Genomic DNA, 257,780 nt, shown 5'->3' with positions numbered 1-257,780 from the left:
CCACTCTCGTGTATAGTCAGTCAACAGACATTTCTTGACCACAGGCTGTGCGCTGGGTGGGCCTCAGGGATACTGCAGGAAGCAAGTGGGTAAAAAAAGAACACACGGAACTCCTAAGTAAGCAGAAGATTTTCTTTTTTAACGAGCGAGGAGGGTGGGACCTGGTCTGGCCTTCCTGGTTGTGTGAGCTGCGAGCTCAAGCCATAGGAACTCCTTTTGCAAAAGGGTGGGAAGGGCTTTCCGGGCAGGTGAACAACCTGTGCAAAGGCCCTGAGGTAGCAAAGGTACGGAGGGATGCGGGAATTCAGTGGGACTGGGCCTTCCTGAGCTGGAGCTGAGGTCACAGCTGGAGCAGAGGCCAGGCCACAAGGAGGGGGGCCTGACTATGGTCTGTGCTGGGGCGGGCAGACCAATAAAAAACTTTATTAAAAAATGAACATCTGTCTGTCTGAAGCCCACTCAAAAAAAAAAAAAAGAGTGAAGAACTTGAATATACATTTTTCCAAAGAAGATATACAGATATGGAAATAACCACAAAAAAGATGTTCAACAGCACTAATAATTAGGGAGTCGGTGGCCGGATAGGGAGCCACATGTGGCTTCCCACAGAGCTCACGGCATCCACTCCTGCTTTGAGACTCTCTCAGGCCACCATGTAGGGGACAGGCCCCTAGGGACAGAGCAGAGGCAGGGAGACCACGAAGGAGGAGGCTGGTACAGGCTGCTGAGAGTCTGAAGTCCAGTTCCTGGGAGTCACCCTTCCCCGTCCCCAGATGGGAAGGACATCACTTCCGGGAGGCTGCTTCACGCTGCCCAGAGCTGCAGCATCTGAGCGTGTAGCCAGTCCCGGCCACTGGAGGTTCTGGGAGGTTCTGGGAGGCTGACGGTCTCCTAGGGCAGGGCACCTCCGGGCATGGGAGGCTGCCCCAGATCTGCTCCTGGCTCGCGGCTCGCTCTCTGCTGTGTGTGGGGGGGATTATCTGGTGACTTATTAAATTATAACTCATGAGCTGTCCATCTTAGTGTCACCGGGCCCATGGCCAGGGCGACACTGGAGCCTTCCCACAGCCACCCTGCTGATAATGGAGACCAGGCCAAAGGGGATTCCCTCCGGCAGGTCACCTGGACTCCCAAGCACACTAAGGAGCCTCTGGTGATGCGCCTGCTCTGCCGGAGACACTGTTTGCCCCTTGCCCCTTTTGTCCACCTGGTTCAGTGCAGAGAAGTGTCCCCACCCCACCTCCCGGGGAGCTTGGACCACACTCACTTTTTCTGCTGCACTCACAGCCCTGCGAGGACACAGGACACGAAAGCGAAAGCGGAAGAGCAAGAGGGAATAAGAGATCAGGTCGCGGGTCAAGGATTTTGACCCATGGGGAGGACCTGGCTGGCTCCGTCGGTGATCTCGGGGTTGTGAGTTCGAGCCCCACACTGGGGGCAGAGAGGACTTAGAAATAAAATCTTAAAAAAAAAAAAAAAAAGAAATAAAATCTTAACAAACAAAAAAATGCCGAACAAACAAATCGACAAACCCCAAAGCAGGCATTTAGTGGGGGGGCCAGAAGTTTCTACCTATTCCACACGGGTGATCAAAGTTTGGCTGGCTGCGTCTTCAGGTGTGTTGGGTCGGAGCCCCGTCCTGCCTTCCACTCCCTGAGGGACCTGGGACTCTCAATGCCCAGCGCCTGGGCATGACAGGGTCACCCTAACGTCCCCTGATGTTGGCCCAGGCGGCTGGCGTCCACAGAAGGTTCCCTGCTGAGCCTCGGACAAGGCCAGAGCAGGTCCCTTCTCTCCCGCAGTGGATGCATGGGCAGGTACGGGCGCCGCTGGCCGTGCTTGCTGCTGCTGTCTCCAGAGGGAGCGAGCGGCCCATCTAGGGGAGCATCCAAGCAGGATGGCTCTGCTGCAGAAGTCACCACTTTGAGATGCCTTGGAGGAGCCCAGAAGGACCCTCGGGCCGGGCCGGGAAGGTTCCAAGAGGCTTCATCCTGAAGCTCCGGGTGGGCTGGGACGGCAGCCAGATGGGGGGGCCCCCAGGGTTGCTCCTCTCCAACCTGCTTCTGGGCCCCCTGGTTCGGATCCACTTGTCACAGTGGCCAGACAGGTGATAGAGGGTGCCGTCCACAGAGCCCCACCCCCCACCCCACGACAGTACCTCAGTACCCCAACCCCCTGAGTCACGACTGGGGCAGGGACTCAAGCAGGAGCAGCTAGGCTGGGGGGGCACCGATGCAGATTTCCCTTGCACCAGTACCCCCAAAGCTGTCTGTCCGAGGGCTGCAGGCTGGAGGTGCTCCTGGGGTCACTGACCGAAGCCAGGCTGAGCCCCTGACGTCAGGCTGCCCCAACCACAGGGAAGGGGAAGCTGGTGATTGGGGTTCATGGGTTCAGTAGGGCTCCTGGTCACTCTGCTTCTGCTCGCTCCCTCCCCACCCCGATCCGCCACTTGAAGGGACTGAGAACAAGGACCCCTGTCATTGAGTGATTGGCACAGTGCTCAACACCCCCACCCCCAGCCAGCTTGCACATCCGGCCCAGGGCCCACCTTGGCTCCTCCCTCCTGCCCTCCGTGCTGCTTCCCTCCACCTGGAACCTTCCACTCCCCTCCCTTTCTCTCTTCCTTCTCAACATGCCACCTGCCCCGGGGAGCCTTCACCCATTGGGCCTCCCCTCCCTTCGTTTAGTGTTATGGCCTCATACTACTAAAATTTTATTTCAGGCTCTATTGCTATTTTTATTGTTTGCTTCAAACACCTGGCAAGTGGGATGGGGGGTTGGGATTGGAACCTACTGGCCTTAGGATGTGCAAGTGGACCTGCAGTCAAGCTCTAGGGTCCGGGCTTTGGGGGTCCGAGGACCTCTCCTGCCTAAAGCCAGAGGGACCCGGTGCTTATCCTGAATTTGCTGTGTGACCTGAGAGATTTCCTGACCCTCTCTGGGCAAGGCTTGCCCAGCCAGTGCCAGGCAGGCCTCCCTGGAAGGAAGCTGGTCCCAGAGCCCAGATTGGGGGCACCCCCTCCCCTGGGTTCAGGATGAGGCAGGGCCTCATTGCCCTACCTGGGGTCTCTGCCTGCATCGGACCCCCAGTGCCTTGCTCCCTGGGCTGGGTGGGTGATGGAGATGCCAGCCTCCCGGAAATTTCTTTCCCCCTGGGGCCTCAGGGCTGTGAGCCAAGGGTGGCTGGCAGCTCAGGAGGCAGGCAGGGGGCCCCTTGGCCTGCGAGGGGTAAGAAATGAACCACATTGGTGATCTGAGGCACGTGAAAAGGTGATGGGGGTGCAGGCATGATGAGGTCACCCTAGCATCCCCCGATGTTGGCCCAGGTGGCTGGGGGTCCAAGGAAGGTTCCCCTCTGAGCCTCAGAGAAACTTCCGGGAAGAGGGAAATGTTCAGCTCTCAGACATCAGTTCAATGGGAGGCAGTGGCCCTAGGGACCAAGGGTCCCTAAGCTCCACCCTTACCTTCCCCCCCACCCCGGGACTGGCCCTGCCCCAGCCTGCAAGGCCGCCCCGGCCTGGGCTCCCAGGACCCCTGGCTTGCAGCCAGCCAGGGGGAGAGCGGCCCCAGGTGTGTAATGTGGGTGGCAGGTGAGCGATGGGCCCAGTGCGGCTGGCTCAGCCCCGGGGTTACTGGCGGGCTTGGCAGGGGTCCCCCAGGCCTCCCACACCCTCACCCACTGGTGGGCCTCCGTCCTCCCCTTGGCCCCCAGTTGAAGGCATAGCAGGGATTACCGAGTGTCCACAGTGCAGACAGGGAAACTGAGGCTCACTGAGTGTCTGCAATTCACCTTCCTCCATCTCCTCCCCCCACCAAGAAGACCCTTCAGTCTCCCTGGGCTCTTGCTCTCTGCAGAGAACAGCAATTTCCCCTGACCCCAGAATGTTCTGGAAGGCCTCATTTAAAGTCAGAATCCAGGATGCCTGGATGGCTCAGTGGTTGAGCGTCTGCCTTTGGCCCAGGTGTGACCCCGGGGTCCTGGGATCGAATCCCGCATCGGGCTTCCCGCAGGGAGCTTGCTTCTCCCTCTGCCTGTGTCTCTGTGTCTCTCATGAATAAATACATAAAATAAAAATTATTTTTTTGAAGATTTTATTGATTTATTCATGAGAGACACAGAGAGAGAGGCAGAGGGAGAAGAGGCAGGCGGCCCTAAAATAAAAATTCTTTTTTTTTTTAATTTTTTTATTTATTTATGATAGTCACACAGAGAGAGAGAGAGACAGGCAGAGACACAGGCAGAGGGAGAAGCAGGCTCCATGCACCGGGAGCCCGACGTGGGATTCGATCCCGGGCCTCCAGGATCGCGCCCTGGGCCAAAGGCAGGCGCCAAACCGCTGCGCCACCCAGGGATCCCTTTTTTTTTTTTTTTTAATTTTTTTATTTATAAAATAAAAATTCTTAAAGTCAGAATCCACCTGCAGCCCCTGATGGTAGGCTGGGCTGGAACCTGACCGAAAGGCCTTCGGAGAACGGACTTTGAGCTCTGACAGCTGTGTGACATCCGTCAGGTGAGTTCCCTATGTACCTGTCACGCACAGTCCTGGTCACCTCCTCTGCAGAAGGAAGCCAGGGCTGGCGCCCTCTTCAGGTGACCCGGCGCCTCACCATCATCCTCCCAGCAACGCTGGAGGGTCCCTGCGAGGCAGGACTGTGAGCAGGGGCTGGACACCCTCAGGCCTGGGCCACCCCCCCTTGCTGGGCCTCAGTTTCCCCTGCCAGGTCATCTTTAAGAGCCTCTTCGTGCCCATCATCAGGGTGCCGGGGGCTGCTGCGTGGAGGGAGGGGCAGGCGCCAGGTGATGGGAACCTGGCAGCCCTGGCCCCGGGCATGTTGGGGTCTGCCCCCCTGGCACCCCAGCCCGGCCGTTTCACGTGGCTGAAATTTCAGCCCAAGGTGGGTGAGCCGGCGGGGGCCGGACACGCTTCATTTTCCAATTTCTGGAAATAAAAGCTGTGGGGCCCTCTATTGTCGAGTGGAAAAAAGCTGTTGCAAAACTCTGCGTGAAGAAACCACAGTGCCGAGGTGCGCCGCTGCCGCTGCCTGGCGCGGGGAGCCAGAAGGTTCCAGGGGGGACGAGGGGCCGGGGAACAAAGGGCCCTTTCTCCTCTCACCCGGGACAGGTTTTGGTGGAGCGCGCGTGTGGCGCTTTTGGGATCAGGAAAGCCAATGGGGGTGTTTTGCAAGACAGAGAGCGGTTCCGAGATCTGTTGGGACAAGGAAACAGAAAAGCAGAGAATTCATTGGTTTGTTTTTGGAGGACGTTTTCCAGAGTTCTGACACCTGTCCCTCCGCTGGCAAAAGTCTGGGCCAGGAATGCCAGCGACCTGGGCACCGGGCCTGGGCCTGCAGGGAGCAGATGGAGAGGCCACGTGCAGATGTGCCCAGGATTGCCCCCCCCGCCCCCGCACGCCCCGGCAAGCAGCGATCTCCCCTACCCAGGAAGTCCTCCTTCACGGTCGGAATCCACCTGCAGCCACTCGGTTCCCGGCCCAGCTGCCGCCCCTTGCCCGGCCCTCAACCCCGAGGGCACTGGGGGTTGGCCTGGGAACAAGGGTTGAGCCAGATGGTGGAATTTGGGGGCCCATCTCATGTGCCCTCTGCTCAAGACCTTCCCGTGGCTGTCATCAGTCTCAGGGGCAAAGCCCCCCAGGTCCGGCCCCGTCTCCCCGCGTGCCTCTACTATTCACACCCCAGGACCTTTGCACATGTACTGTTCCCTTGGCGTGGCACCCTCTCCCTGATACCCACATGGCTGCCTCAGGTATCGCTCTCTTGACTCGTTGTCTACCTGCGCCCCCCTCGCCCCCCCACCCCCCTGCTTTATTTCTGCCCACAGCACTACTACCATTCATCGAGACCGCGTGTTCGACTTATTGGCCTCATCTGCTCTTGCCTCTCTCCCACCGGAAAGTCAGCCCCATGAGGGATCCCGGGCCCCTTTGTTTCCTGCTGAGCCCCAGCACCTTGAACCCTGCCGGACACACAAGAGGGCCTGAATAAACATGCCCTGAATGAATGAATGAATGAATGAGTGAAAGTACTAAGCACAGCTGGAAAATTCTGTCTCCTGGCTTGTCATTGCCTTCCCCCAAGGCTGGGTGCCCCGTGGGACGGTGCCTGGGTCCCAGTAGGACCTGGCACCCTGTCGCTGCTCGGTGAGCAGGTGCTGCATGATTTACAGCATCTGTGATTCAACACAGACAGAAGCTTGGGATCCGACTTGGGAAATGATTAATGAAGACTTCGGGGGGACTCCGGGCTCTGGGGCAGAAGGGACGCTCGCCCACCCTCTTCCTTGCCCCCACCCTGACCGCCCTGCCCGTGGCTGTCTCTGAGTGGCCTACAGGTGAGACGTGGCTGCCCTGGATGACACAGGGCAGGCGACAGGGGGCCCCGGGCGGCAGGCGCGGGCAGGCAAGGAATGCCTCGCCAACAGGAATGAATAAACAGGCTCCTTGGATGTCGGAGGTTGGGGGGGGGGGGTGCTTTGAACCTCACGCTTGGCTGAGGATGTTTGGACAAGGCAGGCGGCCAGGGGTGTCATCAGGGCTAAAATTAGCCTCTGATTCCCGCTCAGTCCCTCCCTCCAGGGCCGGGAGAGAGGCCAGGATAGGCCATCGCTTAAGTGAGGGCTAACTTTGTGCCAGGCCGAGCTCCTTGAATATATGAATGCACCTAAGCCTCCCGACGGCCTCGAGACTTGGGTACTGTTCTCAGTAGTAGTGTTAGCCCCATATCACAGACGAGGAGACTGAGGCCGAGCAAGAACACTTGGTTCTAGGTTGTACAACTCGCAAGGGGCAGAGCGGAGATTCAAACGTGGCATTTGGGGACTGTGCCCTCGCCATCGGGGCTGTGCAGAGGGTCAGGGAGCTAACAGACCTCACGCAGGGGATACTTGGGGGAGGCGGCGCGGGGCCCCTGCTTTCTTCTCCCGAGTCACAATTTCAGCACGACCGTTGCGGTTGGCAGACAGCTGTGGCCTCAGCCTCTCCCATCCTACCTGGGCCCCTAGTCTGGTCCACCCCGGAGCTCCAAGTTGGGGGGGGGATACACCTGATGGGAGCCCCCCAGCATTTTCTGAGGGGCAGGGTCCCTCTGACCGGTCAGTGTTGATCACCACCTGGGTACTCACCCGTAACACAGAAAGGACAACTGAGGCCCACGATCCATCCAGGTGAGATTAGGAACAGCCGCCAGACAGCATCCAGCCGAATCTGAACTTCGGATAAACAATAGATCGTGTTTTCGGAGAAGTGTGTCCCCCACACTGGATGGGACACGTGCTAACAAACACTGAATTGTGCTTCATGGTTTACCCAAGGTTCGAACTCAACTGGCCATCTGCATTTTTGTTTGCTGAACCTGACAACTTTCCCTGGCAAGGAAGGGGGACTTCCTTGGGGAGGGCGGGCGGGTGACTAAGCCACAGAAGGTGCTCAGAGGGCCTTTCAGCAAGGTGACTCCTGATGAGTTTCCCAGGGGCTGGAGTGGAGGGCGGGAGGGAGCCAGATGGGCGGGGGGGGGCCCCGGGGACCTCTCAGCCCCCAGTCCAGGCCCTCTGGCTCATTATTCATTTTTAATGGTGGTCACTGGGGTGGCATGTGGGCAGGGAACACCTGGGACTGAGGCCCCGCGGCAGGTGGCCTCGCTAAAGGGGGGCTAGAGAGTGAGTGGGGGCAAGGTGGGGGTCCTGGCCCACCAGGGGCCAGCCTGGGGCAGGAAGCAGACCCTCACCCACACTCTGCCATTTCCTTTCATCTCTGGATGCCTTTACCTGTTGCCCCCCCCCATCCCCTGGTAGCGACTCCCCTTCCCAGGCAGGGTCCTCCCAGGCCAGGGGTGCAGGGCCACCCGGCTCTCCTGGCGCCCTCCCACCCTCTGGCTCCCCACATGCCAGCCTCAGCTAAGCGTGTCACTGTGGGACTTTCCTGAATCCGCACAGCCACCCTGAGGAGTGGAACCCGAGGCCCAGGGAAGGGGCTGACAGCTGGGATCGGACACCAGGACTCCCACGCCGGAGCCTGGGCTCTTGGCTACAGCCTATTCTTTCTTCTGAGCCATCCTCCATGCTGTTCCTCCGCCTGGCTCACTCTTTTCCTCCTGCTCCTGGGAAGCCCCTCCACATGCTTCAGCACCCCCTCCTCCAGGAAGCCTCCTTCAACGCCCGGGCCTGGTGAGTCCTCTGGGACCTTCTCTGCCCGTTCAACCCCATTACGGTTCTAGTTGGCATCAGTCCTACGCAGGCTGAGTTCTAATGCCTGGTCACGTGTCTGTCTCCCCCACTGGACTGGGAGCCTCAGGAGGGTCCAGATCCCCCGGACTGGATCTACCTTGCTCACCACTGTGTCCCCAGTGCCCTGGACCCGGGACACTGCAGGTGGAAGTGCTCTGGAGTCAGTCACAGGCCCTGGCTCTACCGTCATTGGCTGTATGACCCTGGGCAAGAAGCTGCCCCCTCTGAGCCTTGGTTTCTCCATCTGTAAAATGGGGTACTATTTCTTCTTTTTTTTTTTTTAACATTTATTTATTTATTTATTTATTTATTTATTTATTTATTTATGATAGACAGAGAGAGAGAGAGGTGGGGAGCAGAGACACAGGAGGAGGGAGAAGCAGGCTCCATGCCGGGAGCCTGACGTGGGACTCGATCCTGGGACTCCAGGGTCGTGCCCTGGGCCAAAGGCAGGTGCTAAATTGCTGAGCCACCCAGGGATCCCCTTTTTAAGATTTTTAAAATTTATTTATGACAGACAAACAGAGAGAGGCAGAGATACAGGCAGAGGGAGAAGCAGGCTCCCCGCAGGGAGTCCGATGTGGGACTCGATCCCAGATCCTAGGATTACACCCCTGAGCTGAAGGCAGACGCCCAACCGCTGAGCCACCCAGGCATCCCTCTTTCTTTCTTTCTTTCTTTCTCTCTTTCTTTCTTTCTTTCTTTCTTTCTTTCTTTCTTTCTTTTCTTTCTTTCTTCTTTCTCTCTTTCTTTCTTTCTTTCTTTCTTTCTTTCTTTCTTTCTTTTCTCTTTCTTTCTTTTTTAAAGATTTTATTTATTTATTTATTCATAAGAGACACACAGAGAGAGGCAGAGACACAGGCAGAGGGAGAAGCAGCCTCCCTGCAGGGAGCCCTTTGCAGGACTCGATCCCTGGATCCTGGGATCACACCTTGAGCCAAAGGCATATGCTTAATCACTGAGCCCCCCAGGTGTCCCAAAATGGGGTACTATGTCACCTCTTTCCTAGCCTGAATTGCAAAGAAATCATGTCGTATTAAAGATATGGGGGTGGTGGTGGTGTGGGGCGCCTGCATGGCTCAGTCAGTTAAGCGTCTGCCCTCAGCTCAGTTGGTCTTAGGGATTGAGCCCCGTAACAGGCTCCCTGGTCAGTGGGCCGTCTGCTTCTCCCTCTCCCCCTGCAACACCCCTTGCCCCGCAACACTGGTTCTCTCTTTCTCTCTCTCTCAAATAAATAAAATCTAAAAAAAAAAAAAAAAAAAAAAAAAAAGATATTGGAACCATGCTTGTATCCCAGGTGGGGGCTCAACAGATGGTTATTTAAACATTTAGACAAATTAAAGCCACCGCGAGATAGATACCACTATGCACCTACTGGAACGGCTGTAATCTGGAGCTCTGACAGCACCAGATGCTGGGGACCATGTAGAGCAATGGGGCCCTCAGTCCCTGCTTGTGGGGATGCGAAATGGTCCCGCCACCCTGGAAGGCACTTCTGGAGGCTTCTTGCAAAACTAAACATACTCTTCCCGTATGATCCAGCAATCGCACCCCCTTGGTATTTACCCAAACGAGTTGAAAGCTTATGTCCGCACAAAAACCTGCCCACGGATGTTTATGGCAGCTTTTTTTCCTAATTGTCAAAACTTGGAAGCAATCCAGACACCCTTCAGTGGGTGATGGATAAACTGTGAGACATCCAGACAATGGAATGTTATTCGGCGCTAAAAAGAAATGAGCCATCAAGCCACAAAAAGACACGGAGGATCCTTACACGCACATGACCGAGTGAAAGAAGCCAACCTGAAGAGGCCACGCACGCCATGGGATTCCAACTCCGTGACATTCTGGAAAAGCAAAACTGGAGACGGTAAAAGGATCAGAGGCTCCCCAGGGTGGTTGGGGTGGGTGGGGAGGGATGGACGGCCAGAGCCCAGGGGAGATGTAGGGCCGCGAGGCTACTCCGATCCTCTGGAGGTGGGTACCCGGCATGCCACATCTGTCCAAACCCACCGAATGGGCGCCACTGGCAGGGGTGAACCCTACTGTCAACGATGAACTTTATAGTGTCGGATCGATGGGGGTTCACCAGTTGGAACAAATGCAGCGCAGCGATGCAAGCTAAGCTGCTAAGGAATGAGGGTGCTGTGTGCGGGGCTAAGTTGGTACAGAGGAACTCTGGACTCTTCTCAGTTCTTCTGTATACCCAGAGCCGCTCTAAAAAAAAAAAAAAAAACCCACAAGTTGTTAATTGTTAATTAGGAAAAAGTTCAGGGAGCGCGTGGGCGTTACTCACCCACACGCGAAATGGCATTTACAACAGGCTCTTCCTCATCGCTTCGTCATCGCTTCGCCTTCGCGAGTAGCCAAGCACGGGGGACAAAGAGGGGTGCTTTCACGGGGACAGGGGCGCAGCAGCCACGGGCTGGAATATTATGCGGCCGTTAAAAGCAAGGGACGGGGCTTCGCTTGCGCAGGAAGGGGCCCCAGATGTGGTGTCAGGCAAGTGGACTCAGGCCTATGGAAACAGCAGGGACAGCGCCGCAGATTTTCTGTAGGAGGAAAAGAAAACATACAGATGTGTTTGCTTCGGCGTGGAACATTGCTGGAAGGAGAAACAAGACACCGGGCTGGCGGCCTCTGGGGAGGCGGCCGGGGTGGGGGGCGGCTGCGGAGGGAGGGATTTTTTCGGAACACCCTTTGGCATATTGTAAATTCCGTGGTCTGAGCCGGTTTTACCTATTGAAAGAAAGAAAACTGTAAAATAGATTTTAAGCAAGGCTGCTGGGGGGTGGGGGGGGGTGGGGGAGGCAAAGCAAAAGCATTTAGATGGGTTTTTCAGAAATGAGAGAGAATTTCCAGCCAGGCCGGGGTCTGCCTGCAGCCCCTCCAGGGGGCTCAGAGTCCCCCCCCCCCGACCGCCCCCGGCCTGTCCGGTCCCCAGGGCGCTGCCCTGGCCCTGGCTCAGCCTTCCCTGCTCTGGTTCAGGGACTGCTCAGAGCCCAGCGGGGCTCCTGGAGGCGAGCCGGGGCTGGGCTGGGGCCGACCACCCAGCCTTCCCTGAAGCCCCCCGGAGGCTTGGCTGGCTCGGAGGAGGGACCTGTGAGCGCCGGCGTGGGGCTGGGGGCCAATCCAGGCCTCTCTCCGCGCTCAGACCAGAGTCAAGGGTAGGGGTACCTGCAGGGAAGCTAGCGGAGGTCCTGGGGGGTGGTGGTGGCTGTTCCATGCCTCAGTTTCCCCACCGGCAAAGTCACTCTGGGGCTGCGGGTGCCTGGGATGACTTGTATCTCCAGAACTGGGGCCTCTGCTGGGTTCTGAGGCCTGGATGTCAAGCCAGACCGGGGCTTGGGGGGCAAAGCTCTGCCCCTCACTTCCAGGCCCCCGAAGTGAGGGCTACGCTGGCTTCAGGCTTTGAGGTGGTGACGCTGGGCTGAGGCTCCCCACCAGCACTGAGTCGGAAGACCCCCGCCTGCCCCTCTGTGATAAGGACCCCGTGGACAGCGTGCAGGGCCTGCCCGGAGCCCAGCGGGGCTCCTGGGTGCTCTATGCTGTATGGTGCCCCAAGGCATTCAGGGCTCAGGCCCTCTCCCAGAGCAGCCCCTTTGGGGGCGTTCAGGTCGGCCGCTGCTGCTCTGGGGGGCCTCTCTGCCAGGACAAGGGAAGTGTTTTCACTCCCAAGTGAAAACTGGAAGCATCAGAGTGGAAGCGGGACAGATTTCATGGTATCCCAGCAGTCAGCACCCCGACAGCAGCCCCTGCCCTGACTTGTGTGTCCACCTGGGAACACATGCCCTGACTTTGGTCCCTCCTCTCACTTCACAGGGACCCCATGGTGCACCCCACCCTGCCGCACGGCCTCCTACCTGGGCGGGGGTGCCCCAGGCTCCATCCAGCCTCAGGGCCTTCACCCTTTGTTCCCTCCGCCTGGAACACCCTTCCTCCAAGCACCCTGAGGCTGCTTTCTCCTGGGCCTTCCCTGACCGGCCCCAGCTAGAGAACCCCACTGCTCCAGCACCCTGTCTTTTGTGTCAGTTTGGTTTTTCTCTCGAGCACAGTTCTGTGTGAAACATTCTCGTCTGTGTACGTTTGCTCATTTTTAAAAAAGATTTTGAGAGAGAGAGAGAGAGAGAGAGAGAGAGCGCGAGTGCACGAGCAGAGGGGAGGGGCAGAGGCAGAGGGGGAAGCAGACCCCCCCCCCCCGCTGAGCAGGGGGCCCGATGCAGGGCTCGATCACAGGACCCCGGGATGACGATCTGAGCCGAAGGCAGATGCTTCACCGACTCAGCCCATGTTTGCTCATTTTTTAAAACTGCTGTTTTACTACTTTTCCCTTCAGACCAGACACTGGGCTCCGGCAAAGAGGGATGTCATTGGTCGTGTTGGCCGATGTGACCCCAGGCCCCAGGCAGTGCGTGGCACACAGAGGTTCTCAGGAGATCCTTGTAAGTGGATTCTAAGTCTTGACTTGAGATTTGGGTGATGGACGGTTTCTCTCCCCTTGACCCCCCCCACAGCCATCATCTAATGGGGGTGTCGTGAATGGCGCCGCACCCAGGGTTGGCACCCAGGAGGCAGGGCTGGGCCACATATTTATGGAGCCCTGCTGTGTTCCTAGGCTGGCTGTTGACCCAGCCAGGGTACGTCCCAGCCCTCAAGGAGACACACGGTCCATGAGACCACGTGTGTGACGATGACGTGGGATCTAGAAGCTGGTAAGCGCTATGGGCAAAACTAGAAGTGGGTAAAGGGTGTGTGGGGAGCTGCTGGCTGGGTGGGGTGTCAGTTCTGTGAGGTGTCAGAGAGACCTCAATGGGGAGGTAACATTTGAGCTCAGAACTGAAGGAGGTGAGGGGGTAGCTGTGGGGACGTCTGGGGAAGGTGTTCCAGGCAGAGAACACAGGCAGTACAAAGGTCCTGGGGCAGCACTGGGTGGGTGTGTCGAAGGAACAGCAAGCAGAATGAGCGAGGGGTAGAGAGGAAGGAGGGGAAGGCAGGGAGGAGACAGGCGGGTTGTGCAGGGCCTAGGGGGCCTCGGGGAGGACTTAGACTTGTACTCCGAGGGTGGTGGGAGCCCCGGATGCTCACGGGCGCCCTCTGGTGGCTGCTTGCAGGATGTCTGGGTGGCTCTGGTCGGGATCCGGGATCCTGGGATGGAGTCCCGCATGGTCCCACCGAGGAGCCTGCTTCCCCCTTGGCTTGTGTCTCTGCCTCTCTCTGTGTGTCCCTCATGAATAAATAGATAAAATTATTTTTTTTAAAAAAAGGAAGACAGATTGCAGGGTGGGAGTGTGGGTTCGCGGGAGGAGACTGCTGTGGCCCCGGGGTGATGAGGGCTGGGCCCTGCTTGGGGCCACGGAGTGAGGAGTGGGCAGATCTGGGACAGGTTCTAAAGTCAGGCGGACTCACAAGGGGTTAGAGGGCGAAAGGACGCGCCCCTCTCCGCAGACCGGTGTGTCTCACCGCGGCCCACGGGCAACGGAACTTGTCATTATTTTCTTAAGCCGCCGCGTGCCCAGCGTGGAGCCCGATGCGAGCACGCAGCGAGCTGAGATCCCACAAGACCTGAGCGGGACACCTGGGCGACTCAGCCAGCCAGGCGCCCCTCCGATGTAAGAGGACTCTGGGCGGGGGTGGGGGTGGTTTTGAGACCACCTGGCCTTGTCCCAGGGGATTATATTCCAATCGCAACCTCCTGGGGAGTCTTTCAGAGACAGGTCGGTGCCCCACGAGAGCTGGTAATAACCACAGAACCGACGCCCCGTGCCTGCTGCGAGCCAGGCCCCACGGAGTCTCCTGGCCGGGCCTCAGTTTCCTCATCTGTAAACCACCACCAGCCAGAGCAGCGCCCTCCTAGGGCCGTTGCAAGGATGAGAGGAGCCAACGGTGCCACCCGAGCCCTCCTGGCGGCGGGGCGAGGCTGCCCCGGCTCTTCCTCTGCCGCCTTTAGCTCACTCACATTTCCTGGACTCATGGAGCCCGGGACCCCTGGCGGAGCCTGCAGGGCCATCAGCCCCTGCCGACGTGTCACCTGGCCAGGCAGTGTCCAGGGATGGGGTCCTTGGGGAGTGTGTGCCCCGCGAGGCACAGCAGGCCCGTTCTCACTCGCTGGCCCTGCCCCGTCCCCCAGGTCAGCCCTTTGATCAGATCCATCTTCTTCCCCCTCCAGCACATGTAGCAAGACCTCACCCTGGGATGTTCAGACTCTCCCTCGCCCCCCTCACTTCTCCTCCTCCAGGAAGCCCTCCTGCTCTCCCCAGCCCCCCTACCTTGGTGGGGGGGCTGAGTTCCTCCCTTTGTTCCAGACCAGACCGCTTGGGGCTGGAAATGGCTTCATCAAGCTAGGGTGGGGTGGGGGAACTCCAAGCAGGGGCTGCTGGGGCAGGACGTGGGTCCCAGGCAAAGTTGGGGGGGATACTGGATGCTATAAACAGGGGCCGGCCCCCTGGGGTCTGCGTGTGGGGCAGGATGATGTCAGTCCCTTACAGCCTCATAAATGTTTACAGGCAAGGGGGGGCTGGGTTTGGGGGCTCCCTGGAGCCCAGTAGGCAGCCACTCCTTCCTGCCCCATTCTGGGGGGCCCTGGCACGCTTGCTCCAACACTGGCACCTGGCCCAGAGAGGGCTGAGGTGTAGAGCACAGCCCTGGTCAGAGACGGCTGAAGGGGAAACTGAGGCTGGGGGTAGGAAGGGACTGGGTATGAATTTTTGCTTTTCCTCTGGGGCTTGGCTTTCACATAAAGGCGGCAGGGGGTGTGTGGGGGGTGTGTTGGTGGCAGCAGCGCAGTCAGTTAAGCACCTGACTCTTGGTTTTGGTGGTCTCAGGGTCCTGAGATCGAGCCCGGAGTCAGGATCCAAGGTCAGCTGGAGTCTGCTTGAGATTTTCTCCCTCCCTCTGTCTCTCCCACTCATGCTCTTTCTAAAATAACATTAAAAAAAAAAAAAAAGAGAGCCAGGGGGCAGAGGCAGGGTGGATCTGGCTGAGAAGTGACCAACTGCTAGGCCTTGACCAGGTCGCCCTCTCAGCCCTCGGTGACCTACCTGAAGCAGCAGGTCCGTGGAAATTACTCTGACTGCTGCCCCAGGTCTGCCGGCTGTGGCGGGCAGGATGACTGAGTGGGAAGAGGGAGTGGACAGTGGCCTGGAGGGGCAGGGGACCTGGGGACCTGCGGGTCAAGCATGGGTGGGCTCTGCCCCCTGCCGGCGGCAGCAGGGACGCACCAGCCTGGTGCAGGAGCCTAAGGACCCGTTCCCCGCAGAAAGCATGGAAGGGGTGCTTCCCTCTTCCCAGCACATTGCTGAGGGAGGGACCCTGTTGTCCCCACTTGCCACTGAGGATAGTCAGTAGAGAACTAAGGGCTGGAACTGTCGCAGGTCTGGGACACCAGAGCGCTCTCAGGGCTCGGCAGGTCCACTTCCCCTCCCGGCCCACGGGGCCTCCAGCCTTCCTCAGGTCTGGACGTGACCCTGAGCTGGTGCCAGGGCCCACGCTGGCGGGACACTGAGTGGCTATGGGGTAGTGAGGTGGTGAGGCCAGCCTGCTGAAGCCAGCAGGGCCCAGGCTCACACACGCTGCCTGACACGCAGCTGAGCAAAGACCTAGGGTGGATGGAGTTGAAAGCAAGGCTCCAAGTCTGGCGTCCAACCACGCCAGCACCAGGGTGGGCTGCCGAGGAGAAAGGGGCAGGGAGGGGGCCAGACATGGGTGAGAAGGGGGCATCAGGGGGCGGCTCCTGCTGCCTTCCGGCCATCTCAAGTGCCCAGACCCTGCCAGGACCCGATCCCTGCCTGTGCACGACCCCGCTCCCCAGGGTAAAGCCGCAAGAGCCCTAATTTATGGCCCACCTCGACATGCTGGAGCAAGCCTTCCTTTCCAGCTGCCAGGAAGCACTGAGCCAGAGCCAGTTCTGCGGAAAAGCCGGGGGCCAGGGCTGCGCCAGCATTCCGAGGCTCCCTAAATCACTGGCCCTGACAGGTGGCGGCCGGTGAGGATCAGGATTCTTCTCTCGTCCCCACCACAGGCCCCTGCTTCGCAGGCTCCTGGTGGCCTGTCAGCCACCTGTCGCACGGGGACAAGGTTCCTGGGCCAGCCCGTCTGGAGTGCTCTGCTTCAATGCCTAGGAATTTGGAGCCGACCGTGCGTGGGCCCTGGGTGTTTTCTGCGTGCTGTTGGCTTTGGGGTGGCGCCCAGAGAGGGGATGGCTTGTGACCTGTGGGAAGGGCTGTGGGTGGCGGTGGCCAACTCCCCCCCAAGATGCCCCAGTTGGGGCCGCTGGCCCTGCCAGAAAAAACCCAGATGCCCTCTCTCCCGTTCCCTTGCTGGGCTGTTGCTGGTGTGTCCCTGTCACAGCCCTCCTGGGATGGGGCTTCATCCCAGAGAACAGGGGAGGAGGGGGAGACTCACACAAACAAGTATCCACATAATTTATTTTTAGTCACACGTGAGCCTTCCCGAGGAGCCGGGAGGCGGCGGGACTCACACCTTGGGCGGTGCAAACACCTTCCAGCCCTCCAGCTGGCCCATCTTGAGCAGCGCGGCCATCATGCCCATGTACGCGCAGGCGGCGGCTCCGATCCCGTAGCTGTGAGCTGCCAGAGTGGGGAGGGAGGTGTCAGGCATATGTGGGGGGCCCCCCCACAGCCGCCCCAGGAGCCCAGGAGCATGTCCTTCCCTCCAGGGTTAGGGGGACGCGGCCGCGGGCTCCACGAGGATGGAGTCAGGTGACCCTCTGGCTGAAGATGTGTGCCGAAACCCGGGAGCCGAGGCAAGAGGGACGTGGGAACCTGCACTGTCAGTCTGGGTGAGGGTGGGGGGCAGCCGCGCTGCTGAGGGGCTGGCGCTTTGCTGAGTTCCTGCCTATATCTGCTCTGGGGACCCTGAATGCAAGAGCACAGAGCTCCCCTGTGTGGCCAAGAGCTGTCGTTGGGCAGGGGGGTCGGCTTGCCATGTGCAAGGCTCACGCCCTCGGCAGGCTGCGGGGTGAGTCCAACCCCAGGATGCGCGGGCCTCCCTCCACGGTGCCCTCCCTCTGCCTGACTGGAACCTTCCACTAAGTGCTGGCAGGCTGGTGGGCCGGAGCAGCTGCCAGCCCTGAGGCTGTGGGAGGTGGAAAGAGCGGCGTCTACTCCCTGTTCCAGGCGGCTCCACTGTGCTGGGCTGGCGTGGGGCCCCCACCCGGCCTCCCACTAGGGAGGCATCCTCTGCTGGTTCCCAGGTGACCTCGGACCACCTAAGCCCCCTCTCTGAGCCAGTGTCCTGTAACTCTAGGTGGGGATGGTGAGGGCAGCTCCCCTGCAGGGCTGTGGGTTCAGACAATTAGGGCTCTGGGTGCTCAGAGAGGGATGGCTGTGCAAGGACCGTGCACCTTCTCCATTCACAGTTAGTGGCTGAGATAGACAGTGACCTTGGGTTCTCTGACAAAGTGCAGTAGAGGAGGGTGGTTTGGAATGAGGGCAGGGGGGGGTCTCAGATCATACACAGGGGGGTTTGGACAGTGAGAGAGGGAGCTGTGCTGACATCTGAGTAAACACTCCAAGAAGAAGACACAGCACATGCAAAGGCACTGGGGCAGGACTGGGCCTGGCTTGGAGGACTAGCAAGGCAGTTTGTGTGGCTCATACACAGTGAGCAAGGGTGAGAGAGGGAGGAGGCGGGGTGGGTTGTGCAGGGCCTTGGGGGCCATGCTGAATGCCGTAGGGAGCCTCAGGAGGGTTTATGGGCTTGGTGAGGTAGACGTGCAGTAGGTGCTTAAGCAAAGCAGCTCTTATTATTACTGAACTGGGTGGTGGCAGAGGTTGAAAAGCACTGGAAGGTTTCACAGGGGCTGCCCTCTCCTTTGCTGCGGTGAGCATGCCACACACCTGGCCCCTGCCTAGTCCCCGGTCCGGGACAGAACAGGGGGGTCGTGGCTGGTGGAGGTCAGGGGTGGGGGGCTCACTCACTGCGTGCTCCCAGGGTCAGGCCTCCGGCGCAGCCTCCGATGAAGTAGTTCAGAGGGTCATCGGGCTTCTCTCGGACCTGGGCGCTGATGCAGGAGGTGAGGCCAAATATAGCACCGATGGCGGCTGTTGGGGTGCGGATGGGGGGTGAGTGCTGATCAGGGCCCAGGGGCCAGTGCCAGGAGGGCCCCTAAGGAGAAACCAAGGCAAGCTCACCTGCAGTGAAGGTGTATCGCCCTGTCCTCGCCACTCCCTCCAGGAAAGAGTCTGGGGGCTGGAGCGTGACACTGTAGGCAGAGAAGACCAGGCCTGCGGGACGAGAGCGGGTGGGGTGTGTTGGACTAGAGCCTGGGCGCTGAGACCAGGAGCGGCCCTGGCTGGGGGCAGCCCCCTCCACTATGAGGGAAATCCTCTCTCCGTCCGTCCCCACAGCACCTACCAGGAAGCTCCTAGCACCACCCCTGCACCCAGGAAGGGACTATTCTGGGGTTCACGCAGGGCCTCACAGCTGCTGAGCAGCCAGGGTGGGATTCCAGCTCCGCCTACTGCTCTAACACCTGGGCTCTCACACCACCTCTGGGCCCAGGCCTCCCACCCCCCTCCACAGGGCACAGGGCCAGCAGGCAGTGGACACGAGAGTGGGCCTGGGGCCTAAGAGGCTGGGCTGCTCCCTGGCCTCGAGTGCCAGCAGAGACAGCACAGCTGCGCCCCACGGAGCTTGGCACCCAGGCCCCACTCCCCGCTCCCATCCAAAGCTGCATTCTCCCATGGGGCCCAGGGCTCCTTGGCCTAATCCTCCTTGGTGGAGACCTGGCTCCCAGGGCTGCCAAGGCCTGCTGCTCATCACCCTTGGGCCCAGGCCCCTCCCTCACACCTGGCTGCGTCGGCAGCCGCTCCCGCCCACCTGGCCTCACCACTCCGGTCAGCTTTTCCATCTCCGCTGCTGCCCTGGCCGCCCTGCCCGATACTGGCTTTTACGCACGAGGGGCCTGGGAGGGGCCGGACCTGGAGCTGAGCGCCAGGTGGGTGGTGAGGCCCGAGGCTCTATCGTGGGGCATCCTGAGCAAACACTGCTCCGGGCTGGCATGTGGGTCTGGGGGGAGGCCAATGCGAGGCCCTGGGCAGCTGCCCCCACCAGACCCTCCTCAGTGTGGGGGCAAGACCAGGGCCCACCTGGCTGGCGCCGAGTCACCAGAGACAGCCCAACACGGAGCTCCCCATCCTCCAGCTGACCCTGCTCAGGGCAGGCGCCACACCCCTCCTCCTGCTGAGACGTCCAGCACGGCCCAGGCGCCACAGGGACCTCCCAGGGCCAGCCCATCCCAATCAGACTGCCAGTTCACTTTTCACGCTGCGCACAGAGGGTGCCCCCGCCACCCCAAACCCCGCAGAAGTCCCAGAACTGGAGTGGATGACCTAGGAGTCCACCATTATCCCCGGGGCAAAGCCTGCCCCACCTCACTGTCTCCTAGCCATCATCCGATATGGTGACCTGCCGCGGCCCACCCTCCCCTGATCCCATCCGCAGGGACTCCCCATCCACCCTGTCCCCTGAGTCCCCTCCACACACAGTCCTTGCCCCAGCCACCCTCATGAGTAGATCAGCAGGCCTGGATTTGCACACCAGCACAGGAGAAGCCCTACCAACTCCGGCCTTTCCACGGCCCCCATCACCCCACAAAAGGCCGCCTTCCCAACCTCCTCCTGCTCCTGGCTCTCTCTCGGCCTCCAGCAGTCACCTCCAGGACCTCCAGGCACGGTGCACTCCACCCTCTCTTCCCACCACCACAGCGACTGCGTGCTGTCACTCATTCTCACAGTCACTGTGTGCCCCCATTCATTCATTCATTCATTCATTCATTCATTCATTCAGCTGCTGCGTACATCATTCACTGACAGTCATTCATGAACTGTGTCCTAATTCACTCACTCACTCATCCATCCATCTATCAAGAGTTACTGGGTGCCTGCATTCATTCATCCATCCATTCCCTCGACCCATTCAGGGTTACTGTGCCCACAGGGTGCCGCGCTCTGCTAGAGGTGGTACAGGCCCCCTGTACTCCGGGGGCTCACCATCTCAGGAGAGCCAGCCCGGACACCAGAGGGTTCTCTCTGTGAGGCTGCGGAGACATGGGGAATGAGGGAGGGGAAGGTGAGGGAGGATCCAGGAGCCAGGTCCTGCAGGCTGAGTGGAGCTGGCCAGCTGGAGAACGCGGGCGGACGAAGTGAGCAACACTCATGCAGAGGGACGCCTCGAAGGCTCACGGGAGCTGGTGGCCACCCCAAGTCCGAGGCTCTCAGCGACGGCCTGATGTGGCACCTGTCACAGGTTCCCACCCACACTCCCCGGGCTCCTCACCCACTCAGTGGCACCCTGCTCCTGGAACGTGCCCAGCCTCCCCTAAGAGCCTCCTGAGACTTCAGTGCCCCATGGCCTGTGCCTTTGTGGTCACACATGGGCACCCCCCACTCACAGACACCAGCATTAATGTCTTTCTCAGACTCAAAATCCCCTACACCGGGGATCCCTGGGTGGCTCAGCGGTTTGGCGCCTGCCTTTGGCCCAGGGCGCGATCCTGGAGTCCCGGGATCGAGTCCCGCATCGGGCTCCCGGCATGGAGCCTGCTTCTCCCTCCTCCTGTGTCTCTGCCTCTCTCCCAATCTCTGTGTCTATCATGAATAAGTAAATAAATCTTAAAAAAAAAAAAAATCCCCTACACCCTCCGCTTCTCCAAGTCGGCCTGAAGGCCCATATGCCCCTCGGGCGACCCCCTCCCACTTTAATTTCCCTTCAGACACAACCATGACCAACCTCCCCAAAGTCCTGCCAGGCATCCCCCAATGCCAGCATCTCCCTGGAAGAATGTGCCGGAGTAACATCCCCCTACAGCCCCACCCCCACGGAAACCCTGCTTTGCGCCTCTACTGTCCCAACCACTTGCCACTCGAGCAGACTCCACATGACCCATCCGCAGGGACTTCCCATCCACCCTGTCCCCTGAGTCCCCTCCACGTGGACGCTGCACGCACAGTCCTCGCCCCGGCCACCCTCATGAGTAGATCCGCAGGCCTGGATTTGCACGCCGGCTCCTAAAGATCCTGGGGTACTTAACACACTTCTCTGACCTTCAGCCTCCACCTCTGAGAAATGGGCACAATAATCGTTGCTCTCACTACACACGCAGAAAACGGTAGGGATTGATTAGGTTAGGTCCCCCCTTAACCCAAATGCCCCCCCGGGGGGGGGGAGACTCAATTTCTGCCAGGCCCCGTTTCAGGAGCTGGAGAGATGAGATGGAGGTGGCCAAAACCATCCTTCCTACTCCTCAGAGACAGGAAGGGGCGGGAGCTCCGTGTCCCCTGCAGGAGGGTGCTAGGGCTGTGAGCCCCCTTATGCCCTCCCAAGGCTACCCTTGCAGTAGCTCCCGACGCGCCTCACCCGTGACCCCCTCAGCACCCCTACAACCCCTTCGGTGGTCCCAATAAAAGCTCCAGGTATCCCTAACCATCCCGCTCTCCCGGACCCTAAAAAGATCCCGTCTCACTCTAGAACGTTCTCAAACTTCTCTACCCACCGAGACTTGCCAATAATTACCCGTAATCCCCCCAAATGGCCTCAACTCCCCCTGTTAGGTCTCAAGAAACCCCAGCTCCTCTGACCCCGCTGGTGACCCTCCCCCACTCGACGACTTCCGCGGAGCCCGGTGATAGCTCCGACAAGGACTGCTGATGACCCCGGTGGCCTCGCTGCGCTCCAGCTCTGCCGGGCCCCTTCACGCACCAGCTGCTCGGGGACGCCCCGGCACCCCCCGACGACCACGTGTCGCCCCGTGGGCCCCCAGCGCCCGCGCGGCCCCGTCGGACGGCTCCCAGTGACCCTGTCGCCTTCCCGCGCCCTCCGGATTAGTCCAACAGTCCCCGGACGGCCCGGCGCCCGCCTCAGGCCACCTCCCCGCACCCTGTGCCCTCGGGGCGCGGCCGGCGCTCACCAGCGGCGCCGCTGATGGCGGTGCTGGCGTAGGTCTTGCGGTGGCAGTCGGTGCCATCGGGGATGTCCAGGTACTGCTGAAGGAGCGTGCGCGCCATGGCCGAGCACCCCCCGCCCCGCAGCGCACCGCCCGCCGGCCCCCAGCGCCCAAGGGCAGCCGCCGCTCGTTCTCGCGAGACTTCCTGGGCGGCGCGCGCAGCCTCGCGCGCGGAGGGGCCGACAACAAGCGTGCAACTTTATTGAGCGCCGCGGACACAGACACGGTACTGGCGTAAAGGAAGCGCGCGTGCACCCGCCAAGCCGATTTCAGGAGGGAGAAACTGAGGTCAGCCAGCTCCAGTGAAGGCAGACAGGTCTCGCTAGGTCTCGCTCGGAAGGTTCTAGGTTAGGGAAGGTTTGACTCCCGGAGCGGGCGGAGGGGGCGGTCCTAGCCCAGGGGCGGGACTATCTCCAAGCGCAGTTTGGGGCGCGGGGCGGGGCTCCCGTTGTAGGAGGCGGGGCACAGCGGCAACGTGACCACGCCCAGCGCCGGACTCTGCGTGGGGGCGTGGCTACGCCCTGCCAGTCCCGCGGGGTGGGAACCGCGTGCGACTGTTTGGGGGCGTGGCCAGGCCCGGGCCGGGAGGGTGCGGGTCCCAGGGCTAGTACTTAAGCCCGGCGTCGCCGAGCCCTGGGCTGGAGGAGGTACGCGCTGGGTCTGGGGGCGTGGCCAGGGCCGGAGACACGCCCCGAAGGGGACTTGGCCAATCCGGGGCCGCCGTTCGGGTGGACCGGAGAGAGGCACGGCCTGGGGCGTGGCCAGGCCGCCGGGCCCGCAGGACGCCGACCAATCCTGGTGTCGGCTTCCTGGTGGGGCGGGGCCTGTCTCGAGGGAGCGACCAGTCCCCGTGCGGGAGCCTGACCTGGGCGCCCCGCCGCAGACCCCGGGCCGCCTGGGGGCGTGGCTCGCCAGGACGGTGGCCAATCTCAGAGTTAGGCCGGGCTCGGGGGCGGGGTTTCCAGGTGCCGGAACCAGCGAGGGTGCTTGGGTTTGAGGAGGGCGCGGCCCATCGGGCTGCGGCCAATCGCGCCGGGTCCTGAGCGGGCCTCCGGGGGCGGGGCCCCCACGGAGGCGCGGCCTCGGGGCGGGGCCGGGGCCGGTTCCGGGCCGCCCGGGACAGCGCCGGGGCCATGTCGGCGCCGCAGCCGCTGCAGATCCGCGAGGCGAACGCGCACCTGGCGGCTGTGCACCGGCGCGCCGCGGAGCTGGAGGCGCGGCTGGACGCGGCGGAGCGCACAGTGCGCGCCCAGGCCGAGCGCCTGGCCCGCCACGACCAACAGCTGCGCGCTGCCCTGGACGAGCTGGGCCGCGCCAAGGACTGGTGAGGTCCGGGGCGGCCCGGTGGACTTCTCGGAGGTGGGCGGAGGCGGAGCCCGGACTGGAAGGGGAGGAAAGGCGCGGGAACCGCGTGCGTTCACGTGTGGGCTGAGCTACTGGTGGTGTTGGATTCAAAAACAAACACCAGAAACCTCGGATGAGTCACCGGCATGCAAAGTTAAGAGGTGCCATACAAGTGTGGATTTCTGACTTAAAACTGCCCGTTTTTCCATAAGGCAAAATCGGCTCTTTCCGAGTGGTGCAGGGGTCACTGACCTCCTAGGTGTTGGGAGCCATGGCAGATTCTGGGGCAGAGGAGGAGATCACACCGGCAGTTTTGAAGAGCCTCTCTAGTTTTGAGGAGGCGCTGAGGATGGAAAGGGATGAGGCACACGCCCAGGGTGGAAGGAGGTCTGGCCCCCGGGTGGGAAAGGAGCTGGTTGGGCCCATTCATTCTTCTTCACCGAGTCCCTAGGTGTCAGGTACTGTGCTGTGCGCTGGAGCACAGCCCTTTGGCAAATACATCACTAGGCAGTTACAACATGGGGCGCTTGGGGTTGTGATGGAAGGGCACATAGGGCTCTCAGGGGGCCTACATGAAGGCTTCCTGGAGGAGGAGCCATCTAACGTGAGCAACAGTCAGGAAAAGATGTAGCGGCAAAAGGAATTGCAGGGAGGCGATTAGGGAGTTTTAGTCTGCTCTGGCTGCCCTTACACAATACCACAGGCTAGGGGGCTTAAACAAGTGAAATTTTCTCACAGTTCTGGAGGCTGGACAGTCCAACCGACAGATTCAGTTCCTGGTGACAGATTCTCTTCCTGGTTTGCAGATTGTCATCTTGCTGTGTGCTCACATGGCCAGAGAGCAAGCTCCCTGGTGTCTCTTCTTAGAAGGGCACTACTTCTCTGAGGGCCCCACCCTCATGAGCTCCTCCCAAAGGCTCCATCTCCAAATAGATCCCACTGGGGGGTAGGGATTCAGCATAAGAATTTTGAGGAGACACATTCAGTCTTTAACAAGGGGGACTTGAAGCAGAGGTGAGGAGCATGGTCTTTATCCCGATGGTGATGGGGAGCCCCGGGAGGTCCTGGGGCAGGGAGGAGGATTGTCTGTAACTGCCCTGTCTTGCCTTCTGCCAGTGAGATTGCCGCTCTCCAGGAGCAGCTGCTGACCTCCGAGGCCACTGTCCACAGCCTGCAGGCTGCTGTGCGCCAGAGGGATGACCTCATTGGGCAGTTGCAGCCCCGGGCGGAGCTGCTGCAGGACATCTGCCGTCGCCGGCCGCCCCTGGCTGGGCTGCTGGCTGCCCTGGCGGAGGCTGAACGCCTGGGGCCCCTGCCGACCAGAGACCCCGGCCACCCCCTCCCTGGTGGGCCCAGTCCTCGCCTTGCCAACAGTACTGGGGAAGAGCAAGACAGGGACCACCTCCAGCCAGCAGTGTTTGGGACCACTGTGTAAGCCCTGGAGCAGATCACAGAATGGAGACAGAGTTCCACTGCTGTGGGTCCACTGGGTCCTCGGGGGTCACCAGTGTCCCTGAGGGGACCCCGTGGCAGAGCCATAATCCTTTCCAAGCATCAAAACCTGCTAAAAAGTCATGGGTTTCAAACAGGCAGCGCAAGGGCCAAAAGCAGATGTTTAGCCCAGACAGTTTTTTTTTTTTAATATTTTATTTTTAAGTAATCTCTACACCCAATGTAGGGCTTGAACTTACAACCCTGAGATCAAGAGTCGTATGTTCTACCAACTGAGCTGGCCAGGCACCCTTGTTTTTCTTTTTTTTAAACAAAACTTTAAATCAATCAACTTGTTGAAAAATTGGCGACGTTTCGCAAAAATCTGGATTTCCAGCTTCAGTCTTGGCCACGCCTGCTTGGGTCTGAGCTCAGGATACCCTCTTTAGCCAAAGTGTGAGGTCCAGTTGGCTTCCTCCAACCTCTTAGGGCTGGACGTCTGGCCCCCGAAGCATCTGAGACCTCTGTCACTTGTGGAGGCAGACGGCATCAAGTTCTTTGTCCCCTTTCCCGTCCGCCCTGATTTTCGTTCCTTTGGAAGCGTCCCTCATCCCAGGCTAAAGCTTTTTCTTATTCTTCATCCCAGACCGGAATCGGGAACCTCAAGCCTTGTGTCGTTTTGCCTTGGTTATATGAAGACAATTTTTAAATGCTAGGATCTTTCCCGCCTGTCCTTCCCTCAACTTTCAAAGCGGGAGGAAGGGCGTGTGTCTGTGTGAGCCACGCGGACGTGCTGGCGTCCCTCGGCCTCGTACCTTTGCATGGGTCGTTCCCCCCCCCCCCCATGCTCTTCCCCCAGGTGCCACGTGATCTCTGCTCAGCCGTCACCTCCCAGGGGCCTTCCCGGCCTACCTTCGGTGAACTCATCCCCTCCCATTCTGTTTTCTTCAAGGAATGTCCTGTCATCAGAATGTAAGCTCCTTGAGGGCAGGGCTTTTGTTCTTTCTCACCAGCGCCAGGTGCGCCCTGGGGCCTCCGAAGGAACAGGATGGGTTTGTAGGCCCTGGAGGGAGCCAGGGGCCCCCAGCACATCCGATGAAGCTCCAGCCAGTTCAGCTTTTGTAGCAAGCAGCTCGCTCCTTTTTTATATTCTCCAGAGAATCTATTTTTAAACTTTTTTTTTTTTTTCTGCCATTCTTGGCCAGAGACATTCAGGGTGCTGTGTTTTTATTTTTGTTTAGTTTTTTTTTTTTTTTTTTAAATCAAACCAGGGAACCCTGTGCCTTTCTCTGGCCAGCGGAAGTGCCCAGCCTGGTACCATGCTAGCCGTTTTCTCGCCTTACTCAGGGAGCTGTCACACCAGGAACCGCCAAGGGGCAGGGCCTATTTTGGCCTGGAAAGTTCGGCGTCCGTCCCCAGCCCTTCGGATGGTGCTGCCTGCTTGCCTGGCATCTAACAGTGGCCCCTCAGTGCAGTCACAATGGCCCCATTTTCTCTGGATGAGTAAGGGGGGCTGCTTGTCTGAGGGGAAGGCAGGCTGAGGCCTGTCCGAGCTTAAGAATAAATTGAATGGTTTCTTGGCCTTGGTCCTTCCTCCTTTCTTCCTGTGTGGGGGGTGGAGAGGTGGCCTGGTGGGGTCCTGCTGGGCAGGGAGAAACAAGTTGCAGTCACTGGAGCGTGTGTCTAATCTTTGCAGCCCCGGCTTGGCCCACTTTACAGCTATGGAAAGTGAGGTTCAGTGTAAAGTCAACTGGCCTCCAGGCTGCGAGGCCCTGGGCCACTTCCAATTTCTGGAGGGGTCACTGTTGACATTCTGATTCTCTGCAAGATGAGGAGATGCCAAAACAAGAGTTACAATAACTGTGGTTATATTTTACATTTTTCTATGGGGAAAAAAAAATGTGATTTTTGTAACCCTCGTGAAAAACACAATGGGGTGTTTTCTCTGCCCACTTGAAGAAGTTATGGACTGCGGCGAGCCACCAGAATGTCACCGCAGTTTCTCATAAAGCCGACAGTGTTGCATCAGCTGTGGCCTGAACCTGGGCCTGCGTGCAATCCGTGGGTTGGTTTCTGACAGCAACAGCACTTCCAACACTACCATTGTGCTGTGTCTAAGTCCAGGCTTTGAAAAACCTCTGATGACCTCTGGGTCCCCGCAGCAGATGGGTCCCCCAATGGGGGCCACATTTTATGTCCTGGGAAAACCAACATCATTTTCAGTCCTGTCAGTGTAACGCTCTCAGGTGGCAGAGGTGTCCAAAGCGTAGATCGGAGGGAGGCCTTCTGTGATGGTGGCCTCGGTTCTTGGTTTACATTGGGGGGTCAGGGCCAATTCTTTGTTTAGAATTGCAGTCCCCTGGCTCTCTCAGCTTGTTATGAGCAAGACCAAGTGATGTTTGAAAACTGAAAAAACCACTGAAAGCCCCACATCGGTCCCTGAATAACTTCCAAGGACTGCTTTGTCTGACTTCATGTTGAAACAATCTGTAAGACTGCTGTGTCCTGGCTCAGCCACACTGGTCTGCAATCCAGGACCCAGGCCCTTGTGAACTTGGATCCCTAAGCAGCTCTGGCTGTTGCCCTGTGAAAAGGGGCAGGGGACCTGCTCCAGGTCACACAGGAATTGGGTCTGGAACCTTCTCAGCCACGGCCCACCTCTCCTGCTTGTGGCCAGGCAGGGGGACCCCCCCCTGCTCCCCCATCTAGGTCTGGCTCTATCCCAGACCTGGGTACTGGCAAGGCTGGGAGCAGGACAGAGGGTGGGCAGTGGTGCCAGCAAGACCACCTTGTCCCTCTCGGCCCTGCCCCACCCCACAAGGGCTAGGAGGCACTGGCACGGTGAGGGTTACAGCCGGGGCCCCTCCCAGTCTCCTGAGCTACTGTCCCTTAGCAACCGCCCTGCCGCGCTGCCAACACTGGGCAAAGCGGGCGGGAGCCAGAGGAGTGGCTGCCTGGACTCCAGGGTAGTCGAAAGCCAGGTGAACAGGTAGTTGGCCAGGGCAGGCTTGTGGCACCGGACCACAGCCTGGTCAGTCGAGTGGGAATCCTTCCTCAAACTCTCCCCCTGCCAGCCTGACCCAGCATGGATGCCGCGGACGCCACTGTGGAGAAGCTCCGGGCACAGTGCCTGTCCCGAGGGGCCTTGGGCATCCAGGGCCTGGCCAGGTGAGCCATCCCCTTGAACATTCCCGATCCCCAGCCCCAGGGACCACCTTCTCACTGTACCCCATGCCTCTCAAGGTTTTTCCGCCGCCTGGACCGGGACAGGAGCCGATCCCTGGACTCCAGGGAACTCCAGCGGGGCCTGGCTGAGCTGGGACTGGTGCTGGACACGGCCGAAGCGGAGGGCGTGTGCAGGCGCTGGGACCGTGATGGCAGCGGGACGCTGGACCTGGAGGAGTTCCTGAGGGCACTGCGGGTGAGACCCTTCGCCCTGCTGTCTGGTGTGCCGAGCTCTCGGTGGCCTTGTCTGTGTTGGTGCTGACGCTTGAGGCCTGGGAGCCCTAGTGCTCTGGACTAGACCCCCCACCCCCCTGCCAAGTCACTAAGTCACTACCTGCTTCCTTTCCAGCCCCCCATGTCCCAGGCCCGGGAGGCGGTCATAGCAGCTGCATTTGCCAAGCTGGACCGCAGCGGGGATGGTGTGGTGACCGTGGATGACCTCCGGGGGGTGTACAGTGGCCGCGCCCACCCCAAGGTACAAAGTGGGGAGTGGACCGAGGAGGAGGTGCTCCGCCGCTTCCTGGACAACTTCGACTCCTCCGAGAAGGACGGGCAGGTGGGTGCCCACAGACACCCCTACCCACTCCGCCCAGGTCTCTGGCCCCTACTTAGAGCCTGTCTGCCCCCCAGGTCACACTGGCTGAATTCCAGGACTACTACAGCGGTGTGAGCGCCTCCATGGACACAGATGAGGAGTTTGTGGCCATGATGACCAGCGCCTGGCAGCTGTGAGCCATCATGCACGTTTGGTCAGCCAGCCCCACTGTAGCGTAGGACCCCCACCCTGGCCCTCTCTCACCTAGGCAGCCCCCAAGGCGGAGGCCACAGGACCAGCTGGGCCAGGTCTCAGAGGACCTGGCTTGGCCACTAGATGCAAGTAGGACAAAGGTTCCGAGAATGGGTCACTGGCTCAGGACCCCAGGGAGCAAGGCCCTCCCAGTCCATGCTGTGCAGACCTCAGGCCTCACAAAGCTCTGCAGTTGCCCCTCCTCACTAGGCTTCCTCTTGGTTCTGCTCAGTGAATCCTTGGCCCTGCTAGCACCCCCACCTACCCCTCCCACCACTTGAGATTGCACCCCCACCCTAAAGCCAGGGGCCGGGAAGCAAACAGCTCTTCTGTGAAGCAAAGCTCAGCATGGAGGCGGCTAGTCTTGGAAGGCAGCCAAGCTCGGTCACCTGCTTGGTGGACGTGGAGTGTGGGGCAGGGGCCAGGGGCCCGCAGACAGGCCAGGCTGCTCTGGGAGGTGGAGGCTGTTCCTGGCCAGGCTGTCCAGCTTCCTGAGGCCCCTGGGGCATGCAGGAGGCCAGGGTTTTAGTTAAAAGTTTTAATGTAGTTCCCAAATACATTTCATATGACAATCTTACATAAATGTTCCAAAACACATGGGCATTATCTGGTTTTACTTGTCACTAGGTGGCTAAGGCTTAAAGCAGAGAAGTGTGACCGGATCTGCTGGGAGGGCCTTTGGTGTCTTCCCATGGCTCAGGCTCGGGGTGCACACAACCGACCCAAGGTGTGGGTGACACAGCTGTGGAGTCGAAGCCTTCCCCTCACCCCCTGAGGGCGGTGCTGGGCACTTTCCTTGGAAATCCCTCAGAGCCCTGTGCACAGGGCCCTTCTTCGAAGGCCGTCCCAGGTGGCTCTAGACCATGTTCCAAGGTAGGGGTGGGCATGGCACCCGCTCCTGTGTGTGCTGCGAGTGTGGGAGACGGTTGGTTGCCTGGAACCAGTCCCCCTGCCCCCTCCTCAGAAGGCCCTGGTAAGGTCCCCCTCTGCCTACCACAGAGGCCCCTGGTCCTGGATGGTCTGGGAGGCAGTGACGTCCAGGGCTGGGCAAGGAATGGCCAGCAGCAGGAAGGTGTACGCTTGGGTACCAGATGACGGGTGACCGACGTGACGGGGAAAGGCAGGAGGGTGGCTGGGGACCCTCCCAGGCCCGGTGACCCTTTTTTAGATAACCTCTCTTCAATACCCCATGACTGGGCCTGGAGCAACCTTGGGTGGGGGGAACAAGTACAGGCCTGACACTCTCCTCCACACAGAGCCCAGGAGCCCAAGGAGGAGGGGGCATGTGGCTCAATGCACAGGAGAGTCTTAACCTAAGAACCCAAACACAAAGCCTTGGGGGAAAAAAGATCTAAAAATATAAGCCCCAAATCAGAGTGTGGGAACCTGGAGTAGTTAAGAGAGCGTCCAGCAGGCCCAGTGTTTATACTTGTGTGGACAGAGCCGGTGGCCTGGGCGGCGGCAGAGAGGCCAGAGACATGAGGAGGGAGGGGTGAAGAAACAAGGTGTCCCAGTCCCAGTGAGAAGCCGTGACAAGTCTTAATGTGCCATTTCAATTCAAAGGAGGGGAGGGAAGAAATGTTCTTTTTCGTTTTGCTCATCAATATGATGAGGTCTCGTGTCCCAAACCACATTCAGGCAGTTCCCGAGTCTGCTTCTGAACGGGACATGCGGATCCGAACTGTGGCCAACCCAGCGGGGAGTGTGGTTCCCGAGCCCTGCGCCTCCACACTGCCGGTGGGGCGGGGCGGGCGGGCAGGCAGACAGACGGACAAAGCAGCAGGCTCGCGGGCAGCCGGCTCCCGGCGCTATGTGCTTCCGGCCGTCTGCCCATCCCCTTCCTCGCTGGCACCTGTTGGGAAGCAGTGGCCTCACCGTCAGGTCTCCACCCTGGATGGAGCCCCATCCGCCTGGGTCAGGCTCCCCGTACCCTCCAGGGCTGGGACCATTGGCTCACCACCTCCGGTGGCCCCCGACGGAGCCAGGACATCCTCGTCACTGTCGTCCTCATTGGACGGGGCTGCCCCAGGTTCAGGGGCAGGCATCTTGGCTTCCTGCTCCTGCTCCACGCGGCTGCGCAGGGCCAGGATGCGATGGTGCAGAGCTGCATACAGCTGGCCCGTGTCCTTGGAACTTGCCTGGGAGAGGCAGAGGGAAGCAGTGGGTTATAAGATCTCTTGTTGGGGTGTGTGCTGCCCCCCTGTGATGGCATGCCACAATCCCTAGGCTGTGTCTGGGGAGGAGCCTATCCCTCTCTCCTCAGAAAACTCAGGGACAGCAGACAGAAGCTTCTGATGCCCCAGGGCCCGTCCTTCCCGGGGCTCAGCTGGGATGACAGCAGTGATGCAGGGCCACTCCTGTCTCCCCTCCACCGATCCGTTCTGACTTGCTTCTTTTGGAAACTGGCTGGCCTAGAGGCCTCCCTGTTCGCTCCCCAGCCCATACCCCCAGTGTAGAGCGCTGACTGCTGTACCACAGAGCACCCTCTTAGGGGGCCAGTAGTTCGTGTAGCTCCATGTGGCCCAATTGGTATACCCAGGAACCTGCCTTCTGTGGGAGCTCAGGAGGGCACCACCCTTGTCCAGGGGTCTGTTTGGGCATCTCCTTAGTAGTAGCCTGTCCCATCCCCAGGGCTACTCACTGAGATCAAGAAAACCTTCACGCCCTGGTCCTCAGTGTCCATGGCTGTGATGCGTATGCTCTTCTCACTGGCCTTGTCGATTTGCATCTGTGCCCAGAGCTTGGTGTTGAGGATCAGTCGCAAGCTGCCCTGGGTCCGCATCACTGCAACCAATAAGGCCACTCAGCCCTGGCCCGTGACACCCACCCAACAGCCAGCTATGAGAACAGACACATTCCAGAATGAAAACACCCCAGGGTAAAATCCCACAATTCTCTCAAGGTCTGCAGAAGCTGCCCACCAGTCTGCTGAGCACGGCCCCCCACACACTGAAGGCCAGCACTGTAACAGCCAGCTCCCCCTGCCCTGCCCCCACCCCACCCCACCCATCACAGGGAGGGTTCTGCTGGTCCACCCAGCAGTGCAATGCGGGCAGCTCCCTTGGGGGATGATTAGGTGGGAGGCAGGGCCAGAGAGGGACATTTGGGAGCTGCACACATGCATATTCTTTATGTGACAAACTGCAAAGAAGCTGATGCCCCGTGACGGGCCCCACTCACAGGCCAAGCCCCAGCCCTATTCTGCAGTTTTCTTAGGAAAAAGGTTGAGGCCAATGGCTGCTTAGAGCTTCCACCAGGAAGGAGACAAAGACAGATCGAGAGCAACATACAGTGGAGACAAAGAGGGTACAGACCTTTCTTCCTTTTCCGGAAGTGTACATCACATCTACCCGTAGCAGGCCTGAGGCCACCATCAGCCTTCCTGTTTTATCAGAACCCATCCTCCTTGGATGTGCCCTGACCCTGGGACATGGGGACACCTTGTCTACCCACCAGCCCACTTCTCCCCACCCCAACCCGGTGCCCCATATGGCCTCAGACAGAGCAGCTCAGGCCAGCTCTGGAAGGCTATGGGGTAGGGTCCTGGGCTCCAACCGACCAGATCTCCCTGTGTCCACTCCCTAAGCCCTCTGTGCCTGATGGGCCCACCTCCGAGGCACGTGGAGCAGTTGGGATGGGCTGGAGGAAGGTCTTTGACAGGGATCACAGGCTGGATGGGACTGTTTGAATTCTTATTTTCCCATTGCCATCATAAAACCACCAGCACTTTCATTATTAGAAAACAAGTTCAGGAGTTGCTAAGTAGTTTCATCTACTTTCATCACACTCACAAAGAGGAGAGTCATGGACAAGCTGGCAGCAAAAGCCTTGGGATGGGGCCTGGCCCTGCAAACTGTGGGTGCCGGGACTCTCCAAGTGGGGACCTGTGTGGGGATCCTGCCCTCCTGGGCCTTGGGAGCTCTGTGCCATCCTGGAACCCTCCACAGAGACCACACTGCAGCTCACCTAGTCGGGACTGGAGCGTCCCATCATCAGTCGATGCCATGTCGTTGAGCCTGAGCAGCCCCCGGCCTCTCTCCACCCATGACTGCGAGGCCTTGTCAAAGACAAACAGCTTACACTGGATCTGGAACACAAGGCATCCCTCTGGGTGAGCTGGGGCCCTGGCTGGGTGGATGCTGGTGTGGACAAACTCCTGGGACCCTCCCCCCTCTACCCTGAGTGAACTACAAGGTAGGGGGTAGCCAACTATGGCCTGGGAGGGTACATTTGGCCCTTGGCCAGTTTTGTGTCCTGCTCTCCGGCTAAGATGAATTTTACACTGTCAGAGGGGCAGAAAGAATCAGCAAGGAAATGAAGATAAAAGCCATAAGGAGATACCACGCTGCACTTGCTAGAAGGCATCAAAAAGCCAGGTAATAGCAGTCACCGGGTAGGTGGTAGAGCAATCAGAAGCTCACACATGGCTGGCAGGAATGAAACACTGCACAGCTGCTACAGAAATGTGCTCCCCACATTACACGTGGAGTTACCAATGGGCCAGACACTCTGCTCCTAGAGATCTACTCAAGAGAAATGACAGGTATCTGCATACCAGAGCCCGCACATGTTCACCGTACCAAGATTCATAATAGCTAACAGGTGGAAACCTAAAAGTCTCTCTACACACGTCACTTGGCATGCCCCGGGGACAGACCCTGAGCCCACGACACTCAGGGAGGGAACCAGACACAGAGGGCCACACGGTGTGTGAGTCCACGTGTGTGACACGTCCAGGACAGGCTCATCCATGGACGGGAAGGGGGCTCGTGGGGGCCACTGGGGAGGGCATGAGGGATGACTGCTGACGGGCAAAGTTTCTGTTTTGTGGACAAAACTGTTCTATTTTGACAGTGGTGGCAGTTGCATAAATCCGTGAATACGCTAAAAACCACTGACTTGTACACTTTAAAGGCGCATGCGCACAACAATGAAAAGCAGCAACAATGAACATCTTAGCTTTTCATTTCAGTGCCCTGAAAGTGTTCATGTTGCCCTGGGATGCAGAGGAAAGGCGGGACAAGTTTGAGCTGCATCTGTGATCCTGGTTCCCTAATAAAACAACTCGGGGTGAGAGTGTGCCAAAACAATCACAGCCATTCATCCTGGGTCTTTGTTACGACAGTCTCTGTAATGCCCCGAACTATCGAGAATGCCTCAAAACAGATCCCTCTGCTCAAAAACAAAGCAGGACCAGAAGTTCCTTAGAAGTGCTCACACTAAGCTCTCAGAAGCTCTGCCAATGAGGTCCCAGGGAGTGGGGCACTGCCCAGGGAGGTCCACTGTGTGGGGCCGACAGGGGGGTCCAACCCCTCAGATGCATGGAGAAGCCGGGGGCTATGGAGGATGGCCTCTCATACCACCACCTAAGGGCCAGATGCCCTCCCTCCAGGCCTGTCTCACCTGTAACACGTTGCTCTCTGCCTCCTCCCCGGTGATGACTTCCACTTTTTCCAACAAACACTTCCGTGCTGTTGCCTTGGTGTAGGCAGCTGCCGACTCGGCCAGGGACTCTGAAATGTTATTAGCTAAACGACATTGACTATTTATTTGTTGGGGTGTGCGTGTGTGTGTACCTCACGGGAGACAGAAAAGGGCTGGCTCTGCCTCAAGGGTGCCGGCTCCTGGGACCTGGAGCGGACCCCAGAAATACAGCAATCTGGCCCTGGATCTGTGGGGAGACCATCTGGGAGCTAGATGCCAGCATGGCTCCAGATTTCCCACTGCCATTCATTTAGTAGAGGACAGGGGAACAGTGAGATTCTTCACACAGAACACTGAAGAGAAACTCCCCTTCCCAACCTCAGGGCAAGAGGGGGAAACCCTCCTCAATAATCCTATCCCCAGAGTCATCCTGAAACACCAAGGCCTTGCTCCTTTAGGATGAACACGTCCCCTCTCTGCTTGCTGAAAACCAGCACCCATGGCTTTTCAACAATGCCCCAGTGTCTGGTTCATGCGTGGCTACTAATGCTGCAGAGAGCTGGGGCCCTCCTGGGCAGGGGTGTGGATGGATAATGACCCTGTCGCTTGGTACCCTTCCCACAAGTCAGTGGGACTGCAGCATACCTTTCTCAGGGGTGGCCTCCTGGGACGAGGACTCAGACCCGGACTCAGCAGCTGCATTTTCCCTGGTGGCATCTGAACTGACTTCATTTAATTTGGGCGGGCTCTGCAGGGAGATGGAAGCACATGGGGAGGAGAGCATGCTTGGGTGCTCGTGGGCCAGCCGCTGTGGAACAGGAAGCCCCTCTGCTGGGATGGCAGCTCTCAGCAAGGACTCCCAGAGGGCTTTTTCTTCACAGCTTTGGGGACCCACCCAGACTGGGCAGAGGAGCCTAGACAACCCCTCCCCAGGGGGTGGGTTCTAGCCTGCAGCCTTGTTTCCACACAACGTTCCTGAGCATCATTTGGTGGTAAAACCAGAAAAGTACCCTTCTGATACAGGCAGCTCGGCCCTCCCAGATCCACCCTTCTACCCTCTAGGTGAACTGCCCTCCAAGTCCCTAAGTAGGGACTCCCCTGACATCTCAGGGAGGTGTATGCCACCAGCTGTTTATCTCTGTGTGAGGCAGCTCTTGGACCATTTTGTTGTAAAAGGAAAATAATAGTATTGATGCTTAAGGAAAGCAGCAGGAGGCTCCTTAGTGTAACACAAAGATGGAAATGTTAAGTGGGAGAAAACAGCTCCTTAGCCACACTCACAATGGACACAGTGGCCTCACATGCATTGGATAAGGAAAGAAAAGGAACAAAAATAAGGAAGCAGGTAAATAATTTTAGAACCCCATCCCAGGCTGGCCAGGCTTTCTTGGATGGGGAGACAGCATAAGGGTACCCAAGTGCCCTGGCCATGGTGTGTCCAGCAGACACCTGGGACACTGCAGGGGCCCCTCCAAGGCCCCTTCCCCAAAGCCCCCTCCATGCTGCAGCCTCACAGTCAGGGATAGGGGTGGGGTGGGGGGTGTGAAGCTGAACTCCCTCGGCTCAGAGGTGGCTCAGAAGCACATGGCTAAGGACTCTGGTCTGATGACTGTCATTGCAGCTGGCCTCAGCCAGGAGGGAGCATGGCCCCAGACTTAAGGGGAAGCCTATTCCAGGATGAAGCTAAGCTAGCTGGCAGAGAAGAAAGGCAGGAAGCCCGAACACCAGCTCCTGGAGAGCTTCCTGATGCAACGACCCCGCCCCCAAGTCTGAGTTGGGTCTTCTTTCTCTTGTAACTAGAAGCATCTTCACTTTATAGGAGACAAGGTGGCAGCCATATTCACATGTCCCTCGCCCTGGGGCCCCAGGACAAACAGTCCCCACAGGGGCCACTCACCAGCACGCGCTCGCTCATGTTCTGGCCAAACACGAATTTGTTGCTGGCAGTGTCGGCACTATTGGTCGAGTTGTCTAAACTGAAGAGAAGGCATGCTGTGGGTGTGGGCACCCAATGGAGGGGGGCAGACAGGTGTACACACTTGCATGTGTTGCACATGCATGTGCACGGCCAGAGTGGGTTAAGGGCCAAACCCTTGGTGCAGAAAGCACAGTGTTGGCGCCCCTCAGCCTCCCCTCCAGGGGATGGGCCAGCACACTGGGGTTAGGTGCTCACAAGCCTCTGAGTCACGCTGTGCTGACCAGGGAACACAGACCCTCAGCTCCCACTTCCAAGGGTCCACTGCATGTGGACACGCCTGACAGTCACCTCATCATCCCCAACCTCCTTGAGGCGGGTGTCCCCTTCGGGGTGCATGAAGATACCACTTCAGAGAGGCTGATCGCAGAGGTCAGACCAGGCGCCACCTACTTCCCTGAAGGAACCCACTAGTCCCCCTGGGCTGCACAAAGGAAAGGACACCTCCTGCCCCTGGGCTGCTGGCAGAGGACACTGGATGACCTCGGAGCTGCTGTCACCATCACATTTCATCTAGTTTAAGATGTCACGGGTGTAAGCACATCCCAATCTGGGAAATGCTGCAGTACAAAAAATGTCTTTAAAGCAATATCCAATGCACTTTGCTAATCAGGGTCTAGGAAGCCAAGTGTGAGGTCACCACCATTCATGCCAGGTCTCTCTGAAGTCCACGCCCATGTTCTCTATCTACTCTGCTGGCTTGTCTCCTTTTTATCTGAAATATCCATGGGGCACCCAGGCCACTAGTGAGCACCACCACCAGCAGTGTTAACCACCAGCGAACCCAAATCCAGGGTAAGGGGTCCCCATAGGCCGGAACCTGGCAGGTAACAGGAGGCAGCCAAGCAGCCACTGGTCCACTGGGTTCTGCTCTGAGCATGAAATCCAGGTGACAGAGGTCACTCCAAGGGCCAAGGAGAACTTGGGTCCTGCCTTGTCTGTTGAAACACACCATCCTGGCCCCTTCACAGATGTGCCCAGAATGGGAATAAGGGAGGGAGCCAGGGGATTGGGCGGGGGAGGAGATCCAGGATTCTGGTGAAATCTGCTTCCCCCACCCCCACCTCCATCCTGCCCTCCAGAAGGACCAGGTTCCTGGTCCAGGTGCTGCCTCCTCACCCTGGGCCCCAGGCTAGGGGATGACCTGGGCCACTCTGAGGCTGGCCACCCGGCCCAAGACACACACCTGGAGCTGATATACTGAAGGAAATAGTTGGTCGCAGTTGGCGTTTCTGAACTGGGGTGTCCGGCATTCTCCATGTCAGCTACTTCGGTGTTCTCATTTGTTAACTGGGAAACAGAGAGGCGACACTTACTGCCCAGACAACGCCTGTTCGGGACCTCTACAGCTCAGCCTGTCTGCATACCCCAGGGCGTATGGCACAGCTCGTGTGTGTGTGTGTGTGTGTGTGTGTGTGTGTATGTGCACGCGCGTACACGGCGGGGGGGGGGGGCATGCGCTGTAATCAACTTCGCCATTTCTGCTTTTAATGGTTAAGATAGAAAAAGAGTTTGTAAGGCATCAGGGAACTTTTTCTACTTTGTTTAAAAAAAGAAATCCTTCAATTGACATCTTGTTCCCCTTTTCACCAATGCTTGTAATGAGAGGTCACAGCTTCTAAATCTGGCATTTTAAGGGGTTTATTATAAATATAATAAAAACATCATTTCTTGAGGGCTTTTATTTTTTTATGCTTGCTAACTGCTGTGCCAGCTCTGTTGAATCTATCATGGAATGTGATACTCCCAGGAACCCTGAGAGGTATTATCAACCTCGACCTACTGAGTGAGAAAGCAGGGGATCAGGGTGCCAAGAAATCACCCCCATTGAGAAGCTGGCATGTAACTGTGATACTACAGATCACGTGAGCCCTGGGCCTCCGTAAGACAGGGCCTCGGCCCCAATTTCAAGGCAGCCATTCCCCTGGACTCTAGGAACAGACTTGACCTGGCGGTTTAGGCCAGGCCCCTGCCCCCCAGCACAGGTGGATCTCAAGGCCCTTCCTTCTCCGGCTTCCTCCTCCCTGGAGCAAGCAGCCTCCAAGGGACTCATTACTTTGGCTAAAGTCATGCAACAGCAATGCCTACTTTTCATCCCTAGGGATTTGTGTTTCTGTTGGACAGCGAACACCAAAGGAGAAGGCAGATGGCACAACCTGATGTTTTCTACGTGCTGGAGAGACTTTTATTCCTTTATTTCAGGATTTCTCCTTCTCAGCATCACTGACATTGGGGCTGGATCTTTCTCTGTGGGGAAGCCGCCCTGGACACTGTGGGGTATTGGGCAGCATCCCCTGCTCCCACCCACTGGATGGCAGTGGTACCTACATCATAGCCGTGACAACCACAAATGTCCCCAGACACAGCCACTTATGTTGTGTCTCAGGCTTCTAAAGGAACTCCTGCCAGATGAGCTGCTGGAAACGGCACAGAGGGACACTCTATCCTGGTGGCTGGAAAGGTAGTGTTGCTTAATTCTGGCCTCTCAGAGCGAAAGCACACAGGGTCCCGAGCCCAGAGCCCCTGCCAGATGCTCTCTACCCCTGACTCAAAGTCCCCAGACTAGACCAATAGGCCTTGGGGTCAGCCAGGAGGGGACAGATGCTATTGCCTAGTATGGGACAGAATAGTTATTTTTCTATCTGCCCTACCTTAAAAAAAATAAAGTAATGATTCTCAATTAGGGGTGACTTGGTCCCAAAGGGAATGCTCAGCCTCATGAGGGGACACTTTGGGTTGCCATATCAGGGGGTGGGGGCATACTCCTGGCACCCAGAGGGGGAGGGCCAGGGATGCCACCTGGTACCCTAGGACACCCAGCCCTCCAACAACTGACAATGAACCTGTCTAAACGTTGCTTTGTGCCAAGACAGAGCAGCTCCCAAGTTAGGCAATGACAAGCTCTCCAGTGATGTTGAAAGCATCGGATGGTGCTGTCCCCTTTGCTACGAAAATGTTGGTTTCCAAGGAGAGGCACGCTCGGTTTCATCCCGTCCCCGGTGACTGGGAGAACAAGGGAGGCCGCCAGGGAGCACGCCGGGAGCTGAGCAGTGCAGCAGGGAGGCCATGTCAGCAGTCAGGGACGAGCCCGCGGCTGCGCCACCTCCACCTCCCGCCCCCTGAAGGGAGAAGCGGAGGTCCTATGGTTGAACTGGAGGAGGCAGAAGAGACCGACCCCAGAGTGCGAGCACCCATTCAGGCCTCTGATCCACACACCTTGACTCGGTCCCTCAGGTTCTGCCCGAACACAAACGCCTGCTGTGCAACTTGCTCTCTTTTCTCACAGTTCTCCTCCTCACAAGTATCGCTAGACTCATTTTTCTGGGGCTCTTTCTCCTAGTTTGAAACAAAAACAAGACAACAACTGAAAAGAAGTGACAGGTTAGCCCCAAGAAGCAAGGCGGGCCATCTCTCGCAGTTCCGTCTGCTCAAGGGGTCTCCTCTGGCTCAGGTCCCCAGGGGGCTGCTGCCGCCCGGGTGTGACCTGTCCTTGACTCCCCGGGGTCGCCGGAGGCGGGCGGGCCAGGCAGCTTCCCAGACTCCCTCCAGCTCACAGCCCTGCTGCACTAGCCGCCCTAGCTATCCAAGTCTCCAAGCAGCAGCAGGTTGCAAAGATGGCTCCTAATTTTAATTCTGCTAATTGTGGTCTGAAGGAGCGGGGGTTGCTCAGGGATGTTTTAAAAATGAATTGTAGATGATCGCTTTCACCATTTGCGCTCCAGCAACTATGGGGGGTGTGGGGGAGGTGGAGGGGCCAGAACTCAGGCAGCAGCTCAGCTGCCAAAACAGCCCAGTCGAAAGAAACACACACATGCAATCTGGCTTTGTGAATGGAAGCCTTGGTGCGGTGCTGCAACTTGCATTTCAGATTCACCTCTGCCACCCGCAAATGCAGGCTCTTTGGTACATGCTCCTCATTTTTCAGTTGCTGGGCAATACCACTAGAAAACACATGCTCTTGGCCTATAGAAACCCAGAACCCCAGACTTTGCTGTGTCTGCCTATCAATCAATCAATCAATCAATCAATCAATCAATCAATGTCTGAGCTGATTTCTTCAGCTAGAATGGGCCTACCTATGCGAACCCCCGTGTTGTTCAGGTGTGGAAACAGGGAGGGGAGAGAGCTTTCCATGTAAAAGGGCACACTATCTCATCAATGAAAGCCATTCCTGTGGCTCCAGGGACCCCCGCCCCCCCAGAGGCCAGATGGCCACTTGTACGGGGAGGTGCTGGGTCTGGCCTCTGGAACCCAGACAGAACTCTGGAACCGCGGACAGACCATCCTTGGCATTCTAGCAATTATGGACATCAGCTGCAGTTGCACACGCACACCACTGAGCAAATACAGAAAGCCTTAACACGGGCCCACCCAGGCACTGCTCTGAGCAGGTAACTTGTCTACACACTCAGTAAAGCTCCGAGAAGTTTCAGGTGCTCCCTGCCCAGCACAGACACACCTCAAGTGCTCGCACCTCGTCAGAGGGACTTCTCCGTGCAGGGTTGTCAGGTGATGTTGCTGTCACGGCCCCCGTGCAGTCTGCTTGGATACTGACTCCGTTGGTCCCGCTGCTTGGGACTGCAGGGACAAGAAGATGGGGTGTGTGTGTGAAACCTCGAGCGCTCCCTTCCACCATTTAGACCAACAGTGTAATTTCTCCTCTTTAAAGAAAAGGATCTAGTGTCCCTACTGAAAATCACATTCTTACATTGAAAAACCCAACCTCAGAACTAAAACCTCACAGAGGTGAGAATATCTTATTGCTTACTCCACAAAGAACCGTATGAATTTTAGTGTACTCAGAAACGATACTGTGAAGATAAAAGAGAAAAGTAATATATATTGAAGGAACGATTATGAGTTTTATAAAACGTTTTACTCATAACATCTTTATTCTATGCACTTTTCCCTATAAATAGCTGAGATCACATGATGTGCGCAGCTTTAAATTTGGCTGATTGGTTAGCCTCGCTTATAAAAAGCTTTCCTGTTGAAACTCTTCAGAAATATTAACTATTTCCCCCATGTGGGATGTTGGATTGCTTCTGATGAATTTTTGAATTACAGGGAGAGGCCAAGAGAAAGACAAGAAAAGCTCATTAAGAAACTAAAAGGTCAACTGAACACCATGACCTGCGTGGAGATCATGGAAATATGGCTTAAGATTTAGGTCTTATGGTGGAAAATCAGATGAATTTGTGCACATAACCAAAATGACCCTTCAAATCTCTCAGACACACAGTGCCAAGTTTTGCCTGCAAATATGCTGGGCTGAACCGGAGACACTCGAGAGGAGCCAGCTTTTGTGAAGCCAGTGTGCGCAGAAAGCAGGTCTTACCTAGTGGTCACCTTGGCCTGGTGCCACAGGGAGACGGTGGGACCGTCTTCTCTGGGCTCACCAGAGATTTATTTATTTATTTTACCTTTTTTTTAAAAAAAGATTTTATTTATTTATTCATAGAGAGATACAGAGAGAGGGGCAGAGACACAGGTAGAGGGAAGAGCAGGCTCCTCGCAGGGAGCCTGATGTGGGTGGGACTCGATCCCAGGACCAGGATCACGCTCTGAGCCAAAGGCAGACGATTAACCGCTGAGCCACCCAGGCGTCCCTCACCACGAATTTACAGGATTGTTCCCACAGCTATTTCTGAGTGCATTCAGCAGATAGGGCCAAAGTCACCTGTGTCGAGAAACAGCTGTCCCAGGCCAACTTCAGGATCACTCTACACCCTGCTGAGTGAGCCTGGATGCCAGGGCAGATTCTTACCGGTCTGTGAGAGTGCCTTTGGCTGTGGGGCTTGTAACACTGCCGGGCGAAGCACACTCCGCTGTTGTTCCTTGGGCTTCTGGCTTGGCAGACCTGAGAAGAGAGATCTGCTTGCCTGGGCCTTCAGACTTCATGGGTAGAAACACACAGCCCTGTACTGGCTCTCAGGGGCTTTACAGAAATTGAGTGAGTACAGTAATGCCATGGGGGGAGGCGGGGAACCAAGGGACAGCTATCCTCAAGTGCTGGGCTCAAGGATCAAGCACAGATGGTGAAGGGAGAGGCATAGGCAGCCCCCCAGAATTTAAGACTCTGCTCGGGCTCAAATAAAAATACCCTTTGCACCTGCTTTTCAAAGTGCCATGCTGAGAAAATCTGTCTGCCAAACACATATTGGGCAAGAAGCATGAGAGAATGCTTCCAACTCTGCACCACTGCCAGGCTCTGCTCCCCAGCGGCATGCCACTGGATCGTGGCCACTCTGCTAATCAGGCTTACTCTGTGGCTTCCTGGGGCTGGGATACTCTGGAGACACAGCCTGGATCAACTGAGCCTGTGCTGGGCATAGAGCCCCACACTGAGCCGAGTCTGCTCCCTCACCATCCCCACCCCCCTCAGGGTGGTGGAGGGCTTACAGGTAGGACAATCTTCTTGGTCTGATGGGCTCCTTAAAGTGACTTTTTAGTGCTCATATGCCAGGTAACTGCAATGACCTAGATAGCAGGCTGAGCCTGGAGCATGCAGGCTGGGTTGCCTTAGGCTGCTGTGCAAACAGATGCTACACAGAGAGGAAGGGTGTGAGAAAGCCCTTCCACTTTCCTTCTTATAGGTGGGCACCTACCTGCACTAGGTGCCTGGCCGTGGATCAATGTTGGTGGCTTCAACCGGAATCCACTGCTCTTTTCCTCTACAAGCAGAAGACAAAAGATAAAAAGCAGGCCTGCCTAGGGGGTGTAGAGATGGGGCCAACAGCAAAGCTGAGAGGGTCAAGGGATGGGGAAGACTGTGGTCTGGACCTCAGTGGCCACAAGCCTGGAGAACCAGGGACATGTTTCCAAGTTAAAACACAAATGCAGAAGCCTGGTTCAACCACCAAGGTCATAAGGCAGCTTGGACGAGGAAGAAGCAGGGGGTTGTGGGAAGTGCTGGCTTCAGGCCAGGTGCTGACAATTAAAGACCAGGTGGTGTCGAAGGTGTGAGACAAAAGTGACAGTGAGTATAAAGCTGGTCCATCCCTGGGCTACCTCACCCAGTAACTTGCCAAGAGCTGTGACGGCCTCAAAGGCCCTGCAGAATGTCAGGGAGCCACCTAATAAAGGTCCCCAGGACCCGTCTCCCTTTCTTAGAGGACTTGTCAGAGGATGTATCTGTAGTTAGGAGAAGCCTCTCTGTACTACAAGCAGATGTCTGGGAAATGAGACACGTTTTCTGTGGTGAAAGATCAAAGGTGGCAGACAGCAGCAGGCTTGCTCTCTTTCCAGATGTGCCTGGAGAGATTCACTTCATTCCTTCCCGAGAGCACTGGAAGGCCCAGGACAAGGAAGGGGAAGGAAGCAGGGTGATGGGTCAAAACCTGCTTTTTGCTGGGCCACTGGTCCACACAAATCCCTTCATCTGTGTGTGCTGGTGACTTGGTCTATCTCATAAGGGGTGGGGAGTGGGGACTGTCTAATCTGCCTTGACAGGAAGGATCAGCATAATAAGCCCTGTGATTCCAACATGTCAGGTCTGTTCCTGGGGCAGCACAAGGACCGCAGCATTCTGGGCCACCAGAGGCAACCTCGTTTTTGTGCGAAGGTCCAACTCATTTGAAAAAACCTTTGTCAGGGTGCAGGGAACAAGATCAATACACAAAAATCAATTGTGTGTATCTATACGCTGGCAATGAATAATCCAAAAATGAAGGAAACAGTTCCATTTATAATAGCACCAAAGAGAATAAAACTTGGAAATAAATTTAACAGACAAAAACTACAAAACATCGTTGGAGGAAAAACAAATGGGAAGAGATCTTAGAAAATCACTTAATATGGGATTCTATTTATATGAAACATTCACAACAGGTGAATCCATGGAGACAGAAAGTAGATTCTTGGTTGCCAGGGTCTGGGGAGGGGGTGGAAGGTGACTGCTCATGGGGACGGGGCTTCTCTTTGGGGTGATGGAATGATCTAAAATTAATTATGGTGACGGCTGCACAATTCTGTGGATACCTAAAAACCAACCAATGGTACACTGCAACAACACAAATGCCTTCAGGCCAAACTCTGAGGCATAAAACAAAGTCAATGCAGAGTTCTCAACAAAGCAGGAAAGCCTTCTTCCTGTTGTCTGCATGCTGGTGAGCCAAACTGCTCTCCTTGGGCAAAAATGGGATTACAAAAACTCTCGCTGCTAGTTAGTATGAAGGAATTGAGTCCACTAGGCTCCCAAGAGCCTGTGTTAGTGAGCTGGGGTCTCTCCCGTAAGAGAGAGGTCATAAAAACCACACTCAGGAGAATCAGACACCACAGATGCAGGGGAAGACATGCTGCCAGATGTTCCTCTTTAGGAGAGAAATACTGAATCACATTTCCAAAGCTCAGGACTATTCAGAAGATGAGTGGCAATTTACAAACATTAAAAAAAAATTGAGATGAAACTCACAATTGAACTAATTTTTAAAAAGCTTTACAGCTGGCTTTATAATGCTTACATTGTGGCTACTGATCACTTTCCACCTCTCTGCTCTGTGCAGAGCAATGCTAGCAGCAGTGCTTGACCCTTGTAGCCAGCTTCGGCTGACCAGTGGGGGCGGAGGCCTGGACATCACTGTCACTGAGCATCTGCTGGAATTGGGCCTGGCACCTGGTCCACCCCACAGATGCACAAGAAGTCACACTGAATGCTGCAGTGAATGGACGACAGACAAGACAGATAGGGCATGCCACATCTGTCACAGCAACTAGGGACGAAGGAGCCAAGGCAGCAGGGTGGTATGCTCACAGGACAGCCAAGCCAAGGCCTGCCCGCAGGCCCCATCTTCACCAAAATAGACATGCTCTCTTTTCATGGCCTCAAAAAACTCACTTTTCCTGCAACATGGTCAGCGTACAATGAAAGGGTGTCGCTGAAGGCCAGAGCCCTAGCACACATGACAGGATCACCGGGGTGCATGAGTGACTATACCAGTGTCTTCTTGAGGGCGTATGTGTGCCCTGTTGCGAGCTCACTGAGGTTAAGAGGTTGCTCCCTCTGAAGCAAATCTCTCTCTTCTCCTAATCCTGTCTAGAGGAAGCAGGCTCCTTTGATGGTACTTTCTGCCTTGCCCTTCCTCTGCGGGAAGCAATGCTCAACTTCAACTTGGTGTATGCCGGAAGACGAAAAGACTCTAAGAGGAGACAGCTTGGCAGGGGCTGGGCAGGGGCAAAGGTTGTGTTGGGGACATGCACCGTGGACAAAGAGAGCCAGGTTTCTGTCAAAAAGAAAGTTAGAAATATGAAGCAGGGAAGCTCAGATGAACCCGGTTGGTGCTGGATATGAAGTATACGTGTGAACCCAGGGTCACCTGCACATGCAGATAGATATGGACAAAGAAGTATGTGTACACATGTGTATGCACATGGGTTTGAGTGTGTGTGTCCCCATTTCTGGGCATCGAGGGGGCCCAAGTGCAGGGATAGTCCAATGGCGGTGAGCCTGCTGAGCACACAGATCTTGTTTCTAGAGACTGGTCTCCACTAAGGACCCTTGTGAGAGACGATGATTAGCCTGGAGCCTCTTGTTAGGACAAAACAAAGTGCTTAAAAGAATAATGCGTCATAGCAAAAAGATGCAGGAACCCGCTTGATGGGACTCCTGCCAGCCAAATCTGGGATGATTAAAAGAAATTCTGTACTAATAAAGAAATTCTATACTAATAATGACAGAATGTATCCTGTTGACTACAACAGGAATCCACGCATCCATCTTGCTGTACAATATAACAAAGGACTAAGTGGGGAGAAAGGAAAGCTCCCTTACAGAACACCGATGAAGCATACTATTAACGATGAACGCAGAAAACCCCCCCACTTGGGCGATCCATCTGGGCGATTGATCGCCAGTGATGACTAATCCAAGCAAGAGAACATCGGTGGAGGTGGACACTGGAGGGCAACAGTGACAGGAGAGGGCTTTTGTAGTGTCTCAGAGTATCTCCTCAGAAAAAAAGGGGATGATCTCACAGTGGACAAACTGATACAGCCCACACTAACCTAGTGGGCAAATCAGCCCCACGGGTACCAGGACAGGTAAGCACCATGTGCCACCTGGGACAGTGTGTTGTGTGAAGAACACAGCTTCGCTTCTGTGGTATTCTAGCCCCAAGGGCACTACCTGGGTGGAACTACCAGGAATCATTGGATAAACACAGACAGAAAAACTTCTCCAAAATAACTGGCCTGTAATCTTCAAAGCCATAAATGTCAAGGAAAGAATGAAGAAGTATTACAGATAGAGAGATATGTGGTATATGGTCGGGGATCTGATCCCTCTGCTGTGAAGGACATCACTGGGACGACTGGGGAAAATTGAATGGGCAAAGGGATATGGAAGTGCTTTATAAAATTCTTCCATAAATTAACCAGGGGAGCCCCCTGCCAAATTAAAGCTAAAAAATAAAAGGCAGGCAAGGACAGAAGAGGATAGACTCCACTCTGACTCAGGGACCAGGATGTGAGGCTGCATCTGTATCCCTCAGCCTGGCCTGGGAACCCCCTTTCCTCAGGGCACCCCTGTTCTCAATGCTGCAGGACAAAGGTTCTGTGGGGAGATAGAGGGGAGCCGTCACTCACACATCTTAGAGGTGATGGTGAGATCTGTAATGGAAATTGACAGCCTGAGGTGATCTAGACATAGGAAGCTGACTGATCCCCTGGGCTAACAGGGCTCTACCTTTCACAATGCTACTTGCTAAGCGAGCACTCCGAGCACTCTGGGGGTTCCCAAGGCTGCTTCCAAACCAAACTCCTCCTCAGAACCTGGTGAAGGGATCAGCTCAAAACAGCTTGCTTTCAGAGTCAAAATGAATTCTATTGTTTGAAATGGTGCTATTGAATCAACCCCCTAAGTTATAAAAACATCGCCCTCTTGCCAGAGTATGACTTATCTTGCAATGCTTTTGAAGTAGGCAATGAATTTATATAAGGCAGGTTGGGTTACAGAATTCGGGTAGTTGAACTTGCTCATTAAATCTTTTATGAGGAATTTCAGCCACGTGGGAGAAACTTTCAGGAAATCTTGGAGTTGGATCTCTAGTGAAAGACCAAAAAAGGAAGGCTCCATAGTCTTCAGAGGGGTGAGAGCTACTTTCCTTCAAGGTTTAAAGCTGTGATTAAATATGCTTACATATTTATCTGAACAGGTCTAAGTAACATTGATTAATGTGAGAGTCTAATGCACAGAAATGGGGTCTGGGAAATTCCATCAACCTCATAGCAGTTACCTCTGGGTGGGAGAGGGGGAAGTGGATTCTTTTACTCTATGTATTTCCCATTTGCTTTTAAAAAAAAATGATATGAATGTATTGCTTGTGTACAATTTTGAAAAACGAGTAATATACCTCTTTATAACTGCTTTTTGTTTTTGGGGAAAACAAAACAAAACAAAACCAACACCTTAAAGACTTGTGACCAGGCCCTTCTTGCAGAAACAATAAATTAAGGGCTTATGAAGCCTGCCTCACACTGGATTCCAAATCTATGAGCTGTAGATTTGGGAAAACATTTAGGAACTGAAAAAGAATCCGGCTTTCAAATTGCCCATTCCTGTTCAAGATCTTATTTTACAAGAGCAACTGCTTTTCATCCCAGGAAAACCCCCAGTGACTGGCAGTAAAAGGCAGAGGGACACAAGGGCTCACCTGGTTCTGAGTCAGAATTGCCTGCAGATGGCTCGCAGAAGGTTGATGGCATAAAAACATTGTTTTTTGATACTGTCGACAGGGAGGTGCGGGCAGGGAAGGGAACAAGAGGAAAAACAGCGTGAGTAGGCGGGGCACACATGTACTGGAGCACCTCTCCCACCTGAAGGCTCCATCTCCAAGCCCCACTGTAGGAGGCTCAGCATTATGAACCAGGCCTTTAGATGCTGTGGTCGCCTGTCTTATCCTCAAGCCCCTGGCTTTTCCTTGGCCCCCTAGGCCACAACAGAAATCACCTCTCCTCTTCTCTGTTGCACCTCCTGCCACAGACTGTGGCTCCGCAGTACACAGTGAATGGGAAGGAATACAATCCATCACAGGAAGCAGAAGCTCCCTTGTTTCATAGGAATGTCCATGCAACAAGTGAGAGGAGATCTCCTGAAGCCTAACTGCTAACTATCCAGATGGTTCCTCAAGGCCTGCTTGGCGAAGGACATCCCTTCAGGGGGGCCTCGAGCAGTCATGAGCAAGGATGTGGCAAAGTCCACAGTGAGTGTTAAGGGAAACAGGAGTGAAATCCAGTGTGTTGCAGGGAGGATCTAGAAAGGACACTAACTTTCTACCTCGTGCCCTCCCATCACATTTGCATTACTTTTATAAGCAGAAACAACCTTCCCGGGTGTCTTTTCCCCGTAAAGTGCTATCCTTAAGGTTTGCAGGTATAAAATGCTTTACATGAACCCACCAATAAGGAACTAGAGATCGTCTTTGAATATACGTGCATCTCTAAGTCTGCACTAGAGAGCCAAGACTGAGAAGATGGACGATGCTGGGGGGCGGGGGTAAGTCAAGATGGGGACGAGAAGGGGCACACAAGTCGATCTGCAGAGCTGTCCCCAGGCTCACAGAACCTCCCACCAAATAGCCCCAGCATCTCTCTTGACCCTGGGAAACTGCATCTTTGCTGCATCAGCCTTTGTAACAAGTCCCCAGGTTGGTCTGCCAGTCCCCACCTAGAGCTCCACAGCCTTGGGCCCAGCCTTCTGTACAGGGTCCCAGCCTGGCCCACCCTTCAATGTTCCACCAAGGCCTCCTCTGGGAGCTCACGGCATTCCATCACCAAAGTGTGTTCCAGGGCCACTTGGTTTGTTATGTGTGTCTGTGCTTCTCAACCAGACTGCCAAGCTCTTGGCACATGGCTGAAGGGTCAGGAGGACACTGTAATTCCCACTTCTACACCCTCAGGCTAGAGACACAGCCACAAATCTGGGAGGAGGACATGTAATTAATGGCCAGAGCCCCCAACAGGACCGACAGTCCTCTATTTCAGGGGGACCATTTCTTGGTGCGTCATCTTTGAGTCCACTAGGTGGCGACCCTCTGTTAAGTGTCACTGGTTCCAGAAGGGAGCATCTCCAGCTTTACTCCTGACAGAGAAGGTGTCTCAGGTGGGTGCTAACTGGGTGTGGACAGGAGACAGACACCAAGGGGGAGGCGGGCTCATCAGCACAGATGCTCTCACTGACCGGCAACGGTGTGCAACGGTTACCTGACTGTGAAGGTGGGAACTGGGTTAAAGAGGATGTTCTTTCTCGCTTGACAGGAGGGCAGTAATTTCCATCTTCTCGGTCGGAATCTACAGAAAATGAGGAGGAGGAGGAGAGAATCAGGCTGCTTCTACTTTTACTACCAAGGAAGACGAAACGTTTTAGAGATTTCCTCACCTTCTCCGCCTTCAGGGCTGGAGCCTCCAGTTGGCCTCTGAAATGAGAGCACATGGCAGGGCGGTAAGCAAGGGCCAGGCTGCCCAGCACCCAGCAGCTTGAGCTCCGTCATGAAGGGATCCTGAAACGCCATGCTGAGGGCCAACTCCCTGAGCTCAGGCACCCAAGTTGTGGACAGACTTTTAACCTAATGCTCAAAAATCCCCCCAGGAACCTTCTGAGCCTGCTTTATGAGGCCACAGGCTGAGGAGTCCTCCTAAGGGCTGAGAATGCATTTACCGCAAAGATCGGTTTCTCTGTCTCTCCACCGGTCACAGCTAACGGCGTGCTACCCCCCAACTCAAGCACCATAAAATGTTATCTGGCTGAAATTCATTCTGCCAAGAGCCAGCAAGCAACCTATTCCATGCTGGAGGGCAGCAGGGCTGCTTAAAATGGTTGCCTAACAGCGGATCGTAGCAATTTCTGTTCCTTGCCCCGGCATGTTCCATGGCACGGAACGCTGTTTCAAGGTGGACCAGGATTTCCAGAGCAACATAGAATTTCAATGCCTTGGACCTAAGTCTGCTGCGAAGGTTCAGAACACAATCGTCAAACATAACTCAGCAGACAACACAACCTACTGAAAAGCACAAGCGAAGACAGAAGGTGGCTGAAGAATTTCCACAACTTTTAGTTTTAGAATGTGAACTAGCCATCAAGAAGCCTTAAAACGAGCCCCGCTCCCATCCCCAGATAATATCCAATCCCTCACAGACCTACAACTCTTCAGAACTAAGCAGCCAGAAGCACACGTCCAGGGGTGAACATCACTCCTCCCGGGGCACTCTTGTGAGAGCAAGCGGAGGAGCCAATTTTCTTATTTTCAGAAAAGTCCCTAAAGTCCAAGTTTAGCCAAATGAGGACCACCTGCATTGAGGAGCTGTTAGGAATTAGATGAGGCATGCCTGGGAAAGTGCTCTACTAGCTGCAGGGTGGAGTGGAACCACAGCAACTGCCCTAAATAACACAGATAATGAGCTGTGAGCCCCGGGCAGCACTTTCTCCATAAAGGGCCACAGAGGGACCTTCAGCTTCTTGGGCCATATGCATACTCCACTATCTGAGCTTGCAGATAGAGGCCTGGAGTTTGCGGACCTCATCCTAAGAGACTGGGAGAGAAAAGGATCCCAACCTGGACTCTCTCCTGTGTGGATCAACAACTTGGGTTTGGGTCAGAAATGCAAGCCTGGGCTGCTTGCTCGTGTCTGTTCTAAGCGCTCGCTGCAAGCCTCTGTGAAAGGGCGAAGACTGCTGTCCTCATGTCTGCACCAGGTGATCCAAGGAGGCCATCCATCAAAGTGCTTGGGAAACAAACCCCTCATAACACACCAGGGATTCAACAGTCCTTGGGGCAACTGTGAACATACCACTGGGCCCCAGATGAAATGGAGGAGTCAAGGGGGGATTCCAATGGGCACAATCCAGTGGCCAGACCATGAGGGCAGAGTGTGAAGGTGCTCAACCCCTCTGGAAGGCCTACAGAGCTTCCTCTCTCCCAGTTCTGACATCTCCTGAAGGCACATCTTGGGCAAATCATTTCACTCGCTCAGGCTTCTGTCTCCTCGCTTGGGAAATGGGGGTGCCAACATCCCCCCCGCAGGGAGATGGAAGGCATCAGTGGGATAAGCAGGGAGGCAGCATTCCCTGTGACTGGACACCTGGCCATGGCTGACACCCGGGGTGCTCTCAGCAAGCTTGTTTCTGCTGGATGTTATGCCTCTGGGAAGGGCATGACAAGAGTCGGGATGTGGAGTCATGTCCTAGGGCAGCCAGATGTGGAAGGCACGGTGGTGGACCTGGATGCATTAGGCGGTTCCCCAGCCCAGGACTAAGTGTTGGGGGGTTGCTGAGACACATACTCTGGCAGGGCTTTCCTCTTACTGGGTCCAGGTCTGCAGGGGCATCTGATGACACAGAGCCATGACACTGGCACAGCAGGTATTTTCTCTGGGACTATCCCCTTCCTTGGGTAACATCACTAAGGTGCGAACTTCAGGTACCTCCTTCCTATTCCTTCACAGTGGCAGGGCCCACTCCGAGCTCTGGTTCCATGGCTCTTGGCTTCTCTCCTGTCAATCAATAAACATCCCAGCTGTACCAACTCCACATGTGGCAGCCTCTTGGATCCTGGGGGACCTGCTGCTTTGAGAGCAACTTCTGGGATCTGGAAATGGCCTTGCAGACACTCATCAGCTGACTTTTCACTCTGCTCGCTCTTCCCTGGCTTCTCACATGAGAACCCCTGTGCCCCTGCCCTGGTCCTGTGGCCTCACTGGCCCCTGCACTCCTCTGTACCTCACTGATTGTGTGATCTGTGTCAGGGTCTTCACTACCTCAAGTCCCAGGAGGGCAATGGCCCTCAGCACACAGTGGGAGCTCACCTGGCATTTGTCCAGTGAAGGGACACAAATCACAGGCGCTCTGTGGGCCTCAGGGACGCCCTAAGGCAGGTGTCCCTGTGTTATAGATAGAACAGTGGCACCCCCTGCCCTGTCAATGGCCCCAAAAGCTTGTCAGACCCCAGCTTCCTGTTTCCTCAGCTGCTGAAAAGGGTATTCCTCCACCGTCCCCATCCTAAGAGGCCTCCGCACCCAGCTTTCCTTTGCCCCACTGGCTAGCTGGGCTCACCTCCACGAGTGTGGATTTCCAGAAATGTACAGATTTCTAATTTCATTCCACTAAGGTTGGAAAAGACCCGGCATGATTTCAGTCATTTGAAATTTATCAAAATTTGTTTTGTGGCCTAGCACACAGTCTGTCTGCCCTGGAGGAGGTCCTGGGCACTCTGTAGCTCAGTGCTGCTAGGCCAGCGGGGTTTAGAGCACTATCCAGGCCCTCTCTGTTCTCTTCCCAACGCTCTGGTGATGACTGGAGTGGGGTGCTGGGCTCGCCAAGACCGTGAACAGTCTATTCTCCCTTCAGTTCTGTTTTTGCTTTGTGTATTTTGGGGCTCTTAATGACATGTAACTTTCTTAATTAACTATGCCAACACCACCCCAAACCTCTCAGGAATCAGTCTCCTTTAGAATTTGATGAGTGCGCCAGGGACCGCTCCACAGAAGTGTGTCCAGACCAGGAGCTGAGGTCTTTGGGTACCCCTGCCCCGTCCACCCTGAACCCCCTCTCCTTGCTGTCGTGCTGCAGCTTTGCTGTCTCCCTCCCGTTTTTTGAACATGCCAACACAATCCCTGCCCCAACGTTCCTTCCGTGTGTGCTATCTCCAAGATAAGATCTGGGATGCGCTTCCTACAGGTCCACTCAGTGTGGCCTTGCCAAGGCCTTTCCCAGCCTCCTCCAAGGGTGGAACCGAGCTCACTCACTGCCCTACCAACCAGCAAGCGGAAGCTGCTCCTTTCCACCCCAGTGCCCAGTCTCCCTTGGGCCTCTACCAGCTGGAAATGATCTAATGTGTCTGTCTGGCTGTTCTGCTCACAGCTCAGACATACAACCCCCACAATGCTGTGCACAAAAGTCGATCAGCATGTATTCACTGCACAAATGGAGCGTGAGTTAGTCACAGCCCCTTTGGTGACCCAGAGAAGAAAAGTACCTGGCCAGACAAGATTCAGAGGCAGGAGACCCTCAAACTCATACCCCAAATCTCTTCTAAGAGGCATGTGGCTGGCCTTTTGGTCCTGGAAAGGCTGAGAGGACAAGGCCAGGGAAGGACCTTCCAGAAGCTGCTGGAACCTCCTGTAGGGTCTGAGCTAGCCAACACAAAAGCTAAGCTGATGCCAGCAGCATTCCTCGACAGGAGCCAGCATAAGGAAGCAAGGAGACAGAATGTATGAGAAGTCACTTCTGCTTGCTTTGGATATGCCAACTCTTCCAGAAATCCTCAATAGTTCCCTGTGTGAGAAGCCTGATGTCTGCATCCCCAGCCCGCCAACTGTGCTGGAGGTCTGAGCTTGCTGTCTGGCTGTCTCATGCTGTCTTCTCACAAAACAGGGGTGAAGCAACTCCCCTTTAAGCCACCCCCGGTCCAAAACAAGGCCAACGCCGGCTCCACACACTTTGCACAAATGCAGCAGCCTGGCAGTCAGGGGCCACCCGTCACCCCAACTGAGGGAGACACTACACAGGGGCCAGCTGAGAACAATGCCTGGGACATACACAATGCCTGCGGGGCTGTGCCCCGCAGCTACAACTCCTTGGACCCAGAAGCCTGCATCCAAAACCACTGCCATGGGGACTCATGTGAGGAGGACTCTCAGAACAGGCTTCCAGGGTTCATCTTTGTGGGGGAGCTAGGGCAGAAGCGCAGATGTTAAAGTCCCATTTCCTCCTTTGTCTCTTCCCACACTGGAATCTACTTCTGTGAGGCTGAGGGCTTCAGGATGATACCTAGGGGAAGCTGGAGTCAGTGCCCATTTGAGACACCATGATGAACCTATCTCAAATCAACATTTACATAAGGGAGGCAAAAAGAAAGAAGCCCAAAGAGAATCCTTCATTTCATTTCCCTGGTGTCAGAAAGCATGAATGGGGGAAATGGCTTTATAGAAGATGCAAAGCCCCCACAATGGTGGCTGCTGTGGACAGATGGGAAGAACTGCAGGAGTGGCAGCGCTCTCTTCTCAGAGCCACAGAAACATCGGGGGCACCTGCTCATTCTATGAGGTGTGCATGTCCCTGCTCCCAAGTACAAAATAGGTAGTAATGTCTAATAGTAGTAACAGGACCCTGGAACTGTAGATGTGGGAAAGTTCAGTTCTTTGTAAAGGATGAAACAGTGAAAATTTACCATCATTACATTTATGAAGGAGTTCCTCGCCCGCCCCCCCCCCCCCCCAGTCCCCCACAGCCAGCCCTGAAAAAACATGGCTGTCATGAGGCTGCCTGGTGTGGCCTCAAGGAGGACAAAGGTGCTGGGGCAGTCCAAGGGGAAGGAATGGAGCTGACCCACAGACCCACAAGGAGAGTAAGCAGGAATTAACAGCACTCACAGCCTTCCTGACTTCCCAGAAAACAAGACCAAGCCAGACACCGTTTGGCCCACTTGGGCCTCAGTAATTCTGATATGGACTGACCAGTTGGAAAGCCCGGCTGCCCAAAGCTGTAGGAAAATGGATTGCAGGGATGAAAAAAATCAATCAAAGGAGGGGCCCGCTAATACATCCTTGTCTTCAAATGGACTACTGGCCAATTCTATGCTGTTTACATTGCTCCTAAGGGGACCAGTTCAGAAGGTCTTACCAAACAGGCAGACACTGAAGAAAGACCAAGAGCTGTGGTCTCCAAAGGTCTGAATGTTGGGTGGGAGCAGAATGAGGGTCAAATCCCGTGCAGAAGCCGGAAGATGAGGGAAGCTGTCCAGCTATGGGTCTGGTTCCAGAACCTGTCTAAGCTTCCTGGTGGGACTAATAAACACATTTCAGGCTCCACAGGGCCTTGGCTCCAAGCTTCAGTCCGGGGGACTTAAGCCAGGCTCAGAGTAAGCACTAAGAGCTGCCTGCTTTCTCCGGGTCAGAGAACTTCATCTGGATGTGGTTTGGTCTTCTCCAAGCTGTCTTCTGAAAGCCAGTAAGTCTGATATATAGAGGCTTGTTCCCGGTACTGAGTCTTTGATGGCCAGAGTTGGGGAGACTGAAAGACGAGCAAGCCCTTTGTAAGCAATAATTTAGCAAGCCACTATTTATCATAAAGAACTTGCAGCTTTACATTCCCTCGAGGGATCATGCAATAAAGAACAGACTAAATGTGATGGGCGAGACTGGCTGGGTAAGGGTGGGTGGTTTCCTGAACTCCAGTGTGGTACCGGGCAAGATCTAAATCTGTTTGGATGCAAAAGCAACTAGTCTTAGCTAACCAAAGAATCACCTCACTCCAAGAGGATGCTGGGATCAGGCCCATCTGCCTTGATTTATGCCCTAATTGACCTAAAAAATGTTTACTTTGCCTTGAACACACCCAATTACTCAAAGAAAGCCAGCTAATGGGAGCCAGTGGCAATAAGCTAGAGTCTTCTGTGCTGAGGGCCCAATGGGGTGAGCCCCCGTTGGTTCAGAGCTGTCACCAAATGTTGCGACACTGGCACTGCCGAGATTCTGATGGTACTGGGGATTCCTACAGTTACGAACGCTAAAACCAAATAGCACATGTGCGTGTCACGTGCATGGCCTTCACCTCTATGCTGGGACATTCATCAACTGCTCCCCCCATTCCTAACGTCCTCCCACAGTGACCTACAACCCATCTTAAGGTTCTCTACCATTAACACCTGACCTTGCAGGGCTGGGCTGGGGATGGTTTGAATTTGTTGGGATTAGAGCCTTTGACTCAAAGTTCACAAGAATTGAGAAGTCGAGTCCCATTGGCCAGGACTCAGAAATCCACATCTGGCCCGGCCATAGGCAGAAGGTGAGACCCCCTTAGGTGCCTCTGGAGGAGCAGCTGCTGTGCCTCAACCTCTGTGACCTACCCATTTGCTGCTCTCAATCGAAAACCCTTAGCCCCTTCAGTTAGAGGTGCTCTATGAGCTTGCTGTTCAAACCAGGCAGCAGCAAAAGGTCCTGGAGCCTCTTGGGCAGATCCACATGAAGGTCATCTGTTCTTGGAACTGAGGACATGATTTCCTGTGTTTCCAAAGGCCGAAGGCACAATAACTCAGAATGCTCAACTCAGGAGAAGGTTCCAGGAGCTGTTTGGCCCTGAACCGAAAAAGTGATCACCTCCTCATTCTTGCTCTGTCAGTTCTAGTACTCTCACAAGAGTTGTACCCCTAGAACACTGTGGTGGAGTGCCTCCTGGCTGGAATCTTTACTGGGCCCAAACCCATTTGTATGCCATGAGGGACTGCACCGTTACTCCCACCTGGCACACTGTAAAGACTGTTCCTTCTTTTCCCACCACATAAACTCTTCCAAAATGTCAAAACTGGCCTCCAACCTCACCTTTGCTGGACTTTACTTCTTCCTGTGTGCCCCAGGGTTTGGTGGCTGTAACTGAATTTTAATGATTTGCTTAAAACACAGGGGACTAGTGATGTGACAGAGGGATAGCTAAAGGTCTGGGAGTGTGATGCCCTGGATGGCTGCCCAGTGCTTGGTGTGTAGAGCAGTGTGCCTTGTTTCCTGCCACGAGAATGGGAGGGGGGCTTAGGTACCCACATGAAGTTTTCAATCCTGAATGTAGGATGATGTTTACCTTTCCCATTTTATCAACCTCCAAACACTCAAGACATTTCTTGTTCTCGAGAGTTCACAATCTTCTCCACCTATAATCTTCAAAAGCCTTCTCAATACAAAGATAAAGGGCTCAAGGGGTTCCCTCTGGATTCAAAGGAAGAGTCTTTTCTTCTTCCTGCTTTGATTGAAGACAAGCAGTTCACAGCCTAACCACAGTCCAAATACAATTGGTCTTGCAAAGCAGTCTGCCTTAGACACCTCTTCTTCCTCTAGATCAAGGAAGTCGGGGCTTCTGTTGTTTCTAAGACCCTGAACCTGAATGCCCAAATTCATGGAGAGGAGAAAGAAAAATGGAAGGACGGAAGGGGAGGGTCTACCCCATTACTCAATCCCTCTTTTGACCCCTCATGACTCTTTCAGGAAACAGGATTAGCTTCTTGCTACGGGCGCATATACATTCCCCCATTCAGAAAGTCAATGTAAAAGGGGACTCTTTTTCCTGACTTTTTGGCAGCAAGAATTAAAGGGAGCTGCAGAGATCGTGACCACCTTTTTCAGTTATCATCAGCTGCTTGTGATTAAGGGTCTGGATCTGAGTAACCCAAAGGGAAAGGGGCTGGTCTGGGTTGGGACCCCCAGGCTGTGGAGTGCTGGGTGGAGGTGGACTTACCCCTGCCAGTTCTCGCGGGAAAGGAAGAAGCTGGGCTTCAGGAGTGCTGGCTGAAGCGCTAGCAGGGGCAGGAGGCTCTAGGGCATGCTCACCAGCTGACTCGGGGTGACCCGTGCCATGGTGGGGGGCCTCAGCCTCCCCCCGAGGCTCCTCTCCCGAATCCGACAAGTCTTTTTGCTCTGCAGAGGACTGGGAGCAAAAAAGACAATTTTCCTTCAATGTAAATAAAGGCTGTAACATGGGGCAGGGGGTGGGCAGGGATCGAAGGGCTGGAGACGTTCAGACTTCGGCAGCTCCTGCCTGGGAGGATGAGCCAAGAAAGCCGGCATACACTGTCGTGTTTTGCTCAACAAAACTGGCCCTCCATAATGAGAGAATGGAAAATGAATGTGGAATCGGCTACAGTTTAACTTTGTAGGAGGCCTGGACCCCCATTTTCAAAACAGGAAGCATGGAGTTACCATGCTTATGGGCTGTAACACTCTTGGTGACCAAAATGGGGACGGTGGCTCAATCAGAGGGAAACGAGGGTGGGGGGGTTATGTCTAACTGTCCCTAAGGGTTAATGACCCATCTCTGCAAGGATACTGATGAAGGAGTTGGCCTTCAGCACCATTTCTGTCCACTAAGGTGGGGAAGGCAAGCCTGGAATAGCACACAGCTACAAAACGGGGTATATGGGGTTCACAGGCTTGTGCGTTCTGCTCTAGAGCTTCTAGCACCTTTTAATTCATTCCGCTTAAACCTGAGATCAAGGGGTGCCTGGGTGGCTCAGTCGGTTATGAGTCTGCCTTCGGCTCAGGTCATGGTCTTAGGGTCCTGGGATCGAGACCCATGTCTGGCTCCCTGCTCAGCAGCAGTCTGCTTCTCCCTCTGTTTCTGCCCCCACTCATGCATGTGCTCTCTTTCTATCAAACAAATACAATCTAAAAACAAAACAAAACAAAACAAAAAACAGAAAAAACAAACAAACCCCAAAACCTGAGATCAAGGCAATGCTTTTTTGCCTCAATGAGTACAGATGTGTGGTGACCAAACCAGCTGACTGAGACATGGAGAGCTGGTTTCATATCAGATGGGTGGGAGTTCTGCTGGAGGAGGGAGCTCCTTGGCCTAGGATTCTCCCACGTTCATTCACCCCAAGCACTGTGGCAAGGGTGTATTTAGAAAATATCCAGCCCAAGAGAAAGCTGGTTCTGGAAGTCTCTGTCCTGGAAAGTATAACATCCCTGGCATCCTTCGAGGTGGTTCCTGGGACTCTGGAGGGGCTCCCACGGACCCAGAGCTCTGTGGCCAAGACTCTTTCCTTGAGGAATGGGGTTATAAAACCGGTATCCTGGAAGAGATGGGCTCTGGTCCCCAAATCTCCCACTTGGCATCATCCACAACGTGGAGTTGTTTCTCTCACTTTGTGAACTAAGTGGCTGCCCTGTGTCTTTCCACAGACCTGGCTACATTTCTTCTGAGTGTGAAGTGACTAAAACCTCTTTATTTATTCATGAGAGACACACAGAGAGAGTCAGAGACAAAGGCAGAGGGAGAAACAGGCTCTGTGCAAGGAGCCTGATGTGGTACTCGATCCCAGATCCCAGGGATCATGCCCTGAGCTGAAGGCAGATGCTCAATCGCTGAGGCACCCAGGCTGCCCAAAAATGTCTTTAAATAGGGCCTGGGAGCTAGTTCTTAAAGGTGAACCTGATAGATGAAAGGGACTCTATAAAGAGGATTCAAGAGAACTTTCAAACATTCTGAGGAAGGCAAATGCAACAAAATGTTAACTCATCCATATATCTAAAAAGCCACCAAAATCGATTCTTCCTATCCAGGGGAGATACACATACACAAAGGCCTTCCTTCTCATGCTGTTCCTCAAACCTGCTCAGGATATGAAAGATGGTCCACGTGCCAACACCCTATAAGAGAAAATTAAACCCAGACCTTTGTGGAAAACAGCCTATCTCTAACTGGAACCACTTGGGATTTTGTTTTTCAACGCCTGCTTTTAGGGCACAAGTGTTCAAATGCCCTGGAGGTACTGAACTTGAAATGAAGCCTAAATTGGTGGACCAAAAAGAAACATGTATGCCATCCCAGCATTTTCTACTTGGGGCCGGAGTGTTTTTGCTGGACAAGAAAAGTGAGCTCTAGAGAACCAAGATAAGAGCTGTAGTTCTTCAACATGTTTGTTAAAATCAGACATCAAGATTTTGATAGCTTTTGACACATCATCCTAAAATACACATGGCTGACAAAAGCCAAAAACACACTCATACACACAGGGTAGGCTTGTTACATCAACAGTAGGTCTAAACATACTGTGACAGTGCTTTCAGGGACACCTTACTTCCTGCTTAGCACGTCTGCAACTGCTTTCTTTCTTCTAAACGGATGCCACCCTGCAAGTACAACCTCAAAGGCTCACCTGTTCAGATGAACTTTTGGAAGATAAAGTATCTGAAACAAATAGTCGTCACAGTCAATGAAACAACCTCTTTCTAAGAAGATTCAAAATTATTCACATCAAAAAGAAAAAAACTTTCCATGTAAGGCAGTTAAGAAAAAAAGTTTCATTTTTGCCATTAAAACCAGAAATGCATAAATGTAAGCAGTTCATGAAGAGCGCCCTCTTGAGGAAGCATGAAAACACGGAAGGAAGGACAGACAATTCCATGCCATTAGCGGGGCTCTGGGTCTGGATTTTAGGCCTTAGGACTGGAGTTAAAACTGTCAATTGCTTTCTCAAGCTGGGAACAATAGGGACATCTGACAATCTGTCCTAAGACCAAGCGACTGGCCACTGCCACCAATCTGTAGTCTGCTGTAAATACAACTTGGGCCTTCGATAGGACAGAAAGCACCATGTGGCTTTGCTATTGACAAAAACAAAAAAATGCCTGGCCTAACAGCTTCATTTTTTTCTTTTGGTTTCAAATATTTTCCCTCAATCATGATTCCATAATAACAGCTGGGCCTGTGGAGAGCTCTCCTTGGAGGGGGTGGGGAACACGAGCTCTTTGAAGCACAGCCCACTGGGTGGTTCAGAGATTGTTCACTGAAAGGCAAGCCAGTGGTGCCAACGGCTGACGATGGGACTTCTTGATCTTTGTGGATCAGGAAATGTCTCAAAAAATAGCTATAAGGGACATCTGGGTGACAATTTGGTTAACATAATTACAGACAATATATACTGACGGCTTGAATTTCTGAATTAACAATCATTCTCTTAGGACTGACAGTAGCAGTGGGGCCACAGAAGAATGTCTCTTATTCCCAGGAGCTGCCTGCAGAAGGATTTAGGGGAGAGCATCAGATGAACTTGACTTATAGATAGATGCTTCTGGCATTTACGACCAAGATGTTGCTGATGAAGCCAGGTGAGTGACGGACACCCAAGTGTCATGGCACCATTCTTTCGACTTTTCTGAGGACCTGAATATTTTTGAAATACAAATTTGAAGAGAAAAGGAGAAAACACCTACAGCAGCCCATATAGCCTGTTCCCTACTCTGCTTTAGCAGCGTGAAGGGCAGATGGGCTGGAATGTCGGCAAGACAGGAACTGAAAGAGGCTCAAACTCTCATTTCTGTCTGAGGCACCAGGGCTGCTCCCTGCAGCTCTGCGTGCCCATCTCCCTTGAAATGGGAAGCTGAGGAGAAACAAAGCTGGCTGTCTCAGCTATGCTGCTGGCTCTCTGCCTTACTTCCGAGCTGTCCTAAGCAGCAGAGAAAGAAGGAAGATTCCACTCTCCACCTGATAGCTCAGAAAGCTGCTCTCCCGGACAGTTACAGAGGCTCTTCCTTTGTAAACATGCAGCAGTTTCACGCATCTTGCCGGTGATGCTGTCCCAGAGGCACGACAGGAGCGGAGAGCTGAACTCTGAAGAGCTGGGGATCAGTTATTTTTAGAAGCCCATTTAGAGTTGGCTCTGAGTCAATATTTTGATAAGAACTACATTTGCACATTTTAAGATGATGATGAGCAGTTTCCTAGCTACTCTTCTGATTCAGCTTCACCCCAACCTTCCGGAGGGCATACATGTAAGTTAGCCTTTGAATGACAAGGCAATAGACAAGAACCACCTCAATTGTGAAAACAGTACTGAAGTGGAAATTAGGACTTCAAATACTACATTTTAGTGTTTCCTTCTGCTGGTTGTCCGAAAGTCTTAGATTTAAATAATTATTAATTCCTATTACTTGTTTTAAGTCTGGGGTTGGCAAACTTTTTCTGTAAAGGGTCAGCCACTAAATATTTTTGACTTTGTGGGCCATATGTCTTCATCCAAATTACTTCACTCCACTGTCACAGTGGGAAAGCAGCCTTGGCTACTGGGAACAGGGTGGGCATGACTGTGTGCCAATAAAACTCTACTTATAAAAACAGGTGTTGGTGGCAGGCCTTAGTTTTGCAGACCTATTTAAAAGTAGTTTGAACGATTATGGTAAAATTCAAAATTCTAGAAAATCCTGATTTTACAGAAAACCGGAAAGAAGCAACTTTCACAAATTAAAACAGAAATTGAACACAAGCGTTTCTAAAAGCTAGCAGAAAAGCATCAGCCCTTCCACAGTGAGTGAAGCTCCAAAAGACAAATGATAAAAATACATGTAATTAAGTTATATGTATTGGTCAGGGCCCAAGGCAGAGGAGATCACAGAGGGTGATGTGTCTTGAAAATACCACCTAGAAAGCTGAAACAAAACAGGAAGAATGTTTCCTCAGGTGTTGTGATTCTTTATCTTTAGCAAAAGAATAAAAGAATAACAATGGGAGTTTAATATGAGAGCAAGCCTAGCCGATCAGCCCCAGCTCACAAAGAAGGTACCCTGCAAGGGGGTACATGTGTGTGGGGGTGGATAGGGCAGCTATTTATCCCTCCTGCCCCCTGTACACACATGCTCTCTTCTTGGCCCTTGAACACAGTCCAGGACAACCTGGGCCACACAGAAGTCTGGCCTCTCTTCTCAGACTGAGAGGTGGGGTCTAGGAGCAGTAGCTGGGCTGCCAGGAATCCCAAATCTCTAGACCAGTAGCCCCCAACATCAGAGCTGGCCACCGAGTGGGGGATTGGGGATCCACCAGAGCACCTCACCTGTGGATCACAAGTCTCCAGAGAGAGAGAGAGAGAGAGATTCTCTCAAATCAATAAGATGCAAACGGATTTCAAAACACATGAGAGTACAGCGCGGCACTTCGGTCACTCACTCCAAAATCTCAGAGTCCTTGTAAAAGCTTGGGAAGCATCAACTGCAGAATATCAACTAACTTTGGACACAACCCTGACCTTCCACACTGATTTGTCAGGGCAGACGTAAAATCAATGACTTCTGGGTAAACAGGAGCATGTGACATTGGAATGCTACTGCTACACCAATCAGGACTTTAACAAGCTGCTGGCTCACTGCTACAAATTAGGCAAGGTATTTCCAACATTAGGGCAACCAAGACATTTAAGATTCAAGATGAGGAAGCAACGAATAACAAAGATGCATGGTAAATACGTAATGCAAGCCAACTAATCATTAATTACTCTAAATGCATTTATGCCAAGTTGGTTGGGGCCCAAAATAGCTCCCTAAAATCTTTAAAGGTCGTCTTCCCCCTTAAGCACCATTACTCTCCTTCCTTCCCTCCCCTGCTCCTTCTACTTTTTCTCTCTCCTACTCTTCCTAATGTACAGTAGTATTTCTAAAACAAAGCATTAGGAATTAGAAAACAGCTTTCTACCACTGTTAAAAGCACAATTTCTGAGCCCTTTCCACATACGCCCGTCTTAGCCTCTCACCATGGTAACTTCAAGCCACAGGACCTTTTCCCTTCAAGCTCCCATGTGGAGGCTTAAAAGATAGAAGCACCCTTGGCCATGTGACCTGGGAGAGCCCTCTGGGAGAAAACAAATCAGAGTAATCATGTGAAGAGAACATACCGGCCCCTTACCTTTTGTCCTTTATCCTTCTGAAACACAAAGACGGGCGGAGCAATGGCAGGTTTTTCTGCAAAAAGAAAAATTGGTTTTTTTCCCCCCAACACTATAGTCATACAGTAAACAAAGCTACATATGTTAGTAATAAGTTAAAAACAAAAAACAAATATAAAACTAGTAACTCCAAAGAACATCAAATCACTCAGAAACAGTTTTTTGAAGTGGCTGCGTGGGCATGTTGTTTGTGAAAACCTGACACTTAATGTTAGGGTATGTGCACTTTTCTGTGTGCATGTTATATACCAAGAAAAAGGTTTCAGGACTCACTGAGAACAGCCATGGCAGTGACGGAGGGAGAGTGGTGGGGGTGCAGCAAGCTGTGCAAGGCGCTGCCACCGTTCCCTGTCGGAACGAGGCAGAGATGTTGGATCTTTATGTGGCACCTTCCCAATTTCAAATACTAAAGACTAGTTTAGGTTTTTTTTTTTTAATCTCTCTCTCTCTTTTTATATATTTATAGGCCAGCGAGGGCCCAGTGATAACCAGACTGCAACCTCTGCCCACACAGCTCCTGCTCTTTGGAGAGCTTGCTCTGGTTGAGTCACATGACATTCCACCTGGATCTCTAAGCGACTACCCATTTAAAAAGAGGAGTTGAAGAAAAAAAAAAAAAAAAAAAAAGAGGAGTTGAGGGAACTCTGAGTCCACCTTGCACAGTTGCTATCGAAGGAAGAAATCCTCTGAAATGTTCTGTCATGATGAGACAAGGGTGGTGCCACCCTCTATTCTCAGGCAGCACCATTTGTCTCCTCTGCAGGGAAAGCGAAATCTACAGCCCTCTGCCACTTGCCCCTGCATGGATGGCAGCTCAGAAAGTCCCTGCTGCCAGCTGGGGAATTTTGAATGAGGACTATCTCCACCCATGGGGAAGGCCCAGATGCTGCCTGCCTCGAGGTTGGGTGTGGTGGCTCTGGGTACACGCATGGATCCTATGGGGTGCGCCCAGGGGCCCTGTCAGCATTCAAAGCCCTGAGAGCAGGCAGTGGATGGGAAGTAAGGAGGATCATGAATGAGTTTGGGGAGCTCTATAGTGGGGAGCACTATACCACTCTGCTGTCATTGAGCCCTCAGTCCTGGGGAGCCAAGATAACCAGGAATCTGTACTTACATACAGCTTTACCCAGCAGGACTGCTATGTGGGAAGGGACAGGATCTTTGGTTCATGAGCGCACTCGTGTGGAGAGCTGGTCAGAGCGGCTAGTCTAGAGTCAGGGAAATGTCCCTGAGAAGAGGTGGCTCCTGAAGTCCAAAAAGAAGAGCCCGGAAGGAGTGGCAGGTGTGAAAACACATCTTACAAAAGTGACAGGGAGCCTAGGGGCAGATGATCACCATGCTAAGGACTCGGGGAAGTGCTGTAAAAGGAGTTGGGTTCAGGTTCAAAGAGTGAACAGTCTGAGGAGGGGGGTGATATGGACAGACCAGTTAGGAGGGAGGAGAGGTCTGGGGAGGAAGAGAGACAAGACTTGAGAGATGATCAAAAGGACACAGTTCCACTTGCATCTACCAGATTCTCACTCCTTGGAGAAGCAGAACAGACACTGGTCTTGACTTTGGGGCAGCAGCCTAGTCATGGTGGCCCTTCCCTCTGCCATGCACACTGAAGCCACGCAGTACCTGAGTCCCTGAGTCTAATTCACTGACAGTCTTTACCTTGCACAACCCATGGCAAACACTGGGGTGAACAAATGTATGAGGCCAAAATCTACAAGGCAGGAGGGTGGGAGGCAGAAGAGTCACAGACGAGGCCTCCACGATTCCCTAAGCAGCCCCCTCCCTGTACAGGGGCTGGTGCTGCTGGACAAAATCAGATGAAGGAGTGAATGAAAGTGCCTGTGCCAGGAAATAAATGACAGCAAAGGAATGGAGGAGGGACTCTGTGGACAGCAGCAGCTAATTCACACCACTTCTGTGGAGAACCCCAGACAGCTTCTGGTACTGACTGCCCTTTACCCCACAAGCCCAGCATCCAGAGTTGCAGATCCATGTCTGAACCTCTCTTCTGCATTTGATTCCTAGCCAGCTGCAAGGAGTGAAGGCACACACGAAGGAGCTGGGAGTTTGGGCCAGCTCAGCATCCCTCCAGCCCCCATTTCTTTAGGGAACCACACCCCTCCCTTGCCTCTGGCTCTAGGTCTGAGGAGGAGAGTACTTCATATCCCTGCCCCAAGGGACACCATGGCATGTGAACAAGGCCAGGTCACTGACAGTGAATGAGACTTGGGTTTAAGACTTTTGTTGGAGCTACTGGGGAAAGGGATGCTCTGTCTCTGCTGGGGCTGCAGAGCTGGTGGGAGGTAATCCTGGGGTTGTGAGAGGTCTCACATCACCAAAAGGGACCTTGGACCAGAGTCAATCCAATGGGAAGCAGAGCTGGAGATGAAGGAGGAAACTGAATCCTGGAGACACTGCTGGAAGCTCTGGGTTCAGTCCAGCTCAAAGCTAACCCCACCCCCAATGACTTTTCGGTTAAACCAACAAATGCTGACTTTTGTTCAAGCCTGTCTTAGCTGTTTCTGTCCTTTCTCTAACAACCTCCAGCATGAGAGGCGAGGCCTAGCCACCTCTGACTTAATTAAACATACACTATACTCTGTAGAAGAAACTTTGCCTGGCCTTACGGTGAAGCAAAGACACTTTCTCACAGGAGGGAACACAACGAGATATACTAGGTATTTATGAGTTTATGCTCTGTCTCCTCTACTAAGTGATCAACGAGATCGGAGAGCACCTTGTTCCCCTGGCTTTCCCCAGGGTCTGTTCCCCAAGTACAGTACTTGGCATGAGGGAGGAGTAAGGGCAAGGGGGTATTGGAGAAATGGATGGAAGGCCACTGAGGAAGGACCAGAACAGAGGGAGGACTGTTTGGATGATAACGGAGGAGCTTTCTAGTGTCGGCTGATCTGTAGGCACACAGGAGGGGCTGCAGCGATTCGGGCAATCATGGGTCACCCAGGCTGCCTCTGGGTCCCTGGGACAGGACCCGACAAAGCCACAGGGCAGGGTTAAGGCATGAGCTAGGAGAGGTCTCGTCTAATGGAAAAACTACTTACTGCACTGCAACTGGGCACGGTGCTCAGCTGGGGGGGGGGGGGACGCAATGGAAGCGACATGGGGTCCAGCTCTGTGGTCAGCTTCCTGAAGAACTGGAACCCTGGATGAGACCCAAGCAGATACTCCCTCACTAACTCCTGGCTCCAGTCCCTGGACCCCTGCTACCGGCCACCTCCTTTCTCCATCTCTACTCTCCTTTCCTTCAGTCCAGCCTCTGCAGAACAGCCAGAACCACAGGTGTGAGACGCACACTTAAAGCTCAGCTTTGCCCTCCCAGACTAGGGTCAGAGCTCCTTCTCTCAGGTCACTGCCACCTTACCACTACAGTGGCACTGAAGGGCCTGCTACCCCCTGCACACCACTGTGCTTCTGTCATTACTTCTGGCCTTCTGCCCAGGACACATCCTCACCTCCTATTCCACGGCCAACACTCATTGAGGTACAGGCACTGTGTCCTTCAGGAAGCTGCCAGGTTGAACTACATGCATGCTCTTGGCTCTTACCCCATCTCTTGGTCACACCAAGGCTACCTACCGGTCAAGGAGGCCGAGAGACCATGGAGACAGCATCCAAAACAGCTCTGCGCCTCAGCCCGGCAGCCAGTGTGCACCAGGGAGAACCATCCAATAAGCATTTGAACTATAAACCCCTTCTGCAGGTCTTCACATGTGTAACACTAGCTCCTGTGTTGAATATTTACTCACATAAATATTCATTAAGCCCTTATTCTGTGCAAGGCTCTACAGGAAAAATGGGGACCAGGAAACCGGGGGCAGAAAACCTCATGGTCAAACATGTGATAAAAGTGACGGGTGTGTCTGTGAATCTGGCCTGGAGTTTGTGGGGGGTTATTTGTTCAGCTCCTCGCTGACAGCATCTACCCTTGGATCGTGAGCCCCAGCACAGCAGGGCCTCTGTAGTGTTGACCATGGTACCTTCCGAGCTGCACACGTAATAGACGCTCAACAGGTGAGGTCAGGGTCCACCGGGACCCTCATGACTGACAGTTTGGGGGTCATGAACCCAGCCACCACACTAACTGAAACGTAGCAACGAGCATCAGTCAGCTCTCCACCAAAGGCACAAAGCATCAGAGTCACACAGATTTAATTTCCGCTTGGCTCCAGGACGGCTGAAGCCCGTAAGCTGTGAATTAGTACTGATATTTCAAAAGGACAACTCGAGTGCACCCGTTCCGAGGAGGAGTGCCCCACACTCATTACAGCAGCCTCAGCCTGTGTTCTTAGCTGGCTCCCATCAAACTGCTCCTGGTTATGTCACTGGACAAGCAGCCTTTGCTCAGCCAGCTGAAACCCAAGTGTGGGGAATGAACAGGGCTCAGAGCAATAAAGCTTCTGTGATTTGCCTCAATTCCCATCCCAGCCTGTCTGTCACAAGCGAAGAGAAAACTGCCACCAGAGATTTCTAGAGAGGCCCAGGCTCCTGTGAAGACCAAAAATATTAAAATGTTAATCGAATGCCAACTCCTTGATCCAAAATCTATCCACCAGGTATTTTGTTTTGTTCCTGTAAAATGCTCTCTGAGTGAAAGAGTCTGTGAAAAAGCAGCCCTCCTGGGGCACTGGCTCAAGACATCAGTAGAGTAAGGGTTAAGAAAATCCACAATAAAAAACCCTGTTTAACCAAATGTTCCCCAAAGTAATTTGACTAGGAAACCCCTCCTTCCTTATCCCTTCCCTAACATGAGGCCCAAGAACTGTATCCTGTGGATGACTATGGCCAACACTGGTATGTGAGGTGGGGTGTGATTCAGAGCCTCCAAGTGACCTCAAACTACAACCCTGCCGCTGGGAGGCATGTGGGAGGTGGTTCAGCCTCTTCCCAGCTCTCCAAGGCACTACATGCCAAGTCCAAGGTAGTTGCTGCTATAAACCCTTCCTTAACCTCTACTACACGCCCCTGCTCAGCTCACGCACTCCAGATGACACCCAGCCCGAGCCCACATGAGATTCCAGATGCTGATCGGGTCCGAGGTGGGGAAACGTACCCCAACTTCCAACCCCTAGGCAAAAAGCAAAAGTGGGGAACACTGGCCAGAAGCTGAAAAGTGAGCCTCCATGACATCTGGCTCACAGAGGGCCTGCTCTCCCTCCTGTCCTCTGCCACCTTCTACCCATGGCTGTCCTGGATGGTCTTTGCAGTCCTGGTGTTAACACGGATAGGCGAGCCCAGCCACAGAAAGGCTGCAGATTTCTACTCTTATTTCCAACCTCTGCCAGGTATCTGGGATTTCTCTACACACACAACCTGATCCATCCTCATGCAGACCCTGCTCCTGGAGGCATTGCTGACACAGCCCTGACTGAGGGCACTCTATTCCACCCTGCGGAGCCTGGGAACCACTCCCCCAACTGCGTATCTTGCTATGTTTATAGATTCAATCATGATATTCATTCAGCAACTGTAACTTTCAGAAACTCCACACTCCCCAGGGCCCACTGCATGCCAGGCCTCATATGGGCCTCTCGGGTGTGGTGGTGATATGGAGAGACATGTTCCCTGCTTGCCAAGAGCAGACATTAGACTTTAATTGAATGCTGCAACACGGGAGAGGCACAAAAGGGACTCAGAGTGCAGAATAGGGGCATCCAACTTGGTGAGGCTGTGGAAAAGGAGTAGATCCAGGAAGGCTTCTTGAAGGAAGTACCATCTAAGCAGGAGGACAGCAGCACTTAGCTAGGTGACCAGGAATGAGGAAGAATAAGGCAGCAGAAATGGGATGCACTGGAAGAACTAAAGGTCAAGAGGGTACCTGCTGTGTGCTTGCTACTTCACTAATGTCTGAACGTACCAGCTGACTCCAGATCCTCAGGACTGACAGAAAACAGACTACCCCAGCCCAGGGCCATAGGAGCAGAGTGCACTCCCTCCCTTTGCTGGATCTGAGGTTTGCACATTTACACCTGCAAGGTCTAGTGTAGAAGCTCCTGGAAGGTACGCATCAATCACTCAGGTAGTTTCTTTCTTGAGGAAATGAGTTAAAGATGGCTCCAAAGAAGGCAGAGGTTCCTGATATGTAGGTTCCTTCCTAACCCAAGGGACCACAGACCATTCTCCCTACAGAGAATAGAAGTCTCTGGGCAGAAGCTGGGGGCTCCAAAGAGGCGGGCCCTTCTCCTAAAGCAGAACTGAGCTGGGGCCCCAGGACACAGAGAAAGGCCTTTGATGCCTTGTGTACAGCTGTGGGAAGTCCTGAAAAGGCCTCACCCGAAAGTAACGCCCATAATTTGGTGTATGATATGTGTTAGGGAGAGGGCCCATAAAATACCTTCTCATATAGTGGTAAAGAGGCTCAAAAGGAGGAGAGTTTTTAAACAGTCCCATACTTGAGAGGATTAAAACACTAGGCTTCCCAGACCACCCCGGTAAGTAGGCCAGGAACCAGGACTCGCGGTTTTACTTTGTGTCTTTTCTGCCCAGAGACTGCTGGCAAAACCCTAAAGAGAAAAGGACATATGTGTCTATCTCCAAGACAGCGAGAAAGGAGGAAGGAGCACCACAAGAATCCTTTAAATGGAAGCCGGCAAAGGAAAGAAGAACCTTTGGGAGCAGGATGGGTGATGGCAGCTGCCCAGATGTGAGGACAAGAGGTCAAGTCCCTGCTACTTGCTATAAGCAAGGGAAGGAGAGCCAGCAGCTGGCCTAGACCCCAGAGGTGGCCCCAGGATAGAAGAGAATGCTTCTCAGCCTCCAGGATAAGAGGTCTTGGGATCCTGGTTTTAGAGCTCTCCTAGCTTGTGCTGTGTGATTGACAGAAATCCCAAATGGGGTTTCCCAAAACCGCAGGATGGTTTCATACATGAGCTAGCAGTCGACAAGTGCATATTAATGGGCTGGGCAGGCACTCTGTGCATTACACATCTCATCTCTCTGACTCTTAGCAACCACTTTTGGAGAGAGGTCATAGCAACATCCTTATTTTACAGGAAACTCAGAGGGTGAGTGACTTGTCCAAGGTAAAGCTGGGTCTCCAACTGCATCTGAGCTATGCTGTCGTCCACATACAGGCCAGAGGGAGAACTTATGACTTCAGTTTGCTTCCTCCCCTATTTTCTACCCGGGTGGGCCTTGGAGCTAAGATATAGACACTTTTTTCTTCTGAGAAGTAGCATCAGGAAGAAAGCAGCCGCCAGTCATCATTCCAGAAAAAGCACAAAGGAAACTAGAGGGTGACCTATGAGTTTGGGGTGCGGGGTGGGGGAGGAGGCTGAGGCTTTCAAGTCAAGTGACAAGGGTGTAATGAGGCCAACAGCAGATCCTTAGGATCATCAAGGACAGAATGAAGACACATTCCAAGATGTGGATGCTCTATGGTGAAACAAGATGTGCTGTCTTCATCTTTCAAAGGTTTAACCACACAATGCACTGCAGAACATATTCAGAATTTAGGTTGAACACACACACATTCTCTTCATGCTGTGGAAGGAGTAAAGTACACAAATACTATGGGCAGGCCTGCTGTGCAACAAGCTGACACCCCCAGGGGCTGCCTCCAACCTTTGTCTCTGAGGACTGTCCATTAAACTAAACAGAATAAGTAGGCCCAGGAAAACACACAGAGAAGTGAATCTGGAATATCTTGACCCATTCTGTTTATTCCCCTCCTAAATGATGACTCAAACACCTGCCAGGAAACAGCCCCCATGTGGAAAGCCACTTGGAATTCCTGACCAAAATGTCAGCAAGGTACTTGTGTAAAATGAGCTTTAATCCTGGGCTGATGTGTCTTAATCTTCTTATCTGTGCAAAAAATATGGAAAGGATCTTGGCAACAAAAATAACAGTCTGTTAAGACGTGACAACTGCTTTAATCCTACAACACTTACTATCTCAACCCTTCAAGTCATTTCTTTTCTCAAGAATTATTATAAACAGTTCTGAGCAGCAACATAAAGGTGAATTTGTCATTGACGTGTCAACTGTATTCTCAAACTAATTCTCTGGTAAAGAATGGAAGTGATCTCAAACATGCTGTTGCTAGGTGATGTCTCTCTTGATCTCAGTGTCCCGAATACTCAGTGGCCACCCAGCCCAGCTAGTAGAGGGTGATGGGCCCCTTAATTCCTTTTTCCCCAGGCAACTCTCAATTGGCCTCAGGGAGATTATAGGGGGCACAGTTTTGGAGATGACGGTATCTTTTATTTTATGCACTTCTTTCTGGAATGCTCTTCATCCTGTCATTACCTTCACCTACTAAAATCCAAGCCACTTTTCAATGCTCTAATCTAACTGCTGTGTCCCTATACCTCAAACAACAGGAGCAACAAGCAACTCATATTTGCGCAACAGTCTTTACTAGACCCAGCAGTAGGTGCTTTACATACCCAGTCTCCTCTGATGTCTTCACAACCCTGTGATGTGCACATTATTTATCATCTCTGATCTACGAACTTGAAATGTTCACATGAAATAAGATAGATAATGCTTTGCTTAAAGTCACAAAGCTAGTAAGTGGCAGAGCTGGGACCAGGACCCTAAGTCTGACTTCCAAGCTGGATGCCTCAGGTCCCCTGAGGTCCCACCAAAGGCCAAGTCCCATTCTGCCTTCTTCACTTCTACACAAACTGGCCCTGTGGTCAAACCTTCCTATTCCTTCCCCCACCCCACTCATCGACATAAGTGGCTGTGACAGAACCTGTGCTTTTGTGCCTTGAATCCAAGAGAAACCCCACAAACTTATTAAATAAATCCTAAAAGTCAGCAACTTCACCAGAAAGTAAGAAATTCAGGGTGACAGCTTTGCAGCACTTTTCTGTTCACCCACGAGGTGATGTGACACGACAGAGCCGAGGTGAACTCAAAGGGGCTGAAAACCGGGGGAAAGTTCCAGGAAAGACAACGGAAATCCGCCCCCAGGAAGGAAATCCAAGGACCACAGAACTTCCGCTGAGGCAGCAGACCAAAACTGATGAAACGCAGGCTCTGGTTTTTGTGGGCATTCAAATTGGTCTCAAGCACTTGTGGCTGGGCTCCTGGGAAACTCAGTGGACCTTCCCCATTCCCCCAAAGTCCAACAGGGATGGTGATACACCCCGGCAGTTCCAAGGAGGATTAATGAAATGATGCAAAGTGTTTGGGAAGTGGCTAGCACACAACAGGAATTCCACCTTGGCATTATTTTCATTATTATAATTATACCTCGAAGACTGCAAAGAACACCAATGCCACCTTAAAGCATCAGTCTTGGATTCAAGGACTATCTCCAATCCCTAGGTCCCCAATAATGATAAAGGCCTTAAAATCTGGCCTTGTCTAAAGCTGCCCAGATGCCGGGACAACTTACATGCTCAGCTGCTCACAATCCCTCAAGTCATGACCTGATGGAAGGCCAATGAGTTAAGCCTTGCTCCTATGATTTACTAAGCACCTACCTACCATGTGCTAGGCACAAGCAGGGTGGTGGGAAAGAGTACAAGGAGGGAGCTGTAGGGTGAGTGGTTGGGTATGGCCACCCTAAGGAGTCATTTGAACCTCAAACATAAAGGAGTGAGGCAGGTGAAGGCAGAGTATACTGTGCAGGGTATGAAAGAAACCTAGAGGCTAACATGGGGGAAAGGGCCGTGGTGAGGAGTCTGGATTTATCCTGTTTAAAGGGAGGTCAGAGGAGGAGTCCAAGCAGAGGAGTGATATGACCTGGTTTATATTTTTAAAGGGTCGCGCTGGCAGTGGTCCTTATGCAATTCTTCCCGTTTTTGTGTGTGAGGCAAGTTTGTAATAGAATGCTAGGGAAGCCTTCCTGGGGGTGGGGGCTGGGGAGGTCTGGTCTCATGGAGGCAGCACACACGGGGGGGGGGGGGGGGGGGAACCAGTAAGAGCCTTTAGGAGCCATCCAGGTGACAAGTGGCAGTGATGACGGTAACCTGGGCCGGTCCCATTGCCTTGGAGCCAGGGCAAAGTGGGTATTCTGGAAGATTCTGGGGACTGAGCTGCTGGAGCTCAGCTGCGCACAGACTGAGAGGATCTTAATGGACTGTGAAAGACGGTCGTGCTCTCTCAGAGGCAGGTGTGGTCAGCTACAAGTCCTGCTCCTCTGGCAATAAAAGCTCCCGACAAGGGGTCCTCCATTGGTGCTGATAATGACGGATCCAGGCCCTGGGCTCTCAGGACCCCAGAGGCCCATCAGTATGACAAGACATCCTTTCCCTTCGGAGTGCAGGGTAGCTGGTTTCCTCACTCCCATGACCTGAGAAAGGCAAACTCTCAAGAACCAGGTGCCCCACTCCCACTGCTATTACAAATGTGACACAGGCATTCATTCTGGGTCAAGAAATCCCCAAGATTCCATGTGGCAAACCTGGAGGAGTTTAACTCAAGCAAAAGCATTTTAAACTTATTGCATAAAGCAAGGCCTGCCTTCTAAACATGTGCTCGGGCAACTACTATCATCTCTGCAAACACCTATTTCTTTAGTAGGAGAGTGAAAGCCAAGCATAGTACCCTATGGTTTTGCAGAGGAGAACAGGTGCCTGTGAAGTCAATGAAATTGATCCACCACAAAGGATGAGCATTGGCTCCCAGACTCTATGGCTGGAAGCAGGCACACTGTACCAGTTGACCCTCCCTGCTTATGTGGCCTTTGGCTTCAGCCCTGCGACACGGAATGGCCTGGACCCAGAGCTTCTCTGAAGGTCCTTACATTGAACCCGAGATAGTGTTGAAGGTCATGGAAAACACCGTTCCATCTTCACAGGGATATGAAGTCCACAATGCCTCATCTGCCAAAAGGTCACAATGGACATAGGAGGCTGGGAGGGTAGGCCCTAAATTCCATTTGGCAAATAATCTATTCCTGGATAGTTTTACTTAATCTCATAACCCAGTGCTTCTCACCCAGGGGTGATTTTGGCCCTTGGGGACATTAGGCAAAGTCTGGAGATAGTTTTGGTTATCACAATGTGGCGAACTGCTAATGGCACCTCATGGATGGAGACCAGGGATGCTGATCAACATCCTAGAGTGCACAGGAGGGTCCCCAAACCAATCTCAAAGTTAACTATGCTGCAATTGAGAAATTGTGCTTTATTTGGAAAAAGACTGAGTTAGATCCCTAACTCCCATTATACATCAAAATAAGTTCCCAGTGGGTCAGACAGTACAAACTGGGGTGATCCCCTACCTTCTGTGAGTCACTTCTCTCCCTCCCCACACTTTGTATATTTAAATGTGTGCAGCATCCTAGGTTCACAGTGGTCAGACGACTAGGGAATGTAGTCTCTTGGGGGTCAATGGACTCCCCTAACCCAGGGGTTCTTAAATTCAGGCAATTCTGCCTGAGGGGACATCTGACAATGTCTGTAGACATTTTTCCTTGTCATGACTAGGGGTAGAGGGTTCCACTGGCATCATGTGGGTAGAAGCCATGTCTTAACATGTGAGAAATTAAAACCAAGAAAATAACCAAAACGTTACCTTATTTAGGATAAAAAGAGTAAAGGCTTAATTAAACAATATACTTTTATGAAAAGTAACTTTTTAAAACCAAAAAAAAAATCAGTGAGAAAAATGGCATTATTTCATATTTTGACAAATCTGTTTAATATCTGGCTTAAGAAAAGACAGCTAAAGTCACTTATCTGCTTCTGCAGTCCATCTGTTGCTGTATCACACTATTATAACCTTTGGATAAAACTCCACTGTCCATTCACAAGAGAATGAGAGTGAAAAGGGCAAACAATGTCTTTGTATTATTATGAAAATAGTTTGGAATTTGCAGTCCCCTTGAAAAGGTCTTAGGGACTCCCCGGGGCCCTGGACCATCTTGGAGAATTGCTACCATATGCTCCTCTCTGAGTACTAGCATTCTGAGGATAGTGAATCCTGAATTCATTACAGACCGTCAAAAGCTTTATGCTGAGTTTCTATGCTAACAAGCAGAGACAGCTGCATATAAGAAGTGGTACCACAGGGCTGAAACCCAAATGCCAACCAAGGTCAGGCAGGCACTGGAAAAGAAGGAAGCAGGCCAGGTCCCAAACTACTTGGTACAGACTGTGGTGTCCCAGAGGGCGCACAGTCTATCTTTTTATTTTATTTTGAGCACCCCAAGTTTTTTTATTTGCAGACACATCTTACATATTTGTGATCACTGTATCTACAATTTTCATTTGATGTTCTCTCCTGTGAGTTTCATATGTTTGCTATGCCTTCAACATTTTAACTGTGGCCACAGTCTATCTTTTTTTTTTTTTTTCTTTTTTAAGATTTGTTTATTCATTCAGAGAGAGAGAGAGAGACAGAGAGACAGGCAGAGACACAGGCAGAGGGAAGAGCAGGCTCCGTGCAGGGAGCCCGACTCGGGACTCAATCCCGGGTCTCCAGGATCATGCCCTGGGCTGCAGGCAGCACTAAACCGCTACGCCACCGGGGCTGCCCCACACAGTCTATCTTAAGAGTGGCAGCTGCTCCTCAGTCCTGGCAACTCATTCCTGCACAAGATCACTGGGAAGGCTGGTCCTGATTTTCAAGAAAAATCAGAGACCGGGATTACTTTTTCCCTGAAATCTCAGAATTCTTAAGTGTTGGTTCCTAATTAAAAACAGACAAAAGGGATGCTTGGGTGACTTAGTGGCTGAGCATCTGCCTGCGATCAGGTCATGATCCCGGGGTCCTGGGATCGAGTTCCACATTGGGCTTTCTGTGCAGAGCCTGCTTCTCCCTCTGCCTGTGTCTCTCATGAATAAATAAAATCTTAAGCAAACAAACAGAAATCCCTAAACGGGCCAAATTAAACACGTCCGCTTGCCCCTGAAGAAAGTTTACCACTTCTACCTGTGGCTTTTGACTCTGGCTTCATGTTTAAAACATCTGTAGAGCTTTGGCCTAGACATCAGTTTTTATTTTCCTCAACCGGCTCCTTAAACAAGTGAGGGCTAAGACTCACGGTAAGTACTAGGTAGGCAACAGCACCGAGTGCCCAGCTTGCCAAGGAAGAAGCAAACTGTGGACAGGCAGGGGTTTTTTCTCGGAGCCCTATGCTATACGGTTTTCTACCAAGTAGAGCAAAGTCACACCGACTACAAACAAGACTCCATAGGACCCAGGAAGGGTAGTGTGGGTAGGTGGCAAAAACAAATCCCTTTTAAACAAAACAAAGAACTCCTGCTGCTTGCTGCCACCTTTATCAGCACCACTAGATCCTGAATAGATAATGCTGCAAACCCACCTGCCTCAGGATTGCTTCACAGTACCATGGAGAGCTACCAAGGCTGGGCCAAGTTAACACCAGCCATCTCTGTGGCCTGACTTTCTCCAGGTTTTCATAACAGGAGAAAGGCCCTTCTCAGATTCCCCAAATGGTCCTCATCTCCCACTCTGCCTTGACCTACTCTCTGGCTCAAATTCACTAACTAGGTCAGAATTGAACTGGTACCTAAAACGCCCCCTTTGCCACTCTCACACACTGTCACTCTTCCAAATGCCATGTGAGCTTGTCTGCTCTAACCTCACCTAGTTGCTGCTGCCTCCACTTAACTCTAACTCCCCCACAGTATAAACACACCAGATCCTCACTAGCCCTGACACCCAATGAATGTGCGACGCTTACAGGACTGCTGGGGTAATCCCGTTTTCCAGTTAACTGAGAGGCAGGCTGAAGACTTGGTTCAAAAGTTTTGCAGAACTACAACCTTTTCGATCTATGCAGTGGAACCAAAACTTATTTTCTTCAAAACGTATAAAAATGTAGCCTTGGAGGTAGCATGACACCACTCAGCTACCACCAGGCCCATCTGCTACAAATATAAGAGGCACTAGAGTCACACATACACATTCTGATCTCAGAACAAATTCCAGAGTTAATGTTTATCATAACTTCATGAAAAATTTTAAAACAGTTGTCTCTCACTTATCCTAAAAATAAGTTTAGGGTAGGGGAAGGGATGGTGAGAATTTAGTGAATTGAAGATTTCAACTGTTTTAGTTTCTAGATCAAAATAAAAATTCACTTGTATCTCATTCTCTCAGGTGTTAAGTAAGGAGAAAAGTGAGGTGAAAAGCCAAACCATCCTTCAAAATGTCTAGAGTAGCATTTGGTTAGGCTAAACCAGAGGCTTTCAAATGTGGGCAACTTTGTACCCCTCTACCCCAGGACACTGGGCAATGTCTGCAGACGTTCTTGGTCGTCACATCTGTGGGAGGGAGGAGGGTGCTATTGGCATCTAGTGGGAAGAGATCAGAGAAACTGACCAACATCCTACAAGGCCTGGGGCGGCACACATGCCAAAGAATTACCTGGCCACAAATGTCTATAGTGTCAAGGCTGAGAAGCCTGGGCTAGGTGATCATGTGGAAGGCAAGAGAGAACCCAGGAGGGCTGACAGCCCAGCTCTGGCTGGCCTCCCACCATGGCTCATCCCAGGGCCATCTCAACAGTGGGCCGGCTTCACCCATACTATTCACACTCATTTCTTGCTCTCTCTCTGCTGAGCACTTATGCAAAACCAGTCCACCTTATGAGTCCACTATAGTAAAAAACAGCTACTCTATACTGGCTGTTTATTACTATGTGTGCAGATGAGTATTAAATAATCCAGATGCATTAATTCATCCAATGCTCACAGCAGCCATGAAATACACATGATTTTCATTTTACTGGTGAGGAAACTGAGGCTCAAAGGAGTTAAGTCACTCAGAGTATGTGGAAGAGTCAAAACACAAACCCAGTTCTCTGTAAGGCAAAGCCTGTGCCCTGCCATTACTTTACACCAGTCGGTCTTACCCTGGGGCGTGGTTCTCCACTCCCTGCCCTGGGACATACTGCAATGTCTGAGGACATTTTTGGTTGTCATGACCCCTGGGGTAGGGGTGCAGGGGAGAGTGTGTGCTATTAGCATACAGTGGTAGAGTTAGGGACAGCGCTACGCCACTAAACATCCTACAATGTATAGGACAGCCCTCACTCATACAGAATCATCTGGCTCAAAAATGTAGGTAGGGCCAAAGTCGAGAATGCTGATTTATACCATGTCCACAGGCCAGAAAGGATTCATATGCATATGGCATCTTTAAACACTGGGATCTGGAATCCAAGATATCTTACAGCTCAAACAGACTTTACTCACCCCCTACCCATTCTTTATTTTTACCGGACACAAAACTACAAAACTCTGCATTCAAATCCTGACATCCATCTACAATGCAGAGTAACTTCAGGGATAGGATGATTAATGAGTTTGAGATATATGAATAGCAAAATGCCAAGGAGAAGAAGAGAATATCCCTGGACACAAGTGTGAAACACACACACACACACACACACACACACACACAGTCTCTTTCCTAGGAGAGAAGCATTCCAACTGGACTTTGAAAGTCACAGACTATAGAAGTACCAAGAAAGGGCTGTGGGAGTTGCTGTCACCATCCCTGAAGAGATCACCATGGCAACGAAGGCCAACAAGATGCTGTATTAGATACACAATTGGAAACGTTTATTTGTGTACAAGCACAGCACACCTAACCTGCACTACTCAAGCCAATGGTTCTCAACCCTGGCTGCACATCTGAATCACCCATGCTGCTTTCTTACCATACAAATGCCCAGGGCCCACCTGACATCTTACAGAATTGGAAGATGGGGATTGAGTCTTTGTGGTTTTAAGAAAGCTGTCCCAGTGATTCTGATGCTCAGCTCAGGTGTATAGTCATTGCCTCAGACACAGAGAGAGGTGGCAATGGTCCAGAGAAGAGAGACAGAAGGGTTGAGTATGAAGATGGACCAGCTTGGAATACCACTGTGGAAAAACAGAAGCTAAGAGGGCATTTGACTGGAGCTTAAACAGCAAGAGGAAAAGCACACATATGGGGCAGTCCCTAAAGTTTCAAAATGCATAAGCAAGAAAGCCCTAGTTTACATAGTGAATAATAAATTAAACATCCCAGCAGGCTGTACAAGCCAAAAGCCATTAAGAGTTATGTCCTGAGGACAACTGAGCCAGAACTAGTGTCAGAGGCAAAGTATTGAGTGTGGCATTTACTAGGAAAAAACTTTAAGTACAAAGCATTCCATTCTTCTATTTTATACTAACCATTCAATTATGCAATCTATAGCTCATGTGTAGTCCATTTGCTAGAAATGTTATCCCTGGAAAACAGGAATCCATAATTTTCCCGTTGTGTTCAAAAGTATGCCTCACAATCAGGGTCCTCACTGATGAATTCAGTCATTCATTCAACAGACATTTCTTGGATACCTACTGTGCCAGGCACTGTTCTAGATGTAGGGAATTCACCAGTGATCATGACAGAAAGAAATCCTTGCCCTCGTGGAGCTTATATTCTAAAGAGGTAGTCAAATAAACTTCACGTGTCAGATGATGATATGTGCTTAGTAAAATAAAGTGGGATAAAGGGGACAGGGGATTAGGGAATGTGGATCCAATTTAAAATAGGTGGGCAGGGATCCCTGGGTGGCGCAGCGGTTTGGCGCCTGCCTTTGGCCCAGGGCGCGATCTGGAGACCCGGGATCGAATCCCACATCGGGCTCCCGGTGCATGGAGCCTGCTTCTCCCTCTGCCTATGTCTCTGCCTCTCTCTCTCTCTGTGACTATCATAAATAAATAAAGATTAAAAAAAAATGTTAAAAAAAAAAATAAAATAGGTGGGCAGAGAGGTTCTCCATAATAAAGTAAAATATTTGAGTAAAAACTTGAAGGAGGTACAGGAGTGAACCATGGGGATATCTGGGAGGAAGACTGTTTCAGGAGCAGGGGAACCTGCAGGTCCAAAGGCATAAAAGAGGGAGTATATAGTCCATTCAAGGGACACTGAGGAAACCAGAGTGACCCAAGCAGAGCAAGTGAGGGAGAGAGTGGTGGAATGGGAGAAAAGGGAGGTATAAGGGGGCCAACTCTAGCTTCTGGGCTGAGTTGTTAGATGGGTACAAATGGAAGGGAGGCCCAAGAGGGGGAAACCGACACTGGTAGTGAGAAGTGGTCACTTTCTGGAAATATTTTACGATAAAACTGACAGGATTTGCTGGGGCATGAGAGAAAGAGAAAGAAAGAGTGAGTCAAGCAGGACTTCAAGGTTTTTGGCCTGGGCAATTCAAAGAATGGACTTGCCACTACTACAAATGGGAGGAGGATTGTGGAGTGGACAGGTGTTGGGGACAAAGACAGGGATTTTGTTTGATGTGCCCATGAGACATTTAAATGTAGATGACCATGATGTTGGATATGTTGAGTCTTCAGTCTGTGAAAATTAATAATGGGAAAAACCTCACTAAAGCAGGCTCGGGGGGCTAGAAATGGAGGTCAGAAGGCGCTGCCTTACTATGGAATAGAAATTCAGGGGAGAACTGTCAGCTACAGCCCCCACAGAAGAAATATCAACAGTACAAAAATATCAATTACCGGCCCTGACAAAAGAGGTATATTCTGTAAGAATCTTCTGTAAGAAATCGACTACCTCTGCATTAGCCAATGAGAAACTGTCATCACCCTGAAATGTTGCTTTTCTCCAACAGACTGCCAATTCAAAACGAGTTCTCACAATTTCCCCCATCTCCCTGTGATAATGTTCCTCTCCTCTGCCGTGAGACTTGCCTACGGTTTTTGCGGTACCTGCTTGTCTGAAATTGTGATTGTTACTCCTGAATAAGCCCATCTGACCGTTATTATTTTAAAGATTAACAAGCTCAAGAAACCGAACGCGCCAAATGGGTAAAGACATAAAGTATGTCCTACTGATTCCCATTTACCCACTCCCTCTCCTGCCTTTTAACTGGTTCTTACAAACTGGAATGCCTCAACCCTCAGCTGGAGGAGGGCTGGCTCCTCCGTCTTGTAAAAGAGATACAGGACGAAATGGCAGGGGGTGGGGGGGGTGGGGGGCGTGTGTATGGGAGGAGGCGTGTGTATGGGGGGGCTGGGCTCGGAAGCCAGACCACCTGCTTCACATCTCTGCTGCTTACCAGCTGCGTCACTCACCTGCCTCGGACAAGTAACTCAACTGCTCTAACTCGGTTCCCTCACCGAGAGAACACCCTAAGAGTACCTACTTCATGGATCTTTTGTGAGGAGTATTACAAGACCACAGAATTCAAGGCTTTGAATGGTACATGGTACTACCCCTCCCCCCACCCCCCGCGCCCCGCAACGCTCGGCCAGGTGGGCAGTTACTATTTCATTCATGCATTCTTACAGCTCAGTATGCAAACCTTAGGACACCCTCCCGGCAGCAGGGCGCGTGGGATGGGGGAAGAGGGCCAGGCAGGTGGACAGCTTGCTAGAACTACAGAGGTGCACCTAGAAACGGAGGGAGCTAAAAATAGGCCTCGGAAGTCCTGAGGCTACCGCGATATCAACACCACCATCGATGTAAGCAGACAGCAGCTTGGGGAGTGCTTTCTCAAGAGGATGTGGAACTGTAACCTTGTCGAAAACGCTCGGGTGGGACGTCAGGAGGGAATTCACACACAGTCTCTGTCTTTCTCCTCCTCTGGAAGTGCAGCGATAAAGGGCCAAAAAAAGCAGCCGGGGCTTTCAGCGGTCCACACCCCGCGGCCGGGCCGAAATGCGGGGGGACAAGGAAAAGGCGCGACTCTCAGGTCGCCACTGAGGATCCGGGGGGAACTGGCGGGAGCTGGGGGGCCGAGTTCGGGGAGGGTGGGGAACAGACCAGGTGTCCTCCACCCTCGACGTGGAGCATGCCCGCGTAGGATGAGAACCCCACAGGGTTCGGGGGTGGGCTTGCTCGGCGCCAGGCCGGAGAAGGGGGCGAGCCGGGCCCCCGGGAACGAGGCGGCGAGGGAGGGAGCGTGGCGCGGTGGGCGACGACCAGGCCCGGAGGTCTATTTACATCCGAGGCCAAGGCGCCGAGGCCGCGCCTCCCGCCCCCTTCAGGCTCGGACCCGGCCTGGGGAGCAGGAGCGGCCTCCCAGGCCCCCTGGCCGGACGGTGGCAGGGCCGAGGCGGCCGGGAGAGGTGGGCCGGGCCGGGGAGCCCGGCCTGAGGGGACGCAATGGGGGGCGGCCGCGGGGCCCGCTGGGCCGCTATCTGGGAGCACACGGTCCCCGCCACTCCGCGGTGCTCACCCCTCGGGCTTGTGGCCCCCGGGCCTCCCACCGCCCGTCCCCTGGCCGCCAGCTGGCCCCCGACGGCGCCTCCCCTACCTTCGTTCGCCAGGTCCGCCATTTTACTTCCTTAAGCCCTCCCACAAGGCCCCGCGCCGGCCCGGGCTCGCCTGCTTTCTGCCAGAAACTCCCGCGCGTGCGCACTTCGCAAGCTGACTCCGAGCGAGGCCGGCAGCTCGCGCCTGCGCGCTGAGACCCGCGCGGAGTCGCGCTCCGGCAGGCGGTCCCGGCCCGGCCGCGCTCCGAGCACGCGCCTGCGCACTAACTGCCCCCCGCCTCCTTTTCCCGCCGACCAAGGGGGCGTGGGCAGGGCAGGGCGCATGCGTAGTGAGCCTCGCGCGCGTCGCCGGCGACGCGGGAACGAACGTTCGGTGAGGCGGCGCGGAGAGGGCTGAGTTTCGACGCCTCGGCTTTCTGCTCGTTTTCCCGGAGTTCCCTGCGGTGGGAGCGTGAGCCGCCCAGGGAGCCGCGACCGAGGCCTTCCCCGAGGTGAACCTCTGGATCTGTGGGGGGCGGGAGGAGGTGCTGACACGTGCTCAGGCCTGACGGGAGGCCGGCGGGGCGCCCGGTCGGCTGAGGCCTCAGTTTCCCCTTCTGAGGGCCCAGTACTTCGGGCCAGCGCTTTCCTTGGGACACGTGGGGCCGTGGGGGAGGTGGGGGTCGGAGGTCAGAGATCGGGCAGGAAGGGCCGGTGGGGGAGGGGCCGCTGTGGCCTGGGGGCGCCTGGCGCGGGGCGGGGCGTCGAGCGTCCGCGCGTGAGGGGCGGGCGGGGCCGGCGGGAGGGTGTCGGGCCGCCCGCGCCTCCCCGGCTCACCTGCCCGGAGTCTGGCCGAGCGCATTCCTGGCTCTGCTCTGTGGCCCGGACGCAGGCCGCGCGGGGCCGGGCCGGGCCGGGCTCGCCTCTCTCCCCGGGGCGCCGCGCCGCCGCCGCCGCCGCCGCCGCCGCCGCCGCCGCCGCCGCCGCCGCCGCCGCCTGTGGGGCTCCGCGCCCCGGGTCGCGCAGCGCGCCCGGCAGGGGAGTCTTTACACGGTGTGAAGTAGATCAGGGGCTCATCTTTCCTCCGCGCGTCCAGAGGGCCTTCTCGTGACTTTGGAGTAAATTCTAAACCTCTCGTGAAGGCTCACGGAGCTCCCGTGGCTTTGCTCTCATGCTCCCCGCCTGCCCGGTGCCGTTGAGCCTCAGGGGTCTCTCGGGCCTCGGAGCGTGCCCAACTCCTTCGGGCCCTCGGGTCTGTGCACCTGCTGGGCCCTGTGCCGGGGCCTTGGGTCCCGCGTCTACACCCCGTGACTCCCGGCTCCACTCCTCTTCCATTGTGATCTAGACGAGCAGGCCCTACGGCCTGGCCTGTTGGCCGCATCTGGCTTGTGAGCTAAGAATGGTTTACACCTTCAGTTGGGAGGGGGGGGGGGGAGAAAGATCAAAAGAAGAAGATCTCACGACATGTGAAAATTGTAGGAAACCTCAATGTCAGTGTCCGCAATGTAATGGAAAACAGTCGCACTTACTAATGTACATATTGTCTGTGGCTGCTTTCAAGCTGCAGCAGCAGTGCCCACTCCTTTTTAACAGAGACTGGCCGGCAAAACGTAAGATATTCGCCATTTGGGTCTTTACAGAAAAAGCTTGCCAACCCCTCATCTACATGGTTGTCCTGTACACATCTGTGCGACCTCTGGGGAGTGGCAGATGTTTAACAACTGCTTCTCTGGGGGAGAGAGAGAGAGTGTGTGTGTGTGTGTGTGTGTGTGTGTATGTATTTATATGTGTGTGGTGTAGTTCATTGTAAATTTTATTTATGTTTTCCTACCACTTTCATAAGACTAGAGCACAACTAATAAAACAATGAAACGAACCCTGGTTTGTAGTGGTGATTTGCTTGGTGTGACTACTTTAACCATGGCTGATTTCGGGCTACTAATGTGAACATCACTAATTGCAGAGCTAGAAGAGATGTTCAGAACACACTATATTTGTTTCTAGAGCTTGCTATTTTTTTTTCACTGTGGTCCCCAAATCACCAACATCAACATCACCTGGAAGCTTTTAGAAATACAGAATCCCAGGTCCTAAACCAGACCTTCACCAGAATCCACATTTTAACAAGATTCCCAAGGGCTTCCTATGCATGACAGACCTTCAGAAGCACTGTTCAGAAACTTTCATTTATTTTAGGGGGTGAGAGGTGGTTAATACTATTAAGAATTACACTAACTTTGTTTAACAGACACCTTGATTCTCCTACGCTGGATTTTGCCACCAAAATATAAGCACAGGCCACAGATCTTGAGTTAGAAATTCTTTAGAAATAGCTAAAATGTCACTGCTGGAAAGGATTGACAGCATTGAGTTCATCTGGTCACCAGCAGTGTGTAGGCTTCGTTTTTCTTATTTTTAGTTTGTTGCATTATATTCATTGATTTTATATATGTTTTCTCTTGTCATTTTATATATCTTTTCTCTTGTATAGATAGATCTTCTTGCCCTTTACCATATGTCTAAACTCTATGACTTTTTTTTAAGATTTTATTTATTTATTCATAGAGATGCAGAGAGAGAGAAGCAGAGACACAGGCAGAGGGAGAAGCAGGCTCCACGCAGAGAGCCCAACGTGGGACTCATGGGACTCAATCCAGGGTCTCCAGATCACGCCCAGGGCTGCAGGCGTTGCTAAACCGCTGCGCCCCGGGGGCTGCCCTAAACTCTATGACTCTTAATGAACTTAATACTTTTCTTTACATGCCTTTTTATTGGTTTATATTTACATTGAATAGAGTATATCACCATCCAAATAGAAAAACACTAAGCCATGAATAGGAGATAATTGTAAAAATAAACATGAAAACAAAACAAGGGTTTTAAATTCTGGGTAGATAGTGTTGTTAGTCAAGCTACCGAGCCCCAAGCCTGCCTCTTTGATGTTAAAGAGAGATTAGCAGAGTATTAGAGGGTTACTAAAGGCATATTATCACTCAGCATAAACTCTTCTTGACATGATAAGTACTGAAAGAGAACTGAAAACGGAGAACTGTAAATCATGTGATTTGGTGTCATCTAATGCTATGTCTGCATGTCTCCTAAAGTAATTTCATACACCACATTCATCCCACACTTTGGGCAACTCCCAGAAACACGTCATCACTTGCTAAATATAATCCAGTTGTGGTTTTTCAAGGGACATAGATGCTAAACCTGTCAGCCTGATGAGCTAACTAAATTTCCACCGGTTTCACAGTTGTCTCCAAAGTGCCAATGGCTGCCAACATTTGCACCTTAGGCCTGTTTTTGCTTTATCTGGTCTCCTCTAACTAACTTCATCAATATTTACTTATTTATTAAATAACTATTTATCACTTACTGGTGGTAGTTGGAAAATATGGTCCCAAATTCTTTGACCCTCTTTCCATCAAAAAAGGTGATCCCTGTTCCTTTCCCTTTATTGGGGGTGGACTCATTAGTGGTGGGTAAATACAGTACAGTGAAAATGACACTATGTGGTCTAGGTCATAACAGGCACGAAGGATGCAACTTTCATCTGCTTTGCTGGAACAGCAAACCTGAAAACCTTCAGTCTTCATGCAAACAATCCCATCTGTCTTGGCGCCATGCTGTAAGGAAGCCAAGACACAAACCACATTGTGGCAAAACCCTGAGAGAACTGCCCAGCTAGCCCTTCCTGTTCCTCAACACACAAACTATGAAAGATAAATGATGGTTGCTATTACAAGCCCTTGAGTCTAGGAGAAAAGTGTTACACAGCAATATATATTCATAGTTCTGTGCATCAGGCACCATTCTGCATGTTGGGATGAACAAGACAGACCCTGGCTTCATGGAACTTTGCATTCTTTTGTAAGGAGATTTACAATAGACAGGTAAACAAAGTAATATGAAATAGTGACTAGTGCTACAAAGAAAAGAAAACAGCATATTGTCACAGAGGAAAAGGGGATATTGGGGGTGCCTGAGTGGCTCAGTCAGTTAAGCATCTGACTCTAGATCTCAGCTCAGGTCTTGATCTCAGGGTCATGAGCTCAAACCCCAGCATGGAGCCTACTTAGAAAAAGGGAAGGAAGGAGGGAAGGAAAGAGAAAAAGAAAATAAAGAAGAAAGAAAGAAAGAAAGAAGAAAGAAAAAAGAGAAAGAAGAAAGAAAAGAAAGAAAAGCAAGAAAGAAGGAAGAAAGAAAGAAAGACACAGATTGGTCAGGGAAGCTCCCTCTGAGGAGGTGACATTTAGTAGAAGATCTGCGAGTATAAAAGTCCTGAGGCAGGAACCAGTTTGGTGAGCTGGAGGAGCAGTGAGTTTAATGTGGCTAGGGCAGAGTGAGGAAATGAGGTCAGGGAGGGGACAGTAAGGCCCTCATAAGCCACAGCAAAGAGTTTGGAGTTTTTCCTAATACAAAGGTTGGGAGTGGGAAATGGAGGGATCCAAGTGATTTACCCTAAACTGCTGATTGGCTGGCTTCTCCACTGCCTGCCTCCTCCTCGGCCCACCAGGAGACAAGTCTGAGGATCCCCTTGAGCCCTGGCTGTGCTCTGAGAACTGTGAACTTCCCTTCACAGTCAAGTTATAAATGGCTACATTTCTGGCGGTGGCATGTGCCCAGCCCCATGCTGAGATTGAAGACCCAGAGATTAATCAACTACACAGTTCCCCACCCTCAGTGAGCTCAGAGTCAGGTGAGGGCAAGGGAACTCATCCTGGGTTGCCTCCTCCACTCAGAACCCTTCCTGTCCTTCCTCAGTCCACGGGTGGACTTCCTGACAGCAGGATGTCCTGTGTGGTCGATGCTGATGCTGATGGGGGGCTCCGGACCCAAGCTGGGTGCATCAGCTTCCCTCATTCCTCATGACTCCAGTGCAGCTCTTCCTGTCCACGGATCCTGTCCCTGTGCTTTAAATAAAACCACCTTTTTGCACCAGAGATGTCTCAAGAATTCTTCCTTGGCCATCAGCTTTGAACCCTAACATCTTTCCTATACCTTCTTCATTAGGCTTCCTCAGGTATTAACATTTTGCATAACCACAGTACAATGATCAAAACTAAGAAATTCACATTGATTCACAATACTATTCATTAATACACCAATCTTACCTAAAGTTCAACTGTTGATCACAAACGATTTCTTCCCTTGTCCCAGGATCCAGTGCAGGATCCCACGTTGCACTTAGATGTCATTTCTCCTTAGTCTCCTCAGTCTGGATCATTTCCTCAGTCTTATTTTTTCTTGACCATGACACTGGTAATGAGTACTCCCAGTTATTTGGAAGAATGCCAAATTAATTAATTTTGGCTTTGATTCATGTTTCCTCATGATTAAACTTAGGTTACCAGTTTTTGGCAGGAATAACATAGGAATGATGTGCCCATCTCAGTGCACCGTATCAGGAAGCACAAGATGTCACTTGGTACCACTCGTGATGATAATTTAGATCACTTGGTTTTAAATAGCGTCTGCCAGATTACTACTTTTCCCATTGTGATTACTGAATGTCTCTGAATCTATGTAAATAGAGAATATTTGAGGAAGAGAAGGATAAGCAGAAAAGGGAAAGAAGGTAGTAGCTCCTTCAGTCTGTTGCCTGTGGTCTTTCCTATCTTGCATTGTTGCAATTTAGTAAACAAAACTGCCTCTAGTCTCAGCCAAAATCCCAGTTCCTTGTGTCCTGAGGGGAAAAGGATGTCGTTGTGTCACAGTGACCGCTGGGGGGAAGCAGAGGATTGGGAAGTGATCAGTTCTTTCCTAAGTCCCTGAACCTGACGGGGACTCAAAGGCTCTGTCAGTTGAGGGTTTCAGCTGGGGGTCTGGCATCTTCTGGGAACCAGGTCAGGTAGGCAGAGACAGAGCATGTCTTGGTTGCACCATCCTGGCTGCTCTGTGGATGATGCTCCTAGTCCGCCTCTGAAACAGTGCCTCTCCATCCTGGGAGACCTGGTGCTCCTGAGATTAAGGGAAAAAGGAGAAACTGCATAGGCTCCTGTGGGTCTTGGCAGCCAGGAGAGTTTAGCAGAATGGGTGGGGCAACTCTAGAAGAATCCTCACATTTCTGTTGCTTTCAGGATTAAATCAGCTCACAACTCAGACTTCCAGGTAAAAGTGTCAGATGGGTCCAGCACAGTGGGGTACTTACTACCTCGCGCCCTCTCCTGCTTTCCCTGACTATCCAGTTTATGACTCTATCCAGTTCATGCCTCTGTCAACCATTTATTATCAACTATTGAGTGAATGCCTCTAGGTGCCCAGCGGTTGCTGGTCTGAGATAACCATTTGCCATTTTGAGATATCCAAGTAGAGGTGTCGGGTGAGCAGTCATATATCTGGAGCTGATGGAGGGGAGCTGTCAATCTATTTGAGGTCGTGGGCCTCTAATTCCTGGAATGAAACCCTGGCTCCTGGCTAGGATCTAGGAAGCCTTCCATGTTACCTTCCCACTCTCCCACCCCCACCCCCGCACTCACTTTGCAGCCAGCCATACCGGCCTCCTCACTGCTACCCATATATGCCAAGCCCATTCCCTTCAGTGCCCACATAGAGGTGGTATTTAAATCCATGGGAGAGGGGATCCCTGGGTGGTGCAGCGGTTTAGCGCCTGCCTTTGGCCCAGGGTGCGATCCTGGAGTCCTGGGATCGAGTCCCACGTTGGGCTCCCGGTGCGTGGAGCCTGCTTCTCCCTCTGCCTATGTCTCTGCCCCTCTCTCTCTCTCTGTGTGACTATCATAAATAAATAAAAATTTAAAAATAAATAAATAAATAAATAAATCCATGGGAGAAAGGTTGTTCCTCAAAAGAATCAGGGTGTTACTCCAAAAGAAGTGGAATGGACACTTGATGGCAAAACCCCACAAATGTCTGGCACAGAGGATTCTAGAAGAGACCCAACACCTCAAAATAGGTTGAGAATTACTGGTTAGTACTTGTATCTTTTGATACATATGTATATTCAATACATTTCATACATCCAATATATTGTACATTTTACACTGTATTATATGGCAGTCTAATACCATCTGGGTATGTATGCACACATATTAAACTGAAATAAAAACTTTACAAAGTTAAGTTTATATTTATCCTGTCAACACTTCTCATGTTTTCTACTTCTGTCTTGGTCCATTAAAAACAACTAAACTGATTGTAACCCACCAACTTGATTTCGTAACCCACTCAATCTGCTGTTAGGCATGGGGCTCTAGTGAACCTCTTCTACCTTGCTCCCCTTTCGCTCCATCCCTACTACCCCACTGCAGTTGTACCCCCACCTCTCACTTGAACCATCTTATCAAGTACCTAATTGGCCTCCTTGCTTCTAGTTTATGTATAACCCACTGTACCAGAATAAATCTTCCTAAAGCCCAGCTCTGATCATTTAAATAAATAAATAAATAAGTAAATATATAAATAAATTCTGGTGGTGGCCCTCCTGAGTGGATTTCTTTTTAAAAATATTTTTTATTTTGTAATTTTATTTTTTAAAGAACCCCACTGAGCAGGGAGCCTGATGTGGGGTTCAATCCCAGGACTCTGAGATCATAACACCAGCTGAAGGCAGATGATTAATTGACTGAGCCACCTGGCACTCCCCGAGTGGATTTCTTTCCTTTCCTTTGGCCATTCCTCAATATTCCTCCATGTGTTTTCTCTCCTCCTTTCCCCTACCTTCCCGTGATTACTATGAACAGTACCTTCTCCCAGAAACCTTTGCTCACTCACTAAATGTTTGCTGAACCTACATATGCACTGTTAGAGTTGGGGAATTATGGTATTGAGCAAGGCAGACAAGAGCTACTCGCCCACAGTGCTTTTGGGAAATGTGGAGTATAAAGGATCTTAATTTAGTGGGAGAGCTTCCAGGAAAGCTTCCTGGAGGAGGTGTCAATTAAGATAAGCACTAAAGAGGCAGGTGTGTGTGTGTGTGTATGTGAAAGCATAGAGGTTAGGTGAGAAGTGCAGTGAAGGTGAAAGCCCCAAATGAGACCATGGATTGAGTTCCAGGAGCAAGAAATAAGAGCATTGAGTGGGTAAGGGTTTGTTTGAGGGGTTGGGAAAGATTAGTGATAAATGATGTGGTTCCAAGATTCAAAAGATGGAGGGAACCAGTCATCATGATAGTGCTCTCAACCGGTAGTTCTCACCATTCTGCCCCAGGAGGGCCACTGAGCCATATCTGGAGACATCTGTAGTTGTCACGACTTGGGGAGGAAAGGTACACTTGGTAGGGTGGGTGAGGCCAGGGATGCTGCTCCACATTCCACAGTGCCCAGGATGCCCCACCAGTGAGATTGATCTGGTCCCAAGTGTGCACACTGAGACACAATTGTTGAATGCTTACTCCAGTATTTTGTAAGTATTAACTTATTTAAAGCTCACAATGCTGTGAGGTAGGTATTTTTATTACCTTTTTTTTGCAGATGGAGAAACTGATCTAAGTACAGTTGATCCTTGAACACCATAGCTTTGAACTGTGTGGGTCCACTTATATGCAGATTTATATCAGTGAATACAGGACGGTGCTGTATATGTATTTTCTCTTCCTTATGATTTCCCTAGTAACATTTTCTTTCCTCTGGCTTGCTTTGAGAATGCAGCATATAACATACAAAATGTGTCAGTTGACTGTTTATTGGTCAACAGTAGGCTATTAAATTCTTTGGAGGTCAAAAGTTATGGGTGCGTTTTTGACTGCAAGGAGGGTTGGCGCCTTTAACCTTATGTTTTTCAAGGGTCAGTTGTAATTTACCCGAGGGCATAACCAGGGACCGTGGAGTTCACTCAAATTTGCATTAGCCTGGACCTATTTCCCCCACCATGCTGCCTTTCCTGGCCAGGAGGAGTTGGGCAGCGGCAAGGAGGAAAGAGAGTGACCATGTTATGGCATTTTGGGGAGATGGGAGAGGTGGGGGCCATGCAGGTGGTCCTGGGTTTCTGGTCTGAACAGTTGGATAGATGGTGGGCAAGGCCATAATGGAAACATGAGGAAGAGGCCTGAAAGGTCAGATGCTGAGCTCCTGTTTTGTTGTGGGGAGGGCAAGGCACCCACACCCCTCTGAGCAGTGGTGGGAGGGGCCGCTGTGGAGCAAGTCACATGTGGAGGGGCATTTCCATTTAGGGATGGACAAGGTCACAGAAGGTGTGGAAGGATGAAGTTCTGGAGCAGGACCCAGGAGCAGCTGGGCAGCTGCCAGAACCGTGGAAGGAAAAGAGTGGAGCAGGTGACACCCTCACTGGGGAGAATTTCTCCCCTAGCACACTCATAGCCGGAGTGTGTGTGTGTATTTTTTGCGGGGATGTACCTCACAACTTGCTTCAGAGTTCTTGCTACCAGAAAGTTCCCAGAGGCAGGAACATCATGGGTTCCCCTGCACCGTCCCACCCCTCCCCAGTGCAGCTTATCAAACTCTGACTATGGGTCATCAAGATTGTAATACAGCTCCATGATCACCAGGGATCCAGGTTCCTTCTGTCTTATTGCTTTGCCATCCTATGTGATGCCCACATCGGGGTCTAAAATGGCTGTTGATGCTCCAGCCATCATATCTACATTCCATCCAGCAGCTTTAGTTTTACCATGTGTACAATGTGGGTAACACTGTCAAAAAGAAGAGATTGGACAGAAGCCTCTAGCATGAAGCTGTTGTGACTAGTTAAAACCTCCCAGAGGCTCTTGGTAGGACTAGGCTCCCCTTATTGTTTGGCCCTTGTGCCCTGGGTCTCTACCCAGTGGGCCTTCTGAGGGACTTGATAGACTGTGGGCCTTCAGCAGTCACCCCTGCTCATCTCCTGTTAGGCTCCTGGGGCATTGATCATGGAGTCCTCACCTGTTCTCCTTCGGTCACCAGCCACTGAGGCCCAGAAGCAGGGCCTGGCTCTCCTCTTCCAGGGGCCCTGCCACCCCAGCACTGGGCCTGGCTCTCAGACAGGGAGGGCTGGGGGGTGGCTGCTGCTTGGTGCAAGGGCTGGCACTGCTTCAAGGGTCCTAGGCTAGATAGGGCCCATAATCATGAACCATGAGAGGGTGGGGCGAGTCAGGGTTCCACGCGGTTCTCAGAGCCTGGCAGGGAGTCGCTACAGAGACAGGGCCCAGCTGATGGGGAGTCTGCGTGGTTGTGTCCTGGGAGTTTCCCAAGACTGGCCACAAAATTTGCACTGGGGCCCAGTGCAAAATCAAAGTGTGGGCCCTTTGTTCAAGAATTACTAAGAATTTCAAGATGGTGATGGTAGAGCCTTAAGCCATGTGCACAGGCCCTGGAGGTCCCAGCCCAGGGAAGTAGTAGATGATTGTAGTAATACCTGGGGGCCTCAGGACATCTACCTGGGACAGATGGGCCTGGGCTCGGGCCCAGGCTGAGCATCCCTGGGGCACCTGGGGCACTGGCCTGGCCCGGGGAAGCAACTTTTAGGAGCAGCTGACCAGGAACTGTGTCCACGTTTCTGGAACATCTTCCCATCCGTGGGCCCTTCCTGGTGCCTGAGCCCATTGGTCTTCTCTGCAGGAATTCTTCAAAGTCCTATTATCCCTGCAAGAGGAGTGGTCCAAACAATGTGGATTTCCAGCCCCCATTGTAATCCCGCCATGCAGCCTCTCTGTGGATGGGGCCCAGGAATTGGCCATTTTAGAACAAGCTCGTGCAGTGATTCTTAGGGGAGTCCCAAGTTTGGCCCCCACCACTCTACCATATAAGACCTGGGAACAACCAGAGGGTTTCATCAGTGGCTGGAGCATATCTGAATAAGTCTAATCTGCCAACAAATAGTCTTGATTATCTAGGGTGGAGAACTATTTTCTTGCTACCTCTGGCCCAGAGCTGGCCTTGCTAAATGAAGCACAGGGAATCTGCTCCTTCTGGAACACTCCCCAGAGAGCCAAGAAGAAAATGCTAGAGGCCACTGCTGCTCCTCTGAGCCTCACATGGCATGAACCTGGCCAGGCTGGCAGTCCAGGGCAGGGAACCAGCCTGCAGGGAGGCCTGCATCCTCCAGGGCCACTGTGTGTGTGGCGAGGAGGAGCTGAAGTGTGGTTGCAGGCGCCAGAGTGGGTATGCTCAGTGTGTTCGCAGCAGTGAAAAACAAGAACGGGCTTGGAAGGTGCACGTCTTTACCGTCATTTGTATTGTTCCTTGTGGAATCCTGCAAAGGCAGGAGCATAAGGCGGAAACCCAGTTTGTACTGCTTACCACACATGGAAGAAAAGGCAGGCCATTACACTCCGTGAACCGTGAGCTTAAATGTCTCCCAGGAGAGGAGATATATATTTTAAAGACATTCTTTGTGTCTGATTTCATCTGAGTCTTGAACTGTAAAACCAGACAAACATTGTGATTATTATACAGACTTTTGGTTTCTAAAATAAGCGCCTATCTTTCTTGTGTCTCCCCTCCACACCTCCCCGCACACCTGGCGTGGCCTAGGAGTGCACGGCGCTCCCGCTTGTCGGGAAGTAAGGTTTTTAAAGGCCACGTGAGTTTACATTAGTACCTTCTGCGTGAATGAGAAAAAAAATATTGGGGGCCGAATATACTGCAATATACATGTTCATAAGAAACGTTCTAATAACAATTAGAGCACAAAACTATTGGTATAAACATATTTCCAAAAGGAAAAACTATTGCATTTCAAAAAGATGGTGCTTCCTAGACCAGAGGTTTGTCTTTCTTCTTTATAGCTGGTTTAGGGGCAGAACTCTTGCATGGAGCTAACCAAGTGCAAATGTGTTATGACGGATACAGATCCGGAGTGTACAAAGTTCAAGGGCTGTGCAAGTCCTCGGGATTCATTTATCCCAGAGAAGAGTTTTGATTTTGAGTAGTTCAAGATGGGACATGCCCAGGGTCAGAGTGCTCCAGGATCGCTAATTCAAAGGCAGACATCCAGAAGATTCTATGAAGCAGGAGCCAAGCAGACTTGGCTCAATGGCTGCCCTTGGAAGGCGGCACTGAAACACCGACCACCCAGCCCCCTCGGAACAAACTCATTCCAGACCCAGTAGTTTGGCTTGTTGTTGGCTATGAACTTGGATAGAACCCAAGTCCTTCCAGTTGCTGCTAAAACTTCTGGTTTTGATTCTTAGAGACACCACTGTGTCTTGGCTTGGGCAAGCCATTTCTGTGACTTGTTCTTTGAGCCACATGGGGCCTTGGGCTGTGCATGGCCCAGGGACTCAACGATTGATGGCTGCTTCTGGGGACCTTTGGTGTCTGCAGATGGGGCTCCTGTGGGCCAGCATCTGTGCCTCAGCATAGCCGGCAGTGTAGGAGGCCCTGGGCACAGCGCTGAGATGGTCTCTTCCCCCCACAAAGCACCATGGCGGGGGGCTCTGCGGACACTGGTCAGCTCAGTATAGCCCAACAGCTACAGGACACCCCTTTCCTCCTGTGATCTGAGTTTTAAAAAATCATGGTGGAAGCTGGAGGCAGCTGAACAGAAGAGAAGCCCAACGTGGAGGTGCCAGCTCGTCCAGCATGGCCCCTTTCAGCTCTCAGGCAGGATGTGTAGAGTTGGACCAAAGGTCACAGTCTGGCAGAGGAAAGGACAAGAACACTCAGAAGGAAAAGGCGACCCAGGAGGTGCCAGGTGAGCAGCTCAGGCACTCAGGAGTCCGATGTGACCTTCTGTTGTGGTTAACATCGGTTTTCTTCTTGTAGAATGGTGTGTCCTTTGAGGGTGCACTGGTGCCCCATGAGTCAGATCAAAGGTCACATCATCTAAGAGGCACTATTGCAGTGGAGCTCGAGGGTCCTGGTCTGGAGCCTGGGCAAGGCACCACAGAGCTAGATGCCCTGCAAGGAGTGGTTCGTGTCACTGCGCTCTCGCTTCACCAGGGGCTCCCCCAGGCTGCGGGCGTCGGGGTCAGCCTCACTGCCACGATCCTCACTGATGTCATCTGCAGGGTTAGCATTGGGGATGAGGGGTGTGGGAGTGGGGTGCAGGAGGGAGGGAAAAGCATGTTCTCAGGGAGGTGCACAGGCTTGGACACACCAGGGCCCCCCTGGCCACCCTGAAGTGCTCAGGGAGGCCTTCTCACTGGAGACCTCCCTTGCCCAGTGTCCATTTGCTGGGTCACACTCCTGGCAGAGTTCCCTTCAGCAGTTGGTACCCTAATCCTGTAGGGGAGGGCCTGGGTTGGGGTAAGGGGAAGTGGATGCAGGCAGACAGGGCTGTGGTTCTACTCCTGGCCTGATGTGGAGGTGCCCGGGGAGCAGGATTGGATGTCGTCCCAAAGCACCCAAGGAGGTGCAGGGTTGCTCCTCTAAGCCCCAGCAGGGGCCAGGCCTGCATCAGTAGGACATCAGTAGGACACCTCCTACTGCTCAGGTCTCACCAGCCTATCTGGATGCTGACTCCTAAAGCCCCTCAACCCACCCCAGGAGCTGCCTCGATTTCCACTAGGCCAAGGGTGGGAGGAATAGCCCCTGGGAGAGCCTCCCGGAAAAGCTACAGACATACCCACCTTTATCGAGCAGTGTCAGCGATAGGGAGGCGAGATCATTGAACTGAAAGAGAGAAGCCTAGAGTCAGGGGCCTCCGCAGAGGGGCCTGGTCCTGATGAATTTTAGCACTGTCCTCTCTCTCCAGTTAAAACAGGCTTCACTTGTAAATGAGAGCAGTTCCCACATGAGAAGTGGTGCTGATGCTGGTGTGTCCCCTCTGGCTCCTTCTGGGTCTTGCCTAGGAGCTGCAGGAGGGCTGAGTGGGTGCTAACTGCTCAGGCCACCAAGAGGACAGGGACTGTGGCCTCTGAATAGTGATGGGTTTATTATGTACTAAAACCTCTGTAAGCATCACCTCATTTCTTCCTCAAAACAATCCCCTGCGACCCAGCAATTCCACTCCTAGGAATGTACCCAAAACAAATGAAAACAGGCATTCAAACAAGAATGTGCCCCCAAATGTTCACAGCAGTCAAAAGGTATAAACAACCCATGTATTCATCAACATGTGAATGGATAAAGCAAAATGTTGACTATCCGTGCAAGGGAATATCTGGCCATAGAAGGAGTGAGGCAATGATACGCACTAGGACATGGCTGTGCTGTGAAAAACTACGTTGAGTGAAAGACGCCACACACGAAAGGCCATGCCATGTGTGACTGCACGCGTCTGAGAGGCCCATGGCAGGCAGATCCTGGCAGAAAGGAGGGTAGTGGGTGCCAGCATCTAGGGAGAGGGATGGTGGTGACTGCTGGCAGGGACGGAGTTTGCCTTTGGGGTGATGGAATGTTCTGGAATTAGAAGTGGTGGTTGCACAACTCTTAATGTACTAAATGCCCCTAAACTGTTCACTCTAAAATGGCCAGAAAGGTAATTTTATATGTACTTTACAGCAGTAGGACCTCCCCCCATGGGCAGGGAGTCCCAGGTCCCATTTCGGGGGGCAGAGAGGCAGGTCCGAAGCCAGGTGGGTTGGCTCCAGCATGTGAGCTCTTTCCCACCCACTGGCCTCCTGCACGTGTTTCCTCTTCCGGCCGTTGGCTGTGTCCCCCACAGGGCGCGGGCCGGCCCGGGGTCCCACAGGCAGGAGGGTCCCTCACCTCTCCCATCACAGCAATGGGCGTCTCTCCAGTTGCCTCTGCGACACGGTGCTCCACCAGGTAGAACATGTACTCGTCGTAAAGTAGGCGGATCAGGTGGAAGGAGCCGAAGCTGGCGGCGCTGCGCAGCGTGAGGTCGCGGATCACCATGGAGCTGGGGGATGGCAGACAGAGGCTGGGGACCTTCCGCGGAGCATGCAGTGCAGGCAGGCAGTCGAGCCAGGCTTCTCAGGGGCCCCACAGGCCCAGGAGCGGCCTGCCAGCGCCCAGACCACCTGTGTCCAGCGTGACTGGAGTGGGGGTGGGTGGACGTGAGTTGGGAGGGAGCAGTCAGCTCTAAGTGAGGCCATGGAAACAGGACCCTGTGTCTCTGTCTGACACAAGCCTTATCAAAGGGCCTGGTCGGTGGTGGAACCCTTACTGCCCGCCCATAGCAGGTGGCTTATCCTGGCCTTCCCTCCTCCTGGGGTCCCCTCCCCTCCAGCCTTCACTCCTCAGTCAGTGGTTTAGGCGCCTGAAACAACACAGAATTTCAGGGAGCTTTCACCTCTTTCATCTGCAGCAGGGGCTGGCCCGCTCTGGTCCCACATCCAGCCCAGATCCAGCCCACTCCCCTTTCTTGTACAGCCTGCCAACCATAAATGCTTTTTACATTTTTAAATGATTGGAAACAAAATCAAAAGAAGAATTATGTTTCATGACCTGAAAGCACCTGAAATTCAGTTTAGTGTCCATAAATAAAGTTTTATTGGCACATGGCCATGCCTGTTCATTTACATGTTGTGTGCCAATAGAAGTTTATTTATTTCTTGGTAGTACTTACTATCTGATTCTTCACAGAAAAAGCGACCCCTGATTGAAATGAATTAGATCACTTGGCACCTGACCCAAAACCCTGGCTCCAAACACCTCAATGTCCCATCTCAGAGCTTCCCCACTCTGTTAGGTCTCATGGCTGTGGTGGCAAAGACACAGAAGGGAACAAGGCAGGGAGGAGACATGTGTGAGCCCCTGACCAAGCAGGGGGCCTGCACAGCACTGGCTCTGACCCCGTGGCCCAAGCAAACCAGAACCAAGCCAGAGTCCATGTGCGGGAATCTGAGTGAACCTTAGAACAACCAGCCACAAAGGGCCAGGCTCCTCTACATATGGTGGCGGCGGCAGCGCTCCAGCTAAAGCCTATCACCTCGTTTCCTTGCTTTGATCCCCCAAATTCTAACACCTCTCCCCTCACTCACGGACCACCTGTGGGTTGGGGCTGCCTGAGGTGAAGCAGTGTTTGCTCCAATGAACTTTTAAAAGTGTTAACGTGCCCTGTTATTCTTAACGAGCTGCAACTGTTTGTGCTCATGTATGAGTGATGGGGTGTGCAAGTGAGTCAGTAAAAGCAGTTGATGACGTTCTACTTAATGCTTTGCACGTCTTCCTGGGCCAGCGTGTAGATGCACTTTGGCAGTGGGAAAAGAGAGGTGGCTTCAGCAGGCTGTGGATTGGAGACGGCTTAGTGAAAGCAGCCAAGGAGCGAACCCCTGGGGCTGACCGCCGTGTCCAAGTCAGCATGGAAAGCAAAGATCGCTTGAACGTGAGCCGACCCAAAGGCTGAGTCAGTGGACAGGGTGGAACGGCTTGGGATTTGGGATGTTTTCTCCTCAGAAGCTTCTTGGCTCTGTATGGCCAAGCCCCCTAAAGGTAAACAAGTGCACTTGGATTTTGGGTCCCTGGTGGTCTCTCCGCGTGCTCCCCTCCCCACCCCTGGGAGCTGTGGCTGGTGGTTATGTTGCGCCATCTCCCTCCTCCCGAGTGCCTCATGTCGGCCACAGGAGAGCACAGGTCTGGAAAGAAAAGTCACAGGCCAGCTGCTGCTGACATCAGCACGCCATGCCTGCCTCGGGAGCCTGCTGAGCAGACAGCCGCACGGTGCCCACTGTCCCTGCCTTCCCCGAGTTCTCCTGGAAATCAAGCTGCACTTACCTATAAAAGGACCATTTCAAAAGGAACTGCCGGGCAGCCTTGGGGAAGCTGGGGCTGCCGGCGTGCTGCTTCAGGACCTGGGTGACCACGTTGTCGAGCCAGCTGGCCCACTGGTCCAGGGAGCTCTGCTGCTGTAGGGTCAGCTTGAAGTCCTGCTCCAGCCGCTGCACCACGCTCTCCTCGCACTGGCACACCCACGAGGCCTGCTCCTGCAGGGCGTGGGTGGCAGGTCAGGGAAGCTCCCCCCCCCCCAACCCCATACCCATGCCATGGCACGAAGAACAGCACTAACCCTGGGCCTTTTCTAGCTACATTTGAGCACAAGGGCAGGGACGGATGGAACGACATCCAGAGAGGGAGCCTGCCCTGGTTCTAAGCATGTAAATCCACGCTTCTCAGATTATATACCATGTTTGTGGTGTTTTACTTTTAAGTGGTCATTTCTCTAAATGTGTGTGTTTATTTAATGGATAAACTCAGAGCCTGAACTCGGTGTATCATTGTGGCAGGACACACATGCACACAGCCTGCACTTTTCTGAGCCCAGAGGAGAGCTGTGAAAATGTCAACAGGAAGGTAGATTTTAAAAGAGGATGAGCCAAGGTGTGGGTCCCAGCACTTGGATGCCGGGGTGACCAGGGGGAGGGTCATGGAGTGGAGGTCGGGGTCCCTGAGTGGGCTGCAGGGGGCTTCCACCCTGAACCTGTTTTCATGTATGCTGGCTTTTGCTGTGGGTTGAATTTTGTGATTTTGAGCATTTTCTGAGAGGCTGGGAGGCTGGGCCAACAGGGTGAGGGTCACATATGTGTCGTTGCTGATCTTCAGCCTGGTCCCTGTGCCTCATCCCAGGATGCGGGGGGATTACATTGGAGAAAGTCACCTGCACGTTGGCAAAGTCCACGCGGTTGAGGTCACTGAGCATCTGGTTGATCTGGGAAGTGTTCTGGAGCACCGCCCGGGCTGCCTGAGCGAGGTGATTGAGGGACGTGTATCTGCGCAGGGTCTGGGCAAAGGCACTGACCACGCCTACCTGTGGCCGGGGGAGGTGCAGATGGTGAGGCATGGGGCCAGAGCTTGTTCTGGGCTCTGGGACACAGAGGGACGCACCCTTCTGACAGCTTCAAGGACCCGAAGAGTGAGAATAAATGAAGGATGCCAACCTCACCAAACCATCTTGGCATCTAGAGCAGACTCCGTAGCATTGGTGAGTTAGCCATTCAGGACAGGGGGCTTATGCCACTGTTTCTAGAATTCTTTTGGCTCTCTGGAGTGGCCAGGTCAGGGGAATACAGATTCCTGGGTGCCACTGGATCAGGCTTTGTGGGGGTGGGGCCTGGGCATCTGTAATTTTAATCACTACCTTGGTGATTCCTATGCACGCTGAGGTTTGAGAGTCACTGGTCTAACAGTTCCAGACCATGGTCAGGGAGGCCAGATGCTCGGAACGTGGCCTCACCTGTACGCAGGTCTCTAAGAGATGCTTGTGAGAACAGCACTCTCTTCTGGGCATGGAGGCCCAATCTCCACATTTTAAATTCTGATTTGTGGCTAAGGCCATTGCAATAAGGGTGACAGCAAGGAGATGAAACCCTCCCTCCTATGAGGCGCATAGGAACGTTCTATCTGTTGCAAATCAACCCAAACGCATCACAGCAAATGACATCTTCTATTGTGCCCCTCCCTAGTAGCACCTGTCCTACATCATCCTCATCCCCCCAAAGGGCCTCGAGGTCCTCAGGAGCCCACTTTCCCTGGGCAGGGGGACAGGGAAACACATGTGCTCCCTGAGCCCTGCCCAGCTGCTCCCGTCAAGCAGAGCTGCTACCTTGGTCTGGATGACTTGCTGTGGGAAGTCTCTCATGGCGTTCGTCAACCAGCCTTCCAAGCTCTTGGCGAAATTACGGATGGCCTGTGTCAGGGTACCTGGGAGATACAAGCCATGATCTTCCAGTGAGAAAGGCGGACTTGCTCATCAGGATCAGCATTAATGTAAGAGATGCACATGCAATGAACCCATTAGAACACGCAGCACAGAGAAAAAGAGCCAGTGAGCAGCATACGGGGACCGGGGACCTGGGAGAACTTAGGGCATTTAGTGAGCAAAGCGCTGGGTAAGAATCAGGGCCACCCAGTGCCTTCATCTCTGTGCCTCTACCTCCTGCCTTAGTGGTCCTTCTCACCCAGGGGTAACTTTGCCCCCAGGGGATACTAGGGGAACGTGTGCAGACACCTGTGGTCGTCGCAACTGGGGGAGCTCCTGGCATCAATGGGTGGGGGCCAGACCCCACCCCCCACACAGTGCCCAGAACGGCCCCCCGTTACAGAGAACAGTCCACAGTGCTGAGGGAGGAGAAGCCCTGAGACACACACATGCACGTACGTAGAGTCTACCAACTTCCAAATTTATTGTGAGGTGGCTTGCAATAAGAAACAAATAAGGCTGTTTAAAGAAAAAAAAAAAACTTCAAAAATGTAAAAGGAAATGTACCCCAACTCCAACCTTAGGAGAGAGACTCCAACTACATGCTACAATGACCAGTTTTCGGGCCGGCAAGCCCAAAGGAGAAATGTAATAGTTTTGCTGTTTCCAATTTTCCAGCACAAAAGCAGCAGACCAGTTCATTAAGAAAGACCGAAGTTTCCATCGTGCCAACAAGCACAAATATTAATAGCCCACTGCCAGGTTACCTGTGGTGCCCCTGCTGTCATTATTAAGACTGAGGCCTCAGGACCCAGCTTCCTCACTCAGGGGCTTCCACCCTTCAGGACCCTAGGGGCCCCAAGGGAGAGCCTGGAAGGGCCTGGCAGGGCGTACTACCTGCCGGGTGGGCATGATGAGCCTGTCATCACCTCTGGAGGCCCTGCAGGTGGTCCCCGGGGGCAGAGGGGCACACGGGGTTGAGACCCTCCCTGGGGCTTTCAGCAAACCAGCAGATGGGGTAGGGCTGTCCTGTGACCCCGGCCCTGCCCTCTGGGGACATGCTGGGTGAAGGGGGGTGGCGATCCTGGGCCCCAGAGGAACCTGGGAGGCTGGAGTGTCACCCGGAGCCTGGCAGCACAGAGCATGCTGAAGCCCGAGGTGGCCCAGGTGGGCGGCCACCCAAAGGTGGCAGGCCTCCCCAGAGCCATGAGTGGGCCTTCCCCTCGGCCTTGTTCTGGGGCGGGGGGCAAGGAAAGCACAGGGGTGACGAGGGAGCACAGCAGCCAGTGAGCCACTTACTGGGCACCGGCCGCAGCACGTCAGGGATGAGGATCTCCACCAGGGCCTGGTACAGGATGTGGTCGCAGTTCCTCATCCACTTGAGAATGGGCTCGCATTTACACAGAGACACCAGCTTGTCCTTCGGCAGGACGGCACCCTCGGGCTCCCCGTCGCTGCGGGGAACAGGAGACCCAGGTGAGCTGCAGCCTGCAGGGTGGCAGGGGGCCCCAGGATGGACCCCCCAACCCGTTCTCCAGCAGGCCCATACTCCCTACAGTCTCCTGCTGAAGCAAGAGAATGGGCAACATGAAGGACAGGCCATGGTCAGAGTGTGAACCCCCCCCCCAACACACACAAGGGGGCTCTGAGTGCCAATTCTTGGAAGGGTGACGCACTTGCCTGTGGGTCACAGTGGGGGTGTCTGCAGGTTAACCCCGGGGTACTGGGAAATGAGCGGGTTGGGCTCTGTGGCCCCGGGGGCAGGGGGCCGGGGTGAGGGCAGTAACCTGGCAGGTAGGGAGGCCGGGCCATCACCCGAGGAAGCTTTCGAGTTCCAGAAGGAAAGCCACAGCTTCTCAATGTAGTGAAACTGGAGGTTCACCACAACATCTAGAGTTGCCTGTGAATAAACACAGCCCGTTGAGCTCATGGTGTGCATGTTAGAAAGTGTGCCATCACGCACAGTCGAGTGGGACATGCCGAGTGGCCCGGTGTGATGTGACAGGGGCTGCGGTGGGGTGCCCTGAACCCGAGAGAGACCACAAGAGGGGACAGACATGCCATGGTTCAGAGAGTGGAGACTATCTGCTTCATAGCTAGAGGAAGCCGCCTCCCCTGGGTCACCTGGGGACACACCTGGGATGTCTGAGGGCTTGGCGGTTCTGGTGATGTGAGGCTTCACGGGGCACGGGCTCTGCTGTCCACCCAGGCCGGGCCCCCCTCCCCTCCCCACACCCAGGCTCAGGGTCTCCCGGGGCGGGGCGGTCACCTCGCAGTGCCTCCGGTAGACCAGCTGCAGCGCCTTGACGTCGTGCAGCGTGATGCTCTCCTGCAGCAAGACGCTGCCCAGGTCAGGCGCCGGGAACTCCGGGAAGACGTGAGAGACATCTGGGAGGAAAATGGGGGTTAGCGGAGCTGCAGAAGGTCCCCAGGCAGGTGGCCCCTGTGCTGGGGGATTAAGGGGTTAGGGTTAGGGTTGCCAGTGGCTGCTGCCAGGCCCGGCGTGCCGAGGACTGCTCCACAGCCCTGGGTCTCACAATTTTTATGTTTTGGTTTTCTCAGGGGCAAAATGGGGACAACCCTGTCCTGTCTCAGCTGACACAGCAAGCTCAGGGCCCAGCATTCAGTGAGTACTCCCATCACCCCAGCGTGGGGGTTGCTCAGGGCTGTGAATTTGGGGAGGGGGCTGGCCATGGCTAACCCAGTGACTTCCCTGAAGGCTTCTCTCTGGGCTCCAAAAATACCCTAAAAATAGATGAAGGCCCCTCACGTCTGCAGTGTGTGTGCCTGTGGACACTGACCACAGTATGCCCCCGGGCACGTCCCAGGTGGCAGGCTGCGAGTTAGACGCTCTCCCGGGGGCCGTGGTGCCAGCAGGGGAGGGGCTCTCCCAGGGAAGGGCCAGCGGCCCTGTGTCAGGCCACCAGGAGGGGAGAGGCAGTTTTGAGTCCTGAGCATCCCAAATGCTCCAGGGAAGCAAGGAAGAGAACCGAGGAAGGCAGCCAAGTCCTGCGCCGACAGGTTTTACGACACATCTAGTCTTCCTTCCGATGGGCATTTCATTTCCTTTGTTTATTTTTCTGATGGTCGTTTCACACATTCATTTTGGGGTCACCTGCTGACTATTCTAAAATCTTGGAGATACCATAAAGGTTTATCTAGAACATTTCTATGTAATTAAAGAGGGATTATTATACAAGAAAACTGTCTAAAGGACCCCTGTAGATGCTGCTGGTGCTGAAACCCCTGAGCACCTGGAAGAGCTGAGTGGACACCTGAGCTTTTCTGGGGTGGGGAGCACTCACCTATGTACTGCTGGTGGTGCTGGCTCTGGGCAGCCATGGCCTGCTCCGGTGTGCTGTGCAGGCTGCCATGCGAGCCACTGTCCCCAAGGCTGTCGGTCTTCTGGGCTGGCCGGTACCTGGGCAGGGCATATGGTGTCACCACGAGGCCCCAGCTGTACTGCCCGAAGGGGCTCAAGGTGCACAGTGCTGAGTAGGAGTCAGTTTGGGGTGTGTGCGCATGTATGTGTGTATATGATTTTTAAAAATTTGTGGTGAATGCACATAAAATTAACCATCTTAACCGTCACTAAGTGCATAGCTCGGCGGCACGAAGCACACTCACGCTATCATGCATCCACCCCCACCATCTGTCTCCAGAACCTTCCATCTCCCCATACGGAGACCCCGTCCCCAGGAAGCACTGACCCCCTGCCCCACCCCTGGCTCCCATCTCCTCTGTCTCTGTGGAGGGGCCTCCTCTGGGGACCTCCTGAGAGTGGGGTCCTGCAGGAGGTGTCCGACTGGGTCTGGGTCCCCTCCCTGAGCCCGGTGTCCTCGGGGTCCGTCCACGTGGGGGCAGGTGTCAGGATGTCCTTCCTTTCTAAGGCTGAATAACATTCTGTTGTCTGGATGGACACTTTGCTGTTGGCTTATCTCTTCATCTGCTGATGGATATTCAGGGTTGCTTGGGGGGGGGTGTTTGTGTATCTTTTATTTTTCCCAATACTTCTCCCTTAGAAGATAAGTGAACTTCTTTACATAGAATCACAAATATCTTACTATTATATGGCCTCAAAGGAAATTCTGGGACTTTCATTTTGCCTTGAGCCAGAAGGCAGTGGACAGCCTGTCCTGGCAGCAAATGGGGAACACTCACAGAGAAGGGCTTCCCAGGGCTTGGTGTTCCTTGAACCCAGCGGCCCACGGCGAGGTGGTGACGTGTGTGGTGGGAAGAACAGGGGGGCCCAACTCCAGCAGGGAGAGCCTTTCCTTGTGGAAAGTGGGGCCAGGAGGACGGAGGAAAGTCTCTCAGACACGTGTAGACCGCCTGACTTGGGTGGCGGGTCCAAGTGTAAATGGCATGAGCCTGTCGCCAGGCTCAGCTGCTCCTAAGATAATACGCTGCCTGGTGTAATGATTCACGGGGGTTTGCAGGGGCCCAGACCAAACAACAAGAAGCGAGAGAGTCCATGTCTGTGGATGAACAGGTATAGGATGGACTGCCGGCTCCACTCTTATCTCTTGGCTGCTGGAGAATGTTCTAGAGACTCTCTTCTGTGCTCTCCAGCTCCCATGGTTGGACATGTGGTTTGGAGCCACTGAGATGGCCTCAGGGCCACTAAAGTGAGTTTTTAGCCACATACAGTTGGGCCACATGAAGCCATCTGGACTCTGGGGAGGAGACAGGGACAGAGGGAAGCAGGCAAGGAAGTGACTGTAGGACTGCCGGGGGGGTGATATTGGAGTGGGGACCTGAATGGGGGTCTGCAAATCCCAGCTGTGGAGGGCCAGTTCTGTTCCTGGTTGTGTGAATAAAGTTTTATTGGCACAGCCACGCCCATTTGTGTACATGTCATCTGTGCAGGCTTTCAGGTTGCCATGGCGGGGCCGAGTAGTCTTGACAGGGTGTCTGGCCTGCAAAGCCTAAGACATTTGCTCTCTGGCCCTTTACAGAAGTTTCCTGACCCCTGCCATAAAAGATGAATTAGTATGTGATAGAGAACATTCCAGAAAGTGACCAGGCCTTTTCAGACATTGGATCAAAATGTCAAGAAGCAGCAGCAACTTGGGTATATAAGCTTCTTTCTCCAGGCTTCTTGGGTTATTTCCAGTGTTACTTTTTTTTTTTTTTTTCCCTCTTACAGTTGAAAATTAAAGATTTAGGATCCTGGCTCTGCGATATTCTGGAAAAGGGAAAACTATGGAGACAGTAGAAGGATCAGTAGCTGCCAGAGGCTGAGGGGGAAGGGAAGGATGAATAGGCGGGGCGCAGAGGATTTTCAGGGCAGTGAAACTACCCTGTGTGATCCTGCAACGCTGGATACGTGTCCTAACACATTTGTACAAACCCATTTGAATGGAGCACCAGAGTGACCCCTAACGTCAAGTATGGACTTAAGGTGATAATGACGTGTCGATGTAGGTTCACCAGTTGTAACAAACGCACAGCTCTGGTGTCATGTTGTCATGCATCCGAGCACAGGGGGCATATGGGGAACTCTGCACTTTCTGCCCGATTTTGCTGTGGACCTAAAACTGTCCTAAAAAATAGTGTCTACTTTTTTTTTTTTTAAAAAAGAGAAAGATCTGAAGGCTCTGTTAGCTGGACGAGGTTGCATCCCCAGCCTCCTGTGCCTTGGCTCACCCAGGATGTTGGAGAGAGAGGTTAATATGAATCTATTTTTTTCCATCACAGTTTGGAGAATCCCCTCCTACCTAGGTATCTAATGTTTGAGAAACACTTCTCTGTATGTTCTCCCAAGTGAAACTTAGACCCGACCCCTGCTTTGGCAGAAAAGTTGGTCCTCAGGCTGGCTTTGGGCCAGGTCACCCACCTTGGCTTCTGATGCATGGGCTGTTGCCGCATGGCCATGTACTGGGTGTCCTCCTGCAGCCGGTTCAAAGGCGAGTCTGGTTTCAGACGGATCCCATAGTAGTGATATTTGGAGTTGCCCCTAAAAACCAAGCATCTTAGGGTCAGCTAGCTCTCTTTGCAGATGTCCTGAATGACAAGTGCTCTGGCCCTTCCATTTGGGTGTTCGGGTTCAGCGTTCCCTGGACCAGTGTGAAATGTTCCATGGTCAGAGAAGGTTTAGGAAATTCTATACTTGGCCTCCCCATCTCAGAGATTACCCCCCCTTGCATTTTAGTATTATAAAGGCTCTGAGAAGTCTTACAGTGGGAAAAGCAGTGCAGCTTTGTTTGACGTGGCATGGCCTCACCATCATCATCGTCATCATCATCGTCATCACCATCTTCACCATCATTATCACTATCATTCTCACCATCACCACCATGACCATCATCATCACTGTCATTATCATCATCACTGTCACCATCACTGTCATCATCACCACCATTACCACCATCACCACCTTCACAATCATCCTCATCATCACTACCATCACCATCATCATCACCGGTATCATCACCACCATCAGTATAATATGATTTGGAAAACGGCACAAGGTTGGGAAACACTACTATAGCTTATTATGGGAAAAATAAGTGATCAAAGGGCTTTAGACAATTTGGTTAAGAAAACAGGTCAGAAGGGCTACTCAGGAGAGAAGCACTGAAGGACAGACGTGTGTCTGGCAACAGGGACAAATGGGAGAAGCATGAGTCCTTTCTGAATGAGGTAGGGGCTTGGCTGGTGCCAGGAGGAGGGGAAAGCAGGGCGATAAAGCCCTAATCCTGAGGCCAGAATCCGGGATACTCTGACGATGGAGGCCATGCATGAGCCTTCTGGAGAGGCCCCAAAGGCAGTGGCTGTGTCCCCAGAGACCAGGGGCTCCTTCTCCTTCTCTTCCCTCCTCTATCCATTGATGCTCTGTAAGGATGTTCTCTGTAAAGGATCCGAGGGTGTCTCTTGGCCCGACACCAGTTTCTGAGGATGTATGAGTAACCCCAACCCCCACATGTGACTTCACAGATAACAGCCATGCAGGAAATGGCCTTCTGTGTGCTCTGGGCCACCCACTTTGAATAGAGTATGGCTGCTGTTTTCTAGTGGGAGGAGTGTTTGATTCATGCCTGGGATAAGGTTGTGGCACGTGACAGACAGTCACGTGGCTCCTGCAGGCAGAGGGCAGGCCGTGGTGACAGGAAAGAGATGGCCCACAGCCAACACCTTGGGCAGGTCAGGCCATGCTGCCACCAATTCAGAACTAGAGGCACATGGGCAGAAGGAGAAAGCCCACATTCTCCAAAAGCTCAATTATCTGTATAGAGGACACAGGAGGACGAGTGGGCGTGAGGCTACTGGGCACCCCCGGGGTACCCACCTGGTGCCCAGCCGCCGCGTCCGCAGGCCCATGAACACGGAGCGGATCAGCTTCCCAAAGGAGGCAGCATTCACGGGGTCCAGCTTGTGCTCCTGGCAGTGCCGAAGGTAATGGTTGTAGAGAGAGCTTCTGGGGAGACTCACGCCTTCTGCGGTTTCGTAGTTATCCAACAGCCACTGGAGCTGGAGGAAGACAGACACACTTGCGTTCGTCAGGATTCCCCAAAATGCCAACACGCTAACGTGGACTCATTAATAATGAGACTCACACATTTTCTCTCCATTCACACGATGAGGCAATTCATAGCCACTGTCACTGATTTGGATAGGAGAGATTCCGGGCACGTTAATTAATAGCTTTCTCTCCGCTCTTGTATTTATGCCTTCAATTTTCCGCCTGGCTTTCAGATTCCTTGACTTGATTTACAAAGACCTGCAAGTGACTGAGACCTTCCGGGTGTGTCTTCATAATCACGTGGACACCACATGTCTCCCGAACTTACAGGGACGTCAAGACAAAGAGGAGGATTGAGGATAACTCGGCGGACCCATCAGCACCGCCCCTGGCATTAAACAGGGCGACGTTGGCCTTCAGAGCCTGTCTACCTCGTGACATCCTGTGACTGAGCGACAGATCATTAATCTACGGATTAAGATGGCCGGGGCTTGGCCACCTGTCTCCTCACTGGTCACTGAATACAAAAGCCCTCGTTGAATTCTTGTCCTATTGCTTGTGCCCCTATCTTTGCCCCCAGCCAGGAATTGCGCACCCGGGGGCGGTCAGATCCGACTAGAGCAGGCCAGGAGGGAAGGGAGGAGTGGAAGGTGGGATTCCCAGACACTTCTTCCTCCTGCCCCTTTCCTCAGCAGCTCTCAGCCCAGATCCCACACTCTGCGATTTGTTGTGTATTTGCTCTCAGGAAAGCTTTTTCTTTTTCTTTCTGAAACAACAAAAACAAAACAAAACAAAAAAGCAGGATGACAGCGACAGACGGACATATCCTTGTGTCCTTAACTGAGAGAGAGGCTGTAAGCGGAAACTGAACGCAGTACCGAGGAGGCTCATGTGCCAGGTTTTGTGCCCAGGCCGGGAGGCAGGAGGAAAGAACCTACAGCCCAGTCGCTGCCCCCGGAGCTCACACCGGGTCCGAAGGGCAGGAGCCGTCCCCACAGCAAGTCCAGCCGCCGCAGCGGGCAGCGGCGCAGAGGAGGCCCGCCCGCCTGGACCCCTTTGGGCAGAGCGCGTCTGTTCCCTGATCGAGGAGGGGGTCTGAGGTGAGCCTAAAGCCCTTCACCGTGCTGGGGACTTGGAGAAGGGCAAGAGCCCTGTGCGCGGGACCCAGGCCGGGGGCACGATCCTCCATGGGAAGGTCGACGGGGGCGGGGGTCGAAGCCACGGACCCGCCCAAAGCTGTGGGGGCTCCGTGCCCTCTGCCGACCCGGGTGTGGGGGGCCCAGCATGCCGCACACCCTCTGCACCCTTCTAGACCCGCAGGGAGCACCCGCCCTGGGAGAGCTCACCCCCAGCCGGCCCCTGGCTGCTGCACGGCTCGCCACAGGCCATTGCAGTCCTGCCCGGACGCAGCGGGTGCACCTGGGGGTCTGCTGGAGTCTCCCCTTTAAGAGACAGTTTTTAAAGTTTCTAACACGCACAGAGGTTTGAGAGAGACCCTGCTTCCTGTAATCGTCAGTTCAGGGCCAAGTTTATTTCACCGGAGTCCCACCTGCCGCCTCCTGCCCGTCTTGGGCTGTTTTCAGGTGAATGCCCCACGTGCCTTCGTTTCATCCCTGGGCCCGAGGGAGACGCAGGTGGCGGGGCCAGCTGGGGGCAAGGGGTGGCTGGCTCAGAGGTGGAGGCAGGTGCGGCTGCCTGGGGGGGGGGACAGGTCAGAGGTCCAGGTGAAGGGACACGTGGGGGCCTGACAGAGCGGAGGGTCTTCTAACAGAGGGACACACACGGGGCCGCAGGAGGGGTAATGGGCTCTGCTTTGGGAAGGACGCTGGCCAACCCCTGGGCCACTGTTCAGGGGAGGCCGGGAGCAGCGTGTTAACGTGGCACCAAGGCTGAGCACGGGCTCCTGGGGGCGGGGAGGGATGTGCCCAGGGAGGCCGTTCGCACAAGCAGGGGCCCAGGAGGAGGAGGAGGAGTGGTGGGTGTGAACCAGGGCCAGCCCACCACCGTCCTACGACGGCCTCCCGGCCGCAGCTGCTCCCGGGGTGCCCGAGGGGCCCTGTGCCCCCCTTCCCCAGGCTGTGGGCCTGCGTGGCTGAGATAGCTGGGCCCCCATCCGCCCAGCGCCCCAGGGTCGGGTAACCCCAGGCCCTGCGACTGAGAGGTGGTGAGGACAGGGAGACGCAAGGTTGCACCCAGGAGGGAGGCCACAGTCCCTGGCAGAGGCCCGGGGAGATAGCCCGGCGCCCAGGAAAGACACCTCACCTCTCTCAGTTGTCCCTTTGGGAAAAGGACTTCCCATGATGTCACTCAGTGTTTAATTTCCACTGTCCTTACATGTGCTTTTTCTGCCGCACTTTCCCTCCGAAGTTGCGCTCTGACCCAGGGCTCGGGCCTTGGCGGCCGCCTCCCCACTCCCCCCAGCCCCCCACCTCTCTCCCCTGGATGCCGCAAGCTGAAGCCTTAGCTGCGACGTCAGGGATTAATTGGGTCAGTGTGGCACTGCCCTCCGACCTTCGGGGTGCGCCCTCCTCCCCTCCCTGAGCACCCTTGCCCGCCTGGGCTCTGGGAGGCTGAGGGCAGTGGGACTGGGGCATCTGGAAGGGGCAGGGGGTGCGCATGGCCCCATTGGTGCCAGGAAGCTGCTCCGCAGTGACAAGGCACGGGGGCGGGGGGTGTTAACCGGGCTCCTCGGCTGCCACCCTCTCTCCAGGTGAGGAAGGGCTGGTGTTTGAGGGGGTCCTTTGAGCTCCGGGGTTTTCTTTATAGAGAACTTTTCCCCTGCAGAGCTGGCAGGTGCATTTCATCTATTTATTGCTCATCTCTCCCACTGGAATGAGAACCTCAGGCAGGAAGAGATGGCACCAGGTGTGCCCGTGTTTGCACCCCCAGGAGGTGCAACGGACCGAAGGGGTCCCGCAGCACAGAGGGGCCCCCAGCACGCGGGAAGCCGGGGTCAGGGTGCAGAAGCTGCAGACTTTCTCTCTCTGCCCCCCTGGGAGCACACCGTGCCGCTTCTTAGGGAATCTTCTGGGGGCGGGACAGGAACTTGGGATTTTTAGGTGAGAAGGGTGAGGTCCGCTTCGGTGGGTGGTGAGCTGGAGGGGACCCTCGACAGGATGGCTCACATGTATGAGGAAGCGTTCGGGGAGAACGATCGCTTCGGCTCATCACCACCCCCCAGCCCCGTGTTGTTCAAATTAAAAATGGATCTCCTCACTTGGGTAATTCTGCGGGCATTGACATCAATGCTGTGTGGTTAGCTCGGCAAGTTCTCCCCAAGCAGAAGGAACTCCAGAGAGAGCTGACACCTCTAGCAGCCCCCAGAACATCCAGTTAGGCTTTCTCTCCCTTTTGTGACAGCGGGGAAGCTGATTCACGTGACCAATGAGTCAAGTCATGACGGAGCTGAAGGGAGGGAGCCGTGGGGAAGCATTCTAGGCAGAGAACAGCCTGTGCAAAGGCCCTGGGGCAGCACCAGGCCTGGAGTGTTGAAGGAACAGTGAGGGGGCCTGTGTGGCTGGAGCAGAGGGAGGAGGGCAGGGGAGGTGGGGGACAGGGCAGGTGGGGCAGGGCCCCAGAGGCTGTTTTGATGAATCTGGCTTCTACTTGGGAGTGTGATGGGGGGACCTTGAAGCTTCTAAACAGAGAGGTGCCATGATCTGACTTTGGTTTCAGTCACTTTCAGTGGTTTCAGGACCACTCTGGCGGCTGCCATGAGAAGGGCCTGGACGATATCTGGGCGAGGGCAGCAGCCAAGGGCTCACCGGGCGGTGGCTGTGACACTGCACGGGCGAGATGGAGTGGGGGGCGGCTATGGCTGTGGTGGTGGAGGAGGGCGAATGGTCTGATTCGGGTTAGTTCTGAGGGTGAGGTCAAGAGCATCCGGAGGTGGGGTTTGGGAGGAGGGCGGGAAGCGAGGGTGAGCAGCAGAGGATGGTGGGAGGCGCAGGGGTTGGCTTTGGACACGGGGCGTGATGAGCTGCAGCTCCAGGCCGGCAGGTGGCTGGATACTCGAGGGTGGAGCTGTGGGAGAGGCCAGGTGGTGCTGCCCACTGGGAAACAGCCTTTCCCGCTGGGAGTCGGGGGGGGGGGGTCCCTCAAGGCGGTGAGGGGACCTCAGGGAAGAGACCAGCAGTCCGACCAAGACAGCTGCGAGAGACATTTGCCACGATCCTTTGGAGCAGTTTCTGGACAAGGGGCCCATCCGGTGAAGCTGCCGATTCCAGCCAAGCCCCAACCCTGGTGTGCAAGGTCTGCTTTGTCATCTGCCACCAACGGAAGACCAAGTGATCTTTGGCAATTTGTGGCCCTCAATTAGAGAGAAAAAAAAAAAGCCATATAATCTAAATACTATTAACCTACAAGCAGGTCCTCCTCCCAGGGTTTAGAAATAACAAGCGTTTACTGGAGCAGACCACGGCTGCCCCCATGTGACGGTGACTGTGAACCAGTGGGGGGGGGCGCTTTGTGGGGGGGTGTTGTTCTGCACAGGGATCTGGGGGACGGCCTCTCCCCTGCTCAAGGTGGGGATGTTGACCGAAGTCCCCCCAGGCCACACGCCCTGGTGACTGCATCCAACTGGAGGCTGCGGTGGGGCAAGGGGTTTTCACCCCCAGGGCAAGCGCTTCACCTCCTTCCCTGCAAACAGCTACCCCTCCCTTTCCTCCACCATATCTGTCCGTCCCCATCTAACAGACCACTCAAGGCCCACTTCCTCCTTTGGGGGTTTCGACCTCAGGCTGGAAAGTTCCTTCCCACCTGCACACCCCCTGGGTGTTGGCCCCTCCAGGGCAGCTGGTGAAGTTCCAGGTGACCCCAACGTTGGCTGGGTCCGGAAGGCAGTGTCTCGCCTCCCAGACTCGGGGCTCCTCGCCAGCCCCGCTCACCCCACACTAGCTCACGCACTTAGGTGTGACCTGGGTGCATTTTCTCACACCTGCTTGGCTACTGCCCTCACATTCCCAGCTCCCTGGGCTGAGCTCCTCTCCTTGTTCCTTCTGCTCCCTGTGCTCAGCACAGCTCTGCAGCCCATGCTGTTTGAGAAGGATTGGCTGGGAGGCCACCAGGAGAACAGGTCCATGGGGGCAGGGTCCCCAGTCTGGCACAGGTGCCCTAGGGCTAGGCTGGCAAAGGAGCGGGGACGCAGCCCGTGTCGCCCCACACTAGAGCACTGTCAGCTGCGGGTGGCCATGGTGAAAACCATTGTGAGTGCGGCCGGCCGGCCACCACAGGGCAGGTGCATCTGCGGGACACTGGGCCCCATCCAGGCGCCAGGACTCTCTCCCTCTCCCTCCTGGCTGGCCAGGACGAGCTCCAGCTGGCTGTCACCCCAGTGCACGTGGGTCAGCTTTTCAGAAAGATCTTATTTCTACTCTCTAAGTCACCAAGCAGACTCTGCTTCCCACAGCTCCTGATGCCAGAACGAGACCCCACAACACCCGGCCAGGGAGAAACGGACGCGGGGAGGGTTTCCTGCTCAGAAACCAAACCAGCAGGGCAGCAGTCAGAGAAGCCTCCTTCCAGAGGAGAAGGGTTAGAAGCCAGAAGCACCCCAGCAGCCAGAGGCAAGCGGCTCATGCGCTGCCCCCCCCCGCCCCCAGACATTTTAAATTTCCTGCGGACCTCTGCCTGCCTGGGTTTGTGCCCCACATCCGGCCTCCCTCGGGCTGCCCTGGTGCCAGGGCCCATGGGCTGTCGAGGCCCCGCGTGTTCGCCTCAGGGCCTGCTGAACGGGGAATGCCTTGCGCAGACTTGCCCACACGGTGCCCTGAGTTTAAGACTGAGGGGTCTTCTCAGCAACACACACTGCAGATTGTCCCCCCCCTCAGATCTGGCCACAGGGCTGACTTCGTCCAGCAGGAACTGGCGACAGGGAGGCCATGAGCCATGAAGCCCGAAGGGAGAGCCCTCAGCAGGGGCCTGACGCTCTTTGATTTATTTCTGTATTTATTTCTCCTGGACAATGGGTGTGAGACTGCCCTTCCTGCCAGTGACCCGGGCCCTCCGAGGCCGAGGAGCGCAGGGCCCTCATCACAGGTATGGGGAGCAGCCCAGCACACCTGTGCCAACCCAGAAACCTAGAAGTTTCTAGATCTTCCCTAGCTGGGTTTCTGCCCCAGCATCACTGCCCTTTGAGCCAACACCTCACTGTGCATGTTGGCCAGTACCAGAGTCTTGTTAGGAAATAAAGACTCTTAGCTGGTCACCTCTGCTAGTCCCGTCCCGCCCCACGAAGCCACCCAGAGACAGGGACGTTTGCTGCCTCGTGGTACAGGAGTTACTGTCATGGTTTCCCCAGGAGGAGAGCAAAGGAGAAAGATCCTATACGGTCAAAATCAGTAGAAATTTGTTGCTTTGCACTTTTGTCATATTATTTTTTTTTTTTTCCTAAGGAGCTGATCATAGATCATAGGAAATGCGGCTAAGAGTCATTAAGTTAAGGCGCCCCCAGCCCTGCCTTTTCTGTTGTGTTGCTGCCTATCTTAGCATCACTTCATTTATAATGCCTGGTGCCTACCAGGCCCTGCAGGGAGCGCGCGATGCGTAGCTCACACTTCCATCCACGACCACCCGAAGGGTACGTGCTGTTACCAGCCACCTGTACGAATGCAGGACCCTTTCCCTCACGCTGCTGAAAGGGATTTTTGCTGGATATAAAATTCTAGGTTGGTTCCCCCCCCCAAACCTTTCAGCACTTGAGAGGGGTCGTTTTATGGTCTTTGCATGTTTTTAAAATGCCTACAAAGGTTACGAGCGTGGCAGGGCAGGCCGCCCGGTCGACACACACTTACATGGCTGTTGAGTAAACCGCTTTTGTGTGAAGTGATCCCTTCGCTTTTTTGGAGGTTTTCAATCGCCATTTCAAGCTAAAGAAAATGTGTGCAGAAACAAAACAAAATGGAAAAAAAAAAAAAAAGGAAATCAGATGGTTAGCATCAGCCAAGATTTGTTTTTATTAATATCCAAATAATGATTCAAGCGCCTACAAAATAAAAACAAGTCTTGACGCGGGTGGGGGTGGTGTGGTTAGGTGGCGAGTGAAAGCTGGGGTCCGGAGCGTTACTCCTGCCATGCGGGTGAGCGCGGGAGCCTGGGGAGCGTGAGCAGCACAACAAAGCATTCTGCAAACACAGGCAGCTGCATTTGAGCACATCTGCATGTGCTGTGCACAGCGTGGATACTGAGCCGAGGTGGGAGTTCAGGTAGAAGCAAAGCCAGTAGAATAATCACCCGCCACTCCCCTGGACCCATCATTCGTTGCTGGGGAGAGAATCAGCTGTCCACCCGGGGACAGCTGGTGGCACTGACTTGCCGGCCAGCCTGTCCTGTCACAGAGCCTAGGGTCTCCTCCCTCCTGGGTGCTCCAGGAAGATATCAACAAGGCCAAAGACCCTGGCCCTGCCATCGGGAGGCACAGAGCCCTGGGGCCACTGGACATGTCACAGGGCTAAGCTCCTGAATGTTTCCGAAGCATGAGCTGAGCAAAGAGGGTGACATAGGAATGAGAATGAGTCATGGGATCAGTCATGGGGAGCTAACAGGGAGGCCTTCCTGGGGGAAGGGGCTCATGAGCTGGGTGCCGAGGACCTCATGGAGGCAAGGAGCTGAGGGGGTCCAGCAGGCTGATGCTTAGGAGGAAACACCCAGCTAGGTGCAGCTCCCACCACATCCGTACATGCTGAATTTGACGCCTGCTTGTGCATGTGACATGGAAGTGGGAAATCTGCGTTATGACACTACGACAGGCAGAGAGCTGCAATGGGAGGAAATAATCCCAGGGCCCACCCTGACTTTCCTCAAACACGTAGGGAAGGCGGGCTTCAGTGATGCCTGTGCAAAAAAGCAGGTGGAACATGTATTTTGGAAAAGTGCAGCTGGACGGGGCTCCTGGGGCTGAGTGCAGGAATGAGATGGTTCCTGCTCCACCCATCACCTCTTCCAACCACTGTGTGTCTGTCTACTGTCACCACTTTTGCTCAACACTGTACTGGAAGTTCGAGCCAGGGCAATCAGGAAACAGCGAGAAATACAAGACATCCATATTGGACAGGAAGAAAAACTATCTCTATTTGCAGATGACATGATCTCAAACACAGAAAATCCTGAAGAAGCCACAAAAAAAAAAAACCCCCAAAACAACAAACTATTAATGCTCATAAATAAACCCAGCAGAGTGGCAGGATACAAGATCAACATACAAAAACCAGTTATATTTCTCAACAGTGAACAATAGAAAAGTGAAATAAAACAATCTCATTTCTAATAGCATCAAAGAAAATAAAATACCTAAGAATAAATTTAACCAACGAGGTAAAATACTTGTATACTGAAAACTATAACACTGCTGACTAAAATTAAAGAAGACCTGCATAAACAGAGGACATCCTATGTTCATGGATCAGAAGATGCAATATTTAGATGGCAACACTCCAAATTGATTGGTGCAATCTTTATCCAAATTCTCTATTAAACTTCCAACTGCTTTTTAAAAAATGGACTAGTTGATCCCAAAATTCATACGGCATTGAAGGGAGCCTGAAAGCCAAAACAATCTTGAAAAAGAAGAACAAATTTGGAAGGCTCGCATTTCTGGATTGCAAAACGTACTACAGAGTTTACAGTAACCATACAGTGGAGTACTGGGATGAGGACAGACTTATAGATGTATATAGGTCACCAGAATGGAATTAAACATCCAGGAACAATCCCATATGTCTATGGTCAACTGATTTTTGACAAGGCTGTCAAGACCACTGAATGGAGAAAGAGTAAATTTTCTAACCAACAGTGCTGGGATAAATGGGTTTCCACATGCAGATGAATGGAGTTGGACCCCTACCTCACAATCTATACAAAAATCAACTCAAAATGAATTTAAAAAGCTAAATATAAGAGCGACAACCTTAAAACTCTTAGAAGAAAACATACAGTAGTCATGTACAATAAATATGTTTATCTTCATGACATGACCTTGGATTTGGCAATGGATTTTTAGGTATGATACCAAAAGCACAAATAAAAGATAAAAAAAAAAAATCTTCACAGAGATAAATGGGACTTCACCCAAACTAAAACCTTTTGTATGTCGAAGGACGCTATCAAGAGAGTGAAAAGACAATCCATATGGGAGAACATATTTGCAAATTGTATACCTGAGAACGGTCTTGTATCTAGAATATATAAAGCACTCTCACAAGTCAACAACAAAATGACCAATTGAAAAAAAATGGGCAAAGGACTGAACAGACATGTCTGTAAGAAGCACATTAAAATAAAAGATGCTCAGCATCATTAGTCATTAGGGAAATACAAACGAAAAGCACAGGGAGATACCACTTCATATGCGTTAGTATCGCTATTAAAAAAGAAAGGAAGAAAAAAGAAAAAAACCCGGTGTCAGTGAGGATATGGAGAAACTGCAATCCTCACACACGACTGGTGGAATGTAAAGTGGTGCAGCTGCTGTGGAAAACAGTCTGGTAGTTTCCCCAAAGGTTACACACACGCTCAGCTAAACTGTTATGTCCGTGCAGCCCCACTCCTGGGGGTATTCAGAAAAAATTGTACACAAATGTTCATAGCAGGGGGCGCCTGGGTGGCTCAGTGCTTGAGCATCTGCCTTTGGGTCAGGTCATTATCCTGGGGTCCTGGTATCCAGCCCTGCATCGGGCTCCCCGTGGGCTCCGCCTGCTTCTCCCTCTGCCTGTGTCTCTGCCTCTCTCTGTGTGTCTCATGAACAAATAAATACAATATTAAAAAAAAAAAACAAAAATAAAAACAAATGTTCATAGCAGCACGATTCACCATGGCAAAAACCTGGAAAAATCCACGTGTCAGCCACAGATGACGGGATCAACACAACGTAGTATACCTCTACAACGGAATATTCTTCATCCACAACAAGGAAGTAGTGATACATGTTACAGTGTGGATGAGCCTCAAAAGCATGATGCTCAGGGAAACAAGCCAGGCACAAAAGACCACATAGTGCATGATGCCATTTATATGAAATGTCCAGAACAGGAAAATCCACAGACAGAGAGCAGAGTAGTTGCCAGAGGCTGAAGGAGGAGGAGGGAGTGGGTAGGGGGTGACTGCTAACCAGTCAGAGTCCCCAGTTTACAGGGTTTCCTTCAAGGGTGATGAGAATGTTCTGGAACTAGATAAGTGAATGGTTGTACAACATTGAGAATGTACTGTCAATGAATCATATGCTTTTAAGTGGCTAAAATGATTAATTTTATGTCATGTGAATTTGGCCTTGATTAAAAATATACAACTAAAAAAAAATATACAACTAATTAAAAAACCCGTTATTTCCCCTTGTAATTTGAATGGATCTTCTTCCCACATGTGTGCGTTTGTAACCTCACGCACCAGTCACTTGGAAAATGCTGGTTCCCTGACTTTGCAGATGTTCCAAATGTTGACATGCTGCTAATTATACACAAATTGAAAAATCACACTCGTTAATATCACTACCCAGGTCAAAATTCTAAATTTGGGGGGTTGAAAATGTATTGGCAACCAAATCAGCCAGCTGTTTTCCTGGAGACGTACACCTCACACTGTTCACTTTTGAGAAAATGTCTGCCAAATCCCCAAGTCTCAATAATCCTCATTTGTCTGTTATTCCTTCAAGCAAACAGTGTTTCATGACAAAAGTGCCTGGTTTGGCTCACAACCATTTGCCCGGTGGCTTTCCTTAGGACAATCATCCTACTTTGGCAGAAGTGTCTTTTTTTCCCACAGAATACTGGAAATATGTGAGCTCCAGCACTGAGATTTAATACAATTAATAACGTTTACTGCTCCATCAAGGACGGTAGGTGCACCTTAACGGGAAATCGCAGTACCCCAGACGCTGTTTCTCTTTTCCTTTTCACTGTGAGTACAGGGTGCTGAAGACCACCGTGACCTCTGGGAGAGTTTGACGCCTCTGCCTTGCCCTGCACCTGCATTTGTGCCCCGGGGGGGCTCATCAATAGTGAATTTGCACAATCAGCGCAAATGTCATCACAGGGAAAGTGGCGGCTGATGACTTAATATGATGATGAAAACAGTTTTGACCCTGTAGGGCCCTGGGAGGGTCTTGGGGACATGCAGAGGAGTGCTGGACATACTTAGGACGGCCTGCTATAAAAACTGCAGGGTTACCAGTATTGTGGAAAAGAACACAAATTAGAGCTTGCTGCATAAAGATCATCCAGAGGAACCCATTGCGATTAAATAGGGTCTGATCAAACCCACGGATGCAGGAAATTAATTTGATGCACAGGGGAACCTCCCAAGGTGTTCACTGTGTTTTAAAATTAAATCTTGGTGTAAACCTCAGTAGGCGGTGAAGGCCCCAGTCAGCGCGGAGGGCGCAGTGCGCACGTCTGGCCGGCAGAGGGCGCTGCGGCGCCACCTCCCAGCCCCGCACCGCCCGGGAGCACCGACCGGGGACATTGACCAGCGCATCAACCAGGAGCACCGCCCGGGAGCACCGCCCGGGAGCACCGCCCGGGAGCACAGCCCGCTTGCACTTGACTTCAGGTCCGAGTCTTCCTTACACACCTGCCGGGGCGACTCTCCCTGCGCGAGTACAAACGCCTTGTTCGATCCTCTCAGTGGCTGGAGAAGTTCGTGTTTAAATATGCTTAAAATAAAAACTAAATTTTATATCTGACTGGAGTTTAACTTTCTGCTATTAAAAAGCGTTAATCAAGGTGCTACATGCACAGGCCCGAATATCACACGGTAAGGAGGAGCCAAGGATGCCGCAGGAGTGCCCCTCCCCGCCCCACCCGAGGCCCCCCACAGCTTTCCCTAAAATCATTTCTGGTTCCTGAACTTCCAGCAGTTTCCTTCCATCTCGGTACTGTGCACATGCTTATGCATGTTTCATGACTTATCAGGAGCTTCGTTTTTATTTTTGATTCAATGCAATGCAGCAATATTCCTTTTTACTGGCCACTTAATACCATGTTCATGCTGCATGAAGTATCAACAGAATATAGGGGGAGGGAAGGACACATACGGTGCTTTAAAGGGAAGGAGGGCAGAAAATGCCAAGGACTCGATCAAAGATACAGTGTCTCCAGAACCTGTTTGTTGTTTTTTTTTAAAGATTTATTTTTTATTTATTTATGATAGAGACACAGAGAGAGAGAGAGGCAGAGACACAGGCAGAGGGAGAAGCAGGCTCCATGCAGGGAGCCCGACGCGGGACTCGATCCCGGGACTCCAGGATTGCGCCCTGGGCCGAAGGCAGGCGCCAAACCGCTGAGCCACCCAGGGATCCCCAGAACCTGTTTTAATAGCTCCCAGGTATCTTAAAATAAGCCAACTGTTTAGGAACTTCCTCTCCTTTCAGGTATAATCCTAGCAAGCTTCCACCTGATGTAAGGGTTGTATGGGGGGCTCCTGAGGGAGGGTGGGGTTCACTTTGAGTGTATGCCCAAGTGGCTATTCCATTTATAACACCATGATCTCATTAAAAGGGCCCATCAGATAGGGGTCACCCCTGCCGGGGGCCAGCAACGACCAGTGTTGGAGCAACTGCGGCACCTCCGGACGGGTGGGCCACAATCCAACATGTGGGACCGCGCCTGTGGGAGCTGGAAGCAGGAAGGGAGGGGATGTTCCCTGGAAAGGCCGGGGAGGAGTGAGGACAAGGACAGAGGAGCACTCCAGTTACCCTGTCTCCGCAGACCTAGCTTAGTTCGAGGAAACAGAAGTATAAATGCTTTATGAGCAACTCCTTTGGATCTTTAAAGAACATGGAGAGTGGTTTAAAAGACAGATTGGCAGCCCCGCGCTGCGGCGCCTGCAGCCCAGGGTGTGATCCTGGAGACCCGGGATCGAGTCCCACGTGGGGCTCCCTGCATGGAGCCTGCTTCTCCCTCTGCCTGGGTCTCTGCCTCTCTCTCTCTCTGTGTCTCTCATGAATAAATAAATAAAATCTTTAAAAAAGTTAAAAAAAAAAAGACAGATAGACCAAAAAGTAAAATAAAAGGCAGACAGAGACACTGCTGGAACTTTGAGGGCCGGGTTATAAGTCCCAGAATTCAGCCTGCAGAAAGGAAACACCCCGCGGGGAAGGGCCAGGTGGGAAGATGGGAGAGAATCTTGGGGCTCCCCGCCCCGGGGCAGGGGGGGCTGGCTTGGGGAAAATAGGGCATTTTAAATGTTTGCGCCCATTTTTATTTTGCTAATTAAACATTTAAAAACACGTAAGTACTGTTATACAGGTTTGCTGTACAAAAGTCTGATTACGGCAGTGACAGTGTCCACTCAGGGCCAGGACTGCAGTGGGGCCGACGAGGCACCCGGGCCACCAAACTCAAGGAAGTGCTCATTCTCAAGATCGTGTCAGGGCAAGGATGGCACCTGGAGGTGAGCGCCTCCTGAAATTCGGTGCCCTGGGCACCTGGCCCGGCACACCTCACCCAAGTCCTGCCTCAACTTCTCCCTGGCGCCACCCAATTCCCACACGGGAGGATAAGCCTTTACTAATAGCCTGGCCTGGGTCCTTTCAGGAGCATCCTATCAGATTCACATTTGCTTTAATGATTTTCTCCTCAGTTGGGGTTGTGCTACGTATTCAGTTCCACTACATGCGTTTATCACTTAATCTTTCGTGATTTATCTTTCTGAGCCAGTTCTTATAGATCAAGGGTTGGCAAACTTTTTCCGTAAAGGGCCAGATAGTAAATATTTTGGGTGTTGTGGGCCAGAAAGTCTGTCCACAGCTACTCAGCCCTGTCCTTGCGGTTGGAAAGCAGCCACAGACAACAAGTGGAAGGGATGGGTGTGGCCGTGTGCCAATAAAACTTTATTTACAAGACCAGGCAGCTGGCTGGATTTGGCTGTGGGGCTGTAGTTTGCTGCTCCCCGCTGCCCCATAATTCTACCAAGAATTACACAATATGGATGTGTAAGACCTTACTGTGAAACCGAATTTTAAAAATGCTAAGGGCATAGAGGTGATGGCTGCACGGTAGTGTGCGTGTACTAAGCGCCAACGGTCATCATTTTTAGCAGCTGACATGTTTAGTTCTCGTAATTCCTAGAACTTTAAACAACAGAGTTCTACTTAATTAAAAAAATTATAAACTTTTCATTTGGATATAATTCCAGACTTACAAAGACGTTGGGAAAATAGCACCAAGAACTGAATCCCCTTCGGCTAGCCTTCCCACGTGTTAGCATCTCGCATGACCTCAGCAGGAGGGTCAAGACCCAGAAATCAACCCCCGTTCACGGCGATGAACCAATGAAAGGCCTCATTAGAGTGTGACGACCACTGCACTGGCGTCCTTTTTCTGGACCAGGATCCAGTCCAGAGCCATACACTGTGGTCATTTCGCACACACAGCCGTGAAGAAAATACCAGAAAAATGAGAAATGGGCAGAGTGGCAGAGGACTTTATTAGATCAACGGCCCATTTGTCCACCGTCGCCCTTGACATTCTAAGCGGGTTTATATCACTCCAAACAGGAACGATGACTTCGCTGGTAAATTAACTGAGACTTTTCCGAACAAGTGCACAAGAGCACTTTCGTTCCAGGATGACATTCTCTTTCTTTAACTTTGTCACCGGAGGCAGAAGAGAGTTGTGAAAACCTCAGATCTCTTTCAAAGCTGTGCTCCTGAGTGAGCACAGGTACCGCTCCTGCCTTTACAAAGGAACGTGCAAAACCAGCCTCAGAAGTGATGATATTGGAGCCCCTGGTGGGGGGGGGGGGGCTCTGTGGTTGAGCGTCTGCCTTCGGCTCAGGTCATGGTCCTGGGGTCCTGGGGTCCCGGGGTCGAGCCCCACCACATCGGGCTCCCTGCCCAGCGCAGAGCCTGCTTCTCCCTCTGCCCCCTGCTTGTGCTCTCTCTCACTGTCTCTCGCTCTCTCTCTCAAATAAATAAAATCCTTTTAAAAAAAAGAAGTGATGGTATCAGTGAATGTTTGTCAAAACCCATAAAAGGCACGGCGCCAAGCCTGAACCCTAAAGTCAACCAGGACCTTTAGTTAATAGTAACCACGTGTCAAGACTGGCTCATTGACAGTAACAAATGTACTGACTTCTGTGAAAGGCTAATGAGGGAAACCATGTGAGTGTGTGTGTGTGTGTGGGGGGGGGCTATGGAGATTCTCCTACATCCTGCTCAGTTTTTCTGTGACCCTAAAGTGGCGCTTAAAAAGGAGCCTATTAGATTAAAGAAAAAAGTGATGATAGTTTAGTCAGGGAAAAAAAGCAGATATGCTCTTGGCAAAACTCCCTTATCAAACAACGTGCTTTTGCTCACAAAGTTTTTGCTCTGATGTGCAGAGGATGAGGAAGCTTCCAGCAAATGCTTGGTACATGTGTGAGGTCATAGGACACTTTAGATATCTTGCATCTTCACTGGAAACACAGGCTACAGAGAAGACACGTTTTGTGGCTGGTGATCCGTTGTAAACTGTGACCTGTGTGGGTGACACGCCAGCCCCGTGGGCCACCTGGAAGGGTCGCCGTGGCGCTGGAGGGGCACGTGTGGGAAGCCGAGACATGGAGGGAGCCATGGATGGTCCATTCACAGTCTCCCCGGCCTTGACTCAGCGCTGACGAGCTGGACAGCAAATACAAGATTCGGCTTTCCTGAAGCCGCGTGGGCCGGGGATCAGGGGCATGATGCCTCCCTGCGTGCTGAAGCAGGAGCTGAGTTCCTGATGACACCAATAAAGAAATTCCTGTGATTTCAAGTGGCGTATCTCCAGGATGTATGTTGTAGAACTTGAATCCATCAGTCCAGGGCCCTAACTATCGTAACCTTTAATACTGGGAACCAGATCTCAGGATTTTCGAAGACTCACAGCGTCCCAAGGGGCTGGGCTGCTGACACGCTGGCTTCTCAAACCTGACACACGAGGGTTTTCTTCATCTGGGGGAGGACGAAATCAATGGTGCAGTCCTAGACATGTCTGAAAGCTGCTTCAGGTGCCGCAAAGCTGACACAAGCTCTGTTGGTAGCGGAACGCAGCCAGAGAGCGCTCAGAACCCACCTGCCACTGTTCTCCCAGATGACTTCGCTTCTCACCCTTCTGGCTTCGGCGCAGCACGTGCTGATGGACCTGGTGTGTGGCAATCCTGAGTGGAGTCGCTAGGGCAGACACCATCCTGACCTCTGCATGATCTGAATACCCAGAGCTGCCACTACCTGTGAGCCAGGACTCCGATTTCCTGGAAACGAAGAGTTCACAAAGACGCCACTCAGATGGGAATGTGACCCCTGGGTCAGCTTATCCTTCATTAGGCCAGACCTAGAGGCCCCGAGGAGCCACCGCAATGGTATGTCCCCCCATGGGCAGGAATGCTCTATTTTTATTATGGTAAGAATTGGTTAGACCATTTGTCTTCATCAGTTCCTGTTGTGTGGCCCGTGGTGACCACTTGTTTGTACGCATGGCCTCCCTGCAGCTGGAGAGTCTTGAGGGAGGAGGGGCCCTCCGAGGGCAGCTGTCGGGGTGGCAGGGTCTCTGCCTTGTGCAGCCCGAGAGCCCCCAGCCTCCGCTTGACACAACTCAAAGGGCAAATCCTGGGCTGAAACAGCAAGACCAAGCCTCTGAGTTTAGAACCTGTGCTCTGTGTGGTTAATAAAAGTGCAACAGAAAATGGTTTTATTAAAAACTCTCCATTTGGGCAATTAAGTTTTAAGATTTATGTAATACTGATGAAATAAAGTCTCAAGAAAATCTGCCATCAAAAGTCTGAAATCTCTCATTGAGGCTGTCCGGGTGATTCCCTGCGGTCTTCATGCTCTGTTTTCAGAATTAACTTAAGATCCGAAAACTCTGACAGAAAAAGCTGGCCGGCATCAAGTGTTGGATGCAGGAGCCCTCTTTTAATTCTATTCCAATCCCAAGGCCATTCTGATTCTCGGCTCCTGGAAAGGCCCTCAGATCTCTGTTGCTTATGCGTGAGATGTTCTCCTGCCAAAACAAGCTGATGAACAACAGAGCAGGAAGGGTCAGGAATCAGACTGCCTTCTGAGATGACCACTCCTGGGGCTTGCACGGAGAGGGGTGTCAAACACAGCCTGTTCATGGATTCCCAATGGATTGAAAAACATGATTCTTCTAGCCGAGTGGCCTGGGGTCCGGACTGCACATTTGCTTGCAGTAGGATAGTGTGGACCATAGAGAACATTGTGGTTTCTCACTAAATCTGTGGCCTGTGATCCTAGTATATTCTGCTATTATGCGCTGATGCAATTTGCTACCGTTGAACCTGTCATGTCCGTGACAGTTCATGTGGCCTGTGAGGAATGTCTTCTCATCAGTGCCAGCTCGAAACTCACATCATTTCAGCCAGTCTTCCAAGGGAGAACGTGTGTGGATGCCTATGGCTGCCCAGGCCCTGGTGGGCTGCAGGTACTGAGTGAGGCGAGGTGCCTCTGGAAAGCAAGTAACTTCTCTTCACTCTGCCCACAGAACCAGTTCCTAGGGAGCATTCTGGACATAGTGGACAGTGAGACCAGAGGGGAGTGCTCTCTGAGGTCAGGTAGCCCCAAAGCACATCAGCACGAAAAGAACAGGGATGGGGCAAGAGCATCACCTTCTTCTTTTTTTCTTTTTTTTTTTTTTTTTAAGATTTAATTAATTTATTTGAAAGAGAAAGACAGAGATAGAGATAGCAGGAGAGAACACAAGTGGGGAGGAGAAGGAGAAGCAGGCTCCCCACTGAGCAGGGAGCCTGACTCGCAGGACCCTGAGATCATGACCTGAGCTGAAGGCAGACATTTAACCGACTGAGCCACCCAGGCGCCCCCAGAGCATCACCTTCTGTTTCAAGAGGTTATTAACTCAACACCAAAAGACGAAGTTATTTTCTAATTGATACTCAACAAATGTAATCCATCACATTAACAATCTCCAGAAGAAAAAACTCACGATCATATCAGTGAAGAAAAAACATTTGACAAAAATTAATATTCATTTATGATAAATACTTGCAGAAAATGAGGGACAGAAGGGAATTTCCTCAACCTGAAAAAGGGCATCTATGAAAATCTACAGCCAATATCACACTTGGTGGTGAAAGACTGAAGATTTTCTCCTAAGATTAGGAACAAAGCAAAGATGTCCATCCTTGCCACTCCTGTTCAACACTGTACTGGAAGCCTTAGCTAGTGCAAAAAGACAAAAAAAAAAAAAAAAAGGAATAAAAGTCATCTAGATTGGAAAAAGAGAAATAATATTGTTTCTATTTGCAGAGAACAAAAAACTCTTGCAGCTCTTACAAGTGAGTTCAGCCAGGCCACAGGATGCAAGGCCAACAGCCAAAAATCAACAGCTGGAAACTGAAATTAAAAAGCAATATTGGGCAGCCCCGGTGGCACAGAGGTTCAGCGCCACCTGCAGCCCACGGTGTGATCCTGGAGACCCAGGATCAAGTCCCATGGAGCCTGCTTCTCCCTCTGCCTGTGTCTCTGCCTCTCTCTCACGCTCTGTATCTCTCATGAGTAAATAAAATAAAATCTTAAAAAAAAAAAGCAATACCATTTATAGTAGCTCCAGAAACATAAAATATTAAGGCATAAATCTAACAAAATATGTATAGAATTTGCATGCTAAAAACTACAAGGTGCTGATGACAGAAATCAAAGATCTAAATAAATAGAAAAAAAACATACTATGTTCATGGATGGGAAGACCCGATAGAGTAAAGATGTCAGTTCTCCCCCAAACTGATCTACAGGTCTAATGCTGCTTAGTCAAAATCTCATAGACAGAATGACCTAAGACTTATAAAGAAAAATCTACAATTATATAAATAGCCCACACAATGGTGAAATGAGAGGAAACACTCAACACAGCTTTGAGTGAAAAGACACTCTAAAGACTGGGAGAACATACTTGCAAACCACGCATCTGACAGGGGACGTGTATCCAGGATATGTAGAGAACTCTCAAAACTCAACAGTAAGAAAACAAACAACCCAGTTAAAAAATAAGCAAATGTCTTGAACTGATAGGTCACCAAAGAGCATATAACAAGAGGCAAGCAAGCACATGAAAAGCTGCTTACCATCCTTGGCAACTGAGAAAATGCAAATCACAATCACAGTGAGATACCACTACACGCCTATCAGAACGACGGAAATGAAGAATGGTCGACAACACCAAGTGCTGGTGACGAGGTGGAGCATAGGGACTCATACGTCATTTGGGGGGAGGGTAACACAAAATGGTACAACCACTTGGGAAAACTGTTGGTGGTTTCCAATAACATTAAACATACACTTACCGTGGGAACCAGCAATCCCATTTGTAGGTATTTATCCAAAAGAAAGGAAAACATGTGTCCATACAAAAAGCCGTACGCGAATACTTACAGAGGCTTTTTATTCATAATCAGCAAAAACTGGAAACTGCCCAAATGGCCCTCAAATGGTGAATGGATGAATGAGCCATGGTGTAACAGAGTCCTACCCAGTAGCAGAGAAGAAGTGAGTCCTGATTTGTGTGACAACTTGAAAGGGTCTCAAAGGCACAGAGTGAGTGAAAGGGGCGGCCTCAGGAGGTTACCTACTGTATGTTCTGTTTATACGACACTCCTGAAAAGACAAAACTAGAGTGACAGATGACCAATCAGCATTTGCCAGGGGCTGTGGGCCGTGGGAGGAGGGAGATTTTAGGGTGAGGAGCCACTCTGCACCCTGACCGTGGCAACAGTGACATGAGGTTGTTGCGTCAAAATTCAGGGCTGCACGCCAAAGTCGGTCAATTTGACTCTGTGTTAATTTTCCAAATGAAGTAAAGGTAAGCATGGAAAATAGACTTTAAGAGCAGACGCATTTATAAAGTGGGCCACGAACTGTCTGGGGCAGGAGCATGGGGGCGGTAAGTGGGTGCAGTTCCCAAGGCAGAGGCAGTGGTCACATGGATGGATGGGCCTGGGCGTCTGTGACAGCGACACCGATGGTGGCCATGCTGGACTCAGGACTCAGACACGACTTCCACGGCAGCCCGGGAGGGGCCTTCTGCCCTCTTTGTTTAACAGAGTACCTGGTCCCCAGGGGTGGACACTTGCCTCAGATCACACGCCCCTCCGGGTGGCAGGGCTCCGGCTCCAGTACCCCAGGCTGCCTTCCACTCACCATCCCTGCCGCTGAGGAGGGTCTATTCAGGGTCTACCCTGCTGCCCCCGAGAGCCTCGTACATACCGTAGCTGGCGATGACCGGGAAGTGTGGGCCAGGGAGTGTCTGGTGCTGTCCATCCCCCCGTGGATGAGATAGGCTCCCGCGCTGGAGACAATGGGGCTCCCCCCGACATCCATGGTGATGCCCACCATGCTGTGGGAGGGGACCGCCGGCGGGGAGGAGCCTGCCACGGTCACCTGGGCGCCGCCCGGGGCCTCGAAGTAAGAAGCTGCGCTGCTGGGGGCGTACATCTGAGGCTCGGGGTTGTAGGCATAGGCCGTCCGTCTGTCGGGAAGAGAGAAGGGCCTCCTCTGAGTCTCCCGGGAATCCAGCAAGACTTCACAATCAAAGCTGGAGCCCCTTGAGACCGAACGCACGGGGTGATTCAGACATGAAGTGTCAGGGCAGTGCAAAGGTCAAAGTGAGCACTTCTGGAAATATTAAGGATCACAGGATGACTCATCGAAACTACTGCTGAAGAATTCTAAGTGTGTAAACGGGTTGCATGAGGGAGCTCCTTTGTGGAGATGGAACGATTCTGTGTCTTACTGTGGTTACACGCAATCTGCACACAGGGTAAAGTGGCCTGGACCACACACGCGCACACGCACGCACACACACGGATGCGTGCAGGCTGGTACCTGTGAATGAGGCTGACAGTGCATCCCAGTGTCAACCCCCTGTGCTACAGTCACAGAAGAGGTCACCCCTGGGGGAGGCGGGGTAAAGGGCACACACGACTTGGCACCAAGTCTGCAACTTCCTGAGGGCCCGTGATTCTCTCAAAACAAAGTTTTTGCAAAATGAAATTGTGTAATAAAAAGAACTTCTGAGCGATACCAAGAATTTTCCGATGTTCCTTCACCGTTTGGATTAAATGACTAACCCTGTGCTCTGAGACTCAGATTTTTAGGTTCTGTTGCCTCGTGGAGAGCTGGTCCCAGTCAAAGGCAGTGCCTGGAGCTTAGGGGTGTGTCTCGAGGGCTGGTCCCTCTGGGTGGCAGCGAGGCCTCTCTAACCGGCCTCCAGGAGGCCTGCACCCCTGTCTCGCCTCCCTGGGTGACAGCCTACCTAACTGTAGCACAGGATCAAGTCTGAGAAGTTGACAGTGGGGCGACCTACAGACCTTGCTCCGATTTCCTGGGCTGTTCGGGCCCTGTCGTGCGTCTGCGTGTGCACAGTGCGCTTCGGGGCTGCGCTGCAGAAACTCGCACAGCTCCGGCGGGCACAACAGCCCCCCTCACACCCGATCCCTGAACTTCTGGAAGGAGGTCGTGGAAATCAAACGAACCAAAGGGCTCGTGTCTTGAGCGCAATGAGCTTCATGGGAAATGTATCATTTTGTGCCCCAAGCACCACAGAGTTCGAAGGCAGAACGCTCTAGAAGTCCTTGACAAACGGAAAATCAAGTTTTATCAACATCATAAAGAGCCAGAGGTGAACACAGGCAAGGATGAGAAGGCAGAGAGAGAAATGGTTTCTGGATTGTGAAGACTGAATCTTCAGACTTAACAGCCGGATTGGGGTTTTGTTTCGTTGTGTGTTGTTGAAAGGCTGCCTTTTCCAGGAGTGAGAGTCCTGAAATCCTCCACAGGGCTCTGAAGTCCTGGGACTGTTGTGACAGTTCCAACATCACCCAGAGGAGGAGGAGGAGCTTCTGCACACAGAGCCCCAAGTGGGGAAGGTGGTGGAGGGGGGAGTCCTGGGGGAAGGTTCTGGACAAGGCCCACGCGTGCCCACCAGGAGGGCCCTTCCGAGGGGAGGGGAAACCCACGTACAAGGCTCCATTCGTGTAGACGGCGTCTCCGCCTTCCACGTACTGCACCTGCGGGGGGTACACGTGTTGCACGGACTGGACCTGAAACAACATCAGATACCTGGTGTCACGCACGGCGATCCCCTGGTGGCGTGCGCTGGGCGCGTCTCCTCTTGCCTTTGGTGAACACTTACTCCTACGTTTCAGATTTCCCACCACAGTCGTCACTTCTACCAAGAAACTACCAGAAATGGTCACCAACAGGCCCCGCGGGAATTGAACTGCTACCAATTTGATGCATTTTCTGTGTATGGCAGTTGTTTCTGCCGGGGAGCATGGGGTGGGGGTGGGGGTGCCGAGGCGAGGCCCCCCTTCTGGGGTAGGGGGAGGAACCCAGCCGGAAGCTCAGAGCAAAGCTGCAGAGTGGAGCTGGGATGGTCAGTCCCTCCTACCTGCCAGGGGTGGGTCCCACTGGACAGTAGAAGAAGCCAGAGCTGTGGACAGAACGTGACCTTGGTTGGGGGGGGGGGTCAGACACCCCTCAACCCCACAGGGCAGAGGGCTCGAGCTCGTGATACCCTACGTGGCCTCCCTGACATCCCCTCTGGGTGCCTCTGGCAGCCCTCCCAGGTGGGGGGGGTCCTGGGAGCCACACTGGGGAGACCTTCAGTCTGAGCAGAATGGAGGGGGTGGGGTGCCTGGAGTGGGAGATGGGAGATGGGCACCCGGACGCCCCCAGCCCCGCCCGCCACGCCCCTGCCCTCACCTGTGTCAACGTGTTCAGCACCTCAGCAGCCAGGGACGCTGGCCCTGGTGGTGCCTAACCCAACCTCCTTTGGGGGTGAGAAAATCAGGGGCTGGTTTCATTGTGACCTCTCTCTAAAGCCTCTTCAGAGAGCGGCAGGATGGGGCTGATTCCCACCTCCCAGGACAACCCAACACGGTGCACACACACACAAGCCCCTAGAATAACAAGCGTGCCTCGAGAAGGCTCCAGGGATTAACGTGCTGGGGGTGGGCTGTGCCTGGGGGGACTGGGTGAAACCCAGAAGTCACTCTGCAAGTCCAGGTTGCCCAGAGAGGAAGGCTGGGGCAGGCCCAGCTCCACAGAGAGGAAGCTTCTGGAATCACGACACTGGGCGTGTCTCCCTCAAGATGCTGAGACAGAGCCACTGGTTCCCTGCTGGACCTGCCAGGAGCCTTTGCTTCCCGCCCCTGCCCCTGAAGGCGGCCCCAGTTGCCACCAGGCAAGAGCCTCTAAACACACCAGCAACCTAAGCGGGGCCCCTTGGGGAGACGTGTGCCTTCTGGTCTCAGCTGCACCGTAATTATGCTCAGGGTCCTTTTAGGCAAAAGGCTGCACTCACTTCGACTCCGTAGGTTACAGAGCACAAGTCAGCAAACTCCAGCCCTTGGGCCAAACCTGGCCGGCCTCTTTTTTGTAAATAAAGTTCTACTGGCACACAGCCACGCCGCTTCGCGTACATCTACAGCGGCTTCTGTGAGACCGTGGCAGGAGTTCAGCAGTTGTGTCAGGATCGGCCGGCCCACTAAGCCGAAAAATGTGCTATTTGGCCTTTTCCAGAAAGGTCTGCCCTCCGGTGCTCTAGATGACAGGGACTCTGAGCTGCCGGTGAGCCCGGGCTTTGAAGCTCTGGTCCCGGACCACCTGATTTCACAAGGAGCACTTCCTGGGTCAGTGCACTGGTCTGAGGGCAGGACACTGGCCTCCCCAGGAGGGTCCACGTTCCTGCAGTCCAGCAGTCACGTGGCTTCTCTGCGCGTCCACCTCAGCACCCCAGGGCTCTATGGAAGTGCTGGCTTGCACCCCAAATGCTGAATTTCTGAACGAATGAAAGGCCATCAGCTTTCTTGGCTTATTGCAAACTCTGTGCAGTAAAAGAGTTTTTTTTCTTTTTTAACATAGCTCCTAAAGAACCTTCTGGTAAAGGACCGAAGATATCAAAGACCATGGAATAGCAGCAACAGAAAAGGATGCAACGTTCAGAGAGGGCTCCGGATCGCTAAGTGCTAGCGTGCCCCGTTGGCACCTGTGCTGTGGTTACCTGCTGTGGCACCTGCTGGACCCTGGGGAGGGAGATTGGCTGCATCTGAGCCCCTTTGGGAGCCGAGCCCGCTGCCTGGACCAACACCCTCTAAAAGGGAAGGAGAGAAGGACATTTAGACTTGTCAGAGTTTAGTCCTTAAAACAAACACAGATTACAACCAGAACACCGCCACCTACTCCACTGTCACCTCACAGGAACATAAGCAGGACTGAGAGGAGAGAGGACGGGGCACGCATGTGCCCGGGTGTGCGCACACACACACACACACACACACACTCATTGGCACACAGGAGCGCACGTGCCTCCACCTGCCCCCAGCAGCTCTCCCGCCTTGGGGCCTGTTCTGCAAGGCGACGTGGGCTGTCCCTGGCGCCGGGCTGAGAGGACCCTCCGGACAGCTGTCCACACCACCTTCCCGTGGTGGGAAGTTGGGCTGGATGCGGCAGGGCTGGGAGGTGAAGCGAGAAGAGCGTATCTGGGGACCCGAGGCAGCGGGAACTCCTCTCTCTGGCAAAGGAGAGAGGCTCTCGCTGGTGAGGGAGGCAGGGCAGCTGGTGGGCATGAGCATTTGAAGCTTTCCAGAAAGGGGGTGCCCCAAATACGCAGCAGGAAGTCTCTGCCTGGGGAGCAGAGGATGCACCTGGGGGCGGGGCGGGCACGTGGGGGGCTGGGGGCCTGGGTGCATCTCTAGCAGGGACGGGAGCCCTGGAACTGGGGAGGGCCGTGGTGGCCGCGGTGGGACCCTGGCACCAGCCAGGTCCTGGGGCCACAGGAGTCTGGGGCCTGGCGGGAAGGACCCGAGGCGGCCCGGGGCGGACGGCTGATGTGTCAGGTTGCGGTGGGCAGGGCAGCAAGTCAGTTGGGCTACAACTGAATCTGATCACACCCCCTGCGCCCCCTCGGATGGGCTTCCGAGGCCCACGCCGGGGCTGCCGTATTGGCAGGAAATAAAAGCTAAACGTGTCCGACTATCCATCCTGAGATGAACAGACCACCCTGCGGCCTGTCTTCTTGTTCTTGGGGAATTATGCGGCTTTTTCATCAATTCCGTCATGCTTCTGACCCCTGGGATTGTACTGGGGGTGGTCACGTGGTCACAGGGGGCCTCTGCACACATCTCCGAGCTTCCAGGCTGTTCCGCCGCCCTCGGCTTTGTGTGGTCTCCAGTCACTGACTTTATGTTTACGTCTGCGGTGTGTTTCCATCCGTGGCAAAAAGCCAGAAGTCAAGGGCCTTCGTGTGCAAAGTCCCTCCTTGCAAATTTTAAAGACTACATCCACTCTAACGCTAGCATTCTAACCCATTTTGTGCCTTATCCATAGTCTTCCTGGGTAACGGGTATTTCCCAGGTGTGAGAAAACTTCCCTTAAAAGACAGAAATAGGCTCAGCTGGTTTCTTTTGGTGTTTGTATCCTTGAGTCCTTGGTGGGACGTTTTCAACAGCAAAAAAAGCCGGATAATGGGGACATGCTGGGGCAGCGGGCACAGAGCAAACGGTGTGGCTGTTTCAACAGCAGCCGCCTTGGGACCCAGATGTTAATTTGGGAAAATACAGATTCCTCTCTCTGCTGACTCGGGTGTTTTTCAAAACCTAGGAGGATGCGTGCCCCCCGCCCCGGCCACACTGGTTTTCCCAGAACAGCTCAAGCCCCGAGCAGCAGGGGCTGGTCTGTTACCTGCGGGGAGGCTGGCACAGGCCGGGCCACGGGAGCCTGGGCTGCCGCCGACGGACACAGAGCCACAGAAGCCGGCGAGTCGGATCCACCCTCTGAGTTCTGCATGCTCAGTTCTAAAGAAAGGCGGAGAGAGGTTGAGTGGAGCGGGGTTGCCATCGGAAGCCCCAGGAGGCAACGTCAGACGCGGACAAGCTCGGCAAGGGGTTACTGTCTAGGCCTCAAAATCCAAATGCAAGGAAGGATGCTGGCTGTACCCGGGAAGGAAGACAGGGATCCGGAGGGCCCACATGCTCACAGAGTGACGGGGCGGGGGGGCAGGAAGTGTTTTCCCCAATATGAAACCAGAAGTCGGCTCTGCGGGCCTTCCTCAGTGGCAGGCTGGAGCAGCTCACTGCTTCTCCCCTTGCCGGTCTGATCCGGCCTGAGCTGCTTTCCAGCCCTCATACCGTTGTTTACTCATTTATCCAGCTAATCGCAAGCTCTTGAGGGATGTTTGCCATCTGGGGACCCAGTGTCTCCCCCTCAGCACTGGGGATGCCGGGGCCGGGTCGTCCGTTGGGCAGACCTCGGGATCCCTGACCTCCACTCATTAGATGCCAGCAGCAGCATCTCTCTCCCCACCCCACCCCGTCAGCACAACCCAAAACATCTGTAGATATTGTCCAAGGGAAGAAAAAGGTGACACAAAGTGGGGGTAAAGAAGCATTTTATCTTGGGCTTGGATAGAAGTCCTGCCTTCTGTTCCTAGAGATCCTTTTTTTTTTTTTTTAAGATTTTATTTATTTATAAGAGAGAAAGAGTGAGCATGAGTGGGAGGAGGGGCAGTGGGAGAAGCAAACTCCCCACTAAGCAAAGGGCCTGACATGGAACTTAATCCCAGGACCCCGGGATCATGACCTGAGGCCAAAGGCAGATGCTTAACTGAGCCACCCAGGTGTCCCAAGTGTTCCTGGAGATCCTTACCCACAAGAAAGCATAAAAGCTTATTTCTTTACAGCCGGATGCATACGTCTCACAAATAGGTAGTTTAAAAATTCTATACCACAAGACTCATTTCATTTTTTCCCTAAGATCTTATTTATTTGACAGCGTGCACGCACAGGTGGGGGGAGCAGCAGAGGGAGAGGGAGAAGCAGGCTCCCCACGGAGCAGAGAGCATGATGCCGGGATCGATCCCAGGACCCTGAGATCATGGCCTGAGCCGAAGGCAGACGCTTCACCGACTGAGCCACCCAGGTGTCCCCCAAAAGACTCATTTCATACCAGAATAATGTGACAGATGATACAAAAAAAGACCATTCCATGAAAATGCTCAAGGCCCAACAGTCTTCACTTCTTAAGAACTGGCTGCTTTCGGTCCTTGAGAAGCTGTTAAATATGCAAACTGGAGAGAGGGAGTGGCTTAGTGGGCACGTGCACCCCCGTCCTGCGCAGCACGCCCTCCCCAGCTGTCAAGTGGGGTCTCCCCACTTCTGCCTTATGGAGAGGCCTGAGCAGCACAGTGTGCGCTGCGGTGCCGGGACCGGCGGCCAGAATTTTCCATCTGCTTTCCTCGCACCACAAGAGCTCCCACCTCTAAGAACAAGTCAAGAAAGCAGAAAGCCGTGTGTGGGTGTTTAAATATGTGAGTGTTGGCTTAACCCCATCTTCATTGATGAGGAACATTCTAGGACTTGGCCCGTTTCCCCTCCCAGAGCCTTTGGTACCTGGAGAGCCACTGGATGGATCCATGGCCATGGGGCCTGTGCCTGTGGCGGTTTCCTGTTTCCCTGACTCAGTCCTCGCCACTAGATGTCCCCAGAGTCGCGTGGTGATGGGCAGTCCCCTACTTTCTTCCCTGCTTTCAGAGGAGGAGATGGAGAATTTCTCAAGTGTACTTCCTGGGTCTCCCAACTCTCTGCTTTCTGGACAGAATTGACCTTTGGAATGATTTTGTAGGGAGTTGCTTAATTGAGGTCTTATTTACAGTTTTCCCCAACGTTTGAGCCAGTCACCGGCACCCCACACACCACTTTGTTCCACTCTGAAGCCAGGAAGTGGGTAGTGGGAGGAGATCACTGGACTTGGTGGAGAGAACCCACTAGAGACAGAGCGGGAAAGCTGACTCAGAGCCCGGCTCCTTGTTCACAGGCAGAAATAACTGTGCTCCAGAGTCTAAGTCATTAAAACCAGGGGAGCCCGTGAGTGTGAGGCTAAGGGTAAGCCCACGCTCGGCTCACTGTGGCCAGAGCGCAATTTCCAGAATTCAAGTTATTCAAGATCGTGCCAAATTTTCACACTAATATGTTTCCTAGTTTAACACTGTATACCACGTGCTGTTTGTCACACTGTTTAGCATACAGTGTCTAGGCCAAGAGTCACCAAACTTTTCCTGCAAAGGATCAGAGACTTTTGGGCACATCTGGTCCTGTTACAACTTCTAGACTTTGCTGTCCTGGCATAAAAGTAGCCATTGCTCACACACACGCGCACACACACACACACACACACACGAGTGATCCTGTGTTCTAGTAAGACTTCATTTACAAAAAAAAAAGGTGACAGGCCAGGTTTGGCCTGCAGACCATTGTTGCCAGTCCTTGGTTCATATAATTTAGGTTTGATGAAGTGACATGGTTGTGGAAGATGGGTAGAAAAAGGACACAGTCTGGATTCAAAACCCTGAGGTCCACAGGCCTGGATCCAGAGGGGAGTTCCTGTGGCCACATCTCACCAACATGTCAGAACCAGAGGGACCACAAGGGACAACCCAAATTGTTAGAAGGATAAAGCTGCCAGCGTTTAAAGACAAATGGAAATATCATCTAGTCTTAAATAGCAACAGTGCTTCTGAAGTTTATAAAGTCACCAACAGGGGTACCTGCGTGGCTCAGTCGGTTAAGCGTCTGCCTTCGCTCAGGTCATGATCCCAGGGTCCTGGGATTGAGCCCTGCATTGGGCTCCCTGCTCAGCGGGGAGTCTGCTTCTCCCTCGCCCTCTGCTGTTCCCCCTGCTTATGCTCTATCTCTGTCAAATAAATAAGATAAATCTTAAAAAAAAAAATAAAGTCACCAAATCTCAGAAGCCAAGTATAGCCCTTAAAACTTAAACAGGAGTTTGGGCAGCAGGGACAAATCCCTCTGGGAAGTGGTAGTGGGTTGAACAGGGACTCCCAAAACTCACGACCACTCAGAATCTCTGAATGTGACCTTATCTGGAAATAGTGTCTTTGCAGGTATAATCAAGGTAAGGATCAAGGTGAGGTCATACTGGAGTGGGGTGAGCACTAAATCCAAGGACAGTGTTCTTGTAACAGACAGAAGAGGACACGTGGGGAGGAAGACCACATGGTGATGGAGGCGGAGAAGGAGGAATGCAGTGACACTCCAGGGAAGCCAAGGATGGCTGGGGCCACCAGAAATCAGAGGAGGTGAGAAGGATCCTTCCCTGGAGGGAGCACAGCCCGCTGACACCTTCTGGTCTCCAAACTGTGAGAGGCCAAATTTCAGTTGTTTCAAGCCACCTGGCCTGTGGTACTTTGAATGGTGGCCCCAGAAAACTCACATAGGGCTCCATGTTATGAGGAGCATGGTTGGGACAAAAGCATCCCATGAGATGGCTTCTGGGTAGTGCTTCAGTGTCCTGCATGACCCGGGCAGTTGACAAATATTTACCAAATGAATAAATACCTTAGTGTCTCCTTAGTATTACGGCCCATGCCGAATTATACAAAACTATATATAGTGTCTCAGATAGTGAGAGTCTGTGTAAAGTTTCAGAACATTTACAATCTACCTGGTTATTTTAAGGGTGTATAGACTATTCTGGGAAATGTAATGACCTTTTGAGACTAACTGTTCTACTCCCCCTGAACACATCCCTTAATGGTAGCATCAGACAGACAGATACCATGTGGGCCAGCCTGGCTGCTCCAATATGCTGACACACAATATGCCTGTCTGCAGAGGGAGGAAATCCTTCCCTACCCATCTAAGATAACCAAGGTCATACATTGCATATAAGCTGATCCAGTTTCCTGAATTTTGTTTTCTGAATTTTTAAAATTTGGGCCCATTGGTCAAGAGTTCTTAACACATCAAAGTTAAGATTTTTTAAAAAATTGTTTATTCAAAGGCATGTAATGGCACTGGCTTCCAGTAACGGTGGAGCAGATTGGTTGGATTAAGCCTCCTGCAGATAACAAATAAAAAATCTGGGCAAAATATTAAAACACAAAACACACACACACACACACACACACACACACACACTCACTCACTCCTATTTAAAGACACTGCGGGGGGGAGGTGACCAAAGCAGACAGACACTTGTCCACCCTTGAAAGACTGCTGCCACAGTCAGACCGGTGATTTGAATTTTTGCCAGGGGCATGTTCCAGTCCACGAATGCTTAGGTGGCAGAAAGCAGCAGTCTGGTTGTCTTGAAGTGTGAGAGGAGTTCAGAATATTAGGGGGAAATCCTGGAAGACAGAGAGCCACAGAGGGAGCAAGCCCCCAGATCCACCTAGAGTCCATCCAAATCTTTGGCCATCTGACTAAACAACACTTGTGTGGGGAAGACAACAAGGGATTTGGAGAAACACCAGCAGCTCAAAGATGAGCAAACTAAGAGATTTCAGCTGCTGCTGAAAAAGATATATTTGCATGAGGGGCAGGGTTTGAGTCCATCCAGCCAAGATAAATGCTAGTAGGGAGAACATAGCAGAATCCAGAAATTCTACAACATAGCACTCATGATTTCCAGGACCAATAAAGATGAGCTATGGGAAGAAATGGCTATTACCCATATCCAAGAAAAAAAAAAAGTGGAGTCAATTATAACCAAGCCAAGATAATCCAGGGGGTACAGATAAAGCAGCTACTTTTTAGTATGTCAAGAACTTAAAGGAACATATAGGAATCTCAATAGAGGAGGACAAACCATAAAAAAAAAATACGTGGAAATTCTGGAGCTGAAAAGTACAATAAAATGGAAATTTCACTAACTATACTTAACAGCTGATCAGAGATAGCAGAAGAGTGAGTTAGTGAACTCGAAAAGAGATCAATGGAACCCAATCTGAAGAAATGAGAGGGGGAAAAATTGTAGAAAAATGAACAGAACATGCAGTCTAACATATACGTAACTGAAGTCTCAGAAGGAGAAAATGGGAGAGGAAAAAGTTATTTGAAGAATGGCCAAACATCTCTTAAATACGGTGAAAGACATCAACTTATAGATCCAGGAATTTCAACAAAGCCCAAGAATGATAAATACAAAGAAAATAACTTAGATGTGTCATGGCTAAACTGCTAAACTACAGAAAAAGAAACAGAAAATCTTGAAAGCATCCAGAGAGAAACAACATATTATATTCAAAGGAACAAGAGTATGGATGATACCCATCTTCCCATCAGTGACAAAGATGACCAGAAGATAATGGGATAACATACTTAAAGTGCTGGGGGAAAGCTGTCAATCTAGAATTCTGTATCCAGCAAAACTATTCTTTAAAAAAAAGGTGAAATAGGGGATCCCTGGGTAGGTCAGCGGTTTAGCACTTGCCTTCGGCCCAGGGCGTGACCCTGGAGTCTCAGGATTGAGTCCCACATTGGGATCCCTGCATGGAGCCTGTTTCTCTCTCTGCCTGTGTCTCTGCCTCTCTCTCTCGCTCTGTGTGTCTCTCATGAATAAATAAATAAAATCTTTTTAAAAATTATAAATATGTGAGTAATTACAAAGGACTCTATTGTTACATTTTCTTCTCTTAATTTCTTTAAAATACATCTATTTAACGAAAAATTATAACTCTATTGTGTGTTTTTATAACATATGTAGAGATAATCTATACAATAATAACACAAAGGAATGAAGAGGGGTAAATGGAATTAGATATGCAAAGTTCTTATATTTTACGATATGTAGTAATCTAGTTTGTGAAGATACATTATGTAATCCCTAAGATAATCTCTAAAAAGAAACCCAAAACATACAGCTTAAAAATTAATGAAAAAGCAAATGAAATGCTAAACATATTTTTCCTCAAAAAAAAAGGCAGCTGGGATCCCTGGGTGGCGCAGCGGTTTGGCGCCTGCCTTTGGCCCAGGGCGCGATCCTGGAGATCCGGGATCGAATCCCACGTCAGGCTCCCGGTGCATGGAGCTTGCTTCTCCCTCTGCCTGTGTCTCTGCCTCTCTCTCTCACTGTGTTCCTATCATAAATAAATAAAAATTAAAAAAAAAAAGGCAGGTAATAAAGAATGTAAGGAACAAAAAACAGATGAAACAAATAGCAAAATGGCTTTCCTAAATTCAGATATGTTAATAATTACATTAAACACTGTAATGAAAAGACAGAAATAGCCTTGATTTAAAAAAAAATCTCATATGTTGCCTTTTGAAAAGAAACTCTATTTTTAAAATTTTATTTATTTATTTATTTATTTATTTATTTATTTATTTATTTATTTTTGAGAGAGAGAGAAGAGAGAAGGAGCACATGCAAGGATGTGGGGGGGGGGGAGGTGCGCAGAGGGAGAGGGAAATGGAAATCCCAAGCAGACTCTGCACTGAGCACAGTCCCACGTGGGGCTCGATCACACAACCCTGAGATCATGACTTGACCTGAAACCAAGAGTTGGATGCTCAACCGACTTAGGCACCAAGGTGCCCTGAAACAGTCATAAGATACAAAGGCACACATAGTGGAAAGTAATAGAATGGAAAATGATACACTGTGCAAATTTTAATCTTAAGCTGGAGTGGCTTTAATGATAAGACAAAATTCCTTCACAACAAGACATATTGCTAGAGATAATGAGGCAGGAACATTTCACCCAGATAAAATTCATCAGGATGATAGAATCATTATAGAAGTATATGCACCTAGTAGTATAGCTTCAAAATACAAAGAGAAAAAATTAGCAGAACTAAAGGAAAAAATAAAGAGTCACAGTTGGAGATTTAAATACTCTTCTCTCAGTAATTTTGATAGAAACTAAACAAAAATACCAGTGAGGATTTATCTGGGTGACACTATCAACCACAGTGATCTGACATGTATAGAGCACAAAAACCCACACTTGCACATTCTTTTCAAACATACAAGTAATATTCACTAAGATGGGTCATATTTTGGGCCATAAAATGAGCTCAATATGCTTCAAAAGAATGAATTATATAGAGTACATATGTATTTTAACAAAAGAATAAATCAGAGGTCAGTAAGATGTCTAGAAAAATGCTAAATATTTAGAAAATTTAAAATACCCATTAAAATTTAGAAAATTTAACATAACCTATAGGTCAAAGAATAAATCATAAGAGAAATTAGGAAATATTTTGAACTGAATAACAATGAAAACACCACACATCAAAATTTAGGGATGTATTTAAAGCAGTGCTATGAGGGAAATGTTTAGCTTTATAAGCAGATTAGAAAGATTTTAAAGCTTAGGAAGCTATAAAAAGATTAGCAAACTAAACTTAAGCAGAAAAAAGGAAATAATAAAGAAAAACATAATGAAGTAAAAACTCCACAAACCATGGAGAAAATGAATAGGACCAAAATTTCCCCCAAACTGAAACTTCTTTCCTCCTCCTCCTCCTTCTTTTTTTTTAGATTTTATTTATTTATTTGAGAGAGAGCATGAGTCAAGGGAGGAGCAGAGGGAGAAGTAGATTCTCCCCACGGAGCAGGAAGCCCAACTTGGGGCTTGGATCTCAGGGCTCCAGGATCACAACCTGAGCCAAAGACAGATGCTTTACCAACTGAGCCACTCAGGTGCCCCTGAAATTTCTTCGAAAAAGATATGAGCTATAAAGCCATGAAAAGACATGGAGGAAACATAAATTCACACTATTTTTAAAAAAGATTTTAGGGATCCCTGGGTGGCGCAGCGGTTTGGCGCCTGCCTTTGGCCCAGGGCGCGATCCTGGAGACCCAGGATCGAATCCCACATCGGGCTCCCGGTGCATGGAGCCTGCTTCTCCCTTTGCCTATGTCTCTGCCTCTCCCTCTCTCTCTCTCTCTGATGACTATCATAAATAAATAAAAATTAAAAAAAAAATTTTAAAAAAATAAATAAAAAATTAAAAAAAAATAAAAAAAAATAAAAAATAAAAAAGATTTTATTTCTTTATTTGAGAGAAAGCAAGAGCGAGAGAGATCACAGAGGGAGAGGAAGGGTAGAAGCAGACTCCTCAACAAGCAGGGAGCCCCACATGGGGCTTGATCCCAGGACCCCAGGATCATGACCTGAGCTGAAGGCAGATGCTTCACCAACTGAGTCCCCCAGGTACCCCTATAAATTCATACTATTAAGTAAAAGTAAATCCATATGTGCTGGATGATTCCAACAATTCTGGAAAAGGAAGAATTATGGAGATGGTAGAAAGATCAGTGGTTGCCAGAGGTTTAAGGGGAAAGAGGGATGAATCGGTGGGCAGAGAGGATTTTTAAGGCAGAGAAACTACTTGATGTGATCCTGTAATGGTGGATATCTGTCATTATACATCTGTCCAAACCCACAGAATGTACATCATCAGGAGTGACCTCTGATGTCAACTATGGACTTTGTGTGATAATAATATGTTTATGTCAGTGCAGGTTTCATCTACAAATACACCACTCTGGTGGGGAACATTGATAAAGGGGGAGACTAGGCATGAGTGAGGGCAGAGAGTACATGGAAAACCTCTGCAACTTCTCTTCAATTTTGCTGTGAACCTAAAACTGCTCTAAAAAAGACAAAGTCTTAGAAAAAAAGACTGACAACGTCCCATAAAAGACTGATAAGAAAAAAAAGACTGATAAGAGAAACGAAGACAAACCCCAAATTGCCAATATAAAAGAATGAAATGAGATATACCACTAAAAATCTTATAGAAACCACAATCATAAAGAAGTATCATGGGCAGCCCCGGTGGCGCAGCGGTTTAGCGCCACCTGCAGCCTAGGGCGTGATCCTGGAGACCCTGGATCAAGTCCCACATCAGGCTCTCTGCATGGAGCCTACTTCTCCCTCTGCCTATGTCTCTGCCTCTCTCTCTCTCTCTGTGTGTCTCTATGAATAAATAAATAAATAATCTTAAAAAAAAAGAAGTATCATTAACAACCTTAGCCAATAAACTCACCAACTTATATCAAATAATTTTTTTGTTTTTTGTTTTTTGGAAAAACACAACATACCAAAACTGACACAAGAGGAAATAGAAAATGTGAATGTCATATCTAACAAACTGCATGTTATTGAAAGCCTCTTTACAAAGAAAACTTCAGACACAGAAACTCTCACTGGTAAAACTGAAATGAAACTGAAATAAAACACTGAAAAAGGAATTAATACACAAATTCCATTGGAAAATACACTCATTTTAGAAGGTCATCAAAACCCTAAGCAAAACTTGATGAAGACATTGGTATTAGGATCAATATTTCTCATGATCACATATGCAAAAATGATACAGAAGATTAACAAATCAAATCCAGCAATATAAAACTAATTAATAAAACTAGTAATTAATAATGAATAACTAATAAAACTAATAATAACTAATTTTCAACTTTTTTTTTCCTAACGAAGTTTCAACTCCATTCCTCCTTAAATGATTTTTGACAAAGGTGTCAAAACAATTCAACAGAGAAAGTTTGTTTTTTTTTTTAAGATTTTATTTATTTATTCACGAGAGACACACAGAGACACAGGCAGAAGAAGCAGGCTCCATGCAGGGAGCCCGATGTGGAACTTGATCCCAGGACCTCAGGATCACGCCCTGGGCCAAAGGCAGGCGCCAAACTGCTGAGCTACCCAGGGATTCCCAGGGAAGTTGTTTAAGCAAATGATATACCCATATGGGAAGAAACAAACGATTTTTTTTTTTTTTTTTTTTTTTTACTTTAAGAAGTTAAAACAAGAGACACTTGAAGTTAATTTTGCACCTGTCTGACAAAGAGCATGTGCCACCTCACTGGCCCTCTCCGCTGCCCTTTCTGTATCAGAACCCCCATCCTGAAGCCCTGACCTGAGGTCCCCCCCATGAGCAGCAACTGCAGCTGATCCAGTTCAACTCTCCCCAGACAGCACCTGTAAAACAGGATCTCCAAGTGATAGGTTTTTTCCGCAAGGGATCTGAAACAAGAGACGAGCTGGAAGATGAAGACTATTCTTTCTCCTGATGCAGAAAAATTAAACCAACACAAAATCCAACCCAGAGGCCAACATGTCCTCCTAGTCCGACGCCGTGTTCAGGTAACTCTCCTCTCTAATCCATGAAAGAGAGAGAGAGAGAGAGAGAGAACAGGGCTGGTCTTTAAGAGATGCAATTTCTCCAGATGGTACAAAGTATTTTTAAAGGGCCCAGAAGCAGAACTGGGCTATGGGAGCCTGACTATGGAAAGGGCTTCGTTCCTAAATGGGATCTTTGGTGTTTATCAAGGCCCGAGTTCCAGCTGAAACTCTTCCTGCAGCAGGAACACTTATGTTTTCTCTCCTGTGTGAACTCTCTGATGCCGATTAAAATTTGATCTTTGAATAAAACTCTTCTCACGGGGACACCTGGGTAGCTCAGCAATTGAGCATCTGCTTTCAGCTCAGGGTGTGATCCTGGGATCGAGTCCCACATCAGGCTCCCCGTGAGGAGCCTGCTTCTCCTTCTTCCTGTGTCTCTGCCTCTCTCTCTGTCTCTCATGAATAAATAAAATCTTAAAAAACACACACACACAAAAAGAACCCTCTTCTCAAGATGGGACATTTATAGGGTTTCTTTCCCGTGTGGATCTTCTCATGGTGACGCAATCCTGAGAAGTCGCTAAAGCCTTTCCCACAGTAATCACATTTACAAGGTTTCTCTCCCGAGCGGATCCTCTGATGCTTCACAAAGTCTGAACTCTGCAGAAAGGCTTTTTTGCAGGTGGGGCACTGAAAGTACGTCTCTCCGTCTCTCCAGTGTGAGTTGTTTGGTGAAAAACAAGCTGGGAATTCCTGTAAAACGCTTTCTCACACTCCCTGTAAGTGGGGAGTTTCTGGACCATGGGGGCCCTCGGCAGCCGTTTCAGAGAGGTCTCTCTCCTCTCCTCTGGCCACAATAGGGACAGTTCTTCTGGATGGGGATTGGCCAAATGCTGGTTCCCAGAATTCCTTCCTTGGGGGGAGAGCTGGCCCGCTGGCCACTTACCCTGAAGGTTTTCTGGAGCCTCAGGGAGACTGTCCCCTTCTCCAAAGTATCTTGGTTCATCCTCACTGAGGCGGCCACCCAAGGAAGCCTGCGAAGGTGCCTCTCCTGACGCTTGACAGGAGACATCAGAAGCTTCCTGTCCCCTACAAATTTCCAAATTCACTTTCTCCTTGTCATTCTCTTGCCTGTCTCCTATGCAGGTGGGTCTTGGGATCTTCTAACATAAAGGTGTAGTCCTGCCAACTCTTTCCCATACTCTGCTGAATTAGTTAGATCAGACTTGGAATTGGAAATGCCTCCTGAGACTGTTTTCCTGTAGGTCTCCAGCATGAGATCCCAGTTCTCCTCCTTCTGAGTGGAATCCAGGTGCCTCGGCTGCCCCTGCTTGGAGAAAGGAGGCTCGGAAGTCCTGGTGTCTGATGAGCCTTTCCTCCTGTAGGGCGGGAGGCGGGGCAGCAGCCATCGCTAATTCTTGTTCCATGTCACCCTCCTCTTTCACTGTAGGGCCGGGTGGCTCCAGAGGCCTCAGGACGCATCCTGAAGTCCCAGCTCTGGAGGCATCACTTCCGGATGGTGCTTCACTCCCCCTACTTGGTGACTTGGAGATTCCATCTTCTCTGATAAGATTTCCTGTCCTGGAACCTGGATGCTGCTGATCCACTGTCACAGCCTCTGGGGGTCTCCCTTCAAGCTCGCCACGAGGGTCACTGCCTCCTCTCCACTGCCTGGATGCTGTTTCCGCACCCACATCTGGATCTGCCGGGGCAGGATGGACAGGAACTGCCCCAACATGAGGATCTCATGGATCTGCTCCTTCGTGGGAACCTCTGGCTGCAGCCACTGGAATCAGAGCTTCCAGAGTTGTCTCCAGCACCTGGTAACGAAACTGCCTGAAAAGCTGGTGTGCAGTCTCGGGGCTAGAGAGTTCCCCTCGAGGGGCCGCATCTGGTCTGAGAATGGGGAGTCCTCGACCTTCGACAGTGGCGTCCCAGCTCGACAAGCATTCTCTGGCTTGGCAAGTCCTTTTAGGTGAAGTGTTTCCGGGATGGACTTGTCTCTGGGGAGGACTAAGTCTTCACTGAGGCTCTCACAGGTGCATTAGAGAGGGAATGAGAGCCAGTGAGTCTTTAACAAGCATATGAGTAAATTTTTCTCCAGCACTGCATATCGGCTCCATGTTAGGCCCTGCTCATGCCATTTCTAACCCCCACAATCCCCCGTCGGGTGCACATCCGTCAGCCCTGCGGCTGCTCTCGGGGGACCCCCGGGACCCCCCTGCTCTCACGACCCCCGGTGGCCACAGCCAGACCGCCCAGCCTGCACACAAATGAACTTTTATTCCTATCCTATATCACACACCAAAATGACTTTTAATTTGATCATAGACTCATGCATAGAAGCTAAAACTATAAAACTTCTAAGAGAAAACATAGGGCAAACATAGGCAATTTTCTTAGAATGCAGATAGTAATAAGTATGACAAGAAGAACTTGATTAATTTGTGAAAGCTAAGAACTTCTGTTCATTAAAAGACTTCAAGAACACAAATCAGGGGATGCCTGGGTGACTCAGTAGTTGAGCATCTGCCTTTGGCTCAGCACGTGATCCCGGAGTCCCGGGATCGAGTCCCCCATCAGGCCCCCCGCAGGGAGCCTGCTTCTCCTTCTGCCTGTGTCCCTGCCCCTTTCCATGTGTCTCTCATGAATAAGTAAATAAAATCTTTAAAAATATATATAAATTAAAATTCAAGAAAAATCAGATCAGTGTAGGCAGCAGGAACTTTCCAGGGAGGCTGATGGACACATTCACCATGAGAACAGGGTGTGCATCACACAGAACACCCATTTGTCAATATTAGACAGTCAAGATTTTTGCATTTATAGTATGTAAATTTTAACCTGAAAAACCCTGTAAAAATATAATAACGGAGTGTAGGACGGGGGTTGTGGGTATAAATGGCACCAGAACGGCAGAGTGATGATAAGTATACAGTCTGGTGATAGCTGCACCCGGTTCATTATACTGTGTGTTGATTTTGTAGATGTGCGAATTTTCCACATTAAAAAATTAAATGAAAAACCACTGGGCAATCAGTTTTCAGCCCAAAAGAAGAAGTGCACGCATATTTCATCACTGCCTTTCTCCACATGCTCTGGTTTGCCATGTTAGCAGCCCTTGGAGATGAGAGCAGTAGGTCAGGTAGTCCTTCCAGAAGGTGTGAGGCTGGATCCGAGGGACCCCCGCACCCGCAGCACAGGGGCAGCAGTGGGGAGGCCAGAGGGCTGGCCCCACCGACAGGGCACCAAGCAGTCACATTCAGCGTGAAGTTTGGGAATCCCTAAATTCTGCTTTTCCTCTTCTCTGCGCAGCTGGTCAGGCTCCTCAGGGATGACAGTCACTGGAGACCTGGGGACACACCCTCGCAGGTACGAGTGCGGGTCTGCGCTTCTGCTCTCAACTTGAACTTGCGACAGGAACTGGAAATCTTTCAGTGGCTGTCATCCCTGCCTGCTCTATCAGCTTCATTTGTCCTCTCTCCTGTTTTTCTGCCCAAGGCCTGGGCCTGAGCATTCTTTCTCGGATACCAGCCACTGCCCAGCTTGTGAGGTTGGCCCCACGCTCCCTGCGGCTCAGAAGCGCACCCAGTGTGTTGTCTGTAAGCTGAGCTGGTTTCATTGGCCATCTGGTCCCAGAGGAAGACACGCTTGAGGAACGAAGTGGCCTCTCCAGACCTCGGAAAAGGCACATCCGACCTGGGGACGCTGCCGGGGACACTCAGCAGGGGGAGCCTGTGCGAGCGTCAGTGAGGGGCAACGGGGACCAGCGGGGACCAGGGCACAGCAGCCTGGATTGCGCGGGCCTGGCCCGATGAATGGATCTGCCCCCGGGCACAAAGGGAAGAGGCTTCTGTTTACAGGAAAATACTCCGGTTGCCTAGCAACCAGTAATGACAGGAAAGGAAACGCAGAAAAAGCTGAGGGCACTTCTGGGCCCTGCTCCTGGCCCGCGCTGACTCACCGCGACCTGAAGCAATCTCCTTTCTATTCCTGTTCCGCCCTGGGCCTGGCGGAGGGGTCACCTGCCTTACGTAGGCCCCGCGGGATTTAGAAAACATCTTGTCGTTGGGGCCGAGCAAAGAGCAAGAGCAGCAGTTTTCTGTTTCCCTCCTTCTGATTGGTCAGTTAATTTCCCCTTCGGGGAGACCCTGGGCCTTTGCCTTTTCCTTTTGGGGGAGACACCTCAAGCTCACGTGGTGGCAGCTGGATGGCACCAGGCTCCCTTGGCCCCCGAGAAAGCAATTCCTGTCCGTGTGTCGTCGTCCCCCCCACCCCACACCCCGTGAACAAGAAGCGACAAGTCCAGAAGGCTCTCAAAGGGTACGGGTTGTTTCAGATCCCGGCTTCTGCCCCAATGCTTGTGTTGACACTCGGAGTGGCATGACGGTGACAAGGAGATCGTGTCCACTCGCTTCTCTTGGATCCCATCCGTTTGAGTGCAAGGTCTAAGGAGCCAGCGATGTGAGCTTTAGGTTCTGTCCGCATGACACCCGTGGGCCTGGGGCCTGGGGCCTGGGGCCTGGGGCAAGGGCTGGGCCCCCACGACAGCCCAGCTCAGCTCCAGGCACCCAGACAACCCGACCCTCGACCCTTGTAGGTTTGGAGAACTTAAAGTCCGTCTCCTCCTTGCTGACAAGTGCATTCATTAACGCTCTGCGATGGTACAAACCACATCCTCTCTTGCTCTCGGATCACTGCCAAGGCACCCACCAGCGGCCACAAGTGGGGCTCCCAGCCCCGGACCCTGCTAACATCGGGCCAGGCTGTTCTCTGGGTGGGGGTTGCATCCTGGGCACTGTGGGGTGCTGATCAGCATCCCTGGCCCCCACCCACTGCACACCAGGAACCTCCCTCTGCCCGGAGTCTCCAGACCTGGCGAATGTGCCCTGGGGGACAGGATCGCCCCGATGGAGAGCCACCCTCTAAGCCAAGGGCAGTGTCTGAGAAAGGAGCTGGCCTTGAGAAAAAGGGATGTTCCAGGTGAGGAACAGGAAGAAAAGGTGATCCCTTCCCACTGTTTCTAGGAGCCGAGCCTCAACTTCCAGCAAGGGCGGCCCATGACTCCCCCTTTGCCTAAACCGTCTGGGTGCCCTGTTATGCCCTCAGTTTTCTTTTTCTTTTTTTTCTTTTGCAGCAACGAACTTTGAAGGATCAGAGCTGGCTCTGAGCTACTCTGGAATAAAGTATCGACAGAATTCAAATTCCTTTTTCTGTTGGTAAGAACTGGGCTTCTGTTCCTGTTTTCTGCTCAGGGGCCAAACATTCGCTCGCTGTCCAGCAGAGGAGCAGGCCCAAGCCCTGCAAGTTGGCCATCTGCAGGGCTCCAGGGGAGCCACAGGGGGTGGGGACCCTGAAGCCTGTCCTCCTCGTGCGGCACAGGCTACTCGGATCTCCAAGGACAGCGGTCTTTGCCCTGTGGCAATGGGGCAGCACCCACTTACTTTCCTCTTAAAGAGACAGGATTTGACTATTAATATAAAACTTGTCCGAACTAAGGTTATGGTTACCTCCGCTCACATGTGGTCTGGTGGTCTGATTTTAGTTGCCACTTAATTCGGGGGGGGGGGGACGTGAATTTAAAAACTCACGCATCCCTGGGTGGCTCAGTGGTCGAGCGCCTGCCTTTGGCCCAGGGCATGATCGCGGACCAGGATCCCGCATCAGGATCCCCGCAGGGAGCCTGCTTCTCCCTCTGCCTGTGTCTCTGCCTCTCTTTCTGTGTCTCTCATGAATAAATAAAATCTTAAAAAACAACTCACCCAGCCTTCACTGACATTTTCACCCAGCAAATATGCTTTTGGCAGGCAACCCGATTCCACCACTTCTCAGTAATCACTTAAATGCCACCAGACTTGGTCTCTAACAAATCCCAAAGGGAACCTCTCTCCCCCAAACCTGCTGCTTCTTCAGTGTTTCTTAACCACTGGACTAGTTCGAGTCATGGGGCATCTCCCTAGGCCTCAAGGCCATGTCTAACCGGTGACCCAGCCCTGATGGCTCCACCGGGGACCACCTCCCAGGGACCTAATGGAACCCCTGCCTACTCCTCCTGTCCTGGAAGTTCTGGGTCTGCCTCCAGAGTGGCGCTGCATGTTTTACATCAAGGACTACCGGGCATCTGGGACCTTCTGGTGTCAAGGGCCTGTGGTCCCTTGGGAAGGTTGAGTATCGTCACCAGATGGTTCCAGGCGTGCCCTTCACGCTCATGAGGCAGCTCAGCCTGGTCTGGATGACCCAGACCTTCTGACATGAAGACTGTCTGCTCAGAGCTAGCCTGAGGGCCCTGCTCTGTGGACCGCACCCCAGGAACAGTCACCTGGCTCTCTCCCTACTTCCCAGCCTGCTGTTGCGTCTTAGCTCCATCACAGAAAAGACCCAGCAGTCTTCATCACATACGTAAGGCTAAGGCTACAAGTTTGGAACAAATACGAAGGCGGTCGGCACACCGTATGGGCACAGACTGTGACCTCAGACTACCGAGTTCAGATCTTAGTGCTGTCACTCGCTGTGGTGGCCTCAGTTTCCTTATCTGACGAAGGGGTGGGGAAGATGAAGCTCAATGATGGGGTGGGGGTGCCCGCCCCGAGCCTGGACCCCAGCGGGTGCCTGATAAATAAAATGTGACCTAGTGGGAAGGAGTGAGGGGAGCGAGGGCCTCCCTGGACATCTGCAGTGGCACAAGCCAGCAATGCAGGGCAGCGTTAATTGTACCCCAGACTCTGGGCAAAGTAGTAAATGCGTGTGATCTTACGTAACGCTTCAGGAAGCGACGCCCTTATCATCCTTGTTTTGCTTTTATTTTGAAAATTTTGTTTATTTATGTCATTTCTGAGTCATCTCTCCCCGCAATGTGGGGCTCGAACTCACAACTCAAGAGGCGAACGCCCTGCCGACTGAGCTGGCCACCCTCATTTTAGAAACAACGACAGACAGACTGAGGCTCAGAGAGGTCAAGCGGGAACCTGAGGCCACACAGCCTGAAGCGGCAGAGCTGGATTTGACCTGGGTCTTCTTCCTTTAAGGCAAGGAGGCCCCAACGTGTAAGACTCCCGAGTGTCCCCACTGTGTGTAGCACAGACGGCCCTGTCGTCTCCTTCCCAGGGAAGTGGCCCCTCCACCCCAAGCAGAGAGGACTCCATACTATCGGGAGCAAGTCTCTGCATAATTGAGCTTCTGTGACTGGAGCTGTGAACTAACTGAAACGGTCCAAGTGCAAGAATCAGACGGGTCCGGGCTGCACACGTACGTGGGGCCCTTCCTATCAGGTTCAAGTGGAGAAGTGGCTCCATGGCCCTCGGTAACCAGAAGGGACTTGATAACGGCCCTGACGACCACCTCCCTCCATCTTTCCCCATGAGCGCCTAGAAAGCAGAGTGGATCTCAGTAGGGAGCACCCCGGGGTGCTCCCCTGCCCAGCTGGGCACACTCTCTCTTCCAACCTCACGAGCTCCTCGGCCCCCGCTCCCCATCCGCTCGGGCATGCTCGGTCCTCCAGCCCGCCCCATCCTGCCTCCACTTTGCATACACTTCTGCTGGCCCTCCATGGAGAAAGCCAGGCTTCCTCTCACTTCGGTCACAGTGCTTAGGCGGGATGGTCACCCGACCCCTCAGGCATCCCCAGTTCAATCCAAATGGCTTGCAGTGTGCGGGGCTCCGAGCCCAGGCCTGCGGGACCATGGGCTGTGTGGGCCACCACGCTGTGCTGCCTCCACCAAATACACATCTCTGCAGAATCGAGGGCGGCCAGCGTGGCTACAGGGGTCCCAAGTGGCAGTGGCGAGGTGGGTGGTGGCCATTCTGGCATGGAGGGCCACCGGAGGCTGGGGCTGGTGTCCCCGCGGGCACCACAGCGATGGTGAGGACAGGGCTGACGGCGCCTGCCAGGCTGGGACAGATGTGACCCTGGAGAGCAGGGCTGAAGCTAGTGTGGAGAGTGGTGAGGACCTCAGAGTCTCCCCTACCCCCATGACAGCTACAGCAGAAGGGTTCTGGGGGTGGGGAGCCGCCGCAAGCAGCTTCAGAGTGGCCCCAAGTCACACTGTGCCCAGCGATTAAAACCTGCCATCAAGTCACCCATCATCTAGTGCAGGCTCCCCGGCCTCAGCACTGTGGTCACTGGAGCTGCATCATTTTTGGCTGTGGGGGGGCTTTCCATGGCCCTGTGGTGGGGGGAGGCGCTCAGCAGCATCTTGGCTTCCCCCTACTTGATACCAGGAGCACTCCCAGTTGTGAAAAACAAATGTCCCCAAGGGGACAAGGTCAATGGGTGAGAGGCACTGCTTTGCCTTTTCTGGAACTGCTCATGAACTATAATGCACACAGAGTTTGAGAAGCCCTGCTCCGAGCCACCATTCTCCCCCTCCCCGGCTCCAGACGTTTGGGGCCAGAATGTTCTCAGGGGGGCTGTCCAGGGCACTGCGGGGGGTGGAGAGGCATCCCTGCCCCCCACCCACTCCATGACTGCAGCACCCACTGTCAGTCAAGACAACCCAAAATGACACCACCAGTGTTCCCTGAGGGTCAGAGTCACCCCCTTTGGGAACCACTCGTCTAACACCACGGTCTTGCTAAGCCTGGTATTTCTAGACTAACCAAGCCATCCGTTCTCCGCTCGCTGCCCTCAGTTCTGCTTCCTGCCTCCCAGTTGTGTACGATTGGCTCCTGGACCAGCCGGTCTCAAGAAAACCAAGCCTGCAGAGCGCCCCCTACAGCCTGAGGGAGAAGGAGCAAGGCGGGGACCAGGGGACCAGGGGACCAAGGTGGCCAGAAGCTCCCTCCTCCAGGGCATCGGCTGGAGCCTGCTGGCCCCACCCCGCCCTGGACGGTGCTGCCTGGTGACAAGGACACTTCCGGCTCCCAGAAATGGCCAATAAGCACCAGCGACGGGCAGCACCTCCGTGACTGGCTCAGGCCAAGCGGCTGGCTTTTCTCCTGCTGTCAACATCACACCCGGGGCCTTTCCAACTGACCCCCCTACTCCTCTCCGGTCACCCCTAACTTCACAGAGTTGCAAAAGCAGAGAAACGACCGAGCTGAAAAGCAGGAACCTCACCTAACACGGCAGCACTGGAGGGGCCCTTACAGATCCAGCCAGCCCAGCGGGGCGAAGGGACCCAAAGATGTTAAGCGCTTTGGGTCTCTAATCTCTAAGATGTTAAGGGACCCAAGCTACAAGGCCTGATGTGGGGGAGGTATCTCCAAGGGGAAATTTTTGAAGTGATCCACTTAAAAGAACATTTTTAAATGAGGTTACAGTTCCTGCAAAATGACTTGCCTAAACTGGGACTGGGTATAAACTATTTTTCTGGAATGCGGAGTAGCGTTTTCTTTGGAAGGGCCGATCTTTCTCAGTGCAAACTGAACTCCAGCTATCCTGCTGCTACAGGTTACAGGAGGAATCCTGTATTCCCATTAATCTTCTGGGGAATCTTTGTATAAGTCAGAACTTACTCATTTTGATTCCACTAACACTTGACGTAACTGGAGCTTAATTATTGCACCTGATAGGGCGGGTGACTAACGAGCTGGCCATATATATATATAAATCTATGACTTGCTTTTGTTTGTTCTAGAACACCAGTGACATCCCATCATAAGTTTTGGCGTTAGCTGGAGAGCTGGCACCAAAGCGCAGCGGACATTTGCTCGGGGCACTCGGCTACAGAGTGAACTGCCCTTAAAAAAAATAAAAATAAAAATAAAAATAAAAAAACCACCAATCGGTACAACTAAAGCGAATCTCACCACGGAGCTGTCTGACTGACCACGGGCGCTGTGCTCTGATACAGGCGGCACTTCTGCGGTTGCTGCTGCCTTAGTCACACAGATTGCATTCGAGACGAACAAGGCAGGATCAAGTCCCCCACCAAAAACCTGCACTGACTAACATTTCCCAATTTATAGCCCTTGCTGGTGGGCGGGGCGGGAAGGGCGGTGCAGAGAACTGGGAAAGAAATGTGTCACCAGCTTTGAATGAAGTTCAGGGGCAGTGTTTACCCAAGCAACGAGCCCTGGTAAACAGTCGCTATCTCTGGCTCGCTGAGGAGGAGGTGGGGAGTGACCCTGTTTTGAGCAAAATCCACCCGGGGGCTGCGAGGTGCCCATCCACGGGGTGAAGGGCTCCGCTGCTGCCAGTGGGAACACACCTGCTGCCCCAGGAAGCCTGCTCTGCTCGTCCCCCGGAGGGTCACCTGAGTACCCGACTTCTTAACAGGAGTAGCAGAGAATGGCAAAGAACCAGAAGGCTCTGGGTGCAGTTTCCATCACCAGCCAGGCTTCTGTGTGAATAGTGTCATGTGTGGCCCGCTGGGTTCAAGTCCTGGCTTTTCTGAAATGCTCCAGCGGCCGCAATGGAAACATCAGGCTGGAAAGCGCTGGAGAAGCAGGGTGGCCAGGTAATGATTTTGCAAACACGAGGAGTTAGATCAAAACAGAAATTCCACTTGAGGCTGAAATAAGTCTCCAGTTGAGCAGTCGGCGACATAGTCAAATGGCTAAAAGTTGTTTTTTGTTGTTTTTTGAGGGTTTTCTTGTTTTTCTCCTTCCATCAGTCCCTCTTGCTTTCTACGGGATGAGACGTCAGAACGACAGCGTGTTTTCCTCCAAGTGGACCCCAGGTGGACCCGGGTCTACCTGCCTTGGCGAATCAGACTCGAACATAATTTCATCAGAGAAAAATATATGCAGATGTTCAATTAAAACCTGGAGTCCGCAGTCCTGGCGCTCTTTGCCGGCCCTCATTGTTTGCTGAGTAACAACGGTTGCCAGGGACAACGCAGTCCACTCCCGTCTCTAAGAGCCTGTTGCTGGGCAACAGCAAGAATACTTCCCAAACCAAACAATGTCATCCCCGGAGCAATCCCCTCTATCTCACATTAACCAGATCTAAAAAAAAACCCTCCCAAATATGTAATCTATTATTTTCAGAAGCCCTAAGAGAAAGGCAAATAATCTCTTCTCTATAGTAACCGAGGGGGAAACAGTTTACCATATTTGTTCTGAAATAACAAAACCCGAGAAGGACCAACTCTCCCCGCAGTCAGCATCATGGCAGGGACTTCGACAGTCCTTCCTCGGGCTGGGAGGAGAAAGTGCCTTTTTCTCCAAGAGGAAAGAATTTATTTATCATCGGGCAAACAATGTGGGATATTCATAGCTGCACACGGGTTTTCTGGGCAGTGATTATACAAACTGAAACAAACTGGGGCTTGAGCTATTTGAAAAAGATGTAAAAAGAGAGGAGTGGATACCTAGTTTAAAAGACTTTTGAAAATGTCATGTACAGATAAATAGGTTGCAAACCAAGTCGTTGACTCAGCATTAGAAATGCCTCCTGGGACTCTGCGGAAGGAACCTACAGCATCTGGCGTCCCTGTGCCTGTGCTCTTCCTGCCTCACGCAGCAGGAGGAGGAAGAAGAGGAAGCCAGGCCTGGGAAGCACAGGGACACACAGCCCCGGAAAGAGGTGACAGGGACGTCCCTAGCGTTGGCCAATCTTGACCCATAGAGGGGAAAAAAACAAAAAAACAAAAACCAAGCTAACCTCAGAGCCAACCCAGCCTTGGCTCTGTCCAGAGCAGTTTGGGCTTTGGAACTTGGAGGGGAAGAGGACAGCACCCCATCTTACAGGCGGAGGGCAGTGTTCTCAGGGGGTGGTCTTCTTGGGGGTGGGAGTGGTGGGGAGAGTGGCCAAGGATCCGAAAACACGTTGGCAGAATGGGAAGCACGTGGCTGCGTCTTAGGTTGTAAAGACACCGGGTGCTAATAGATTTGGGCCCGGTTACATGTACCCTCTTAACTCTCAGCCGAGGTTTGGCCTCTGACAAAACCTGGTCTTGGAGATAGACGCGGCGGACACCAAGAAACCTTGTTCTCCTAAGATAGCACCCAGGAGTTGTTCTTAGAATAGACAGGTTGGAATGGATGCGTCTCCTTGAGAATAAGGGGAGGCAGGTGCCACGCTGTTAAAATCTGAACCTGGGCTCCGGGGAGATGCAGGATTTGAAACCAGACTCTTGGGCATTAACAGGTGGTGGAGAGGAAACAATAGCTCTAGCCGGCAGGTGAGATCACCAGCAGCCAAAAGCATGGGAGTCCCTGCTTCCACCGTCTGGGGGACACTGCTGATTCCGCCTAGACACCCCAGCTGAAGGGAGGCTCCGACGCCCGCCGTGAGGGACAAATACTCGGAGGCAGCACTAGTAGGGTTTGCTAATGGGTTGGATGTGGAGCTTGAGAGAAAGGAGTGGGGAGCACTCTGAAGTTGAGTTTGAAAGATGGAGGTGTGAGGGATCCCTGGGTGGCGCAGCGGTTTAGCGCCTGCCTTTGGCCCAGGGCACGATCCTGGAGATCCGGGATCGAATCCCTCGTCGGGCTCCCGGTGCATGGAGCCTGCTTCTCCTCTGCCTGTGTCTCTGCCTCTCTCTCTCTCACTGTGTGCCTATCATAAATAAATAAAATTAAAAAAAAAAAAAAAGATGGAGATGTGAGAGGCTCTCAGACACCAAGTTGGGATGCTGAGAAGGTCAGCAGATCCATACGTGAGGACCCGAGGGGCAGGAGGTAGGCTGGAGCCACCAGTGTACAGATGACCTGGGCTAGAGTATTCGTATACAGATGTACAGAGGTGTAGTGTCTAGGATGCAGATTGGAGCCAGCAGTGCGTAGGTGACATGGGCTGGAGCCATCAGCATGTCGATGGCCTATTTAAGGTGGTGAGCCTGGCTGAGCTCATCAAAGGAGAGCAGAGAAGAGGCCTCAAGCTGGGCTCTTTGGTTCCTCACCATTTAAAGATCCTAAAGAGGAGGAAATCCAGCAAATGAGACTGAAAAGAAGTATGAGCAAGTGGTGCCCTGAGTGTTGACTGGATTGGGGGCTGAGACTTGGCCACTGGCTGGATCGCTGTGACAGGACAGAGCGGTTGCCGGGGAACCCTGTAGGCAAAGTCCACAGAGACTGACATGGCTTCAAGAGTGACCAAGAGTTGCGGAATTGGGGACCCCAGGCACACACAGCTCTTGAGACATCTCTGCTGGCAAGAAAGGGAGAGGAAGGGGATGGCCACTGGAATGGGGAGTTCCGTTGAGAGAGGATTTCTGAAATGGAAGAAGTAACAGCAGCTGTGCACTGGGATGGGCAGGACCCAGTGGGAGGGAATGGACGCCCAAGGGGGCGGCGGTAATTGCTGGTGGAGTGGTGTCATGTGGATGGGATGGGATGAAGAAATCTTGCAGAAGAGAGGAGGGGTTGGCCAGAACTTGCACATGGATGTTAATCCACCAGCCCAGGACAGAAGGCAGAGCTTCCACCCAGATTCAGGGAGGTGGAGGGCCCCCAAGTCACCAAGGGGTTATCCCAAACCCACAAATCTCTGGGAGCTCCCAAGCCCCAATCCCATCCCTCAGCCATGGGATCCCCATGTGATGATCCCAGGGCCCTCCTAAGTCTACTGAAGCCCCCAAGAGGTAAAGCGCTGGCCCCTGCCAGGCTGCTGCGAAGCCTAGAAGGCTGGAAGCCATGGAGTGAGAACTGGACATCGTGCAGGATGACTCAGGTCTACAGATCTCACATTAGAGTCTCCAGCAGAGCCCAGGCTGGGAAGGGTGAGCTGGAGCCCACAGACGGCCTCCCTGGGCCCCAGGCTTCAGGGCTCCATCTGACCATGCAAGGAAGGCTCTGAAAGTTTGCATTTCCCCCAAATTCCTATGTGGGAACACCTGGTGCCCAAGGTGTTAGGAGGTGGGGTCTTGGGGAGGGGGTAGGTCACAGGGGTAGAGTCCTGGTGAATGGGATGAGGGCCCTTGTCACAGAGGTCCCAGGGCGCTCCTTCCATCCTGTGAGGACACAGGGAGAAGTCTGCGACCCAGAGGAGGGCCCTCACTGGTCATGCCGGCACCTCATCTCCAAACTGGGAACAGTACATTTCTGTGGTTTAGAAGCCTGCGGGCCTGTGGTATCGTTAGGGTGGACTGAGCCAGCCCCAACTCGCCCCCCACCCTGTGGTCCCCCACACAGCCTTACAGGACCCACCCTTCCATGTCTGCGCCCCACACACAATCGGCTCTTTTCATTGCCTTCTTGAGGATGATGATACGCCTCTTTCCAAATCCACCAGGGTCTGATCTTTCCATGTCCTGCTATTGCTAGAGATCAGCTCTAATTTGCCACATTTTTCTGCCGTGTCAACGTACAAACGTGAGAACTTAAATAAAAAGTCCTAGAGTCACACTGAAAAACAAAAGTGTATTTCTTGCTAAGCCAGGCTTGAACTATGCAAGATGACCAAGAAATTTAATGTAAGATAAACAAGTGCGGCCGGGAATCCTGCTGTAAGCAGAGGCCTGCAGCCTCCAGCGAGCACCCTGGGCCCCGCCGGTGAGTCGTGTGCCCTCACCTGCTGGAGGGACCACTCGCCGCCTCCAGTGGCCCCTAGGTCTCTGCAGGACAGTGGCACGTCGAGGGCCCCAGGACTGAGAATCTAGTCCAGACCCCGTCAGCAGAACCCGGGGATCTCTGAGGAAGTGAAAACGAAGCAACAAAAGGCAGGATTGGAAGTGTTTATCCGACCTGTCACCTCCCTCCTCATCTCAGTCTCTGATGTCCCGTCCGAAGGAGAACAAAAGGGACATTCTATTTCTGTCTCCCCGAAAGTGTCAACCCCGACGCAAAACGGTTTAAAAAAATATTAAACTCATTATTCTAATTAAATATGAAAAAGAGAAATCTGGGAGATATTTTAGGTTTTTAGACTAACCCGAATTAATTCTAAGAAGATACATCAAAACCGATTCCATTTTAGAAAAGCATTCTAATGAAAAGGCGGGGAGGGGCGATTTTTTTTTTTTTTAATTTAAAAAGGTGCCATAAAACCTTGAAGATATTTCAACTGGCTTTCCTGTTGCATAAAGATTTGCGATGGGCCCTCGTCTTCCTCAGCAGCAGCTCTCGGCTAGCGTGTGGCTGGCAGGACTTGGGGGCATGAGACCAGGGAGACCAGGGAGCTGCACTGTCCTGCACAAATGCCCGGCTTTGTGGGTTTCTGGTTTTGGACCTCCATTGCTGGCTCCATATTAAGTCAGCTCGTCTAGCAGAGCAAAAGATAATTTTGGAAAAAAAAAAAAAAACCTGGCATAAAATGTCCTAGCTCTGCTTGGAAGGTGGCAAGAGCCACAGAGAGGAGTCCTCTGAAACGTAACTCAAGTAACGGTGAGCGGCCTCCCCTCTCAACCCTCCCCCCCCCATCGTGTTCCGAATGTGGACCCGGACAGACGAGGGGCCACCCCTCAAGTCCTCCGAGGTCCGATGCTCCTTCTAGTTCTCCTTGCTTCTTTCTAGAAGTCTCGGGGCTGATGTCGCCTGGCTGCTGCATGATCTTGACCGGCGCTGCATCTGAGAAGCATTTATGACTACTTCAGTGGGATTTTTCAAAAGATAACTATTTGAGAGATGTCCATCCAGATGAAATTCGAGACTACTGGGATACAGGGAAAAAAGTCAGGCTGATGGGATGCCTGGTGGCTCAGTGGTTGAGCGTCTGCCTTTGGCTCAGGATGTGATCCTGGAGTCCCGGGGCTCCCAGCAGGGAGCCTGCTTTTCCCTCTGCCTGTGTCTCTGTCTCTCCCTGCCTGTCTCTCTCTGTGTGTTTCTCATAAATAAATAAAAATCTTAAAAAAAAAGAAAGAAAGAAAGAAAGAAATTAAACGTGGATGGCTGACGTCCGTGGTGTGGCTGACCGGCCCTCCCTGGGGAGCTGAGGCCTCTACCAGCTCTCACTACTCCGCACCTGCGGGGATGCAGGACGCCAGCGGAAAGCTGCCAGACTCCCCCGTCTCTAACACAGAAAAGGTGTGCATTGTGTCCTCACTTGTGTGTGACTGTGGCCAACCACACGAGGACTTCCTGAGACAGGCCTGCCCAGGCCCTGGGGGGCTCTGGGCGGCCCCCCAGTCAAGGTCAACACTCCCCCAGACAGAAGGTGGAGTTGGAGCAGCCCCACCCAAAGCGGCCAAGGTCGGCACCCAGGGCTGGGTCGTTTGTGGAGACAGAGAAGCATCGAGGGCCCAGCGCCCTTCGAGCAGGAGCAGCTCCCTCCTCCACTCCTACGGGGCAGCACCTCCCTCCCCTGCAGTGCACAACGAGGGGGAGTGCCCAGGGCCTGCACGTCCCCCCAACACACAGCACAAGCAATGCCTTGACACCGTCTAAATACGACGCACTCCGGCACCCTCCGCTTTCTAGCGGGCCACCTGCAGCCAGGGGCTGAGGGCTTGCAGAGCTTCCGTCTGTCGGATGGACTCCGTCTGCCTCTGTGGGTCACTGTGCTAAAGCAAATGAGGCCGACAGAGTGGGGGGGGGTGTCTGAGCGCCTGCCCCCCACACAGTAAGTGCTCAATAAAGGTCCCTTAACGCCGTTGTTGCAACTCATTCCATTTTAAGGTAGCCAAGAGCATCTGCTGAGCTCTGCCCATTGAAATATCTGAAACTCCAGGAGCAGTGATACGCTTTGCTATTTGTGATTTCAAAAACAAATAAGCGTGGGAGGCGCCTCTGGGAAGGCCTCGTGCTCTGTGCTATATTCATTCCAGGGCATATTTGTGGGGTTCGTCATTTTGGCCGATGCTTCACACTCCTTTCTCTCCCAGCATCGAGCCAGTGTCGCAGCTCTCCTTCCAACTTACTATTGCTGCCCGGCGGTTGATGCAAAATTACATTTTATCATCGCCCCTCTTCCCTTCTCAGGAATCCCTCCCGTCCTTCCATGAGACCTCAGAGCGTGTACAGGACGTTTTCTATGGCCAAGCATCTCTCTGATTGCTTGCAAAATGGGGACTGATGCAGACGCGTTTAGAGCTGTCCTTCCTGGGGTAGAGAGAGAGTTGGTGGGGTTTCCTTAATTCCCCAGAAGGGGATCCTATTTGCTTTCTCTTTGTTACAAGTTTCTGGGGTTTGCAGCATTAAACTGGTCGCTTTGCCAATCCCTTCTCGGGCACGGATTAGGAGGGGTGATGTCTCCTGTAGTACTGAGCATGCCCGAGGGGGGTGGATGCAAAGCCCCACAGCACTGGTGGCAGGCGAAGAGGGGGTGGTTCCTGCCCAAGAGCAGGGTCAGTCTCTGAGCATCCCTCAAAGCCTAGGACATGTCTGAACCTGCATGGTCAGGGGATGGAAAGCTCGCTAGGAGAGGTGGCTGGTTTATTCCTCCCTCAGAATTTACCCCATAGAAACACACATGTCCAAAGAGGCAAATGGCCAACCACTATACACCAACGTTCGTAGCAGCAGGATTCATGGGAGCCCCGAAGCAGAAACAACTCAAATGTCCATCAGCTGATTAAACAAAATGTGGCCTATCCATACAATAGAATGTTATTCGGCCTTAAGAAAGGGGGAAGCTCTGACTCACGCCATTGTGTGAATGGACCTTGAAAACGTGACACTCAGGCGAGAGGGCCAGACACAAAAGGCCACGTCTCATATGATTCCCTTTATGTGAAATGTTCAGAACAGGCGAACCCACAGACAGTGGGTCAGCGGGTGCCAGGGCCTGGAGGAGGGGGCCAGGGGTGACTGCTAATGGGGATGGGGCTTCTTTTTAGGGTGATGGAAATGTTCAGGTGTTAGACAGTGGTGATGGTTACATAACCCTGAGGATATAGTGAAGCCCACTGACTTATACACTTTAAATGGGCCAACTTTATGGTAAGTGAAATATATCTCAGTTAAGCTGTAAAAATAAGGTATATATGGGTAACATTACTTGTTAGTGGTGGCATTACTTGAAGTCACAAAAAATTGCAAACCACTGAAATATTCAATACTGAAATCATTAAATAAATGATGGCGCCTCCTTGCTATGATGCCATTGAAAAGCATGAAGTACATTCTGTAAGAAAGATCTCCAAGATATATAAGGCCTGGCACACAGCAGGCTCCAAGAACAGATTAATGTAAAATAGATGCAGCTATATATGTTATAAAATAGGTAAGTTCATTAAAAAGGTCTAGAAGGACACAAATCATTTTATTAACAGTGTTCCGGTCATGGGAGGTGAGGGAGACAGGAAGATGAAAGAGAAACTTTGGGGGCCTGTGGGTGGCTCAGTGGGTTAAGCGTCCAACTCTTGACTTTGGCTCCGGTTATAATCTCAGGGTCATGGGATTGAGCCCCGCATCCAGCCCCCAAAGGGCTCCCTGTTCAGTGGGAAGTCTGCTCGTCCCTCTTCCTCTGCTCCTCCCTCTGCGTGCTCTCGCTCGCTCGTTCGCTCTCAAATAGAAAGAAACTTCCATTTCTTAATTGACTTCTGTAGATGATGGCCCTTTCTAGGAACACGACTCTTGTACTCCTTATATATCATTTTAAAAATTGTGATAGAGGTTGAGCATCTGCCTTCAGCTCAGGGCATGATCCTGGGTCTGGAGATCAAGTCCCACATCAGCATCCCTGTGAGAAGCTTGCTTATCCCTCTATCTATGTCTCTGCCTCTATGTCTCTCATGAATAAATAAATAAAATCATTTAAAAAATAAAAAAATAAAAATAAAAATTGTGATAGAGGGGCACCTGGGTGGCTCAGTGGTTAAGCGTCCACCTTCGGCTCGGGGCGTGATCCTGGGGTCCCGGGATCGAGTCCCGCATTGAGCTCCTTGTGTGGAGCCTGCTTCTCCCTCTGCCTGTGTCTCTGCCTCTCTCTCTGTCTCTCATGAATAAATAAATAAAAATGTTTAAAAAAATAAAAAAATAAAAATTGTGATAGCATTTGTAAGCACTGGAAAGCACATCGGTTCTTATAAATTTGCACACAGTACCTAGTGAACGCCGTGTGTACAGGGTATACTACTATTGTTCAACTCACTTCATCTACATCATGTTGTCACTCTTACGACCAGAGGCTTTAGTACTAATTCTACATTGATCACCAAGAGGAAATTTACTGGACAAACCAACAGTGGTGCATCTGTACAATGGAACACAACTCAACGATACAAAGAACAAGCTATCGGCACATGCAACAGCTTGATGAATCTCAAAGGTATTATGCTGAGTGGGATCCCTGGGTGGCGCAGCGGTTTGGCGCCTGCCTTTGGCCCAGGGCGTGATCCTGGAGACCCGGGATCGAATCCCACGTCGGGCTCCCGGTGCATGGAGCCTGCTTCTCCCTCTGCCTGTGTCTCTGCCTCTCTCTCCCTCTCTCTCTGTGACTATCATAAATAAATTAAAAAATTAAAAAAAAAAAGAACCTCTCTATTATGCTGAGTGGCGGGCCTGGGAGCAGAGCCTGGTGAGCAGGGGTCGAGGGTGGAATGAGGCTCTGGCTGCAGAGGCACAGCTCAAGATAATGCACAGGGGTGTTGTAACTGCTCTCTGCCCTCTTCGGGGAAGGAGGGGGTTAAACAAGAATCTATGAGTGTGTGAAAACTCACCGACCAGCAGACCCCAAGAGGTAAACATGACCGTATGTAAACTTAAACTCTAAATAAAAAGGAACAAAGTAAATGTACCAAGTACCAGGCACTCTACCAGGTTCTGAGGATTCAAAAGTGAACAAGCCAGATCTTGGGGTGTTGACACCCCCATCCAGGAAACCAAACACCAGATATACAGGGTTGTTTCAGAGAGGTCTAGGTCAGGACAAAAGGAGACAGCAGAGGGATAGAGCCGGAGGGGAGGGGTGATGGAAAGGGGCTCCCAAGCTTTTGCCAGGCCAGTTAAGGGTGCTGTGAAGGACGGCACTGAGCTGAGACCTGGCCAGACATGGGGAGATGGAAGAGAGCACTTCCGGCACAGGGACTAGTAGGTGCAAAGGCCCTGTGGCAGGGGAGGGCAAGAGGCAGAGACCCTGAGGGCTTGGCCAAAAGTCTGGGTTTTATTTCAGTTCCTGAGAGAAGCCCCAGGCTGGGCCACAATACATTCTGGTTTATGTTCTTGAGAGGACTCTACTTTGACGAGTCAAAGCAGGAAAACCAGGGAGGAAGCTCCCACGGCATTTACTATTTTAAGATTTTAATAATAATTAATGCTTAAGTTATTAATCGAGCTTACTAAGACCTATATATGGAAGCTGGACAGGAAATAAATCATTTTATACAGAGGCCAAGTAACATTAAGCCCCATAAACAAAGGGTTAACTAATTAAGTATTTAGTCACCACGAAAGTCAATGATGGCCTTTACAATTTTAATGCAGGTAATTATACATTTAGTCAATCATCACAGCCCACAAGCATCAGCTTGCTTATTAATTCAGTGTTAACTGTCCCTATTGACTTATAGACGCCATTATCCGAAAATTAAATAATTTATAAGTGTACACTCATTTTTTTAAAAAGGCACATAAAAAATAGAGGACATGGACAAGGCATTTGAATCTGTAGTTTGGTTACAGTTACGCACTGGTAAGGATTAATATAATTCACCGATTTCAATCCGGGTTGGCCAATTTTCCTCCAAAGGGCCAAAGAATGTTTTTGGCTTCTCAGGCCATAAGGCCTTTATCGAAACCACTCAACTCTCGCTGTTTCTAGAAACCCCCCAGTGACCTTACATAAGGAGTGAGCCTGGTCACATTCAGAGCCTTACTGGAGCCTGGGGTAAAGGCAATCAATCAGCAATACGGATCCTGTCTTTAAAATGTTGATTTTTTTTGCTCATCATGGATTTTTGTGTGTGTGGCATTTGTTTTGATTTTTTAAATACTTCATTAAAATATTACTTCTCTTGATGACCAAGTGTTTTGGGTGCCTTAAATTTTGTGACCAAGGCGAGTGCCTCACTTGCCTCATCCTGGTCCTGGCCCTGGCCCTGATCCAATAAAACTTTTCTTAGGGACGCTGAAATTTGATCTTCATCTCATTTTCATGTGTCATGAAATAGTCTTCTTTTGATTTTTTTTTTTTTTTTTGACCATTGGAAAATGCAGAAGATATTCTCAGCTGGCAGGACTTAGAAAAAAACCAGGCAGTGTGTCACCCATGGCCTCCGCTACATAGTTTGCTGACGTCTGTTCTAGAAGGCCGTTTATGAAGCATGTCTGGTTCATCCTCATAGTCTCAGAACAATACCTGCTATCAAGCTGGCACTCAGATGACTCTGAACAAATGAGCCCTAAATTCTCCTTCATGAGCTTCCTGCTTACTTAGGTTACTTATGAGGCTCTTCTCACCCACAGGTGCTCCAAACGCATCTGCACACAGACCCTTTTTAAGTTCATTAAAAAGGAACACCAGACATCTGTATTTGGTGCAGACACACCTGAGTGTCTTATAGAACTAGCCCTCGATCTGTCTCGTGCTTTCCTTTCTAGTAAGGACCACTGAGGGGTGCCTGGGTGGCTCAGGTCATGATCCCGGGGTCCTGGCCGCATTGCATTGGGCTCCCTACTCTGCAGGGAGCCTGCTTCTTCCCCTCCCTCTGCCCGCCACTCCCTCTGCTTGTTTGCTCTCTCTCTCTCTCTCTCTCTCCCCCCGTCAAATAAATAAATAAAATCTATGGGCAGCCCGGGTGGCTCAGTGGTTTAGCACCACCTTCAGCCCAGAGCGTGATCCTGGAGACCCCGGATCGAGTCATATGTCAAGCTCCCTGCATGGAGCCTACTTCTCCCTCTGCCTGTGTCTCTGCCTCTCTCTCTCTCATTCTGTGTCTCTAATAAATAAAATCTATAAATAAATAAATAAATAAATAAATAAATAAATAAATAAATAAATAAAATCTTAAAAAAAAAAAACAACAGACCGCTGACTCAGAAGTCCAATTTTCCCAACTGACAGTGCACAAAGTAAAAGAGTTAACTATGTACGCATCATCCAACTAGTATGTGACCACAAGACAAATTTGTAAGGCCTTTACTAAAGCTACGATCCTATGATTCAGCAGGAGAGATGGGACTTCCGAAATAGAAACTATGAAAACATATGCCTCCTTTAATATAATACTGGAAAACACAATTGGAATGTCTATTATTTTGGTAAATTTATAACAAAATTTATCATTTGAAGCTTTTTTTAAAAAAGACTTTGTTTATTCATGAGAGACAGAGAGAGACGCAGAGACACAGGCAGAGGGAGAAGCAGGCTCCCTGTGTGGAGCCTGATGCGGGACTCGATCCCGGGACCCCGGGATCTGAGCCAAAGGCAGACATCAACCACTGAGTCACCCAGGTTCCCCTCATTTGAACCTTTTTAAGTGCACAGGTACACTCACATTGCTGTGCAACCAACCCCACCACCTGTCTTGCAAAAGCTCTGAGACTCTGTTCCTATTATCAGTAACTCCCTGTGGCACTGGCTCCCACCATCTGCTTTCTGTTTCTGTCCCTGGGGTCCCTGGAGAAGCCTCCAGGGACTCCACAGAGGCAGAATCGTAGCGTTTGGTCCTTTGGTGATGCTTAATGCAGTGAGCATAACGTCCTCAAGGTCCATCCGTGTTGTGCCAGGTGTCAGATTTCCTTCCTTTTTTTTTTTTTTTTTAAGATTTTTATTTATTTATTCATGATAGAGAGGGAGAGAGAGATCAGAGACACAGGCAGAGGGAGAAGCAGGCTCCATGCACCGGGAGCCCGACGTGGGATCCGATCCCGGGTCTCCAGGATCGCGCCCTAGGCCAAAGGCAGGCGCTAAACCGCTGCGCCACCCAGGGATCCCAGATTTCCTTCCTTTTTAAAGCTGAATAGTAGCCACCGAACCACACCGTGTTGATCCATTCGCCTGTGGATGGACACTTGGGAGGTTTCCACCCCTTGGTTACTGTGAAGCATGCTGCTGTGAATATGGGTGTGCAAGTACCTGTTCGAGTCTCTGCAATTCTTTCCAGAAGTGGAATTGCTGGGCTACATGGTAATTCCAGGCTTCGTTTTTTTGAGGACCCGTCTTCCCATTTTCCACAGAGGCTGCAGAGTTTACGCTCCCACCAGCAGTTCACAAGAGTTTCAATTTCTCCAAATCTTTGCCAACACTTGTAGTTTTCTGTTTGGAGTTTTTTAGATGGTAGCTGTCCTAGGGATGCAAAGTGGTCTCACTGTGGTTTCGATTTGTGTTTCCTGGAGGATGAGTGATGCTGAGCATCTTTTCATGTGATTATTGGCCATTTCTCTTCCTCCTCTGGAGAAATGTCTGCTCAAGTCCTTTGCCCACTTTTTAATTGGGTTGTTTCTTTGTTGTTAAATTGTAGGAGTTCTTTATATATTCTGAGTATACACCCCTCATCAGGTACACGATTTGCAAATATTTTTTCCCATTTGGTGGCTTGCCTTTTCACCCCGTTAATAGTGCCCTCTGACGCACAAAAGCTTTTAAGTTTCATGAATCCCTATTTATCTATTTTTGCCTTTTGTGACCTTGCCTTTGGTGTCAGTCATATTCAAGGGATCACTGCTGAATCCAATGTCATGCAGGTTTTCCCATATGTCGACTTCTATGAGTGTTGTGACTTTAGCCCTGATATTTAGGTCTTTGATTCATTTTGAGCTGATCTTGCGTGAGGTAAGGCTCCGACTTCCTTCCTTTGCAATTGGGTAGCCAGATTCCCAATACCATTTGTTGAAAAGACTGTCCCCCTTCCTTATTGACTGGTCCTGGCACCCTTGTTGGAATAAGATGTTATAAAGAAGCAAAGTAACCACACATGGAGGGCTAATCTGGCCAGAGGGCGCTCAAAACATGAATTTGTGAAAGATGCTGATCTACGTGAGGTGAGTTCTACTTTCTCCCTACAATGGTGATGGGTATGACCGTGCATGCCTCTCATTTCTGTCTTCCACGGTGACTTTCTCATTTTGTTTTCAAATGGAAGTTTTGTATAGCTGACCACACAAGTCTATGGAAATACACGCAGCACACGAGGAACCCTTGCCTTTTCTGTTTACTACCAAAGTGCTAGGTTTCCACCCAATTTCTGCCCTTCTAAAAAATCCAGAGAATGTCTGGAAGCGTTTTAAAACTCTGCAATATCCCCATTCAAATAGCTCCAGCAGGATCCTCTAACTCGGCCTTTGGATTCACAAGGGTCATACTTCTGAGAATCTATGAACGTGAACTTGAACATGAAATTTAAGTGCAGACACATGTGTTTACACCTGTTCTTCTGGGGAGAAATTCCTAATCTTCAGCAGATTCCAAAAGACGTCCAGACTGAGGAAAAGTAAAAACCACTGGGCTACTGTGCTATGTGGATCTGTCTTTTTTGTTTTTTCAAGATTTTATTTATTTATCCATGAGGGACACACAGAGAGAGGCAGAGACACAGGAAGAAGGAGAAGCAGGCTCCCTGAGGAGAGCCTGATGTGGGAGTGGAACTCACTCCCAGGACCCTGGGATCACAACCTCAGCTAAAGGCAGATGCTCAACCTCTGAGCCGCCCAGGAGGTGTCCCATCTTTTTTTTTTTTTTAACTTTAATTTATAAACTCCAGTTTAGATGAGCCTCATCAGATGAGCCTCATTGATGAGGCTCATTTAGATTGAGCCTAATCCAGGCAAGTCAGTGGTCTTTTTTTTTTTTTTAAGATTTTATTTATTTATTCATGAAAGACAGAGAGAGACAGAAAGAGGCAGAGACACAGGCAGAGGGAGAAGCAGGCTCCATGCAGGGAGTCCGACGTGGGACTCGATCCCAGGTCTCCAGGATCACGCCCTGGGCTGAAGGCAGCACTAAACCGCTGAACCACCCCGGCTGCCCAGGTCAGTGGTCTTTAGAAGAAAGCAACACAATTCTCTTTCTGGAGGAGGGGCGCGAAAGTGGCTGTGGGCCCCAAACACATATGGGAGAAACGGGCCAGGTGACTGTCACAGGAGTAGAGGGAGTCGCATGGCCCGTTTCCAGGGGGAAGCCACAGTCTGAAGGCAGCTAGTCTTCCTTCCCACCACCCTACATTTAGGAATTCAAACAGTCTAGGAATGGATTGTGCTGATAAGTAGCTTTAGCTTCAGTGACCACCCTGGACAATAATTAACCCACAGGCCACTGAGCCCAGGAATGCCACAGATTTAGAGCCTGAGACAGAAATATCTGCCAGTGGGGAATAGGGAGGAGAAGAGGGAATTCATAGTTTTTTACAGCGTCCATCCCAGCTGAACCAAGGAAACGTACCTAATTTGCCGTCTTTGCTAGCCAACATCGACCAGCCCCGTGGCAAGGAGATTAAGGCAAGACCCTACTTACTCTTAGCCCAGAGAAGCCCGACACCAGTCCTGGTTCTAGCAGTGATTCTAGAATGTCTTAATTCTTAAAAAACTCGGCTACAATAGATTTTGAGGTTATGCAGAATTCATCTTAAGTGGGATCTCAGGGGATCCCTGGGTGGTTCAGCGGTTTAGCCCTGCAGTGGGCCCAGGATGTGGGCCCAGGATGTGATCCTGGAGTCCTGGGATCAAGTCCCATATCAGGCTCCCTCCATGGAGCCTGCTTCTCCCTCTGCCTATGTCTCTCTTTCTCTCTCTCTCTCTCTCTCTCTCTCTCTCTGTCTCTCTCCTCTGTCTCTCAAGAATCAATAAAATCTTTAAAAAAAAAAGTTTAAAAAAAATTAAGTGGGATCTCAGCGTGATCTGAAATGTGGAAACAGCTTTTTTGATCGCTAAATGCTGATTTTCCTCCTTACTGATTAGCCATCACACATTTTTACTTCTTATGAGTCACTGTTACAGTGTGTTCCAATACGCAGACGACTGGTTAGAGACGTCGGTTTCTCCCCCCGCAGGAGCCCACCTCCTTGCACCTGCAGCACTAACTCATCTCAGACATCACTCCTGGGTGCTGTGATTTGCACACCAAATCCCAGAGCTGGTGTGACCTGCCGAAAGAGAGCGCTGGAGTGTTGAAGAGCTAGAGACCAGGAAGAGGAGAAACTGGTGCTTCCGGACCACAGAGCACCTTCCCACCCTGCAGCGTTGGTCTAAACCTGACCCAGGCTTCTCCGAGGCCTGAAAGACAAAGAGGAATACCATGGAGAGAAAGGCCAGGGTGCTGAGGAATTAAAAAAAAAAAAAAAAAAAGGCAAAGAGGACCCAGCCTGCAAGATGGATGTGACCAGATGAAGATTCTTCTTGGGGATCCCTGGGTGGTTCAGCGGTTCAGCGCCTGCCTTCAGCCCAGGGCATGATCCTGGAGTGCCAGGATTGAGTCCCGCGTCAGGCTCCCTGCATGGAGCCTGCTTCTCCATCCTCCTGTGTCTCTGCCTCTCTCTCTCTCTATGTCTATCATGAATAAATAAAATCTTTAAAAAAAATAACTCAGCCTGAAACACAGCACAGAACCAGCAATTGGGAGAGAGAGAGAGAAAAAAAAGAAGATTCTTCTTAATTACAGCAAACAGGAGAAGTTAATAAAGTAAATATCATTCCTCTTGCCATTAGAGGAAGCAAAAAGATAATAACGTTAAACACTATTGAAGAGTCCAAGGTGTTCATGAGCCTCCAAATCAGCATTGTATTATATAACGTGTGATGTTACGCTAGTACTAGTTCTAGTCAAATATAACCAGGACCATTTGTTAGACCAGCTCGAGGCAAACTTTTTCTGTAAAGGGCCCCATAGCGAATATTTTAGGCTTTGCAGGTTAAATGGTCTCTGTGGAGACTCAACCCTCTGTTGTAGGGTGATGGCCGCCACTAACAATATGTACACTAATGAGCATGGCCATCTGCTCAGAAAACTTCATTTTTGGATACTGAAACGTAAATTTCATATAATGTCATATGTTCCAAAATATATTATTTTTCTGTTTATTTCTTTCCACCATTTAAACACAAAAAATCAGGGATGCCTGAGTGGCTCAGTTGGTTAAGCGTTTGCCTTCGGCTCAGGTCATAATCCTAGGGTCCTTGGATCAAACCCTGCATCGAGCTGGGCTCCCTGCTCAGCGGAGAGTCTGCTTCTCCTTCTCCCTCTGCAGCTCCCCCTGCTTGTGCTCTCTTGCTTCCTCTCTGTCAAATAAACAAAATCTTTTAAAAATAAAATAAAATAAACAAAAAAAGCCATTGTTAGTTCTTGGCCATCCAAAATCAGGTAGTCGGTTGGATTTAGCCTATGAGCTGGTTTTCTGAACCTGTGCTAGACTCAAATGTTTAGACTCATATCTTTAAAAGAGAGCCTAAAATAATTCTCGATAAACAGGTATCAAGCAGCACATTTAATTTACAAATAACATCCTAGAAATCTCAGTGCCCAAGTGGTCAAGGACACTCTGAGGGTAGAGCCCAACATCCCTGTTATGTCACCCTTCTAAAGCATGAGGATGAAGGACTATGGGAAGTCTCTGGCAGGGGCATGCCCACAGGTCAGAGCTGGAGCCGTGTCGCAGGAGAGAGGGGGCACAGCCCTTATGTCCTGTTGATTCTGACCCTGCCTCCCCTCCACTGCCTGCTGTAGTTCTGACACGTGTCTTGCACCTTCATGATTCAAGGTCTTTGGGTATTTCACAGAGGAAGAAAAATTTGAGAGATGACATGTTTGAATAGACATTTCTCTGAAGAAGGGATACAAATAGCCCCCAAGCACATGAAAAGATGCTCAACACCAGTAGTCATTTGGAAAATGAAAGTAGAAACCATGACAGTACCCCTACACACCTACCAGGTTGGCTATAATAAAAACAAGGGAAAGTAACATGAACTGGAGCCCTCCTACGTGCCTGGTGGGAATGGAACATGGTGCAGCACTGTGGGAAACATCCAGCAGTTCCTCAAGAAGTTGAGTGCAGAGTGACCACATGCCCCAGGAACTTCACCCTTGAGTATCCACCCAAGGGAAACAAAAACCTACGTTCACAAAAAAGCTTGTCCACACATGCTCACAATAGCATTACTTGTAACGGCCAGGAAGCAGAAGCAACCCAAATGTCCATCAACAGATGAGCGTGGCCAATCCCTACACTGGAATATGATTCACCTACGAACAGGAGTGACAAGGCGCCAATATATGCTGCCCCACGGACGGACCCTGGGCTCACGACACTCAGAGAGGGAACCAGACACAGGAGGCCACACAGTATGTGAGTTCATGTGTGTGAAATGTCCAGAACAGGAAACATTCATGGACAGGAAACGGGATCAAGGATGCCAGGGGGCAGGGTGACTGCTTAATAAAATGGGGGGGGGGGTCATGGAAATGTTCTAGAATTAGATGGTGGTGTGATAATGGGTGTATGTATTTCAAATATCCTAAAAACCCCCGAATTGTCCTTTAAAAAGGTCAAGTTTTAAAAAAGACTTATTTATTTATTTGAGAGAGAAAGAGTGTGTGTGCACACAAGTTGGGGGATGGGCAGAGGGCGAGAGAGAATCTCAAGCAGACTCCTTGCTGAGCACAGAGCCTGAATGAGGGGCTGGATCTCACCCCTCTGAGATCATGACCTAAACTAAAATCAAGAGTCAGTTGCTTGACTGACTGAGCCACCCAGGTGCTCCCCTACAAAAAAGGTTGATTTATGTTATGTGAATTTTACCTCAATTTGTAAAGAAAGTTGACATAGCAAATGTGTTGGCAAATGCCAGCCAAGAAGAGAAACAGATGATATATAAACTAAAACTGCCCCTCCGTTCTTTATTTTAGAGGAAGTGAAACATGATACAGCTCAAAACAAGAAAGTTAGGCCTGAGATCTTATTTGTTCAAAATCCCTTTTTTTTTTTTTTAGGATTTTATTTTTAAGTCATTTCTACACCCAATGTGGGGCTCAAACTCACAACCCCGAGATCAAGACTGAGCCAGCCAGATGCCCCAGGACAAAATCCTTCTTAAAATTTTCAGAAACAAACTTTGTTGACAAGCAAATACATCTCGCACACAATCCCTAAGAGACTTTCTGTCTGGAAACCTCCAGTGACAGTCAACAAAAGGCGTAAGGAAGTCTGTTTTAGAAATGCCGAAACATTTGTTTAGACGGGTGGCATATACAGAAAGAGGGGAGGGGCACGAGGGAGAAATGAGCAGCTGGAGGCAGGCACTTCGCCACCAGGACTCGGAATTAGAATAGGGCCCAGTTTGGGCGTCAAGAGGATTACAGACTTTCCGGCCAAGCCCTATGTGAACATTAGCACTAGAGACAGGGCGGGTAGTTTCTAGAAGATCTGACCCTCATGAAGCACTAAGAAAGAGAAATCAGATTAGGTTATTGTCTCAGAAATCTTAAAGGATGTTAAAAATATGGGGCGCCTGGGTGGCTCAGTCGGTTAAGTGTCCAACTCTTGGTCTCAGCTCAGGTCTTGATCTCAGGGTTGTGAGGTTCAAGCCCTGTGTTGGGCTCTACACTGGGCAGGGAGATGATGGATAGATAGATGATAGATAGATGATAGATAGATGATAGATAGATTGATTGATTATATTAAAAAGAAAACTATGACCCATTGAATTTAAAGTGGGAGGAAAGCTCAGATGAAGGATGGATAACCTCATCTGCGATTGGGGCATTGGGCTTCTGGTTTCAAACTGCCTGGTGTTAAAGAGAAACAGTCTGTGCCACCACAGACAGGTCAAGGGGAGAGGGCGGGCTCTGGAGCAGAGAGCTTCCCATCCGAGCTGGAAGAGCAGGCCGGCAGCAGGGCTCGGTCCCTGGCATGGGCATGTGGAGGGCAGTACTTGACACGGGGGTTACAGATGGAAGGTGACGTAGGGCGGCCCGCTGGACTGCTGGGACAGGTCGGTTGGGACAGGTCAGCTGGGACAGGTCAGCTGGGATAGGTCTGCAGGGACAGGTCGACTGGGATAGGTCTGCAGGGTGAGGTCAGCTGGGACAGATCTGCAGGGAGAAGTCTGCAGGGACAGGTCTGCTGGGACAGGTCGGTTGGGACAGGTCAGCTGGGAGAGGTCTGCAGGGACAGGTCTGCAGGGACAGGTCTGCTGGGACAGGTCGGTTGGGACAGGTCTGTAGGAACAGATTTGCTGGGAGCGCAGCGGGACAAAGGCTTTGCTGGAGCGTCGAGGCGGCAAGGAGTGGGAGCCGGGTGCAGCGGGGAACCCAGAGGGCCGGGGACATGCCGTTGCTGTGGGAGAGTCAGCTCAGAGCCAGGGCAACAAGCGTGAACGTGTGTGGGCACAAACCGGCCGGGTGGCTGGGCCTCCCCCGGCGGCATAGACAGGGGCTGAGTCAGCCACCTGTGGGCTGGGACCCGGGCAGAGCAGAACAGATCGGGAACGGGTTTCGGAAGTAAGGGCTGGTGCAGAGAGAGCTGCCAGGGGAGTCTGAGAACCTCCAAAATAGCAGACAGCACACGATGGGTACGCTCGGGGTCAGGGGCACGCATTCTCACCAGGTTGCCAAAAGTTCTGTGACCCGGATGGGAGGGGAATCGAGGGTAAAGGACAGGCACCTTGTGGAGGTGCCCATGGCCTGGGTGGGAGGAGGTGGCAGGGTGGATGTGCTGGGGACGGTGTGGTGCAGGCAAGGACACAGGGCAAAGTAACCATCCCTGCGGGGCTGGAGCGTGACCGTGAGTGAGAGGGATCTAACGCAAAGGGAAGGAAGTCCCTTCCACCCAGCAATTCCCCTTCCGGGAATTTGCAAACATCCCACACATGTGCACAGATGCAGCGCACGAGGATGTTTACTGCGGCACTGTTGGTCAAGTGAAAAAGGATAAACCAAATAAATGTCCCTCGATAAGGTGCTCATTAAGTACCTCGGGGCTCGGCGGTTCAGTGGGAGCTCACGCAGTTCCCAGAAGGAACGAAGGCGACACACGGGGATGAGCAAAGGTACAGACCAAGTGTTAGATGACAGAGAAGGGGCAGCAAAGTGGGCATAATATGATCCTTTTTTGTAAGAAGAAAAAAATATTAGCCATAAAAGGAGCGAGGCACTGACGGGTCTGAACCCACGATGCTCAGGGAGGGAACCAGACACAATAGACCACTCGCGTGTGATTCCACGTGTGTGACACACCCAGGATAGGCTTGTCCATGGACGGGAAGGGGGCGCATGGGGCCTGAGGGCTGAGGAGGGATGGGGAGGACCGCTGATGGGGACAGGGCTTCTTTCTGGTGTGATGAATGTTCTGGAACTAGACAGTGCTGATGGTTGTATAACCTCGTGACTACTAAAAACCACCAAACCATACAGTATAAAGGGGGGAGTTTGATGGCATATGAATTATATCTCAGTTTAAAAATAAAGCATCGGGGGATCCCTGGGTGGCGCAGCAGTTTAGCACCTGCCTTTGGCCCAGGGCACGATCCTGGAGACCTGGGATCGAATCCCACGTCAGGCTCCCGGTGCATGGAGCCTGCTTCTCCCTCTGCCTATGTCTCTGCCTCTCTCTCTCTCTGTGACTATCATAAATAAATTTAAAAAATTAAAAAATAATAAAAAAATAAAAGCATCGGCGTGTACGTTTTATAGGCAAAGCATCTGAAAGAATCCACCCCAAACTGTATTAGTGGAGGGAGGGGCAGAGGAAGTGGAGAAGGAAGCCTGGGGCTCTTTTTGTCCTTTATATTTTCGGGTACTATTTGGAGGCTCTACAATGAAAAGATTTCCCTGATGTGAAAGAGGAAGGAAACAGATTTATTGGGAACTGCCCAGAAGGATCCCCAAAGTCCTGAAACGGTCACTAAGGAATTCTGGGGTCAAACTGCTTAGTGGCCTGTGGGACCCCCTGTGCAAAGCCCAACCGCAACCAACCACTTTACAAAATGGAAATACGCTCGAGTCAGGTGGGCCAGTGCTGCTCACACCTTGGGAGTGACCTAAGCATCACAGTGAAGTATCTGAACGCTGGGTCTTAACTCAGACAGTGGTCGCCTTTTAAAAAGAATAGTGAAAAAGAAAAAAAATAAAAAAGAAAAAAAATTAAAATAAAAAAAAATAAAAAGAATAGAGACGACCCCAGTGTTGTGCCTGTCTTCATTCTGACACCTCGGACCACCCGTGGCTACTGGGCACCTGACATGTAGCTTGTCCAAACTGAGATGTGCTGCGAGTGCAAAACAGTTACTGGATTTCAGAGACTTAGTGTGCAAGCACGTGAAACATCTCAAATCAAAATGTGTACACATAGATTCCATGTTAAAATAACAGTATTTTGGATATGTTGGATCACATAAGATCTACTATCAAATCAACTTCGGCTGTTCCTACTTTTAACCGTGGCTACTAGAGAATTTTAAATTACCTGTGCAGGGGCACCCGGGTGGCTCAGTGGTTGAGCATCTGCCTTTGGCGTGTGATCTTGAGGTCCTGGGATTGAGTCCCCCATCAGGTTCCCTGCAGGGAGCCTGTTTCTCCCTCTGCCTGTGTTTCTGCCTCTCTCTCTCTCTCTCTCTCTCTCTGTGTGTGTGTGTCTCTTGTGAATAAATAAAAGCTTTAAAAATAATAATAAAATAAATTACAGGTGCACCTTGAATTACGCTTCTGTTGGACAACTGTGATCTAGAACACTCCTAGAATAAATCACCAAACTGTGAATTTCCAAATATCTTACAAGGCCCTATTTACCTAGAAAGTGTGTGCAGGGACTGTTGGAGCCTGGTTAAGATTTCCACCTGCTAAGAACTCGACTCAACTCAACTAGTACTTCCTCTATTTGGTGTCCCACAAAGACAGTGAGACATGGTCTCACTTCCGGAGAGAAAGGGAGCCGCACAAATAACTCCTTTGTGGCAAAGGGGACAGCTACAGACCCCGGGTGGGACAGCTACAGACCCCGGGTGGGACAGCTACAGACCCCGGGTGGGACCGGCACCATGAACATGGGGTAGGAATCTGGAAAGGTCCACCCTGGACCCTGCAGCAGGTGGGGTGGGGCAGGGAGAGGGACTAGTTGCCGGGCAGGAGCTGGGCAGGAGCTGGGCAGGAGCTGGGCGCAGCAGGGTGTGTGTGTGCCACGGCAGGGGTGGGAGAAGGACAAAGAGACTGAGCTGGTGGCGCAGAGGCCACAGGCTGGGGGCTCTTGGGGAGAATAGGCTGGGCCACGCCCAGAAAGGCTGTGAACATCAGGTGGAGCTTCTGGACTCCATCCCACAGGGCAGAGGTCAGCAAACTGCGGCCCACGCCCCAGCCGAGTCCCGCCCGGTCTAGTGCCTGGTTTTTGCGTGGCCCGGACGCTGAGAATGGGCTTTACATTCATAAATGGTCATAAAGTAAATCAGAGTCAAACTATCTTGTGACACGTGAAAATTACACGAAATTCGCACGTCAGCGTCTGGAAATAAAGTGTTACTGGCCCGTGGCCACACCCATTCACTTACATGTTGTCCACAACAGAGTGGGTAGCTGCGGTAGAGACCCGGTTGGCCCACAGAGCCTAAAATATTTACGATCTGGTCCTTTACAGAGAATGTTTGCCTAAACCACCCCCCCACACCCCCCCTTTCTTGGAATCCTAAAAGATTCTGCGGGCTTCCTCTGCTCCTATAAAGTCACTGCCCTTTTGCTGATATGCAGAAAAACATGGAATGGATATATTTCTCCAATTAAAGACCATTCGCCCTACAATATTTCTTAAGCCCTCGGTAGAGGTCTCTTACCTGCTAGTGACTGGCAGTAAACAACACAACAAATTCTCCTCGAGCACCGCAGTCCTGGCAAGCATGGGTCAGCCCACCGTGCCTGATTTGACGGCAGAAGTCTTAAAGGACATCTGCTCTTATGGCTGCTGTGCACCACTACCCTATTTTATGATTGAATCATGTTTTATTTAATAAAAACATCGCGAGTGCATGTCATTTAATTAAATGCACTGATACTCCATGGTGTCCCACAAGGACGTCATGCGTCACCCTCCCAACAGCAGCAGCAGCAGCTTAAGGCCACTGTTGAGGGCAGTGGAAGCATCAAAGGTTCGGAAGGAGAAAGCACAACAGCGGGCCTGCGCCACATCCCTCCCAAGGGCAGCAGTTGGAAGCTGCTGTCCACAGTCCTCCACCAGAGCGTCTGAACCAGCAGGGCACGAGCAGGAACGGGAAGGAAGGGACCCAGAGGAGACATGCGGGCAGTGGTTGGTTAGTGGGGTGCCGGAGACGGGGAGGAGGCAGGGGGACCCCAGCCTCCAAGGCCGACCACTGAGATGATGGGACCAGGATAATCGTGTTTCTCCTTCGCCTGCAGCCTTGCTGTCCTCGCTGGCCCTGGGCCAACCCTCTCTAAAATTACGAAGAGTCTCGACTGAGCTCACACTGCAGCTGAAAAGCAAGTGGAGCTGGGGTAAGCAGGAGGGAGGACTCCTCTGCTGCCCACCCAAGGGACCTGGAAGCACAGGGAGGCATTTTTACCTTTGTCCGGGCCTGCTGATCCTACCCTGCTGGGGCCGTGCCAGGATTAGGAGTATGGGTCAAATGCCAAGCACATGGTAGGTGCTCAGGGTGTGAGGCCGTGGCAACCTTTGATTTTTAAAACATAACCTTGGGGTCTAATGGTTAGGACTTTGAAGGCCTGGCTGCTCCCTCCCCAGAGCTGCTTTTTTGTTGTTGTTGTTTAAGATTCTACTTATTTATTCACGAGAGACACACACAGAGAGAGAGAGAAAGAGAGAGAGAGGTAGAGACACAGGCAGAGGGAGAAGCAGGCTCCACGCAGGGAGCCCGACATAGGACTCGATCCCGTGTCCCCAGGATCAGGCCCCGGGCTGAAGGCAGCGCTAAACCATAAGCCACCTGGGCTGCCCCCAAGAGCTGCTCTTTATTCCCTGCTCCATGGCTCCCACCACTCTCTGCCTTTCTCGAAAAACCCTCCTTCCTTGATCTGAAGCACAAGAGGGAGTTTGGCCACTCGACAAGCCTTTGTCAGAACTCCCGGGCTGCAGAAAAGTCGCTCTGCTTGAAACTCTCAGGATCTGGGCACCTGGGTGGCTCAGTGGCTGAGCGTCTGCCTTTGGCTCAGGTTGTGATCCCGGGGTCCTGGGATTGAGTCCCGCATCAGGATCCTCACAAGGAGCCTGCTTCTCCCTCTGTCTCTGCCTTTCTCTGTGTCTCTCATGAATAAATACATAAAACCTTAAAAGAAAAGAAACTCTCAGGATCCATGTAAGCAGGTTTCACAGGAAAATATGTTTCTGCATCCAAATGTCTCTAATTCCCTCGGACGAAGAATCCCTGCAGCACTGGAAGGTCTGGTAGGGCTCTGAGGAGGCGAACGGCACGCTAACTGATGGCATGTGTCACTTCAGCTAAGAGCTTTGTAACATGACAAGTGAAGGGACAGCAGTTATCTGAGTCTCCACTGGCAAACAATACGGGGACTTTGCTCTCCATAAAGTGCATCTCAGCCTGTTAACCGGTTTCTGTTCTGACTGGCAGTAACAGCTACTTCGACTCCCAGTAAGAATCGTGAGGATCGGCCTAGAACTTGGAGCTCCGTGGCAGAAACTTCAGAAGTGGGGGCTCCCCGCAGCCTGGGCAGCGCGGCGAGCACTTGGCTAAGGTTCACACGTTCACACTTTCGAAGAGAAAAGGGAGAGGGGGCCCAGAGGAGGGGGAGTGCCTTCCGTGGGATGAGCTGCCCTCCACCCTCACCTCTGCGGCCAGCAGGGGCCACGGCAAGGCCTCCTGATGGGAACCGCTCCTGACCCTGGGAACAGCGCTGGGGAAATGGATCTTTCAGGAAGTGAGCCAGGGTTAGAAATATTTACCTACTCTAGGCCTCTATTGATCCTCAGCAACTACTTCCTCCGGCACAGCAGGGCGGGCTTTCAAAACTACACAAATTGCCAGTGCCGCACAAAGGCTAATGGTCTAAGTACTGACAAGATGCCCCATAACTTTGCAAAAAAGAAGGATTCGTTCATTCAACGGACTGTGAGTGCCACGTTTGGTGGATGAAACAATTCTGATAGGCACAATCACCATATTTGTTTCAAAGCAACTTTTTAACAAAGTGAAATCTTTGAAAAGCTCCAAACCAAAACAAGTATGAATCAAGACACTGCAATTGGCTCAGGTGCAGGAGGAGGCATTTAATATTCTCCACTGTGTACGCGGCTCCCGGCAAGGGGACCGAGCCATGCTTGGGTTCTAAGGCTCCATTCCCCCCAAGGCCCCTGCGCTTTCTGGAAAAGAATGTGCCTTGCCATTTTAACTGAGCGAAAAGGGGAGTCAGTGAATGGCAGGGGCCCTCGATCAAGATTTCTTTTGGCATTTGGTAAAGGAAAGCTGTGTGTCGAAAGGACTGGAAGGTTAATCTCCCCTGACACAAAAACGTGGCATTTTTAAGGCTCTCAGATCTCAGGCAAGGGTTTCATGATGTTTGTTTTTTGTTGAACCCAAAGGCTGCCGTCACCTGATGTAGGCCTCGCTCTCAGGACAACACCCTGGGCTCCAGCGTCTGATTCACTCACGCCCCAGACGTGAAGCCCTGTGGGAAGTGTGGCAGGCACAGCGCCCTGTCCTCTAGGAGCCCACAACCGAGAAGAGGAAGCCAGACGCAGAAATCACTACTACATGTCCAAGTAGACTTGGGCTGTGGCAATTCAGGCTTTGTGCCACCTCTGGCCAGTGAACCCCATGGTCCCTTAACTAGAGGTAGTTCTGTCCCTGCAGGGGACATTCAGACATGCCTGAAGACACAGTTGTCACAACTTGAGGGGAAGGGGTGGGCGCTACCGGCAGATGGAGGCCCGTGGACGCTCAGCATCGTGCCAGGCACAAAGCCAAGAGCTATGAGATGGGAGAACCCGCCCAGGCCGACGTTTCCCCACCTGGCTCGCTACATCAGGTCTCAGGTCCCTGGTAAGAGAGTCCAGAGAAGGATCTGGAGAGAAAAGTAAGATTGTCATCAGTAGAAATGACAGTTGAAAGAGGGCAGACGAAAGCATAAGGCCCGTGTGAGGCGTGGCGAGTCCACTTCGAGGACTTGAAAGAGGAGGCGATGAAAAGGAGCTGAGGCTGGAAACGGCCTTGAACGCTGAGCCGAGCACCTCATAGTTACAGCAAAGGCCAGGGGCGAGTCCGTGGGTTCAGCCAAAGGGGGCAGAATGTGCCCTTTCGACCTCTCCCACGCCCCGGAAGGGCCAAGGCAAGCGGATGGGAGGAGAGACCGGGCCGGCAGACTCGGAGGCCAAGGAGCCCAGCTCTGCACACCTGCGCAGGGACACGAGGTGACGGCGGGCAGGCTCCTGGCTCCTGGTGCGGGAGCAATGCTGCTTCCAGAGTGGGGGGCAGAGGGTGGGCCCGCCCGCAGCCAGGGGAGGGACGAGGGACTCCAGCCCCCCGCAGCTAGAATGAGGGCAGATTCTAGGCTCGTGCAGGTGGGAGGAAGGTGGGAGCCCCAAGCCCGAGGGGAGGCGGGGCACCCTGTCGCTGCCCTGCTGCCGCTTCTAACTCCCTAACCGCCCCCATCATGCAACTTCAGTTAAATCACTGCCAATCAAATCACTTTTGCTCCCTAAGAGTCTGGAAGGGACAGACTCCGGCTGACAGACGCACACCCAGGTGTGAAATAAGACCGGCAAGGAATCGAGTCCCATAGGGCTTCCAGAAATACCTTCTATGTACTCCCGTGTGGCATTTTTAGAGTTGCCAGTACAACCAGGCCATGATTCACCCTCCGAGAAGCTCCTGAAAGATCTCCCCTTCCTGCTTCAACCGCAGCTCAGCTGCCAATGGCCACTGACGACTTCTAATTTCTGTAGCATCTTCTCCCGTCTTAACTTCGCCCGTGAGGGTACATTAGCTCACTTCAGTACCCAACCGAGTACAAACTCCTCAGATGCTTGCTATTTGGGGCCCTCACATATTTGCAGAACAGACAAAGACCCCCGGAGAGCAACTCACATACGGAAGTCCCCACGAAGGTGAATCCTCCTAGAAAATGAGACATTCTTTTAAAAATCGGAAGCACACTCTGTGGGCTGTTTTCCGTGAGTCTGGGATTCCAAATCGATTTTTTCTCGAAGCAGGCTACATCTGCCTGTCTGTGTTCTGAGGCCGGGAGGAGTGGGGAAGCACCATGGGCCGCTTTCCTGGGGTTCTCTCTGGGTGGTAATGTTGGGGCTGCTGCTTCCAAGGCCTTACCCCACGGGTCGCCTTTTGGACAGAAATGTATCCGGGAAACGGGGCACTGTTTCTAAAAGATAAACAGCTCGCGTTGCAAAAATGTCAGCGTAATTAGGTGCGAGTGCAACCTTAGGGACGGAGTCCCGTATCACTAGTAGGATTTCAACAGTGAGGGAGCAGGCGCTCGTGAGCAGGGCCTTCTGTCCGTCGGTGGGGACCGGCTCTTTGCCTGTCTTTCCACGGCCGGTCCCCAGCTAATCCTCCTGGTCTCTGGTGGGCCTCACTCTCCCTGGGGCTCGGTCCTTGCCTTGCTTCTCCTTTGTCTTCAGAGTCCTTTCCCATCCTCCCCTTCCGTCGTCTCCGAATCCCTTCAAAATCTCCTCTGTCCGGGCATTAGTCACAGTGGCCAGACGGTGGCAACAACCCAAGTGTCCACTGACGGATGAGTGGGTGGACACAGTGTGGCCCATCCACGCACCGGAATATCACTCAGCCATAAAAAGGAAGGCCTTTCTGGCACAGGCTCCAATGCAGGTGGATCTGGAGGGCGCTGTGCGCCGTGCACCCAACCAGGCACAAAAGGACACATGTTCTACGATTCCACTTTCACGAAACATATCGAACGGGTCAACTCATAGGTATGGAAAGTAGTTTAAAGATTACCAGGGAGGGGCCTGGGAGGGCGGATGGGGAATGGGGAGTTTCTGCTGTTGGGACCAGAGCTCCCATGTGGGGTGACAAGGAAGTTTCGGAACCAGTGGGGATGGCTGCCCCCCATCGAGAATGCACTTAATACCACCGAATCGCACACTGAACGTGGGTAAACCGGCAAATTGTACATCACGTATATTTTGCCACAATTTAAAAAACCACTTTCCTCTGTTGACTCTTCACTGGTTCCTGCTTCTATTCTCACTCTGCACCCTCTCCTTGGATGGTCTCATCCATTTGCAGGGCTGAGATGACCATCTGAGTGCTGGCAGCTCCTGGATGCTAACCCCCCAGCCGGGACCGGCCCTGGGAGCTCCGGACCCTGCAATCCAGCAACCTCCTGGACGGCTGTCCCCACACGGATGTCCCACAGACACCTCAAGCTGGCCCAGCCCACCACTGAACTCATTACTTACCCTGCCCGACACCAGCTTCTCCCGTGGTCCCTGACTCACCGCAGTGACACATTTTACAGGATCCCCAGACACCTGGGAATCGCCCTCCCCACCGCCCCACCCCCAGGCCCAGCGAGTCCACAGGCCCCTGAGCCCCTGAGAACCTGGCCGCTCTGTCTCCCCAGCATCCCCTGGCCGGTGCTGTCAGGCAGGCCCCTGTCCCCCTTCACTCGGACTACAGGCGACAACCTCCTCTCCCTCTCCTACCTACCTCCAGACTCTAAGGCTTCTGACGCACCCTCCAAAATCACGCCTGTTCACAGAGCCACTTGCCCACAGTCTCAGCCCAGCACCAGAGCCAAGCCCCACTTGTCCGGCCAGGGCTCAGCACACTTCTCCTGTAAAGGCCCAGACAGTAAATACTTTCGGTTTTGCTGGTCATGTTCTGCTTCTGTCACAAACACTCGACTCTGCCGTGGCCTCGCAGAAGCAGCCGGAGATGGGATGTAAATGAACGAGTGTGGCCGAGTTCCACAAGAACTTCACTCACAAGAACAGGCCGCAGGCTGGAATCGACCTGGGGGCCATTGCTTGCTGACACCTGCTCTTCTCTCTCACCCAATCTCCCTAGTACCCCGGGCCCGGCTGGCGGGAGCTGTTGGCAGATTCCTGAAAACACAACCGCACCACGACTGTCCCACCCAAGCCCACAACCCCACGCAGACGGCTAGCACCACCACTTCTAGGTTGTCTCCCTCCATGCTTCCTTTTAGTCCTTGAAGCCTCAGAGGCTAGCGCTTGACTCAGAAGAATGAATGAATGAGTGACCAGATGTCAGAGGCCCAGAAAGCAGCTCTTCCAGTAAACTGGTGGACACCACCCATCTGACAGCTCCAGGCACAGGGGAAATCTACCAGCCATCTAACTTGAACTTAGAAGAGCATCCAGACTCTTCCCCCACGGCCTCTGGGGTCCTCTGTCTTCCTCCTTCTGCTCACCATGCATTAACCACACAGCTGCCTTCCTCCGCTGTGACCGGGCCGGCTGTGTCCTTCAGCCACAGGACCTTTGCACCTGACGCCCACCCCATGCCTGGAAGGCTCTCCCCTCAGAACTCCACAGGGCTGCTCCTCCTCCTCATTTCAGTCTCACCCTCCTGAAGAGCACCCCCGGTCCAGGGGTCTAGTTCATACACACATGCACATGCTCAAAATAACTGGAGACCTTAGTCTTACAGGTTTACTGCCTGTAGCTCGTCTGGCCTTCATTACACAGTAAGTGACAAAGGATCACCGTACCAGGCCTTCCACGAAGAATGACATACTTTTAATGGCTGTATGATTTTTTTTCCCATTTTTTTTTTTTAACATGGACCCCGGCAGCTGTGATCTGATTGACAGTGTCTGATACCCACTTGCCATAGGTACAACCTACAGGTTTGGGAAGTCTGCTAGATTTCTCAGAAAGTCCTAGAATTCAAGAAAATTAAAAAGTAGAATGAGGTGCTTCCAGGGCGTACAGCAGGGTTCTCAGACTCACGAAACCTGTGTATCATGAGGCAGGAATGCGTTTCAGGGAAAGAAAAGGGAAGCACGGCCAGGAGCCAGGCCCGGCTGTCTGCTCCTGAGGCCCTAACTCGAGTCCTGGCATGAAGAGTGGGCTGGTTCTCACCTCTGAGTGGCTGCTTTCCAGACTCCGGCCAGGATGGCACCCGAGAGCCAGCGATAACAGAGACGGGAATCCAGTTTCTAAATGTTCTCATGTGAAAGTTCTGCCGGCAGAGCTGGCCACCTAACAGACGGGGAGGGGGTGATGCGGGGGGACCGGGTGCGGATCGGCCTCTGCCACAACCAGCTCGGGCCGGGGGCAGGGGCTTCCAGTCCCTTTTTCTGCTGTTTGTGTTTTTGCTGAGCGCTTATGCTTGCAGAATGATAGATTCCTACCAGTGAATTTCCACCCTAATGGAAGGGCATTTCCCAGCCCAAGACAGACAGGGCCGGCTCATGTGCCTCGATCCCCAATGCCTCCTTAGCACTCGCAGGGGGTCAGAAAACCCAAATGAGAACGGGTCCCAGGCTGCTCCCCGATCATAACAGTGCGGACAGAACAGTAACAGCCAGTCTCGTTGGGCACCCATTGTGGGCCAGGCCCTGTGCTACGCAATGATCAATAATATCTCGAACGTGGCAGGCAAACCAGGATCATCACCCAGCTCACGGATGCTGCACCTTACCTGCAGCCCCCCGGCCCTGAAGCAGCGGGGACATGGCACGCGAGCCCTCCTCTGCAAGGCCCGGGGCCTGGGGCTGCAACATCCACTTCCACAACCCGCTTCTTTCCCTTTACTCCTCCTTCTGCCCCACTTCGACCGACCCAAGCTGTTCCAAGACACGCGGGCGGCCACCTTCGGTAGGTAAGGAGCAGCTCTCAGCTTCTGCGTAGGCTCCTCCCATAGGTGTGCGGGGCAAACTGTTTATTCATTTGACAAATAACTGATTGAGAGCCTATTCGGGTGCCAGAACGGTGCTCCGCTGGGAGGAAAGAGAAGTTAATAAAACACGCAGAGCTTCCTCCTCTTAAGGAGGTGACCTTCTGATGAGGCACCGGCTGGTGATAATAAAATAAATGCTACAGAAAGAGAAAGGAGGGAAGCAGGCTAAGTGTGTGGCCTGGGAAGGCGACATTTGAGAAAAGGCCTGAAGGCAGGGTGAGAGCAGCCCCCCACACACACTCCCATTACTTGGGTGAAGGCTTGAGGAACTCCCAGGAGGCCTGCAGGGTCGAGGCAGAGGGAGAACAAGATCACTGTCAGCAACGGGGCCAGTACTGGGTTGGAGAGGCCCAGGTGGGAGGAGACTTTGGCCTTTGCTCCAAGCGGAGATGGGAGCCCTGGGAGGGTTCTGAGCTGGGGGATTCACAACAGAAGGTAACACACCCCCAGCCCCCCACCCCTGCTGGGTTAACAAACAGGCTGGAATCATCCGGGGCCTGGAGCAGGGTGGCCTGGAGCAGGGCCGTCGTGGAGGTGGCAAGGCACGGTCAGATGCCAGGTGGACTTGGAGCATCTGCTGATGGCTCGCAAGAAAGAGGCCGACTCCAAAGCTCTGGCCTGATCAACCAGGAGAAGCCGGCGGCTACTCACTAGGAGGGTATGGGGGCTGGAGGAGCAGATGGTGGGGCCCGTGGGGAGCTCGGTTCGGCCACCTTGTGCTTTGGGGGCCCGTCAGAATCCACCTGGATGTGCCCAGAGAGTAGCTCCACAGGCTGCTCTGCTAGGGAGACCTTACTCGTCCTCTTAGGCAGGCACACTTCCCAGGCCGAATGATCAGGACTCTCTCCCTGGCTCTTCTCCCCACCCTCCTTCACCTACTCCTTGTCCTATACACCCTTGATTCCGGGTCTTCCTCTCAAGGGTCCCCTCTTTTTTTCCCCTCCTGTAAGAATTCCTTTGCTGCTCTTGCCGTCTCCCAGAAGCACTAGGAGGCTTTTGGCTTCCTCTCTAATTTCCATTCATTCACTCATTCAACAAGTTAAGTACATCCCCGGTACCAGGCACAGGTCTAGGGCACATGGCCTGTGACAGAGCTGCTCATCCTTTAAGTAACAGAAAGGGAGTCAAAATGCCTTTTTATAAATACAGAAATCCCCAATCCCTTCTAACAATGCCCATATCCAAAAAGCCCTGAGAACTGGAAGTGTTTTGGTCAATCTGACACAGACTCTGACCTGAACTGGCTTGATTGAGGCTGTTTCTGGTCCTTATCTACCCACTTGGTGGGGGTACTCCTCCAGCCCGGGGCAGAAAGCTGGATGTGTTTGCTGGGTACATCTGTGGCCAGGGGTTTCAGACACTGCGACAGGACCTGCACGTTCCTGTCCCCCACGTTTGGCGAGGGTCCCAACCAGCAAGATGATTTCTCTGGGAACTTTCCCGGCCCTTTCAACAGTTCACATTTTACTAATAAGTAGGCGTGGGGAGGGGAGGATGGTGCATTATTTAAGCGATCGAATGGCAGTTAATTAAAAAGTCGAATATATTATGGTTAAGATATGGTTCCTTCTGGCCCTGGAGCAAAAGAACCACAAGTGACCTTAAAAATTCCACCAGCACATTCCAAATTTTGACTCAATTATAATATTAATTAAAGTCCCATTAATTAAATATTGACTAATACGAATGAATTTTAATTCGAATCTGAAACTACAAATTAGCTCCAGGGAATGAGATCCAGATAAACAATTTCCCAGCACCTGCATTTCTGGTGAATGGCTCCATCCCTGGCAGTGCTTCGGGGACAACATGGGTAAAAAGATGAATATTACCAGGTGATGCGAATCCTTCACCCCAGATGCAAATATATCAACAGAATTTCAAAGGACTCGCTCTGTCGCTTGCTGCAATTAAGAACTCTGGAGCTCTTAGCCCCTCTGGAAGCGCCTGGGCAGTTTATCTGGCAGGAAAGAGGAATGTACCTAAAGGCTAAAGAATTCAGTTTTGCTTTTGCTGCAGAAGCGAACTGTTTTCTGGACTCACTCGCTGCCTACACCGGCAGAACATCACAGGATCACAGACGCGGTTAGCTGGTCCACCGTGTTATAGGAAGCCTTTTCTTAAAACCACCGGGTGCTCTCTGATACTGTCCCAAACCCCCAGGCTGGCGAAGTTAGCGGCGATCTGGGACCAAGGAAATCGGATTCTTTGAGGGGGGGGGGGGGGGGAGGCGGGAAGGAGGGGGAGGCGCTTAACCCTCCGCTCTCACTCCTCAGGCCCGGCCAGGTGAGAAGCCATCTCTAGCTCTACCGTTTATTTTGCAGCCGGTTCACATTTTTACCCTGGAGTGGGAGAGAGCCCAGGGAGCCCGCCCTGGGAGGACCAGAGGGTGAGGGTCTCTAACAGAGCAAAGAATGTTTCAGAGCATGAAGCCAAAAGGTAAAAAACAAACAAACAAACAAACAAAAAAACATGTTGACAATATGCGCAGGGAAAAAAAAAAAAAAAGTTCTGTCGTTGCTGTTGGGGTCATGATCCTTTAGTTGGGGGAATCTGACTGGGAGGGAGAAAACCCGCGAAGTCTGCGCTGCCGGTTAATTGCGCGGAGCAAGAAACAGTTGTGCGTGTGCGTGTGCGCTGGGGGCTGCACAGTGGAAACACCCAGAGGGGGCAGGAGGTCCACGGGGCACGCAGACCTGGCCTCCCTCCCTCATTCCTGCAGGGCAACCGGGAGGTTAAAATTAGGACCGTGAACCGCCCCCGCCTCCGCTGGACCTGCGGGGGCGCCTCGGCCCCAGGGGCCCTCGAAATAGCCACTAGGGTCGGGAAACCGAACTTTCCTGGTGCAGCAGTGACAGGAGCCAACGGAGCCTGAGCGGGGGGGAGGGAGCCCGGGAAGGAACAGAGTATTTGGGGTGTGCCCGTGTGTCCGCGTGTGCGCGCCCGAGCGCGCTTCGTGGGGGGAGGGGGGCGTGCAGGGGAGGGGTTTGAATTCACAAAACACACACGCACTCGCACGATCGCAGGACAAAACGTCACTGAGCGGTCTGGGCCACAAGTTAGGCTCTTTAAACAGAATAATTAGAAAAAGAAAGAAAGAAAGAAAGGAAAACAGCTTTTGGAGAAACTCTTCTCGCTTAGAGGTCAGTCCAAAGAGCGGAGCGGCGGGTGGGTGCAGGGTCCCCCAGACTCAGGAATGTGGGGTTCAGAGGGAGAGCGGAGGGGTGTCGGTCCGGAGAGCCTTGGCCACGAGGATTTTCGGTAAAGAGCTTGAGAAGCGGGTCCCCGCGAAGCCCGATTCTCGGGTGAGTTTGTGGCGAAAAAAGCGAGGGTGGTGGTGGTGGGGGGGGTGTTTTCCCAAGACGAGCGAGTGCACTTTTGGGTAAACAGTGAGAAAAAGGGTCCAGGGGAGGCCCCCAAAGCCACTATTCGGGGTGGGGAGTCAAAACGAGAAGACGGTCCCCAGGACGCCCCAAATCCGGGAAATTGGGGCAAAGGTGAAAACGAGTCCTCCAGGCCCTCCCGATTCAGGAGTCCGAGGTCGGAGTGAGCCGGGGACCCCCAGCTTCAGGGGTTTGGGCTGTAAAAGAGGAGGGGGTCCCCAGGAGCGCCCCCCCAGTTCAGGGAGTTCAAGGTAAGGCTTTGAGATGGTTTCAAGAAGTTGAGAGAAAGTGAGAGACGGGTCCCTGGGCGCCCCCAAGTTACGGGGTTGGGGGAGGGGAGTAAGACGAGGTTCCCGGGAGCCCCAGTTCAGGGAGTTTGAAGATAAAAGTTTGAGGGGTCCCGGGCCACGCCCAGGCCGGGGATACTGAGGGTAGGAGTGAGAGAGGGCTCGGGGGGGGGGGCTCCCCAACTCTGGAAGTTTTCTGAGAAGTGCGGCGATGAGTTCCGCACCTGCCCCCCGAGTTTGGGGGAAAGTTGGGGGGAGCTGGTCCCCAAAGTCGGCCGCGCCTGCGGGGTCGGGGTGAAGGCGCGAGTCCCGCGGGCGCGCCGTCCCGGGCGTTTGGGGTGAACGGCGGGGGCTGCGCCGTCCGCCTCCCGACACCCCCCCCCGTCCCGATCCCCGCCGCCCCCCACACTCCGCGGCCCGGCCGGGCCCGGGGCGGTCGCATCGGTCACCTGGAGTTCGGGCCGGGAGTTCGGGCAGCGGCTCCCGCGGCGGCAGCAGCGGCTGCTGCGTGTTGGTCCCCGTTGGTAAGTAACAGTCTCCACGGCTACAGTCTCTATGGCGGCGGCGGTGGCGGCGGCGGCCGCTCCTCCTCCCGCTCCCGCCGCCCGCCGGCCTCGCGCGCCTGCCCGCCGGCCCGCCCGCCGCGACGGGGCGGGGCGTTGTTACCGGCAACGGTTACCAGGCTCCACGCCCCGCCCCTCAACGGCCCGCCCACGCCCGCCTCCTACGGGCGCGGGGAGGGCCGGGCGTGAGCCCCCGCGGCACCCCATTGGCTGCCCGCAGTGCCCATCAGAGGGGGCGTTCCCGGCGAGGGCGAGGCTTAACCAATCGCCGCGAAGGGGGGCGTGGCTTGGCGGGAGGCGCGCGCTGCTCGGAGGGTCGGCGAGCGGAAAGCGCACGCGGCCCCCGGTGGGTGGCGCTGCTCCGGGAAGGCCGCGGCTCGGTGGCTCCCCGGGGTGGGGGGGGGGGGGGCCTTCGCGTAGCTCCACGACCGATTCCATTCCCGGGACGTCCAGACAGAGTCCGAGTCTGGGGTCAGCAAACCCCGACCCTGCCCGCCGCCTGGTTTTCATGCACCACCAGCTGAGAGCTTTCAAATATATATTTTTTTAAATGGTTTAAAACAATCAAAAGAAGGCTCTTCGGTGGCATGCGGAAAAACTATGAAGCTCTTGTATAACAGAATCTAGTGGTTTCGATATCTTTTAAGGGTTGGCGGGCTGCACCCCTAATTATGTCCGCCTGTGTTTGTCAATAAAGTTTTATTGGAACACAGCCAGGAGGACCATCGTTTTAAGAGATCGCGGAAGGCTGGTTTCTCACTACACGGGCAGGCCTGAGCAGCGAAGGGTTAATTCGTGGCACAAAGATGGAATGGCATCAGCAGAGCCTGAAGATTTACTACGCAGCCTTTCACAGAAAAATGTTTGCCAACCTTCTTCCCTCCCCAGATGGTAGGTTCAACTATGCATAGGACAAACAACCCACACTCTCCTGGAGCTTTTTCTCTAATGTGGGGACACTGACAATAAACAGAATAAATAAACATATATAGTTATTCAGGAGAAGGGGCTGGCCCAGTAAAAGAGAAGATTTGTTCTGGAAAGAAAGGGGCAGAGCAATTTAAAGGAAGATTAGACCTCAGCCCTATTCATTCATTCAGTCAGTCAGTCATCCATTCATTCATTCACTCAACAAGTAATCATACTTGTTAGCACTGATTAAATTGTTCTTAGGTGCCAGACACTGATGTAAGCATTTTTTCGTATGCTAACTCAGTTGAATTTCACACTCAGATCCTAAGAAATGTGCTATGCGTTATCCCCATGTTACAGATCAGGAAACTGAGGTCTGGAAAGAATGAGTGAGTTTGCCCAGTGCCAAACAGCTTGTAGGGGCTTCAAACCCCCCAGTCTGGTGCCAAAGCCCATGCATTTGACTACCAGACAGGTGATTTTCAAACATTTTTGACCACAACATCGCAGCAAGAAATACATTTGACCCAAAGGCCCAGTCCACACAAACATATACTAACTGAGACAAAATGTTCATAACATGATGCTTTAGGCAATGCTTGATCTTTTCTATTCATTTTAATGAAAATGCTGATGGTCACCTGCTGAAGTGATTTTGCCACTTTCTAATGGGTTGCTTCTTGCAGATTTTTATGTGATGAGTCTTAAGCTTAGGACTGCAGGAGTCAGCTCCTTTCCTTCAATTATTAATTTAGCCAAAAATGTTTATTGAGTGCCTACTATTTGTCAGACGCTGATCCAGGTGCTAGGGATACAATTCCCGTGCTCCTAGGAAGAGTGATACGATAGTAACTTAGGGATGACTGGCTGGGCTTATTTCACATAGAGTAGCCAGGGATGGACTCTCAAGGGTGACCAAGCATCCTACATGGTTTGAGGTTATGGGGTTTCCCAGGATGTGAGACTTTCAGTTCTAAATATGGGAAGTTTCGGGACCACGCAGGATGAGCTGGTCACCCTAGGCCTCTCTGAGACGGTGACATTTGGGCCAAGGTTGGAATCACAAGGAAAAGGGGAAGACAATATCAAGAATTCAAAAATCCCTGGGGGTGGAAACTCACTTTAAAGAAACAGTGGGGGGACACCTGGGTGGCTCAGAAGTTGAGCATCTGCCTTTGTCTTAGGGCGTGATCCCAGGATCCCGGGATCGAATCCAACATCCCTGCATGGAGCCTGCTTCTCCCTCTGCCTGTGTCTCTGCCTCTCTCTCTCTCTCTCTCTCTCTCTGTGTCATGAATAAATAGATAAAATCTTTAAAAAAATAAAGAAACAGTGGGATCACTGGATATGGCTGGAGCAGAAAGAATAGGGAAAGCACAAGTGGGTAAGGGGCAGTGATGCAGTGAATGGAGGGGATCATTTCATTTAAGGTCTGCCAGGCCATGGGAAGGGGTTCTCATCAGATTGGGAAGCCATTGGAGGCTTTGAAGCAGGAGGGAGATGTAATCAGATCTGTGATTTGTGGTTTTAAAAAAGCTCACTGCTTGGGGAACAGATTGTGGGAGACAAGAAAGAGCAAGAGAATTCAGGACTGTTACAATTCTCTGGGACTGGCAAGTATAGTGGCTTGGATTAGGGACCTGGTAGTGGGGGTGGGGATGAGTGGGTGGCTTGGAGGTGCATTTTGGAGAACATACTTGATGTGGGAAGCCAAGTGATAAAATTTTAGGATGTGATGGGAGGTTGTCTTGTGGCCACATTGTACAGCCCATTCCGCTATAACTCTTGTTTTGAAAACGTATATTTGTCCTAACTTGATGCCATATTTACAGTAAAATTTATGCATTTCTTAACCATTTAACACATGTAAAACTCTGCTGTCTGGAAGGAGAGATAGTAAGAAAATAAAAAATACTTGGAATTAGAAATTAGAAAATTAGAGAGGCACCTGGGTGGCTCAGTCAGGGAAGCGTCTGACTCTAGATTTTGGCTCAGGTCATGACCTCAGGGTCCTGGAATTGAGCCTTGAATTGGGCTCTGCACTCAGCTAAGAGTCTGCTTGTCCCTCTTCCTCTGCTCCTACTCACCACCACCCCAAATAAATAAATAAATAAATAAATAAATAAATAAAATCTTTTAAAAAGAGAGAGAGAAATTAGAGGGGTGCCTGGGTGGCTCAGTCAGTTAAGCATCTGCCTTCGGTTCAGGTCATGATGCCAGGGTCCTGGATTCAAGCCTTTAGTCGGGCTCCCCTCTGCCTGCTGTTCCTCCCCCTGCTTGTGTGCTCTCTCGCGCTCTCTCTCTGTCAAATAAATAAATGAAATCTTTAAAAATTTTTTAAAAAGAAATTAGGGATCCCTGGGTGGCGCAGTGGTTTGGCGCCTGCCTTTGGCCCAGGGCGCGATCCTAGAGACCCGGGATCGAATCCCATGTCGGGCTCCCGGTGCATGGAGCCTGCTTCTCCCTCTGCCTGTGTCTCTGCCTCTCTCTCTCTCTCTGTATGACTATCAAAAATAAATAATTAAAAAAATAAAAAAATAAGAAGAAATTAGAAAATTAGAGCAATTAGAAAAAACTTGAAGATGAATGAAAATGAAACACAGCATACCAGAATTTGGGGGATTCAGCTAAAGTAGAGGAATATTTATAGCTGTAATCACCTATGTTTAAAAAAAAAAAAAAGACAGAAAGGACCTCAAATCAGTAATTGAATCTTCCACCTTAAGATCTAGAAAATAGGGGATCCCTGGGTGGCTCAGCGGTTGAGTGTCTGCCTTTGGCTCAGGGCGTGATCCCGGGGTCCTGGGATCGAGTCCCGCATCGGGCTCCCTGCATGGAGCCTGCTTCTCCTTCTGCCTGTGTCTCTGCCTCTCTTTCTGTATCTCTCATGAATAAATAAAATATTAAAAAAAAAAAGATCTGGAAAATAAAGGTAAATCAAACCCAGGGCTGGCAGAAGGAAGGAAATAGATTAGAGTGGGAATAAATGAAATAGAGATTAGAAAATCAATAGAATTAAGAAGATCACAGGTTAGTTCCTTGAAAAGATCAGCAAAGCTGACAAATCTTTAACTAGACCGACCAGGATAAAAAGAGAAAAGACTCAAATTATTTTTTTTTTGAAAACACTCAAATCACGAATCAAAGAGGAGACATCACAACCAACTTTACATAAATAGAAAAAATGGTAAGGCGATGCTGTGAACAATTGTTATGCTGACAAATTCGATGTATCAAATGAAACGGGTAAATTCCTAGAAAGTGACTCAAGAGGAAATAGAAAATCTGAGTGAACCTATGAAAGGAGAAACACTGCATTAGTAATCCCAAAACTTCCCACAAAGAAAAGCCTGGAACAAGATGGCATTGCTGGTGAATTCTATCAAATGTTTAAAGAAGAAGTAACACCAATCCTTCACAGGCTATTCTTAAAGACAGAAGAGTAGGGAATACTCCGTGAGGCCATTCTAACATTCTATGAGACCAGTATTATCCTATCCTGATACCAAAGCCAGACAAAGATATCCCAAAAGGAGAAAACTATAGGCCATTATCCCTTATGAACATAAATGCAAAAATTCTCAGCAAAATACTAGCAAACCAAATCCAGCAATATATAAAATCATTTACCCATCGTGACCAAGTGGAATTTATCCAGGAATGCAAAGTTGGTTGGTTTGATATTTTTTTTAAAAGTGTTTTTTTTTTTTTTTAGATTTTATTTATTTATTCATGAGAGACACAGAGAAAGAGGCAGAGACACAGGCAGAAGGAGAAGCAGGCTCCATAAAGGGAGCCCGATGCAGGACTCCATCCCGGGACTCTGGGATCATGACCTGAGCCGAAGGCCGATGCTCAACCACTGAGCCACCTGGGCATTCCATTAAAAAAAAAAAAAAAAAGTTTTATCATTTTAATAGAGGACAAAAACTGTATGATCATCTTAAAAGAAAAAAGAAAACATTTGACAAAATCCAGCACTCTTTCATGATTTAAACAACACCACTCAACAAACTAGAAATAGAGGACTTCCCCAGCCTGATAAAGGGCATCTGAGCATTGCACCACAGATAAAGACACTCAGTGGTAAAAAACTGGATGCTTTCCCTCTAAGATCAAGGACAAGGCCGAGATGTCTGCTCTTGCCACTTCTCTTTAGCATTGTACTAGATGTTCTAGACAGGGTAATTACGCATAAAAAATAAATAAAAGGCACCTAAATTGGAAAGGAAGCAGGAAAACTATGTTTGCAGATGACATGATCTTGTATGTAGAAAATCCTAAGGAATGCATTAAAAAGCTATCACAACAAATAAATGAGTTCAGCAAGGTTGCAGAGTACAAGATCAATATAAAAAACTCAATTGTTTTTCTGTACATTAGCAATGAATAATCTGAAAATGAAATTTAAGAAAGAAAACCATTTACAATAACACCAAAAAAGGGATGCCTGGGTGGCTCAGTGGTTGAGCGTCTGTCGTTGGCTCAGGTCGTGATCCTGGGGTCCAGGGATCGAGTCCCACATCGGGCTCCCTGCTTGGAGACTGCCTCTCCCTCTGCCTGTGTCTCTGCCTCTCTCTCTGTGTCTCTCATGAATGGATGAATAAAAACTTAAATAAACAAACAATAACACCAAAAAGAATAAAAGATGGAGGAATGAATTTAGTAGAAGCCAAGATTTGTACAATGAAAACTAAAAAACATCATTGAAAGAAATTAAAGAAGACCCACGTAAATAAAAAAAAAAAAGATAACCACGTTCCTGGATGAGATTTAACATTATTAAGATGATAATACTCCCCAAATTCATCTATAGACTTTATCTCTATCAAAATTCAGCTGGCTTTTTTTCCATAGAAATTGATAATTTCACAGAAATTGACTGTAAACTTCACAAAGAAACTCAAGGAACCTGGAATAGCCCAAATAATACTGAAAAAGAAGAGCAAAATTGGAAAAACCATACTTCTAGATTTTAAAACATACTAAAAAACTGTACTGTGGCATTGGCATAAGGCTAGACATACAGATAAATGGAATAATGTTGAGAATCCAGAAATAAACCTGCCCTTTTTACAGTCAGTTGATTTTTGACAAGGGTGGCAAGACTACTCAATGGGGTAAAAGTAGTCTCTTAAGCAGTACTAGGACAACCAGATAGCCCCACTCAAAAGGATAAAATTTGACCCCTACCTCACACCATATATAAAAATTAACTTTAAAAATCGGTCATAGATTTAAATGTGAGAACTAAAACTACAAACCTCTTGGGAAAAAAAAATATAAGAGTAAATCTTCATGACCTTGGTTTGGCAATGGTCACTTTAATATGATACTAAAAGCACAAGTCAAAAAAAAAAAAGAAAGAAAAGAAATAGATAAATTAAACTTCATCAAAACTGAAAACTTTTGGGGCAGCCCGGGTGGTTCAGTGGTTCAGCTCAGGGCCTGATCCTGGGGTCCTGGGATCGAGTCCCATGTCAGACTCCCTGCATGGAGCCTGCTTCTCCCTCTGCCTCTCTCTCTCTCTCTCTCTCTCTCTCTGTGTCTCTCATGAATAAATAAATAAAATCTTTAAAAAGAACTAAAAACTTTTGTGCTTCAAAGAAAATAAATAAATAAAGTGAAAACATAAATAAAGTGATACAACAACCTACAGAATGGGAGAAAATATTTGCAAATCGTATATCTGATAAGGGATGTAAACCTAGAATATATAAAGAGCTCTCACAGTTCAACAATAAAAAGACAAAGAACCCAATTTTAAAATGGACAAATAGGGACACCTGGGTAGCTCAGCAGTTGAGTATCTATCTACCTTTGGCTCAGGGTGTGATCCCGGGGTCCTGGGATCGAGTCCTGCATCAGGCTCCCTGCATGGAGCCTGCTTTTCCCTCTGCCTGTATCTCTGCCTCTCTCTCTCTCTCTCTCTCTCATTGTGTGTGTGTCTCATGAATAAATAAATAAAATATTTAAAAAGAACTAAAAACTTTTGTGCTTCAAAGAAAATAAATAAAGTGAAAACATAAATAAAGTGATACAACAACCTACAGAGTGGGAGAAAATATTTGCATCGTATATCTGATAAGGGATGTAAACCTAGAATATATAAAGAGCTCTCACAGTTCAACAATAAAAAGACGAAGAACCCAATTTTAAAATGAGCAAATAGGGACACCCGGGTAGTTTAGAAGTTGAGTATCTATCTACCTTTGGCTCAGGGTGTGATCCCGGGGTCCTGGGATCGAGTCCAGCATGGGGCTCCCCGCAGGGAGCCTGCTTCTCCCTCTGTCTATATCTCTGCCTCTCTCTGTGTCTCTCATGAATGAATAAATAAAATCTTTTAAAAATAATAAAAATAAAATAAAAATGGGCAAATATTTCTCCAAAGAAGACCTACAAATGATCGATAAGCACGTGAAAAGGTGCTCAAAACCATTAGTCCTCAGGGAAATACAAATCCAAACCACAGTGAGCTACTGCCTCACATCCAATAAGATGGCTATGATAGAAAAGCCAGATACGAACAAGCACCGGCAAGGACGTGGAGAAATCACAGACTCACACGATGCTAGCAGAAATGGGAAATGGCGCAGCCACTTTGGAAAACAGTATGTTGATGCCTCAAAAAGTTAAACATAGAATTGCCATATGAGCCAGGGATTTCACTCCCAAGTATATACACCCAACAGAAACAAAAACATATGCCCACACGAAAACTTGTACACAGATTTTCATAGTGCCATTACCCAAAATAGGCAAAAGCAGAAAGAATCCAAATAACCCCACCAATGGATGGATGAATAAATGAACGATGGCAAATCCGTACAATGGAACAGTATCCTGCTGTAAAAGGCCCCAATACACGCTACCATGTAGATAAACCTTGAAAACCATGTAGAGAAAACCTTCTCACTGGGAGAAGCCAGACACTATAGGGCCATACGGTGTGTGCTTCTTTGTACGAAATCTCCTGAATAAGCAAATCTACAGAGACAGAAACCAGGGTTAGAGGGTGTCAGGGGCTGGGGGAGAAGGATGGGGAGTACCTGCTGATGGGGGCAGGGTTTCTTTTTGGAGGGACGACACTGTTCTAAAATTGATTGTGGTGATGGCTGTGCATATTCTCAAACCACCAAATTATGTGCTTTAAAAAGACCAATTCTATGGTATATAAGATACTTTTTAAAAAAAAGATTTATTTATTTATTTATTTATTTATTTATTTATTTATTTATTCATGATAGACAGAGAGAGAGAGAGAGGCAGAGACACAGGAGGAGGGAGAAGCAGGCTCCATGCCGGGAGCTGGACACAGGACTCGATCCCAGGACAGGCGCTAAACCGCTGAGCCACCCAGGGATCCCCAATTCTGTGGTATATAAATTGTATCTCGATAAAGTTATTTTTACAGTTCTGCTACCATATTCATTAGTTCTTGCTGAGTGTGTAAATCGGGGTGCAGGGTGGGGGGGGCTGGGTGGCTCAGTTGGTTGAGTGTCTGCCTTCAGCTCAGCTCATGACCCCGGAGCCCTGGGATGGGGCCCCACACCCGGCTCCTTGCTCAGCGTGGAGCCTGCTACTCCCTCTCCCTCTGCTGCTCCTTCTGCTTGTGCTTGCTCTTGTGCTCTCCCTCTGTCAAATAAATAAAATCTTTTAAAAGGTGGGGTGGGGACACCCAAGTGGCTCAGTGGTTGAGGGTCTGCCTGGGGCTCAGGGCGTGATCCCGGGGTCCTGGGATCGAGTCCCACATCAGGCTCCACACAGGGAGCCTGCTTCTCCCTCTGCCTGTGTCTCTGCCTCTCTCTGTGTCTCTCATGAATAAATACATTAAAAATTGTAAAAATTAAAATAAAAGTGTTTAACTCAATGAGGATGTTTTGGGGCAGTGGTGTCCTTATCCAATTTTACCGCAGACCTGTGGTTTTTATTGTGCAGTTCTGCCCAGGGCAGCTGATTTTTAGGAATGCCTATGGCACCTTATGGGCGAACTGGCTGTACGTGGCTGTTGCTTCAGTCTGATGTGCGTAAGCAGGGGGTGTAGGCTTGCCAAGCGACAGTTGTCCTCCATAGAGACGGGACAAAATGGGGACCCCGCTCCGTCACATTTCCAGAAAATCCAATTAATTCCCCGTGGCCATCTAGTGAAAGGGGACCAGCCTCAGAAGTTCAGTGGCGACCTGCAACGTCACAGCTCCCCCATGCAAAGGCCTGCTGATGTCTAACAACTGCCACGCATTTCTCGTCTTGCTTCCCCCCTGGAAGGAGGAGAAGACTGAAGTCCCCGGAGACAGCATACTGAGCTGCGCCCAGCCTGTCTCAGCCTCACACGCACCTCTTCCCAAGCAGACCCATCCCAATTTAGCAGCAAGTGGCCTCCCCTGGCTGCCAAAACAGACATCTCAGGCCCTTCGTTTCTGGGAGGCCTCCCTGCGGTGGCTGCAGCACACAGTCCCCGCCCTATGGGGTCCCAGGCTCCAGGCATGCCCTTGGGGTGCCCTTCACCGGGCCCTCCTCGTACCCAGCACTCAGCACCCCAGAAGCCCCCTGCCCAGACACCCTTTTAACAAGTTCCCTCCTGCCCTCACCCTTCCGTACCCCCAGCGTAGGTGCACAGACTTTGGGGTTGGGACCCTCTTTATCTGCTGTTTCCTCTGAAAACTTGCCGTGGGGCTGGCATCTCACTGGGGAGCTCATAATCTTTGAGTCTTGTCACGGGTGGACATTCTAGTTTTTCCGAGGACTGTCTCTCCCCCCACATCCAGGCTAAGTAGGTTCCATCAGGGCAGGGACCTTTTGGGCCTGCTCTCCAGGATCCTCGTCACCTAGAGCAGAGGTTCTTAACCAAGAGCACTTCTGCCTTGAAGGAGACATCTGGTGATCTCTGGGGACATTTGTGATTGTCACAGCCAAGAGGTGGTCCTGGCATGGAGTGGGAAGAGACCGAGGATGTTGCTCAACACCCTACAGTGCACAGAATGGCCCCCATGGCGGAGAATGATGTGGCCTCAAATATCAACGGTGCCTCAACTGAGAAACCCTGTATGGAGTGTTTGGGGGTGAAAGTTGAGTCTGATCCCTGCTCACGTTATGCACCAGTATAAATCCTCAGTCGTATAAACCAGGGTGACCCCCCTAGTGCCTGAGTCACCCCTTCTCTCCTCCAACTCAATGTGTGTATTTCAATGTGTGTAGCATCCCAGGACCTCAGTGGGTCAGATGATTATGGAACAGAGTCCCCTTGGGGTCAGTGGAATCCACTCACCCGGGGTGGGGGAGGGTCTCATCTGAAATAATTTTGTCCCCCAGGGTGATGTCTTGAGACATTTTTGTTGTCATGACTAGGGGAGGGAGAGCTACTGGCATTTGATGGTACAAGGTGGGGGTGCTGCTCCACACCCTACAACACACAGGACAGTCCCACCCCAGAGCATGACACAGTGTCAATGTTGAGTGCCGAGGCTAAGAAACCCTGGTCTAGGGGATCCCTGGGTGGCTCAGTGGTTGACCATCTGCCTTCGGCTCAGGTCATGATCCCAGGGTCCTGGGATCGAGTCCTGCATCGGGCTCCCCGCAGGGAGCCCGCCTCTCCCTCTACCTGTGTCTCTGCCTCTCTCTGTGTGTCTCTCATGAATAAATAAATAATTTTTTTAAAAAAAAAGAAAGAAAAACAAACCCTGGTCTAGAATCAAGCTTGAGCACGGCTGTTCCTCATTACATCACTGTCGAATAAATGGACATTAGAACACCAAGCCTGCAGGTGCAAACTTGCCCAAATCTATATATTTTTAAAAGTATTTAAAATTTGAGATAAAATATCCATAAAATTTACCAGTTTGACCATTTTTTGTGTGTGTACAGTCAGTGGCATTAAGCATACTTATACTGTTGTGCAAACATTCCCACCAGCCGTCTCCAGAACCTTCCATCTCCCCACACAGAGACCCTGTCCCCAGGAAACACTGACCCCCACCCCCCGCCCCACCCCTGGCTCCACCACCTCCTCTGTCTCTGTGCACAGGCCTCCTCTGGGGACCTCCTGGGAGTGGGGTCTTGCAGGAGGAGTCCTTCTGGGTCTGGGTCCCCTCCCTGAGCCCGGTGTCCTCGGGGCCCGTCCCCGTGGGGGCAGGTGTCAGGGCCCCTTCCTTTCTAGGGCCGGGTCATATCCCAGGGTGTGGATGGGCCGCACTGTGGTTATCCACGCATCTATCCACGGACACTTGGCTTGCTCCACGTCTTCGCTATTGCGAATGATGCTGCTACAAAAGCGGGTGTGCAAACGTCTCCTAGAGACCCTGCTTCCGAAATCCGAAATCCCTTAAGGTTAGATGGGCAGAAACTTCGAGGAAGCTCTAACCATGAGGGGAATGAAGAGGAAACGCAATTCTGTGCTTAAAAGAAGGGTTTTAAGCCTCTGACTATCATCCAGGGCAGACAGAGGAGAGCTGCTCCGGGATGGTCTGCAGCTTTCCGGCACAATCCCACCATCTCCAGCTCAAGCAGTGGTGGCAGGTCACGGGGGCGCAGGGGACAGGTGTGAATTTCCTGCAGGAAAATTCAGCTCAGGACTTACCTTCCATCATCACTCTTCACTTCCCAGGATCCCTAGGCAGGTCCAGGTCCAAGTAATCCCTCATCAGAGAAGAGCCAGGTCCCTGGTGACACTGGGTTGGGGTGGGGGTGGGGGCAGCCAGGGAGGGGAGAGATGAACCTCTGCTCCTCAGGGGCCGGGGGAGAGGCTGACCGTTCCCTAGTGCCCTCTGCTCACAGTCCATGCCTGAGAAAGAGCTCTGCTGCTTAAAGAAGCTACTCGAACCACACACTGCTTTCGAGGACCTCGTGGTGAAACATTCAGGGGGAAAATGGCAGAGCTACAGCCTGCAGCACAGGAAACCAAAGGATCAGAAACGTTGGTAGTGGTGGAGAGAATGGGGTGTATGGACGGCAGCATCTTGCTTGCTTTGTCCCCCAAACTAAGGCTCCAGGGCCGGGGCCATCGAGGAGGAATCGCTCACAGGGTGTGGCCAACGCATCCAGGCTTCCCTGGGCCCTTCCCGCTGTTTAAACCGAAAACCCACAGTTCCTCAAACACTGAACCTGAGCGATCATATATATGGCCCAGAAATCCTACCAGGTAAATATCCAAAGGGATTGGAAACACTCGTCCACGCAAAAGCTTATCCGTGCCTGTGGCAGCCTTACAATAACCAAACCGTGGAAAGGACCCAAACGTCCAACAACAGATGAATGGATAAGATGGGTGCCTGGGGGGCTCAGCGGTGGAGCGTCTGCCTTCAGCTCAGGGTGTGACCCCGGGGTCCTGGGATTGAGTCCCACGTCGGGCTCCCTGCGTGGAGCCTGCTTCTCCCTCTGCCTGTGTCTCTGCCTCTCTCTCTCTCTCTCTCTCTCTGTATCTCTCATGAATAAATAAATAAAATCTTAAAAAAAAAGTCTTCTAAAAAAAATCAAGATGAATGGATACATGAAACGTGGTATAGTGAGTTACAGAACGGACTACGATGCAGCCATAAAAAGTGAAGGAATGACACACACACACCCCAGCACAGATGCACCTGGCACGCACGATGCTCGGTGAGAGAAACCAGACACAAGAGGCCACATGGTGAGGGATTCCATGTCTGAGAAACATCCAGAACAGCAGGAAGTGGATTAGCAGCTGTCGGGGGCTGGGGCAGTGGGAATTGAGGGGGTCTGTTTAACCAGAACAGAAGCCGGGGTTTCCTTCTGGGGTAGTGCACATATTCTGGAATTAAATAATGAGGATGGTCGCACAACACTTTAATTAAAACCACCAAATTATACACTTTGATATGAAGTTTCTGTTATGTGAATTATATCTGAATAATCATCTTTAAATTTTTTTTTAAATAATTTTTTTATTTATTTATGATAGTCACAGAGAGAGAGACAGAGGCAGAGACACAGGCAGAGGGAGAAGCAGGCTCCATGCAGGGAGCCCGATGTGGGACTCGATCCAGGGTCTCCAGGATCGCGCCCTGGGCCAAAGGCAAGCGCCGAACCACTGCGCCACCCAGGGATCCCCTGAATAATCATCTTTAAAAGGGTTTGTGGGGGTTTTTTGTTTTGTTTTTTGAGGGTTTTTTTGTTTTTTGTTTTTGTTTTTTTTTTACTCCTGAAAGTTCTATGTCCCAGGGAACACTCCAGCTGCTGCAACTCCTGGATTTGGTCGCAGATGGATATTGATACTGGGTCTCAGCGACCTTTGCTGACCGACAGTCTTCCTGACTGCAGCCAGATGCTCCTCGAAGAGCTGGGATGCGGACCAAGCAACCTGGCTCTGAAACCCATGCACTTAAAAAAAAAAAAAGAAAAAGAAAAAGAAAAAAAAGACACCCATGCACTTGACCTCTACCTGGGAGCGCATCTCCCCGCGGCTCCCCTGCAGCATGCTTGCCTACGGAGACCATATTCCTGGAAGGCAGCAAATATAATGCTGGGAAGATACACACCAGGACAGAGGCTGACCTTTTTCCTGTAGATCCTTTCACGGTCCAGGCTGTCTGCACTTACCAAGCATAAGCATTACTTCTCTCACCAGATTATTATTATTTTTTTTGGAGGGGAGGGGGTAATCAAAACACCCAAAGGCATATAAAATGAAAAAGATATTTTCTGCTAAACTCTAACATAAAAATCGAGCAACCAGAAAAAAAAAAAGTTTAACCACATGTTTACAAGAAAAGAATCAGCCCATAAAACCACAGGAAGGACCACTAAAAATGAGTGTGACTACAAGAATGGTATGAAACACATCCCTCTGGGAGCTTTCCAGATCTCCTTGAAAGGATTTCCCCTCGGTGGTTGTTAAAACTTTTTTTTTTTCTCCCTCCCAGACGGGCTTCTTTCTAATTGACTGTTTTTATTTAACTAATGACTGTTAATTAACCAGTGCTATTAGAACTTTAAAGACCATTTATGCATTGGGGGAGGCGAGTTTAAGAGCCACTTTTTTTTTTTTTTTTTTTTTTTTTGGCGCAGACCTGAGCCTGAGCATCTGATCCTTTCAAGGGTGGCATGAAAGGACAATTTCCATAATGATGCAGCTTCTGAATAGTGGATTTTGTGTGGAAAGCACCTGTGCGCCACCAAGATCTTTATTTTTCTCATGGCTTTCTGGCCGCTGGCTGCCACATTTCTCCGCGAAACTGAATCATTTCCATAGCAAACTGCTGTGACCTCGAACAGCCTTCGAGAGGGCAAGCTGAATACACGCCAAACACAGTTTTTTTCTTAAGTCCCCTTTTGCCCCCGCAGCCGACTGTCTCAGCCACTTCTAGGCAACGAGGGAGCAGGGGATTAGAACGGCCGGGCCGAGGTTCCACATGGCCCTGATCGGAGGGAAAGGGAGACAAGACAGGAAAAAGACACAGCAGCGCTTTTAAAAGGGGGGGCAGTTAGGGACCCCTGGGTGGCTCAGTGGTTGAGTGTCTGTCTTGGGCCCAGGGCGTGATCCCAGGGTCCCGGGATCGAGTCCTGCATCGGGGTCCCTGCAGGGAGCCTGCTTCTCCCTCTGCCTGTGTCTCTGCCTCTCTCTCTCTGTGTCTCATGAATAAATAAATAAAATCTTTAAAATAAGGGGGGAGCAGTTAAAACAATCCAGTGACACAAGCTGCCGAGAATTCTTACGACCCGCTTTGGGAACGTGAAACAAGAACATCTGCCCCTTGGCTTGCTTGTGACCTCACCAGTCGTGATGCTAACAGTGCGGTGACGCGTCTAGCTTCCGTGCACCGAAAAGAGGAAGAAATGATGGAAGATCTGCCTAATAGTTTGGATCATTAAGAAATGATGGAAGGATCTGCCTAATACTTTGGCCTGGGCAGTCCAACAGGGCTGCCAGTGGCCCTTCACAGCCTATTCACTTGTGCACAGAGGACACTGGTCACCCACGTCACTGGGGGTGCCACTGCGTGAACCTGCCACGCTCATCAGTAACCAGAAGAAACCACGTGGAAAGAATATGGAATATAATCAAATACGCCAGTGGGTTCATGGACGGAGTTACATATTCAGGCTGGACATTTCCCCTGCATTTTCTTGTGGACGTCTTCGTGTGTGTGTGTGTGTGTGTGTGTGTGTGTTCCCAGACCCCTATTGTTTCTCAATATTTACTTTGCACTTGAAGGGAAGTCTGCCCTTCGTGGGTGCAGCTGAGACACGCTTCTTTCCCCCGGGGCCACCATGAGTTTCACACACCCATCTTAGGGGCTTTGCACACATGCATTGGGCTTTGTTTATTTATTTTTTTAAGATTTTATTTATTTATTCAGGAGAGACACAGAGAGAGAGAGAGAGAGGCAGAGACACAGGCAGAGGGAGAAGCAGGCTCCGTGCAGGGAGCCCGAAGTGGGACTCGATCCCGGGACCCCAGGATCACACCCTGGGCTGAAGGCAGGCGCTAAACCGCTGAGCCGCCGGGGCTGCCCAAACACAGTTGGGCAAAGCTGCTTCAGTTGTTAAAGATAATGGTGGATTCTGGTTTTATTGCACATTTTCAGCTAATGAAGTAATGAGTAGCGGGGCGGGGTGGGGGAAGAAGCTGCTGTGTCTATAGATTCATATCAAGATATACTTACTCGGGATCCCTGGGTGGCGCAGCGGTTTGGCGCCTGCCTTTGGCCCAGGGCGCGATCCTGGAGACCCGGGATCGAGTCCCACGTCGGGCTCCCGGTGCATGGAGCCTGCTTCTCCCTCTGCCTGTGTCTCTGCCTCTCTCTCTATCTCTCTGTGACTATCATAAATAAATAAAAAATTAAAAAAAAAAAGATATACTTACTCTGTCTTGTGAGCAGAGGCCAAAAAGGTCTTAATAAATGTAAAGATAGAGACAAAAACGTGCAACTCTTGAAGAACCCCAAATTGTAAAAGGGCTCCCTTTGTTACCCCGTAGGCCAGTGCTTCTCAATCTTTTTATCTGCGAGGTGCGTGCGGAGAATAATACTTGTGTATTTGTACAAAATTTCCTCACACAGTCTTTTTCAGGTTGTAATAAAAAAACTTGGGTTTTCTTGCGTGAATAATTTTTTAAATTAACGTCTATGTTTGTAGTCACTAGATACCATTTCTGACGGATAGATTTTTGCTAGTAGTCTTTTCAAGTTCTTTGTTGATAGAATGAAATGCTTTTTGAAGATTTCACATTTCTCTTTTTTCCTAAGATTTTTTTTAAAGGTTTTGTTCTTTGTTTATTTGAGAAAGAGAGACAGAGAGAGAGCACAAGTAGAGGGAGTGGAAGAGGGAGCAGCAGACGCTTTGCAAAGCAGGAGCCTGATGCAGGACTCGATCCCAGGACCCCGGGATCATGACCCGAGCTGAAGGCAGATGCTTAACCAACTGAGCCACCCAGGTGCCCCTCTTTTTTTTCCTATAACTTATGTACTTCAAAGTGAAAGTCTTTAACTTTTTGCATATGTATAACTTTTTACATGTGTGTGGACCTTTGTCCCAGAACATTTCCAACCGTCTAAAGGGCTCTCTCATGTCCTTTTCCAGTTAACACCTCTGTCCCATGATTCTGACCTCTGTCACCACATTTCTTTTGCTTATTCTTGACTTCATATTGATGGAATTGTGTAAAATTATGTCTGTGAGATTCATCCCTGTTGCTGAGTGCATCGCTCATTCGTTTTTTTTAAAAAAACATTGTTGAGTCGTATTCCAATGTAGGAACACACCAGGATTTAGCTACCCATTCTCCTGTCGACAGACATTTGGTTGGTTTCCAATTTCCTCCAATTCTTGATAGGCACAATTGGCAAGGAACTTTGTGTGCACAGTTGATAAGAAATGAAAAACAACTTTCACGAATCGTGCAAACAGGTGAAATTATAGTTAACAGGGGATAGGAAATTATACACCACTTTTTACAGGCCATTCACAAATTATAAAAGGTGAAAAACTATATTTGAAGAAGAATGTGATACCTATGAATATGCTGGGAGCTGTCTCCACCGGGAGCCCCCTTTTGGCTCCCTGTGTGTGTGTGTGTGTGTGTCCTATAAGGACACTAGTCATTGAATTTAGGACTCCCCCAAATCCTGCATGACCTCATCCCACATATGAATAACCAGACTGGAAGACTGGAACTGAGAGGAGAGTGGGCTCAGAGTCCAGGATTCCCAGGAGGGGAAAGAAAGAACGGATGGATTATCCTATATCAGGGGTTGGCAAACTTTTTCTGTCTGGTGCAGATAACATTCTGGGCTTGGCAGGTCATACAGTCCCTGCCACACGCCATTCTGCTGTTACAAGAGTCAGAGACAAGAAATACATGAATGGGCTTGCGTGGCTGTGTGCCAATAAAACTTTATTTATATGAACAGGCAGGAGGCCAGAGCTGGCATAAGGGTTGTAGTTTGCCCATCTTTGTCCTAGATGTTTAAGCCCAAGGCGAAACGAAAAGATGAAACAGGACAAGAAGCTACTGGTAGGCCGAAGGCGAACATAGTGGGAAAAAATTACCAAAGCACATGGGAAATCTTCAGAGAGCAAGGCCACAACAGGAAGCCAGAAAAGATTAGTCCGAAAGCAAAGTTAATACCGGAGGAAAGAGTCGGTGTTGACGATGGTTGGCTACTACAGACAGGAAGGGATTTGAGCAGGCGAAGGTGGGACGGGGGACTGTTACCTTGTCATAAATCTTGCTGATCTTTTAGATCCTCAAACGACAATGGTGAAACAGTATGTATTACCTTAATTTCAAAAATTAAAACTTAAAAAAACACAGCAGCCTACCGTCAGGGCAATCCGGCTGTGCTGCCTGTAGGTAGAGACCCGGACGCAGGGCTTTAAGCTCCCAGGAGGGGAGGACAGATGGAAGCTCCCACCAGGGGGAGCTCCGAGAAAACCGACCGATTTTCTCTGGGAAAATAAAACTGGTCTACGCGGAGAATGCCAACCCACCATCCCCTGGGCCAAATCCGGCCCTCTACCTGTGGGGGATTCAGGGGGGCTTTGTTATTTTATTTTATCACTATTTTTTATTGAGATATAACTGACATACAACACTAGTTTCAGGCGCACCATATAATTCTACTTGGATACTTTGCAAAATGACCACAATAAATCTTGTTATCAGCACCATGTATACTTATAATTTTTTTTTCTTGTGACGAGAACTTTTAAGATCGACTCTCTTTAGTAACTTTCAAATATACAATATAGTATTGTTAGCTACAGCCACTGTGCCACATGCTGCATCCCTAGGACTTGTTTATTTTATAACCGGAAGTTAGTACCCCTTGACCACCTTCACTTATTTTGCCCACGCCCACCACCCCGCCTCTGGCAACTGCCAATCTCTCTGTGAGTTCGGATTCTTTTTCTTTTGTCTTGTTTTTAGACTCCACATGTAAGTGAGATCATACAATATTTGTCTCTGATTTATTTCACTTAAGCATAATGGTGGGACCTCAAAGTCCCATCTACGTTGTCCCAGATGGCAGGATTTCCTTCCTGTTTATGGCTGAATAGTATTCCTGTGTGTGTGTATCTCACATTCTCTTTATCCACCCATCTGTTGGCCAACACTTAGGCTGTTTCCATATCTTGGCTATTATTTAAAAATAATGCTATGATGAACATGGAGGTGCAGGTATCAATTTGAGAGCCCATTTCCACTTCTTTTGGGCATATACCTGGAAGTAAAGTCACTAGATCATATGGTATAATGGTTTAATTTGGGAAGCCTCCGTACTGTTTTCCATAGTGGCTGCACCAATTTACATTCCCACCAACAGTTCCCTTTTCTCCACGTGGTTGCCAATGATTATTATCTCTCTCTTTTTTTTAAAGATTTTATTTATTTATTCATAAGAGACACAGAGAGGGAGGCAGAGACACAGGCAGAGGGAGAAGCAGGCTCCCTGTGGGGACCCTGATGGGCAACTCAATCCCAGGACGCCTGATCACTACCTGAGCTAAAGGCAGATGCTCAACCACTGAGCCACCCAGGCGCCCCCTATCTCTTGTATTTTTGACAACAGCATTCTAAGTGGTGTGAGGTGATATGTCACTGTGGTTTTAATTTGCATTTCTTTGATGACAAGTGATGCTCAGCATCTCTCGAGTACCTGGGGGCCATGTGCATGCCTTCTTTGGGAAAATGTCTATTCAGTTCCTCTGCCCCATTTTTAATCGGATTGTTTCTCTTGAAATTAAAAACAAACAAACAAACATGGGTATTACTTTCATAATATTTTTAAAATTAATTTAAATATAAAAAAGTAATGGTTTACTCCCATAGAGCACTGAATTGACACAATACAGGAAAAGGGGGGAAAGGATCTGTGTTTTAAATTTTTGACCCATACAGCCACGTTGTTGTCCAACAGAGCTGTACTGACGCATTGCTACCAACAATATGTGAGCATCACGAATGAGTTCAAGGTTTTCGTCTTGAGAAATTTGGGGCTAATTACTTAACTAGATAACCTAGGCCCATCATAAACTGTTAACTTCTAGCCAGCCCAGCAATATCACTCGAAGGTTATGGCAGTTAGCATTTGACTGTATCTAAAAGAAAATCTAACCAAAGCGGGTTGTAAAATAGGGGCTTGGGGCACCCAGCTGGCTCAGTCGGTAGAGCATGCCACTCTTGATCTTGGGGTTATGAGTTCAAGCCCCATGTCAAGCATAGGGATTACTGAAAAATAAAATAAAATCTTTAAAAAGAGCGGAGGGGACTTGGGGGCACCTGAGTGGCTCAGTCAGTTACATCTAACTCTTGAGTTCAGCTCAGGTCATGATCTCAGGGTCTTGGGATCAAGCCTGGGTCAGGCTCTGTGCTTAGTGGGAAGTCTGCTTAAGGATTCTTTCTATCCCTTTCACCCCGCTCCCCCCACCCCAACACTTGTGCATGTGCTTACTCTCTATAAAATAAATAAATACATCTTAAAAAAAAAACAACCTAGGGGCTTATTTTTCATCACTGCACAGGAAATCTACGTGTAAATGGAGTAGCTTTGATTCAGCTACTCACTGTCGCCATCAAGGGCCCAGGATATTAATGTCCTAAGCTGCTGGCTGCATGTACCTTTTACTGTCGCTTCATGATTGCAAAATAGCTGCCATTGCTCCGTTCCTCCCCCTACCAGGCAGGAAGACAGGGGAAGGGGAAACCTCAGAGATCTCTCCTTTCCTGCTTGTCCTTTAAAGCAGATGTTTCCAGAAGCTGACTTGCCCTTATGTTGTATTGGTCGGAATGGTCACACGGCCACTTGCCACTGTAGAGAAGTCCGGGAAAGAGAGGATTTTGCTTTTCCAGCCTCTCTGGCTCAGAGGAAAACAGAGAAGGGGCTGGGAATGGCTGTGCAGTCTACTGCGCAATCACCGTATTACGAGATGTTAAGAGTCTGCTTCAGTGGCCAGAACAACCAGTCACAGATGCGAACTCGGTAAATAAGATGCAGGGTGGGGATCCCTGGGTGGTGCAGCAGTTTAGCACCTGCCTTTGGCCCAGGGCGCGATCCTGGAGACCTAGGATCGAATCCCACGTCGGGCTTCCGGTGCATGGAGCCTGCTTCTCCCTCTGCCTGTGTCTCTGCCCCCCCCCCCCGTGTGACTATCATAAATTAAAAAATAAAAAAAAAGTATGCAGGGTGGGGGTGAATGGACCAAATATAAGGGGAAAGCCAAAAACCCATAATAACACAGAGAAATAGCTGCCAAGATGAAAAGCATTTTAATGCAATATGTTAAAAAAAAAATCAGCCCAGATGCCAAAAACCCACGACGCACAAAACGTCAAGATTTTAAATCAAGACAGTACCCGACAGGGCCAGGGCCAGAGGACAGTGAGCGGTGCACTCGCAGGGCTGGATCCTCAGGAAATATCCGGAGGATGGGGACACAAGGAGGAAGGCCCAGGCACCCGTAGGAGGAATTTCAACATTGGTCAGGACAGAGTGAAGCTCAGAGAGATGACGTCCGTCTAGAACTGGCGTCCTCAGGCACCCGCCTCTGACCAGCTGTGTGCCTCTGGGCAGACTACCTACCCTCTCTGTTTCTCCAGCTGTAAAGTCTGGGACAGTTCTTCGGCAGTGCAGCTGCCAGGTCTCGGGTCTGGGGACCACAACCCGAAGCCTCTCTGAGAGTCAGGATGCTCTGTGAAGCGCTGGGACGCAGCAGGGGTGGGGAAGTAAGCGTGACGTCTGCTTCTCTGCCTCTTGCTTCCTGCGTGACCGTAGCCCAGTGGCTTGGCCTCTCTCACCCACTAACGGAGGGCCTTCGGAGTATTAAATCATGCCACAGGGTCAGAATAATGATCTACTTATTTAAAAATTGTTGAGGAAGACTTCACATTGGATTAACCATCAACCAGTTTAACTCAGTGGCATTTAGTACGTTCACCATGTCGTGCACCCACCACCTCTGTCTAGTTCCAAGACCTTTTCATCGCCCCAAGGGGAGACTTTGTATCTACTAGGAACCATTGCCCATCGCTCCTCCCCCCAGCTCCTTGCACCTCTACTCTCCTTTCTGTCCCCATGGATTCGCCTACCCATGAACGCCATCTCCCATCCACTAAAGGCATGACCCCAAAGCGGCCTCCATCACTTCTTTCCCTGTCCCATGGGTCAGGATTTAGCCAGATGACCACATGTAGCAGCGAGGGGCCTGGGAGACACAGTCTTCAGGAGAAGAGTCTAGAGAAGGAGCTAAATGGATATCAGTGGACCCTGGCTCTCCCAGCCACAGCCACCTCAGAGTCTGTGGTGTGAACATCGGTCAGCCATGGGCCCGGACCACCCAGAAATCTCCAGAGACAACGGAACACTCCTTCTTCTTTTCTCTCCTGGCACAGAATGTTTGGTTGATAAATCTTCGTGTATTGAGCACCTACTGTGTGCCCCACCGGGGATGCAGCAGTGAGCACAACAGACATAGAGAAGGGGGGGCCGACCGATGATACATAACGCAGGGCAGAGTGATAGAAAGTGGTGAGACCCCTGCTGTCTCCGCTCAGGGAAGCTCTCCTGACCTCCCTGTGTCGGGTCCTTCATCAAATCCACTTGACACACTGTGGGTCTCTCTGCACAATTGTAAGTTTGCATTCATTTGTGTGAGTCTAGGTTTTCCTGCTGTGTTCCTGAGCAGACCTAACCTGGTTTTGCTCCTCTTTATGTCCCTAGCATCAAGCGCAATGGCCAACGTTTAACTGTGGTGGCCTCACGCAAATTTGACAAACTCCATGGCAGGCGTGCAATGCACGCACATATGCGTGCAGGGACAGATGAATGAGTGAAAAGAGAACAGCAAACCTCCTGCCACAGAAGCAGTTTCCCCCAGGGGTGGGGGTGGGGTGGGGAGGCAGGGCCAGCCAGTGATGTCACAAGAGGTGGCTGGGATGGAAGGTTCTGGAAGGTTGAATGGAGTAGAAGGGCTGTCGGGGAGGAATACTGCCCACCTTTCTGCCTCTTGTCACCGCTACCATCCTGGCTGGACCCAGACAGTGATGGGGCCTGGGAAAGTGTAGCACATGTCCAGACTTCCAGGAGAGGCAACTTGTTTATCATCTTTGTGGAAGAAGAAAGCCCTCTGAGTGGCCAGATGTCTCGGCAGCGAATGCTATAATGTGATGGCCAGGACTCATGGCAAGCAGCAGGTGACAATAGTACGGGAGAGGGGTATGTGGGGGTCCTTTGGGATTCAGTGTCTGGCTGTCACTCAGCAGCATATTTCACTAGGACTTAGCCTTACCACAGGCACACATTTTGGTCTTGAGCTAAACCCTCAGTATCTTTTTCGGTTGCATTTTCTCACTGATTGCTGCCGGTGTACAAAAAAGCTATTGCTCTTTTGCCTAATCACCTTATAGAAATTTTTATTTCTAATAACTCTTTGGTTTATTGGATGGTCTAAGTAGTCAATCACATTAGCTGCAAACTGACAATGTTGTCTGTTTCCAATCTGCATTCTCTTCATTTATTTTTCTTGTGATACTGCATTGGCTAAGAACCTTCGGATCAATGCTGAATAGAAGCTGTGACAGCTGACATCTTTGTCTTATTCCCGATTTCTTAGAAATTCTTCCAGTACTTTTGTTGCTTTATTAAGTATAATATTTATTGCATATTTCTGCTGGATATTGTTTATCAAGTTAAGGAAATGTCTTCCATTTCTTATTTACTAAGGCTTTTCATAAACAAATGAATATTTCATCGAATTCTACCTTGAAGACACCGTATGTTTTTCACCCTTTGTAAATGCAGTAACTCATGTCGATAAAACATTTGATGGTTTTTACAGTTACAATAAACCCTATGTGGCCTTTTAAAATGGTGAAACAGGGGCGCCTGGGTGATTTAGTTGGTTGGGTGTCTGACTCTTGATTCTGGCTCAGGTCATGATCTCAGGGTCGTGGGATCGAGCTCTGTGTCATGCTCCGTGCTCAGTGGGAGTCTGCTTGAGATTCTCTCTCCCCCAGTAGGTGCTCCCTCTGCCACCCCCTCCATGCTCTCTCTAAAACAAATAAGTAAATATTTAGAATAACCTTTAAAAAATGTGAAACCTCTTGCATAGAAAATGATACCAAATATATCTGAAAATTTAATGAATAACAATACATGTCTATATACCTACTTGATCTTTGGAATAAAACGTTACTAGGAACTTGGAAGTCCGCTGTATGTCCTACTTCTTTTCTTATGTTCCCCCCTCCCCTGAAAGCAGTAACCCCTATCCTGAGTTGTCTGCAGAAACTTTCCCTCAGTTTTTAATTTTAATCAGCACCCAAACAAGTACTAATCAATGTTGCCTGTTTGTGAACTGTATATAAATCGAATCATACTGCATCCTGCTTCTTTGTCAGCATCACGGCTGGGAAATGCACCTGAGTTTTTGTGTATTTTCCTGGATTAATGGATATGTCCATTCTTCTGCTGATGGACATTAGGGGTTTTCCAGTGTGGGGTTCTTATTATCACTACTACTGTGAACCTTCTTTTCCGTTTCTCCTGGAGTAGATGTGCAAGAGTTTCTTTGGGGTATATATACCTGGGAGTTAAAATACCACGTGAGGGATACATATATGTTCACTATTAATGGTTAATACCAGAGTTTTGCCAATTGAGTGTGCCACCTTTAGCTCCCACCAGCAGAGGAGGAGGGCTCCCATTCTCTTTCCTCTCCAGCACTTGGATGCATTTTTGTATCTACGGGGAATGAAATGGTATCTTATTCTGGCTTTAATGTCCATTTCCCTGATTACCCAGAATCTGAGCATCTTGTCCTGTGTTTACAGCCCATTCAGTTTCCTGTTCTGTGAACTGCTTGCTCATGTTTTCACCCATCTCCTGTTGGATTATTTACCTATGCCTTTTTATTTTATTTTATTATTTTTTTAAAGAAATTTATTTATTCATGAGAGACACACAGAGAGAGAGAGGCAGAGACACAGGCAGAGGGAGAAGCAGGCCCCATGCAGGGAGCCTGACATGGGACTCGATCCCGGGTCTCCAGATCACACCCCGGGCTTCAGGCAGCGCTAAACCGCTGCGCCACTGGGGCTGCCCTACCTATGCCTTTTTAATTCAGAGGTGCTCTTCTCATATTCTGGATATGAATTTTTCCTTGGGATATGAGCAGAGAAAATATCTTATCCCAGCCTGTCTTGACTTACTGTTTTCTGACGTCTCAATACACAGACATTCTTCATCTGGTCAAGATTCTTCAAACACGTGGCTGGATTTGACGTTAGCTTTGGTGAAGCTCCCACTTACAGCTGCTCATGAATGAATGAATGAATGAATGCTCCTAAGACTGAGAAGAAAAAATTATGCTGTGACCATAGGCAAACTAACCTTGTTGTGTTCTAGTTTCATTTGTAAAATGGGGGCTAATAGTAAATAATAGTACCTACCTAGGATTACTGTGAAGATTAAATGAGTTAATGCAGGTAAAACTTTCAGAACAGTGTTTGATGCATAGGAAAGAACCACCTGTTATTGGTTTGCTGTTGCTGTCCTGTATTAAATAGTCTTGGTCTTAACAGGACTGTTGGTTTTACCAGGATCCCCCAGCCCAAGATCACAGGGAGATGTCTCTGGGTAGGGCTTCCATATTACTTTTCTAAATGCTGTTTTTTAAAAAAATTTTTATTTATTTATTAGGGGGAGAGAGAGAGAAACAGGCAGAGGGAGAAGCAGGCTTCATGCAGGGAGCCTGACGTGGGACTCCATCCCGGGTCTCCAGGATCACGCCCTGGGCGGAAGGAGGAGCTAAACCGCTGAGCCACCAGGGCTGCCCCCATATTACTTTTCTATATAGAAAACACTCAAATTGTACTTGCCATCTGCACCTTGTAACTGCCTTGTCTTGTCCAGAGTATCTCAGTGTTGGCACTATTGACATTTGAGATCAGATAATTCTTAGTTGTGAGGAGCTCTCCTGGGCATTGCAGGACACTGCAGCATCTCTGGCCTCTACCCACTAGATGCCAATAGCAGCCCCCAACTTGTGACAACCAAAATGTCTCCAGACACTTCCAAGTGTCCCCTGGGGGCCAGAATGGCCCCTAGTTAAGAACCACAGGTCTACTGGATCAATATATTTAGATATATACCTACTCACCTAATTGTTTGCATGGGTCAGGCACTGTGCTCTGTGTTAGGGATATAATGATCAACAAGAGAGTCTCTCTCTCTCTCTCACACACACGCACACAAGAGAGTCTCTCTCTCTCTCTCTCTCTCTCTCTCTCACACACACACACACACACACACACACACCTTATTATAAAGCTAGCTCATGCAATAAAGGGGAAGAGCGCATGGAATAAGGGGGTGGATCTAGCTCAGCCTGGGATAATGGGATAGTCCCCTGAAGAACAGACCCCATAAGCAGAGGCTGAGTTTGGGGAGGGATTGATAGATGAAGATTAAGGAGAACAGTGTTTTGAGCATAAGGGACAGCATGTGCAAAGGCCCTGAGGTGAGAGGGAGCTTGGAGCATGTGGGGATGCAGAGAAGGTCCAAGTAGCTGGAGCTAAGGAGGTGAGGAGTATGGCAGGAGGTAGGGCTGTCTTTGTATTTATTTCCATACGCCCCTCGCTCCCAGAGGTCAGCTGTAGACTTCTGCACCAGGAATAGCCAAGCTAGTTCCCATCTCATGGCCTCTGCACCCACAGTCTGCTCTGACTGGAACACCACACCCCAGTAGAACTCCACATCCGCCAGATCTCACTCAACTCAGGTGACACCTCCTCAGAGAGGCCTCCCTGATCACCCCAGCATTCTCTATTACAACATCCTGTTCTGTTGTTTCCCTTGTGATCATCATCGATGTGAATAATTTTTTTTAATAAAGGAGCACATTTATTTTGTATAAGTAAAATAAACATACCATAAATTTACATATCATGTCCGATAGTTATCATATCATAAAAATGATCTGTTTTTATTTTGGTGGACTTAAAGTGTTAAAGACTTAAATCAATTAATTTTAGAAAAGTTTCCTAAAGTTATCGAATCAAAAATGACTAAAGAGTAGGTTGCATGCTTAGAATTTTCACTGGCTCCTATTTCTAGGAAGTTTCTTCTTTAAAAAAAAAAAAAAATGTGGGTCAAGTGAGTCAGTGGTTTAGTGCCACCTTCAGCCCAGGGCCTGATCCTAGAGACCCAGGATCGAGTCCTGCGTTGGGCTCCCTGCATGGAGCCTGCTTCTCCCTCTGCCTGCGTCTCTCTCTGTCTTTCATGAATAAATAAATAAAATCTTTTTTAAAAATGTTATTTATTTTTTCAACCTGAATTTTTTTTAATTGGCGGATACCGACATACCACAAAATGCACCACTTTAAAGTTTTTTAAAAAGATTTTATTTATTTATTTATTTATTTATTTATTTATTTATTTATTTATTGGAGAGAGAGCACAAACAGGGGGAGGGGCAGAGGGAGAAGCAGACTCTCTGCTGAGCAGGGAGCCTGACTCGGGCTCCATCCCAGGACCCTGGGATCATGACCTGAGCTGAAGGCAGATGCTTAAGTGACTGAGCCCTTAAAAGTCACCACTGTAAAGTGCACAGCTCAGTAACATTCAGTACAGTTTACCACTATCTCTACCGGTTCCAAAACATTTTCATTTTCATCATCCCCAAAGGAAATTGTATGCCCATAAGCAATCACACCCCATACTCCGGTCCCCAGCTCCAGGCACCCACTCATCTGTTTCTTGTCTCTACCGATTTGCTTGTTTTGAATGTTTGCCTATAAATAGAATCAGATGCTGTGTCCTTTGACATCTGGCTTCTCACTCAGCGTGGTGTTTTTGAGGCTCATCCTGTCCTATCTGAATTGATCTCTGTTCATTTCCTGGCTGTTTTTTCCAACCAGAATGTCAACTCAAGGAGAGATTTTTGTCTGTCTTGTTGCCCAGTGTCTAGAACTCCCCTGGCACACAGTAGGTGCTCAGGAAACACAAGGACAAGACAACAGCAGAGTCCCAGGATCGACCCCTGCCCTTCTCCCTCACTGAGTATATAAGAAGGATTCTTGATGATGGTTAAGGTTGAAAGAAACCAGGGCAGGTCCCCCGATGGCCACAGGCACCTGAGGACTTTATGATCTGAGACCTTCTCAAGGCTTCAGCAGTGGGGTCAGATTGCTTGCATTTCACTTCATGACCACCAAGGAGGCAACAAACCCTTAGAGACCAGAGACACAACACATTCCTGTGTCACAAACACATATACAAACTCATTCACCTACACAAATGGCCACCTCTTTGTACGCTGTCCTGAATTTTGCTTTCCTGATTTAATACCCTGTCTTGAAGAACATTCCAATTCAGTAACCATGAACCGACCCCTCTGGGGTGTGTTTCATTGGGGTGAGAATCACATAACATAAAATTAACTTTTTTGTTTTTTGTTTTTTACAATGAATGGCTCAGTGGCATTTTGTTCATTCAGTTTTGTGCAACCATCATTTCTGTTTAGGTCCAAAAATTGTTCATTGCCCCGAAAGGAAACTCTGTACACATCAGGCCATCACTCCTCATCCCGTCCTCGAGGTCCTTTACAGTAGCCCCAAAATGTTCATCACAGTGCCCTGCACAAGGTAGATCTTGATTACATTTTTATGTTTTTTCCTAAGTTTTATCCATAAGGGGGATACATAATTTTGTTGTATAGTACACCTTTTCTTTTTTAGTTTGCCAAAGTAAGCCTTTATATATATATATATGCATATATATATTTATCTCCCAGGGATCCCCTATATATATCTTTTTAAATATAAAACATTAACTGGCTGGAGGAAATTTTTCTCTTTAAACTGACAGAATAAAAATATAGCCCTTGAAAGAATGCTTTCATCTCGTAACACATACTTGGAAAAGCGATTAGGCTTTTATTTATTTTTATTTTTTTAAGATTTTATTTATTCGAGAGAGAGAGAGAGAGCACACAAGCAGGGAGAGCAGCAGATTGAGGGGGAGAAGCAGATTCCCCACTGAGCAGGGAGCCCAATGTGGGGATCCATCCCAGGACCCTGGAATCATGACACAAGCTGGAGGGAGATGCCCAACCAGCTGAGCCATCCAGACACCCTGATTAGGCTTTTAAACAACTAACACATAATTGGCAAACTGTGGACAAGAACTAAGTTTCAACAGGAAATAGGAAGTGATTGCTAACAATTTATTTGCTCCTTACATTTTATCTTTAGTGATACTGGAAAACCCAATGAGTTAGCTACAGAACATTTTTCAATTGTCCATTTTAAGATATACAGCACAGGGACGCTTGGGTGGCTCATTGGTTAAGCTCCTGCCTTCAGCCCAGAGCGTGATCCTGGAGTCCCGGGATCGAATTCCACCTCGGGCTCCCTGCGTGGAGCCTACTTCTCCCTCTGCCTATGTCTCTGCTTCTCTTCTCTGTGTCTCTCATGAATAAATTTAAAAAAATAAGATGTGCAGCACATTTTATTCACACATTGGAGAATTCACATTTTTTGGTGTAGTTCTAGAGTTTTGGCAAATGCTCGGAGTTGTATAACTAGCAGCACAGTCACTGTTTCCACCCTCCCCCAAATTCCCTCATGTTCCCCCTTCACAGTCAACCCCACTTTGCACCCCAACTCCTGGCAACCACCAGTCTGTCCTCTGTCATTACGGTTTTGCCTTTTTCAGAAAGTCACATACACGGAATCATAAAGCATGTGGCCTTTTGAGTCTGGATTCTTTCTCTCAAGCCTTTGAGACATGCTCAAGTTGTTGCATCCACAGTTCCATCCTCTATGGTGTGGTGTTGCACTGTAGGGATGTACCATGGAGAAGGGAGGGGAGGGCAGGAAGGGGCCTGGTCATGCAGGGCTATGTGGGCACGGGGAGGACTTGGGCTTATACCCTGAGGGAGGTGAGAGCTCTGGAGGGCTGCAGGCAGAGGAGGGGTAGGGTTAGACCAACATTTTATTTTATTCTTATCTTTTACAGTTTTTATGATGAAATATTTCAAACACACAAATAGAGCTGGAAGTGTCATGACCCACCCCCCAATGACAATAACAATTGTACTTATTATTTTGCTTCAAAAATTGTCAACATGGAGTTGGTCTTGGTTCTCTCCATGTGGCCATGCTCCTGATGGACTATTTTATACTCCAAACAGCATAATTTCATGTGTGAATCCTTTCACGACAAGGATTCTTTGACTTAGTCCCAAAGCCATGATCAGACTTTAAAAAGAGACCATCCTTTCTTCATGGCATTTGACATCCAGTCAGTGTTCACGTCACCACTGATCACAGATGTCTTGCTTGGGTCTGGATCTGGCTGGAATCCACACGTTGAAGGTGGTTGATGGGATCCACCCTTGGGCGGGGTCCCTGGGATCCAGGTGAGTGGTAGTTTGGGGACCTATTTTGAAGACAGAGCTGGTGGGATTTGTTGATGGGCCAGATGTGGGGAAAAGAGAGGGAGAGGAAGGAGAGAGGGAGAAGGGAAGGAAAGGCAGGGTTGGGGAAAGGGAGAGAGGAGAGCAGAAGACAGAAAGAAGCAAGGAAGGAAGAAAGGAAACAGCCAAGGGAGAGAAGAAAGAGGAGGGAGGACAAAGGGAGGGAGGGAGGGAAGGAGGGAGGGAGGGAAGTTGGTTAGGTGGTGGGTAGATAGATGGATGAGGATGGGTGGGTGGAAGGACAGATGGAGGGAAGGATGGAAAGATGGATGGGTGGGTGGGTGGAAGGGTGATAGTATAAAGGAAGTGAGAGAGAGAGAGAGGGATAGAAGAAGAGAGGGAAGGAGGGAGCGGTGGAGGGGAAAGGGTGGATCAAGGGTGACACCAAGGTTCTGAGCCAGATCCAGTTGCTCCAGGAAGACCTTGGACTTCCTGGCTGCTGCTTCTGCAGCACACTTCATGAATGTCTTTACAGGCATGTTCATAGCTTCATTCAGATTGGCTGTGCTTGGCTATTCGCTTCATCCCACTGATTGGTCTCCTCCGTGTGTATGAATGTCACAGGGACTCATTTGGGTTCATATCACAATGTGCCTTTCTAGCTACTCGTTTTCATTGAACTACAAAGCCGGAGTCGGCTAGCACAGAACCGTGCACAGCCTGTAGAGCTACACCAGCCAGTCTGTGAATTGTCAGGTTCTTGTCTGCTGCATCCCTGATTCTTGGAGAACAATTACCTGCAAATCTAGAATTTAGGACTGCTTGATTCTTGTATCAAGTATAATGCTTGTCATGAGCAAGATAATACAATCTCCCTTCACGGAAACCGCAGACACGTTGTTTTCAAACAATGTCAGCCAGCAATCCTAGCCTCCGAGGGGGCTGCTGACGATGTCTTGATGTCTGTGGACATCTTTGGTTGGAACAAAATTACACACTGGGGTTGTGATTTTAATTACATGCTTAGGGGAATTTCACTAATGAAACATGTGGCCAAATGTTCAAATGTTTCGGCAATTTTGGTCCGTTAAATTCCTCAGTTCATTAAATGACATTTAATAGTATCTTCTAAATATCTATGCAACTGTTGTAGTTCACTGTGACTGCCATTAAAAAATACTGCAGAATGGGTGGCTTATCAGAAATTTATTTTCTCTCAGTTCTAGAGGCTGGAAGTCCAAAGTCAAGGTGTCAGCAGGGCTGGTTTCTGGTGACAGCCCTCTTCATTGCTTGCAAACAGCTGCCTCCTTGCTGTGTCCCCACAAGGAGGAGCAAGAACAGGAGTTGGCTTCCTTTCCTCTTAGAAAGATGCTAATCCTACTGGATCCGGGCCCCACTATTATCACTTCCTCTAACCTGAATCACCTCCCTAAAGGTTCCGTCTCCAAATATAAGCAGACTGGGGGTTAGGGCTTCAGTATATGAATTTTGGGGAACATAACTTCATCTAGAAAAATATCAATTTTTTGTTAAGTAAATGTTCAAAAGAATGTTGCTTAATAGATTTAAAGATTAACCCACTGAAAAGCAGACCAGGTTAAAGAGTGGTGGTTGACCCCATCATACACAGAAGGTTTCAAACAACAGAGCCCAGTTAATGAGCATGCAAGGATCCCAGCAGCCAGACTGCACTGTCCTCCAAGGATGGCTCAGCGACCTTGTGGTCTGGCCACTGCCTTCCAGGGGCTGCCTCAGCCTTACAGTGGATGAGAGTGTCTGTCCCTCACATCCTCGCTAATATATTTTTCAATTTTTTTAGCTTAGTCAATCTGACAGGTGAAATACATCATAATATTTTCTATGCATTCTCTCATGACTGAGAAAGTCATTTTAAATGTGTTTTTCAGGGAACTTTCTATTTATGCCCCTTGGGGTACTGGATTTTTTTATTGGTTCATTGGAATTCTTTACATATAAAAGAAATCAAGCCTTTATTAGGCATGTGATCCATATTTTTTCTCAGTTTGTTGATCGTTTGATTGTCTATGGCATTCTTTTGCCATGTGGAAAATCAAAAACTTCCTATGAAGCAAGATTTTCTGTTTTTCCTTTAGATCTTTTGGGTTTTCATGTCGTACTATCTTTAGGGCAACCAACAAGAACAGAAATCTCCTGTGGGTTTCTTTTTCCCTTGGGAGAATTCAAAATGTTGTCTCACCCACAGGACCACATATACACTTGGTCTCTATGCTCCAACCATTTAAGAGACTCTTCTGGAAACTCACAGATTGAAGGCCCTCTGGACTTAAAATTGCTCTGTGATCTCTGGCACACAGACCACTGTCCTCCCCTCCTAGGTCCAGGACAGGCACGACTAATGGATCGCAGGATTCTAGGCAGACATGGCCAGTGGATGGAAGTTGGCTTAGACTTGCAGCCCCTTTGCCAGCCCCGCTAAGTCCCCTGCTTTGTGCCTTGCAGTACAATGAAGAATGGTCTCTCCAGATCTCAAAAGGCTAAAAGCCCAATGACTCGTGAAGAGAATGTTATGGATTCTCAAATAAACATGAATAAAAACAAAGGTATGTTGTGCTAGAGTGTGCATGGGGAAGAGGATGATGCATTGACTCAGCCAAGACTTTTCATAAAGGAGCACACCCCCCCGCCCAGAAAGTCAGGACATAGGTGCTCCTTGCCTGGGCGCCTGGCTTTGGCTGAGGTGCCTGAAACAGTGGGTGAGGGGCTTGCTCTTTTGACACCTCATTTGTATTGTTTGTGCCACAGGACATTGACCATAACATCTCCCTAGTAGGACAGCCTGGTAAAGCACCCAGGAGCCATCACATATAGTACAGATATGTGTGTGTGTGTGTGTGTGTGTGTGTGTATACAATGTAATAATACATATAGTGCAGGTGTAATAATATAAAGTACAGATATAATAATACATATTGTGGATATAATTGTGTGTATATATATAAATATACACACTGCAAATGCCATTGTGTATGTATAGTGCAGATGTAGTAATATATACAGTCCAGATGCAATATAGGCGAGTTGTAATAACATATATAGTGCAGATGTGATAATGTAGTGCATGTGTATTCATATATATGTTAATGCAGATGTAATTATATGCAGTGCAGCCACAATTGAAAATGTATATAGTGCAGATATAATAACATTTATATCGTACAGATATTAATAAATATAATATAGTACAGATATACTGTACTATGTAGCAGTATAGTATTTTAATATTTGTAGTATCTATATATAATAAACACATAAATAGCGCAGGTATGTGGTAATGATGTTCATCTGTATGTTGTAATCACTCTGCCACTGGAATGAAGTGCAGGGAGCACCATGAGATAGAGAGTCTTCATTATCTTTCACAGCTGCCATCTTCCAAGTGCATAAAATGTTGGTGAGGATGACAGCTTGTACGATCATTCTCAAATGATAGTAATCTTCAAAATCTCATTTTGGTCACTGAGTCAGATTCCTGGGGCTGTTACAACCAACTAGTGGAAACAACAGAACCTCCGTCGGGGTTCTGGAGGCTGGAAGCCCGAGATCAGGGCGTTGGCTGGGTTGGGTCTTTCTGGAGGCTGTGGTGGGCAATCTGCTCCATGCTCTCCAGGCTCCTGGTGGCTCTTGGCAATCCTTGGCGATCCTTGGTCTACAAACTCATCAAGGAAATCTCTGCCTCTATCATTATATGGCCTTCTTCTCTGGGTGGGCGTCCTCTCCTCTCCTCTAAAGACACCAGTCATTGGACTTTGAACCAGCACTACATCAGAATTTCATCTTGGGATCCTCAACTGACTCCATCTGCCAAGTGGAATATTTGTGTCCTTCCAAAACTCATGTGTTGAAAGTTAACCCCAGTGTGATTGTATCAGGAGGTGGGGGCCTGCAGGAGGGGGTCAGGTCATGAGGGTGAAGCCCCAGAGACCTCCCTCACCCCTTCTACCAGGTGAGGACACAGTGAGAAGCCGCTATGAACCAGAAAGTAGGTTCTTACCAGACACTGAATCTGCCAGTGCCTTGATCTTTGACTTCCCGGCCTCCACAGCTACGAGAAATAAATGTCTGTTATTTATAAGTGTGCTGTATTATGTCAAATGAACTAAGATGCACCCTAACACGCAGCACCTCAGGATGTGACTTATTTGGAAACAGGAGTCATTGCAGATGTAGTTAGTGATGATGATGTCATTTGCGTGGGTCCTAACCCAATATGACTGGTGTCCATATGAAAAGGGTCAAGTCAGACAGAGACAGGCACACAGGGAGATGGTTCTAAGCCAAGGACCTCCAAAGACTGTCACCAAATAGCTAGGAACTAGGACAGAGGCATGGAACGGATTCTCCATCATGGCCTCCAAGGGAGTCAACTCTGCCCACACCTTGATCTCATACTTATCATCTCCAGAACTGAGAGAACAGATTTCTGTGGTTTCAGCCTCTCGTGCTGGGGCACTTTGTCTCGGCAGCCCTAGCTGACTAATACATAGTTCATGCTCTTTTCTCAGCACCCACTGGTGACCTTCCTTAGTGTCTGCCTCTGAACATGGATCCCCAGGTTCTCTCTACTGGCTTCCAGACAAAAGCCTTTAGGAGCTCCTCCATGGGGTCCATGTCAGTCAAGGGGAACAACAGCACCCCATAGCACGTGGACACGCAGTGTTCTCCCAACCCCGCTGTCTACTCAGCCACAGCCAGCTACCACCTCTCTACTAGATAAATTTCAGTCAGACAAAGTCAAGAGTCACAAACCCAGTTCTCCAAGAGAGTTTCCAGAATCTTCTCTCACTTAACCCATGGTTGGGGGGGGTGATGAACACACTGCATGCCAACTCTCTCCAGGGGAAACCCTCTTCTCTTCTTTCTAGGGATCAACCACTTCACACCCCTAAAGGAGATGAAGGGTGAAGGGAAACAAACTGGTTTTGAGTTCCACATTAAGGGGTGGTATCAGGGTGGTCCGGGTGATGCCGATGTAACATCCAACCCCAAACCTCAAGAGCTTAACACAACACACACTTGTTTCTTGTTTGCATTATGTGTCTGGCACTAGGTTCCCCCCCCCCCCCCACATATGCTTCCTACCATATTTGTGGCAGGAGAATGAGGTACAGTGAGTCACACACTGACTCTTAAACCTTCTGCCTGGAAGGAGCCCCCAGGTGGCTCAGTGGCTGAGCATCTGCCTTTGGTTCAGGTCACGATCCGAGGGTCCTGGGATCGGGTCCCACATGGGGCTCCCTGCAGGGAGCCTGCTTCTCCCTCTGCTAGGTGTCTGCCTTTCATCTGCCTGGGAGAGACACACACACCAGCCACTTCTCACATTCCACTGACCAAAGCATATGTAGTCTACTGCATGTAAATTTTACCTTAAAAAAAAAAAACCTATATTATGAAAAAAAAAAAAAAACCTATAAAGAATTTGGAACTCTAGTTAATGATTCACCTGCTAAAGCATGTGAATTTAAGGATGAAATGGATAGACAGCTGCAGCTTACTTTGAAATAGATGGAGCAATGCATGGATATAGAGAGATGGCTGGACAGAGATGTGATAAGGCAAATGCAGCAAATGCTAGCAGTTGTGGAATCCACATTGTGAGTAAGAGGGTGTTGGCTATATAGCCTTCCAACTTGCTTGTGTGTGTGAAAATTTTCATAGGAAGTTGTTGAAGGGAGTAAGGAAAAATAAGAAAGAGAAAGCATGAATGGGCTGGTGTTGGCCATGTGACTTCACTCAAGGAGTGGGATTAATTCAACACTCAGCCCTTCAGGCCCAAAAAAGGACACTCCTCCTCCAAAGTTATTAAACTAATAAAAATATTTGCCACCCAACCCGGATGACTGTTTACAGTTACACCTAGGCTGTGGACCATTCATCGAGATGGAGAAGTCCTTCTGAGGCTATCAAAACATGGGCCAGGCCATGAGACCCCATTAACCATCCCTGAATTTTTTCGGGAGTCGGTCAGCCGATTTGGGATGTATCCAGCCCTTGCAACAAAGAACAGTGAGCATTGGGAAGTTCTGAATTTTAACCAGTACTACGAAGCTTGTCGGAAGGCAGCGAGGGCCTTGATCAAGGTAAATGAATTATTCATTCATTCATCATTTAGTCAATCACGCATTCTACATATGGATACATATGGTATAAAATGCACAAGGCACCATAAGATATGAAGGTTAACTGATGAGAATTTTCCCTATAATATTTGACCTCTCTCTTATGGAGGCAGCCACCATTGCCAGTTTTTTGTAAATCCTTTGGGGGAACAAATTATGTGTATAATAGCATAAAATGTCTCTACATGCAAGTTTTCACACACATGGTAGTGTACTATACCCATGATTCTACATCTTGCTTTTTTAAAAGATATTATCTATTTATTTGAAAGAGAGAGAGAGAGAGAGAACACAAGCAGGGGGAGGGGCAGAGGGAACAGCAGACTCCCTGCTGAATGTGGAGCTCAATGTAGGGCTTGATCCTAGAACCCAGAGATCACGACCTGAGCCAAAGTCAGATGCTTAACCACCTGAGACACCCAGGCACCCTGCATCTTGCTTTTAAAAATCTCTATGTATCAATTAGCTACTGCTGCATAACAAATTACCCCAAATTTAGTTTTAGGGTTTCTCACGAGGTTGGAGTCAAATTGTTATCTGAAGGCTTGACTGGGGCTGGAGGGTCTACTTGTAAGCTTACTTACAAGGCTGGCTATTGACAGGAGGCCTTGGTTCCTTGCTCCCTGTTCTTCTCCATTGGGTTGAGTGTCCTCAGACTATGGCAGCCAGCTTTCCCCAGGATGAGTGATCCCAAAAAAGAGTGTGAACAAGATGGGAACTCTATCTTCCCATAGCTTCCATAACCTAATCTCAGCAGTGACATACTGAGACACTGATTCACTAAAAAAAATATTTTTAAAAATCCATATGCTTTCCAGCAACTGCAAATTTGTATTTAACAATATTGGCACAATCAGCCCCCTATTGATGGGCATTGACTGTGTTCTCAGGCTTTGCTACCATATATGGAGCCACAGAGAACCTTCTTTGTACAATGAATTATTACAGAGACAGTGCTACTATATGTCCGCTCAGGGTGAGAGACTCTGCTTACCTATCATTCTTGCCAACAAGGCTTTTTTTTTTTTTTAAAGAAGATTTATTTATTCATGAGAGACCAGAGAGAAACAGAGAAGCAGAGACACAGGCAGAGGGAGAAGCAGGCTCCATGCAGGGAGCCTGATGTGGGACTCGATCCCGGGTCCCCAGGATCATGCCCTGGGATGAAGGCAGATGCTAAACCGCTGAGCCATCCAGGGATCCTGCCAACATGGTTTTATAATGTTCATATTGGCTACTTTGATAGGCACGTTAGGCCAAATTCTACAATGACCCTCAAGATTCCCAACCCCTGGCATATTCACACTGCATAGACAGGCTCCTCCCCTTGAGTATGGGCAGGACTGGTGGGTTACTGCGATGGAATTTTCCTCCCGTGGTGGCAAAGGTGAAGAGATTTTGCAGGTGGAGTTAAGTTCCCTGATCAGCTGACTTTGAGTTCATCCAAACAGCAAATGCTCTGGTGGGCCTGACCTGATCAGGAAAACCATTAAAAGAAAGAGTCTTCTGTTGGCTTTGAGGAAGCAAATTGCCATGTTGTGGACAGGGCCATGTGACAGGGGACAACAGACCGCCTCTAGACCTAGCTGACAGCCAGGAAGCAAACAGGACCTCAGCCATTTAACCACAGAGAAATGAATACTGTGAACGGACTGCAAGTGTGGGAGAAGAGTCTCGAGCTTCAGAGACAACAGTCCCTGCTGATACCTTAATTGCAGCTTCAGGAGATCCTAAGCAGAGGACCCAGTTAAGCTGTCCCCAGACTCCTGACCTATGGAAACTGAGATAATAAACGCGTGTTGTTTTAAGCTGCTAAGTTTGTGGTGATGTGTTATGCAGCAATAGATTATGAATATGATAGGGAACTTTATTGTAAAAGGGAATGCCCAGTGGTTTTGATTTATAGGAAATGCTATCACATTTTGACCCAGATCTGAGTTCCTCTCTCCTCTCCCCTCTGACACCCATGTGTCTTCACCAGGAGATGATAACTGTCTCTTAGGACTTTCTGCGTGGCTGCTCCACCACAGTGCTGTGATTAATTCACCTCTCCTGAAAGCTGATCCTCTCTGGCTATGTCCTTAGATCTGGGGATTCAAAGATCCCTACTCCCCTAATCCTCAGGGATCCAAACAGTAATTACTTGGTTTGTCTACATATTGATAGAGACCGTCGACCTGCAAGGAAGACTGCCCGTTTTTTACTAAGCAGAAACACTAGGTATCACGTTCTGGAGCATTGGCAGGCACATGCCTTCCAAATGCTTACATTTTCCCCAAGAACAGTGGGTCACTGCCAGCCTTGGAGCACTTTCATTATTACAAATAAAAATAAACTCACGCCTATTAAGATGACCACTATCTTCAAAAAATAATAACAAGTGTCAGTGAGGACATGGAGAAACCAGAACCCTTGTGCATCGCTGGTGGAAATGCAGAATGGTGCAGCCATTATGGAGGACACTGTGGCAGTTCCTCAAAAGATTGAACGTGGAATCACCATATGACCCAACAATTCCCAGAAGAATTCAAAGCAAGGACTCAAATAGATATGTGTACACAATGTTCACAGCAGCATTGTTAACAGTAGCCAAAATGTGGAGGCGACCAAGTGTCCATTGGTGGATGAAAAGATAAGACACAGTGTGGTCCATCCACACAAAAAATCATTATTATTCAGTCTAACAATGGAAGGACATCCTGACACCTGCCACAGCATGGATGGGCTCTGAGGACACTGGGCTCAGGGAGGGGACCCAGACCCAGAAGGACACCTCCTGCATGACCCCACTCCCAGGAGGTCCCCACAGGGGTCCCATCCACAGGGACAGAGAGGAGGTGGTGGGAGCCGGGGGGGGGGGGATAGGGGGCGGGGGGTCAGTGCTTCATGGGGACAGAAGTTTGGGGAGATGGAAAGATCTGGAGACAGATGGTGGTGATGATTGCACAACAGTGTGAGTGTGCTTCATGCCACTGAGCTGTGCACCAAAAGTTGCTAAATATATTTAACCACAATAAAAACAAAATACAGGGGCGCCTGGGGTGACTCAGTCAGTTAAGTGTCTGCCTTCAGCTCAGGTCATGATCCCAGGGGTCTTGGGATCGAGCCCCGCCTCCAGCTCCCTGCTCAGTGGGGAGTCTGCTTCTCCCTCTCCCCCCCTCACTCATGCTCTCCCTCCCTTGCTCACTGTCTCTCAAATAAATTAATAAAAATAAAAATAAATAAAATACATACAAACAAGAATACATAAATGGTGCATTACGCAGAGGGAAGCAAACCAGCCTCCCAACAGTGACAAAAATATCACACTCCGGATTTTAGGTTCAACCCTGGCTTTTCCCAACGTGACCTCATGGGTTTTGGAGTCTGCTTTCACACATCCTAGTGAGCAGATCCCACCCAGAAACAAAACGTCTTTGTGTTTCTCTTTTCTGTTTGTTTGCTTTTGCCTTCCCAGCTGGGCCTGCAGCGTTTCCACGGAGTTGGCATCCTGGGGTTTAACTCCGTTGAGTGGTTAATTGCTTCTCTTGGTGCCATCCTAGCAGGGTAAGACTGTGGGCCTGGATGACTCCGAATGTGGGCGAGCTGCTACTCTGGCCTAGGAGCCCTGGGCGGGCTCTGAGACGGGACCAGGAGTTTCAGGTGCAACCCCAGGTTGGGCGGCAAGACAGACACGCCAATCTGACAAAGGACTGGCATCTTAGGTCTCAAGGCGCTCCTATAACTGATAAAAAGACAAAAGGAGAGGCGGCTGGCTGGCTGGTGGGAGAGCATGTCATTCTTGATCTCGGAGTCATGAGTTTGAGCCCCACGTTGGGTGCAGAGATTACTTTAAAAAAATCTTTAAAGGGGAAAAAAAAGACAAAATGATTTTTTTTTTTGACAAAATGATTTTAAATAAGCAAAAGACTTGAGCAGAAAGTTCACAAAGGGAAATAGCCAAAAAGCACTTGAAGAGGTGCTGGACATCATCAGCCATCAGGGAAATGCAAATTTAAAAAACAGGATGGTTAAAGGCAGGAACAAAAGGCAGTAGGATGAAGGGAGCAGGTGGGGCAAATCCCACCTCTAGCATCTATTGTCTTGGGAACTCAAACAAGTGACTTCACTGCCCCAAGGCTCCTGATCTTTTAATGGGGTGCTGCCAGGGCTTGGTGATCCGCCATCACAACGACATCATAGGACTTGTTGGTTTCCTCACCCTTATTGTTGTTGTTTTCATCATAGTTAAGTTGTGGACGGGGGAGGGGGGGGAAGCTGGGACCAAGGCTGCAAACTCAGAACTTGTCTAAAGAGCTTTCCCCTCCCCGCACCTCCCAGGACGTTCCCACCTTAAGGTGTGGGTGTGTGCACACATGCACACGCTCATGTGTTTTCTTTTCCCAGGGGTCTCTGTGTTGGTATTTATGCCACCAACTCTGCGGACGCTTGTCAATACGTCATTACTAATGCCAAGGTGAACGTCCTGCTGGTTGAGAATGACCTACAGCTACAGAAAATCCTTTCGGTAAAGCCCAAACCCAAACACTGCCAACCAGTCAGTCACCCACGGGGATGGGTGGATGCTAATGATTGGTGGGGTGGCAAGGCTGGCCCTGTCCTCCGGTTCAGTAAGTGACCTCCACGGCTACTGTGGTATAACCAGGGGGAGCAGGGTGGAGTGGGGGAGATCTAATTTCCAATTTGTATTAACTTCATTTCCAACCAAACTTCTGTTTTTATTTTTAATGCCCTTTATTTTTATTTTTTATTTTTTTAAGTAGGCTCCACACCCAGCAGGTAAGCTTCTATTTTAATTTTTTAAAGATTTTATTTATTTATTTATTTGTCTTGAGAGAGATGGCAAGCACAGGGGGAGCAGCAGAGGCAGAGGGAGAAGCAGGCTCTCCGTCAAACAGGGAGCCCCATGTGGGGCTCGATCCCGGTATTCTGGGATCATGACTGAGCCAAAAGCAGATGCTTAACCGACTGAGCCACCCGGGCGCCCCTAAGCTTCTATTTTTAAAATGTGTTTATGTATTATTTTATATACAGCCCATTGTTTATTTTCCTTCAGAAATGTAATGATTTTGAGGTTTATAACCTCCTTGTAATTGTCTTTTTTTTTTTTTTGTAACTGTCATCGTTTCTGAAATGCTTCTCTCTCATTTCTTTCCAAAGTTCCACCACTTTGTTTCACCTCTTTCTGGCGTGGCTCTCTCTTCCCTCGGTGTTTGTATGTTTGCTTTGTGTTCTTCCTTTCCAGCTGTGTCTGCTTTGTCATGTTTCAAACCTTAGTTGGAATGTTGGGTGGCAATTTTCCTTTGCTTTGTGGTGACTTTTCTTTACATACAAAATTTGGCTCCCCCTTACTCTTCTTTTTTTCATAATATCTTTGTATGGATGTTGTAGAAAGTTTTTTTCAGGGGCAGCCCCGGTGGCTCAGTGGTTTAGCACCGCCTTCGGCCCAGGGCCTGATCCTGGAGGCCCGGGATTGAGTCCCATGTTGGGCTCCCTGCATGGAGCCTGCTCCTCCCTCTGCCTGTGTCTCTGCCTCTCTCTTTCTGTGTCTCTCATGGATAAATAAATAAAATCTTAAAAAAAAGAAAGTTTTTTTCAACTACCAGTGTTTGAATGAGCTGCAGTTTCCTGACCCAGCTTTTGGTAGGAGGATCCCATGGGGACGGGAGTCCTCAGGAGGGTGAACCTAGATAGCCAGATTTACACTCAGCCCAAGGGCCCTGTGGCTGTTGTATCAATATCATGCTTCTGAGTTACACACTTCTCTGCTTTTTAATGTCTCTGGAGTTGAGATGTGTCTTGCCGCCAACGGTATCTCCCAATCATCTTTGGTCATGTTTTCCCATGTTTTATTAACATCTCTGAAATTAGGGTAGATTTTCCAGACTCATGAAATCCAGCCAGACTCAGTGAAATAGAACTCTCTGCCACCAAGCCTCCTTGGATGCCTAATTCCTGACCTGGTTCAGGGAGAAAAACAGTCTTCTCCCTCCAGCCTTGAGTTTTCTGAAATTGCTTTCTTAAGTGATGCCTCTATGGTCCCTGATACTCATGTCATTCCCTGTTTGTTCTGTTCATAGCAGAACAAACTGTGGGACGGGTGGTAGGTGAAGAGTGGGTCCTTTGTGCCAAATACTGGCTTACAATTCGGGTTTTCCCCCATTAGAAAATACTGCGTACCCTTCGTATGCAAGATTCAAAGCCAGGCTTCTGACATGCTCCTCCCAAACTGGATGTTCAGTTTCACTTGGCAATCTTTAATTCTAGGCAATACCCATGGCTTACAGCCCTCCAACTCTCCAGATCTTCCCTGCCTCCTTAGAATAAACCCAAGACCCCTTACCACTGCCTCCAAGGTGTGGCCAATCTGGCCCTCACCATCCTTTCCTGTCTCCGCTCCTAATTGTCTCTCTTCATCCTCATGCTAGCTATCTGAGACTTTATATATTCCTCAAACATCCCTAGCCATTACCTGCTCCAGGCTTTCTGGATGTCTGTTCCCTCTCTCTCTGGAAACCTCCTGTCCAACTGTTACCAGAGCTTCCGTCTTCTTTTCTCTCAATCCATGCTGGTGACTTTTTTATAATTATAACCACCATGCTGGATGTTGGAAGTGACTTTGTCACTGGATTGGCTAGCCATGTTGTAGACATTCCTTCCTTAGCATCAATAGGATACAAGAATCCCGCAGGTGTGGTCAACTGAGCCTTGGAGCCCTTGGTTTAGGTAGAAAGTCCTGAACTTGTCCAGGTTTCAGTTGTCTTCACGGAGGCTTTTTGTTGCCTAACTCCAGCTAGGAGGCTAGCTGGATCCTGGACACAGTGCACAGCAGCAGGCTCACCAACCAACAACCACAACTCTGCATGTGTAGCACGACTCAGGAGGCTGTCGTCTTCACCAGTCCCTAAGGGTTGGAGGCTGATACTGACCACAAAGAACCCCGTGGCTCTAAAATCAGGTTGTGTCTTAGCAATTGGGACAAGAGCTATGTTGTACGGGGTGGGCAGGGGAAGAAAAGAGGCTGGCGTCACTGTGGGAGATTGCTTAGAAGGGGCTTCCACCCTTAGTCTCTCCAGCACCATAAGGCCCACGTGGAACTTTCTTTCAGATTCCGCAGAGCAGGATGGAGACCCTAAAAGCGATCATCCAGTACAAGCTGCCAGTGAAGGAGAGCAATAATAACCTGTACTCCGTAAGTGTGGAAGGGAGCCACTGAGTCAAGGGGAAGGCAGGCCCCCCAAGGCAGGCAGACAAGGTTTATAGGGCCTTCTTTTCTCTTCCTGGCGTGAAGGGCCCACTTTATGGGACGATGTGTGTTCTGGTTATTTATTGCTATGAGACAAATCACCCCCAAAATTGGTGGCTTAAAGACAACAACAATCATTTTATCATTAGGGCTTTTTTTTTTCCAGAACATTAAGGCAACTGAAAAAAAAAATACTACATCATTGAAAATTAGATGTGTGAAAACCCACAGCATTAGACATGAAGATTTACTTTATATCCAAACCAGAATTTGTTATAAGTCTACTTTTGGCTTTAACGGGTGCCATGTCATCAATAATAGTTTCACTAAAACCATGAAGCCTTGTTTAATATGTACAAATATGAACACGGGGTTGAGCATTTCCGCTATGGCTTGGACCAGCAGCCTGCTGGAGCCTGTCTTTATTTAAATTTTTGATACTTCATTCATCGTGGACTTGTGTGTGTGTGTTGTCAGTAATTTAAAATATATTGCATTAAAATATTATTTACCTTGATTGCCAAAGGTTCTTTTCCTTTTGTTCTGTTGTTTGCATCTCCTTAAATTTTGCACTAGAGGCTTAGTGTCTAGACCTCACTCTGGTCCTGACCTTGCAGCTGGGGCTCCTCCCTCTCTCTCTTCATGGCCTCTCCAGCATGGTGATCTCAGGATCTCTGGACTTCCTCCTGGCTCAGATCTCTCCAGAAAATGTTCTGAGAAAGAGAGACAGAGAGAGAGACAGAGAAAGACAGAGAGAGAGAACAGCAGGTGGAAGGTGTCTTGCCTTTAATGACCTACTCTTGGAAGCCACACACCATCACTTCCGACATACTGTGCCCATCAAAGGCCAATGGGAAGCTCTGCTGGGAATGGGGGTCCAGGGTGGGGACCTAGACCACCTCTTACTGAGGGAGGGGCAAGGCCACTGAACAGTCACACCATAAATGCTGTCATAGTCCTTTTTTTGAAAACACACTCTGCCTCAAGGTGGTCTAGTCAGGAAATGTTTCGGTACAAGCAGGGGTGTCAGGGCAGGAGTCTTGGGAAGGGCCAGGGCAAGCTCTTTTAACGTCCACGAGATGAGACCCTCAAACCCATGACTCAAAGCAGAAGCCCCACAATATCATGGAGTGTATTTGGTTTACCCTCCATGCAGGTGGGACAAGAGGGGCCAATGATCCAGTCTGGCCAACCAAAACCCTAGCCAGCTTTTGTACCTTCCAGAAAATACTTAATCATTAAGACCAAGATGGTGAGTAACTAAGGAAGAAAACGGATTAGAATCACAGACTTTTTAGAGGTTCAAAGTGACCATCAGAGCCACAATACCCGGAGTCCGGATACCTTTTAAAACCGCCCTTGTTATCAACGCTACTTACAGTGGGATTTCTCAACCTTGTTGCTATGGACATTTGGGGGTGGATAATTGTTGTGGGGCCATCCTGTGCGCTGTAGGATGCCAAGCAGCACCCTTGGCCTCCACTAACTAGATGCCAGCGACACCCTTCTAGCTGAAACCACCAGAAATGCCCTCAGCTGTGACTGTCACGGAGTTGGCATCCTCCTGGCTCCAGCACTGCAGGATGCTGCGTGCCCTCCACCTTCAATTTGCTGTATTGCCCTCATCCAGAGCCTCGTTGGGGGCCCAGTGAATTTTTGCAGGTCCTGTGTGATACTCAGCTCATATAACCCAACAGTTCCTTTTGAAGCATCCTATTTAAGGTAGTGGGGAGCACAGGCCCTGGAGTCTGACCATATTGGTTTAGAACTCTGGTTCCTGTTTACTTGCTGTGTGACCTTAGGCAGCTCCTGAGGCTACATCTTGACTCATTCATGTCCAGATGACTCATTCCTGTCCCAGCACTTCCAGCAAAAGCCCTGACCTTCACTGTGATTGGACCAGCTGTGGTCACATGTCCAGACCCAATAGCCTGCCAGGAAGTGGAGGAGGAGAAGCAAACATTTCAGGGCTTTTGTAAGAGGTCCCAGGACTGGTGATCCTAAGCCTTCCCACTTGCTGGGAATCATGCTTTAGAGAAGCTGATGGTATAAGATGTGACTGGATGCAGGGCAAGGGGTGGGGGGGCACTCCTGGTGTGCTGAGGGTCACCCTCACATCCCCAAGTCCCCATCCTCTCTGCCTGTCTTTTCTTTCCACAGTGGAATGATTTCATGGAACTTGGCAATAGCATCCCCGATTCCCAGCTGGACCAGATCATAGACAGCCAGAGGGCCAATCAGTGCGCTGTAATCATCTATACTTCTGGGACCTTAGGCAATCCCAAGGGAGTGATGCTTAGCCATGACAACGTAAGTGCTGTCTCTGCTGACGGTGATGAACCTCGCAGCACCGAGTCCCTGCATCTGGGCCAGTGCCCCTCCTTCCGGGTCTTGCTATTCTTGCCCCACAGGGATGGGGTGGCATTCGGGAGTCTGGCACACGGTGGCTCCGTCACCAGTGAAGCACGGAGAGTCATGGGAACAGTTCCAAGAGGGCACCATAGTGCAAGGACGGAGATCAAGGACTTGAGAGTACACCTGAGTTCAAATCCTGGCTCTTGATCTTGGGCCAGACAGCTAACGTCTCCAAGCCTCAGTTTGCGCATCTGTAAAATGGGTGTGGTACCACAGTCCCCGCCTCTTGGGCTGTTTTGAAAACTAGATGAGTTAGTATTTGTAGAGAGCAGACAGAGGACAGTGTTTGATGATAAAATACGTAGATGAAAAGAGCAGAATGTACATTCTGTGTTTTGGAAGTAAAGCAGAAGTTGATGTTTTGGTTACTCAAGAAAGGCTGCGTGTGTGGGAAAGACACACATATATGTTTGGACAGAGTCCACAAGTGATAGTAATTCAGACCACTGTTCTAGAAGAGTAACAGGAGGGGCACCTGGGTGGCTCAGTGGTTGAGCATCTGCCTTGGGCTCAGGACGTGATCCCAGGGTCCTGGGATCGAGTCCCACGTCGGGCTCTCTGCATGGAGCCTGCTTCTCTCTCTGCCTGTGTCTCTGCCTCTCTCTCGCTCTCTCTGAATGAATAAATAAATACATCTTTTAAAAAAATAAAAATAAATGTTCAGTCTTGATGCTGGTGATGGTTTCACTGGTGGAGACAAATGTCAGGGAGCATCGAACTCCACACTTCACATGTGTGCAGTTTGCTGTATGTCAGTTATACTTCAATAAAGCTGTAATAAGAAAAAAAAAAAGAGCAGGAAAGATAGTCACAGTTCACTTGTGCCGCAAGCTTACTACATGCCAGGCACCTGTTGCGAGACCTTTACTGTTAGCAGAGCCACACGGCGACCCTCTCAATTCTATCAGGCTCCTTTTACAGGTGGGTTAACCGAAGTCCAGAGAGGTTCTATTACTTGGCCCAGCTCACCCAGAGAGCAACGTGGTGGAGCCTGAACCCACGCAGGCAGACTGGCCCCACAGCACACTTTCTTTTTTTATATTTGAGAGAGTGGGGGCAGGGGCAGAGGGAGCCAGAGAATCTCCCGATGCAGGGCTTGATCTCACGACCCTGAGATCGAGACCTGAGCCGGAACCAAGAGTCGGATGCTTAACCGACTGAGCCACCTGGGTGCACTTCCACAGCAACGTTTTTTTTTTTTTTTTTAAAGATTTTATTTATTTATTCATGATAGTCACACAGAGAGAGACAGAGAGGCAGAGACACAGGCAGAGGGAGAAGCAGGCTCCACGCAGGGAGCCTGACGTGGGATTTGATCCCAGGTCTCCAGGATCACGCCCCGGGCCAAAGGCAGGCGCCAAACTGCTGTGCCACCCAGGGATCCCCCACAGCAACGTTTTTAAAGACACTGTAGCTCTCTGTGGCTGATGCGTAAAACTGGCGATGTGATGCAGACATTTTAAAGCCACTTGCAGAATGGTATAAACAGAGCAAAATGTGCTTTTCGTTGAAAACTAAAAAGTGACAGCAAGCAGTGTGCACACGCGCACAATTTAAATCAGAAAAGTGTCTGGCGGGACGTGCACCCAGCCGGCAATGGTGGGTCCATCAGGAAGATTGCTCGCTGTTAAATGAAGTTTCCTCCCAGCCTAGATTAATAGTTACCAGACACACTAGCCTTCGCACTGGCTGTTCCCTCTGCATGTTCTCTCTGCCAGAGAGAACGCATGGCTTGTTGCTTCGCCTCCTTTAGGTCCCTGTCCCCGCGTTACCTCCTCCACGAAGCCCTCCCAGGCTTCCATGTTTAAAACAGCAAACGAAAATAAACCACTCCATTTGCTCCTAATCTCTCTTGGGCTGTTTTTCTCACGCTGACCTATTATTACCTATTATATAGTCACTTATTTATCAGCTCCTCGAGGACAGGGGTTGTCTCTCCCGTTCACTGCCATGTCTCCAGGGCCTGGTGCCCAGGAGGATTCAATCCACATCTATGGGGTGAGCGAATAAATGAATGGAAGGCATCTAATTAGACCCTCACCCTACCCTGGCCGGCGTTTCTCCTCCTAGCGACGTCAGGTGTGAGGAGATATTCTCCTGCTATCAGGGAGACAAGTGCACACCCTGGAGTGAGGCTGCCTGGGTCTGAATCCTGGTTCTTCCACTGGCCAGCTGGATGACCTGGGACAAGCTGCTCATCTTCTCTGGGCCTCTGTGTCCCCATCTGTAGGATGGAGACAGGAATTGCTTCTAGAACCTCACAGAGTGAACGATTCCATGTCCTGTGTCGGTAACTGATGCTGCGTAACAAACTGGCCCGGAGCTCACAGACTTAAAAAGCCCAGCGCCGTATGACTTCTGGACCTGGAACTGAGAGGCAGGGCTCAGCAGGGAGGCTCTGTTGCCCCACTGGTGTCAGCTGGTGTCCGGTTGGGCTGGAGGGGTTGCACTCACCTGTCTCACGTGGCCTGGGGTTCCCCAAGGGGGCTGTGGTGGCTGCCGCCCCCTCTGGAGCAAGCACCCCCGAGGCAAAGGTGGAGGCTCCATGTCCAAAGCTACCCAGTGTCCCTCCTGCTCCATTCTCTTGGTCAAAAGAGCTCTGTGAAGGGAAAGGAAAACAGACTCCAGCTCCGGACGGGCGGTGCGGCAGGGGATCTGCGGCTGCCCTTCATCTACCACAGAAGCACAGAACGCCTGGCCCGCAGGGAGCCCCAGTGTCGGCTACTAGTACTTCCTAAGTCATCATCCTCTTTATTCAGGAAGTCAAAGCTGGCCCAACAGTCGCAATGCACATCAACAGCTCAAAGTTCCTCTCATTGGGATACCTGCTCGGGCGGCTCAGCGGTTAAGCATCTGGTCGTGATCCCGGGGTCCTGGGATCGATCTTGCATTGGGCTCCCTGCGTGGAGCCTGCTTCTCCCTCGGCCTGTGTCTCTGCCCCTCTCTGTGTCTCTCGTGAATAAATAAATAAATAAATATTCAAAAACAAAAACAGGTTTCTCCCGTTGGCAGGGTACTTTGTGCCATGCTGAGAGAGGCACATGTTAACCCCTCACTGAAGCCCTTACCAGGAGGTCAGGAGTCATTGACCCCTTTCACAGATAGGGATACTGAGGCTCAGAGAGGAGAAATGACCTGCTCCACGTCCCCGAGCCGGGGCTTGAAACCAGGAGTGTGGACACCACGGTCTGCACCATGGTCTGCACACGCTAAGCCCCTTCCCTCAACACGTGGCTGCTAGTACAGGCTTGGAGCACAGGCTGTAAGCGACCGGGCTGGGGAGAGAGAAGGAGAATCCCTCCATCCTGAGGCCCAGGGGGAGACATGGGACTGATCTTGAGGGCCCGCTCTGGGCCAGCGCTCTGCAGACTCCACCATTCAATGAAAACACGTGAAGTCCACACTGTGTGCCGGGGACATGGCACTGAACCCATCAGGGCCCTCAGGAAGACAGACAGGGGCTGAGCAAGTAAAGCCACGCAGGGCTATGGCGACGGGACCTAGAGACTCAGGAAACTTCAGTCTGGGAGGCGTGACACAGCCTCTCCGAGGCGGCATGGCATCCAAGTGGAGATGGAACATTTGAGAGAGACTCAGTTGTGGGGGAAGCTGGAGGAAGGGCATTCCGAGGAGAGGAACAGCCAGTGCAAAGGCCCCGCGGCAGGACCATGCCTTGTGGGTTAGAGGAACAGTGTGGAGGCCCAAGCGGCTGGGTTAGCGAGGTAACGGTTCCCAGAGAGTCACAACCGCAGTGAGAAATGCAGACTGCTGGGGATCCCTGGGGGGCTCAGCGGTTTGGCGCCTGCCTTCGGCCCGGGGCGTGATCCTGGAGACCCGGGATCGAGTCCCGCGTTGGGCTCCTTGCATGGAGTCTGCTTCTCCCTCTGCCTGTGTCTCTGCCTCTCTCTCTGTCTCTCATGAATAAATAAATAAAATCTAAAAAAAAATGCAGACTGCAAAATTATGCATCTGCTAGGGGATGGGGATGAAGCAAAAAAGCACTATTTGTGCCAATGGTTGGGTGTTTATGTGATGGGGCTCTGCGTGGCCTTTTTGTTTCTTGGACACGAGAAGCCCCTGTGCCCATTTTACAGATGAGCAAAGAGCCCAGGGTCACCGAGCTAGCCAACGAGTGGAGACGGGATTGGACACCAGGAAGCTTACTGATTCCCTTAGATTCCTGACTCTCCACGCACACATTCTGATTCTAGGGTCTGTTGCTGGACCCAAGGGAGGGTCTGCTCAACTCCCAAAGCTGCCCTAGCAGCTCCCTAGCTCGCCCCAGCCTCGGGCACGTTCGCTGGCCCCATCTGTAAGACATAAAGGACCGTAGTTACCCACCCAGCCTGTTGCGACTTCGCGTGTGTAGAGCGTGACGGGGCAGGGCCCGCACACAGGAGGGCGTGTTGCTAAGTGTTTACAGAACCGCATTCAGAAGGGCCCCCCCAGTGAGGACGGGGCCCCCTGGACCATACGCCCGGCTTGTGTTCCAGATCACCTGGACGGCTGGGGCAGTGGCCAAGAACTGCGGCCTGTCTAATGCCGCAGAAAAGCAGGAGGTGGTGGTCAGCTACCTTCCTCTCAGCCACGTTGCAGCTCAGATGATGGATGTCTGGATACCCATGAAGATCGGGGCTTTCATCTACTTTGCTCAGCCAGATGCTCTCACGGTAAGGCTGAGGGCAGCCCCGGGGGTCAGTGGATGGTTTTGTCAAGCCCCTGATTCAGGGGTTCCTGCTCTATCCTCATCTTATGCTCCATTTAGGCGCAATGGAAACAGCTGACCTCGTTCTTTTAGTTTTTTACCTTTACCCAAGCCAGGGCTGCCGCGTATGGTTGTACGGATTGTACACTGAACAACCCAAAAGTACGATGTGACTAGTATTGAAAGCAGAAGGGGTGTGTGTGTGTAGTTTTCTGTTTTGTTTTTTTAAGTCAGCATTCCCAGCACCAAAAAGCTCCAAAACCCAAACCCGTCTCAAGGCTCTTAACCACATCTACAAAGTCCCTTTTGCTATAAAAGAGAACATAGGGCAGCCTGGGTGGCTCAGTGGTTTGGCGCTGCCTTCAGCCCGGGGTGTGATTCTGGGGACCCAGGATCAAGTCCCACGTCAGGTTCCCTGCATGGAACCTGCTTCTCCCTCTGCCTGTGTCTCTGCCTCTCTCTCTCTGTCTTTCTCTGTCTCTCTCATGAATAAATAAAATCTTTTTTTTTTTTAAGATTGTATTTATTCATTCACGAGAGATACACACAGAGAGAGGCAGAGACACAGGCAGAGGGAGAAGCAGGCTCCTTTCAGGAAGCCCGACGTGGGACTCGATCCCGGGTCTCCAGGACCGCGCCTTGGGCCAAAGGCAGGCGCCAAACCGCTGCGCCACCCAGGGATCCCAATAAATAAAATCTTTAAAAAAAAAAAATAAAAGAGAACATATTCACAGGTTCTAGGGGGCTCTGGGGTGACATCTTTGGGGGACATCGAGCAGGTGGTCTTAGGGCCTTTGTAATTCCTTCTAGAAGATTCAACCTCCAGTTCTTTGCACGGTAGACTCGTTGTCATTTTTTTTTCCACTTTGGTATCTCCTTGGCCCCTCTGCCCGCCCCCCTGACCCCCACCCCAGGGCTCAGTGGCTGAGATGCTGCAGCCACCCGATACTTTCTTCTCTGGCTAATTGCGTCAGGTGCACTCACACCCCTTTGGGACCTGAGAAGCACCCCAACATCCTTATCAACTCCGAATACCCTCAACAGTTTCCAAACAACCGACCCAACACCCCGCGGGTGATAAGGGGATCTGAATGTTCTAAGAAACTGCCACGGGGTTTCCAAAGTGGCTGCCCCGTTTTGTGCCCACCACCCTGCTCCCCAGGAGCGCACGAGAGGCCCGGCTTGTCCCCACCCTCACTGCCACGGGGCTGCCGCTCACAGGCACTGCTGCTGTGTCCTAGTGGGTGGGAAGCAGGACCCCCTAATAACACGGTGGCGGGCGCCTCCTCGTGCGCATGGTGGCCGGCTGTACACCTTAGGGAACCGTCTGTGTGAATCTTTTGTTCATTTTTAAAATTTGGCTATTGTCCTATGGTTGGGCTTGACCAAATATCGGTTTGCAAAAACCCTGCCCCGGTGGCGTGTCTTTTCATCTTTACGTCTAATGAAGTCACTTCTCTTTTCTTTCATGAGTGTGGTGCCACCTGCAAGAGACCCTTGTCTGCCCCGGGCCGCAGAGCCTCTGCTTTAAGCTCTCCTGCTGGGGTCGGTGCTCCGGTCTGAGCTCACTCTTGTGTGTGGTGAGGAGACAGTAAACGGAGCTCTTGCTTTTACTTTTCAGGATGGGACTAGCCTTCCTTGCACTGAGTCCTACTGGCGCTTTCCCGGACTGTGAATTGCTCCAAAATGTAAAGCCTAAAGCCTCCTGTTTGGATTTTCTGTTCCGTCCCATTGAACTGGACGTCCACCCTTACACCAAAACCGCATTGACCAGACTTTTCTGGCTTTCTGGCAAGGCTGACCACCTTGACCTGGTTTGCCTGGGACATTCCCAACTTTATGACCTAAAATCCCACATTCCGGGAACCCTTTCGGTTCTGAGCAAACCAGGACAGCCGATCATCCTACCTTATGATAAATTCCAAAGTTGGGTAGAAGTTCTTCCCATTTTGTTCTTCTTTTCCAAAGTCACTTTGGTCATTCTAGGTCTTCTGCATTTCCGTATAAATGTTGAGATGGGGCCTGTCAATCTGTGTAGAAAAGCCTGCCTGGATTCTGAGAGGGACTGTACTGAGCCCACAGATAGATTTGGAAACAAATCTTAAATCCTTTTTAACAGTTACACAACACTCCGCCGCATCCTGGGGTCAGGTTTTGTTGCCAATCTGTGCTCTCCACCAAATCCCTAGAGAGAGAGAAATGCGATGGGCCACCAGCCAGCCAGTGGGTTGGCTCCCCTGGGTGGGGCGCTCGCCCCGGTCCAATCAGCCGAGAGAAGCTTCTCCTAGGCCGAGCTGGATGGCTGGTGGGGGAAGATGGACATCTGGGTTCCAGGCAAGGTGCAGGTGTGGCTAACCCAGCTCGGTCCCTTGCAGGGCACCCTCATCAACACTCTGCTGGAAGTAAAGCCTACGGCCTTCCTGGGGGTGCCCCGAATTTGGGAGAAGATGCAGGAGAAGATAAAAGAAAGTGGTGCCAAATGCTCAAGCTTGAGGAAGAAGGTGTTTTCATGGGGAAGAATTATTGGCTTAAAGGTCAATACAAAAAGGATGTTTGGGTAGGTGGAGGGTCCAGCGGTGGCCGGGCAGGGAGAGGGCCATGGGTGAGGGGGCTCAGCCTTCTCCAGGCGGTGGTGCCCATCAAGTCCCGTTCGGCTCCAGGGCTGCTGAGCTGCCCTTCTCGTTCTTATTCACAGGGTCCACGACGCTACCATGAGCTACCGCGTGGCAAAGGCCCTCGTGTTCAGCAAAGTCAGGAACGCCCTTGGCCTTGATCAATGCCAAATTTCTATCAGCGGGGCTGCACCCCTCAACCCAGAGACCTCTGAGTTCTTCCTAAGCCTGGACATACCTATAGGGGAGATGTACGGGATGAGCGAAAGCACAGGACCCCACACCACATCCTGCCGCAATAACTACAAGATTCACAGGTACCCGCCTTCTGGGAAGACCCCCAGTCCTCCAGCAGCACTGGGTATGGGGGTTATAGGTGGGAGGGTGGGCGAGCCACTGGGCTAAGGTGAACCCTGACCTGAATCTCCAGAGTGACTCCTGTTCTCCAGCCTCCAAGCCCTGAATCTTCACAACCAGGGAAGCGCCCCCATTTGTCAAATAGCCCACAGACAAGAAGGGCCCTTAGAATGTTCCATAGTCTCCCCCATGGTCACTTGTGGGTTTTGTCTCCAGATAGCCCCCTCCCCAGGCTCCCCCACTCCGAGTTCACCTCTTGAGACCCCGGACCCTTCATCTCCACCATGCTCCATCCCAAACACATCCATGGGTCCTTTCTGGCTTTCTCTCAAGCTCAGCTGGCCCCGGGCTGCAGGAGTGAACCCAATGACACTGACGCAGGAAGAACACCAAGACAAGTTCTGCTCTTTGGGTCCCACAGCCACAGAATCTCCCACCATCTCTCCCTGACCCCCTCTCTGCTGTCACATTGCAGGTCCAGCTTTCCTCTAGGGCTTGCTCAGGTTCCATCTGCCTTTGAACTTGGCAAAAAACTGTCCAATCTTCCCAATACGGCAGAACCATCTCCTGCCTTTGACTTTACCTTGGGAGTGGTGGGGGGGAGCTTTGCACCTCAAACCTCAACATCCCCCCCTTTCCACTCCATCATCCCATCCAAGGTCTATTTTTTCCATAACCCAAATGCCCACTGCAGTTTTTCCAAAACCAAAGAGTGGGCCTTCCCTAAAGAGCAGTGACCCTGCCCCAACCCTGGGTGAAAGGTACTAGTTTCAGCCTCTACCTTTCAATAGTGTTTTTCAATGAGGACTACGTGCCCATGTCCAAAAACTCAGGAGGTGACACAGTGAAAAGCTCCCTCCCTCCCACCTCAAAAGTCCTGGGAGTCTGCTGAGGCCACCATAACAAGGTTCCACAAAACTTAAACCACAAGAGCTTTTTCTGACAATTCTGGAGAACACAGGTCCGAGATCAAGGTGTGGGCAGGCTGGTTCATGTCTGTCCCGGGCCCTTCCCTGCCGTCTGGTGGTTGCTGGCCATCCCTGGAGCTCCCGGCCTTGTAGATGTGTCCCCCAGATCTCCACCTTCAACTTCTCGTGGTTCACCCTGTGTGCGTGTCTGAATTAAAAACCTCCCCTTCTTATAAGGACACCAGGCAGGCTGGATTTGGGGCCACCCTACTCCAGTATGATCTTAACTTAACTCATCACATCTGCAATGACCCGGTTTCCAGATCTGGTCATATTCTGAGGTGCTGGGGGTTAGCCCTGCAACACATGACGGGAGGGAGGGGTGCGCTTCAATCCCTGACACCCTCCCGGAGGCAAAACGACCACACCACTGCTTTCGAGCTAACCTGGCACAAGCAGTGCCTGGACACACATACTTTTGTCCCCCAAAAAAGCATTTTCCATGTTAAGCTGAACACAGAATCCATCCTCTCTGAACTATGACTTGCCATCTGGAGCTTGGGAACCAAATGAAGTCAGATAACCTGGTGTCCTTCGTTATCTGGGCTCGTGACACAGAACTGCAGAGTATTCTGGGTGCCTGCACCAGCCTTTACTTAACTGGTCTTTTTACTGGTGGGTACTTCTGGCTTTTTCTCCATCATGTGTTGCCACAAACAATGCTGAAGCAAGTGCTTTGCATACACATCATCTATGGTGCTAAACCAGTTGGTAAAAAAAAAGAAAGAAAGAAAGAAAGAAAGAAAAGGTAAAGGTACCTCGGGGGCACCTGGGTGACTCAGTTGGTTAAGCATCTGCCTTTGGCTCAGGTCGTGATCCCAGGGTCCTGGGATCCAGTCCCACATCCGGCTCCCTGCTCAGCGAGGAGTCTGTTTCTCTCTCCCTCTGCCCCTTCCTCCTCTCCTGCCCTCTCTCTCTCACACAAATAAATAAAATCTTTTTAAAAATAAGGTACCTCAATGCAACTTTCACGTACATTCCTTTTGTTACAAGTGAAGTTGAAAAAAAAAAATGTTTGCATACATTTCAAATCCATCTGTATTTCCTTTTCTTTGAAATATCTGTATGCTTCCTCATGCCCACCGGGGCCTGGAGAGGGTGAGAGCAGCAGATCCCAGCAGGGAGCCCAGGCTGCACACCCAGGCTGACCTGGGGGGGTGACCTTGTCTCCCTGAGCCCTGGGCTCCCCCACCCCCACCAACTCCCTTCCCCAGCAGCTGTGGCAAAATCATGTCTGGGTGTAAGAACATGCTGTACCAGCAGAGCAAGGATGGCACAGGGGAGATCTGCATCTGGGGTCGGCACGTCTTCATGGGCTATCTGGAGATGGAAGATGCGACCATGGAGGCCATTGATGAGGAAGGCTGGCTACACACCGGGGACTTGGGCCGTGTAGACAGTCATGGTTTCCTCTACATCACGGGCCGCATCAAAGGTACTGACTGGGGCTGGCTCTTCTGGGGCTTCCTGTGGGCAGGCCCACCCTGAACTTGAAACCCCTTTCCTGCCCCGTGACTCTGGGAGAATAATAATCTGCAGGATTCAGTGAGATGCTATAGAACAGGGATAAGCCAGCTCTTCCTGCTGAGGGCCTGACAGTAAATATTTTTTGGATCTGCGGGACACAGAGTTCATGTCACAGCTGCTCAGCTCAGCCACGGGGGCACAAACGCAGCCACGGACAACCAGCAGACACACGGACGTGGCCACATGCCAATACTAATGTCATCTGACTCTCATGTGTCACAAATCTTATTATTCTTTGCATTTCCTTCCAACCATGTAAAAATATAAAAACCGTTTTTAGCCCGTGGCCACACAAACACATGGACGGTTGGATCTGACTCACAGGCTGCAACCTCTGATGCACACAGAGCGTTTGGCAGTGAGCCTGACGTAGGCAGTAACTATGCGGTAAGCGGGCTAGGTTAGCACCATTCCCATGAAAAGCAACAGAATAAGTTTGAGCGAAAAGGATAAACTATTGGCTCAAAATGGAGAAGTCTGAAAGGTCCCACTTCAGGCTTGGCTGGATCCAGGTGCCAGAATAACATCAAAGGAATTGCTTTATCTTTCTCTTCCTGAGCCGTCCTTGGTGTTGGGGCCACTCTTGGAGAGGCTTTTCCCGCTGGGTGATGAGACGACTGCCAACAGTCGAGGCTCGTCTGAAGCACCAATGGGCAGCAAAAGTTTTAGGTCTGGCCTCTCACTGGATCCCATTTAAAAATGAACCGCTGCAGAGAGTAGAGTATGCTGACAGGTCGGACTGGTCACATGCTCATCCCCGTAGCCCTGGCCCAAACCACAAGCGGTTCGAGATGGGTAAGAGTTCCCTGAAGAAACAGTGGGTTGGATACCTGAGTCGGTGGCAGACACCACCCGCGGGTGTCCATCGCAAACATATGATTACCACCGCCTTGACCGCAGTACGGATGGCTGAAAGATCCGGGGGTGAGAACAGAGAGTTTGGGTGGGTGGGACGGGAGGCAGCCAGCATCCTTAGATGAGACAGCAGGTGGAACATATCTGGGGCAGGAGGAGGAGCTCTTGGAGAATTTGAGAGGCTGGGGGAACAGCTGACACAATTCACTGGAAGGTTCTTCAGGGGTTGCCAAGTGGCAGACAAATCAGGAGACAAGAGACAGGGCATGGCCAGAGGTGCTGCACTGTCTTCCAAGCAAGACTTCTGGAGGACTTGGGACAGTGCTGTCCAAGTGAAGTGCACAGGACTTGGACATTGGATGGCAATTCCAAGGAGACAAGGGAGGAGAGGCAGAGTGACACTGGGTCTGTGGCTTGGAGAAAGGCATGATGGGAGTCCCGGCCATGGGCAGGGGTGGTCCTCTGCTTCTGGGGTTTTCTAAGTGAGCGGTCATCTGTGCCAGCTTTTGTCCCCGCTCATCCTCGAGGAGGTGAGGCTTTCGTCCCGTCCCTGTTGAAGCCTCACTGAGCCACGCTTTGTTCCAGAAATCCTCATCACGGCTGGCGGTGAGAACGTGGCCCCTGTTCCCATTGAGAACATGGTTAAAGAGAAGATCCCCATAATCAGTAATGCCGTCTTAGTGGGAGATAAGGCAAAGTTTCTGAGCATCCTGCTGACGCTGAAGGTAACATTGGGTCTGCCGTCCTGCAGGGGTCTCCACCCCAGGGTCCAGAGGGCGCACCCCCCGTGGCCCGGGACCCTCTTCCTGGTCCTCAGGTGTGGCCAGGGAGTGAGTGTGGTCACTGGGTGTGGTGACGAGGGTGTCCTGGGGGCAGTGTGAGGTCGATCGGAGGAATGGAGAGCCACTGGACAAGCTAAGCTTGGAGGCCATTCAGTTCTGCCGGAAACTGGGGAGCCATGTGTCCACCGTCTCTGAGATTTTGGAGCTACAGGACCCCCTGGTCTACAAGGCCATCCAGCAAGGCATAGATGCTGTGAATCAGGAAGCCATTTCCAATGCGCAGAGGATCCAGAAGTGGGTCATCCTGGAGAAGGACTTTTCTGTCCACAATGGAGAGCTGGGTGAGCAGCCCGGAGAGCAGGTGGCCTGGTCCCCTGCTCGTGTCCAGGGCCACATGGGCTCTGGGGAGATGTGCCCTTTTCTGGGGGTCTGAGGGTCCACTTCCAGCTCACAGCTCTCCCCCAAACACACACGTCCCTTCTCCTCCTCCCCACCCCCACACCACGCATGTGCCCACGCACGCGCACGCACACACACGCACATGTCCCTCCTCCCCAGGGCAGCACACCCTCTGCTCTAGGAATAAAAGCCAAACTCCTCATTCTGACTCTGCATGATCTTTCTCCTGCTGACCTCTCCTTTTCAGCTTCCCTGCTGTTCCCACAACTCTTCAAGCACAGTTCCACCTCAGGGCCTTTGCACCTACAGCTCCCTTGACCTGGAATGCCCTCCCCCCTCACTTCTTTGGCTCCTCCTTATTGTCTAGGTCTCACCCTACAGGTCACTTCCTCGAGTGGCCTTTTTCTGACCATCCTGGCTAACGGGACTCACCACCGCCCTTAATAGGCGGCCCTGTCGCTCACCATCACACCCCCTATACTACTGCCGTCTTGCCCCCGTAACACAACATAGTCTGAAATTACCTACCCTACGTGTTAACTGATCTTTGTCCGTCTGCCCCATGAAGGGAGGGCTCACTCCCGGGTGGTTGGGGGTCCTGCTTTCCATCGATGTCCCTTCTGGGGCTTGTTCTCAGCACTTAGCTGTAGTCTGATGGCATGGATTGCAGAGTTAGAGTGAACGGCAAACACACAACCTCCAACAACTTGGGTTCAAGTCCTGCCCCCTCCAAGTGACTTGGCCCTCTGATCCTTAGTTCTTTCAACCATAAGTTGAAAATGCAGTCCTGGGGTCGGGGGGTTTCTCAGGACCCAGCTGGGGAAGCCTGAACGCTGTGGTGACCCACAGCCCATGAGCAGCCTGGGGCATGGATCAGGGCCTGAATTCAAGTCTTGCCCCTGCCATGCACATGCTGGGTCACCTCAGAGCAACTGGCCCTCTCTGAGCCCATTTCCTCACCTGTAAAATCAGGGTGGCGTGCCTTCTCCGCTGGGGGTATTGTCCACACGAGGCACGGAGTTCAGGATGCTGTCTGCCTGGCAGCTCACACAGTCCTCCCCACAGCCCAGGGTGAGGGCAGGGCGGTCATCCCCACGCCGATGGTGACGGCGGTGCGCCCACGAAGTCGATGGCAGAGCCAGCCCCAGCCAGCCCCGGTCACGGGACCCTATTGGCCACACACGGGATATATGAACTTTTATTTTATCCCCACATCTGAACTGGTCTCTTTCTCGATAGGTCCGACGACCAAGATTAGGAGACATTTTGTAACCCAGAAATACAGAAAGCAAATTGAAAGCTTTTACCGCTGACTTCTCTGGTGGAGCTGCTCTTGGCGGTCCCAACGGTGAGACTGGCTTTGCTGGGCTGTGCCTTGAACAAGTCCAACAGACGTGGTCTCTCCTCTGTGGCAGGCGGGTCTGTGAGCAGAGCTGGAGAGGCCACGCACGAATGTACCTTTGCTTGCCAGGGATTCTAGGTCATGCTTTCTCTACCAGAGAAATGCCCAAGTGTTATTTTGTAGCTTATCTGGAGCAGGCCTTTGGTCAGAAACCTTGGTGGGAGTAAGTGCCACTTGCCAGGAACCCAGGGAACGAGGCGTGGTGGCCCATCAGTAAGGGATAGGGATTTGAACAACTCTTACCCACCCACCCCCGTTCCTCTCCTTTCCCCGAGTCTCATCCATCGGAGGCCCCCAAACACCAGGGGTCACTCACTGATAGAATCCAGCTAGACGCAAGAGTAGGAGGACAGTAGAACAAATTCTCAGTTGTCCCAAAGGCCACTTGTAATCCTTTCATGGTCAAATCATGGTCTTCTGATGCCCCCAGCCAACTCGCCCACATTAGCTTCCTAGGGCTGCAGCTACCAAAGTACCACGGACTTGGTGGCTTGCACCACAGGAATTTATTTTCTGGAAGTCCAAGAGCAAGGTACTGGCTGGTTGGGTTCTACTGAGGCCTCTCTCCCTGGCTCATAGATGTGGTGCTTGGGTTGGCATTTCCTTTTGTTACAAGGACATGTCGTACTGGATCAGGGCCCACCCTAATGGCTTCTTTTCAACTCAATCACCTCTTTGGAGACTCTATCCCCAAATGAAGTCACATTCTGAGGTCTTGGGGGGTAGGGCTTCCACATATGAATCTTAAGCAGACTCCCTGCTGAGCACAGAGCCCACTGTGGTGCTTGATCTCATGACCTTGAGAGGGGAGCATGATTCAGTCCATCATGCCACCATGTCCACTTTCTATGTTGTTGACTGGCTTAACTCCTCCACACCTTCATTGGCCAAAGTCTCCTGAGTAAGCCCAGCAGTAACACACATCGCGTTCACCATTCTGCATCTTTCGAGAGACTTACAATTGCCCTTTGCGGTTGGGTAAAAGACCATCTGACATTGATGTGGGGGTGGGAGACGGACCCTCTATACCTGGGCTGACCAAAATGGCAGCAGCAGTAAGTACAAAACATATACTGGGTTTTAAAGACTGGGTATAAAACAGAATATCAAATATCTTGTTCATATTTTGAGATATTGATTAAATGTGGAAATGACACTATCTTAGACATACTGGCTTTAAAAATGTATTACTTAAATTAGTTTCACCTATTTTTTTGTATGTGGCTATCAGAAAATTTTTTTAAAGATTTTGTTTTAAAGAGAGAGCATGCATGAGCAGGGGGAGGGGCAGAGGGAGACGGAGAGAGAGAATCTTAAGCAGACTCCCTGCTGAGCACAGAGCCCACCGTGGGGCTTGATCTCATGACCCTGAGAGCATGACCTCAACTGAAATTAAGAATTGGATGCTTAACCAACTGAGCCTCAGCTACCAGAAAATTTTTACATAGGTGGCCCACGTGGTATTTCTCGTGGATAGTGGTGCTCTAAAGTTCATCAGAGAGGGGTTCAATTGTTTTTCTAATTTCTAATTGGATCCATTCATTCAGGAATATTTTCATCTTACAGTAACTGTGGGATCTCAGAGAGTGAAACACATATTTCAAGGCTCTCCAGGTGATAACCTGTCTTTCTCCGCTTTCCAGCCTCCAAAAGAATGACCTCACTGTGACACATGATTTGCCTGTATAGGGACTTTCACTGTTTTTAAGAAGCTAGATTCCCTACAGATCAATCTCTTGATTATTCACCTGTTAAAGAGGTTCCCCCACTGGGACCTGGCAAGCCTTTTGAAACAACAGGATCATCACAGATCTCTGAATTCCTATGAACCTTCAAGGCATGATCCCAAAAAAGCTTACAGGTAGGTCTATAAAGAACTGCTTGTTTTAGAAGAAAGATCTCATCTCGTGGGTTCCAATTAGATTTTTTTTTTCCTCCCCAGAGGACTGGCTGAGACATGAGAAAGAAAAGCCTTCACCAATTTGAAGAAGTGAGTCCTCAAACCAACGCATCTTCCTAGAAGCAATGGAAACCCTTCCAACAAGTTCTGATAATAAAGTACTTCAGCATCCCATGTCCTGATTTCAGCCCCAGATTCAAACATTTTGTCCTTTGTTGAGAAGTTCAGACTCTGAAATCAGTTCTGGGTTCAAATTCTGACTAGCTATGGGAGTTAAACCTTCTGCATCTGGAGTGGATGGGAATCTGTAAAAACAGACCCCCATCTGAAGGTGAAGGTATGCACTGAGAAGCCATTGATACAGGTAAACTGTTATCATCAAAGCACCCATCAGTCTTGGTTAACAGCTATTATTTTTGTAAGATTTTATTTATTTATTTGAGAGAGACAGATAGCAAAAGACAGAGCATGAGTAGGGGGGAAAGGGAGAAGCAGGCTCCCCACTGAGCAGAGAGCCCGATCTGGGACTCAATCCCAGGACCCTGGGACCATTACCTGAGCCAAAAGCACACGCTCAACCGACTGAGCCACCCAGGTGCCCAACAGCTATAGTTCTTGATGAAACTCATCTTTGCAGATGAGTTTCGCTATTGTCATAAGGCCCAAAATAACAGCAACTTAAAGAAGACAGAAGTTCATTCCTCTTTCATCCAAAAGTCCCATGTATAGGAGCACCGGGGTGGCTCTGTGGTTGAGTGTCTGCCTTTATCTCAGGTCATGATCCTGGGGTCCTGGGATCGAGTCCCGTGTCAGAATCCCCACAGGGAGCCGGCTTCTCCCTCTGCCTGTGTCTCTACCTCTCTCTGTGTATCTCTCATGAATAAAGTCATGTGGAATTTAAAAAACAACAAAGTCCACAAATAGGCAGACCAGGGCCAAGACAGCAAATCCAGTGAAAGATCAGTAGAAAGGATGCCTCCCAGGCCAGAGAAGGACAGCCTATTAGAACAGGAGGAAGAAAATTTCTAGTCTTTTAAGGTTCTAGATACCCAGATGCAGCCCAGGGCCCCTTTTCCTTTTAAAATGTAAAATTATAAATAGATCAGAAATGTATGAAGATATTCTTATAAAAAAAAAAAAACCACAAACGCAATGCCTATAGGCTAATGTTATTTTTGATGACTTTCCTTATCTACCTGGTAACTTTTTAGTTTTATTTTTTCATATGTAGGTACAGTCTATCCTTTTTTTTCAGATTCTGTATTTTAAGTTTGCCTGCTCACTAAAATTTATTTGTTAATCCCCAAATCAATGCTGCCAGCACTTTTGTGGCCATCTGTGGATATGGTCAGACCAGTGAAATATCTGAATTGCCCAACGTTCACTCCCAGCTGAGGTCAAACACAGTGCTGTCCTGCCTTCTTGCTTCAGCTCATGCTGCAAATGCATGTCCTTCTGAGGACCTATTTAGTGGCATGTTTTTGCATTTTTGTTGGGTGATGTCACTGTTGAAAGCAGCCCCTACTTCTCATGCCAAAATGCTGTCTAGTGTTCCTGGGTACAAGAAATCTGTGATGAGCCCAGGGGGAAAAAGTTAGGTGTTAAATAAACATTCGTGCATGAATTATAGTGCTGTTGGCCATAAATTCCATGCTAATGAAGCAACAATGTATATTAAATAAGGTGTCCCTGAACAGTAAACACACATAAAGTTAGGTAGTGATTACTTGATAAAAATGTTGTGACCAGAGGCTGCCAGGAACCTGCCTCCGTATTTCTCCTAAAAGCAATGGTGCAGTATTTGCTAATTCCATGTTTATGGCACCTTTATAAACATAACTGCCACAAATAACAAAAATCGACTATATGTAAATATATATGCCACTACACCAAAAATGTATGTATGTGTGTGAGGTAGGGAGTTCATTTTTACACTTAAAAATATATAAAAGAGACATTTTTTTTCTTCCAGGAAGAGGCAAGTTAGCACAGTGGTTGAGAATGTGGGGAGGAGAGGTGGGCAGCTACATGGAGGAGCAAGGGACAGGCTGAGAGGCCAAGGGTGTGGACTGGAGGGGAAAGCAGAGGTGGCAGGCTGAGGAGAGGAACAGTGCGGTCAAGAGGCTGGATACAGCGAGCAAATAAGTAAGTAAATATTTTTTAAGTAGACCTAAGTTTCTCACTGGCAGAGAAGAAATTTAGGAAAAGGTTAGAAAGAACCACAAGATAATACATTTGAGTTAGAGGTACTATACAAATTCACAGTTTTATGATATATACACACAGTTACAGAACTATAGATGTGTTATATAAAAATATATCTACATATGTCTGTGTACCTACACACTTAGTCATGTGTATATACATGCACACGTGTACATATGCACATGTTTTCTATCTCTGTCTGCTCTGAGGGCCCAGCAGCCATGGGCATGCTAAATAGCCAGATCTTGGTTTCTAAATCCCATCTACTACTAAAAGGAACCAGGGATGTTTGGGGAAATGTCTGATTCCAGGGCTAAGACAGGGAGTGTATAAGATGAGCCCAGAATATAGGAAGGAAGGAAGGAAAGACAGAAAGATAGAGAGATAGGACCTGTCAAAGGGCCAGAGGAACCAGCCAGAAGGGCTTTCCACTGGCTACATGGGGGCAATTTGCCTCCCAAAACAATAATGACAGTAACAGATTACAACCCACTGAATAACTGGTTATTGCTATTGTAATACAAAGTCATGAATAATGTAGAAGAAATGATGGGATTAGAAAGTCTATACCTGGGGATCCCTGGGTGGCTCAGTGGTTTGGCACCTGCCTGCGGCCCAGGGTGTATCCTGGAGTCCCGGGATGCAGTCCCACATCGGGCTCCCTGCATGAAGCCTGCTTCTTCCTCTGCCTGTGTCTCTGCCTCTCTCTCTCTGTGTGTGTGTCTCATTAATAAATAAATAAAAATGTAGAAAAAGAAAGTCTACACCTGGCAATCATTACGCAGGTGGACAAACAGGAGTCGTCAGTAGACTCCATGGTCAGTGACTGGAGCTTTGATGATGGGGAAGACATTGATGTAATCTCATAGTACCTCTCCCCCACAAAAACCTGATCAGTTATAAAAGCAGGAAAACATAACTTGGCAAAAGATGATTTTCCAGATCACAAGGGTATATTAAGTTCTATTGATCATTATACACCATTGGAAGGGAAAGATGGTAGCAAACTCAGTTTCTTACACATTCAGTTGTTTAAAATATATCTTTAATATTCATATTTTTAGCCATTTAGACCCCGCCTGCTTTGTCTATCACTTGAAACTGCACCCAACATGTACCACATATAAGATAAACACCAGAGCTATGAAAGACCCCAGGTTGCTGTGCTCTTTGGAGCTCTCTGGCCCATAGACTCCCTGCCCAGCTACTGACAATGTCACCTAGACAGATAAGCTCCCTTCCCCCTGGGGTGTGGGGGTGGGTCCTTGCCTTCTTCCCCTTCTGGGCTGTTGGCTCTGTGCTGTTGTCTCATTCTGTGAGAGGCTTTCCCTGCATGTGAACCAAAGGGCTCCCCAAGTAAAGCTGCTGTCACCTTGTGGTCACTCTCAGGCCCCCAGCTCCCCAACTCACTCCAGTGTTCTTGGAAGGAATATGACAGAAACTGTGTTAGGCTCCTCTTAGCACAGTTATCAGGAAGTGATATAAACCTGGACCACCTGATCAGATGTCTGGTTCCCTCACCTTAAATATAAATTAAAGAAAAAATTGGGGTTTGGCACTAGCAGGTCCCAAACTGCTGTGAAGGAGTAAACAACACAAAGCCAATTACACCAGGCCCTGGTTGGCTAACACTTATATGACAAAAGCATGGCCCCAGTCATGGGAAATGGGAAACATGGAAGCCCAGTCATGAGGAAAGAGCAGGTGAACCCAAACTGGGGCTCATTCTACAGAATGTAAGGCCTGTGCTCTTCAAGACCATCCAGGAATGAAAGACAGAGCAAGTGAAGACTCGCTCCAGATTGAAGGAGTCTGAGGAGACCTGACAACTAAGTGCACATGATCCCGGGTTGTATCCTGGACCAGAAAGGAAGACCTTACTGGACCGGTTAAGAAACTATGAATGGGGTGTGAGGACTGGATGATCATGCAGTAATGGTGACGTCCTGATCTGGGCTTATATGCTCATTGTGTAGGTCAGTGTTGTTTGGGGGACACATACTGAAATATTTGTACGAGATGTCTGCAGGTTACCCTCAGAAAAAGACTAATGAGGGGCACCTGGGTGGCACAGTCAGTTAAGCATCCGACTCCTGGCTTTGGCCCTGGTCGTGATCTCAGGGTCATGAGATCGAGCCCTGCATCGGGCTCAGCCCTCAGCATGGAGTCTGCTTGAGATTCTCTCTCCCTCTCCCTCTGCTCTTCTGCCCCCACCCCTTCTCACTCTCTCTCAAATAAATAAATCTTTACAGAAAGAAAAAGATTGATGATAATCTGGTGGGGGCATGGGTAGTAGATGATGTAGGAAATGAATCTGCATAAAGAAGATAGTTCTAAAAAATAAAAATAAAAAAATAAAAAAAAAGAAGATAGTTCTTTGTACTAGTATGGAAACTTTCCTGTGACCCTCAGATTTATTATTTCAAAATAAATTATTTAAAAGGCATATTAAAAGACATACACTTGGGGTGCCTGGGTGGCTCAGTTGGTTAAGCATCTTATTTGGCTCAAGTCATGACCTCTGGACCCTGGGATTGAGCCCCACCTCAGGCTCCCTGCTCAGTGGAAAGTCTGCTTCTCCCTCTCCCTCTGCCTGCCACTCCCCCTGCTTGCTCTCTCTCTCAAATAAATGAATAAAATCTTTAAAAAACATGCTATAGACACCTTTATCTGTGAAGCCGAATACAACCACCCCATTTGCTCTAATGACCGCATGGTGTTCCAGAGTAGGGATTTTGCATGGCACTCACCCACTCCCCTATCACTGGACATTTAGGTTGCTTCCACCTGTTCATTAACTATGCAGTGAATACCCCCATATCTGCTGCCCTGTGCACAGAGCATATCCCTTCAGATTCCTTCTTTATTACACCAAGGATTCTTCTGGCAACTCGGCTATAGTTACAAAAGCCAGACTGAGTTCAGCTCTCCAGTTAATCAACCATGCTGACAACCAGAATGACTCCCGATGGCTTGGGCTAGGCTAATAAATCTACAATCTCCGCTCAGCACACCTACCTTGATAAATTCATTTCCCCTTCCCTGGTGCAGCAGCCTCAGAATCCAATCCCACAGACAGTACCCAGATTTCCCGCCCAATCTAAATGAGCCAAATCTTGTAAATCATTTGCAATTCTTCATCTCCAAGGTTTGGCTTTGTAAGTGGCCTCCTGAAGGACTCTTTAGACTTGACTGACTGCATTTTCAGTGTAGAGGCAAGGGGGGGAGCTAGTGTGAACTCTGGCTTCTACTGCAAGGTTACTGCCTCTAGATGGCAGGAAGGGCTCCCTTTATTTTTATTTTATTTTTTCCTGGCAAGGGAGTCTGAATGGGATTTGAAAGTTCAGGACACTTGTTCCCTGAAAATTACAGAGCACTTATGAAAGAAACTGAAGAGGACACAAAGATATGAGAAAACATTCCATGCTCACAGGTTGGAAGAACACTGTTAAAATGTCTATACTACCCAATGCAGTCTATACATTTAATGCAATTCCTGTCTAAATGCCACCAGCATTTTTTCACAGAGTTAGAACAAACAATCCTAAAATTTGTATGGAACCACGAAAGACCTGGAATAGCCAAAGCAACCTTGAAAATGAAAACCAAACCTGGTGGCATCACAATTCTGGACTTCAAGCTACATTACAAAGTTGTAGTCATCAAGACAGTATGGTACTGGCACAAAAATACATAGATCAATGGAACAGAACAGAAAACCCAGAGATAAACAAAGGACAACAACTAGACAACAACTAGATGGTGAATTAATCTTCAACAAAGCAGGAAAGAATATCCAATGGAAAAAAGACAGTCTCGGGGATCCCTGGGTGGCTCAGCGGTGTGGCACCTGCCTTTGGTCCAGGGCACGATCCTGGAGTCCCGGGATCCAGTCCCACGTTGGGCTCCCTGCATGGAGCCTGCTTCTCCCTCTGCCTGTGTCTCTGCCTCTCTCTCTCTCTCTCTGTCTCTCCCCATGTCTATCATGAATAAATAAAAATCTTTAAAAAAAAGAAAAAAGACAGTCTCTTCAACACATTGTGCTAGGAAAACTGGACAGCCACATGCAGAAGAGTGAAATTGGACCATTTTCTTACACCAGACACAAAAATAAATTCAAAATGGATGAAATACCTAAATGTGAGACAGAAAACCATCAAAATCTTAGAGGAGAAGACAGGCAGCAACCTCTTTAACCTCAGCCAGAGCATCTTCTTGCTAGACGTGTCTCTAGAGGCAAAGGAAACA

General features: G+C 50.9%; 6 protein-coding genes and 1 pseudogene across 57 annotated transcripts; 3 read left to right on the top strand and 4 right to left on the bottom strand.

The window, feature by feature from the left end:
* Positions 1-16,645: 16,645 nt before the first annotated feature.
* NDUFA11 (NADH:ubiquinone oxidoreductase subunit A11) lies at positions 16,646-22,334 on the bottom strand. The gene is made up of 4 exons (XM_025988529.2): positions 22,167-22,334; positions 18,391-18,483; positions 18,178-18,300; positions 16,646-16,824 (listed from the first exon to the last, which is right to left on the bottom strand). Exons 1-4 carry the CDS (start codon positions 22,261-22,263, stop codon positions 16,712-16,714), a joined length of 426 nt encoding a protein of 141 aa, XP_025844314.1. The 5' UTR covers positions 22,264-22,334; the 3' UTR covers positions 16,646-16,711.
* A 917-nt stretch (positions 22,335-23,251) lies between these two features.
* Positions 23,252-26,559, top strand: VMAC (vimentin type intermediate filament associated coiled-coil protein). Its single transcript, XM_025988527.2, has 2 exons — positions 23,252-23,526; positions 24,663-26,559. Exons 1-2 carry the CDS (start codon positions 23,336-23,338, stop codon positions 24,979-24,981), a joined length of 510 nt encoding a protein of 169 aa, XP_025844312.1. The 5' UTR covers positions 23,252-23,335; the 3' UTR covers positions 24,982-26,559.
* Positions 24,663-29,586, top strand: CAPS (calcyphosine). Its single transcript, XM_025988526.2, has 4 exons — positions 24,663-28,145; positions 28,221-28,398; positions 28,552-28,758; positions 28,833-29,586. Exons 1-4 carry the CDS (start codon positions 28,063-28,065, stop codon positions 28,932-28,934), a joined length of 570 nt encoding a protein of 189 aa, XP_025844311.1. The 5' UTR covers positions 24,663-28,062; the 3' UTR covers positions 28,935-29,586.
* On the bottom strand, positions 29,513-82,998 carry RANBP3 (RAN binding protein 3). 43 transcript variants are annotated; one of them, XM_072721684.1, is made up of 19 exons: positions 82,766-82,984; positions 63,537-63,592; positions 57,600-57,788; positions 56,949-57,104; positions 49,761-49,797; positions 49,586-49,672; positions 48,037-48,108; positions 42,997-43,062; positions 42,156-42,248; positions 40,863-40,966; positions 39,605-39,724; positions 37,575-37,678; positions 36,311-36,389; positions 35,059-35,161; positions 34,393-34,502; positions 32,956-33,076; positions 31,631-31,773; positions 30,950-31,127; positions 29,513-30,841 (listed from the first exon to the last, which is right to left on the bottom strand). In XM_072721684.1, exons 4-19 carry the CDS (start codon positions 56,955-56,957, stop codon positions 30,798-30,800), a joined length of 1,470 nt encoding a protein of 489 aa, XP_072577785.1. In that variant the 5' UTR covers positions 56,958-57,104; positions 57,600-57,788; positions 63,537-63,592; positions 82,766-82,984; the 3' UTR covers positions 29,513-30,797. The 43 variants fall into 43 exon arrangements, with proteins under 43 accessions (XP_072577785.1, XP_072577784.1, XP_072577775.1 ...); XM_072721683.1 differs by having other exon boundaries at positions 30,947-31,127; positions 82,766-82,928; XM_072721674.1 differs by having other exon boundaries at positions 30,947-31,127; positions 34,393-34,517; positions 40,848-40,966; positions 82,766-82,845.
* Positions 82,999-93,940: 10,942 nt separating this feature from the next.
* Positions 93,941-190,268, bottom strand: RFX2 (regulatory factor X2). 6 transcript variants are annotated; one of them, XM_025988534.2, is made up of 18 exons: positions 190,104-190,265; positions 134,273-134,385; positions 132,594-132,683; positions 130,550-130,629; positions 128,795-129,056; positions 115,401-115,475; positions 108,436-108,617; positions 106,984-107,103; positions 104,450-104,565; positions 103,414-103,532; positions 102,932-103,044; positions 102,444-102,598; positions 101,049-101,146; positions 100,104-100,253; positions 99,224-99,432; positions 97,253-97,406; positions 96,172-96,214; positions 93,941-95,604 (listed from the first exon to the last, which is right to left on the bottom strand). In XM_025988534.2, the coding sequence occupies exons 2-18, from the start codon at positions 134,375-134,377 to the stop codon at positions 95,492-95,494; spliced, it is 2,184 nt and encodes a 727-aa protein (XP_025844319.1). In that variant the 5' UTR covers positions 134,378-134,385; positions 190,104-190,265; the 3' UTR covers positions 93,941-95,491. The 6 variants fall into 6 exon arrangements, with proteins under 6 accessions (XP_025844319.1, XP_072577756.1, XP_025844322.1 ...); XM_072721655.1 differs by having other exon boundaries at positions 127,876-129,056; positions 190,104-190,248; XM_025988537.2 differs by lacking the exon at positions 190,104-190,265 and adding an exon at positions 154,227-155,368 and having other exon boundaries at positions 127,876-129,056.
* LOC112911857 (zinc finger protein 18-like) lies at positions 144,909-185,760 on the bottom strand (annotated as a pseudogene).
* LOC112911851 (long-chain-fatty-acid--CoA ligase ACSBG2-like) lies at positions 188,989-252,480 on the top strand. 5 transcript variants are annotated; one of them, XM_025988539.2, is made up of 17 exons: positions 189,006-189,127; positions 190,915-191,108; positions 222,483-222,583; positions 225,891-226,120; positions 229,617-229,705; positions 230,546-230,666; positions 233,268-233,351; positions 235,566-235,715; positions 240,314-240,490; positions 242,901-243,082; positions 243,221-243,454; positions 245,680-245,897; positions 247,430-247,569; positions 247,721-247,967; positions 249,265-249,373; positions 251,071-251,288; positions 251,370-252,480. In XM_025988539.2, the coding sequence occupies exons 2-15, from the start codon at positions 191,029-191,031 to the stop codon at positions 249,336-249,338; spliced, it is 2,127 nt and encodes a 708-aa protein (XP_025844324.1). In that variant the 5' UTR covers positions 189,006-189,127; positions 190,915-191,028; the 3' UTR covers positions 249,339-249,373; positions 251,071-251,288; positions 251,370-252,480. The 5 variants fall into 5 exon arrangements, with proteins under 5 accessions (XP_072577758.1, XP_025844324.1, XP_072577759.1 ...); XM_072721657.1 differs by lacking the exon at positions 190,915-191,108 and having other exon boundaries at positions 188,989-189,127; XM_072721658.1 differs by lacking the exon at positions 225,891-226,120 and having other exon boundaries at positions 189,009-189,127; positions 190,931-191,108.
* The last annotated feature ends 5,300 nt before the right edge of the window (positions 252,481-257,780 follow it).

Source organism: Vulpes vulpes, chromosome 9 (genome assembly GCF_048418805.1).
Source record: "Vulpes vulpes isolate BD-2025 chromosome 9, VulVul3, whole genome shotgun sequence".
Classification (NCBI taxonomy): Eukaryota; Metazoa; Chordata; class Mammalia; order Carnivora; family Canidae; genus Vulpes; species Vulpes vulpes.
This window is presented reverse-complemented; position numbering and strand designations above follow the sequence as displayed.

Excerpts from the sequence above, each read along its gene's own strand:
- RFX2 (XM_025988534.2), bottom strand. The coding sequence starts at position 134,377 with ATGCAGAACTCAGAGGGTGGATCCGACTCGCCGGCTTCTGTGGCTCTG. Across the intron at positions 108,618-115,400 it reads GCGGTTTACTCAACAGCCAT|CTCCAGTGGCTGTTGGATAA; the intron begins GTAAGTGTGTGT and ends GTCTTCCTCCAG. Across the intron at positions 100,254-101,048 it reads AGCAAGTCATCCAGACCAAG|GTAGGCGTGGTCAGTGCCTT; the intron begins GTAGCAGCTCTG and ends CCCCGGCCACAG.
- CAPS (XM_025988526.2), top strand. The coding sequence starts at position 28,063 with ATGGATGCCGCGGACGCCACTGTGGAGAAGCTCCGGGCACAGTGCCTG. Across the intron at positions 28,146-28,220 it reads GGCATCCAGGGCCTGGCCAG|GTTTTTCCGCCGCCTGGACC; the intron begins GTGAGCCATCCC and ends ATGCCTCTCAAG. Across the intron at positions 28,759-28,832 it reads CCTCCGAGAAGGACGGGCAG|GTCACACTGGCTGAATTCCA; the intron begins GTGGGTGCCCAC and ends TCTGCCCCCCAG.
- VMAC (XM_025988527.2), top strand. The coding sequence starts at position 23,336 with ATGTCGGCGCCGCAGCCGCTGCAGATCCGCGAGGCGAACGCGCACCTG. Across the intron at positions 23,527-24,662 it reads CTGGGCCGCGCCAAGGACTG|TGAGATTGCCGCTCTCCAGG; the intron begins GTGAGGTCCGGG and ends GCCTTCTGCCAG.
- LOC112911851 (XM_025988539.2), top strand. The coding sequence starts at position 191,029 with ATGGCATCAGCAGAGCCTGAAGATTTACTACGCAGCCTTTCACAGAAA. Across the intron at positions 229,706-230,545 it reads CTTGGTGCCATCCTAGCAGG|GGGTCTCTGTGTTGGTATTT; the intron begins GTAAGACTGTGG and ends TTCTTTTCCCAG. Across the intron at positions 245,898-247,429 it reads CATCACGGGCCGCATCAAAG|AAATCCTCATCACGGCTGGC; the intron begins GTACTGACTGGG and ends GCTTTGTTCCAG.
- RANBP3 (XM_025988509.2), bottom strand. The coding sequence starts at position 82,787 with ATGGCGGACCTGGCGAACGAAG. Across the intron at positions 39,725-40,847 it reads ACGAGGTGCGAGCACTTGAG|GAGAAAGAGCCCCAGAAAAA; the intron begins GTGTGTCTGTGC and ends GTTTCAAACTAG. Across the intron at positions 37,679-39,604 it reads ACCTGAGGGACCGAGTCAAG|TTAACAAATGAGAACACCGA; the intron begins GTGTGTGGATCA and ends TCTGTTTCCCAG.
- NDUFA11 (XM_025988529.2), bottom strand. The coding sequence starts at position 22,263 with ATGGCGCGCACGCTCCTTCAGCAGTACCTGGACATCCCCGATGGCACC. Across the intron at positions 18,484-22,166 it reads CGCCATCAGCGGCGCCGCTG|GCCTGGTCTTCTCTGCCTAC; the intron begins GTGAGCGCCGGC and ends CTCGTCCCGCAG. Across the intron at positions 16,825-18,177 it reads CCTGACCCTGGGAGCACGCA|CTCACAGCTACGGGATCGGA; the intron begins GTGAGTGAGCCC and ends CCACTCTGGCAG.